The following is a 273,151-nucleotide window of genomic DNA, read 5'->3' as shown; positions in this document are numbered from 1 at the left end:
ACTTTTCCTCATCCTCATCCTCTCACTCTATATGTATTCAGCAGGATTATGGGATGCTAACAGCTCTCTCTTTCTTTCTCCTCTCGTCCCCCCCATATCTTTGTCATAAACAGCCTGAAGTCTGGATCTCCCAAATAGGCGTGTTGGCACGTAATTTGTTCTGACATCATCTGGGATTTGACTGGATGTGTATCCTGTGGGTTATGAGCGAGCTGGCGGTGTGTGTTTTAGTGCCCCCAAATGTGTGATGTCATCCGACAGCACATTAAACCTTTTGCGTCGCCTTGGTTCCTGCAGCCTGTCTAAAGACCAATCCTTTCTGCATGCACACGCACACACGTAATAGAAGTAAAGCTCAATCTTAATGTATTAACAACAATAAAAAGCCAGTTTAGTCAAGCAGCAAGTGGAGACGATACACCTTTACTTCACTACGAATAGGGAAATCATAATCAAGACTGCCCACAGTATTTCATTGACATCTTGTAACTAATTGTTTCTTACTTAGCGCAGCAACAGCTTCACAACTGGATCAATACACTAATCTAGTTAATAATGTCATCTGACTCCATTTATTCTCAACCTGCAGTTTAAATTAAACAGCTTTAAAATGAATTGGTTAATTGGTTTTGACACTGATAATATGATTGCCCATTCATCCTGCAGTACAGACATTCTGTTCATTTTACAGTATTGAGAGATGAGGAGAGAGACAATAACAGAAACAGTATTGTGTTGTCTTTATGTCGGCCACGTGTACACATAAATATTAAAATAGCTACTGCTGTCCTTTATGCACATGGCTGAAAGAAATAGAGCAAAATAAGCATATCTAATGTGCAAAAAGTAAGTAATGTGTAAAGGATGTGAGTAAAAGGAGCACAGATGTTCACACATGGACACACATCGCAGCAGAACAAAGTAGAAAACAGTGTCATGTTTTTGTATATGCACAAACAAGCAGTCAACAACCCAGCCAAGAGGTAAAACAGGATATATGTCACTGGAGGCACATTGTAGAAAGGCTCTAGATTTTTTTTTTATCATAGCACTCTTCATAATCACACTGCTTTCCTGCTGTTGCTACCAGAGGCTTGAAAGACTAATTTGCAGCGTTTCTGCATAGTTAAATTCAAAGTGCTCTAAAAATCACAAAAATATGTTAGTTGTATTGAATAAACCTCTAGTTTAGCACACAGCTATACTTGGGAAAACCTTGCCCCAAGGCATACTAATGGTCATGCAAGATTTTCAACCCACATTTCATAATATGTCATTTTTTACATTTATTTATTTCAAAAAAATTGCAACATAATCATAATAATAATAATACACCACCACTATATTCCCAATGGATATAGTCCATATAAGTTAGTCTTAGAAATTGGAAACAGCTGTCCAAGGATGCAGCACACTGGGCTGTGTGTGCCATGTGTGTGTGTGTGTGTGTGTGTGTGTGTGTGTGTGTGTGTGTGTGTGTGTGCAAGCAGGGCAGTGGGCATCATCTCCAGCTGTCATAGATGTCACAGTTCATTTGTGTGTCTCAAGGGTTTGGACCAAATCCATCACAGAGAGCAAAAAGCCAAATGCCACAAACCATGTCCACAATAATTCTCCCTCTCTCTCTCTCTCTCTCTCTCTCTCTCTCTCTCTCTCTCTCTCTCCTCCTCTCTCTCTCTCCTCTCTTGCACCCATGGCGGGTATCCTGCGGCTCAGTACCAGTGTATAAATGTTCTTATTCAGGTCAGAGAATACTGGAATACTGCATTACCATTACTTATTCGGCCACCCCTCTAATACTAATGCAGGAACTCTGCATTCCAGCAGCAAAACGAAACCTTTCAGTGACCTTATAGTTCAGAAAAGGAACATTTTTCAGTTATATCATTGTTATCGAGGAATTTGTTATACAAAGCAGTAAGATTTTTTTTTTCAAGTGGCATTTTTCACAGCAGGTGACTTATAGTAGTAGCACTGGTGTTAACATTCATGGTGGCTCTGTTACATGAAATGTCCTAGTAAGTGATGACAGTGAGCCACAATACCAGGACCCTGGAACTGAAGGAGCTAAATGTTACTCAACCATTATCAGTTACACATGTGCTTCACCTAGAAAGAGAAAGACAGAGAGACAGAGATGCAATAATAATAACAATAGTAACAACAGCAACATTAATAGTATAAATATATGATAATAATAATGATGATGACGATGACAGGGATGATAACAACCATAATAACAATGACGATAACAATAATATTAGCAGTTGGCATCAAGCAGGACCACAGCAGGCGCAACCACAATCCCTGATAAAGGCACAACCAGGATCCATGGGAAGATGAGAAAGTATTAAAACTGTGGAGAGGGTGTCTGCCTCCCGAACCATAACTGGAAGCCGGTTCCATAGGAGAGGAGCTTGATAGCTGAAGGCTCTGGCTCTATAGAAACCCTGCTTTCTGGGGACGCAGTGTTACCAGTTGGGTAATAGGGTACTATGAGCTCTTTAAGATATGATGGTGCCTGACCATGAAGAGCTTTGTAGGATTTTAAGTTCTATTCTGAATTTTACAGGGAGCCAATACAGGAGAAATATGATCTCTTTTCCTGTCAGTATACACATGCCGCCGCATTCAGGATCAATGGGTGTAAATGGCTCAGTGATGGAGTAAATAGCATGTTTAAGGATGGTGGCGTAGATCAAGAGGGAGAAAGACGTCGTCTCATAATCAGGAGGTTGCTGGATAGCTAGGTACGAGAGCACTGAGTTGTTGAGTACATTGTTCAGTAATTGAGTAAATAACTAGTTGAAGGCTCAGTAATGGAGTAGGTGGCCCAGTAATTGATTGGATGTCAAAGGAAGCAGGTATAGCTCAGGAGATAGTCCTGTTACCTCATGATTGGAGGGTTGCTGGATAAATCCCAGGCTCCCTCAGAAAGCCCAGTAAATGGCTCAGTAATTATAAATGTCAGTATTGTGTTTACAGCTTTTCCACCGCCCCCAAATGGCAGAAAATAATCAGTTAATGCAGGTAAAGCTTCTATGTGCTGTATTATATCATGTTTCAAACTGATCACAGCTCATGTTCGTAGGAAAAGACAATCCTGATTAAAATAGAGTGCTGCAGGGATGACATATTTTTGTATGCCAGCCTGGAAGTTGGCATCGTCTCGTTTCCTCGACAAAAGCCAAATGGATTTTGGATTGTTGCAGAAAATAAGCTCTGTGGTGAACAAAAGTTTATGATACTTATATGTTTTGTTCAGCAAGCTAATTTTCACAAACGAACAACCACTGCTATAAAATGCGACTACTTAGAAGTAAAAAGCCAACGGCTATAAACAAACTACACAATGACTGCGTTACAATTAAGACACGTAAAAGCTTAAAAATTCACGGGTGGGGTATTTACTGACTTATTTTGTTGTAGAACAAAACGTGAACATTTCTTAAGCTTGTATTAGCGACAGACTCAGGCATCAAAAACCCATTCAGGTGTTTTCGAGGTGAGGGAGCCAGAAGTGGTAAAATGCAAATTCATTTCTGGGTTTTGTGAATCATTACTGCAGCATTCTATTGGTGCAGTGAATGTGTTGTGCTATGTGCTAATAGATGAAATGTAACATTCATAAATAAAGTTAAAGCATTCCAAAAGCAGCAGAAACAGTCCAAGTACACACAGTTACAGTAGTAAACCCAACTAATTTCTCCCACTGTTGATAGACAGGTAGATAATAACATAGGATAATAGAAAGATAAACTGAGAGGAAGAGGCAATCAAGACACATTTAGTGCCATACAGCGTGTCCAGCCAAAAATATTCGTCCCATTGCAGTGTGAAGGCAGCACTGGCATTTTACCAGCCCACCTTTCTGCATCCTTCCGATGAATGGATTTTAACCGGCACCTGACAGAACCAGATAAGACAGGATTTGCCACACAAAGCCACTTACTGCAGTCGATAATGACAGGACAGAGAACCAAATGAATGCAGAAAAATAACACCAAAAAGCCAGAGAAGGAGGAGGAGGAGAGGAGGGTGCAAGAGGGAGGAAAAAGGGGAGGAAATATCTCGTCTCTGAAGAAATATTGTCAAAAAGAGAATGATCGCAAGAATGAGACTGGGCTAGATAATACCAGGAGAAGAAAGGAAGGACAAAAGAAATCTGAGAGAAAAGGGAGATGACATTTCCAGCTGCACAGGGAGAAAGAAGGCGAGAGGCGTTTGTTTGCCGCAGAACTAACAGAATGTAACATAAGCTGTGGAAAGAGAAGGAGAGCTAGACTGGCAGAGGCAGGAATAACCAAAGGACAGCTTTTAAGTCTGGTGCTGCAGGAGAGAGAGAGACAACCAAAGTGAGCATGGAGGTTAATCCAGCTAATACTGTGGTTGACTGGGGGGTTCACAGTTGGAAATGGGGCCATGGAGAGCTAAGGAAGTGCTGAGCCTGGTGGTCTGACTGGCTAAGTGACATGGTGGGCCAAAACCATGTGGGTTTCACAGGCTTTCATTTCCAACCACTGGCCAGTCCACTGAGCTATTCCATTACAGACTTAAGCGCTTACTTTTTATTTTTTAGCCACGCTGGCAGTGTGGATCAAGGGATTGACTGACTGAATTTAGTCCAGACTGAAATATCCCAACAACACTGGATGTAATTTGTATTTTGTACATTCAACCAACTGGTCAATTTTTTTTTTTTTTGTTTATGACCAAAACCTGCGAAACAAATTACATTCCTATCAGACTCAGTTGTACTTTGTGTTTATTGCTAATAACAAATGTCAGGCTATGACATGTTAACATGTTAAACTAAGATGGTGAACATGGTATAGACATTATATCAGCATTTTAGCACTGTCATTATCAGCACGTTAGTGTTTAGTTCCAAGAGATACTGTCAAAACTGTGGAGAAGACAGTGGACTTCAAGAGAAGCTCCCACCACCGCCACCACCTCCCCCCACCACCACATTCAACAACAGCACTGCATCTGCTGTGGATGGGTCAACCTGCCTCAGGAGCTGCTGATCCAGTTCTACAGTAATCCAGTCTGTTCTCTGTTCATCCATCACTCTCTGGTTTAGATCGGCCACCAAACAGGACAGGCAAAGACTACAACGGACAGTGAGGACTGCAGAGAAAATCATTGCTGCCAACACAACCTGTTCCAACTCTTCCCCTCTGGTAGGCATTACAGAGCACTGTGCGCCAAAACAACCAGACACAAGAACTGTGTCTTCCCACAGGCCATCACTCTGATGAACAGTTAAATCAGTGTTAATAACCCTCTAACACCACAACATCTACTTACTTACAAATTACACATTATATATTTACAGTTTAAAATACACACAGTGCTTTAACATGAACATACGCCTATTTTTACACCTTCTTGTATGTGCATAATAATAGCTATGTGTCTATTTATATGTATCTTCTTGTTAATTGTTAGTACACAGTCACAGTCCTTGTATGTGTTTACATATTTGACCAGTGATTCTGTTTCTAGTAACCTAGATAAGAGCATCTCTTTATGTACACAAAATACCATACTTTTCTCCTAATTTTAGTAATTTAATGTTACACTTGTACATTTTCTTCATTCTTTCCCGCCTTTTTTTCTTATTAATTGTTTCTGATTTGAATCCTGGTCTTCACTGCTTCTTCAGATCAGTCATAATATATTCTGTTTAGCTCTGCATAAGCAACCTTAATTAGTCAATAAGCTGCTGATCATCAAAAAAAGAACCTCAATAGGTCTGGAATGGTTAAATAAGAATTAATAATACATATTGCAGCATTCAGGTGTGTGTATAGCGGGGAATTATAATCACAGGGGTAACCATGTGACACTGAATATCATCAGGGAAAGGAGACTGTCAATGCATGTGCGCATGGAAAGAAGGACACACACTGGTGCACACTAACACAGGATTTTCACCATATTCACACACATATTCACTCTCTGGTGCTTTAGTCATATAATATGCATTTATTAGCATTTCATTTTCCCTCTTTCACATTGCTCTGCATCCCAAAGACATTGCTCTCTTTCTTTCTTGAGCTCTAATCTTCAATCAATATATTCTCTACCATGCAGGCACACACACAGCCAAGCCAGCCACACACACACACACACACACACACACACACACACACACACACACACACACACACACACACACACACTGATGCGAATATGCAACTCTGCAGGCCTGGCCAGCGACAGCTCCATCAATCTGGTCGGTTCTCTGTCTGCAACCACCTGTCAACACACAGTTGGGAGTGTAACAGGCTGACAAAATAGGTTTAAGCGTGTGTGTATTGGTGCATGGGGGTGTACCTAAATAACCTGCAAATTACACAAAACTTATTTAGTACGTACTGTGTATCAATAAAATAGTTACAGTGCTATTACTGAAACAGGGGGTTGAAACTTTCCATGTTTTGGAAACCCTTTGAAAGAAATTTACACTGCAAAAGTATTTCTCAAATTGCTGATTATGTGTTCTATTTACACAGTACAGTCTTAAACAGAAAACAAAATATATCCATCTCAATGTTAAACCGATGTCAACATGTACATTGTTTTAGTGTTTTTACTCTTTGGGCCTTCACATGGATGGAAGTGCTAACAATTCATAAACACCTGAAACATTAAAAGGAGCTTTATCCAGACACAGTTTTTTCAATAGGCCACAAACCAAAAAGCTTGGAAACAACTGCTTTAATCCTTAACAATGTGTTGTATTTTATAAACCTATCACGTTTTATTTAAAGTCTTCATCTAAAAAGTAACCAGTAACTGTAGCTTTTAAAATACATTTTGTGGATTAAAAAGGACAATATTTCCCTCTGAAACTAGGGAAATAGTCAGTTTTAAGGTCCATTGTATAGTTGCAGAACTCCTGCGCTTCACCCTCCCTTTCCAAGCACAAAGGAGAAATTAAGCTGGCCGCCAAAAATGTGAACGCCCCTTTCTAGAAATGAACAAAATTTGCATATTTATAGATTTGTAATTGTTAATGAGGTAGAAGGAGTAGATATGTAAGGGTTGGAAATTATACTTTTTGCAGAGAAAACCTATCATATCATATTATTCCTCTTGGTAGACTGTTTGTACATGTCTGGATGTCTGGAGGGAATCGTTCAGTTCATCCACCCCCCCAGCTCCTAGTTGCCCCCTAAATGCAACTTTGCTACCCCCCTCATCTCTTGTATGTCTTCTGTCAGTGGTACCCCATATACAGAAAATATTGACACTGTAGGTAATCTAAAGTGTTACCCTACGTATGAATTGCAAAATCATACATGCATTGGTATTTTCATATTTGACCGTGTGTGTTCATCCATTTCTGTGTATATATATTTCATATATATTTATGTATCTATGTGCATATGTGTGAAATGATAGGAATAAAGAAATAGGATAAGCAGCAGAGATAAGCAACAACTTTCTCAAAAAAAAGAAATTGCACACTGCATTCTGGCAATAAAGGCAAAAGCTGAGATATAGGTGTGTCATAAGAACAGAGAGGTAAAGATGAAAATGAAGGGATGACTGAGAATAGGGAGGAAAATGAGGAATGGATTGAGATTGTGGAGATTGTAAAGGATATGAAGGATCTGGCCATGCAGTATTAAAGAGAGTGTGAGTGTAGAGAAGGTAGAAGGCCGAGGAAAGCAGGACAGTAAGTGAGATGAATATAGGACGAATAAAGAGGAAAAAGGAAGAAAGATCAGGTGAAAGATGCAGAGTGAGAAAGAAGACACAGAGAGTTCCACAGACATCATGGTACTATTAGATGGATGTCCTCCATCAATCTGCTCCGTCCACTGCTTCATAAACTCAATTAAACTGCAGGCCTCCTGAGGAAGAATACTCTCTTTCTCTATCTATCTATCTAAATCTCCCTCCCCCTCTAATCTGGCGGGAAATCTACCGGTTTTGTGCCACTAATTCTCCGCTCTTTCCCTCTTCTACAGCACAACCTGGATTGGCAGAGGCAATATAACAAAGGAAATTAAAAAAATAACTGTCAATAGATCTTCCTCTCAACACCTTTTGTTGACCTCATTTATCACGACTTGAAGTACAAATTCAGGTTTTGCAGCACTTATCTCATTTTTAAAAGCATTAATGTCTCAGCTAGCTCTCTGTTGAAAAACAAATGCCATTTAAGGCCAAATTTTACCGTAAATATCAAGGGACTCCTCCGTTTTTATTACCGCAGTGACAGGTGAAATTCCACTTGCTTTCCGCGCCAGAACAACGGGGATATAAAAGAAAGAAAAATAGAGACAAGCACTCCGGACTACTTCATAAAACAACGACAAGCTGCAATCAATACATCTACTTTAAAGGGGAAATGATAGTAGATGGAGAGGTGGGCGGCAGACAGCACATAAAACCTGATTGATAGATAGAGCCAAGACCTACTGCACAAAATTAATTAAATTTAAGGAAATTCATGGTGATTGGACACATCCATAATTACTCTGGCTTGATTGTGTGTGTGTGTGTGTGTGTGTGTGTGTGTGTGTGTGTGTGTGTGTGTGTGTGTGTGTGGCGTGAAAGATCGAGGTCTTATCACAGATATACAGAGTAGGGGAGGGTTGTGTGTGGCTGAAAATTAAATGTAGTGTGTGTTTGTGTGTGCTCTTTTAAATTAACTCTTTGAAGTACCTTACTCTCAGTCAGTAAACCAGTCAGTCATCAGGTAGCAGGCTACTCACTCTGTCTGTGACCCGCCCTGAAATCAGCCACAATTAATCAGCGAGTGTCAGCTGGGAACGTTCCTTCCCATATGTTAACTTTTATTTCTCCATTAAAGCTTTGCTGAGTATGCTCCTGCAGCACCATCTTGCTTCACATGCTTACTGTACTGCTACCTGCTGTTGCCTGCTGTCCAACTTGGAGTTCTGCTTTAGGAAACAATAGCTGTAATTGTTGAGAGAGAGGGAAGGACACACATCATTCAGTTTTCCAGCCTGCTTGGGTATTGGAGTGGCTGACCTCCATGGTACAGTTTGTTGGCTACGCGGTGTGGCTCCAGGTGTAGAAATGTCGGTCTGTTGGTCGGTCCAACAATGCAATTGCTTTGAAATTTTGTACAAACATTCATAGGGCGCAGAGGATGAATCCTAATGACTTTGTAGATTCCATCACTTTTAATCATACCTGCAAAACTAATGACATTCATGCTAAACTTGATGGTGAACATAGTAAACATTATATCTGCATTAGCATTGTCTTTGTGAGAATGTTAGCATTTAGCTCAGAGCATTGGTCTACCTACAGTAAGTAGCCTACAGCTTCCCAGCTGCTGACTAGCAGGCCATTGAGAGTGTATAATTAGTAGACAGAGATTCTGGGTCCGAGAAGTGAAGCCAATGTGAAAGTGTCTTAAACTTGCATTATGTCTAATGGCCAGCAGGGGGCAGCTCAATGGGCTGCAAAACAGTAGTCTGATAGTATTGAGTGTTATGAATAAAAGACCCCGCTACTGTTTACTGTTAGGCTACTGCAGAAACCAGTGAGTGATGTCCTGATAGGTTCACACTTGGTGTAGACTATTTTATCAGTGAAGAGTTGTTTCTGAACTGTAGCTAACTTATTATGACTTTTTATGAATTCTGAAATCAAAATCAAAATCAAAATCAACAGTTGCCTCAAGAAAAAAGAAAATCTTACAATCTCAAAGGCACTAGGGTGAAACTGCATAGATAGTCTTGGCTATCTGAAGTCATGAAGAGAATAAAAAAATAACTACAAATGTTCAAGGTTTTGTGAATGTAATGGCACCACTGCTTGACTGCAGATGCTTCAACGGCCTCACAGGTTATTGTGATTAACGTTCACAAAAACAGAAAACTGGCAATGGAAACAGCTCAAATTGACTCAAATTCAGTTTGATGCTTACATTTAATGACATCTGCTAAAATTACTTAAACCATTCAAAATTATACCATATAAGAGTCAGTGCACACCAAGAATAATATCTAAATTACATACTGTACATACTTTAGTGGACATAGAACTACTTTATGTTTAGTAATCAGCTCCGAGCACATTGAATCCTGGTAAAGCTGCTGTTTATGTTAAACATTACATTTACATTTTAATTTGAGGAAACAAACAATGCTCTCATTTAGGTTTAACCCACTAAAGCTACTAAATACAACATGAATCATCAGTGAGCAATCACTCAGTGATTATGATTGAATCCTGTCACTCTCCATCATTACTCTCTCAGTGTCGCTTCAAAGTAATCTACCTCTGCACCACTACAGTTTCTCACCATTGCTGGAGCTGCAATTTTTCCACTCAATTACCACCATTAATCTGCTTCATCTGAAGCTTTTATGTTCCCTCTCAGTAACTAACCTGTCTCTTACAGCAGTTCAGTCAAGCAGCTCTTTTATAGTAAAGAGGTAACTACTGACAAAACAAATAAATACATGGTATCAAAAACCAAACAGGGTATATACGGAATGATCCAATGTTTTGGGTTGTGTTTCCTACAAGTCAAATCCATAACATGTCAAGTTTAGACCAACATTATTGGAAAAACACTTGAGGGCCTGCACCGCCACAGATGTTGTCTATTACTCTAGTTGATTAGATGTCTTTTCAGGCTGACTGTTGTGTTGAGTTACGACAGAGGTTTGCTAAGGCCACCCAACTCTACACATTTAAGTTGCACTGAAGGTGAAGCTAAATTGCCTTTAGACAAAAAAAATGAGGGAACATTATTTATTTTTCCAGCTGCTGCCTCCTATTACCATACACAATATATTTTTGCCTTCCTTTTTCTTTTCTTTTGCTGTTATGTATTCAACAAATGCATCACCTTCCATATTTGCCTGCACCTGTCCCTGAATTCAGAAAACAGATTGTCGATTGTGTCCTTATTCCATTCATTGCCCCAACCTAATCGCTAAATGTTCATCTGTCACAAAGTGTCTTGATATTGTAATTACATATGAATCATTATGGAGACATAAAACTGCACCAATCAGTATTTGTATATAAACAATGGATGAAATGACTGTGGCATTTAATGTGAAAGTGCATGTGCATTGGTGTCTTTTCCTTTACATAAAAAAACAGATTGGCCATCATTAACATTTAATGCAATCACATCTCCCTTGGTGTCTGCCTTACAGGAAAAGCAAGGTTTCATTTTGTAGACTCACTTTTTAACCTTCAACAATCATATTGGAAGAGACATACTCGAGGGAGGGTAGAGAAACCAATGTGTCCACTAAAGGCAGCATCACAAAAACAGCTTACTTCTCATTGTAGATTTGCCTCTGAATTGGAATAAAGCACCGCAGCACTGTTTTCTTCACTCTCATTTTTTTGTCACCTGGAAGAACGTACAGTCACTTTCACTTTCTGCTTGTTCCACTGAGTTAGCACAAGGCGTGTCAAACATCATTGGGAGAAATGTCAGAAATTGGTAACTTAAATAGAAATACACAGTAGCTTTGGCTGAATAAATAAGTGGGTATAGTCAAAATCAATGCTACAGCAGGAAATAGCACATCTCAAAAACACCATAAAAACAGTTTAACTGAACCTCATGGGGAACTTTTCCTGTTAGATAAGAGAACGTTAGTTAAAAATGTTGATTATTGTAGGCACGCCTGCTCATAATAAACCAACTTCCACAATTCTTCCACACCGTTTTCCATTCAAAGTGGTCTTTTATTTAACAGTACGTCAGATTAGATTTACATTTAGATTTACAAAGCACCATTGTTCTGATTCCCTATGCAGGTCCCACCTTTTAATCAGCCACACTTGGCAATACATCTGGCACCTGTGAGCAGCTGAATTAATTTATTACACTGAGCTTTGCAGTTAGTTGGCCTGCCTCTCCCTCTGTGCCATAATGCACAATTCGATCCCATTCACTTGAGTTTAAATCAATTCAGTCCAACTGTCTTTGTGATTGCTGAATGAGGAACAATAATGCCAAGGCATTCAAGCACATAATCAACATTGTTTTAGAAACTAAATGAATCCCATCGCCTCTCGCAGTGGAGGATTAGAGAATGAAGGTTGTAATCATGCAGAATATACTGACACTTCAGCACTCCAGTGATCAAAACTAGTAAATAACATGGCAACGTTCATTTTAGATGATCATTATCAGTGCTGTTGACTTAAATATGGAGGTTCACAGTAATAAGGAGTGGAGGTAGTATTGCCAAGAAATGTAGCTACTATCTTGTCAGCTGGTAACTCATTAAGTCATCAAAAAAAACTTGAATGCATCAGCATTACTGAAAGCCTTACGACTGCATTTGACTTGTATTATCTGCTATGTTAACCTCATTAACAGTCTCTCTCATTTCATTTCTCTGGGTTTTTCAGTTTATCTGCCATCCTGTCCCTGTCTATCACTGTGTGCCTCAGTCTCCTTGTGTGTGTGGTTGTGTGTGGGTGAGTATCTGTTGTTTTGGGGTCAGGTTGAGAGGATCTGACTGCTGTGTTGGGCTGAGTTTGGCTCCAATTAAAACAACAACACTTGACAGCAGCAGAACACAAAGTCAGATATACTGCAGCTCAGTGCACTGTATACTCCCTGCTATCCAATTCTCTGTTTTTCTTTCCCACCCTCTGTCTCTCTAATATAAGATCAATCTTTCATGATGTAGGTTGGGGGGAAATGCCACTATGCAGCAGCAAAAAGCAAAAGGCCACAACAAAGAAAAAGAAACAAAATCAAGCAAATTAGGGTTTATTTTAAGTGTAAATTTCAACACTGTAAATCTAATAATAATACATTTTATTTACAGTCCACTTTTTATGTTACTCAAAGACACTTTACATACGTTAAACGTTTAATGTGTAATTTCTGTCGCTTAGGTATCTCTTACAAGACAATAAATAAAGACAAAGTTGTTGTCTTCACCACCATTGCCATTATTTCAGTCAGCTTCTCCCAGTTAGGATTTAGGAGGTTTCTACCGGGAGCCGAATTATCTCCTCTTCTCCTTAAGGTCTCCTCGTCTACAAAACAAACGGACCGAGTGATTAAAACCGGTGAAAACACTGAATGAAGCAGTTTCTCAGTTAAAAATCAATGTTTCTCCAAGGTTGTTTCGGCTGACAAACAACATCCTAGAGGGAAGAAGAGCTGAGCTGCTGCTAAGGTTAGCTCACCTTCTGTCCTAATGTGTGATGACTAAAATTATTTATCTGGTTAAAATATATATAGTTAAAAACAACGAAGATGTATAAATACATTATTCAAAGTATATCATAAAAATGTGTCTTAAAACAGCATAAAAAGTCAATTTATGAGACCATTACGCCTACATATGTGCAAAGGATGCCACCATTGACAGGGTTGGTGAGATGCACCATTACCTGAATAAGATTAGAGACTTCTCTGTGTTTGAACATTGTTGAAAACATTTGAGATAATGTGAGAACACAACTCAACAAAATATATTACATGGAACTAGTGTTTATAGACATTTTAATGTGGAAATGTTACACATTACAGCTGAGATAAGTTAAAATGACACAGAAAATGTGCAGAATAATGAAAAACACACCCAAAATCGTGTGGAAAAAATAGCATTCATGCATGCAGACAGATGAAGATAGTATAAAGATTTGAATCTTTGCTATACTGGCTGTGTTTATTTATGTAGTATCATCCCCTCAGGTCTGTCTCTTTGTGTGTTTCTGTTTAATTCTGTTTGTGTCCTCCTCCTCTCATTCTCTTGACCCAGCTCTCTGGTTTGTTTTCTCTGTGTGCCTTCATATCTTTTTCTCACTGTGCTGTCACTTAGTTGCTCAGGGCCTCTTGTTTCAGCTCATCAGTAAAGTCAACTATACAGTGCAGGACTCAGCTCCCTGCAGCGCTCCAGCTCTTTACTCACATCTGAGAAAACATCCAAAGATTCTATGGACCCAGCTGCTAATTTTATCCACCACAACTGCACCACAGTCTGAATGATTTTAAGTACTTTTTCCCCCCATCTTTATCCGTCTTAATTGATTACCATTTTGACAGACCCTTCCGCTGAGCACATCTGAGCAACCACAACTAGGTGCGGCAGGTCTGTCCAGCTTTTGTTAAATGCATGGTTCTGTAATAAGAGCGATACTATAGTGGGTTGTGTCTTTTTTATTTAACCTTTACACAACCAAGGACAAAGGAGCAAAAGTGTGTCTTTATCTGATCTAATGTAAGCTTCATATGTTAGCAGCTTACACAAGTACTAGATATCGTTACTTCCTTTGTCAAGGAGCATTTCATTAGCTACAATTTTGAGGTTACAGCTCACATTGCTTGTCCACTGTGTAGTATTTCCCTAGTGAATGGCAATTGGTCTGTACTTGATTGTAAGGTAACATTAGCAGCTCTGTCTTTCTCTTTATTGGATTTCCAGCAACCCCAGCCATCTTTACCCCAGATAGCATTATGTTTGCCAAACACACTGGTTAGTCCTTACCCTAAAAGCCTTTTGTAACATTAAAAGTGAAATGTACAGGGCCACCCATGGTTTAGCCGTTAAAATGCTAAACACGAACAACTCCAGCTGGAGAGCTTTGTTGAATATCGCTCCCTTGTTTCTCCTTGTAATTTCTCCACTGTCGCTGCCTAATAAAGATATAATATGTCTCCAAATTTTAAAAAATGCTGTTTGAAAACACAAACAATGAAGCATAAGTCTAACCTCTGTCTTGCTTTTCCCAGTATGTAAGCTAAGCAGCCAAACAGGGTTCTGTTAATACAAGAAAAGTGTTGATTCATGTATGTATTGAAGTGCATATTGCAATTCTGGGGAAATCCAATACCATGACAATGACCTTGATATAGTGCGAACAATAACACAGAGAGTAATGTAACCAAAGTTAGCCAGGTTGTGGGTCTGCTAACAAGGGCCAGATGGGTTTCCCAGAGCCAGCACACCGGCTCCAGACAGCAATACAACTCTCCTGCTACTATAGCTGACATCACAACGACAGCCTATCTTGGAAAAATAGAATATAAGTTGAATGTCCCTGGGCAAGAAATTAAACGTTGCCTCACACATAAATCCTGGCTGGAATAGTGTTGTGTGTGTCCTTTAAGATTTCTCTTTTTAAAAACAGTCGTCTGGGAACATTAAAAAGTAATCCAGAGACAGCATTTTAAACTAATTCATAGCTGCAGTTAAAACCTGCCAGTGACATTTAACCCAGCAAAGTTGAAGGCCGCTGAAATTTAAAGCATGCTTTGTTACCTCTGCCACCATTGTCACTGTAAACTAAACATGTGCGTTGCAAGAATGCAATTGGTTGGGTTTAGCAATGTGTCAACTCTCTGACTTGAGAACTGATGTGAAGGCTGCCTAACAACTGTTTTTAGTGTTGCTGTCAGTTTAAAAAAGTGTTTGAAAAAGTTTGGGAGTGTGGAAACATATTTTTCAAGTGAAGAAAAATGTCTCCCACAAGATCAGGCATGCAATTTTTTTTCTCTGTCTGAATGGCTGAGAGATCATCACTCATTCATGATTGCTGAAAGTCTTTTTGAGAATCTTTCAAAAGATATTTTTTGGATAAATGAATGTGGTTTACTGTGGCTGGAGGATTGTGGTTTGCTTGGGAGGAAAATATATTTGGCAACAGTTAAGATTCCTTCTGTAAACTTTTTGCAATTTAATGCTTTTAGAGGGGAAACTGTCCTCAGTTAACATTAAAGGATTTTAGAACTCAAAAGAATGTAGACTATCCAAAGGGGACAGAAAAGTTGTTTAACATTACAACTGTTCACTATTTCCTGTGCATCCTTTTCCTTCTTTTTCTTCTTCTGCTCTTTCCTTCTTTATTTCTTGTCACCTGGGGACTCTCCTTTGTCACATCTGCCAATATATGAATGCATTTAACCTTCTTTAAACCTGTTTTTCCTTAATACACTTCTACTCACTTTCCACTGCTTTGTGGAAATTATCTGTCGGCCATTGTCTCCATGTGTGACAGCTAGTCTTCCTCATAATTTATCCTGTCTCCGTTCTCTCCTCCTGTCTCTTTAAGGTCTCACTCCGGGTTTGGTTCCACAGTCTTTAACCTTTTTCAGCTTGACATCCAGAGTAACTCCCATAATCACTTTTCGAAGGTTGAAAAACACATTGCCGGGGCAGTCAAATACTGCACTTTTGATCTTCACTGCACCTGCTGGAAGTTATCACCATCTCACCTTGACTTCAGGCTGAGCCAGGTTTACAGCAGTTCTTCTTTTTAGTTATCTACCGACCTGGTGAAACCATGTCTGTTGGGATGTTGATGCGTGTCGTGCCCTCGTCTTTCCAGTGGACAGACTCCAAATTGCTTTACTGCCCACCTGCCCATGCAAATCATTACCTTTGGTCCCAACTCAACATGCCTGAATTTGTGTGTGTGTGTGTGTGTGTGTGTGTGTGTGTGTGTGTGTGTGTGTGTGTGTGTGTGTATGTTGTGTGAGAGAGGATGTCTATTCAGTGATAATCCTATAACCGCTGTCTCAGCCAGTCTTGATGCTAGTGTCTTTATCACAATGATACTTTTTCTATATGTGTGTGTGAGTTTATGTTTTACACATTGCAAAATGAGAGCATTTTGACCATTTCTCAGTTTAAACTGAGCCTTTAAAGGGCTGTTTTAAATTACAGGTTCAACATTTTGGGAAATAATGAGTTATTTCAGAAGATACCACTCTCTCTCATTACTATCTGTGCAGTAATTATGAAGCTACATCCAGTAGCCAGTTAAATTAGCTTAGCACAAAGACTGGAAACAGAGGGAAACAGCTAGCTTGGCTCTGTCTATGGTAACAAAGTCTGCCTAACAGCACCTCCAAAGTCTATGAATAACATATTATATCTTGATTGTTTAATGCGTACAAAAATCAAAGTTTAACAGTGTTGAAGTCTTTTTTCTTGGCCAGAAGCAGCAACTCCCTTAGTGAGAGGATTGATATTCTCATCTAACTCTCCGCAAAAGAGAGTTACACATACATCTCTGAGTGTAACTCTCTTTGAGGATAAATACATATTTAGACTGAAGATATTTGGGATAAGAACTTTAGTATTAAAGATAGAAAGAAGTTGGTTAAGGCGAGGTATTTAGAAATGCACCAGTCAAAACATGGTGCCAATACAGATTAAATGACATGTTCAATCCACATTAAATACACTTTCTCTATCGTTGCTGATAGAAAATGATGTGGTTCAACTATTTGTCACATTCAGTCAGTCCTGGCAGGCCGCTGTTTCAGTTTTAGGTGCCACAGCAATCCCTGGCCTCATTACCAATGAGTTCCACGCAGTAATGTATGCAGGTTTGATACTTGGGCAAAAACAGAGCACTGATATCAGATTTTTTGTTCTCAGTATTGGCAAATATCTTGAGTTTAAATATCAGAAACAATATTGAGAGAGAGATAAAGTTGGATCAGTGCATCCCTATAGAGTTTAGTACCCTTTAGTATCTGTGTGAGATACAGCAGGCTGCCAGAAAGCCTTTAGGAAGTCAGGTGATGTAGTATACAGAGCGAAAAAGTTACAAAGCACTACTTTTGTGATTTATGTTTGGGACTATAATGTACTTATTTTCCCCACGAACCCAAACTTAACCAAGTAGTTTTTTTGCCTAAACCTAACCAAACTGTGACTGTGTTTCACATCATTAGCAACATGTTAAAAAGCCATCTGTATAACAAGCTGAGGGGCATGTTAAAGCAGCATTGACCTGTGATGAGAACGTGTTGGACATACCATCACTTCAGTGTCCCCTAGGTCAAACAGAGTCATCAATGAACCTCAAAGAAGCTACGATGCATACCTGCATCAACACAAGAGAGGTTATTATAAGACCTCTGGTTTGTGTCAGATTGGTAAGGAAACACCAAATCCCTTCAGAAATACTTAAGGACATAAAATGTTTGACATAACAAAAGAAGGTGTTTTTGTGTGTGTGGGTTTTTACTAGTATCTGGGAAATCTGGGTTTGATGTGCCCATATGAAACTAGAGGTTTGAATCTGACAAATATTTATTGTTATTGAGGCAGCAGCACAAACTTCTCCTCGAGTTGCCTCTTGCAGAGGAAAGAATAACTATTAATAATGACTCAACAACTGCCAGATATGAAAAGACGGTCAGTGTGAAATGTTTTTATTTGCTGCTTTCCCAGTTTTTCTGTTCATGATGACAAGGACAGTTACTGTAATACATTATGTGGAGCTGAAAAATGACTGTAAAAGAAAGCTGTGAAAGTAAATGGTTTAAATGCTCTCAGTAGAGGTGCTTCCTCTCTCTGATTTTTATGCTGTTTCACTGTGTATTCTGCAACCCATCAGATTCTGTGACCCGAATTAGAGATTGCCACTACAAACATCTTTACAAAGGTCACAAACTGTATTTTGATAGCTGTTCCCAAAATGGGTGAATCAGCAACTTTGCCATAAAACAAACAGACTTTATTCCTTAAAAAGGGGATCTAAAAGGTTGTTTGCTAATGTTTACTCCTGCTGGTGGCTTTCACTTACGAATCTGTTGTAATTAAGGGTAGCAGACTGCTGCTCACTGATTGGGATCATATTTGTAGGCAGTGTTTCCATAGTGGATCCTCTAGGACAAAAGACAATAGAGGCGGCCATTGTCCACAGTCTTTCTATTTTCAGTGACAATTTTTTAATCACTCTGAAGGTTTTCTCTGAGGAGACATTTGTGGGATGCAGAGAATTGCTTTCATGAGGACTGCCAGCTGGCTGAACCTCTCGTCTTTCTCTAAAATGCCCCAGAATTGGTCCACTCTCTCTTGCACTGGTATCTCCTTCCTGTCATAGATCTGGAAGCTGCTTCTCTTAGCCTGTCTGCAGCAAGCCTCAGCTCAGGAAACATCCTCTCTGGCCTTGTCACTATAAGCACATTTTAACAATTTTTAAAATATTACTCTGCAGCTGGAGAGCTGCAGAGTTGAAGGCTATGACATAAATGCATGATAAAATCAGAGGGATGAATCTGCATTTCGACACGCAACTGTATATGTATGACAGTATTCCGTTTTTGTCTCCTAATAAAAAAACATCTCTCAGTGTCACACTTGTCATAGGGGCACAAGCAGTATCATATAAATGAGGGTGACCAAAATACTAGTAACACCTCTACTTATAATGCTGCAATACAACAATACACCCTCCCATTCCAAGCGCGTAGGAGAAACTACGGTCGCAAAAAACACAAAAGGCAACTTCTAGAGCCAGTGTTTGATTTGTCCATTCAGGGCTACTGTAGAAACCCGGCGGTTCAAAACATGGTGGCCACCACAGAATGAGACCTACTCCCTCTGTAAATAAAAATAGCTCATTCTAAGGTGACAAAAACACAGCTTCTTATTTTCAGGTGATTATACACCTGACAGCGTTGCACAGCATTATCTTAATAGCTTTCTCCTCAGTTAAACCTTTTTCCAATGGACTTCGGTCTAACATTACTCTGTGGTCCTTTTAGTGCTCCACATTTTCTTTTAACAGGAGATTATTTCTACCTTCGGGGTGCCTCTGCTCCCAACAAATAAAGAACCTTCACAGCTAACTCTCCAGTGTGCACTTATCTGATGCACTGGAGTGGAGTCACATCTTTTCACTTGATCTAAACTTTGTAGTGACACCCCTAGTTACAGGTTTCATGAACACAAAGAGATTTCTCCACATCAGTCAGCACGTGGTGTGTAAGCTGTACTGAGTCCGCTTCCTAGTACCTTTGTCCAAATTATGGTGTAATAAGGATATACTGTATGAAAATGCTGCTCTTCGCTGTCAAATGCACCCAGTTAGAGAGCAGTATGACTGTATTTCAGGCTTTGGCTTAGTTTCCTTTTCTTGTCTTCAATCAATAGCTTGACATTTAGGATGTAAGCTTATTTGCTTTCTTGCTGAGAGTTAGATGAGAAGATTGACACCGCTGCCATGTCCGTACAGTAAATATGAAGCTACAGGCCAGCAGCTAGTTAACTTAGCCTTGCATTAAGACTGCAAACAGAGGGGGGGGGATTGCTAGCCTGAAGGAATGAATATAAATATTTCAGATCCAAGACAGAGAATTAAAACAGTGGAGGGCCAGATTCAAATACTAGATGCATAAACTAAAGGAGAAAATAGTACATTCAGAGAAAGTTACATTAAACCCTACAACCTACATTTCAATCCTAATCAGATTATTTGAAATAAAGATAAATTCTTAAGAGGTTTTGTATTTTGTGATTTACTTCAGTCTGGGATCCAAGAGTGTCATAGATGGTCAGACCCCAACATTATACAGACGCCTGCTGTGTTGGTGTCTTGTCTCTTAAGCATGACTGTGATAGTTTACAGTGCTTCATTTTAAGAAAACACAGACAAAAAGGTTTCATATTATACCTTCCAAACACACGCAATCGTGTTTGGCTGAAATTCCCACAATAAGAGCTGCATATTAATCTTCTGTGGGATGTGTTCTGAGCTGGTGCCATCAAGTGGAAAATGGGAGTAATGCAAAATCTGAGGAATCTGCTAGTGAGGAATTTAAAGCTTCAAGGCATGTTCTAATTTTAGGAAGGTATATCAAAGTCTGAAACAAAACAGGCTTTACTATGCCAACATGGATGAAATTGTCTCGATCTGACATCGAGGTGTTCCCTTTTAAAATGTGCATACAGTATTTGGTAAGAATGTGGCCCCAAGTGTAGAAAGACATTTCATGAGATCAATATAAAATAGGTAACAACAAGCCAATGTGTCCATTAATAGCCATTCACCCCTCAACTATTAGGTAATTAGTGTTAGCCTCTCTTTCTTCCTGCTCTTTCTCTCTTTCTTAACCTCCTTTTCTTTCACCACTCTCTCTCTCTCTCTGTCTTCCCCCATCTCTACCTTACAGGTCCACAGGCACCAGATAAGGTCCCTGTAGACTCAGACACCACAGCTCTGCGACTACACACTTGTCCTAATGAGGGACAAAATGGGTGTGCAGTCCCGATTCAACTGTACCACTGGCTCTATAGAGGATACGACCTTAGATCGATGTAGTGTGTGTGTGTGTGTGTGTGTGTGTGTGTGTGTGTGTGTGTGGGTGTGTGATAGATAGATAGATAGATAGATAGAAGATAGATAGATAGATAGATACACAAGGCAATTTCCTGTACAGGGACTGCATGGCTTTTGGTGTGTATCTGTGTGTGCATGCATATGTGTGTATCAATGCAGTTTGTGGAGAACTGTAAGGAATTGTTTGACATTTCGAGGAATAACCTTATTCACTTTCCCAGAGTTAGATGAGAAGATCTATACCGCTCTCATGGTTGTCCATTCCATATTAAGTTACCGCCGGCAGCCAGTTAGCTTAACTTATCGTTATATCTTGTTTGTTTAATCTATACAAAAACTGAAGCACAAGAACAACGTGTTGCAATGTTATGAGGGTAATGTACGAGACTATTTCTTGGCCAGGAGAAGTGAATTCCTGAAGTCTTTGCTGTTTTTCTGGCAACCTTGTGGTGTCGATAGTCAGGCATATAAGCACCTGTAACACCACAACGTCATTTTTATTTCTTGGTTTTTGTACAAATTAAACGAGGGCAATATAACATGTTTATTTCAGAGCTAGAATCGCTGGTAGGTGGATTTCATCACCTTTAGACAGAGCCAGACTAGCTGTTTCCAGTCTTTATGCTAAGCTTAATATTGACCTGTCACATGAATAGTATCAATCTTCTCAGCATAAAGGCACTATTCCTTTAACTGATGTTATAATGATTAGTCGAGGTCACAAGTTGAAAATGGTACAGGCGCACAGGCACAGATAAGTTGTTAGCTGCACAAACACACTCACACATGTAGGCAGATACACATGAACTCATCTGCACACACACGTTGTCCAGATGGGACAGCCCAAGGGCGTTCCAGGAAACGGCTGCAAATGGTGACTGATGCAGCAGAAGGTCTCGAGGACAGTTCACATGTCTATATATTTATGCATCTATGTATTTATGCAAGGGCATGGCAGTTATCCTGGCCTTGGCTTGACGTAGACAAGGAGTATACGGCAGCTGTTGACCCATGTGATTCCAAAATGGTGACCTGGCCAGCTGGTTGGACCTGTCCCCAGCTGGTTGCCTGTGGAGGGAGATGACAAGTTGGAGAGGGGAAATAAAGGAAGGAGATAGAGGTGGTCTGAAGGAACAGATCAACATCAGCGGGAACAAAAAAAGCAAAGATGTCACATCCTTGTTATCTTGCTTTCCCCTGCATTTTAGTGTAAAACACTGACAGTGTTCTTAACTGTAAGCCTTAATCTAACACCAGAAAGTAATCTTTTTTCTGCTTAAAATGAAAACAGCACAGAAGCAACTCAGAAATGGATTATCTGACTGTTACTGTGTTTGCATGCATCTGATCATGCGACAAAACAATTAAAACGTGACAGACAGTGACAAAGTGTGGAAACTCTTGTTGTTTATGTGCATTTACTTTTTAAAAAAAAAGTTATCTCAAAGATCTCAATGGTGCTCTTTGTAATAGCTGCAGAGTCTAAGCCCATTACAACAAGAAAGCAAAATGGATGATGGAAAATGATAGAGGTTAAGGAACAAGGTCAAGAGAGGAGGAGGAGGAGGAGGAGGAGGAGGCAAGCAGAGAAATGAGAGGAGGCCTGGAAAGCGGAGGAGGTGCAGCCAAGCAAAAACTCCCAAGGTAATTAAGGATTTTGAAAAAGAACAAATCAGGAAGGAGGGATGAAAAGGAATAAAATAGTGGGGAAACAGGTGAGAATGAAGAGAAAAGAGAGGGCACGCATGTTTGGAGGTGGGAAACTGCAAAAGAGGTAGAGTGAGGAAAAAGATACAAGGAATGAACAACATGACAGATGAGCTGAGGTAGAAGAGGATAAAGATGGAGGGAGATGGATGACGGAGATTTAAAGGGTGCAAAGAAGGATATCCTTTTTTTTTTGTACATGCTAAAAGAGGCTGCTGCGAAAAATTGACAGTTATTCAAACTGACACCTACAGCAGAGATGAAACCATGTCTGAGCAAGCATGACTGGACAAGAATAATCATCACACTTAACTGATGCAGCTTACAACGTTTAGCCAGACTCCTATCAGACCAAAACAACACAAGAAAGTATTTGTGATTGCGAGCAATACATATTTCAACAGATTATTATAGCATCAGCTACGTTTATTCTATTGCCTCGGCCTAGAGTGCACAGAACATCTGGTTCAATAGTGAATATTTTATTCTGGTTTAGCTGCTTAAGATAGTTTAACTAGCTTGTTGCTGGTTCGACTGAGCATCAAAAGAGATTTGAGAATCAAGGCTGTGTCATTTAGGAGCTTTTGCAGTGCATAGTGTTTTTCAAGCATGCAGATTTTTAAATGAGATTAGGGGGATGTCTTCCTGCAAAACACCAGATGCAGGAAACGTGTGACAAATTGTAGATTTTCAGTTTCCCAAAACTAAGAACCTGACACTCTGCTATACTGTGCAGTGCAAACATTAATTATTTCTTGCTCAAAGTGGCAGGCTAACCTTCAAAAATGGTACACGGATCCCTTAATTATGCATATCAGTGCTAAATGAAACATTAAGCCATGGGGATGTAGTTCTCCCGGCAAAACCTTCAGGAGAGCTCACAAAAATGCTGATTTTAAACACTTACCTGTTAAAAGCGTCCCTCTTTTCTCTGTCTCTCACCTTTCTCACACCCACACTCATAGACATCAACACACACGTCACACACATACTTTGAGGACACTGTTATGTAGCATATCGAGAAACACAAACCAGGATCCCTTGATGGAACTGGAGTTGCTGTTTAATCAACTACTGCATGCAATTTCACAATCCATTAAGTTTTTGTGGTAACTCCTGGACCACTGACTCAGTATTTCTTTTATGTCACTGAAGCTGTTTACTATTTTTCTCATTCACTTTATAAGACGACTAAAAATTAATTATTTTTAGCCATAGTGCTTTGACTCTGTGGACATTTACCGAAAGGACAGGCACAACATTTTGTATCCATATTCGTGGTTCCCACTACAATGGCTGGTGATACTCAACAGCCAATCTAGAGCCAGTGTCCCCCTAAACTAAAATGACTCATTCCAATTTAACGACAACACAACCATCTTACTTTCAGATGATTATACACTAGTGAAAACTTACCTATGAATATTATATTCCATTTCTGCTAATATATCCTCCAAAATGTTACACACTGGACCTTTAAAGGAGCTGTATGTAAGAATTGGCCACCTGTCGAATTCATACTCCAAACAATTTGGGGGCAGCATATCAGCAGAAAGTTGGGGTGTCCACGCTTATTGTAAATGAATGCAATTAATGCAACAATTACCTACCTGTATAAGCTATCTAAATAGCATTAACAGCTGTTTACTTACCAGTCTGGAAGCAACGTTGCAAGTCCAGCATTAAAATACATTTACTCATCTATAGCTGTTTCAGGCGGTGGAAAACAACACTTATTATTCATTATTTATTATATAAACTCTTGTTGTGCCTCTATTTCCATCACTTCCTTCTTTGCAGCGGGAAATCATTTTTTTGTCTTCAAGGCAGCATTACTTCTTCCTCCTCTCATGTTGGACTGAGGGCAGACTGGACGCTACATTGACTTGTTACGAGACAGGACGGGCCGGGGCTAGCTGGTTAGCATGCTAACTATCTCTGCAACACAATACATTGACATCTTTGACATAATGTCAAAAATGAAAACTTACTTAATTTTAACTGTTTACTCTATCTGTTCATAATTTTAGTTATTTTGTGAATGTTTTAAACTCAAATTCTTACGGCTCCTTTAACGTTTTATCAGTTCCTCATTTGGTCTAAATTTAATTGTCCAATATTTTTAGTTCATGACAAAATAACTGCAATGCAAACAACATTCATGTCAGCTTCAACTGTCCTTTGTGTTTTGTGCTAATTAGCCTGATAACACGCCAAACTAAGATGTTTAAGATGTTGATGGTGAACATTACCTGCTAAACATCATCTTGGAATTTTAATTTCAAGCATTTTTAACAAATAAGCTCTGATAAAGCAGCTGCTCTCCCTGCCCAGCACCAAACAGCAGACAGCAACTAGCTGGAGCTGGAACATTTTGCAGGTTCAGAGCCATATTTCCCTCGGGAGTTGGTGGCAACCACTGTCAGTGTTGGCAATGGTGGAGTTAAAAGGAGAGTGAATGCTAATGCTAAAGATGATATATGTCAATATTGTGTTTATTATTGTGCCTTGCAAACAAGCACAATACTACTCTTCCCGTGCTTATTATTCTTCCGTACATTTTTCGCGCTTCTTCTCCCGCAGCTTTGTCGCACATACACAAAAAGGTATCAAAACGTGCGGCCGATGAGGACATTAGTGCTATGACTTTCTAAGAATTTCGCCAAACGGTTTGCCGGAAATCGCCAAAAACCGGTCCAAAAATGAATGGGTGTGATGCGAGAACCTCCAACTGAAAAAAACGCCAGAGTGCGGACATCATCGCTAGAGTGTGGGGAGAGAGAAAAATTTGTCAAAAAATAAATTTGAAACTGCTGTCATGGCCACAAATTTCACTCTACCGAAATAATTTATAGATAGAAACGTAGGTAAATTCGTTGGGGTCGCGTGATACTACTGCTGAAGCTGTCAGACAAATAGTTTTGACGGAAACGCACTGATGCCCAGCAACGCCCTCTCACGGCCCCATCTACTCCCATGTTAATTTTAGAGGAGGAATCTGAAAGACGCTCGTTGAACCTCTTCTCTCTCAATCTCCCCAGGTCACATTTTTTAACTTTAGCCACTGAAACTCGGCAGTGCTATAGTCAATAAGATGACGACGCCCACGGTCTTTTCGGTTTTCATTTCGGTCGTTCCTGGCCATGGGTTCGAGGGGATTCATTTTAAATGTTTCTGTCTCTCTGAGGAGTTAGAGACAGAGAGAGAGCGTGCGCAGCTGCTGTGGGCTCCCCTCATTGCCATGACAACCAAAGCCTGCTCACACACACACACACACACACACACACACAGCTAGTTACAGAGGTTGACAAGACTTTAATAAGCTAGCTGGCTAGCTAAAGATAATTAGAAGGTGGCTAACAAGCAAACAATTTAAAGCTGAATGATTTTAATATTAACACAAAATAAGTTCAATACACCTTAAATATTTTACCCTACTATGAGCTGTTCCTTAATTTACATTAGCACTCCTTCAGGAGCATAATACAATTAAACACATTAACCAAAGCTAGCACTTAGCTTGCGATTAGCGCTTAGCTAGCGATTAGCTCATAGCTAGCGATTAGCGGTTAGCTAGCGATTAGCACGTAGCTAAGCGCTACCTATGGTTTATTTGTTTATGTGTGCTAGCTCTAGCTAGCTAGCTAAAGAGAATGACATGATATTAATATGCTAGCGCTAGCTAAGGAGGATGACAGGTTATCAATATGCTATAGGGAGGATTACATGGCATTAATATTCTAGCGCTAGCTGGCTAGCTAAAGATAATTAGAAGGTGGCTAACAAGCAAACAATTTAAAGCTGAATAATTTAATATTAACACAAAATAAGTTCAATACACCTTAAATATTTTACCCTACTATGAGCTGTTCTTTAATTTACATTAGCTCTCCTTCAGGAGAATAATACAATTAAACACATTAACCAAAGCTAGCGGTTAGCTAGCAATTAGCGGTTAGCACTTAGCTAGCGATTAGCGCAGAGCTAGCGATGAGCGGTTAGCTAGAGATTAGCGCACAGCTAGCGATTAGCGGTTAGCACGTAGACATGGTATTAACATATGGGCCAGAGCAAGGCACAATCAAAATTGCTTTAGGAATTTTCTAGTTATTACTATTGTTCCACTGCCCCTAATGTCCAAAACATCAATTACTGCTGGTTTAAGTTACATTGCATCCAATTGCTGAAATAATAAATAAATAAACCTGATTTCTATAGTGCAATATTTATATGTAATATTTAAAAGAACCTCAAACTAAAAAAATTTATATCTGCACATTTTACGTATATTGAGTTTTTTTGTTTTGAATTTGATAATGCATGCCATATATAATGCCATCAGTCTCCTTTATTCATTTTATTTTAGCAGTCAGATTAAATGTAGTTGTCTTTTGAGAAACAAAATACGTAGCTGAACTATAAGGTAATAGGCTTCTAAAATTAAAACTGTATTACATCAGTAGTAACAGTAAAATGAGCTTCGTGCCGGAGCTAAAATGGAGCCTATAGGAGGAAAGCCAAGTCACCCCTATGTGTCATGGACGGATTTGTCACCACAGCAGGGGTTTGGTGTGACTCACTGGGTTTTGTCACAGAGGTACTGCCATGCTAACAACTTTGGCCAGCCTGACAGTACCCTTGTAGTTGTAGAGAAGGTTAACGTTTGTCAAACGTCACATGGACACTCATAATTGTGCCACTAACTGAGCTGATTCAGCTACTCAGCCGCAGGGAGCAAGGACAGGCTAGGTCTGTCTGCATTTATTATCCACTCTCTCTTAGGAGGGGTGCTGATCTAAAGGCCATGGACCAAGTCTGCTTCACATCTGTCAGCACAACAGTTTTGCTGCACAATGAGATATCCTCCATCTGGTAAAGTGCTACCTTTTTTGACATCATGATTGATACCACAGAGTTTAGCTGACAAGATGATTGCACGGTATGTTCGGACGAGAGCTGGTATATTCTTGTGATCAATGTTAAATTACTGAGCAGTGATGATCTGTGCTGCTTTCTATTTGTACACATTAGAAGCCGTTGGTTTTAAAGTCACATTCAGCTCATGGATTTGTTTTTGGTCAATATCAAAACTGAAAGTATTACTTTCCATTTTTTACAGTGGGTTTCCTTTTCTTATTAACCTTTTGCTTTTCCCAGAGAGGACCCAGTTTTGCTGAACATTCACTTCCTTCAAAATACTCACACTCACAGTTGAGGGTTGCTCAGTCAGCACATCAGTCATTTATTGCTGGTTCGTGGTCATAAGGAGAAATTAGTATCTTAAACACCTTGCTCATTAGGGTTTTGATAGCAATTTTGGAATATAGGGATACATATATTCCAAATCTGGCTATACAGACTGAATATCTGGTTAAAAATGTCATGTTTAGTCCTCAGTTCTGAAAATGCACCCGTCTAAACAGGCTCGATCTCTCTCACGAAGCTGCATCTCTAGTTAGAGACGGAGCAACACTGCCTCTTTGTGGCTGCTCAAAGCACTGCAGTAAGCACGCACAGGAGTAATAGAACAGATGAGATGCTCATTTCAAGTTGGCCAGGCACAATATCACCTCTTTGAGATACCTGGGCATTGAAAAAGTTGATATACCACCTAGATGTGGTGATCACAAGAAGAAACTCTTGCAGTGGGAGATTTATTGGCCTTACTCCATCAACACCTGTCTCCTCACAGTTTAAATCAGCCCTTCTTGTAGGCATGTCCTGTTATTATTATCATCCCCTGTCAGGGCATTGCTGCGGGACAAAAATCTCTTACAATATTGTCACAAAACAAAGGTTAGTTCATAGAAAGATGTTGATACTTTCTCTAGCCAGTGCTGTCTCCCTAAGTCACTATCAGTCCTGACCTTTCAGGCCGTTGCAAATGAGCAATCTTGTCAAGTACTCCCATACAGGCCCAGCTCGTTCTTTTCTGCAGCATTCTCACGGGACAAACAGCTTCTCTCAGAGACAACTTAGTTCCTAGTGTTTCTTACTTTATGACCTATACTTTTCTTGCAATGTTAAACTCCAAACAGATCTTCAATTGTCATATACTTCATGATCCTTTCTGTTACATTTATGGTAAGCACTATATAGTTCACTCGAGTGGAGGTTACATTTACAAGATTCGGAATAATCTTAATAGGAAATAAACATGATTATATATACATATCAAACATTATATGAATTAAACATGATACAAATACATACACAATATAAATATTCAAACATGATTATTTGTGTGATATGAATCATTTCCCTCCCATCCCCTAGGATCTATATGAACCTATGGCATGAAATCTATATATATATATATGATATTCCACTTTCACTTTACTATTATATGAACAGTTTCTGATACTTATGAATATTTAACACACTATATCTTTTTTGATGACTCCTAGTATCTCATTAACCTATAGCACCCATCTTACTTAAATGAGTGTTGTGACATTTTGATTGTATCTTTTGTGACCAATCGATTGGAAGTGTTTGCAAGACAATGCTTGTGAATCATATCAACAACATTTTTACCCATATGAATGTGATTATATGATTATGTCATTGGTCATTTTGCTATATGCAGTAAATGTCTCCTTTCCTCCCATTTGGTATTTCTCTGAGGACCACCTGTAGTCGGTTCAAAGCAAATAAGTTTAAAGGAAAATGTGATTCCAGTGTGAGAATACTTTTTGTATTATAACTTTATTGATTTTTCATCCCACTGAGGTTTTGTGGATGTGAACTTAAATTCCATTCCATTCCATTTTTTTACAGTTAAATGGACTGTACTTGTGTAGCGCCTTTCTAGTCTACCGACCACTCAAAAGCGCCGAACACTACATGCCATATACTGTCAATGATCCAAACCCATTCACACAGTGATGGAAAAGGCCATCATAAACAAAAACTAATATCCATTCATTCACATTCATCCACCGACGCACAGTACTGGGAGGAATTTGGGGTTCAGTATCTTGCTCAAGGACACTTCGACATGCAGCAGGATGAGCCAGGGATCGAACCACCAACCTTCTGATTAGTGAAAGATTTGCCGACATTTGCATGATTTTGAAGCGATTGTAGTCCTTAAAATTGAATTCCATAAATGTGTGTATTTGTGCGAATAACATTATTATGTATTTCTATCATATGTACAATCAGTGAAAAACAAAACAATGCAAAAACTTTAAATAGCCAGAAGCTATTTAAAAGGGTCAAAAATCAGACCAGAGATTCTCACCTTTGCAGTCAATGGCTTTATATGTAGGTAGAATTACAAAAAAAACAATTCCACAAACATAAATATGCATAAACATATCTACTATAGTTAGATTACTTAAACAGAAAATAATATAATATCCAGAACTATCTGTTGTAATTTCACATTACAGGTAGCAGCCAGCAACAACATATCAGAGCAACAAAGGGTGACTTGTGCAGTAATACATTTCAGTGGTCTGGTTAGCATGTCAGTTAGTTGGTTAGCAGAAGGCAAAATGACAGAACCCAGATTCACCTGAGCTTTCTAGCCTCTTAAAGGGGAATTAACCTAAGAGTAGCCAAATACAAATATAATACAAATGTCAGGTTAAACTTTTTGAAAAACATCGTTTTTAAATTCTCGCACATCCTATATTTGTGTGCAGGCGCACTAGAGAAATGATTAAGCCTCGAGCGTCGAGTGATGGCGACTGCTTGGAAGGTAAAATATGTGTAAGGTTTATTTATTGCAGGAGAACACAAGGAAAGTTAATGCTGGTTGAATCACTCTTTAAGATTTCTTGTTTTTCTGTGCTTCTTTCATCCATCACTCCGCTCAGGCTTGTGAGGCTCAATATGGTTCATTTGTGTTTAACACGTCTTAATTAGATAACCCCTAAAACATGTCTATGCATTATCTTAAAATTAGACAGCTACGTGTTCTTTCTGATGGCAGAGTGCATTGTGTAATACACTGAGATTGTAGGCTGTGGGTATTACTGGATCCAGATGTTTAATCTGGAATATTTTCAATTGTTTACATTTCCTACAGTTCCCTGCACAGTTTAATGGATGATTATTAGTGAGTTGACTGTTCCTTACTATCTCTAACCCCATTTAATAGATTTCTGGACCTTCATGCAGTAAACTAACTACCAGATTTTTAATGCGGACGGCACAGGAAGTTACCATCTGTGCTATACGATAACCATGCCAACTCCCAACAGTGTGACTGTAGCCAAGCAGAGGGAAATGAAGGCACAGAGGTGTATTGTATATCAACACTCTCTGGTGGCTGTTAAAGGACTCAAGCAGGTTGTTAATAAGTTGACAGTACAGCATATGGTCAACTCTACATTTAAAAAAAAGAAATCTGTGTTTAGAATTACCCACATGGAAACTAAAACATGTCTACTTCAAAAACTGTATAACAAAATGTATCTATGATCAGCATCTCCCTGTGGAGATGGTAACACAGGCCAAGAGGCACAACTTGCGTCATATAACAGGGCTGTGGTGCAGTTCACGTTTATATCAGAGAATAGAATTAATACCAAAAACCCTACATTGTTAGTTATTCTGTTCAAGAATATCATTTTAAAAAGGACCAGAATTGTCTTGGAAATGATTTTACAGAACTTTTGAATTTTGTTTTCTTGCCCTGTATGACATACACTTTTGTAATCAGCTCTACCGTTAACAAATGTCAACAGCCAGGGTTTTACTTTCATGAACATAACAATAGCTAAATTTACAATGAACTAATCCCAGTCCTGCTATAGCGACATATACTAAACAAGTTTCTGATAACCTGCTGTGCGTCATATCACAAAAGATGTGATAAATGGAATGATAATGTAAGGTTTAGTAAGTAGGCGACCACAGAGGAGTTCAACCGAATCAATAAACACTAAACTAGTACAGGCATAAAAGGATTACTGATGGAAAGTTAACTACAAGCCTCCAAATAGCAAAAAAAAAAAAAAAAAAAATTCATAAAAGTGCAAAAATTTAAATATGATTGACATTAAAAGACTCTCCAAGATTCGACCATCTCATTTTCCATCTACCTGCATCCATTGAATTGAATATATTAAACATATCTATGCAAAAGTGTACACTGGATTAAATTCATTGTAGTCAGCAGCAGATGATAATCTCCTACTACTGGTATGTCTGTAATAATGTCAGTGGTAGAAAGAGAACTACATTTCTTATTAAATGACTAAACTGAAGAACTAAAATATTTATTAAATAATCATTGTAGTACCAAAATGGAAAAAAGACTACATGTTCCAACTTAAATAAAAGTAAAGGAGCATTTTGTACCTGAGCACAAAAAGTTAAAGTACTAAATAAGCTGGATGCACTAATGTGCAAGAGGTATTTTAATGTTGTATGTGGTTTAATTACAGCTATCGGATAAATATAGCGGAGTAAAAAGTGCAATATCTCTATGTTATGGAGTAAAAATATAAATTAAGCTAGGCTAAATTAAGTTGCAGTGCCCCAAATTTAAATATATTCTGTTACATTACACTTCTGAAAGTTTAACTAGATTTCTGTCTTACTGTAGGTGTATTTCTAAGAAGGCAACATTCATAAAAGTCAGTCATAAAACTAATATCTGATATCTGGCTTTGCTGGTAAACCCAAAAATTTCATCTGTTTTATATAAGTACTTAATGCTTTATCTGTACATTGAATTAGATGACCCCAAACTAGCTGCGAGTTCCTCCAACCAACTGAACCAACAAGATTTTAAGAGAAAATTATATTTAAGTTATGAATTTTCCGGATTAACTGGTCAGCAATCAGTTATAGCTTACAAAATCCATCCACTTCAGTGCTAGTGTGTAACTTATTTACAGAAAGAAAGAAAGACGATTAGTTTGCGACTTCTCATTCACTGACTACAATGGAAGTGACCTTATGAACACTCTGTGACTCTGCTGCTCTCTCAGGTTAGACGCTTCTTCCCCTGTTGATGACGTTACCTCCTGGAGGAGCGATGTGGATCGAGTCCAGGATGGGCCGCAGTATCTGGCCGAACGGTCTGGAGAAGGAGGGAGGGGATTTGGTTTGATATTTTAATCATCAAACCAATCATAACACAAAGATTGCACATTGTTTCAGGCCTAAACCAAACATTCAAATGTCACAGCATATTAACAGACTGTATCTGATTTTTGTTTTCCAGTGGGGTTAACAGAGTGTTTGTACAAGCAGTCTTTCCACTTAAGATATGTGCTTGAGTTGCTTCTACTGAGTCAGTTCTATAGCTGTTCTTTCCACACCATGCCAAAAGAAAAATCTTAGAAAACCACCACATTTAAAGGTGATATCGACAAACCATACTCCACTCTGTCCACTACTACAATGCACTGATGCATCTATATAGAAATGTCTTCATTGTGCAGCGAACCTTTTAAGATTTGTGCACATATTCTAGCAAATACCATATAAATTATGTGCTTTGTCATTATTACAGCAGCAATTACTGCTGCCTGTTTTCTCTTAAATGCAGCAAAGTCACACTGAATTTGTGGTAGAACTTGTGATGAGTACAAAGAGATCAGTGTGTGCTATAGGACACAGACGTGGTCTTTGAAACAGACTTGACTGAAGTCATAGGCAGCTGACAGACTCAGTTTCACACTCACGTTGAGAGCACTTCAGAGGGAAGGTCGGTGATGTAAGAGGGGATGGACCTGCCCGTCAGGAACTGAGCCACCTCGTTGGTGAAAGTGTTGCAGTTGTGCTCAAACAGACGATACCGGTCACCTCTGAGAGAACAGAAGAGAGTGAGATAACAGCTTTCAGTAACAAGTATATAACCCTAACAATTGGATAGATTACTACTGATTTTAACATGTGTGTCTGCTTTGGGATGTTATATTCAATATATAAACAATGAAGGAAGGAGGAGCGGAGAAGAGATGTATAACATTTACTCAACCTGTATGTACTTTCTCCCAGGGAAGAGAGGTAATCCATAAAGATCTCCTCAGACACTTCAGTCTCTCCCAGCTCTACCACTGTGTCTGGAGGACCCAGCATCGTCCCACCCTGACAGACAAAATGTGCACATTATATGAGGGAGTAATCAAATCACTGATGTTTTATTGCCCCGATTGCTGTCTGTGAAGAGGTGAGAAGGAGTGAGAAGAGTGATGATGAACTGAACTTGATTCTCAAAGGTAGATTTGTATCATTTTTTATTTCAACACACCTGTGATCGTGCATATTTGCCGCACGGCTGGAATGGTATTTGACAGCAGAAACATGTTCAGCTATCTCCAACATCAAACAGCAGGTTTTATCAGTCCCTCGGGATTACAGCAAGGGTGTCTTTCTAGAGCTGCCGCTTTGCACAATCATGTAAAGACATGAATCTCCAAGAGGCTAATTAACCAGATTCAGACTTTTTTCATCATTACCATAAACAGTGACTGTGAAAGGCTGAGGCCGGCAATATTCTCTGTTTTGAGATATACTTTCCAAAACCAATCATTTGCATTTTTCCTACTAACAAGTATTGTCTGTGTAGCCAAAGCCTGATATATCTTATTCCTCTTGGCCGTAGCGCTCCATTAAAACACAACAACGAGCCACATTGTGGCACTGTGTAAAAAGTTCATTCCTTGTGCAGTTTATTTTGAGTCAACCCCACAGACACATGGTCCTGCTGCTATAAATACCCACTGACACACAAAATGTGTATTAATCCATGGCTAGAAAAAAAACACAGTTTACTCTTGTTTGAGTAACATTTGATAAAGACTACCGTGCCCAGCTGGTTAGGAAGTGATTTCGCTATTTTTAAGCTGTTTTAAAATGAAACTACTGGATATATGTGTGACACAGGCAGCAAAGGAAGTCATAAAAGTTGTTTTTGGTCTTTTGATGGGGTCTGTAGACAACAAGAAAAAAAAAAGAGTTATACCAGCCTCATCCTTTAAAAAGTACTCTGGGAAATGCAGAAAATCACAAACTGAAGTTGAGGTAATTTCGGCAGATTTAAAACATCATCACAACATAGCACCTGAGAGGATGTAAGAGCAGGTGGATGACTAATTCTGTGATTTGCTGAGAGGCCTTATAGTAATTAGCACCAACTCAAAGCAATGAACTTAGAAACCTGAGATTATGTTTTACACATTATGACATTTTAATAAGGCTTTTATAAACACAGAAGCCCACATTCATATATAGAGGTTTGGTTTAAGCAATACTGTGCAGAGCTGGGACACATAATCTCAGTCACAGGAATCAAACCAAGACCCGTTTGGGTTTTGGGTCTTTTTTCTCTCTCTGTGTTGTAACTCTTCTTTTTGCGGACATATCCTTCATGAGCCTGTTTGATGAGACAGCTAGGAGTCAGTCGTCTTGTTACAGACTTACCGGTGAACAGCTGGAGATCCCCTCCCCTCCGAAGAAGAACTCATCACCATATGCCACTATAGCCGTGTGCCTGAAAGAAAAACACAAAATTAACACAGGGGTAAATTCAGGTCAGAACAAATCAACATTACCCTGGTTTATTTAAAACTGTCACACAGTCCCTCACAGCCAAATAAGAAGCAACAAACCAGAACCCGATTATTACAGTAATGACAGTTTAATAAATACACTTAAATGGACAAATCCACTGTCCTACAACCCTCACCCAATTATGCTTCACTTTATGAGTTCTTATTTTTTTCTGAAATTATTTGAGGCAAAATTCAAAACAAAACAAATGAACAAACAACAAATAGAGGACAGAATTAGACATACAGCCAGTAGCTATTTTTAGCATTGTTCTGTGTTTTAGAGGGGGTATTTAATGTTATCTGCTCTGGGGCCAGAAATGGGTCACTGTCCTACACCTGCTGGATCCACACCATTATATACACTGTCAATGATCCACATATTACATGAAAAGCAATGTATTCATGACTCAGGATGTGATTTTAAGGTCCCAGAAAAACCAGCTGTCAAAATAGCAAAAAAGAAGATTCATACCATATACCGTCCAGTTGCTTTCCTGTAACAGAAAGGGGGAGAAAGTAGTGAGAGGAAGAAGGTAGCAGAAGATCTTCTGTGCAAGCAGCTCCTTGGAGCTGTAACTTACAAGTGAAGCAGTTTGATGTCAACCCCCAATAACGACCTTTGAACCATTCCTTAGGATGTGGGGACATAAATCAGTCACGCTTTACAGTTTATCAGCAAAATAAATGAATACAAAATAAGTAGGCCATGATGGCTTGATCATAAATCAGTACGGTGGACGGCGGCGACTGCATAAAGCGACTTTACGGTGTAAGCTAGAGAAGGCATCTCCACCCGGTATTTGTTATTATCACTTATTTGTCCCCAAGGCCAGGTTACATCGGATGTCTTCATCTGTACTTACCTAACATGATAGGACTGAGGCTGCGGGCCATCCCTCTCGATAGGTCATAAATATATAGTTGTACATTGTATCGCGTAGGATTCTTTTCCATAATGTAAACCACAAAATAGGCTTTTATTTCTCTGTTGAGTCGCTAAGCTAGGCACATTAATTGGCACAGCTGACTGGGCGGTTCAATGAATGATGTCATCACGTCTAAAAATACGAAAACACTTCCGCTTTCACTGCTTTCAAAATAAAATATTTTTGCCGAAACATGCATATAAAATATTGGAAGCTTTAGTTAGAGATAGCTTTATTTTGAAAAAGAATGTGTATCTTTTCCGGTAATACCCGCTATCTCTAAATGACTTGACACAATTTAATTAAAATAATCGACTGCAGTTTTTTGTTGCAAATGTGCCGCCACGATCAAAGGGAATTTCACGGAGAAATTAAAAACTCAGTGTCCCATCAGATAACACAATCCTGAGACTTTAATCTCCTCAATATTGTGCCCCACACTTCAGTCCAGTAGGAGAAGGTGAAAAAGACGTTTTTGTAGAATAAAAGTCATATTGTACAAACCTGTTACTTTTAAACAGAGATTGTCGGTTCAGTGTTCAGATATTGTGGCATTCATGGATGTGCTGTAATCCCTGATGCCCACTAGAAGGCGCTGACAGATTATTATTTCTCTGGTCCACCTTCCGAAGCAGAAGGTGGCAGTAATGCACCTGGAAACCTGGTTTGCCAGCCGCCATTAAAACCTAAAGAAGAGGAAGAAGAAGACGTCCACCAGGCGCAACCCTCTGCTGCTGAACCAAAATAGACAGTTCAGGGTTGAGCAGCTGACATCAACCAGAAATGGCTGCCACCGGAGTCCTTCCCTTCATAAGGGGGGTAGACCTCAGTGGAAACGACTTTAAAGTAAGGATTCTTAGCAATATTTGTTCATTTTCTATCCACCGCTAAGCGACTAACACGTTTAGCTGGCTAGCTGAAGCTAATCCAAGTTCAGAGACCCAGAGGAACAAACGGCGAGAGGCTGAGCTCGCTAGTTACTAGCTTAGCTTAACGTTTGCGGCGTTGGGCGTTAGCCAGTTGTCAGATGTTGGACTTGGACAAAGTGGCAGTCAGGTCTCGGCCGCAGGCGTCCTGGCTGGCGGTCAACATATTTCCGTGTAGGGCAATAGGATGGTGAAGGGTACTTATTTACTTTGTAAAATGTTTGAATATTCAAGGATAGTTTGGGATTTCGTAGCTCTTGTTTCCAACGTCACGTTAGCTAGTTGATTTAGCTTCACTGTTGGCTAACTGGCTGTCTGGGTCAGAAGCTCAAGCCCTGTTTCAGAACATGTCGGCATTAAGAGCATTTAAATGAGATAATACTACGACCAAAAGCAGCAACTTTAGCTCACTCGTTAACGTTGTAGAGTCTGTTGAATGGCAGCAGCCACCCTGAGTCGTCAAAACGTTACTTTTAGGATTTGACATACTTTGTGAGCTTAGTTTGGGAGGCAGGAAAAGCAGCCCGGCTGGCAGCAGTGACAGCTGGGATAATCTGGCATATATTTGAATGAACTGGATCATTTGTGCACTTATCGCTAGCTGCCATGTGGCCCAGGAAAGTAGAACAAATAAAGTAGCTGGAAATAACTTGTGTGTGTACTCGTCGGTGAATGGCTCATGATTCAAATCTAATTTTAGCCAGCATAGGATGAGATCATTTCCTCTAACCAATTGTGCCCTGGATTTTAACGACCGTATGCAGCACTTTCAGGGACGTTTATTATTCTGACTGTAAAAGATAACATAGATTGAACTTCACAGCTGGCCAGATGTCTGCTGCGTACTTGAGAAGCTGATATGTGACTGACTGATTTGACCTGTCACACCCACCCATAATAACAGTTATGAAGTCCTAACGCATACATTAAGTTTACTGTTCTTATACTAATGTATTCACAAGGTTAAAACGCAGTATTTGATACATTTGGTAATGATGTGGAAATTATGTTTCAGAAAAAAAGGGTCTACAGGTCAGAGAGTCTTTTTACTTTAGTTGCTGGTCTTGTATTAAATGGTTGCTGCCAGATCAAACACTGCTTCTTTGATTTCACTATTTCAGGTTCTAATGATTATGGTAACTAAATGTATGCAAGAAGTCCTTCTCTCTCCTCAACTTCTTTGTCTCCCACCTATCTCATCCATCTCTCTACACAGGGTGGGTACTTCCCAGAGCATGTCAAGTGTATGAGCAGTCTGCGATGGCTGAAACTGAACAGGACAGGACTGTGTTACCTCCCAGAGGAGCTGGCCTCTCTGCAGAAGCTGGTGAGACATTCAGGGCAACTTACTAGTTATTATCTCGTCCTCACGTCTTATTTTTTTACCACTACCACAATGGTAGTGGTGTTCTTGTCTTAGTTGTCAGTAAAAGTGAGAGTAACAGTTGTAGGTTAATATTATTAGTCATAGGTTAGTAATTTCATTATGCTTGTGTCTTTTTATTAATCCAGTTTGGTGTGCCATGTATTACTGCGTTGTTGGTAGCAGTGTTGTCTCTGATGAGTCAAAGCATTTCTTTTTTAAAACTTCATGTGTGGGTAACAGAGGACATCATGTCAGCAGATTGGTGCACTTTACCAATGTAACCTCACCTGATTAAGAACACACACCGTCCTATTTTAATCCTCAATATCTCTGATAGGATTATTTTATCTAAACCTCCAAAGCTGCAATCAGCAGGCCACAGTGAAAAGATGATCTATGCTAACATGCTCGATCTTAACATCTTACCGGGTGTAGGTAAATAAGATTAGTCTGTTATCATGGCTCGGAGTCTCTGTGTCTGGGGTGTGTTTAACTGAAATCTGTTTTGATTTTATCCTGTTTGCAGTTAGATCATTCTATTTAGAGACAACAGGGCATTAGTGCAGGCAGTACATTTCACAGGAGTGACCTATTTATAGGATTTTAGCTGACTGTGTTTTGTTTGTGCAGTGCACTGTGTATCTTTAATCACAGTTTACTGTTTTTTTCTTCTTTTAGGAGCATCTTTCAGTGAGTCACAACAGCCTGACCACCTTACATGGAGAACTGTCCAGCTTACCGAACTTACGGGTAACTGACACCCACACGTGCACAAGAACATGCAGATATCTTTGTAAAGTGTATATATATACTTTAAAGCCATAAGCAACGACAATGCAACATTGTTTGTTATTACTGTTGATTTCAGTCTAATGCTTTGACAAGTTCACATTGTTATGATCTGTTTCTACTTGTACCAATGTGTCGTTCTTATAGTGTCCTGAATGTGTTTTACTATGTGTGCAGGCAGTGGTAGCCAGAGCCAACAACCTGAAAAACTCTGGAGTCCCAGATGACATCTTTCAGCTAGATGACCTCTCTGTGCTGGTAAATAATAATCTTATACAATCTCTTTCTCTCCATATCACACACTTGAAGACTTTTTTTTTTTTAACAGTCTACCCACATTTTTTCCAACAACATGCTTCCTTTCCTTTTTTTTCTGGTCCACTGTTTTAACTTCACACATGTCCCCTTTTCTCTTTTTCAGTTGTTTTTGAAACCATCCCAAAAACAGCCTTGGCTTACAGACAGTATTTACAACAAAGACCGTATCATGATTCTCCCCTTTTTTCCCTTCTTGTCCTTTCAGGACCTGAGCTACAATCAGCTGACAGAGATCCCCAGGGACCTGGAGAACAGCAGGAACATGCTGGTGCTGAATCTGAGCCACAACAGTATCGACTCGATCCCTAACCAGCTGTTCATCAACCTGACAGACCTGCTGTATCTGGACCTGAGCGACAACAAGCTGGACAGCCTGCCACCCCAGATGAGACGCCTAGTTCACCTGCAGACACTCACACTGAACAACAATCCATTGATGCATGCTCAATTGCGGTAAGAAGATATGATTTTTACTTTACCTAAACGCCCAGACATTCCTAGGTCTCATGTAAGTCCTTAAAATAGGTAGGAAAATGTATTTATTTGTTGTAATGCTGCTCTGACTGTTGTTATCTCTGTGTGTCTGAGCAGCCAGCTGCCAGCCATGGTGGCATTACAGACTCTCCACCTGAGGAACACCCAGAGGACCCAGAGCAACATGCCCACCAGCCTGGAGGGACTTACACATTTAGCAGGTAACACACACACACACACCCACACAGACACTCAGAGACCACCTATTCAGGGACCTGACACATTTCTTTCTTACTTTTACCTCTAGGCACTTGGACCTGTGGTACCTTTTTTCATAAATGTGTCACTTTGTCTATTTTTCCTAACTCTCTGTCTGGGGAAACATGCTTTTTACAAACACATTCCCTCCTGTCCCTCCCGTCTCTCCCAGATGTTGACCTGTCATGCAACGACCTGACTCGGGTACCAGAGTGCCTCTATTCACTGGGCAGTTTGAAGAGACTCAACCTAAGCAGTAATCAGATCTCAGAACTGTCCCTCTGCATCGACCAGTGGACTCAGCTGGAGACACTTAACCTGAGCCGCAACCAGCTCACCTCACTGCCTGTGAGAACAACAATAATAATAACATGGTGTTGTTGTGAAAGTTGTGTGGCTGGAGTTGTTGGGCTAATAAGACCAACACGACCTGTATGGCTGAATACAGAGAAATATTATATATATATTTTTAAATGTATTAATCTGATTTAGTTTACTTTCAAATACTTATTTTGATGCATTTCCCTGTGTAATTAAAATAAAATAAACCAACTATAACTAAAATATATAACAAAAACATGTCTAACGTTTAATGTTTGCTTGTGTGTCTCCGTCCAGTCTGCAATCTGTAAGCTGTCCAAACTGAAGAAGCTGTACGTAAACTCTAACAAACTGGACTTTGACGGGGTCCCACCAGGAGTTGGCAAACTGTCCAGCCTCACTGAGTTCATGGCTGCCAACAACAACTTGGAACTTATCCCAGAGGGACTCTGCAGGTAACACACAGGGCGAGGGTGCTGTGATTGATGAGCCACCAGCCTTTAAATGTATTGGCATTTTATCAGCACACACAAATGTGGTTATGTGAATTTGTGGTTTTGTGTTCTTTTCCAGGTGTGGGAAGCTGAAGAAGCTGGTGCTGAATAAAAACCGCCTGGTAACACTGCCTGAGGCCATCCACTTCTTGACTGATTTAGAGGTACAATGCTCACCACACTAGTAACTTTACTGGACAGACAATACTGAACACAAGATGAGTTTGAGATTTTATTACTTACTGTGAAAGTGTTAAAATTAGTATTAAAGTTAGCTGGCTGTAATCTCCCTTGTGATTGGAGAGAAAACATATATTTATTGTAACAGATTCTGTTGTAGTTAAAAGTGTGATTACAAAATGTATTAAATAAGATAACATAAAGAAAAGAAAAAATATTATACAGTACATTTAAAGTTTCTCTACAATAATATACAGGATGCTGTGGTCTGTAACGTCATGTTTGTATCTTGTATCTTGTATGTTTGTATACATATATTCATTAAGTATTACTCCATGTATACAAATTCTTATTGTTTAGGAAAAGATGAACTATTTGATACCCACACAAACCTTTTTCCATTAATATGTCTTTCTGTAGATTCTGGATGTGCGTGAGAACCCTAACCTGGTGATGCCTCCTAAACCAGTCGACAGAGCAGCAGAGTGGTACAACATTGACTTCTCCCTCCAGAACCAGCTCCGGCTGGCCGGGGCCTCACCTGCTACTGTAGCTGCTGCTGGAGGAGGTGTGTGTCACTATTTGTACAGTTTGCACATAAATGTATTGGAATATTCAGTTTTAGTGCCTTTTTGTTATACTGGCAAGTTATTGACCATAATTTTGTAGAGAGGCTTAAATCTGTATCTGTGCGTACGTGTGTCCAGGAGCCAGCCCCCGAGATCCACTGGCGAGAAAGATGAGGCTAAGGAGGAGGAAGGACTGTTCTCAGGACGATCAGGCGAAGCAGGTGCTGAAGGGCATGAGTGACGTCGCGCAGGAGAAGAAGAACTTGGAGGTAAGGAAGAAGATAAGAAAGAAGGGAAGCTAGGCAGGCCACTGAGAAAATGATGTACACAACAGGGTTGATTTGCATTTTATTTACCAAGAATTCTGTTCATTTTGCAGGAGAATGGAGATTTGAAATATGCTGATTTAAAGATCCGGCGCTGGGACAAGAGTCTAGAGAAACCTCAGCTGGACTACTCTGAGTTCTTTATGGAGGACGTGGGGCAGGTAATCTATCTGTGTGGGTGTGAGTGGGTGGTCTCTCCTTTTTCAGTGCCCTTGAACTGCCCACTGAACTTAGGTGCTTTAGTAGACTTAAGTTATAAGTGTAGAATTGAATATATTTTGAAGGTCAACACACATCTCGCATTAGATTTATCTGCTTTGCATTGTGCAGATATCAGTATACAGATCTCTTCTGTTTCTCCTGCCTACAGGTTCCAGGTCTAACAGTGTGGCAGATAGAGAACTTTATTCCTGTCCAAGTGGATGAAACTTTCCATGGCAAATTCTATGAGGCTGACAGCTACATAATTCTCAAGGTAACACTTCAAATCTGCCATCATTTACCCAAGACACATGTCAGTATTCCCCTCATCTTTCTCACGTTCCTGTTTTTCCAATTGCAGACCTTCCTGGACGACAATGGCGCATTGAACTGGGAGATCTTCTACTGGATTGGCCAAGAGGCCACTCTGGACAAGAAGGCTGGCTCTGCCATCCACGCTGTCAACCTCAGAAATTTCCTTGGAGCGGAGTGCAGGACGATACGGGAAGAGATGGGAGATGAGAGCGAGGAGTTCAGTGCCGTACGTACACACTGTACATACAAGCATATACAGACAGACAGACAGTTGTACACACAAATAACTAACGTTCAAGAAACGTCTGATACTTTGCCAATCTAAGCTTAGCATGAAGTAAGTTACTGTGCTTTAAAATGCATATTTAATTGTTGCTTTATACTGTAAATAATCTACAGTACAGTACATGCTGTTGTTATTGACTGTTTTTGTCATGTGTGCAGGTGTTTAACAATGAGATCTCCTACATTGAGGGAGGAACAGCCAGCGGATTCTACACTGTGGAGGACTCTAACTATTCTGTCAGGTAGGCTGGAAGGAGCTGTTTTTCATCATATTTCTTATATTTTTATCTTTTATTGTAATTTATTCAGAGACATGTTTGCAACTTTGTTTTGAAAAGCAGCTCAAAATCAAGGGTCAGAATTTATTTTGTCAGCTTCTTCACAACGTCCTTTGTCTTTTTGTGTGTTTATCAGGTTGTACAGAGTTTACGGCAAGAAAAACATCAGATTGGAGTCTGTACCTGTGAAGGCCTCCTCCCTCGACCCTCGGTAACGCTCACACACCCTGTCTGCCTCATACACCACATGACCCACTTGCATAGTTTCCCACACCCACCAGTAAACTCACTCTTTCCCTTACAGACGCAAGTCTCCTGCTTTCTAATGCTTTCCATTCCTCTTCTCTTTATTTGACACAATCACTGCATTTGCTGTAAACCTGCAGCTGATTTGTTGCTCATTTATTCCTACTGCTATTTGATTCATACACTGTGTCTCATTTAGTGTGAAACTTGGTCCATAACATCCTGTCTTATTCTTTTTGGTAGCTATGTCTTCCTGTTGGACACAGGGCTGGAAATCTTTGTCTGGAGAGGAGCCAACGCTACGCTCAGCGGCACCACAAAGGCCAGGTACACAAATCAAGTGCTAACACAAACATTTCTGCCACCCGGCTGAAAAATCTCAAGTTTGTTCTCATGTTAGGGACACATTAAGAAACAAACTTGATTCCAGCCCATAAATGTAGTGATGCAAAGCTGTGTTCTATGTGCATTCTTTCCCATCTGTCAGGTTGTTTGCTGAAAAGATAAATAAGAATGAACGTAAGAGCAAGGCGGAGATCACAACTCTCATGCAGAACCAGGAGCCTCCGGGTTTCTGGGAGGTACTGGGAGGACAACCAGAGGAGATCAAGAAACACGTACCAGATGACTTCTCTCCTGTCAGACCTAAACTCTACAAGGTAAATCTTTTTAAATAGCCCTCATACATATACTCTCTATAACTGACGTCATCCTGTGAATGTTACTTATTGTGGACTGCAGTGTACATGCACTATTAGGGTCGTGGAGGTGTAACGCAAATTGGTTTGTTGGAGGTGTGTAGGATTTAGTCTCATTTACTTCTGTCAGGATGTAGGATAAGTTTCAGCAAACATGGCGAAAAGTTATTTTTATAGAAGTTATCTACTGCAGCTTTAAAACTGGTCTGACTGTTTCCACCCTGAAAAGTAATTAAGACAGACAGCAGTCTCAAACAGGAAATCACAATTCCCTGATGTTTTCTTTATCATTGTCCTGTAGGTGGGCTTGGGTCTGGGCTACCTGGAGCTGCCACAGATTAACTACAAGCTGTCAGTCGAGCACAAAGATCCCAAGATCAAACTGGACATACTGCCAGAGATGAGACTGGTATGTTTATCTGCTGCATGATCACCAGAACCTACATCCCTCCTTCCTATCTCCCTATCACTGCCCCATCTTAAACTTCACTGCTTTTTTATTTTCTCCATCCTCCTCTCTGTGTCTCCATCCTTCTCCTCAGGTGCAGTCGCTGCTAGACACAAAGGGCGTGTACATCCTGGACTGCTGGTCTGATGTGTTTATCTGGATCGGGAGGAAGTCTCCACGTCTCGTCCGAGCTGCTGCCTTAAAACTGGGTCAGGAGATCTGCTCCATGCTGCACCGGCCCAAACATGCCTGCGTCACCCGCAACCTGGAGGGCACCGAGTGCCAGGTAATTATTTTATACGGCACCGCTTCAAATACTTGTGCTGCAGACTGGAGACGAAGTAAAAATGTTACAATGGCAAGATCCATTGTAAAAAACGGTCCACTTGCTTTACCTGCTTATAGTATAACGTATTCTTCATTTCTCTTTCTCAGATCTTTAAATCCAAGTTTAAGAACTGGGATGATGTGTTGAAGGTAGACTACACCAGAGCAGCTGAGACTGTACAACAGAAGGACAACCTACAGGGCAAGGTCAGTTGTGTGTGTGTGTGTGTGTGTGTGTGTGTGTGTGTGTGTGTGTGTGTGTGTGTGTGTGTGTGTGTGTGTGTGTGTGTGTGTGTGTGTGTGTGTGTGTGTGTGTGTGTGTGTGTGTGTGTGTGTGTGTGTAAAAGAATGTAAATGTTTATACTTTTGATAACAGAGTATGAATGAACTGTGCAGTGGCTTATAAAATAGAGTACAGTTCTCAAGTATCCATGTGTTTGAAGCCTTTGACTTTTTTTTTTTTTTTTTTACACACTGACCCGCTTCAGGCGGTGTTTTTTTTTTTTTTTTCTAAACCAGAGATACGTCAGATATTTGCATGTGTGTGGCCTCCAGCGGCTTGTGTCCGGTTATCACAGTGAGTTTGTGTGTGTTTTCTCTCCCAGGTGAAGAAGGACGCAGAGAAGAAAGACCAGATGAAAGCTGACCTCACAGCTCTCTTCCTTCCCAGGCAGCCAGCCATGCCCCTGACGGAGGTAGGGGCACGCTTATTCTTTTCCTTCATACTCGCTAAAAACAGACAAGACAAAGTTTTTTTTTTTTTATACTTTTAGCATCCTCTTCTTATGTACGTATTTTCTGTCTAGGCTGAACAACTCACGGAGGAGTGGAATGAGGACCTGGACGGTATGGAAGGATTTGTGTTGGAAGGAAAGAAGTTTGCCCGCCTGCCTGAGGAGGAGTTTGGTCACTTCCACACGCAGGACTGCTACGTCTTCCTCTGCAGGTAGGTAGCGTCTATGCCACTTAATAATTTCAAATTAAAAGATTAAAAAGCCTTTTTTTTTTTTATCACAAATTGGAGTTTATGGGACTGTACCTTGGTTCAGTTTTTTTTTTTCATTTATAAAAAAAAAAAAAAGGAAGAAAGAAAAAGAGGAAATTGCATACAAACACAGACGTGGCTCCACAGGCTTGATACTGTTCTGTGGAAGTTAGTCACTTTCTTACTCTAATCTCTCTCTGCTCTCATAGATACTGGGTGCCTGTGGAATACGAAGACGAGGAGAAAGAGAAGAAGGAAGGCGCTGGTGAAGAAGGAGGAAGAGCAGGAAAAGCAGAGGATGAGGAGGACAAACAGCCCGAGGAGGACTTCCAATGTGTAGTGTACTTCTGGCAGGGCAGGCAGGCCTCCAACATGGGTTGGCTCACTTTCACCTTCTCCCTGCAGAAGAAGTTTGAGAGTCTTTTCCCTGGAAAACTAAAGGTATCTGGATCGATCTGAACGCATTCTCTGACACTCTTTCATAAAATGCTTTTTATTCCCGTCATATGTACGTCACAGTATAAGTCTGACCACTTCTGCTTGTGGTTTCCACAGTATTGTGCTGAATTGACCACCATAGCTTCTCTGTTTAGGTGGTGCGTATGACCCAGCAGCAGGAGAACCTCAAGTTCCTGTCCCACTTCAAGAGGAAGTTCATCATCCACAAAGGGAAGAGGAAACAGAAGACTGATGCAGCTCAGCCCTCCCTCTACCACATACGCACCAATGGCAGCGCACTTTGCACCAGGTACACACAGTGCTATTATCACCTATTATTGCACAGCAGCACTGTCACAAGCACTGGTTTCTGTCCTCCAGAGATATTTTCATAGATGAAGTCTTTTAAGCAATTTGTTTCTACATTTCTTCTCTCTCTCAGGACTATCCAGATTGGAACAGATTCTAGCAATCTTAACTCCGAGTTTTGCTTCATCCTCAAGGTTGTGATTTTTTTTTTTTTTTTATCAGACAGTAATAATAATATAACAATAATATGAATGAACTTCCAGCAGAGATTTCTCCCCTGTTTCTCCTTCTACTTTTGTACTATTTAAATAAAGTCCTCTCAGTGGTTTGTGGGTAACGGTGTATGTTCTCTGCAGGTACCATTTGAGAGCACAGACAATCAGGGCATTGTTTACACCTGGGTGGGCAGAGCTGCCGACCCTGATGAAGCCAAACTGGCTGAGGACATTATGAACTGCATGTTCGATGACACATACAGCAAACAGGTAAATGCGTACACGTATATGTGAGCACGTATGTAAGCCTTTAGTAGGAATGTAATATTCCTACATTCATGTATATAAATGCCTTGTCATCCTCATTCTGTGAGGAACTGAGGAAATACTCTCAAGTATATATTCCCCACACACACCACACACACCATCTCTGTCACTCCAGTTCAACTCCTTTCATCGCTGCACATAAACTGAACCGAGAATTATAATGCGGTAGTCTCTTAACCCTTCAGCTGACAAAGCAACCGCTTTCAGCACTTATATGTCAGCTGAAGGTTTCACAGCTTTCATCCCTTCTTAATTACACTTCAGCTGACACTCGTGGCACCATTTATTACACTTTCAATTCCTCTTCTTCAATCTCAAGTGAATCATCAAATCCTTTCAGCACTTTTCACTTCAGCTGACACTTCACACAACTTTACTCAGCACTTACAGTGTTTACATTTAAACTGAAACTTTCCACTGCCACTTGAACTTTTTTAAAAATATTTCCACTATTTTAAATGTTATAACAAACTTTCAGCTGCAAGAAAAAAACAAATTCTTCTGAAAATGTAGACCCTTTAGTCTAAATTTAGTCTTCAGTGAAAGTATTTGCACTGATGAAGGGAGGCAGTAAAGGCTGAAGACAGATACTTGAGCTTCAGTTGTTTTTTAATGTCTGTTAAGTGTATTTTGTCAAAATGATTATTGATGATAAATTGATCATTTGTCTTCTAGGTAATTAATGAGGGGGAGGAGCCTGAGAACTTCTTCTGGGTTGGGATTGGGTCTCAGAAGCAGTACGATGAAGATGCAGATTATATGAAACACGCTCGGCTCTTCAGGTGAGTCAGCTTTATCCGTTTTACATGTAGTTGTTATTCAGTCATTATAGATAAAAGAAGTGTGTGTGTAGTGAGTAACACTATCTGCTTCTTTCTCTTTCCTCTCTCTCCAATCGCTGTCCTTTCCATCCTCAGGTGTTCGAATGAGAAGGGTTATTTCTCTGTGTCAGAGAAGTGCTCGGACTTCTGTCAGGACGACTTGGCTGATGATGACATAATGTTGCTGGACAACGGCAAAGAGGTAGCAACTGATCACGATGACAGATTTGCCTGAATGTCTGCAGTTAGAATTCATCAGTTCATTTATTACTGTGCAATTGTTTTTCATTCTCCTTTTGTGTCTCTGCTGTGTTTTCCCTCAGGTGTACATGTGGGTCGGCACTCAGACCAGCCAGGTGGAGATCAAACTGAGTCTCAAAGCCTGCCAGGTTAGTGACAAAGAGCCATTTGTGTGTGCGTGTGCATTTCCATCAGGTGTTTTTGTGTGTTTGTGGTCAAACATTTTGGTGTTCTATATCCACATTTTATTAATCCCCACTCCAGGTTTACATCCAGCACATGCGCTCTAAGGATGCTGAACAACCCCGGAAGCTGCGACTGGTGCGGAAGGGAAATGAGCCCCACTGCTTCATGCGCTGCTTCCACGCCTGGGGAGCTTTCAAAACTACTCTCGCATAGACGAACACGCACATAAACGCTCACAAATACATCAGATGCATTCGCTGCCATGTAAATTTCTACCAGTAAGATGATGATGATGTCTATGCCTAACCCAGCTTTACCTGAGCTCTCTTCCCCCCCCTTGCTCCATCCTGCTCAGCGCTGCTGTCCAACAGCCTCCTGATCAGCATGTTTCTGTCAGTCAGTCTACAAAAACAGAACAAATCTGGACAGATTTGAGTTTAGCACAACATCCCAATCAGTGAACGCTCTTCTGGTCATGAAGCTGTTGGTTTTTTCCTGTCTATGGGACAAACAGCAAAATATCACTTTTTTTCTACAAGCTTTTTTTAGCAGCCAGTCTGAATACTGTTGTTAAAAGAAAGAAAGAGAATTTTGTTTTGAGATAAAAAGATAATAGGTCTATGGTGTACAGAGGCTTTATAAAAACCCAAAGGGAGGTCAATCCCGTAACATATCTATCTGTTTTACTGCTTTCATGTGGCTTGTGCTGCATGATCAGTAGTTTTCAATGGAGGAAGGTGAAGTGCTCATTACTACAGGAGTCACTCTAACCTGCGGTTAGTGCCATTTTGCGCAGCTCATTTGAAGCAGTTTAAGGCAAATAAAAGTTAGATTTTACAGTTTGTATTTTATTTTATTTTTTTCATCATTGAGGGATTGAGCAGAAAACGGCACTATAATTGTTTTTCTGAGGAATGTTGGTTTATACATATACCTTTCTGTTTGTGCGGATTATACATGGTATGTTTGTGTGTGTGCCCCATACGCCTTCATTGACACGGGGATTGCCCCTTTCCCACAGTCAGTCTGCTCGCTGTTCTCACCTCCTGTAACTTGTCCACCTATCCAAGTGCAAAGCAAAACCTTTTAGTAAGTGATCTGTTTCAATCTACTAAATATGACTTTCGTGTAAAGATGCTTTGGACAGGATTTTGCTTCGCCATATGAAAAGTTCAACAGTTAAATCTATTTGGCCAAAGAAATGTTGAGCGGAGGTCCGGACCAAGTTCGGGACTGTGAGACAGAGACTTGTTTTATGTTTTATGTTTAAGGACAGAGGTTTTAAATGTGCAATCAGTAGAGCCCGGGAGATACTGAAATTAAATAATACTGTAATTCTTCTACGTTACAGAACGCATTCAACTAGTCAAAATGTTTATTTTCTTTCTTTTCTGGAGTAGAGGATACGAAAAGTGGAGTTTCTTTCCAAAATGTAGTGTCATCTTTGAAAAAGTAAATGCATGATGTTTAAAATTCAGTACAGTTTAGTCAGTTTAGACATTTAAAGGTGTTTATTTTCTTTTTCAAATATGTTTCTGTCTTTGGAACAAAACTTTATTTGCAGACTTTAGTGTGAGAGACATATCTTACAATAAATATAGTAACCAAGCTGGTTCCACTGATCTCAGTTTGTTTGTATGGTTAACAGATGAGTTACGATCAGTTAACCAGTTCCTGATCAGTGCCTCCGGGGTCAGCGTTTTACAGAACTGCTGCAGTGCTTCTTGTGATCACGTGACTTGTGTAATATGCAGGCATTGATCCAAGAAAGATATCTATGTATTCTCATATGGCTGCAACTACCATCCAACTATCATTTAGTTTCTTTATACCATATTTTGTGGGGTGAACTGTATGCCTGGTAGTGTGTTTGAGTCCTACACGCATATGTATGTGGGTATATGAATATGTGCACATGCTCCTGATGCCACTGCAGATGCTTTATTTATGTATTTTATATAAAAATAAAATCACACATCACATTTTGTCATCTGGTCTCCTTTTTTTCACTGTTGTATTGTAATGTAAAGACCCTGCACACATATGCAGGTGTTCTGGGTGGAGCTATGCTGGGAATTTGCTGTATGTTTTCCAACAGGAAAAACACAACTGGAGAGTCAGTGAGAGTATGTGCACTCACTGCTGAGGGCGAAGCAGCCAACATGATGAAAAAAACACTTGAGGGCAGCAGGGATTTTGCTGCATCTTAAATGAATTTTTTTAATTTAAAGTCTTAATCGTTTTACAGGTGGATGTTACCATTTCTTGGCTGGGACCAGTAACTTCCGTCTCTGCAGGTTGCCTGGCAACTGTCCCAGCCAGGAAATAGTACAGCACATAAACCCCCAGTGGAACAGCAAAAAATGTTTTTACAATTCAAACTAAACAAAATATAAAATGGTAATTGATGAGCTTTTGAAGTGCTGGTAAGTGGATTTTGTTACTTTCAGAATGAGCCAGTTTCCAGTCTTTATGCTAAGCTAAGCTAACTGGCTGCGGCCTGTAGCTACCATACAGACATGGTGTCCTTTAATTCTACATTTTCAGCAAGGAAATGAGTAAGCATATTTCCAAAGTTGTTTAACCACCACCGATGTTACACATCAGTGTTCACAGATCCTGTGGACTATTTCTAATGCAAAAAAGTTGCATAACAGCTTTGTGGCTCCAGAGGCAGCTGCTTTGATAAACTGCCTTAAGTGATGTCACTTGAGTCAATGTTGGAAATGTTGAAGAAAATAAAAGAAATCTGGAGACAGTTTCTCCAGTTTTGCTACATCAGTTGTGATGCTTTTGTTTTTTACTGTCCATTGTGAGTCTAACAGTGCTATTGGAGTGAAATTCTAAATTAGCGACGTGCTCTCCACTTTACATCCAAAGCACACAGCAGACGAGTAGAGAGTAAATAATTTTATTAACATTCACAATTCTTCATCAGCCAAAATGCTAAATGGCCCGATTAAAATCCTACTCACAAAACTGAATGACAAAGTAGAAACAAATTCATCTTAACTGAGGAATTAAAAAGGTAAATTGTGCCAGCTGTAGCATCAAAGTGTTAATTATTTGTGTGTCAACCAGAGCACCAAAAAGAAGCTAAGACAAAAGTAAAAAAGCATTAACATGACTCCTACCTGTCGAGCTACATTAGTTAATAGTGAGGTCCCTTTTTTACTTTTTATTCTGTTTTTTGTGAGGTGATTGAAAAGCTTGAATACTGAGCGTTTTTTAGGCTACAACCAATTCTAGCTCTAACATTTTATTCTATCATCGGCTTGCTGTTAGAAACCTGTCTTCTGTAAACCTAGGTATAGATACTGTATATATTTTTTGTTTTTACACAGTAAAACTTTTTTTTTTTTTTTTTAAAAAGGGTTAAAAATACTGGTGATCAAACCTCTGCATCTAGCCAATATTACCCAGAATGCACCGATTCACAGACCCCCCCCCCAAAAAAAAGAAAAGACATCTCCTGGGTGCATCATAGTACACAGTACATAACACTTTAGCATTCAGACTGACTTTGCTTCCCTTGCCACACACTTCCCTGAGTCCCGTCAAAAAAAGATTTCTGCATGAGATGATGTAACATCAACAGAGGAGGGAGGAGAAATTCAACTGAAGACGCTTTTCTTTTTGCCGCATCCTTCATCCACTTTTTTCTTTTTTGAGCTACCAAGAACTTTTTATTTTTATCAGTCCCAATTTGACCAAACTAGGGCAGAAAATGAGGATTAAAAACAAATTTTATTCTCAAACACTGCTGACAGATGTTTCACTGACGTCACAGAATATAAGGCTGCTTAAAGAATTCACTGCAGATGTGTCGTACCGGTGTACCTCCGTATTACACTGCCCAGACGTTGCGGCCCACCCTCCCCACGTGACACATGGCCCAGTTTGCACTTTCCTGATAAAAACACAATTAAGAGATAAAGAACGTATTTGTCAAACTCCAACGTCATGCATTTAGCAATAAAGGTAATTCGAAAAGTGTCAAAAATATTATTTCACCTAAATCTTCTCTAGTCCTAAATATACAGAACCACCTTCCCTTCCCTCTTCACCAGCTGGTTCCCTTTGAAATTGGTGTTTATTCTCTCCTCTCACATCCCCTGTTCTACTTTTCATTAAAAATACCTTTACTTTCTCCAAAAGCAGTACATAACATATTTAATAAAGCATCAATCTTTGCAATATAAACCACCTTCATTAACCCCGGCACTCTTTCTTTTCTTCAACACCGAGAGAGTAGACAGAGAGCTTCCTTCCTTCAACCTTGGCGGTGATGTGCTTGTGTGTAGTAACATACTGGCTCTCTGATTTGAAAACAGTTGATTAATGCACCACCTCACACAGGACACTGGGTGAGGCAATTCAACTGCCCTTAATGGCACATAAGAGGGGAAGAATACAAATGCTACAGCTTTCAATACACAAATACTCAAAATACTTCATTTGCTAGTCTTGCTCTCTAAAAACGCTCCCTTTCAGTCTCTGCTGAACATCCTCAGTTCATAAGCGCGGGTCATTCGCAGGGCTGTTGTGGTGTTACGCAGCGTGCAGAACAATCCAACACATCCACTAGTGTGCACGAGGAATCAACAAGGATATTCGGCGACTGCCAATTCCAGTTCCAACTATGGGGGGAGAAAAACCTCAGACCGATCCCAGCACACCACAAAGACCGTGGATAGAAATATAAAAACAGAAACATCACCGGTAAGTCTCCTAGGCAGAATGTAACAGCCCTTTCCTCCAAAAGGCTGAGCCACAGTCACATCCCATGACCGTCAAGTCACCGGGGGAAAGGGCCAAGGAGGAATGATCGCACAGAGAAAGACAAGATGGATGACGGAAATTCCAGTTTTTAGTTCTTGAAATCAGAATAATCAGTTCCAAATCCATCCAGGCACCACGCCATGCAAGGTAGAGGCTGTCTGTGTGCCCATGTGGGAGGCAATGTCATGTTTCCAAAGTGGTTACAGAAGAAGATTTAGTTCTTCCAATGAGGAGGAACCACAACAAGAGTCTTTCATGCTGCTTTCTTTGTCCGTATTAAGGCTTTCCTCCCAGCTGGTGCCAGGCTAACAGGAGAGTGTAGAGTGCTGGCTGGGGGCTCCACAGAAGGCTGATGGGAGATGTTTGTGGTCCAGCACTGAAATCCGGTCCATCCAGAACACTTGAGCCCCTCCCTGTAATACTTCAACAACAATTGGTAGACAGCATGAGCAAAAAAAACACCACTTTCACAACAAGACATACTAGAGTAGTGACCGAGAACAGCTAAATGATGTAATCAGTGACATCATGGCCTCCATCAGACTGATCACTCTGTGGCTTTACACTTTAACACTTCGGCACAATATAACTGACAGCAGGAAGAAAGGTGCAATTCTTTAAACTTCTGACCAAAATGTCATAAACTATGTTTGTTGGTGTTAAAATCTACTGCTGCTCTTGTGTATGTATGTTCATATGAGCAAAAACACTGTAAGTCTGTGACACAGTGCAAAACAACTTCAGTTACATCATTCACTGAGTGAAATGATGATAAAAGTAGATTTAACACATACGTAATTATCATCTACTGGCAAATACTATATCAGGTGTTATTTACTGCAACCATTAGTCAGTTAATCAGTCAACAGAAGATTAATGCAACTGGCATTTTAATAATTAAGTAATTGAGTCATTTATCAAAGAAAATGATAAACATTTCCTGGCTTCAGATTCTTAAATGTGAGGATTTGTTGCTGTTCTACTTTTATATGAAAGTAAACTGCTGTACATTTTGATAAAACAGATTACTTTCGGTTCTAATTAACATATATAACAACATATAAATGACTAAAACTGTATATATCATTACTAAATACAAGGTAATCTTTTATAAATTGAAAGTAAGTGCAGAATGTGTATTAAAAGTGTATTATCTATATTGGTGGCACCACCAGAGGGTAGCAGAGAGTTTAAAACTGAAGGAGGGTCCTGTTGACAAACAGACCATCAGCAAGCATTACCTCCTGATTTATGACTCCTGTGAATGCAGACAGTAATGCAACCGAACGGATGAGTGCACTTAGTGCAGAGTACACAACAACCACAAACTCTTTACTTCATACCGAGAAAAGCTCCCACATTTCACTACATTTAATGATTGATACTTTTTGGTTTTTGTCATTGCACAACCACGTTCCAGCTGTGATCTTCTTGCTTTTGCCAAATCCAGAAGCTCCCCTTCTCTTTTCTCTAATAAATATTTTATTTTAAAAAAGAACACATGGGCACATGAGCTGGTAACCGCTGTATAAAAGCTGTGATCTGTATGGAGCAGTAAAGGTTAAGAGTAGGCCATTATTGGATTGCAAAACTGTCAAGTAGATAATGTCACCTGTTCTAATGCAGGGTTGTAACAACAAAAGAAAGAAAAAGAATAAAATAAGACTTGACTGTGGATAATATAAACAGTACAGTGAATTAAGAGGCTACACAAATTAACCCTGGGCCATCTCCAAGTACAGTATAAAGAAAGTAGAGGAAAAAAAATACCCTGAGCTACAGTATATGACACACTGTGAAGAAGCTTACGTCTGTTCAATTGGCCTCAATGGAAAAGATTGCTGCTCTGCTGGCTTTTCAAAGACAGAGTGGAGGGGAAAGAGAGTGGAGGGCTTGTTACTGGAATGCAGCATTAAGACAGAACAACTCTTTGAAGTTTGCACACTCTGGACGGGCTCCATTAGAAACAGGTGTCTGGGTGTGTGTGTGTGTGTGTGTGTGTGTGTGTGTGGTGTGTGTGTGTGTGTGTGTGTGTGTGTCTATCCATTCTGCAGTGTTGTGTTTAAGCGAGTGTGAGCTCATGCATCTGCTCATACTGGAGTGTTTGTCTGACTTCAGGGAGGAATATGCATTAAAGCGAGTGTAACAAGTATCCCACCTGTGTTTGTGTGTATATTCCTCACCTGTTCAGTTAATGAGGATGCCAGTCGAGCGTCCCTCCTCCTCTTTAATGTTCTTTAGGTTATTCTCTGCCTCGTCGACGGTGCTGCACGGCACATACACAGACCACAAGTTAATTGTGTCTTGAAAGGCTGAGTACATTTTAAACAATGCAAGCTGTGTGTATGTGTGCATAGAAATGTTGATGCCTACGTTAGAAAATCCCTGACATCCTCCACAGTGAGTTCTCCGGTGGAGTCCAGGGTGAGGTCGGCGCAGCTGAGGGGGGAGTCCAGCGGGGTGTCCAGGATTGGAGAGGACAGGGCGCTCGGAGGCTCTTCTGTTTGCCCTGTGGGGGAGAAACCCACAGAGTCAGGGGCTGCAGCATGTTTCTGTGGGGACTAACTGGAGCTGAAAAGCTTTCCAGTAATGTGGGACTGAGTGAATAAAACTTTGACAAGCGGTTTAAAAACACAGCTTCATCACAATTTGGTTAGACAGAGGATTCAATGAAACCATCTGTCATATCTTTGATACCCCGACAATGCAATTGTAATAAAGATGAACAAAAACAGAGACTACAGCAGCATTTGGAAAACAAATGAAGATGGCTAAAATGAGAATCAATGATAATGTTGATTTGTGTTTGCTGTATGTGTACAGTAAATGGGCAACTGTTTGCTAACAATACAGTATATAGAATATAAGCTGATAATATATCAGTATTGTATTTACAGTGTGTTGTGCTGCAACCTAGTGCTCCGATTTAGCACTGCACTCCTATAAACACTGTCACTCATGATGGACAGCTTAAAAAAGGAAGAGAGATATCAACTTTTTTTATTTCATGCATTGTTCTTACTTGTCAGCACCTGCCAATACCAACAACGCAACTGTGCCAACGACTCTTCAGTAGGAGATTCAGCGGCTAACGTAGCCTCAAGCTGCTAGCCTCTAGCAGAGATGAGGAGTGGGCTACAGAGGTCTGGTAAACGTTAATTCTTTGTAACTAGATAAACAAACCCTACTCTGGTCTCCACAACAATCCTCATTTCCTGACAGGGAAGGAGGTGCTGGGCAGGAGAGGCAACTGGGGCATGCTCAATGGTTACCATGGAGACCCGAGGGTAACCCCTGCAAGGAGGCTTGCTCACGGTTTTAAGAGGTTCAGAGAGAGAAGAGAGTGATGAAGAGGGACAATAGACAGGGGGAGAGAAATAACAAGTGAGGGGGAGGAGAGAGAGGGAGCAAAAAGAAAACCTGCGTGTGTGTGTGTGTGTGTGTGTGTGTGTGTGTGTGTGTGTGTGTGTGTGTGTGTGTGTGTGTGTGTGTGTGTGTGTGTGTGTGTGTGTGTGTGTGTGTGTGTGTGTAGACCTACCCTCAGCCTGACCCATCTGGTTCTTGTGGGTTCCGTTGGCCTGCGGCTGTGTTGTCGTGCCATCGCTGAGGAGACAGATGAGCACACACCATTTGGTTTGGCAGTAGATGGAGTAATAATAAAGCAATAACAGTAAAAGTATCATTTCTTTGGTTTCACATGCAGCCGAGTGCTTCGAGCTGGTGGAAACCCAAGAGACAGCATTATGAACAGAAAGTGGTTTGTAGTGGTTTCCAGTGTGGGGTCCAGAGACCACCAAGAGTCCTTAAAAAGCTTATTGTGGTTTCCTGGAAGATGTTGCACATCAATGAGCAGGTATGGCTTCAGGCAAAATGTGATTTTTGCATAAACGTGATGAAATACATTGATTTGTCAGGTATTTCATCTGCTGGATTAACTAACAACAGATTTCTGTCTGACTGTATAATCAGTTTAAGGTCATATTACAATATACTACATTGATATTTCATAATATTACATATATTGAGAAAGAGGATTCTATTTTTTATGTTATGTAAGTCAGTAGTAGTAGGTTTTGTAGGATCAAGTTTTGCCAAACAGGATCTGCTGTGTGTGTGTGTGTTTTTTTTTTTTTTACCTGGCAGGTGTGGGCTCTAGTGGTCGGTCCAGCTGAACAGAGCAGAGCGGTTCAGTGAGGACCTTGGCAGACAGGGAGAACCTCTCGTACTCAGAGGGAGAGATCAGGTAAAACCCTGTGTGGAAAAACAAAAAGACGACAATTAGACAGTTACAGCTTGGAGCTCATTGGGAACAATTTTCTAACGTAAAAAAAAAAAAAAACTGTTTACAGTGAAGTGTGTTGTTTATTATTTCTGGTAGTAGTTTATTTATTTGTGGAAAGACGGGCTAATGGCAGAAGTCTCAGGATCAGATATCTCAGAGCCACGGCTAAAAAGACCTTAACTATCTGCATGACTGGATACCAGTGGGGCAAGTATAAAATATTTTTTGTTTGATCTGCGTTAAATGAGCCTTTAACCTCACCCAGCCCGCCCTGCTCTGCCTTGTTGTGACTTTCAGTGCCTGATTAGGAGTGTTTTCCTCACCCTGTCCGTTCTTGGTAAAGACGCAGGAAGCAATGCCACTGATGTCTTCTTTACGGATGCAGTCGTAGCGCACCTATAGACATAAAACAGGCAAAAATTCCCAATACATCAATCCAATTAAAAAAAATAAAAAACCCACATAATATTATTATTGCCAGTTTAACACACACACACACACACACACACACACACACACACACACACACACACACACACACACACACACACACACACACACACACACACACACACACACACACACACACACACACACACACACACACACACACACACACACACACACACACACACACACACACACACACACACACACTCTTGCTGTCCAAATTAGACTTCCAACACACACACATGAAATCCTACCTGAGGTCGAAGGGCAGGTATGTTAAAGAGGTGCATGTCGCCCAGGTTGGTCAGACAGACCAGTGTGTGTTCGCTGTAGTCTTCCTGAGCTGTGGAGCCAAACACCACAAGGGCCACCTTCCTCACCCGACAGCCTTCGTGCGCCGTCAGCTTGAACTTGGTCTTAGCGCTCACCTTGGGGAGAGAGAACACCTGGACCAGGGGAGAGTGGATTTAAAACGGGAACATCACCAAGTCCTCGACAGTCTCTCGAGCCCTGGCTCAACCTTTTATGGTGACTTTTAAATGATGTGATTCCAAATAAATTGAACAAAGCCTTTACCTTCAGCTGTTCCTCTGAGGCGATGAGGACAGAGTGAGCGTTGGTCATATCCGGCGCGATGGCGAGGTCCTGGGAGGCTTCATACGGGTCAGGTAATGGCTTCCCCCGGCCATCCAACACAGAGATTGACACAACGGGGGCCCTGTGCATCAGCTGGATCTCTTTACCCAACACGGCCTCCACACACACACTGCTCTCGCCTGCTCCGCCGCGCTCGCACACACGCCCCGAGCCCACGCCAGGCACCTCCAGAGCGTAGGCGTACACACTCCCCGAGTTGGTGCCGGCCCATAGCGTGGGGCCGTGATGTGTACCTGAGGGATACAGTAATACAGAACATAGTGTTAGCGTTTGTTTGATGAAAATGCTGAGTTTTGTTCCACATTCATTTCATAATCTCAACAAGTAAGTAAACGCACCATCACGTAGAAAGGTGTCAGCAAAGCAGAGACAGCGGACAACTCCAGACAGCGAGTCGTCTGCTGACCGGGGTTCAATCCTTCGCTGCACCGGAGCCACATCCTCCTGCTCCGCTAGAGCAGCGTTAGCCTCCTGGACCTGCACATAACACAGTCCCAAAATGCACAACTTAATTTGGCGTCGAGGCAAACAGCCACCTGCCTAGAGCCGGGGTCTGTCCGAGGTTTCTGCCTCTTAAAAGGAAGTTTTTCCTCACAGCCGTCGTCAAGTGCTTGCTCATGGTGGGAACTGTTGGGTCTCTGTAAATAACTGTATAAGGAGTATGGTCTAGACCTACTCTATTTGAAAAGCGTCCTGAGATAACTTCTGTTATGAAATGGCGCTATACAAATAAAACTGAATTTAATAGAACTGAATTGAATTCAGTCCATGTGTTCCTTGTGGCCCTCTCTCTAACAAAAAGAGACAGTCCTTTACCTTGCTGGTGGGTGTGGTAATGGTGCGCTTCTTCCCCGACACCCTGCTCTTGCGGATGCGTCTGAAGCTCTGTCGTAAGGACTTTTTCAAGGACTTGACTCTGGAAAGGGGGCCCTCCATTGCCAAGGAGTCATTAGGGTGCAGGGTGCACCTAGTAGAACATAAAGAGCAGTATGGTGATGCTTTTTGAATCGCAATATTGTACATTTGTCAGCTTGCCCTCGCCTGTTTTTTTAACTGGCACTGGCCAAAAGAAATGCAATTAATGTTGTTAGGTTGTATTAACTTCATTCACTGTCATTGACTATTGCCTCATGTGTGTTATTGTACTGAGCTGTGTGTGCACCTAACCTGGCCAGCACTGCATTTCGTCTGTGGTAGTCAAACAGGCCGAATCCATGACTCGTCCCGAAGGAGATCAGGTTCCACTCTGCGTGCAGAGCCACCGCCGTTACAGAGGCCGGGGGCAGGCACTGCACCAGCACTAGCGGCTGAAAGCCTGGGGGGAAGGGGGCGGGTTTAAGACGCGGCTCCAGTCTGTCGTGGCCCTTCCAGGTGAAGCCCTCCCTGTCCTGTAGCAGATCAACCACAGACACGTCCACCAGGTGGTCAGAACGCTCGTCGCTCAAACCCAGAACGATCACCTGGAGAGATGGAGGTAGTGAAGAAACATTGTTTTCTTTATTCCCTAAGTACATGGGGTTTTTTGTACACAACAACATAAGAGACATCAGTTGCAGTTAGTTATTGGGTGGATGGCTGTGTTGTGTATTTTCTGTCATCACAACTGGGAACTGACCATTACAAAAACACACTTGTCTTGTATGACTCAGTTTTTCAAATAATTATCACATAAAAGAGCTCCTTTTCTCTATAAAGTGGAAGACTGAGTGCCCTGGAAATGCCTAACCACAAAATGAAATCTCATAACATCAAATCCCTCCTAATTTTAAATGGGCAGCAGTAAAGGAAGGTGGAGCTAGTTTTACAGCTTGTAAAAAGTATTAATAATAGTTAGTTTATTATCAGTTCTGTCAGAGCTGGACATTTATTTATCTCTGTGGAGTGCTCAAAGACCCCGAATATTCATTTAGCAGGAAGTAGCTATGTGATTTTCTAAATGTGCTGTAGTCCATGAAAAAATTATATTTTATTTAGTATGAATATTCATGATAGTCATCCATATTCATGGTCTCCAAAGGATGGATGTTTTCAGAGGCCCCAACTTTTCCCTCTAGCACCACTATCAGGACAAAACTTCCACTTATAAACAGAAATATCAGAATCTGAAGGCGAGATTGTCATGAAATGCACATGCTCCACTGGGTATGAAAACTTTCAATTTGTACACTTTGAGCTTTCTTTTAGCATCACCCACAGTCAAAATATCATGTTTTGCACACAAGATATCTCTTAATCTAAAGGGCTGAATGCCAGGAAATTTGCTCCCAAAAGTATGAGCCCTGGTAATGTTGACCCTACGATTGTTCTATTGTGTCACATTTTCACATTTTTCTTTCTTTTGGGGCTTTTTCCCTTTTATTGGATAGGGCAGCTGAAGATAGACAGGATGGGATGCAGCAAAGGGCCACAGGTCGGACTCGAACCAGCTCTACCAGGAGAGCTATCAGGGCGCCCCTATTGTCACCACAACTACTGCTAAATTAACAAAACTGTCAGTATGCTGATTTGTACTCGTTTAGTCCAACACTTTCTTTTATTGTGGGGATCATAAGCACTTAAATACAGTTAGTAGGGACTTTAGGTCTTGTTGGAAATAACAAACCTCCACCATCACAGCTGAGCTGCTATGAAGTGTGAGAGTGCTTGTGTGATTGCAGCTGCAACTCTCTGTCTGCCAAGTTAATCAGCCAGCCTCACCTCATCCAGAGAAAATGCAACACGAGGCTATTTAGTTAACATTAGCAAATTAACTGCTGGCAAGCAAATAATACAGTAAATTACACACGTACACAGGCATGCTGCGAATATGATTGGTCTATTATTAGCTGGCAAAGTGTGCATTGTATTAACATGCATTATTTAGGTGTGTGGCTACTGCATGTACGAGATATCTCACCAGCTTAATGTGAAATTTTACAGTACTCATCTCACAAAATTGATTATATAATCACCATAATGTCTCAAATTACATTTTAATTCTATTTAAACATGTGTAATTTATTAAAATGCTTTTAAGCATTTTCAGGTTTTAAATCACATACAACAGTCTTCAGAATAACACTCAATGTATTGTGTCTTCTAGAAATAACCCAAGATAGTGTGTGACAGAGCTCCTTGCATATGTGTGTTACTGTATGCACGTATTTACCTGTCCAGCAGTTCCAGCCACCACCAGCTTGTTGCTGTATTTACACAGACTGATCTTCTGGATGCCCAGCCTCGGGTCATCACTGTACGGGTCAAAACAGCCCACCTACACACAAACACACACACACACACACACACGTAAGCTGATACTGACAGACTAAATGCAAAGACAACACTCTACACAGGTAAGATTTTATTAACATGGGTCCTCATTACTCGTACTTTCTTCTCATGTTTTGTCACATAAATCTAAATCTCTGATCTGAACCGACTAAACTAATTCAGTTCAGGCAGACCCAATGTCAAAATGCCCTCCTGAGGCTCTCCTTCTTCCTCTAACGGCAGCCCCTCTCTTCTTATTCACTACCAAATGCCAGGACAATCCCCCCCCTTTCCCCACTCAGCAAAACATGTGCATTAATCTGTCTCTCACACACAGTAGGAATTCCAATAGAAATCCCTCTCACATGGGAGTTGTGTCTTGGCAAAACAAGGAGTAGGAGAAGTTGGTCACTCTCTCACACACACACACGCACACACGCACAGAAAGAGTGGGCTGATGTGTCTGGTTTTCATTACAGAGAGAGAGAAAAAAAGAAAGGCTCTTCATCCCATATGAGGGCCACATTCCTGAACATGCAGCTCTGTTACCACAGGAGACATGAGGAAAGGTGGGGGGAGTGAATAGGAAGAAAAGAAGAGAGTAAAAGGAGAAAATAGGCTAATTTAGTCTATTTTTCTCCGTTAAATGTATCACTCAAGATTAGCTTCTACTCTCATTTCCATTATTGATCCCAGCTTATCTTGGTCATCCGCCCAAACACTGAAAAACATTTCCAACTGTAGAACCAGCTGATTTAAATATTCATCGAGTGTTTTGCTTCATGACTCATCTCCATTTCCTGTCCTGTCAGATTCCCTCAATGTGAAATTTTGCCTCCCGATGCTGAATCAGTTCATTTAAATGTAATTCTGTGCAGAAAACAGGCCGTTAAAACAGAATCAGACTGCGGTTCCTACAGAGTTGAGTTTTATTAACAGGAACAATGGGGTGGGTCTGTCTGAAAACCAAACACATGAAAACAACAGATGAGAAAATTAGGCCACAGATGTAGTCGTACAGGACTGACTGTGAACACAGATTGTTTTTATTCCCACAGCTTGTGAAATAAGATCCTGTGCCTGATGTCTAGAGGAAAGACTCTTAAGATTACTTCATTTGACCTTTTGTTTCTCCTTAGTTCTCACCTTCCTGAAAGGAGGCCATTCCTCCTCCTGCTGCATGTCGGGGTCGTCGCTAGGGTCCTGGGGATCGTCACTAGGGTCACAGTCAGTGTGGAAGACATTGGCCGTGCTGAGTTTGTACAGCGGAGTAAGAGCAACACCTGATGCATCCCAGAAACGCACAGTGCCGTCTTCATGTCTGTAAACACACAAGATTTTAAGACATAATTCTACAAAGATACAATCATGGTTTAATTAAATGGGCTGTAAAAGCATTGTGCAGGTCTGTGTGTGCACATAGGTTGCCAGTTTGGTGGTTTTGAATTATACTGCATTACACTAGACTGAAAGATGTTTCCAATATACTCTCCAACTAGAAATGTTGTTGAATTAGAATGAACTATCTGACAATTATTATTATTTACATTAATAACAAGACTAAGATCTGTGAGGCTGTACTCGGGCACAGTGGTGCTTTCAGCTAAATGCTAACATCCCAAAATGTGCTAATTATCACTCTAAGCAAAGTACAGCTGAGGATGACAGAAATATAATAGTTTTGCAGGTATTTGGTAAATCAAAGATACATTTTAACTTTATGGCGCTTGAATTCCAGAGCTATTACAATCATCCTCTGGGGAATGTCTGCACCAAAATGTCATGGTAATCCCTCCATTTAGTTTCTTATTGTGCTCTGTGCTAATGCTAGCTCTGCCAAACATCTGTAGTTGGCATTCATAGACTGCCAACTGTCACAGGATTTCCTTTTTGCCATGGCAATGCTGACACATTTTTGGTTTCAGGTTTGAGGACAAGTTGTAAGTAGTTCCAGTTCCTTGCAGGATATCCATGTGGTTCACATCGGAAACAAAAACTCTCCATTCGGCTTTCAGCCGTTTTACTTACTAGAAAGAAACAGACCTGTGCCAGGTTTGTGTCATGAAAGAAAACTGAAAACTGGATGCACCTGCAGTGTGGATGCAGTGTGAATGTTAGTGTGTGTGTGTGTGTGTGTGTGTGTTTTTGTAGGTGCGGATACCCTGTCAACAGCAGCTCCTGCTGTTTGGGTTGAGGTGCCAGGTTCTTCCCTCCACATATCGGCCAACTCTGCAAAAACAGACAAAGATTGGAGAAAAGTTAGAAATCATATTATACTGAAAAGCTGTAAGAGAAACGAATTCCTCTTTCTGTTTTACAATAACCTCATGTACTGGCCCTGACACACAGCTGTGTACACAGAAACACACAAAACTCACAGTGCTTTTTTTTTGTGTCTCTGGTTTGGCTTCGCACAGATAGACAGAGATGATTTACGAGTGTACCAGCTGTGTGTGTGTGTGTGTGTCTGTGTGTGTGTGTGTGTTAGTCTAATCTGCCATTGATCAAACAGCTGATCTGTGTTAAAAAGCCATTGCAAAGCCTACACCTGCTCTTAAAGTTAACACAGTACCAGCGGGCTGTGATGGTCACACTCCCATTGGTTACATCATAGCTGTACTCGCATTCGCAGCATGAGTAATAACATCAAGTTAAGTGCAATATCCTTTGCTTGGATCAATTTGAACACAATGGTTTCACTTTGCTTATTAGCCATTTATGCTGCTCTCCATTCACGACCAGAGGCAGTAGCTGAGTTTTGATATGATACCTAACAGGCATTTGGTAGAAATCCAAATAAAATCCTGTAACTTGAATCTGTGAGGATGCAGGTTTGTATTTACAAAGTATATACACTGCTTAATGTTGATATAGTGTTACATTTGAACAGCGTGGCAATTGGCCATACTCTGTTCTCAGGTTAAGCTGCTTACATGCATCTTGGATTTCCTGTAATTGAATATCCTCGCTGCCATGAATAAACCAATTTACAGAATAATCCTGTCGCTCATAGTGTCCTGTCAGCAGTCCATCAATAACATGGTGTCAAATGTTGCAGAAATCAATTCAAATATATAATACATGGAAAAGAAATAAAGTTCCTGCAACAAATCTTTGCAGTGTTTTGATGATGCCAAGAGAAACAGCCTTTTTTTTTTTTTATTGTGCCAAGAATTTAATTGTGTGCAGATGACAAAGCTGTAGTGTGTGGTTTGAAATTATGGGAGAGCCCTTATGTGTATATTCTTTGTGTTACTATGTTTATTGTTTTGTCATTTAAATAGTTTAATGTATTATCCTTACTACTATTTATGTATTTATTTTTTGTAATGTCTGGAAATTGCTCTGTTTTTGTGTCCGAAAACCCCCCTTGAAAACAAGACATCTCAAGGGATTTATCCTCAAATTAAATTTTAAATTAGAATTAGAAATGGAGAGAAATGTATAAATGACACAGCATGCAAATCAATGCAAATAATCGCAAATTCTTTCCTTTTTCTCCAATATGGGAGTTTAACTAACCTATATCTACAAAATGAGCTTTGTTTTCTGGCCAATGTAGCTGAAAAAAAAAACTAAAGCCACATAATAAGGAATTTCAAGCTGTGCTTTACAGATAGCAGCGTGCTTCTTACCCCGTGCACGTGTTGTCGGCCCTGCTGTGCTCTGCCGGCGTTAACCAGCCTCTCCCAGAGTTTGGGAGGGACGCTGGAGATGTGGAAGGAGCAGGTGATGGCTGAGGAGTGGAGAGGAGCCAGGTAAGGAGTGGGCAGAGTTGGCCACCCCGGGGTCTGGAGGTCGATCACAACCAGCTCCTCTTCCAGTAACACTACCAAGGCTGATGGGTCATCGTACTCTGTGAATGGCAGAGAACAGACAACATTTGGACTATATTACACTTTTCATAACAACATGATAGTAAACATAAAACACAGCTGAAAGGGAAAGTAAATTCTTGAATCAAAGAGGAAGAAAACACAGATCCACAGATACAGATCATTAACATTGGCCTTACCATTCTCTTGCTCTATGCTGTGGACAGTGAAGAAGTCGATGACTCGGGATGTGAAGTCAAGAGTGACGTGGTCTTTGTCTTGTTGGATGGTCAGACAGTGGCGGTCACCGTAGCTGGCTCTGGGCATCCCACCGCTGTATAACAACACTGGGGAACTGAAGTGAGGCACACAGAAAAGTATTGTTGATTTCTATTTCATCTGTCATCTATAAATAATCAGGCATCATTATTTAAAATAAATAAATAAATGAAAATGTTTAGTACTGCCATGAGCTGTAAATGTAAATGAGCTGTTGATTATAAGCCAATTTCTCTCTTCCTTTTTTATCACTTTTTATTCGTATATTGTTTATTGTAAACTGTGGCAAATCTTGAGGTCCCCTTGGGGCAGGAGACAACACCAATAGGAATCAAATGCACACAGAAAAGGGCAAAAAAATGAGTCACACACTCACCCTGTCTGTGTTGTCCTCCACAGGATCTTGTTGATGGCCTTGCAGGGAAATGGACCTGAGAGAGCGGGGTAAGTCAAAAAAGAGAGAAAGTTAAGAACTGAGAGAGAAAAAGTATTTAAAGTTTTAACTGTTCCACAAATATTCTGGATCATCGTCATCGTCACGCTAATTCTGACCATAATAAGGATTCACTATGAGTCACAATATGTCAGCAGTCATGGTTCATTAAGCCATTGTCAGTCACTGGGCGCTGGTCTTTGTGGACAAGACCACCACTTCCACCAGACCCTGGATGACAGTGTGCTTAAACATGTCTCAAACAGACATTAGCTGGGAAGCATAAAAGAGTTGTTTGTGCGTGTGTGTGCGCATGTGTGTGTGTGGGTGTGTCTGTCTGTTATATATGCATTTCTCACCATATGGAATGGTTGACGACACTGGCTGGTGATTGTAGGTGTTGCCGTTAGTAACAGCCCAAACGGAGTAACCTCCATCGTTATGGGAACTGACAAACAAGTTTCCAGAGCGTTCCCATACCAGGCTCTCCAGCTGCTGCAGGGGGTTCACACACACACACACACGCACACACGCACACACGCACGCACGCACACACACACGCACGCACACACACGCACACACACACACACAGATTAACACACCGTAAAACAATTTTTTTTATTGTACCATCATGAAAGATTCAGCATGGAACATAATCAGTAAAAATGTTTGGCCAACGAGCACTAAACTCTGCTCTGTAAACCAGGTACCTGCTTGCCCAGGAAGAGCTGCTCGGCATGACGGGCGCTCAGATCCCATAGAACCACCAGGCCCCGGCTGTAGCCGATCAGAATCTTCCCAGACTGCTGAGGATGTTCCTGAAGAGATTCCACCGGCCCCAAAGATTTCCCACATCTGTAATCATCTGGCAGGCTGGGAAAACAAAACATTACCCATTATCCCACATCTGTGGCTTGTTTGTAACCAGGCATGCTATGAATTACACATCTCTATAGGTCAAAATGAGGTGAAATAAGTGTCTATAAAGGAGTGTGCCATGTTGACGGGGGATAAAATAATGAATACTGAAAGATTAAAGGTGGACCTGTTAGTCAAAGCAACAGTTTGGGCCTGACAACATTTACATCCAATGCCAAAGACCATCTTCACCATGTGAGGACAAAGGTAATAGGTGTAGGGTTGCGAAGGGAAACTTTTGGAAAGTTAAGCTGGGGAATTTTGGAAACATTCCAATTTGGAAACTTTAATGGGAATTAATGGAAATTATGGGAATTACTGGGAAATTATGGGAATTAATGGGAATTTAGGAGAATTAACTGGAAAAGTTGGGTAATTCATACAATATTGAAATGTATTTTCTTTGTTGTTGTTGATGATGATGATTGATGTTGGTCGTTTTAATGTCGATTTCAAATGCTCCTACACACTCGTTTACATAGTCCGGTCACCAATTTATGCATTGCACGGTGTTGCTGTGCGTGCAATACAATATAAAGTTTTGTTTTCGAGCTGGTTTGCTAAATAGGCTAATGTAGCAATAGCAAAACAATAACACTAGCCTGCCACTGCCCCTGGTGGCTCGAGAAAAACGCCACAGCACTTGTTGAAATTGAAATAGGCGAAGATGGCAAAATATTATTGAAACTTAAGACTTGCAATAACGGAATTACTTGAAATGTTAGTGTTTCTGTAGAAAAACATTATTATTTCACATTGAGCTTGTTTAGATGAGCCACAAACAATAACAACACAGCTGCTGCACCGGTGGCGTCCATGTTCTTTCTGACTCGTAATGCCCAAAGACAAATGTAACGCTATACGTGGTACAAGCCAGGGAATTACGTCACGTTCTCGCGGCAGAGCAACTCGGGCGGGGGATTTACGAGACAAATGGATAGCACCATAAGTAGTAGCCGAAACCATTGACCTTTAGCTTAACATGCTGCCTTTGATTTACTTTGGCTATGGTTATACAATACAATTAATCCAAATAGGTTAATAGCAATGGGTTATGTATTAACCCCCCCACCCCCCCACCCATAAAAAGAAAAAACTCCCATATTTTAAAAAATAAATGTTGGCAAGTATATAGTAGCCTATGCTGATTACTGCGTGTGTGCATGTCAATAAGGGAGGAGTTGCATTAAATCAGGTTGTTTTAAGCAAGATTATCCTGCAAGATGTTTCTTTTCAACTACATGTAAGTTCCCTGTTATAGACCAACAGTATTATAACAACCAATATTAAAAATATCCAGTTTATTACCATTAATTCCCGTTTATTCCCATTAATTCCCATATATTCCTGTTAATTCCCATGGAAAGTTTCCAACTTTGAAAATTCTCGGAATTTTGCAACCCTAAATAGGTGGACCTTTAAGCTTGGACAATTTTGTTATGTGTACTGTGTTTGTAATTAGCTATATTTGTGTAAATGATAGAAGGAGAGGAGGATAAATCTGTGCTTTTTGATAATCCAGTTGGTAAGTAGAACATGGAGTATGGACAGCAGAGAGACTCTAAAGCCATCTTGTTCTTCTGCACCAAAAACAACCCAAAGCAAAACTCCAAAAGTGTTAAAAATATATAAAAACATAATCAGCACCAAGCTCAAACCATCTGTATAACTCTAATACCACCACAGGCTGCTCTTCCAACAACAACAACAACAACAACAACAACAACAACAACAACAACAACAACAACAGCAGCAGCAGCAGCAGCAGTGACATTAACATCAAGCTTGAGCTGAGCTGCTGGAGCATGTGAACTAGACATTCCTCTGGGGCAGCAGAGGAATGTAGAGTCGGGACACACCCTCAAGATGTCAGAGGATTCCCTCAGCGAAAAGACAGTGAAAAGAGGGGGAGAAGACAGAAGAAGAAAGGAGAGGAAACAGCAGAGAGAGAGAGAGAGAGAGAGAGAGAGAGAGAGAGAGAGAGAGAGAGAGAGAGAGAGAGAGAGAGAGAGAGAGAGAGAGAGAGAGAGAAAGAAAGAAAGAAAGAAAGAAAGAAAGAAAGAAAGAGAAAATGAAAAGAAACAAACAGAGGGAAGGAGAAGAGGGCAATGCAGCTTTCTGGGCTCTCTGCTGCAGACTAGGCAGCGACAGATCATTGCAAAAAGAGATGGTTAGCCTCTGTGACTGACAAACACACACGCACAGACACACACACCCCCTTCTGACTACTGTGGTAGTGTTCAGTGAGGAAGATCCTCTCCGGAAGCACCGAGGCAGAAACATTCCCGACAAAGCATTCCATTGTCTCCGTCTCTCCGTTCACAAGTATTTTTAGGGAATCCAGCATCCTGCTACAGAGTCCCGGTGATGAGCCTGTGTGTGTGTGTGTGTGTGTGTGTGTGTGTGTGTGTGTGTGTGTGTGTGTGTGTGTGGAGATTCAGCTGAAACACTTCCCCAACCGGAACACTGTGTTTTGGCAATCTGTACAAAGCCTCACTGTCTAAAACCTTCCCTCCTTTGCACACACACGCACGCACACGCACGCACGCACACGCACGCACACACACGCACACACACGCACAAGCCTTATCAGGGCCCTCGTTAGGCCTCAGTTCTGCCCACTTCCCTAAACAAGCCTGGTTAATGAGGGGTTTGGTCAACCAGTCAGACAGTCACACAGAGGAATGAGAAAGAAACACACAGAAGCTCTGCGATACTCTGCCAGTGTATCGACACAGCAATGCAGCGACGAAGGCTGCAGCATGAAAAATAAAGAAAGTACATTCTGTGAAATGTAAAATAACATTACAGAGTTTGTACATATTTGTAGCAGTGTGAGGTAGCAGGATTATTTCCCATTAGGTTTCCTTCTCATGTTAAAATACACAAAACTGCAGTTTGTCCTGAAGGTCTGGTGCCTGTGCTCCACTCACACTGTGTTTTGCTCCAGTTCACTGCACTCTCGTACATGGCTGCACACTACACTGCATGAATGTTGAGGGGCTGGACAAAATAACAGAAACACCACACAACACAATAGCCCTGCAGTGATACAATTACACTTCTTTCACCCGGTGTTGGTATTGGCCTGTTTGTGACCACAGTCCCTCTTTGTTTGGGCAGTTTTCCACTGTTTTGGCATATTATGAATTATGAGCCATTCCCCTTTGCCACATTATGTAAGTTTGCAGTGTTTACAACTGATGCATCAGCAATTCGCACAGCTACTAAATACTTCAGTTCACAATAGCAGCCAACTGACTGAAATCTAGTTGACTACCAAAGAGCTTTTTGAAGGTTTAAAACCCCTGAAAACTTTGTTTCAAACCTAAAGTTTGTCTTTATTACGTTTAATGCTCATGTCTATATAAGTAATAATCAATGTTAATGATTAATTATTATTTATTTAGACAAATCTCAGTTAATCTGCTTCTTCAGGACTGTGTGGGTGTGGACTGATCAGATTTGATTGACAGTGGCCTGGCAACAGAAGCAAGCAGCCTGCAACAATTAAATCAAATGTTGCTAAATCCTGATTGGCACACAGATGTATGTGACATCACCTTTGGTCAACTGAGTCTCCCTTTATTCAAACTAGTGAGAAGAGCACCAATAAAATCACAAATACAGAAATGTATCATGCGTCACTTTAGCAGAAAATGTTGAGTTCATATAGAACTCAAACATTACTTATAGTAAGAAGCTGATTCAGAAAAAGGTTTTCAGGTTTGCTGCTTATTAAGCTCAACTTTAATGATATTGACAGCATACTGTAGGTATTTTATTGTACTGCACTGTTTTTTATCTCATCCTCGCCTCAAAACATCTGATCAAATTCACACACAAGATTTCCTGTACATATCCAATGCAACCATGTCCCAAAACAAATGCCTCTACATCTCAGTTCTGTTCCAATTCTAACACCATTACCTTCCTCTGATTCAGTGCTCCTCATTCAAACCACATCCAGAAACTTATTATTCAGTACAACCTGACAAACTGCAAAGAGAATTTTTTTTTTTCAGTGTTTCTCCAAACAGCGTTCAGCAGATCTGACTGTTCTCATGGTCCCTGAACCACACAACCCTGACCTGCCTGCTGCTGCTAGGGTCAATAGGGATATTTGTTTCTGTGCGTGTGTGTCCGACCTGCTCAGCTGGAGCTGTGAGCTGAGGAAACTGGAGTGTTTAGTGTTTAAAAGAAGACATACTGTGAGAGGGATGGAGAGGAGGGGATGAAGACTGAGTCGAGAAGAGAATTTCAGGCAATAAAAAGGGAGAAACTGCGTAGGATTAACATGGGATGCACTTCACAATGATCAACCCTTACTTGGCTCTATATTCCATTTCATTTTACTTTTTATTCACTGATCTTCATTCACGTGACAGTCTCACCTCTGCGTGACCTGATCCTGGAGCAGCGTCTGGCTGTCCTTCAGTGAGAGGCGAGGCAACTCCAGAAAGTACACGCCCCCTCCTTCTGTTCCAATGCAGAGCAGGTCACATGACCTCAGCAAGAGGAGGACGGTCACCCGAGTGGCACTGAGAAGAAGAGGAGGAGGTAGTGTTAAAATGAGTAGAGTGAAGATTTATTTAAATTAAAAACAAGACGTGACACATTTGCTTCTGGTGACAAATTCAGACATTTTGTCATAATCGCAAGGTTCTCTAATAACCAGCCAGTTTAAGAAAAGAATAATAATAAAAATAATAATAACAATAAAAATTTGGTTGAAAAAAGGAATGATCTAAAGCTGTATGAACAGGCTCTATTGTACCTGCAGCTCTCAATGCCAGGTCTTCCTGGAAGGCTGTAGCTGCCCACTTCCTGTAGACAGATCACGCCCTCTCTCTTAACCCCGCCCACATCTCTAGGGGTCCCGGCCACCAGCTCCCACAGGTGAATCGTGTTGTCATCCAGTAGTGAGAGCAGGCGGCCCTGTTACAGAGCAAAGTAAAAGTCACACATTACTATGGCCACCACTCTCATCTTTTCTCTTCTCGTCACACAGGGGTCTTTGCAGTCAGAAAACAAGCAGCATGGAGCTTACCTGTCCAGGCAGGAAGTGGATTTGTGTGACAGCAGTGGTGTCTTTGTGTAGTCCTGTGAACTCCACACCAGGGGCCCCGTAGCTGCAAGGGTTCCGTCAAGGAAATTCACAACAGAGAAAACTTTTACGCTGTACAGTGGCAAGACTAACGGAGCTATACATTAGCTTAGAGGTCTCCAGAGCCAGCACATGCAGCAAATCCACAACTCAGCTGTGTGCGCTCGCCGTGTGTTTTGGCAATAATTTAATGGATCTAGCCAATTTCAGGCGGGACAAGGACAGTTATCTCAGTAATACAAAGTGTGGGAGTCTTTTTATATGTAGTATAACAGTACATGCAGTGACAAGACTGTGTATATACAGAACCCATTAGAGACACTAATGGGTTGCTTATAACTCTGCAGTATTCGCATAACCGGTTATAATATTCTTCGACTCAGTACATCAGTACTAATAATGTGCTGTGGAATATGACTGTCTCTAATAAGAAACGATATCAAGAAATGTGAATACGAGAAGATGGAGGCATTTATTGCTCATTTCACACAAAATGTAGTGCATTACGCCACCATGAACAATATTTATACATCAATAGTACACACTGTACATGTGTACACCGTGTTTCCCCACCTCCTCTTACTGGATAAAATCCAACAGAGACACATTGTATTACACCACTTCTTCTTGAAATATCATTTTTACTGTCCCTATTCAGTCTACCTCCTTGGAAGCTTTGCACTAACACTGTCAGGATTACCAGTCAGACTGTCATCATGGTTTAAAAATATGCACTGCTTGTATGTTATGACAGTTTGGTCAAGTAAACAGCAGATGTGTCAAAACTTTAACATGAAACAAGAAAATGTCACACACACACACACACACACACACACACACACACACACACACACACACACACACACACACACACACACACACACACACACACACACACACACACACACACACACACACACACACACACACACACACACACACGACTGGGAGGACTATGAACTGTTAAACTGGTAATTCTGAACTGTAAACCAGAAGAAACGCACTAGTTAGGTCTAATAGTAGGGGAGAAATTAGAACACTATAACAAAGCTCACAGCAATTACCAACACCAGATGACGCAGATCCTCCAAACCACCACTCTGTGTGTGTGTGTGTGTGTGTGTGTGTGTGTGTGTGTGTGTGTGTGTGTGTGTGTGTGTGTGTGTGTGTGTGTGTGTGTGTGTAAAATCAACGGCAATCTTCACAGAGTACTCTCTTTGTTAGTCCAGTAAATGAAGCTGAGCTGACAAAATAAAAGCTGCAATCAAGAACTGTGACGCCGTGGACACGACTAGGCTAAATTGGTCTAAACTGCAAATTAGCACACACGCTAGAAGCCAGCTACACACAGACAGACACACACACACACACACACACACACACACACACACACACACACACACACACACTTGTGAGCAATACCGACACACTTAAGTACACTGCTTACATAAGCCTTTAGGAATGTGGATTAAAAATGCAGAAAAATAAGAGGAAATCTGGGGAGTTATCATGTTTGTATTTGACTGTGCAGAAAGCAGATTTTCTATACTCCTACCACCATTGTTTTATATTATTATGAATCCACTTTTTACTGTGAGAAGATAAATATTATAACTCAATACTTTCAATGTCCTCCTCTTTTCATTCCTGTTCATATCTACTCGACTGACGCAGGTCTTTTCTGTCCTGTTCCCTGCAGTCCCAGGAAGAATTGTATACAAATCCACTTATCTTAATTTCTGCTTTCCTCCTTGCTTTCCCTTTATCCGTCCACACTCAATCCTTGTGTGACACTCAAGAAATCAGTGATGTGTGATGCATTCTACACTTTATTTAAAATGTCTTTCCACTACTTTCTAACAGCTTTGTGGTTAGAGGAAAGGTAACTACAATTCCTTTCCCCATCTCTGCCTGAATCCACTTGTTTTCCCCATTGGGGCGTCCAGTAGAGTTTTAATACCAACATTCCTCAGCTGTCTCCTTTCTCTTCTCCTTCAGGTCTTGGTAACCCTTCTTCCTCCAACTCCTGTTCAGAAACGTACCTGCCCTCCTCTTTATTCTCCTAACTTAAATCCCTCTTTCTTGTTCCCCTCCCTTTCCTAATTCCCCGGAGGCCCAGCTGAGAGTTATACTAGCATTCCTTCAGTGTTGTCACTTCCTGTCCCTGGTTTTATTCACTGCAATAACACATGGCTTAGACAGCTGGAGGTGGAGGTGTGAGGGGAACATTCACTCATGTGTCATGAACCACAAGTCCACACAAAGAGAGAGAGAGAGAGAGAGAGAGACCAACACAGTGAGAGACAAATTAAATAAAGCACAATTAATGCACCCTTTAAAAGACCAGTGTGCAGGATTTCGTGGTGTAGTTGCTGATTACAACCACCCTGCCTCACCTTCCCGTTCCAAGTATGTAGAAGAAACTTCGGTGACCATGAGACCCACACAAAATGCAGAAGGCCCTATCGAAAGCCAGTGTTAAGTTTGTCTGTTCTGGGCTACAGTATAAACCTGGCTCCCTCTGTAGATATAATCGGCTCTTTCTAAGGTTATAAAAACACAACAAATCTTATTTTCAGGTGATTTACACTAATGAAAACATACCAATGAATACTATATTCCATTTCTGCCAAAAGATCCTCCTAAATGTTACACAGTGGACCTTTAAAGAAATAGTTCAACATATTAGGAAATACGGTTATTCTTTTGCTTGCAGAGGGTAATATGTTTTAGCTTAGCATAGCATAAAGACTGGAAAAAGGAAAACAGCTATCCTGGTTCCAAAAGGTTTCAAAATCTGCTTAACAGTACCTTTAAAGCTCACCAATTAGCACGTTATGTATCATTGGTTTTTGTATGAATTAAACAAAAGAGTAAAAATGAAAGGTTGCGGCATTACATGGAGTTATATGCTGGACTTTTTCATTGCCAGGCACAGTAACTTCCTGACAGCGTCAACTGGCCTAGAAACAGTCTGGCACTCAACCCCCCATAAGACATAATACGGTTTGCAGTCTTTATGCTAGGCTAAGCTAACAGTCTCCTAGCTGTGGCTTCATATTTAATGGAGAGAAACAAGAGAGGTATTCATCTTCTCATCTAACTCTTCAAGAAAGTGAATAAGCACATTTCCCAAAATGTCTATTGCTTTAATGTTACCAAAGAACGAATGTTAAAGCAAAAATTAAACCGCAACTGCAAAATGTGTCAAACAGCTGTGGAACAAGGAGATTGGGTGCGTAAAGTAAGGTTGGCAAACTGAGGAGAAATAACTCCTTTAGAAACTTCTAAAAAAATCAATATCGCTTATAGGAAACAATTGTACTGTTGGGCTCCAAAGTTAGAAATGAGAAAACTGACATCTGAAATCAGAGTTCCACAGCTGTGTTAAAAACATCAGAGGGACTGAAGACAGATGGACAGCAGTGGTTTGTGTGTGTATCCCAGGTATGCAAAAATGACCACAGCTCATTTATCACAAATCTATACAGCACCTCCCACAAATTTAAGCTGGCTTTGCAAGATAAAACTGCATAGAAAGCTGTCAGCGCATGGATAAAAAAAATAAGACCACTAATGACTATTTAAGACCGTGTCAGAGCCCTGACACTTGGCTGGTCTGTAGCACCTCTGACAGGAACCAGGCCACTAACATCTCCAATTTCAAACTTTGTCATTCCACACAACCCCAAATAAATATGTCCAACAGCTGTAAACCAGGGTAAAGCTTTTAAGAGCCATTAGGAGAGAGGACAAACACAGTGAGTGTGATCAAGACAACTAAAAAAAACAACAAAAAAAACTCAACTGTGGCATGTGATTCACACACATACACGCTTCGTGGTCGTGGTGATGTCAGAGGACAGCTGGTGGAGGGATTCCCGGCAATGATGTCATCGCCTCCTCACTAGGGACAGCTGTAGATGAAGTCCCTCTTGCTGTAACCTCATTATAATTGTGTGTGTATGTCTGTGTGTGTCTTCTCTGAATTAAGCACCTTCCCCCCACATGGGATCTGCTCATTGGTCAATAGTTTTGGGCACACTAGGGAGATAATAAATGTGTCACCCTGCCGCCCACCCTGTGCAACAGTCAGGCTGTGAAACACGGATACATAAACCTCACAGTGTGTATTAACAAGTAAAATTGGCTTGAGTAAACAAACACATGCAGTCACAGTCTTGTAGGTATATTGTAGGCACGTTGTTGCCATATTACCACGTTCGCCATCTTAATGTAGCATGTTAGCATTTGCTATTTAGTGAGTACAAAGTACAACTAAGGCAGAAGGAAATGTTAGCTTTGTAGGTTTGATCATAAAGCAAAATTAAAAAAATAATAATAATAATACTATTTGACAAATTAAAAGTTTGACTGGTGATCCACTGATTTCCCTCCATTGAAGTTATTACAGTTCATCCCGAGGGAGACATGAATGTATGTATTAAATTTTGCCACAATCCATCCAATAGTTGTTGAGACATTTCAGTCTGGATCAAAGTGGTGGACAGGCCGACTGACATCCGCTAGCGTGATGAAAAACTCTTATACCTATTACAGTTCTGATAGACATCAAGGACTGGTGAATCTGCCAATTCCGAACATGCCACATAAAGATATGCCTAAATTTAAGATATGTGGATTAAAAAAAAAAAAAAAATGAAATGAGAGATGAAAGGAACTGCTGCAAATTCTTAGGATGCCCCGCCAGGAACATCAGAGGCAGACACAGACACACACAGACAGACACATACAGACAGACACACACAAGGCTGTAACACCAAAGGATAAAAGTAGTCAGGTCAATACACTGCAAAGAGCTGGAAACACTGACTCCAAGCAGTAATTCAAAGGCCTCCTCAATCCAATTTTCAAATGAAAATTGAAAGCATTAATAAAATGAACCACAGAAACTCATAAAAGCAGTGAGAGAAACTGCAAGGACACATTTACACAAAGTGTATAAATGGTATTATGATAGTATTAAAATAAATGTTCCTGATGTTCCTTAACAAGTTACATAAAAAAGGCTCAGGAAGAAGAACTCAACATGGCAGACTTAAAACTCTGAGCAACCTGTTGAATGACACCCGATGCTGATCAGTGCAAAGAAACCATTCATCACCCTTCATGTTCTGAGTGGATCGTGCAAAGATTTGCTGCATTGCTCACCAGAGAACCCTGAAATGCACACAATGGAGGCCTACAGTAACTCATAATCACTGAATCACTGTGTCTTCCTCACACACACACATACACACACAGTGCAATTGCCTGGTGATGCAGAGAGAGAGCGTTAGCAGGGATAAAGCGATTTCACGGTCTGAATACAGACAAACAGAAGGCATTGTCCTCCAAGCGGAGGCACCGACAACAGCCCGCACACCCTCTAACGCACGCACACACACACAAATGTGACAGAAGATAGGAATGGACAGGAAGGACGGCTCTCTAGACCTGGGGACGCACGTACCAGTTGACCACACACAGAAAGTGGAAAAAGAAAGAAAACCTTACAAGCAAAACTTCAGACAACAAATTGGTTTTTAGTTCTAAACTTCTGAGGCATCATCTGCAAGCATTTTCTCCAACTCCCTTTCTTCCCTACACGTAGTAATACACACACACACACACACACACACACACAATCACAAACTCCTCAGACGTCTGGCAAAAGGCAGTCTACAAGAAGACAAGCCAAACAACTCCACCCACCCACTAGAGAAACAATCCCGTCTCATTTGCATCCTCTCCCTCAGCTAGTACCTCTCCACCTCCCTCACTCCCCTCTCTGTCCCACTCGCTTGGTACACACACTCCCTCTGACCCAGCAGCAATCATCCTTTGAGATATACTTGACTGTCAAATCAGCAACAAAACACTACAAACTAGTACAAAGTTGATAGAACATTCACAGTCCGTAGTGGATGAATATTTTTCCTCTTGCGCCACCATGATGTTCACATTTGGGAATTTAAGTGAAATATCTCTTACTATTGGATGTTCATTTTGGCAATATCATTACATTTTTAAAAAGATACAGCTTGCAAGTACCAAGACAGCACTACCATTACTACTCTTTTCTTCTTTATATTCTGTCACTTTTCACACTCACCCATCCCTACAGGGATTGTTTGTTTTAAAACAAACTTTGATTGGTCTGTGAATGTTTTCTTTTTCCTTCCTCAACTCTGTTCCTCTGAGTGAGACCACACACCCTTTATCGCTACTGACAGGCCCCTCCAACTTGTTGCCGACTGGATGAGCAACGTGTGTGAGTGTGTGAGTGTGTGAGTGTGTCCATTAGTCTGTAATTGTGTACGGGTGTGGGGGCTCAGGAGGACCGGCACGGACCAAAGACAGGCAAAGAGGAGGGTGAGGAGGTTGAGTGAGACAGAGAGAACAGAAGGGGGGGGGTTAAAGGGTCCTGCCATTCTTCAGGAATATCAATGAGTAACAAGTCATAGTCAGTGGACTGAGGGACAAAAACAGACAGAGAGACGATGTTAGAAGACACATGATAAAAAGAAGTGAGAAAAAGACGAGAAGGCTAAAGATAGTGTGCAGTGAGAGGAAAAGGTGCTATATGAGAGAAAGTGAAGACAGAGTAGGCAGTGTGTGGGTGAGAAGAAGGAGGTGATGGGTGGGAGGAATGTTAAAAGGTCAATCAGAGTCGGCATCTTTAACTCAATTTATCGAATACCAACGACAAAAAGGGAACACAACATAACATGTTGTAGTATTTTCTCTAAATTAGTCTCCAACACAAACCACAGTCTGTGCAGCTAACCATGAAAAGAAATTAATCTGACTTGGTACAAATCAAAAGCTGGCAATAAAAAAAAAGGGGCAGGAAAATGTGTAGCTGTGTGACAATGAAAGGAAATTGTGTGGCACAAACCAGCACATGGGGAATTTACTGTTTTCACCACAAACTACGAAGAATTTGTTGACTTTGAGGATGCATAAACAATTCAGGATTCCTTCACATTAAGTTAAAGCAGCTGTCAGGAGTCAGTTTATCAGGACACAATGTGCAGGAGAGAAATGAAAAGATGGATTTTAACATTATGTGACATTGCAAAAACGGATGATTCACTGCGTCGAAAGCGCAGATTTCCCGTATACTAAATCATGCTGCAACCCTGTGACATCAGCAAACAGTGCTGGTCAGCTCCTGCCAAAATATGAAGACATACCAGTAACAACTTAAGAGAATCAGATGAATCAGTGTGGTGTGTGTGTGTGACCAACAGGATGTCAAACAGACAGAGGGAGAGCTAACAACTGAAGCACAAACACACAGATCAAAGCTGTGCTGTGTGTGTGTGTGTGTGTGTGTGTGTGTGTGTGTGTGTGTGTGTGTGTGTGTGTGTGTGTGTGTGTGTGTGTGTGTGTGTGTGTGTGTAAATATTAGCTCGTCCTGCGGTTGTTTGATTGTCGATATTGAAGCTTCACGGCCACAAAGTTTCAGAGTGATTCAGCACGTACTGGATTGTCCAGATAAACTCGCAGCCCACAGTTTCATACTTAGTGTTGGGGTTACTAACAGGTACTGTAATACTGCACACTGTATTTTTTGAGCTTTTTGCCCATAAGTGATGCATTTCTACCAACAAACTCTGGTGTCTGACGTGCTAAGCTGCAGACTTTTAATACCCTCCAGTCTGCAAGCACTTCTCATCCCCGGCAACTGCGCTGGTTGTCTTGGAAACCAATTCAAAAGCTTCCTTTATTAAGACTAGACTCAGCAACAAAGCACTTACTCACCCAATATGCGCACACACGGGGAGAGGGTTAACCCAGGGCAGCCCAACATGCATTCTTCGACAGGAGACAGACTCCCAAAGAATCGGCCCACCACCCCCACACATGATCTCTCTCGACATACACACATACACAAAAAACTCCACACCACATTGTCCCCTTCCCTCTGCTGAGCCCCAGTCTGTGGTCGATTGCAGAAACTCTCAGGGCGTAATATGACTCTGCCTTTATAAACATGCGGAGAGCGAGGGAAGGAGAAAAAGGAAAGAACAAGTGAGAAACTCAAGCAAGAGGCTGAAAGAGAGCACATGTGAACAAGGAGAGGAGGAGAAATTGTGCCAGCACGGAGAACAGAAGTTCAAACAATAAAAGAAAATCAATTTTTTACTCAATCTCTGTAACTGAGTCAACAAACTTTATGTCTGCTCGACCAAACTTTTTCCCTCGGTTTTTTGTCTTTACTCTTGAACTGCTCAGGCGTCAGAATCAAACCACACATTTGGCACTGCAGGTTGGAAGTGTGTGTGTGTGTGTGTGTGTGTGTGTGTGTGTGTGTGTGTGTGTGTGTGTATATGACAGTACTAGCAGGTATGCTGGCAAGCTTGTCCGGGTCAAACCCAAGTCAGTGAGTCTGTGAGATTATCAGGGAATGTGGACACAAAAATGAAGGCTATCGTTCCAACTGAACCTGGTTTACAGAACAAAATTGAGGTAAAGTTTGTTATTGTCTATCGCTCACTGACATTGCAGCTGAAAAGATTAGTCAATAAATCAATTAGTAGATTAACAGAAAATTAATCTGAAAGTATTTTGATTAATCGTTTCAGTCATTTTACAGGAATCTTTCCAGCAAAAATACAAAAATAAAATATGTGGTTCCAGTTCATATGTGAAGATTTTCTGCTTGTTTTATATTATTGCAACCTGAATATGTTTGGATTTTTGACTGTTGGTCAGAGAAGACAAGCAGTTTGAAGATATAACCTTGGGCTCTGAGAAACTGCAATGGGCATTTTTTTAATTCTTGACATTTTATAGATTACCGTAATAATCGATTAAACAAAAAATGTAATGACAGACCAATCAATAATGATAATCAATCATTAGTTGAAAATCAGAGAGCACCCATATACTAAACTGAACAACACAAACCAGATGGAACGTTTGTGTTGTTTTAAAGATGGTTTACGCTCCAATTTTGCTTGCTGTGAAAAACAGCTAAAACATGATCTACTGTAGTTGTGCCTGACCTTGTTGGTCTCTGACCTCCTGAAAAACCAAGCCATGTCGACTCTACTTCCTCAGGTTGCCAGAGTTATGAGAAGTTCAACAAAAAATGATTTTACCTTTCAACTGAATGATTTTCTAGGCCTAAATCGATAAAAATGCTCCAGTACTTTTCAAGGAAATCATTTAATTAAAAGACCCCGGTCTGGAAACCACTTCTAATTCAATGAATGTGTGAAACATAATAATTTTTTTATACTCCTACAAAGCGACTCTTCAGTTAACTTTCCAGATATTCTCTGAGGGTATACATGCTGACTTTCCACAAAATTCCAACAGCAGCTGGGAGCTTGTTAAAAAGCAGGATGATTAGTCTGAGCTTCACAGTATCAGTCATTTTGTTAAAGTACGTATAGCCGTGTAGCAGAGTTATTTTGCCTCCCTCGTCCATCTCCTTTACACTCCCTTGTCTTCACTGCCTCTGTTTATCTCCATCTCTCCCCTCCTCCATTTCTCCCTCCATTCATCTCCCTCTGGGGTGCAAGTGCCTGGCACCACCAGTCTCTCTCTCTCCCTCTCTCCCTGTGTCTCTCCCTCAGAAAGCTGCATCTCAAAGAGTCGATTCTCCAGTCGAATGCATCTGCACACAACCACAGCCAGCCTGCCTTCGATAAATGTGCACACACACGCTGATTAAATAACCATAAACAGTCGCTATGAACCTACGTTCGCATTCAAACGTTGGCATGTTTGTGTTGATAAATCCTGTTACACGCTCTCTGCTGCAGCTCGTGAAACATGCGAGACAAACCCGAAACATGTGAGGCAAACACGCGAAACAAAACACCCTTAATGTACACTTTAAAATATCCAACCTCTTCATTTTCTAAAAGGATGATGGTGCTTGACTGGTAAACAAGACGAAAACAACCTACAACAACGAAGCAGCAGACTGATGTAATCCTGCTATTAACTACAGGACGGCCACAGTAATGACAGAGTTGGCGGGCGTAGAGGGATGAGCGAGATCAATAACATGTCACAGAGTTGTGTCATGTGGCCGCTGCATGAGCCGTCGAGCTGGAATCTTTGACACAACTGACGCTCTAAGCAAAATTATTTTTTTTCCGCAAAGCATCTCACGAGCCAAACCAATACTCCTTTCTAGTACAGCTTTACTCAATGTTCTAGCTTATTCTGTGTTGTTCAAACACACAGTCTTGCACTGCCGCTGGCAAAGGGGTTGGGGGTTAGATTCCCACTGACTGCAGGCTCAAAAATGCATTTATGGTATTCAGGGCCCTCCAAGATTAAAAGCCATCTGCCTAATAGCGTATGTAATGATGTTGTTGATGTTTTGTTTTTCAGTCTTGGTCTCAAGTTTCACAGCTCGGTATCGGTTATGATAATGTTTTACTCAGCAAGTTAATTGCAGTGATCTGGTAGTGGTGACAGCACTACAACAGAGAACAGTAGGGGTCGGATGACGCACGCAGGTGGTTAACAAACCCCCCACTTTGCCCAGATTATCTAGACCACTCGAGCAGAAATTACACTCAAGGTCAGTGCACCTGAAAAGACAATTACATAGAGAAACCGTGTGCTCACTACTTCAGTTAGTACCTTAAGCCAGACTGAAGCAAGTAATCAGCAGTTTTTGTAATAATGTTTATGTTTGCCTTTAATTTGTCTTTGAATTATAAGGTAGAATTGAGGGTTTGGTTGCCACCACTCATGCTGCTTCCTGTACCAGACTCCTGTCTAGAAATGACACCAAATACCAGACATTTAGTTGCTGTGAGAAAAATGTTACTATAACCCAAAAGAATAAAAGCCAAGACTTTGAAAATAAAGCCCAGACTGTAAAAAAAAAAAAAAAAGATGAAACTTTCCTCTAATGTTGTCAATTCAGACAGGAATAACAGACCAGTCTTCTTCAGTTCAGTGGTGCAGATGGTGCAACTTCCCACAGAGACAGACAGTACACACAGCAATGCACTGCTCTGCTCGAGTGATGTTATATAAACAGCTCTGCTGCAGATACATCTGATCAGTATTTCCTCAACATTCGTAAAGCACTGTGAGAAATCACGAGAGCAAAAAACACAAAAGCCCTATGAGGTATAAAGACAATAACTTATAGCTCAATTAGCCTTAAACAGCTTAAAACGTGTATGGATGCTAGTGCTGGGCGGTATGACCAAATATGTGTATCCCAGCATTTTTTAAGATTCTAGCAGCTTCACAGTATTTTACTGTCGTTGTTGTTGCATGACAGAGGCTTTATATAGGTTTATAGTGGGTTATTCTACTGCCAGGAGTCCATACTATATAAAAACATTGTAATGTCATCTTGTATATACTGATAGCTTTTATTTCTATAGGGTTTTCTTGGCCCCACCAATAATAATAAACAATATATGAAGGCATCAAAATGTAAACAATATGCAGGCTGCAAAAATAGTAAAAACAGAACTCAAAAATAAAAAAAGATGTGCCAACAACATTGCTTCCTTTTCCAGAGAAAAGATTTTTGAATAGTTGTACAGACACTATAAGCTGACATATTCAAATAGATAGTTCTCAAATGTTCTATTGCCCAAGAAACAAATGAGTAACAGAACTTGTTTTAGCTACGCAACAGTAAGGCCGCGTATGAAAAGTGTATATCATACGGGTAAAAACGAATCAGTAAGAACCACAAACACACACCCACAGTGAAAAGCGAGAGTGTACACCTGCGCTGAAGAGCTGATGTACAGATAAACAGAGCAGCACTTCAAAGAGGTAAACTGACAAAACCGGAAGAAAAACTGTTTCTGCACTCTACCCGCCGCTGCTCAGAGGTTTTCTTTGACAGTTTGTATCCTTCAAGACATAGTTGGCTTGGTTTTAGGACACAGTCAGCTGTGACTGCTGGAACAAATGACCTTAAAAAAAACATCATCACAATACATTTTTATAATTTGTTTGCTCGGTTACCTGCGTGATCTCAACGACAATAAAAAGGATACACTTTAATAGCTCCTGACTTTGTCCCGATGGCCATAAGTTGCAGCTTGGGGTCAAAGGCCAAAGCACTGGGCTGATGAGGGAACCCATGCTCCACAGTCTGAGAGAAGGGTAGACAGAACGAAGGAGTGGGAAAGACAAACAGACGAGAGATTAACAGACGACACCAGAAAGAAGACAAAGAAAATGCTCAGATGTTGTTGTTTTTTTGACACCTCTTCTGTAAACGCCCTGCTGTTTGTCTGTGAGGGCGTCTGTACAGTCAGTGAGGCGTCTAAAAGGGAGGACTCCCTTAATAAAGTGAGAGGAAAGTTCTTAAAAAGCACTGATGGCAGCAGAATTGCTTTATTAAAACGCTCTGCAGACTTTGTTAAATGGGATTAACATCAATTCACAGCTTTTCCTTCTGCCCGTGTGGGGAGACCAGACAGCTGGAAAAGCATTTAGATCTACAGAGGGGGAAAAAAGAACAGAAACTCTGTAGGTACCTTAGCCCACTTTAAAGAGGCTGAGGGAGTCTTTAAAGTTTTGTGGCCGAACACCCCTGACCGGGCTCTGTGATCTAGAAATTTGGAAATTTGTTATTTAGCTTGGGAGTCAGATATGAGGTAAAACATTAACTCTTTAAAGTACCGGTCTGATCACACACACACATCAAAGTAACACTCCTGCTGAGAGACCACCTCTGTGATAGTTGTGGCAGCTGGTGCCAAACCTTTAAAAAAAAAAAAAAGTGTGTGCGTGTTGTCACAGTGCAACAAACAGTTCATGGACTTTAGACGTGCTTCCCTCACAACCTACACACTCTACTACTGCCAACGGTACTTTGTGGCCACTGACATTATTTATTTATTCGTATGTAGGGCTGCAACAAGAAGTCAAAAAGTCAATGAAAAGAAAATTGATATTTCTAAATATAAAACTATTTTCATAATAAATTACTGACTAATTAGTGACTACTGTCAGTTTGGTCTTTGGGAAATTTACAATTTTTCTTTGACAGTTTATTGACCTGATAATGAAAGTAATCGTAAGCTTCCTGCCTGTGAGTCTGCATCCATTCGGAGCCCATCTTACTGTATTTTGTTGCCACCTACAAACCCCTTCTGCTGCTGCTCCCTCTCATCACTTCTCTCGACAGCATGACATCCTCACAGGAAGCAACTTCTCATTAAGCGAAAAACATAAACATCTAGTCCGCACAATAAAATCATCACAATCTTGGCTTAATCTGGAATCTTTCTGGAACTTCCCACACACATTTCTGTCATTTGCAAATTGCAAAACACAACTGAAAGGAAATGTCTTCCCTTCATGTCAACATGTATATTATAATGAGACTCACAGAACTGGGGTTACTTGAGTAACCTCGAGGCTTTAAATGGACCTCATTGGGACCAATAAACAGGACAAGTATGAAGATAAAAAACCATTAAAGTCTTATCTGTCAGTAGCAGAGTAAACATGCTGGTTTGTGTGTTATTTTATACTCTTCTCCCAGAACAACTTATTCATTAAAGAAATACTAACATTACTAGCTGCAGTGAATAAGATAGTGATGCATCAGTCAAATCCATGTACATATTTACTTTAACACACACACACACACACACACACAATTAGCTAATACATGCGATGTATCCACATTTACACCCCACTATTTCCACTGCATTTCTAAAATAATCTCATTGAGTGCAATTCGTTTTGTCATGTCGTCCAGTGTGTCTTTCAACATCAGAAAGTTTGGACAAACATCCCCGCTCTGCGGGACACTCTGCTCTACTTTTTGAGTGATGATGACACAGCGTGCAGACAGACAGACAGCGGGCCTCACCTAGCCTGAGTTCAAGGCCACAGCAGAGCTCAACCAGTCTATGTAAGCGTACTGTGCAGGTCCAGTTGGCCAAGCCGCAGCTCCAACCAGTTCAGCAACAGCAGCGGTCAAGCTGACAACACGCAGCTCATTGAAAGCTGATCTGCTGAATAGATCTGAGCCCGGTGGGGAAGATAATGTTAACTCGGGCTGCAGGAAGCTGGGGTTGTACAGGATCTGCTTTATATCCATGTGGATGAGGTGCCAGAGTTGAGTAGCATGAAATCTGACACTCATGGTTTCACCCACAGACCCTCCAACACTGAAACAAGAATAAGACACCATAAAAGCAGCAGCAAGAAAGAAAGAAAAATAAATACCTCTGCAGGGTTGTGGTGAAAGGGGGGGGCACAAGAGTTAAAGAGTCACCACACTGACAGCCATCTTGATCAATATCTGAATGAGATATTGGTCACACTACTCACATGAAGCATCAAAGTGCCTGCAACTCAAACTAATCCTGTTAATGTGAAGCCACGGTAATCCCTATCGCTGACATAATCTTGCTGTTGGTGGTTAATTACGGCAATGTTTGGGGTCTGCAAAGGGAGAAGTTTCCCCCCGGTTTCTCGCGGCTTGTTCACTTTGAAAGGCGGGCCTCGTTTGGGGCGAGAGCCAGTTTAACCCCGCCGTGGAAACAACTGAACCCCCGCAAACACAACAACAACAACAACAACAACAACAAAAAGACGTCCGTCCCTCCATCAGCAGCAGATTATCAGCTAATCTCAGTCTCTATCTGGAAACAGAAAGCAGCGACCGAGAGAGGGGCGGTCGGGGACTAACGCTGCACAGTGCTGGACTTAATATCTGGTCCCGTTTTGAGATAGATAGTTTTTGGGGGGAGCAGCATGAGAGGAAGAGGAGGAGGCAACCATCTCTTCCCTACCGTCTCCTCTGTCCCGTTACTTTACCTTGTTGAAGGCGAAAAGCTCCTGTTTTATCTTCTCCCTCTGCGGGTCGGTGCCCTGCCGACGAAACCTAAACTTCATCATCTTGAAGCCGGGCAGGAGGGAGACAGGACCGGCCGGCGGGGGGGGGGGGGTAAATGGGACGGAGAGGAAAACACTTGAGGTAACAACCCGGGGGTTTCTCGGCGGTGCGGCGTAGTCGGACGATGCTAAGCTAGCTAAACCGACTAGCCCATGCAGGCTGAAAGCGGGGCTGCGACGCTGCTGCTGCTGCTGCGGGCTGCGGCTCTCCTCCCTCCTCTCCCTCCTGGCGCTGTTTAGGTCGTGGTGGGTTTGACCACAGCAACCCTCCTCCTCCTCCTCATCATCCTCCTCATCATCATCCTCCTCCTTCTGCTGCTGCTGCTGCTCCCTCTTCCCGGTTCACACGGACCCCGTTGTTGTTAACCAATGAGGGCGAAGAAATCTGCGAGCAATTTACTCGGAAACGCCCACAGAGCTAAAGCGCTCTGGATGGAGGGGGGTGCTCGGTTTGTAGCACGGGACGCACCGGGTGGAAGTTCCACATGCATCCGCTCAATACGAGGCGATAAACGGTGAATCCGGTGGAGGAAATTAAACAAACAGACAGTAGATGGCTAGTGAGAGTTAATAAAGGCAAAGCAAGGGAACTTGTTCACCTTTTATTGAAATATTTGTTAATATTAATAAACTACTTTCTGGTATAATCAAACTGATTCTTAATATTATAAAATTATTATATTTACAACTTATTTTTGCATTAGGGAGAATTCTTACCTTCCATAAATAATTGTATTTATTTGTATTATATATATATTTATAATATTGTATTTTATGAACAACCACTGATGTCGGTCTATCTTAAAACCCCTGCAGAATTCACCCAGTTTATATTTGTTTTAACTATTTATCTATTTTTGTCTTGTATTTTATCTGCTGTAGTTAATTAGTATTTTAATATATTTCATATATTATCTTAAGAATTAAACTTGTTGTGGATGCCCACGTTGTTCATTAAAAAATAACCAATTTCACACACCAGAATCAATTATGCTACAAACTTTAATTTACAACATTATTCACATGCATTAGTTATGTACAACAGCTACATATAAAACATATATACATAGTATAAATAATCATTTTAATTAGTGCAAAGTATTAATTGATGTGGCTGATAACTGATAAAATGTGCTTCCCCAAAATATGTTTCCCCTGTTGTATCTTTCCCTTTATTTCATGACAGGAAAGAAAATAAGAAAATTAATTGAATTGCTGATTTGAATTCTTTGAGGTTCTTGTGGCTGCCTTCTCTTGTTTTCATTTTAAATTGTAATGCAACTTTGTTAAAAAATAAAAACAATCTTATGGGTTCACAAATATTTTAAAGGCTGCTCCTGCATATATAGGCCAAAGCCTAAAGGGAAAAAAGTCTTATGTCAAACCACAAGCATCTGTTAAAGGGAAGATAAGGTTATACTTAAGTTTGTGAGTTATTCTCTTCAGTTTCGCACATTTCAGTTTCTATGTACAAAGCCAACTACAGCAGGGGTTCCTACCCTTGTTCAGTGATAAACCACAATTTTAAATCAAGGCTAATCAAAACAATTCTTCTGAAGTGGGGTTGTTAAAGTAAATGGAAGAGGTCTTATCCATTATAGTCTCAGCCCTAAAAAGCAGCCATGGCAGACACAATAAACAGTTTTGGCTAAAAAAAAAATGAGTTCAGTCTGAAAGGACATTTATCCATATCTGACTCTCAGTTTCTACTCATAGACACATATATGCATTAAACTCAGTGGCATGTGTGCGTGTGTGTGTGTGTGTGTAAGTGTAAGTGTGTGCAAGGAACAGGTCTGTACTGACATAATGGATGCATGTGTCATGATAAGTGAACTATATATGCCTTTCCCTGATTTATGTTCATGGTGTGGAAATAATCCCTGACTATATTTGGGGTTTGGACTGTTGGTTGGACAAAACTAGCCATTTGAACGTGACAACTTTAGCTGTGGGAAATTGTTTTCAATGTCTCTTCTCTGACATTTCATGATTAATAATCAGGAAGATCATTGTTGGTTGCAACCCTAACTGAATACCCCTGGCTTAGCAAACTATGTCATCCACATTACAACCATACATTCCTCGCATTACAGAAACATTACCTTTACATATGAAAATATTGTATTTTTTAAATTAGAGGTAGATACAGTACATTTATGAGGCATAAAGTGTGATTTGTCTGTGCTATAGCAGGGTGATTTCACTTGGAGGCAAAGTGAGTCTCTTTTCTCTGACTGACAACATGTTCTCCATGTGCATGGCAATGACTCGGCACAGCTCCAGGCCCTGGAAAACACACACACACACACACACACACAAACACACACACACACACACACACGGACATACAGGAACAGCATGACATTTAAGGTGAGTAAAATGCACAGTGGAAATTACATACATACATACATATATGTACACATTATCTGTTTCTCTCTCTCTCTCTCTCTCTCTCTCTCTCTCTCTCTCTCTCTCTCTCTCTCTCTCTCTCTCTCACACACACACACACACACACACATACACACACACCTGCTCTAGCTGTAGCTGTGTGATGCGCTGGTTGAGCAGGTCTCCTATCATGATCTCCACATATGGGTAACTGGAGCCTGAAGTTGGTCTCTGGGTGCGAGTTGACTGGACCTCCTTCAGAGGGAAACGCACCATGGCCTCCTAATCATACACAATCACACAAAAATCAATGAATACACACACAAACAGGCATCACAAGAAACATACACTTACAAACACTCTCTTACAGACATATTTACACAGATATCAAAATACACAAAAAATACAAGATTTAATATTGAGGGAAATGTTATATTTATTTAAGTAATAAAATGGAGGCAAACTCTATAACCAGCAGATGGAGCCACATGCTTTGTTCTGAAATAATTAAATTTTTGCATTAGTTAGCTTTTAATGTAAATATATCAAGGCAATGTTTAAAGAGTGCAACTACTGCTTCAAATGCATACTGTTACACACTTTCAGCTGCACAGTGTGCATGTGTGATGTGACATACATGAGTATCTTTGTTAAGAAAGTGCAGTCCATTCAGATTTACAGCCAGGATGCAGGGGGCATGGATGGACGCCGAGCTGCAGCTCTGAATGTAGAAAAAGGAGGAGCCAAACATGGGGAAGGCACTGACCAGACCTGGGCAAAAAACACACGAAGGGTCACTTTTAATAAGCCAGCACACTCATTGTTCTGAGGAAGATGTTTTTTACTGAAATATTTTTACTGAGCAACATTTCAATACTTCTATGGCTTCTATGGAGGCTATTGTTAAAGGTCCAGTGTGTAACATTTAGGAGGATCTATTGTCAGAAACTGATATATAATATAATAATCACCTGAAAATAATAGTCACTATGTTTTGTATCGTTAGAATAAGTTGTTGTTATCTACAGACACCTTGGGTCATCTTCCATGGAGGCCACCATGTTTCTACAGAAGCTCTGAATGAACAAACCAAACACTGGCTCTAGATACGGCTGTTCGCGGCCACCCTTTCTCGCGCTTGGAAAGGGAAGGCCAATCGAGTGCAAATGCACTGATAGATGCCACTAAATCCTACACAGTGGACCTTTAAGTCACTCTCAGAAATACACACACTCATAAAGAGGTGTCTTACCAAGGAACTGTGCGCGGGCCTGGTATGGGTTTAAAGGCTGGACTTGTTGCATGTGTTGAGTTGTCATATTCAGCCACGGCTGTGAACCCTGTTTGCTGTAGAAAGGTGGGGGGACACACTCCTGCACCTCCCGGCTAAAAACACACACAAAGTGTTAGTTAGGGAGCAAGTATTCATGGTACTGTGTCGAACGTCCAGCAAATGGCCTGTTTCATGTGTGTGTATATTTACAGGGTGGGCAGGTAGATGGTGTCCTTGGCACGGTGCTGTAGGGCAGCCAGTCTGGCAATCTGCTGCATATGCTGTTCACTGGGTTTACCCTGAGGAACCACACTCAGCAAGGCCTTCAGGTAGTCTGGCAACACCTTGAGCAGAGACACAGAGTACAGTTTAGTCTGTTTTTATTTTAATTTATGTTTCTGCTCTTTTTGTGACAGAAAATGTTTAAATCTTGACACATCTTCCTTGTCAGACTGTGCTAGTTGCCACCTTGAAGTGAAGTCTGCTGCTGTTACAAAACTAGCAAAGCAACAAATGATATCAGCCATTGGTGGAAGAAGAGATATGTTACCAAAGTAAAAGTAGTATTACAGCAATGTTAAAATACTCCATTACAAGTAAAAGTCCTGCATGAGAAATCCTACTAAATGTACACAAGTATTAGCAGCAAAATGTACTTGAAGTATTAAAGTAAAAGTACTTATTTCTGCTATATTAAATACAGTATGTGCCACTATTCAATTGTTAATATTGATGCATCAATGTGTACTGTAGCGTAGTTACTGTTGTACTTGTATTTAAGTTTTAGTTTTATTTTATTGTATTTTGCAGTACTTGAGTAAATGTACTTTTGACGTCAGCTGACGGTCAAGCAAACCACACAGGAAAAATGCATGTTTCAACAGAGGAAACATTTTCCCTGCAGAAACCCATAAAGTGAAAAGAGACGGACGTGGATCTGGTCTCCCCATGGTTTATGAGTAGAACATATGACTGCAATTCTGCAATAGAGACTATAGACTTAATATCTACTGTATCTTCATGTGACAGTGTGAATCATAAAACCAGTCACACAGGAAGAAGTAGAAACAGGACATCATCCGTCCTTTGGTTCACACAGCAGATCTCTACCTGATTATAGTGCATGGTGACATAGAGTTCGTTGTCAAGTTTGAGCGCCAGACTCCATATGACTCTTCTGAACCACAGACTGTAGTTGGTGTCAACCGGCTCTGCCTCTGTAGCGATGTCCAGTATGTACTCGCGTTTGTTCAGGGGACGCACATTCTGACCTACACAGACACACACTTCAGTTATTATCTGTTTATCTGTAGTGTATTGTTGTATGTCAAGAGGCCTTGCATTGTAATTCTAGTTTCTATAACAAGCTACATCCTTCTAACCTCTGTGGGTGACCAAAAAGACTGCATATTCATCCAAAGCCTCTGCCCTGTGTAGTCCCATCTCATAGCAGAGCTCCTCGATGACATCCAAAGCAACCTGAAATAAAGAAATCCTTATCATGTTGACCCCAAAATGCAGCATCTGTTTTTCGCTATGTCTAAAAGCTACAGTCATTCCCACTCTTGCTACTTCCTGATTGGTCTAATAAAGCTACCCACTAGCACGATGCTTTCCTTTCAGAATTGATACAATCATTTCATTGAATGTGTGTGTGTGTGTGTGTGTGTGTGTGTGTGTGTGTGTGTGTGTGTGCACTCACAGAGCAAGTCTTGATTTTTAAGTGCCTTTCGATCCCACCTGGCAGCAGGAACAGCTGTCTCTTGGAGCTCCGCCCAGCCTGCATACAAACAACCAATCAGAGGGAGACGTCACAGCAGGGGTTGCTGTTACTGAGAGCAGGAAACCAGCTGCCAAACACTTTAATATGACAAATGCCATACGTGGAAAAGTATCAATCCTACTATAGTATTAGTAATCCTAAAATGTAACTCATTCCAAACATTTGTGCTTAATTTATAATGGCTTTATAATAATCTGTAATAAAATTAGCTTTTACACAAACATGTAGTGATACATTTTATTTTTATATAAAATATGCTGATGTATCATTACAATACAATTTAGTGGATATATTGATAACATCATTTTGTATTTTCCTTTACACTGAACAAAGTATTCCATCCTACTGTACAGCAATCATTACATTATTAGTTCCTCAAATCATTTGCCTCGTGGTTTCCTTTTTGGTTTGGTGCACATTTTAACACTTTAAACAGGTTAAGCCAGGTTAAATCAAGCCACATAAGAAGACTGAATGAACAAATAAGTGACTAACCAGCATAGCTTTGAGCTCCATGCTGTTGGGATACTGTATGCGTCCGCCATACTGAAAAGTCCTCCTCAGATTCTGCTCACATGCCTTGGCAATACCTGTCAGTTAAGAGCAGCAGCCCCTCAACACTTAGATCAATGGTACCTAAGAATAGCATCAGGCTGGCAGTGATGGATTAATGAGTGTGAAGTGTTAGTCTGTGGATACCTTGGTACTGCATCCCGGGGGTGGCACAGGCGTCCTGCAGAAACTTCAACAGAAACGGCTTCATAACATCAGAGCAACGATGGAACGCCGTCAGGATGTACAACAGCCTCCATCCTCTCTGACAACTGTCCCTACACACAGATATACACACAAAGCTACGAATTAAAGCCTCTCCATGGCCACACTAGCACTGATTAAGTCCTCAGTCAGCATGTGAACTAAAATGTCTTACGGTTTGGAGCTGGTGTTGGCAGTAACTTGCTTCATCACCTGGCAGTAGGCTTCATCCTTTATCAGACCATGCTCGCTGCTTAACTACATTTATGAGCACATTTGAATAAGGCTTGTAAAAATACACACAAATACAGTTTGTTTCAGGCCTATTGTTATTTTATGTGCTTATAAAATATGTGAAAGTTTGTGTGTGTACCTTCAGTATAGTAGTGACCAGGTCCTGCTCAGTCAGACCTTTCATCGGGAAGTCTCCCATGAACTTCATTATAGCTGGACAGAAACAACCAGTCAACATGGAAAACCATGCAAATAAATGATCTCCTAAAACTGATCTGTAGACGTGTATTTCTTTCTACAAAACTATCAATTTCAAAATAATAACATCTGTGACCACGGACTGCTTCTCTACCTTCCTCTTCTACCTCCTATCTGTATCCATCCCTCCTCTCTCACCTAAGAAGATATCAGCAGCCACTCTGTTCATCCCACTGTCGGAGAAGTCGATCAGAGACTCCTGGATTGGAGACTGGAGAGACAGGAACATTACAAGGAAGAAATATAACACACACAATATTGTTAGAAAACAAAAGACATGACATTTTTTTATCTTGACCCCACTTCTTTTACCTTAGAGAATTTTACCATGTCGACAGGGTCCCTGCCCTCCTTCCCCTTTTTGGCTTTCTGATCACTGTGGGCAAAACACAGCCAGCAGGCATTTGTCTCAAAGTAAATATGAGCTGAGGACATTTTAATACATATTCACATTATTTTGGCAGTATGTTGTGTGTCTGACCTTTTGTTCCTCTGTGCCTCTCTAAAGTACTTCTTGGCAAACTCAGCCATGTGGTACTGGCCGCTGTGCAGAGGCAGATCGTCCAGCTCGACGCTCACACTGTCTCCATACATCTCATTTACTACCTGATACACACACACAGCGGTAAAAAGTTAAGCAGCAGTGCCACTTAAAGGAACACCAAAGATGTAATTATCTACAGAATATTTCCATTTCTGCAAACCAAAATATTCCAGCATATACTGTATAAACAGCAGCTGATGCCATAATATAGGGGTATTGTTCATGCTGAAATCTGAAATGTATGCTTGCTCGGAGCCTGGTGTTTTATTTCCTGATGCACTGTGGAAGCTGAAAATAAGCATCACGTATCTTTTTTGGACAGTAGATTATAAATATTCTGCTGTAACGTGATAAAATAACTTCTGCACCTCTGTGGAGAGGTCAAGCTCATGGGCAGCTATAGCTGAACCCATCGCCACGGCGATAGCAGCAGATGCAGCCACTCGTCCCTGTCTGTCTCGAGGCTCCACGCGCTCAGCAGGGAGAACCAGGAAGTCCGGGGCAGCCACAGGACGGACGTAGTCACTGGGAAACACTCCTGATTTTCCATACACAGCCCCAAACCGCCAGCCTGTATACACACAGCAGAAGATATGTACACTGAGAGGTTCATATGCAACAGAAAAAACACACCAAATGTTACAAACAAACCCAAAACTGTCACATGCAAACACAGAAAAAGTCCAAAGTGATGTCTTCAAATGTTTGTTGTGTCCAACCAGCAGGACAAAATCCAGAATAATGTTTTTGAGTTTTTATTTTTCAGCTTTTAAGACAAAGAACCAAATCTTCTATTCTCCTTAAAAAGGTCAGGGACACAGAAGTTAAGGCTCTACTGAAAAGAACAAACCAAAGGCCACCAGTAAAAACACACACACACAAACACAACAGAACCCACCAAACTCAGGAGTGTCTCTCTTTAGCTCCTCCAGAAGCATGACCTTCTTCCTCACTATGCAGCCATAATGTTTGCCTGAAAACACACACACACAGTGTGACAGACATGGTATAAAGCACAGAGAAGCGGAGACATACTGTACAAGGTTTACAGAGGCAGAAAGTGGGTCTACAAAGATATCACTGTGCAAGCATGAGTTCCTGAGTGTGCGTCTCACCGGCCTCCAGCCCGTCCATGTGTTGCAGTCTGATGATGTCTCCTTTGTGGAAGCTGAGCAGACTCCTGTCCTCAGTAATGTAATTCCTTACCGCCACCACATACTCTGAGTCCTGACAGAGACATGACTTGTTAGACACTGAACATGTTGCAAAATAACCAGTGGTCCAAAGACATATCATCACATTCCTTTCTGTCTGCATGATTCATAGTTTACATTCATGTGTTTGCTGCTGTTACTTTGTGTGAGTAACAGTGTAACGCATTACTGAAATCTGTCTGTAATGCCTCACTGTCCCTAAATTCAGTAACCGCATTACAATAACTAATCATTACTAATCAAACAATTATGTCTTTACTTGCATAAATACATAAATTCTTTAATTATCTGCATAATGAGCAGATAGAAAAAGCAACAATCGCCTGAATGACTTCTTTTTTTTCTTCTTTTGATGAGAAGGATACAGTTTGCTTGAACTCTGATACAGAAGACATTGAATATTTGAAGTCTGGGCAGTCTTACCGACCACTGCTCTAGTGATAAACATGTCAAATAAGCTGGACTAATCTAAAAAAAGTAAATCTGTCTCTTGTGATTGCCCAAATTTCATTAAAACCTTCCACCAAATATTCTGAATTCAACAAGGTTGCCACGGCACACAGCTGTTTAGCTGATGTCAAAGACTGGATCTCACACAGCTTCCTAAATTCAAGTTAAAATCAAGCAGTTGTCCAGTAATACATAATAATAGATCACCCTGTTAATATGTATTACTGGACTACTGTTCAGTCACGCTAATGCTTTTGTTTATATTTCTATCATAGCATCATGTTTAACCCCTTTTGCTTTGTATGCTTTTATTTAGCTGTTTTATCTGCCACATGGATCTCATTATCGCACTTGACTTCCCCTTATACTCTGAGGTTGTAACAAAATGCATGCTTATTATGAAAGTGCTGTATAAATAAAACTATTATAATTATTGGTGTCAAAATATAACCAATGCATGGTGGCAAATAACAAAATTTTGAGTTATTAAGCTTTGTTGTTTGACCAGCAGATGTCTTCTCATATTAACCATGAACACACATCAGACTGGTAACACCAAAAGCCTTGTATGTATTGTCACACAGATGCCCTCTGACCTTCTTAATCTCTGTGAGGAAGTAGTCAATCATGTGTTTGACCTGCGGGGCCTTGGCTGAGAACAGGATCAGTTTCTCGTTGGTCAGGTTGAACTCCAGCATGTTCTTAGACGGAATCGACACAAACAGGATGTCCGAGTAGCTGCAAAGGAAGTGAGATGCAAAAACCAGGATGTCAACATAAAGTAACACATAAAAAGAAAAAGGGGTCTCAGGTCAAATCAATCAGGCACTCTCACTTCATTATCCTTTTCTTGGTGTTTTAAGACTTTAAAGAGAGACAACTATCAATAGCTAATTTCACCAGTTCTATTTTTTCTCCTTTTTAATGGATGTACCAATAAAAATGTATGAAGGCTTAAAAAAGGAGAAATATTGATGACTTATGGCTGACATCACACAAACTATGTCTGAGGCTCACCTGTAAGGCCGCAGGACTCTGAAGTAGTCCGGGGCAGCAGAGCTGCTCCTCACCATCTTCAGGAGCTTGATGCCTTTATGAGACACAGACAGCACCTGCACTCCTGTCCCCACACTGCCCTGGAACACACACACACACACACACACACACACACACACACACACACACACACACACACACACACACACATAAACACATGAAACTGAGCGCAGGCACACGAGTAAGAGCCCATCAAACCAACTGATGGAAGAAGGCTGCTTTAGGTTTATTTTGAACTTCAGTTCAACTCACATATGAGAAAGAGACAAGAACTCACAGACGCTGGGAAGAGGCGGGAGAAGTAAATGTCCCAAGAATCTCTCGCCATGGCGACCACTTTCTTCTTCACGTTCTCATCATGCGTTCCTGAAACCTGGTCCACCTTGTTTTCAGCTGACAACCAAAACAGAGAAGAAGTGATCAGATCCCAATTGCTGAAAATCTTTCACATTCTGTAAACGTAGAATAGTATTCTGTGGTCTATGAGCCATTATACCACAGAGTGAAGTCATTTAGGGATATGTGTTTTTTCATACCAAACAAAGCTTTCATCTTCTGTCTCTCCTCCTGAGTGATGCGGATGCAGGCCTCAGAGAAGGTATCCTGCATAACCTGCAGAACACATGCACCTTCAGAAAAAAGCATTTCACTAAAGCGGAAATCATTTTTCAGATCACCTGCTGATCACTGGTTGATTATGATTTTTTTACTACGTGGTCCTGCGACTTACCAGCACCTGACTGTTGCTGGCAGTGCATGAAGAGTTTTGTTTATGAGTTACATACCTAATATTATATTCAATTTCTTCCAATATATCCTCTTAAATGTAATACACTGGACTTTTTTTACAAAATAAATGAAAAAACAAGAGAATGTAAATAAATAAATGAATAAATCAACCTGTCTGAAGATCAGATCCAGAATCAGTGGATTGTTGAAGGTCTCTCTAGGATAGAACACCTAAAAACAACAAAGATCAACAATGTAAATATTTATTTATTTAAAAAGTATAAAACATGAGGATGTAAAAGTATTGTTATGTTGTAATATATGTGTTTTTCAGTATGTGTTTCAGCAATCTGTTCTACCATTAAATTTTTAAGGGCGATATGGATCATCTTTGTCCATGTGTTTTTGTGCTCATTAAACACACCTCTTTCCTCATGAAGAGTTTCCAGGGGACGTTGGAGTAGGTATAATATTCATCACTGGTCCTGCTGTGGAGTTGAGTCTGAATGATCTCCTCTTCTACTGGCAACTCTCTAACGACTAGAAAAACACACACACACACACACACACACACACACACACACACACACACACACACACACACACACACACACACACACACACAGAGTTAGTTTCCATACACTCTCACATGCAAGTGTGAAATGAGTAAAGAACTTTTTGCTGTTTATTATTAGGATTTATGTCAGATTAGTATGTGAAAAGTTCACCTGGAGGAGGGGCAGGGCTTATGCTGGAGCTGGTTGGCCCTGCAGGGCGAGACTTGATGGTCTTGGAAACCTTAAGTCCTCTCTCTTCTTGATGTTGGGAGGGTTGAGGTTTCTTTACACTCTAAGACATTTAAAAAAACAATTATTTTAGTTTAACCCTTACCATAACCCTTGTATGTTTATGTGTGTGTGTGTGTGTGTGTGTGTGTGTGTGTGTGTGTGTGTGTGTGTGTGTGTGTGGTGCAAGTGCAGAGTTGGGGTACCGGTGGTGGTGGGTTTGCCATCTGATCTTTAAGGATCTCCATAGCTTCATCATGCGGGTCTGGCTTCTTTGCAAACACCTTTCCATCACCTTTCCTGCACACACACACACACACACACACACAGGTTAAGATGCAACTAAGCAGACAGACAAAATACTATCATCAGTTCTTAAGTACTAGGTTAGGAAGTCATGAACGTGTTACTTTTGTGCGGCAGGTCCAGTAGAAGTTGTTGTGCCAGCAGGCTGGTGCTGTTTGATAATGTCTTTGATGTCATGGCTGGGGTCCATACGCTCTGTGTTACTTGCACTGGATCGGACCACGTCCTCAGGAGGGGGTCCACGTGTCGGACCTGGAATGTCATTGTCTGTTAGATCAAGTGCAGATGTTTGACAATTTCATTTAACGGCTGTTGGATTCAATTTCTATTCTTTCTGCACGCCTCATAAAATCACATACCACCCACAAATTAATTCACTCAGTTTAAATAACGTTTCAGAAATTACAAAAAAGTTCAGACATGGGATGTTGTGGATCATGGTTGGCGTCTTAATCTCTAAACCACAGGGGAACCCCTAAAAAGTCATATTTATGGACTTCTTGTACTCCCAATTCCCAATTTCGTGATGCAGTGGGCCTTCCATCCTCAATGTCATAATGCATCAGTATTTTTCTTTCCGGTTTGAGAACTTGAGTAACTTTAATATCCAGGAACCAGCTGGAATAGCATCCTGCAGCTTCACTGTAATCATGGAATTCAAACCACACAACAAATCTGCAGATTTTACCCTGAAAGTGTGAAACATACTCATTTTTCGCTGAACAGCAGCAGGCTTGTACGGCGACTCTTCACTCTCTTTGGTCTGCAGAAAAACAGGGAGTAATACAGCTGAGTTTGTGTTTACTTCAACTATTTCTGATTTGTATACGTGCTGGCAGGTGTATCCATATTCATGTTCATGCAGCCCCAGAGTACAGTGTATGTGTGTGTTTACTCACAGAGCTGGGCGTGTGAGAGTGTTGTGGCAAGGGTGTATGCTGCTGTGAGGGTGGTGACTGGGGGGCGGGGGCAACAGGGGGGAAGGAAGACAACATCTGCTGCTGGATTGCAATGGCCTGCATAGTCATCTGCTGGGCCTGCAACACAAACACACACAGTATATATTACTTTTATTTCTTATATCACCCATTCACATGAGGTGGCCCGCGGCATCTGTAGATAAATACAGCTCATTCTTAGGTAAGAAAAACATAATGATTATGATATTTGGGTTATTATACACTGATGAAAACATGATTATGAAAGTTATATTATCTTTCTGCCAAGAGATCCTCCTAAATGTTACACGCTGGACCTTTAAGCTAACTGGCTGTAGCTTAATTTACCTTATATGAGAGTGTCATCAATCTGCTCATCCAACTCTCAGCATGAGAGCTGAGAGTTGTACTTCCCAAAATGTTGAGCTATTCCTTGAATACTTGACACACTTGAAGTATAAATTACACCAACAGTAATATCAGATTTGTTCAGAAGAAGGATATTTGACAAACCAGAATGATAGCTTGCTGGTTGATGATGGCCTGTTGCTGTTGAGTGAGTACTGCCTGCTCCGATCCTAGAAATAGACATAGACACCATGTAAATCACTGCAAAGGAGCGAGCAGACTCATCCACTTCAAACAAACCACACAGAGGAACTTTGCAACCTCACACCAAACGGCATGATATAAAAAAAAGTTTAAAAACAATTTAATTTGTTGTAACTCCACCAAGCCCACACGCTTCAGGCCAAACATGCGGGACAACCTAATGCACACCCGATTATTATACCTGGCACACCTGCCATCACAGGCAAGCCTGGAACAACAGAAGTGGTAGGGAGTGAGGGAACCCCCGGCAAACCAGGGACACCAGTGACATGGGAAGCTACATTGGCATCAGCTGCGGGGGCCACAGCAGGTGCACGAGTGGGTGACGGAGTGGGTGCCACACGTGTGGCAGGAGCAGTGGTAGAAAAAGTCTGGTGGTAAGGTTGTGGGGGACGGTTGTATTGGTGGTAATGTTGCTGCTGTTGTTGTTGAGGTTGCTGCTGCTGTTGTTGTTGTTGTTGTTGGTGTTGTTCGTGGTGATGGTGGTGGGAGGGGATTGGCATAGCAGGGATGGGTGGCATCATTCCTCCTGCTACTGGAAGCACTGGCACAGCTTGAGAAGCGATAGGCAATGAACAGGGTAAGAGTTAGGAACAGTGCTGCTTCCAGGACTCAGTCTCTGTTAAATGGATGTATTTTCTTCCTGGGCAGGCATGATAGAACAAGCTAATCAGCACTTCACAGTAAGAGTAAAAGAGTTAAAGTGAGTGAAGATGCAGATTGCAGTGTGTAAGAGAAACTACGGTGGCTGCAAAACCAGCACAAAACGCGAAAGGTCCTATCTCGAGTCAGATGGCTTGTCCATTCTGGGCTACTGCAGAAAGATGGCGGTTTAACATGGCCGACTCCATGGAAAAGGACCTGCTCCCTCTGTAGATAAAAACGGCTCATTCTAAGGTAACAAAAACACCCTGATTCTTATTTCCAGGTGATTAGACACTAATGAAAACAGACATATGAATATAATATTCCCGCCATATTTCACCATATTTCTGCCAACAGAGCCTCCAACATGTAACACACTGGAACTTTAAATATCATATTTGAAAGTTTAGATCCAAAACAACATGTTTTACATACGTAGGTGTGCAAAGTGTTGGTAAACTATCCATCAAACTGTATAGAAGATGCAAAGTGGGTAAACGGGGGAAACAGCGAGCTTGGCACAGTCCAGCAGTAACAAAATCTGCCTACCAACACCTCTAAAACTCACTTATTAAGAAACTAAGAGGCAGTTGAATTCCTTCATCCCTTTTTCTTCAATGGGGATAGATGCCTTAGATTAGTAATTAGGAGTTCAACGTACTGTCTGCATACTGTCTGTATGATGGACGAGATAAAACTTAATGGTCAGAAGATTGAAAATATTCACTGCATATTCTCCAAAAAAGAGGGTGAAAGAGGGGAGAAAGCTTGGCTAGTAGAAAAAAAGCTAATACACATTTACAGATGCTTAGAATATTATACATTTGTGAGCGATAGTGAGATGTTAAGTTTACCTACTGTACGACTGTAGAGCACTGACAAAACAGCCGACAGAAAGAATGACAGTAAATGATAATGTGAGTGTGTCTGAAGGAAAGAGATAGTATAAGAATAATATGTGTAGCAAGAGAGAGAAGGAGAGCGACAGGTGCCTATAGAGGGTAAAGGAGTCATGTGTGGTTACAGTGAATGGCTGTCTATGCATTATCTATGAGGTCAGACTGCCCATTGTGGCCTCTAAGCGACAGATTAAGGTTGGTGAACTGTACACCTGAACTTTTACACTTCAGTCCTGTTCAGTGTTGCTGAGACACTTCAGCATTCACCCTTAAACAGAATGGAAATAATAACAATAATACATACAGTATATTACTAATGATCTTTTGTTGTTGATTTTTTCACCTGCCTTTTTGTTTGTAACTGTGTTTAACACCTTCAATATTCTGCATTTTTATTCCTGCATTTGTCTATTTGTCTGTTGGTTGTTTACTTTTGTATTGCTTTTTTTTTTTTTTTTTTTTACCTTTGACCAGATATCAATAGTTACCCAGGAAATTAAGGTTAAAAACAGAGTAACCCAAAACACTTTTTCCAGCATTCAGGGGAAGCTCTAAAGTGCAGAAAGAGGGCAAAACTCTTTACCAACCTGAGACTAATGACGAGGATTTAGAACCAACTTAGAACAAGCTGAATTATTGATGTCAGTGGGGTGATAAAAAGAGTAAGAGAAAGGCTTGAGTGGCAGGACAAAAGAACGGCTAGAAATAATACAAAAATGATCCCAAAAAAATGAAAGACAGAAGAAGAATAAGGAAAGACATAAAACTAAATAAAAAAAATACAAATATAAAGAAAAACTAATGGACAAGTGGCACTAACACTATATATACAGTAACTAACACAAAACACACTCAGTAACTTCAGTGTTTACCTCCGGGATGTATTCCTGGTGGATAAGGCCGGCTGGGGGCCGAATGAATGTCCCCCTCTCCTCCTCCTCCTGTGATGCCTATACCTCCTCCTCCCTTCATCCTCGCTGACAAACTTCCAGTCTTTTCCATGTCCTGGTAGCCAGAGAGAAGCAGGGAACAGAGATTCAGCAGATGGAAAAGGACGACTGTAGATGTTGAGAAAGTGGAGTTTGAGAGACATGAAGAGCAGGGTAAGAAATGTGTGTGTGGAGACGCTGAGGGATCAAGGGAGAGGGAGTGGATTGTATTGGTTGATTCAGACCCTCTGTGAGGGAGTCAGTAGAGCCGCAGGAACTGAATACTCCGCAGGAAGTACCGTAGACCCTGGAGGAGAAGCTCCAGCACAAGTATAAGAATCTAACGAAATGTTCTGCAACATAACGAACCCTATTGCTTCAACACAACAAAACCACATAGATAGGTTCCTGGGAAAATGCTTTACTGCTCAGATTTGTCGTCAGAAAATCCAAATGAAATGTTCTAATTTTACCACCAACACTCTCTTTGACATCCCTAGTTAACACCCTAAACATACCTACACTTTCTTCCTGTTTCCTCCCAAATACGAGGGCTTTTCTTGTTTTCCCAAATACACAAAATGTGACGTTGTTAATGGACAGTAATCCCCACACAGCTGTGCATGCACGCTTCCTGCTGTTATAGTCAAATACGGTAGGTCACACAGTAACCTAATCCCCCCTCCTGTCTGCTCCATTCATACCCAAACAGAAGCAGTGGATCACATGTTCCACCCGTCCATCAACACTCCCTTCCATTCACACTCAGATGGCAGATCAGGTGGAGGGAGCGTGACAAGAACGTTTTATGCATTTCAGCATTAAACTAAGGAGAATTTCTTTAATGTATAAATCTGCCTGTACCTGTAAATATTGCACTCAAGGCATTATTAATTAATTTATTATCTTTAGGAATTGCTTGCTTTGTCTGACCAATGGTCCACAATCCAAAGATCCAATTTACAATATATGATAATACAATACAAAACATCAAATTCTTACATCTGAGAAGCTGGAAACAGTAAATGTTAGGCATTTCTGCACTGTAAAACTTCTCAATTTAGTGATATCAACTGAGCTTTTAAGTTATAAGTTTTATTCATTTAAAGTGAATCAAACTTAAACATTCAAGTTTCCATTTTTAATTTCAGAATTTTAGTCTTCAACTCAAAATGATGAGTTGAATGAAAGTGCTACTGAGATTTGACTATACTAAATAGGATATAGGATAAGATTAGTACGTTTCCAGCATGCAGTGTTTGAGGTTTAAAACTCTGTGTCTTTAACACATGTTAAAGGCTGCTCTGGTTGTTTCTTCTGATAATAATGAAAACTATGAAAACCATTGAAGGTGAGTAAATTCAATCCCTACACCAGCTTGTGATGTCTTACAGTGTATTTGATGATTAAACAAGCTAATTAATTAATCAACTAATCGCTTCAGCATTGATGTGTTTCTAAATCAGAAGGTGTAGATCAGTGTCAGTACTCACAATGCTGCTGTCTGACAGCACAGGGTCAAACAGACTGTCCAGGTAGCGATCCATTCCTCTCTGAGTGTGACCATCACTGAACGCATCCGACTCTACTGGACACAGACAGACAGCCGAGTTACACTTTACCATCCAACCAGAAACCATCACTATCTAACTTATGCTGCCATTGTGCTTATTGGTTTTACCTGGTTACTGCATATTATATTACAATAGATGTGTGTGTGTGTGTGTACCGTGGCTGTAGTAACCGTCAGAGTCAGGCAGACTGTAGGCTGGTCTGCTGCTGCTGTTTAGAGGAAAGGCAGGAGGAAGCTCTTCATCTGAGTCAAAGCCACTGCCAAACAAAGCACTGAGAGAAGAGGAGAGGAAATAAATGAATCTCTTTGGTGTATCTACATTTTATGTATGCATGTGAGTGTTCTGTATACTGACAGGCTGGCATTAGCTCGGACTCGTGCAGGGTCATCAGTGCTGATGATGAAGTAGCTCTTCTGCTTTGGGAATTCATTCGGAAGCTCAAGGTCTGCAATCAGGTCCATCACATAGTCGTGACCCGCTAACTCCACCCACTGGCCGTGCTCCTTCATCAGGACTGAACTCCCCCTCCACCAGTCGGACACTCCCCTACAAGCAAGAACACACACTTTAAATACCTGCCTGTACATTGCACTCAAGGCATTGTGTACTGTGTGGATGTTTTGCTGTAAAATAATATTATAATATTATTAGATATCAGCACCTGTGGCGCAGTATGTCCCCTGCTAAATCCTCTCCACTGGTCCAGGAATGGACCGGACACAGAAACGATCCTCCTACAGGGACAGATGAATGAATAAAGTAAACAAAAACAGTAGGCTATCTTTCCATTGTAGTTTTTAAAATCACACCAATTGTTTAGTGAAAATGAGCAAAACGCAATAAATTGTGCAATTGAAAGACAGAGAGCCCTGTAGTTCACCTGATCCTGACTAGCAATGAATAATCAATGATCAAGGGCTGTAATTGATCCCCCTCAATAAAAGTGATGCCAGCAGTCCCTGCCACACACATATACTTGCTTTGCTTTGAAGCGTGTACTCATTTAAATTTTAGGTGAGAAAGACTGCTTACATTGTGTTTAATAAGCCTTTTGTTTTTCTTTTCTAAATTGAAAATAAACTGTAATGGAGAAAATTAAAAGCAGTACATTTTGTGATTATGTGTATAGTTGCTGCCAATGATTTGTTTCAAGTTTCCTGGCATGATACCCCAGGAAGAGCAAAGGAGCAGACAGTTAACTGCGTAATGTATTATTGAATTAATTAATGCATTCTGGCCTTGCAAGACATTAAGACCTTGCTGTATTCACATCGCTTTTAGCCCATAAAACTACCACTCCTTCATCTGCTGCTGCTTGGCTGGAGTACCTTTCTTGTCAGCGCTTTAGGGAACCAGCCAGTGGATGACTTTTTGCTTTTTCTGTCCCTCTGTCCTTAAATTGATGACCTCACAGGATGGTTGATGCATTGTAAATGAGTGTATTCTGAACTGTCTAGAAGAGTGTAAAGGTATGGTTGTGAAAATGTGCACTTGTCTTTGTAAAATGTTGTATTGTGAACACATCAGCTGCTAGGTGTGGTTACCAATGATGGGTGAGAAGACTCTTTTTTAAAGGTTGGTAATGCATTACGTAACCTGTGTTGTGCCATTACTTCAATAGAAACATATATTAAAAAAGAAAAGGCAAGATGCATCTCACCATCAACGCAGTGCACGTGCAACACCATGTTGGCCTTCTTCCTATTGGCTGTCCATTCCAGCAGCGACAGAGGATAGGTACGCGCTGTCTCGGGGGCGGAGCCTGAGCCTAGCTGCGTCTTCTGATTGGCTTGGATGAGTCTGTGTTGCAGCAATGCTTGGCAACCAGCAGGGCTGTGGTCCGATACAAACCTAGACACGAAAGGTTATACTCATTTTTTTTAAATCAAATTTTAACTTACTAATTATTTCATTACAAATGTAACAGGTGGCAAACATTAGCAAAAGCCTGTCATACATTTTGATCAATTTAATTCATTTCCTTATTTATTTTCCAATCATGGAGGCATATAGTTATAAATTGTTATTTTTAGCGAGCTTCAATCCAATTACATGATTTTTCAGTTTTGTATATGTTTATCTTATTAACATATATTACTACCTAACAGCCATTTGCATGTGGATGTGCACATTTTAATCAATATGATTTCTGTACACATGTGTAATACATTTGGCTCACTTCAGTAGATATTTGTCCATCTTGGGCGACGGAGCGAAGCTGCAGACACACGCCAGCAGCAGCAGCCAGCCTCTCTCTGCATTGTCATAGTTCGCGTTCCTCCACACCTGGTTGACAACCTGAGCCAGGATCTCATCCCGTAACCCTGGAGATAACAGGCCCCTCTGGATGATGTAATTCCCAAACATGTTCTCCTGCGCCCCGTTCAGGTGAGGGTCGCCCATGAATCGTAACACCTGAAAGCAAAATAAAGGCAGAAAAACATTACAATTAACTTACTTATAGCATGTTGTGTACTGTAGAGCATGGCTCTAAAATACTGCTGCTAAAAGCTGTATTTTATTGATTTACAGAATCATTTGACCGTAAACAGCTTAACACTTTTGTAACATTTAAAAGTTGTTTTATAGAACAACAATGACACAGAACTAGGGACTAGATGATAAATCTGGGCAGAATATGAATTCCAGGTCCATAGGAAAGTTGAGTTTTTAGAGAAGTCAGACTACCATGATGAAGAGCTCCAGAGCTTCTCCTTTAAGGTCATCTTCTATACGGGTCAGAGGTGCCTCCAGAGGTGCCATCAACATCCCAAACTTTGGTTCCTGTGGCAACAAAAAAAATGTAAAATTGTTTTAGGAAGCACATCTACACCACGTGTGCATTCAGGGTGCATTAACACAGTGGTGTAGTTCTCCCTGACCCCTTGTTGTTCTGTAAACTGACATTGTCACTCTCTTGGACTTGGCTTCTTGATGTTATAACCTGAGTTTTACAGTCCAGCATTGGATCAGTTTCAGGAATAATAATAATAAAGATTAGCCTTTTCTGATTTACTGTAGTACTGTAGTAAGTGCTGTAATTTTGTGAGTGAGAGGGTCATGTTTCTGTCGGTGTCCTTATTAATCAGTTTCAGTTCGGTGGCATGAAAAAACTAAAATTGCTTCCCTTTATGACTCAGCAGATATGTAAAATTTTTACAGGGCAGTTTTATGAATGCAAATCTGGGCAATAACAACAATTACACTAGTTATACCATATACAGTATGTTTCAAGTTGGTCTGTAGGAGTGAAGCTGATGCAAATCTCACCCTGAAGTAGATCTGTACGTAGCGGTAGAACGGGTAATTGTTGATGTCCAGAGGCAGAGTGAGCTGACCCTCTTCCTGGATATGAGGAGCTTGAAGCAGAGCCAAACAGTCGGAGTGCAACTCCCTCCTGACTAGAACGAGAGAGAGAGAGACCAGCATACATATATTGTAGGACTGTAGGAGCATGGAGTGCTTTAAAGTATGTTTCAACACGAAAACTACCAAAAAACTGGAGTTCATCAACTAGAAATATATGAATGTGTACTGTGCTACATTTGCTACTGCTGAAGCTGACCAGACATGATATGTAGACTTAAAGTGATAAAGTGATTTAAATGATAAAAGTGTGTTGTTTCTTTCCCTTGTGGTATATTACGCAACTGATTCCACTCACGTCCCAATCTGTCAGGACTATTCAAATAATTTCTGGAGCTGATACTGTCGGCGCTGATGAGATGCAAAGGGCTGAATGAAGTGCTCAGCAATCTGGTTCATAAATAATATGTGTGTGAACATTAATGTGGACTTCACAAAAAGGAAGACAGACATTGACAGACCTCCTGCTGTCTGCAGTAAAGCTCCCAGCTCTGCAGGGATCACCAAGTGTGTGACATTCACCACCTCCCTCTTGGTCAGCTCCTGAAAGAGTTATTGTTTTGTTTTTAATTCATCTGAAAAGTGACAATACATTTAGACAGTTTCCCTTGAAAACAGAGTCTAAACTTCCATCATACCATCTCTCTCCTCCTCCTCTCCTCTTCAACTTTCCTGTGGGCTTCAAACTTCATCTGCAAACAGATTGCGGAAATCATACACTGAACATTTTCACTTCTGTTCCATCCAGTATACGCATGGGGGATTTATGTTGTTTATGTATATGTATGAAAGGAGATGTATTGTCCTTTGAAAGTGGACTTCATGTACCTTGATGTATCTCTTGCGGTTGACGTACATGTGGACAAGAGATCGAAACCGAACCAGACTCTCCCTCATTTTCACATAGCGCTTCCTGGAGGGCAGAATGAGAATTGGAGCACCATGGAATTTCACATCATCATTGACACCAAGAAACTAAATTCTTTTTATTTTGGATAATGCCGTTCTCACCTGAAGCAATTTGAAAGTTCATAACCAGTTAAAAACTCCTTATAAGAGGTTTAACTATTTTTCTTACCATTGATTTAAACTATACCATAATGTGCCATTGTTTTAAAATCTCTGTTTCCCATTTTAATGTCTGTGTATTGGGGTCTCCCTTCATTTGTTTTTCACACTACTACAATGGTAAACAATCAAGATAGTAAAAGTCTTACATAAAAGCTTGCCTGTCAACTAAATCAGGCTTCTTACTTGGTGGATGTCCACAAATCTGTTGATAATTGTAAAACTAGCAGTAGCAGAGATGCTGACCTTGTGAGGAAGCCTCTGCACTGTGCCTGCAGCCCGATGATCTTCTTGCGGAAGGCCACGAAGCGTTTCCTGACGAAGAACATGCGGGTGTAACGCTGCAGGGTGAGAGCAGCAAGTTGTCGAGTGCGTTCCCGTTTACACTCCAACAACTGGTAGATGTCCTCCTTCAGAAATAGCTGCCACATGCACACACAGACACGCACACATGTGTATGAGTCATTTGGAAAACAAAAAACAAAATAAAGTTTGGAGGTGTAGCCCAACATAACAACTGTCACTTGACACCACCAAAGCTTGTATGGCTGTTTTTCTGTTAGTTTGTCAAATGAGAGGAGAGCCTCACCTTTGTGACTCCAACATGGTAGGCTCCTGGTCTGAGGGGACACAGTTTACTGAGCATTATCACACAGTTCTCTCCATTGGCCGCTGGAGGCTCTCGTATCCCCACCAGGGACTTATACCTGGGAATGACACACAATCACATGCATGTACACACACACACAAAAGAATGAAGCGGTCTGCTGCAACAGGTGGCGCTCTATCTTTTTAGGTGTTAGCTATCACTTCCCATCCTAACCACCCACCTCCCTACCTATGTGTTCAAGTTTGCATTACATGTAGATGCAGATTGTTGACAAATTAAAGGGAAACCCACAATAAAGTGTTTTAGTAAAGTCTTGGACCCTAATAAGCCTGCTTCAATGTTCTGCGGCAGAGATTCAAAACGTTTCTGAACTCTACTGGGAGGGTGAACATCATTCTTCCAAAAGATATTTAAAAATGTGTTGTTCTGATGGTGGCTACTATTTATCTTAGTTTTGTGTGTTAGAATGCTAATGGGAGGATATAGAAAAGTCATTTTAACTTGTTTGTGCATAAAATGACTAATCCTACATCCCCCTATGTATAAAACCTTCTATTTTTCAAAACTTTTCTGTTTAAAAAAAGTTTTAGAACTAGGTTTAGGAACAAAGACCATTCGTTGAACTCCTCTTATTTCCGCACAAAAAGTATAAAAAAGCATACATTCACTTTTTTTCTTTTCCCTTCTCACTCTCTTGTTGAAATACAGTAGCTACTGGGGCTCTAACCTTTATCAAAGTCTTGACTCCCTCACGGTTCCTCCCCATCTTCCCACCACGAGCCGACAGTCCATCTTCAAACTCCTCCATCCATTCGTCCACAACCCTGATTTCTCCTCTAATCCCTTCATCCTTCGCCCTTCCTCCACCTTATTCCTTCACCCCCTTCGACCCTCAACCCTTATCCATCCCTCATCCTTCATCCCTTGAGCCTCATCACTCCATCCCTTCTACAGGACATTATCTTGGTTCACCTTCATCCATTATATGCAATAACCCATTCTAATTCCATATCCTCATTGTTAGTCAATCTATAGATCATGTCTATTGAGCAGAATGGATGAGACAGTGTTAAATTAAACCTTCATGGTTTCATGACGCAGTGATAGAAGCCACAGAGAAGCACCAAAATGGCTGCCACCATCCAGTGATGTGTTTATGTTACCTGAACAGGAAGATGTAGAATGGCATTCTGACAGGATACCCCTCCCTACGGATCCTAATGGTCTCTAGGATGCCTGAGTGTCTCAGCTGGCTGCTGACCAGCTCGTCCTCAAACACACCTGGTTGCTAAACGTAGATGAACACGTAAGCACATTCAAAAAACAATGACTGTCATTAACTCCAGGGTACAGACTGAACTCATTGTGAAGTGATCAGTGTCATCATTAAATCACAGAATGTTTGAAAATCTACCTTCATATTATTTGGCTTAATACAGCGAACAAAAAAAGGGTTGCACCTGAAATGGAAGATTAAACCATGTGAGCAGTAACATCAGTAACCAACTCATTTTATTTTCCAATGCAAAAAACTTGTCTCTTGGATTGGAAATAACATTCTTGCTTATAATTCATGTGAAATCTGAAAATTGTGCCAGTTTGTGGACATTAATTATTTTCTAAGAGTATATATTTCCAATTCTCTCAGGTTCACCTCTCCATCTTCTCCACTAGCTCTAGCAGGGACTGTTGGAACTTGTTGCTGACAGTGGGAGCTTGGTATTTTCTGGTGACTGTGCTGCTCTTCCTCATGTGACCTCCTCTCTGCTGACCTATGACCTCTGCGTGAACCAGGAAGAGGTTTGAGACCATCTGGACACAAAAATACATTCACAGCATTTATAAGTACATTATTTATGTTCACATGAATTAGAATAAACATGATCATACATGCATACGTTAATGTGAAGATGCTCCTCTCACCTTGTTCTTACTCTGAATGAACAGGTCCAGAACATCCTGACGGACCTGGTCGTAGTTCTTATCGAGAAACTTGTAAACCTGCATCATCGACATCACAAATTATTACAAGATCAGTCCCAAAAACAACGGGATGGATTGTTGACATGAAATTTGGCTCCGACATTCATATCCCCCGCAAGATGAATTGGTGATGCCTTAACTTTTCTTGCTGCGCCATCGTCACATCAAAGTTTTTATTAGACTCTTATTGTCTAAAGAGTCTACAGGAAAAGTCATGGGATCATCAAAGTCATTAAGATTCCATGAATGGAGAATGGCTATACTCACGGTACAGATCAGCTATCAATAACATTATTGATGTCTCTGAATCAGAAACATTCTCTTGCTAACTGACAGGCCAACAGAAGGTTTTGTCACTTGAGATGAGCGAATGAGGCGCTGTGTACCTGGTAGGTGACCCGGCCGGCAAAGTGCTTGATGGTGAACTCTGGGAGGGGCATCTTTGGCTTCAGATACAGCGGATTGTGGCCATGGTGATAGTGACACTTTTGGAGGAAAGTGTGGTCTGTTGCCTGGCAACAAAGCAGAGACATGTACAATAGTTTAATCTGTGGGTAAAACAGATTTGTAAGTGACTTCAGGTTTTCCTTGGGTTTCTCCTGCCCCACCTGTGGGAAACAGCTCTGGTCATCCAGAATCCTGAGTATCCCATGAGGTTTAGCAGCAATGACATCAATGCAGGGCTGGTTGTCACTGAATGGGATGTCCTGCCAGGGGATCTGTTCCCGGGTGTACTCTTCCTGAATGGGGATCACACAAATGCACAAATCCATTGTCTATATACAGATTTAATTAACACAGTGGTTCTTTTATTGGTGTCAAGGACCCCCAAATGGATAAACATTTGATTTTTGACAGTGATTCAATAACTGTCTAGATTTAAGATGGGCAGAAAAACTGCAAAGTAATTGAGCATGAAACATATGCACAGAAATTCATTCTTATTAAATTACTACTACTACTACTTACTTCGCAAACTTCTAGTCAATGAAATAATAGAACCGGAACCATCTCAAGGACCCCAGAGGGTCCCCAGAACTGCTGAATTAACATGTCTTATTATTGTTTCATTATTATTATGCTTTGTGTGTGTGTGTGTGTGTGTGTGTGTGTGTGTGTGTGTGTGTGTGTGTGTGTGTGTGTGTGTGTGCCCGTAGGTGTGACGTCGACTCACCTGTTCCTCTCTGAATACGATCTTGTTGAAGAAGAACTGCAGGTACTCGTTTGCATAATTAATGCAAAGCTGCTCGAAGCTGTTGAAGGCCAGATCCTGTTGTTCCCACACACACACACACACACACACACACACACACACACACACATACAAATACACACAACTGGTTTGTTCTATGTCTCATCTACATGTCTAAAGAGTGATTATTGTGGAGTCTCTGAGCTGTGCAACAGAAGGAAGTGACAGACAGCTGATAAGATGCTCATCCATCCTGTATGGAGGAGTGTAAACAAATAAGAAAATTTGCTTACCTCAAATCCATAAATGTCCAGGATAGAGATGGAGAGGGTGTGTTGGCGGGGGTACACCTGAGCATTGATCCTCTCTGTTAACCAGTGGAAGAGGAGCGAGTACAGGATCTTGGCAACAGCATCTCTGGAGGACAAATATTAGTGTGTGATAGACAGTTAATGAGTGTGGGACAAGAATACTGGATAGAAATAAGGAAGAGAGACAGAGAGGAATTAAAACATGCTCCATCCATAATTCACTATTATCTTTAAGGTGGTGTGAGAAAGAATGAATTAGACGTTATGACATATAGGACGGGTTATTAAGGATCATGTAAGAGCCAACAGACATTAATCTCTGGTTAAATGTACATCCGATTGTCATTGCAGATTAGGGAGCAGTAAAAGTATTTTAATAACAACAGATAGGGCCTTCCCAAATGTATATATAATGTGTACTTACTTGTGATTTAGCATGTCAATTTACAAAAAAATCAGTTACTTGAATATTACTTGAGTATTTCCATTTAATGCAACTTTATACTTCTACTCCACTATATCTCAGAGGCAGATAATGGACTCCATGACATTTGTCCGACAGCTTCAGTTACTAGTTACTTTTCAGATTACCATGGTCCAGTGAAATCTTCAAATTTAGTCATTTAATTTTTTTAATGAAATTATTTTTGTTCTACATTTTCATACTAAATACTAAAACTAAATTACTTCTTCCACTACTTTAAGAAAATATCTTAATGGGAACAAAATGGCTAATTCAGTGACATTTCCCCTTCAGAAAGGTATCACATGCAAAATACCCCTCGAGGAAAAATGATACATCTTCATGCAGTGCATGCTGGGTATGTAGCTTTCTCTCACCTGGCATCAACAGCACTTTCCACAGACAATGGGGTGTAGATCTTGTCCCTCATTGTCTCCTGCAAAGAAGACAGAAGGGTTTATTTCGGCAACACATTTTATGAGAAGTGAAGGGTGAACAATAGACCTTTTTCACAGCAGTCATTTTGACATGAAATAGTAGGGTAAACACAGGTGTTACCAATGATACTAATTAAGGTTCTCCTCCATTCAGGTCAAACAGAGTCAGGATGCTGCTATTGTGCATGTTGGTTCACTAGTTGGTAAAACTATTTATTGTCAAAATGACTGCAAAGAAAAAAGTCTCCTTTAGCATCTTGGTGCCTATTTAATAATCTAAGGCTAATTTAATCTATTTAAATATTAAATAAAGCCCCTTTACACAAAGTCCACCTATATAAATGTTTCATATAAGTGTTTCACTTATGTTGCCAATTAGACTTTTTTGTGTAGACTGAGGTTGATTGACAGCTTCCTCACTGTTAGTATTGCTGTACCTGTTAGGGCGGGACAGTAGGCCTTTTTTACAGCAGACATTCTGACACAAGTTATATGTTAAATACGTTGGTAGGATGAGTGTTTAATGAATTGACCTTTAAAGCTGGACTGGAAGAGCAGGATGACTGTAGGCTTAACTGTGAAATCTACATACTGTGCTCAGGGACTGTATTAAAGTTATTAGGGCGAGAAGGGGTCAAAAAACATGGAGGATTATGTGTTTTATCTTTTTCCTGAAGGAAGGGCAATCTGAAGAACATAAGAGGATCTTTTCATTTATACTTACCCCAGATTAATATTTTACTTCAACTTGTCACCTGAGCCTGGTTCAATCAGTCTCTTGCAGTGGAAATAACTGCTCAGTTCTTGGTCCAAATTTAGTAGTAAGCACCCGAAGTTTTTATGACTTAACAAGTAGTACTAGTTATATTATCTGATACTGTAAATTAAGGGAGAGGGTGTTGCAATACTTCAAGGGGAGGATCTACTGAACTCTTTAACAATGCCGGGGAGGGCCTTGCTTTTTTGAAAATCATTTTCATACAGTCCCTAAAGTGGGAAACATCATACTTCCCCCACACTTTCTCTCTTCTCACCCCATCTGCTTTACGTTTTACTCTTCTCTTACTTCTATCACCACTTTACCTCACTGACATCTTCTTCTTTGCTTCCCTCCTTCATTTCTAATCTGCCACTTGTATTTCTTTCACTCTCGTATTCGTTGACGTGAGTGTCTAGGACGAATGCTTTGAGACTTGAGACCTTCTCTTGCTTAAATGCACTAGATTATCACACGTACACACAAACACACATACACATGCACAGACACACTTCTCAAAGGAAATGCGTGGATACGACCAACTCCTCTCCTGTTATAGAAACATAGAAACCACCTTTGTAATTAGAAATTCAATTATACAAAAGGCTCTTAGTGTAGTGCATGAGAGAGTGTACGTGTGGAGGACATAGGGTGCACCATGATGATATACTTCAAATATATTTCTTGTCAGAAGTATCTCAACACCATCAGGACAACTGGAATCTACTTCTTCTTTTAAACTGGATGTCACTGGTACTGGAATATGAAAGAATGTGGATCGAAAAAAGATTTGCCAAGAGGACAAATCATTTTGCTGGACCTGCTACCCCCCCAACCTGACCCTGGATAAGCGGATGAAGATGATGATGATGACAAATAATTTTGGTGACTGAAAAGGTTTTTTTTTAAATTTCCGTTTCGTTGGCTAATATGATGTAAATGGAGCAACAGGGAAAATACAGTGGCTGGAGAGCTAGAATACTCTTTTTGGTTGAAAACATTGTGAATAGGTTTGTTGAACCTGATCTTCTTTTCTTGTTCTTTTTTCTTCAGATTTTTTTTTTTTTTTTTTTTTGTTGTTTGTGCTTTTATCCACTAATACCAGCAGGGTCAACATGCATCCCATGGAGCTGGTATGGATTCAGTGTCTGTTGGCACAAGGACACGATGACATCTAAAGATCAGGACTTAATGTGTGTGATACAAGCAATACTCTTTTCTTTGGTAAAGTCATTCTTTACTTTACCCTGTTAGCAATACAGCTCTTGGATTCCACCAGCAAAGGAATACAATGCAGTAATTAATTTTCTTCATTCGTCCCCTAAAGATCTAAAAAACAATTTGAGAGTATTCGCCCCAAACGTATATGTGAATTTAAAGGACTTCTGCTCCTGCCTGGTAAGATGCTCAGGAGATTTAACACAAAGACAATGAGAAGCACAGTGATGTGTCCAATAAACTTGAAATTATCAAGCAAATAAAAAGTTTCTGTTTTGGAGAAAGAGAGCAGAACCCTGAACGGAAATGAAAAAGAACATAGCTCAATAGCGAGTGTGTGAATACTGTATGTGTACGGGATGAGTGTCTGGGTGCCAACATGTTTGTTTGTTGTTGTAGAAGCAGTTTTAATTGTTTCATGAAGAGATTTTGTTACCACGTGGAAACTAAATCGGGCTGCTTTACATGAGGTCAGATGTGATTTGAGATTTGTCTTTCCAAACATAATGAATGAATGACTGAATGAAGACACATGGAGGTCAGAGGTTAGAGGTAAGGCACCTGACAGGTAACTAAAATCCAAGATGTAATGTAGAATGAAAGAGGTATCAGTGCTGATGACATTACAGCTAAGGCTTTGAATCAATTTTGAATTTACAAACATTTTCATACATGTTCTTAATAATCAGCTAAATCGGGTGAAAATTGTATTGTAATTGAGAGGCCCTTCTTGAGGATCAGCTAGACTCCATATCTACGTTAAAACTATTCTCAATAAAATATTTTGTGCCTTATTCAAAAGGTGCAATGCACTTAAAATGTATTTGTTTTTCACTGTAGAAAGAAACCTCTGAGCTAACTACAGCATGATGTTTCAATGTATCTTCAAATACATGATATAAATAAAATTATTGAATGCATATGGATTTCATGGGTGAATTGAATAAAATTAAAGAAATGTAATGATACTGAAAGAAAGATTATTGATAAACAGTAAACTACCCTAGATCCCAACATCCCACAAACCTTTGGTGTATAAAGGTAGTCAGCTTGGCTAGAGAAGGTATTATAAAGTCAACCACTGGAAGTCAGGAGTACAAGACAACTGCACAAGTAGATCTTTCTCTGTGTGTGGCATCGACAGGTGTCATTGTTTCTGGGTAAACGACACTGAGCGGCGATACAGTGTCTTTAACGTCAGTACACTGGCATAGTGCCATGTTACTGTACCTACCTGTCAACATTAGGTCAAACTCAACTGTAAATATATTGAGTGTGACTGACAATATAATAATAACCACCCAGACTAATAATGATAACAAGGATTCAAACCTCAAACACGTCTTTCTCCAGCAGTTAATGTTGGAGCATTACTCTTGTGAAATCTAATTAAACAGGGATGCCTCAGTTTGATTCTCACTGTGACTTTAAAGGTGATGGCTTTCTGTAGTCCCTCTGGAGAGATCTGCAGCAGCTCCGCCACCACTCTGATCTCCTGAGCACTCACCACTGACGCCACCTCCTGGCCATCAGCCTGCAATGCAAAAGGGAAAGAGAGAGAAAATACACCTGATGTGCTTATGATCACCATATTCTAATTACATCATAATGCTTTTCTCTGTAATCATTTTTCTGTATTGTCTTGGTTTAGTTAATTTCTTATTTTTAGTTCACTATATTCCTCTCATCTGGTGGTATATGTACAAGTGTATTTGAATTGCCTGAATTGTCGCCAGTTAAGTGATATTAATAACAAAAATAAAAACAAACAAATATCCTTTTGGAAACAATACCTCATATCTCTGAAAGTAGACGTTGCCCAGGTGCAGTATGGAAGAAAGAACTCTAAAGATGACCGACTGGTCTTCAGGGGTGAAGTGAAGGATCTCCATGGCAGCAAGCAGACGCAGGAAGTCCTCTGCATCATTCTTTCCTGTTATCCCACAATCCCCTCCCTGCATGGAGAGAAACGATACTTCCAAGTGATCTGTGTCTCAATTTGACATTCCTGCAAAGTGGTGAAAAACTGATGATTATGCACCACTGTGTCTTTCTACCTGGTTGAGGTAATAGTAGGTCTCAGCCTCTTGTAGATAGAAAGCCTGCTTCTGCTGTGAGGGAAGACCCGCCAGCATCTCGTAGAAGATATGATAGTTCCTCTCATCTTTGGCCTGAAGGGGAAACACAAATTTAAAGCTTTAACATACAGAAAAATATAAGATATAAAGTGTAATCTTGTGTGTGTGCCTGTCTACATGTGTCACCTGGAAGACAATACGAGACTTTTCCAGTAGATACTGAGAGGTTATGGCACCATTGATCACACCACTGGACAGAGAGAAAGAGACAGCAGAGAGCACAGAGCAATCAAGAAAAGAGACAAAAACTATAATAATAACAATAATAATAACAATAATAAGCACTTTTCAAAACACAGTTACATAGTACTTTATGATAAAAATAAACAGAACACAGTTCAGTATAAAAGTGATTGAAGAAGAGATGGAGTGTGATGGGAACAGAGATTGGTAGCTTTTGTGTATTTATTTCATACTCACTCCTCTAGAAAGACCTCTATGTATTTCCCGAAGCGACTGGAATTATCGTTCCGTACAGTTTTGGCATTTCCAAAAGATTCCAGTAGAGGAGCTGCCTCGAGTATCTACCAGGCATTCAAACACACAGTAAATCAACAACCTTTATCAGCTGGGTGACAAATATGCTATCTTCCTATGACAGTAATAGCTGGTCAATAGCATACATGTTCACCGTTTCCGTGTTCACAAGAAAAGATAACATCAACACAACAGAATATTGTCACACACCACAGCAAAACACAGCAACCTGCTATTCTTATGGCCATATGTGTAGATGAGGTGTAAAATGTAAAGCACAAGTCATGCACGGAAACCCACTACCTCAATCTGCACCCAAGAAGAGATGTGGAAAAAAGACGCACAGAGGCATTAGTCATCCTTCAAGACAGGAACATGTGTGTGTGTGTGTGTGTGTGTGTGTGTGTGTGTGTGTGTGTGTGTGTGTGCATGTATCCAAATATGCTGGCATCACTTTGTGCATGTCAGGATGTGTGTGTGTGTGTGTGTGTGTGTGTGTGCACACCTGTTGCGCAAGATTGCATTTGTGATGTATTGCTGCAAGGTAGCGAAGGACTAGTTTGGTGGCCTCTGTTTTCCCAGATCCGCTCTCCCCACTGAAACACAGTAACACACACTCACTGGACAATATGTTTTTTTTTTCTTTTATCTAAACCTTTAGAGGAGATGCCCAACTGGCCATAACAAATTAACCCTAACAAATACAATGTGCTCCAGCATTCATGGTATGTTTGAAACCTTAATTGATAGAATTAAATGTTATGAAATGAGCTATTCTGGCTCACCAGTCACACTGGCTCTGTCAAATACAAAACTACAAAACAGAATGAATAGAAAACTTTTACATGATGGTTGATTATGTCTCAAAGTGGATGTAGAGCCGACAAGCACAAGAAAAAAATCCATTAGCTAAAAGGTCATGTAGTGGAAGATCCAGTTATTTTGTTGGCAAGGCCAAATAGTGAACATTATCCGCACTTTGAGCACCACTAAACCCAGCTTTTATTAATCACTTAGAGCGTCGATTATTTGATCCTTCTCACCTCCCCAGTGGCGTCGCTTGTGGAGTGTTTGACTTAATTGACTAAGTGATGTGAGACCAGGCTAATCTTGCATTAGGCAAAGCCTCGATTCCACTTTTGCGTTAAACCACCTGAAACCATCGCACACACACTGTGCTTCAGCACTGCCAACAGCTTAGCGCTAAATACCACCATTATGTAAGCTTGGCCAAAGGGGGGCAGAAGTGTGTGTGTGTGTGTCTGTGTGCCTGTGTGTTTTTGTATTTAGGGACACCAGCACCTTGACCACATTCCAGCGTAAGGTTTCAAATCAGTGGCTGGTTAGCTAAAAACCGGGCCATTATTGGTCACTGTACACCAGACCTCAGTTACCCCTTAACACGCACTCAGTGACTCACACACAAACACAGCACATGTGCACATGGACACACACACCCCTGAAAGATAATCTGCTCCTGGCCCAGACCTGGCTGGGCTTTCCTTACAGGTGTCTCCTTCCGAATACGGCTAGAGTGTTCCAGGTGTGTGCGAGTGTGTGCATGTGTAGGTGTTTGTGTATTTCCTATGATTGTTTCTGAACCTTTCTAAAAGGACACACCTATGTGCAAATCTGTGGATGTACAGTATATATGTCTATGCTTTTACACCTGAGTTAGATATAAATGAGTTTATGATGTATGTGGGAGAGTATGTGTGTTTGACTGTGGAGATCAGTTTTGACATGGAGCAAGGAACCTGTGACAGTTAGACAGAGCTTGAGAGGAGTGAAGGATGGCTCTGTCTTAAGTTTGCTGGCCAGAAAACCACAGACAGACACTCATGAATTTACAAACACTAATCCAATTGGAGATGGAAACTGACTGTCCAAGAAGCCTCATGGACGCTGTGTACACCATGATTAAACTGCTACAAACCATGGCAGTTTACTATGATGTTTACTAATATATTTACGTAAAAAATATATCTTTGTATCTGTCTAAATCAGGTGTATATATGAAGTTATGAATCGTGAAATAATGAACGTAAGTACTTTGTATAAATCCTATATGGTTGTGAACTCTGACATTGGATTTACAGGTAAACGGAGAGTGGACAGATTTTAGAGTCAGCCTCTTACCTGATTATTATGACCTGGTTGTGTTTGGCATCCATCATTTTTGAATAAGCAGCATTTGCTATGGCAAACAAATGCCTGAAGAAGAAAGAAAAACTGCTATAAGATGTCAAGAGATGAAAGAAGTGAACTCAAACTCTTAGCACCAAAATATTCTTCTTCAGTCATTTTCTATCTTTCTCATCTGCTTTTTTCTAATATTCGTTTCCCTTTCATGCCTTAATTATGTATCTGCATTATTTCTTTCATTCATTTACTTAAAACACATCATGTTCCTTCCTTCATATAAATGCAATCAACCAACAAGAAAACATTCAAGTATGCCTTGTTAATAATAATTAGTTAATTAGTAATAATTTATAATAAAGACGAAACTCAGTTCCACAAATTGATCTATTTGTTTTTTTAAGTATAAGGATTATGGTAATTCTAGCCTCAGTCTGTTTGTTTTCAGTTTACTGTCCCCTTTCAGTGTGACTTACGGAGGGTTCTCTCCCAGAGCACAACCCTTGTACAGCAGCACCATATCCGTCCCATAGATGTTGTACATCTTATAGGGGTTTACAGACACCAGAATACTACCTATGTATGTCTGAAAGAAAACAAGGAATGAAGAGAGAGAGAGAAGAAAAGAAAGAAGAAACACCAGATAAAAACTATAGGTTTTGTAAAGTAAACACACAAACTCAAAATAAACTGATTTTACTTTAAATTTGTAGGTGGTTGTAAGTTGGATGTGTGTGCTGCTCAGATACTTGCATAAATAAGCTCCCGCTCAAATCTTTTCCTCAAGTTCAGAAGAACAGCCCCTTCGTGCATCTCTCTGTACAGAAGCAATTGGATGATGGCATTTAAAGATAACACAGAACTTTTCAAATCACTCCACCATCTAGACCACTTTTGCATGTTTACACTGTTTGGATCCACCATTAGGTATGTCCCACCACTGAAACTATAAATCTTTTAGCTTCAAGAACCCATCTACAAGCTTCTAACCCATGATTTCTTTGAAGCTTCAATTCTATCATGATAGGCATATATGATAAATGGTAAATGGGCTGTATTTCTATAACGCCTGAATAGACATACATTCATACACTGATGGTAGAGGCTGCCATGCAATGTGTCAACTGCTCATCAGACACTAACTAATCCCATTTACACACACTCACACACTGATGGCAGAGCATTGGGAGTAAATTGAGATTCAGTATCTTGTCCAAGGACACTTCAACATGCAGAGAGAGGAGCCGGGGATAGAACTCCAACCCTCTGATTAGTGGATGACCTGCTCTACCTCTAGAGCCTCATACTCAAATAATGATAAACCAAATGGAATACATTTTGAAAGTGATGGAGTGCCTTAAATGTAACTATTTTAAATACACATTTTACTATTTTACTTGTCATTGTAAGTCTCTCTCACAAAACGTTAATGCAGGTTTGTGTGATCTTTAACTTACTCTAGTTGTGTCATATCTTCCACTCCATCTTCCTCTCGTTGCTCCCGGAGAGCCACACTGGATAGGCTTCTGATTGAGTACATCTAAAACATACACATACATAATCAGAAATTATGCTTGTACATAGCCCTGTGCACAATGGGGAAACATGCACACAAATTATTACATAAATACATTTTGCCTTACCTTTGTTCACTGTACCTATACTAATCATATATTCTGCCCTTTCAGAAACCATCAACACATTAATAAGTTACTTGAATAAGCTACCATTCCTCTGATTACCATTCCAGTTTTTCAGATCAGATGCATTTACAACTATAAGATTCTAGAAACATAAAGATTAAAAATAGTATAGTGCCCAACATTAGCTATTGTGCCTACTAGTCAGGTTAGTCATATATTTAAAATGTTTACCTTGTCAAACCATTGCCCTTGTGGTTCCCCCTCCCTGCTGAGATTCCACTCCCCTGGTTCCTGACCCATGTGTCCCTGTCCCATCATGCTGTGGGGGTCCAGCAACTCCCCATCTCTATACATGGACCACTTATTGAGATTCTGCACTGTCCCGTGAGGGAGTAACCTCTCTGCACCCCACACATCCACATCTTGCAGTCTCAAACCTTCAATTCCAGGGCCCTGTGCCCAGTGCTGGTCAGGGCCCGAACCCTGAACCTGGGGTGACACTACAGCATACGAGGGCAGGCGTAAAGAGGCCCCCCGGAGGTGAGGGTTCTGTAGGGCACCAGAAAGGTTAAGTGAACGAGGTTCCGGGGTGCGAGGGGCACCAAGCCGTGTCATGATATTACCATCGGGGAGACGGTACTTTGCCCCACGAAGGTTTGGGTTTTTTGATAGTGCATTAGACAGGTCAAGTGTTTGGGGTGCAGAAGCGGGTTGAGAGTGGGTCATCAGAGTTCCGTCTGGCAAACGATAGGTGGCAGATCGGAGGTTCTGGTTGCGGAGAGCATTGGAAAGGTCAAGGGATCGTGACTCAGAGGTATCAGCAGAACCAGGCTGCCTAAATAGTGATGTGTTTGGGAGTCTGTAGGAGGCACCACGGAGGCTGGTGTTCAGCATTGCACCAGAAAGGTGAGGAGAGGTGGGAGCTTGAGTTTGGTTTTGTGAAAAGAATGATGATCCATCTGGTAGCTGAAACTTTGCCTTACGCAAGTTAGCATTCATCAGGGCACTAGATAGCCCTGGTGATGATACTATACTCTCAGCATTCTGCGTCTCATCTCCCGGACGTGTTAGAATCGAACCATCTGGTAATCGATAAGAAGCCCCACGAACATTGCGATTGAGAAGAGCAGAGGAGAGCATAGAAGAGGAAGGGGGCTCAGGTTCTGGCTCATTTCTTGTAACCAAAGTTCCATCTGGCAGCCTGTATGTGGCTTTACGTACATTGGGGTTCAACAGTGCAGAGGAAAGCATTGATGAGGAAGAGGAAGGTGCAGGTGCAGGCTCTGTCCTAGTTACAAGAGTTCCATCAGGCAAACGATATGTGGCCTGTCGCAAACTTGGATTGAGCAAGGCAGACGACAGCATAGAGGATGAGAGGGGTGATGGATTTGAGGAAGGTTCAGCAGGTTCAGTTCTGGTGACCAATGAGCCATCAGGTAGTCGATATGTGGCCTTACGTAGGCTTGGATTGAGCAAGGCAGAGGACAGCATAGAGGATGAGAGGGGTGATGGATTTGAGGAAGGTTCAGCAGGTTCAGTTCTGGTGACCAATGAACCATCGGGTAGTCGATAGGTAGCCTGACGTAGGCTTGGGTTCTGCAGGGCATTGGAGAGCATAGTGGGTGACAGACTTCCACCAGTTTCACCATCACTAGTAACTGGAGGCCCAACAGGCCCCCGGGACATTGTCAAAGTACCACCTGGGAGCCTTAACATGGACCCCTGGATTTGGGATGTCCGCAGTCCACCAGAAAAAAGTGAGGAGGTCCCTCTGGTTGTCCCTTGTTGAGGTGCAGTGGAAGGAGGGGCAGAAGAGACAGGAGACATGGGGGAGAAGTGTTGCTGAAGGGGTGAAGCAAAGGAAGCATTACGTAGCTGGGAGTTAAGCATAGCAGAAGACAAGTATGGGGAGGAGGCTACAGAAGGGGTTGGAGGGGCTGCTACCTGAGGGGGTGAGAGCACATTTGTATATAGGTTGGCATTGCGTTGTAGAGGAGATGAGTAAGATGCACTGCGCAGGTGGGAGTTCTGCATCAAAGCATTGGATAAACCAAGACTGGCAAATGGGCTCCCCACCTGGCTCACCTGTACATCAGCTAATATCTCCCCTTGCCCACCAGGTATGGGGGAAGGGCTTCTCTGTAAAGGTGTGGTGATACTGGCATTCTGCAGATAAGGGTTCTGGAGCATGCGTCCCTGATGAGGTGATGAGGGTGGAGGTTGAGGGAGATTTTGAGAGTAGACACCATACTGTGTTTGGGGGGAGGATGGTCTCTGTAAAGGAGAAGAGTAAGCAGTGGTGGAAGAGGGAAAAGGAGAGGGAGGAAAGGGAGCACCTAAAACCTGAGGGTTTGGTAACGCATTGGTAAGCATTGGGGATGGGCCTGGATCCATCATTGAGTAGTCATACTGGGTGATATTATGAGATGGTGGGAAAGTACCAGGAGGAAGACTGGGGTGAGGCATTGGAGGTTGAAAAGTTGTTGACCCTAGAATCTGGGGACTCATAGCCCTATGGGGAAAGGGGGATGGTGGGTGAGACATATGGTGCATAGGGGAAGCTGAACGGGAGGGCAGAGGAGATGGACGATGCAGTGGCTGTGGAGATGCAGGTCTACTCTGTAGTCTACGCACTGATGGCTGGGGAGAAAGGGGACCACTCTGTTTCAAAGAAGGCTGTGGAGAGAGAGGTGGCATTGGGGGAGGTGCTCTGAATGACTGCCTAGACTGAAGAGAGGGCTGGTTTCTGGGCATACGGACTAATGGCTGGCCCCTACCTACAGGTCTGTGGAAGCCTCCTTGGCCGGTACCAATTCTCTTTGACTCCCTTAACCCTGTAGGTCTGGATCCTGTCCTGGCTAACATGGGTGTTCCAGTTATGCCCCCTATCTGTCCTGAGGGAGGGGCTGGGCCGCTATGGATAGAAGACCTGAATGGGGCTACATGCTGAGTGACAGGGGGTCCATGTCTACTGCGTCTTTGTAAGTAGGGGTTAGCTGGGGAAGGTTTCACGGCCCCCATGGGCACGTGACTTCGACCTCCAGCACCACCTCTGAGCCTGCGAGTAGAGGATCTAGTGGGGAGTGGGCGACTGCTGATACGTGATGGGGAAGGGGAGGGAGGACGATGGGGGGAAGTGGGGCGGAATGTTTGGGGGGGGGACTGAATTCTCTCAGGTAAAGGGGGACTCCGTCTTTGTGGTGATGGAAGGGGAGGAGAGGGAGAACGCCTCATCTTGGAAGTTTGCTTTCTACCTCTGAACATATTCGGTCTGGTGGATGGCAGAGGCACTGCATCTGGAGGGGGTTGCTGCCTGAAAGATAGTCTTGGGGAAGGTGGTGGGCTTGCTCTCTTCCTCAGTGATCCCCGGGGTGAAGCTAGGGGGCTAGAATATGGGGACTGTGGTCGGACAGTTGATGGAGCCCTGCGCAACCCAATACCCCTCCTTCCTCTTGTCAGGGGTGGCTGAGATCTCACTGACATCCCTCTCCTTTGTGGTGGTAGAGAAGCAGGTGGGCTTGGTGGTCTTCGCCTGTCAAATGTGGAAGTTGGCCTTTGGCCTGTTATTGAGGCCTGGTGAGTTCTCCTATGTAAACGAGGGGAAAGGTACGGGTCCGGCTGGATGCCTGTTTGGAAGTCCATGTGATGTGGTGAGAGGCGGGGTGAAGGAGGTGCCATTGACCTAGCCAATCCCGGTCTCATTGACAACTGTGGGGATGGAAGGGGACTCATTCGCCGCACTGGCCTAGGTGAGGCCATTGGCGAATGCATTGGTGAATGCATCGGTGAATACATCAGCGGAGGCATCAGTGGAGGCATCTGTGGCTGTATTGGTGGGACCATTGGTGACATTTGTCCCATCTGAAACATTTGTGGGTCTTGGGGGAGGGATGGTTGGTACATTTGCGGAGCCATATGAAATGTTTGTGGAGATTGGGACAAGTGACTGGGAGAAACAGAGAAAGGAGGGTGAGTAGGCTGAGGCAAAGAGAAGTGATCCTGTTGAATGATCATTGCTGTTGGTGAGGGCGCTCTTCTAGAAAGAATGGGGGTCTGTTGTTGGTTCATGACAGTAGGGTAATGGGGTTGTGCAGGAAGGTATGTGGGAAGGGGTTGCTCATATTGAATATCTGACATCATTTCCAGATTGTTGAGGGCAAGAGCTGGGGAGGGAGAGGGAAACATTGGGGAGGAGAATTGAGGATGAGGAGGTGGCAGGTTTTCCACCTCTAGTCTGTCTTTTCCAAATAGCCTAACCTGGGGCCTGGGGACCCTGAACTGCTCTGCTGAAAATTGCTCAACAGGAAGGTAAGACAGCTGCTCCTGTCCATATACCTGTCCTGTCTCAGCTGGATCCAGTCCAGCATCCATATAGAAAGGTTGCTGATAGGGGTTATAAATGGCAGCAGGGTCTGTATATCCCAGCATTGGGTCATTATATAAGTCTGAAACAACATCATAACCACCACTCATTATGCCATAAGGTGCTGACATTACATTGTTGTAACCCATATTCTGGTCAAAGTAATCTCCGTACAGCTCAGGGTCATATGGGTCATAAAAACTATGCATGGCATTACCATAGTTATCATAGTAACCATATGGCTCTGGTTCCATTGCATACAGCATTCCATCTTCACCATAGTAATACTCCATCCCTTCATCACCATAGTACTCTTCATACTCATCATCATAATAGCCATATGGGTAACTGTAGTAATCCACGTCATCATCATAGTAAAACTCATCATCATAATAAAAATTGCCCTCATCATCATAATAACCATATTCATCTTCCCACTCATCATCGTCATAGTATTCCATTTCTTCTCCATAAGGGTCATATGGGTCATAGGCCATGGGTTGTCTCGGGTAGCCTCTAGGCCTCAGCCTGTCATGGTAATCTTCCTCATATCCATACTCATCATCATCATACTCATAGGCTTCATTGTAATAATGTGTCTGTCTCCCTCTAGTGTTCCTGTTAGCAAATGACAAATGCTTTCGGTCCCGTCCTCCTGCTCGTGTCCCCAGCCGACCTTGGCCCTTAGCAGTCAGAAACCTCCCTGTCAACCAGTTAGTTGCTGCAGCTATCCTTCCCACCATCCAGCCTTTCTCCTTGAAGCTTGATGCTGTTTTCTTTTTCCCAAACATGCCTTTGAACTTCCCTCCCAGTCCCTTTGCCTCTGTTGCCATTTTCCCTTGGCCCCCTAAACCGGATAGATTTATTGTCTTTTTAGGTGGCGGGGTTTCTTTTGCAGCTTCTTTTTTATTAAACAAGCTGAAGCCAGACAGACCTGGCTTTTTGTCAGCAGAAGGTGATTTACCCCCAAACCCAGAAAATAGCTTGCTGGCGCCTAGAAGTGGTTTACCACCAGCAGAGGGCTTCTTTTTCTTGGAGAGTCGTAGGAAGAGGCGGGAGGTGCTTTTAAGGTTTCTCTTTGGTTTTGCTTTCTGTGGCTGTTGTTTAGAGGGTAAGGAAAAAGGAGAGGACTTTCCTGTGAGGCCAGAAAGGGCTTTGGAGGCTCCTTTGAGTTGAGACAGATCTGCTGTCTTTTGTGCTTTTCCTGCACCCGTGTTTTTCTTCTGCCCCTCTGCAGCAAAGCCCATCATGGCTTTAGAGGCTCCTTTGATGTGGACGTCACTCATCTTTTTCAGGTTTACTGCACCCATCCCTTTTTTCACCTGTTGCTTTCCCTTAGTTCCCTCCTCCTCATCATCATCATCATCAGATGGAGGTGAGCGTTTAGGAGAAGGTTTAAAACCTTTCACAGCCATGGCTTTTGATGCACCTTTCAGAGCTGCCTTCCCTTTCCCTTTGGCCACCTTCTTAGTAACTACCTCTTCCTCGCTCTCATCATCCTCTTGCTCCTCACTCATCACTTCCTCTTCTTCTTCTTCAGACCCCTCCTCTGACTCACTAACAGGTTTCTTTCCTTTTCCCTTCTTCCCATCATCCTTCCCTTTCCCCTTAGCTGGTGGCTCCTCTGCTTTCTTTCCCCCTTTCTTGTCATCTTTCCCTCCCTTTTTGTCATCCTTTCCTCCCTTCTTTGGCTCCTCTGACTTGCCTTTCTTGGCAGCTGATTTTGTGTCACCTTTTTTAGGTGGCATGATGTCTCCTAACTCAAATCATTCTTAACCAGATGAGGAAGAACGAGTTTCCAAAATGTGCTAAAGCAAGACAGTATCAATGTCAATGTTGATATGTACTCTTGGGAAGAAGAGTCCAAGTAGCAACATCCTCTCATTCCCAATTGTTTTCACGTCTTCTCTTCTTTTTCCTCCATCTGATCCGTCCCTGTGACACCCCAGAAACACACAATGTGGCACACTTTGTCCCAAGTCAGTTGTTCTATAATGCACACTGAGACAAACAGAAACCACAGTCCTTCAAAACACGATCTAGTAATGGAGTCGGAATCTCAGCCATCAGTGCTCGCTCGCATTACAGTACGTCTTCAAGCCTCAGCAAATGAGTTGTTGTTTTTTTGTGAGTTAAAAAAGACTGAAATCTGTCTATGTAAAAATAAAAGAAACCATGTTACCGGTTACAGTCTCTCTCAGCTTTACCCACTTGTTGCCTCTGGCAGTCCATTCACCATAGCAAAAATACTTAAATTCCTGGTCTTGTTCCTCTTTATAGGTTTGTAAGTAATTTCCCAGGGTCACACGATGAATAAAAGACCCTGCTATCCCAGTGACAGAGTCTGTGTAGTCCTTTGTGTGTCTCCTATTGTTAGTGCATCCTGTGAGTCCGGCAGTGAATCCTCATCTTGGCCGCCGCACCAACTTTGGCAGGATGTCCCCCCAACAAGGAGAGCCGATGTGAGCGCGTCTGTGTGAGTCTCGGCCTTCAGGGGTGTCCTCCTCTTTGTCTGAGCGTGAGTATGTATGTGTGTTGCATTTGTGGTTGTATCCTCCCACATCCACGTCAGCTTGCCTTTGTGACCTCCTGCAACCTTCTGCATCTCTCTCTAATTACTGTGACTCCATCCCTTCGCTGTTCACCTCAGCATGAGGCCTGGTGATATCGTCAGCGCATGTGTATGCACAGATGAGCATATGTATTGTATGTCTCTGTGTGTATATCCATCATAGTAAATGTATCCCTAGTTATATTCGCAAAGGGCACCTTAATGTACCAGCTATACTGCCTCGGGGTAACTCTATCTGCCAGCTCGCTCCTGTATGAATAATGCAGGCTGGCTGAGCTGTTGCTAAACTGTGTCTGAGAGGCGAAGCTACGCAGAGCCAAAACACACACACACACACACACACACACACACACACACACACACACACACACACACACACACACACACACACACACGCACACAAACACACAAACACACCAGCAATAGCAACATTGACCACAGCTGAGAGGGATGCATGCTAAGATGTCCACACAAATATTCAACTGTGTATACACACACCAACAGTTTATGTGCATGTTTGATGTGGGAGTTTAAATTCAGGACACACTGTCAACTTTACAGTAACTTTTCACTTAAGTGACCACCTAAATCAGAAACCCCTCAAAATTCATATATTGAAGCTTTATTTAGAACTCAGAAAGGAAAGAAAGCACCTATTGTTTCAAGATCTTCTAAATACTTCATAATGGCCATTAGCCATCTTTCTAAATATCATAATTAATAGCTGTCATCATGTCCATTGAAATCAAATTTAAAAAGGATAATCAAGAAAATATAAACCTTTCAATTATTTGTATTTTCATCACTGTAGCTAAATAACACATATATTCATCTCTGCTCTGTCAGTGTAACATAGGCTTATGGGTGTGAGGTGTGATGGCGTTACATAAACGGCTGATGTTAATTCATTGAGGATGGTCTGATGTTAATTCATTGATGACGGGCTGATATTCCAGGAGGTCATCTCAGTGGCAGATATGAATGTTTAATGACTGCCCTGTGTTCTGCCTACGCAGCATGGATAAAACATTCATCTCAAGCTGCTCTAAATATATCACAAAGGGTCAACCCCGCCCCGGCCTGCTCCCCAACCAATATATTATACATATGGGCTAGTGTCAGGGGTTAACAGCCAGACACCATAGAGCAGACAGAGGATAGAGAGCAAAGAGCAAAAGAAAATTATTATTGTAAGATAAACACAAAAATAATTACATAGGCTACATTTATCTGGTAAAAGTAAGGTATTTATTTTAAGTCAGAAAAAGAAAAGAAAGAACTTGATCACTTATGTCAATTACAATTAACAGGTCCACCTCCAAGTTTTTTTTCCGCCAACTGGAGCTGGAAGGACTAATAGTCTTGACCTAAGATACGATCTGAGCAGAAATCTGTATCACATATCCCTCATGGGCAGTGACCATGACAAAACTCTAAACTGCCTGCAGTCTGCACAGCAATAACAACAACAGCAGTTTTGGTATCATCTAACTGCAGAAGGAGATAAGGGGATAAAAAAAAGAGAGTGGGCACCGAGGAAAGTTCAAAAGTTCCTTCCTGCTCATCAGATACACACACAGTGAAGGTTGTTGGTCACCAAACAGGTAGAGAGGCACACAAAGAGATCTATTTGATATGTGTGATATGTATCTGCTGTCTGGCTGATGTGGTCTGTTGACTGAGTGAACTGGTAATGAATAGAGTGCAGATGACAGCGATGGAGGAGGTGGAGAAAGAGGAGAGCGGGCTGGGCAAAGGTAAGGAGGGAAAAGGAGACAGGGGTGCATCAATGAACTGCTGATGAATGAACTTACATATTACATATTATATATTACTATTACATAAAGGGTGAAAAATTGAACAGAAAAAAAGTGGGATTGACAAGGGAGGCGGACAGAAAGAGAGTCACTGGGAGGAACTGATGGGAAAAAGAAAAGCAAAAAGGAAATGACAGTAAAGCGAAAATGAGAGAAAGATGGTTATAGGGAGATGGAGAGAGTACGAGGGATGACAGAGAGAGTGATATAGAGGGATACTGGAGAGTGAGTGAGAGAGCGACAGATGAAGGGAAGAGTCTCTTCATCCACGTGCCAATCACTGACAACACGCTTTCAGCAGACGCACTCAGTGACACAAGACTAATAAAGGAGATCACCTGAGCAGAGCAACGCCAACAGGCTCATTTACTGACTGTGAGCATGCACACACACACACACACACACACACAACACACACACACTCAGGCAGGTCTCATAATGAAGATTTGCATGCGATCCCTGAAGACCTGAAGATCTCTGAATGATCTGGAGAGACTATCTACAGATTGACAGCTACACACACACACACACATACCTATGGAGCCAGAACAGTCTCATAATGGATAAATGCACACAGAAATGAATAAATGCACGAAAAAAGACTCACAAATGTATTTGGGGAGTTGTATATATATATATGACTCGATACACAAATGCATTTTCAATGCACACACAAATATGCTTCAATCACATGTAAAAATAAGATTTGTAAACATATTTGTGCGTACACAAATATTTCTTGTTTTAAATATGTGCAATAAAAATTCACAAATATACAAATCGTCAGGTATTTGCAATTTTCATCATCAAATACATATTTGGAAGTTGTTACATTGATATATGAATTGTCAAACGCGCATTTGTCTCAGTGCTTTTCATTTGTAAACTCTCCTGACGTGACTCCGATCCACAAATGCATTTTTTCTACAAGGGGGTCATCTGCAGCCGCTTCCAGACGCCATGTTTCCTTTTTTCGCTTCTGTCTCCTCTGGCTCATGTGATTGGCTGTAAGGGAGTGAGACATCTGATTGGCTGCAGACGACCCCCTTGTAGAAAAAATGCATTTGTGGATCGGAAAAACAAGAAATATTTGTGTGTTTACAAATCTTATTTTTACATGTGAATTTTTGTTTTACTTATATATGGATTGAAGCATATTTGTGTGTGCATTGAAAATGCATTTGTGTATCGAGTCATATATATATACAACTCCCCAAATACATTTTTGAGTCCTTTTTCGTGCATTTATTCATTTCTGTGTGCATTTATCCATTATGAGACTGTTCTGGCTCCATACACACACACGCACACACACACACACACACACACACACACACACACACACACATTCATTTTGGGGATTGAAAAGTATGCCACATGCACATCTATGTGCTGCAAATGCAGTACGTTCAAATATATGCACTGCACACAATACATATCACACACTGGGGGCTTAATACATATCATGTCATATACTACGCATTCGTTTAACAGTGCACAGTTCAATGACTCTAACAAACAAACACACACTCACACACACACACACACAATAACATCCTGATGATAAAGTGCAAGAAAAAACAGCTTGAGTCAGCTAACCCTGCATAAGAACAGGACTCTACAGCCATGCTAACAGTTCTGTGAAGCTGTACATAGGCACAACACACTCACAGTTACAATGCTAACATGTTGATGTTTGGCAGGTATAATGGTCACCAGCTTAATTTAGCATGTTCGCATCCTAACATTTGCTAATTAGCACTAAGCTTAAAGTACAGCCAATCCATTCAGTATGATGAGATATTTCACAGGAGAAGTAAAAACATTGACCTGCCTGTGGTGCAAGAGGGAAAGTTGGGGGAAACGTGGATATCTGCAAGCTACCAAATTTCAAATGCTGTAAAATACTGGATAATTTGACCTCTTTAGGTCTCAGACAGTTATTAAAGGTTTAGAGGGGAATGTCTCTGTGGTGAAGTCAGACATCTGAAACTTAAGGAACCTCAACTACACACTATTTTTATGTGAGGGGTCACAAGTCAACAAGACAAGAAAAGACCGGTTTAATATTTAATGATGTGTAATCATATGTGTTTTACTGAAAATATTATATATTACCATATAATAATATAGAATTACATGTAGTGGTGTAGAAGTATAAAGAAGCATAACATGGAAATACTCAAGTAAAGTACAAGTACCTCAAAACTGTACTTAAACACAGTACTTGAGTAAATATACTTGTTGCTATTTTCACCATGGCCTAAATCCATGCCGCTAGTGTGGCTAAAACTGTGACTGTAATGATAGTATATAACAACATAGTCAAAGTATCGTGAATAATATATGTAAAAATAAGGAGGAAAATGAAATGACAGAGTTGACGGAGGAAGGGAAAGAGCGTCTTTTCAGACAGAGACAGTGCGACAGGAGGATGAGGAGGCTGGACTCAGGTTTCCTGTAAGCCTTTAAGCCCCATTCAGGTCTTAACCTTCGCTGCCAGATTACTGTGCAACTTGACAATGGAGAGACACCAGCGGCCGGTAACACACTGAAGACCTGCCAGAGAGGATCAAACACCAACACTCAGCTGGATAGACCGCTATTAATAGACCTGGAAATAAGAAGCTCACTTTGACCTTAATGTATTTGTTACATGTGAATTTAAACACGAGTGCTTAGTATCAAACCAACAAATTCAAAAGATACATGGACTAATCCAAAATGAAGGCAAGAAAGCTAATTCAGATCCTTTGATTTCTCGATCAATACAATCACAACCTATTTGTAAAAAGAGGTCAATGCTTTGATTCAGGAATTCCACAGTAACAAGACATATTCATAAAGTGATGTGACAGATTACTAAATACCATTTTTGTGGACGAGTGTTAAGTGTTAAAGGGACACGTCGCTGACTTTACACATGAACTCCACTTTATTCATCATAAGGATTACTGCACAGCCTTCAAGGTTTATAAAAAAATACAGCTGCAGGTCCAGTGTGTAACATTTAGTAGGATCTATTGGCAGAAATTGAATATAATATTCCTAACTATTTTATAATTAGTATATAATCAGCTGAAAACAGTACTAGTTTTTTTTTTTTTTTGTTACACACTGGTCCTTTAAAATGTTTAACAGAAAGCAGGAGGGGGTGATGTCTAAAGAAAGACTCTATATAGAGGAAATGTATCCAGTGTTTCTGGAGCTCATACTAGGGATTAAAAGTCAGGATATTTCAGCTTCATTGTTTCTGACACTAAATCACTGTTAGTTACAAATAATTTGTATCCTCCACATGATTCAGATCAAATGTAATGTGTTTTGCTTTGCCCATGCTACACACTTCCTCCTAGTTTCAGACAATTGGGCCAGTAGTTTTCTACGTAATCCTGCTGACAGATAAACAAACAAACAAACAGCACCAAAAATAACCTCATTGGCGGAAGTGAACATGGCCTGTAATACTTCTTATTACATCCTTCCTTCATCAAAACAACCAATCCTTTATAAGCTTTTAAAGTTCATATGTCACCTAATTCAGTTTTAATGCCAAAACACACCTCCAGGTGTCAGCATGGAACCACCTAACAGACTAACTGCTTACAAGCAAATTCATCAAAAGAAGAATTTAATATTAATGAATATCAACATTTATGGCATAAATTGAAAGAAAATATTATTTACAATGAATTATTTATGCTGTGGTAAATACCAAATACCACCCCCAGTTTCTTCTTAGTTGTATAACACCATTCTAACATCTGACATAAACTAACTCCCAGTTCTACCAGCAGCCCCTCTCACCCCAGAGGTATGTTTTAACCCACCTGAGCTACAACAAGCAGATCTAACAGGAGAAGATGGAGAAAAGCTGCACTGGACCGACCTGCTGACAGTTTCAGTATTAATCAGAACAATTGTAAAAACACAGTATGAACCCCCCATGACAACATGCATTATTATTTCTGTCTGCGTTTGGGTTTGTTGCAGCTTACCTTGTTGGTGTTTTTGAGAGATCGATGTTGAGATGAGCTCTTATGAACCACAGATATCTACCAAAATGTCTGATAAACACTCTCTGTCTGGAGTAAAAGATCTAAGTCACTGACTCCTGCTCCTCATCTGGACCTTGTGCTAATGTTTTATATTCCTCTGCACACGCACACCTTTCCTTCAATGACACAGCCCATCTGGACACACAATGGGCCTTCAATGGTAAACATGCTCTCTGTTGCTTCAGTGATTACCAGTACATCTACAGGTCTACAATATGTACAATGGCGAGAAGACAGAGGGAGTGTCCAGGTATAAGACTACTCTTTACATTAATCACAGAGCGGCGATTAGGTTTCTTAGTAAACACGCTACACCTGTATATGTGTTGTGTGTGTAGTGCTACTTCATCCCCCCTCTGTGTAAGTGCCTACATAAACAATTGTGCTGGTCCATTGTGCGTTAAAGGCAAGATTACACACAGACACACACATTACGCTGTCATCATCCCACACTGGTTTCCCAACGTCAGAGTGATTTGTTATGAAACCCCTTTAATGACAACAGGTTGTGTGAGTGTGTGTGTGAGTGTGTAGTTTTGATAAAGCTCCCCAACACACACACACACACACACACACACACACACACACACACACACACACAGCATGTGGATAAAGTTTTGATTTACAAATGTACATTTTGTTTTGTATGTAAAGTATTTGTATTAATAGAAAAGGATAAGCCAAAATGCTGCTTTGCTACTTGTCCAACAACATCTGATCCATACCATACCATCCCTGTCCCTCTGCACTAATATTTACTGATTTTAGACCATAATTTAGACAATTACAGGTTTCAGTGTGCTGTGAATACTGGGACATAGAGGAATGATGTATTTATGTACGTAAACAGAACCGAAGATATTATCTTAGCTAATCAAGAAAGGTGTAGTTTTTCTCTCTTTAAAGGAGTCTGTATGCTCTTCTCATTGACCTCACAGCTCAGGGAACTCCTTTAATCACTTCACAGAAATCAGATACTGTCTTTAATACACTGCATGTTCACAAAGTACAAAAATAATATGTCATCATTTGTGTGCATTTCAGGCCTGAGCATCCAATGGATATGACTTGTAACAAGCGTCCACTAGGACTCATGGTTTATGTAAAACTCCTAAATGTTTCAATATGGTGCCTACATCTTTGCAGGGGAGTTTCTAATAATGCAACCTGTCTCTTTAAAAGCACAAAATAAAAGCTGTGTGTTGCGTGGGAATCTATGAATGAGTTAGTGTTGGATTAGTGTTTTTCATACAGCCAACGTGCATCAATGGGCTAATTTATCCCCTAGACAAACATCGGTGCACAAGAAGCACAGAAAACTACCATTTGTTGATGGTCTGAAAAGAGATGAGCTTAACATAAAGGCAAACAAAATACACTACAGTCTGTTTGCTTTTACCTTGTGTAAAAGTCTGCTCAAAAACAAGATTATTTATCACTGTTTGCTTGTATAATATAAGCCCCATAAAGGCCTGTGCTGAGTCTTTTGAAATACTGAATACAGTTTGGTGTGCAGAGAAAACCTTTAACCATGAAGCAGTACATTTCCGCTCTTTTAAATAGGCCTGAATAGTCAATGATGTTCTGCACTTACTTAGAGAATCCAGCCCAGCATTGTCTCCACCAATCACTGCTGAAAACCCGCCTCCACACCACGCCAAAATAAAAGCTGAGAAAACATCTTGTTGTACTGTAAATATCATGTCAGTGCTTGTGAAATTGTTCCTTTAGCACACCATCAACGAAGTAGTTGTCCACACTAAGAATTTAGGGCTTATAGTCTGGGCTATATAGTACTTATTATAGTGGGGTTAAAATGGTTGCCCTCATATCAGTTTACCCCTTCACTCATTTTATTACAGTCCACTTTAGCTAAATTAATCTTTAAACATTTCACCCCACAGTGAGTCTATCGTTAGTTGAAGGTAGGTCAGACGTTTCCCTCTGATCTTTATTTTTTCATGATTCAGGCCACAGACTGTGGTAACCTGATTCTCAACTCAGGTAAGCAGCTTCATGTAATGAACAGGCTGAAGCAGAAGAGGGCAGAAGAGACAAACTAATCACATCTTTCAAACGTGGTCATCTTTTTCTATGGTTTGTTTCTTTTGTACTCGATCAAAATAGAAAATGTATTAATATAACACTGTCCTTTTGGCCTCTGGTCAAAATCTGGGTTTAAAAGAGGCTTTTCAGCTCTCCTGAGGATGAAGAGTAATTGCCATTTCTAAACTCCTAAATTACTTATATACAAAAAAAGTGATGCATGATGTGAACTAATTACTATTTAAAAGAGGGTATCCTGCGACCATGTAACTGAAACGACCCCGGTTCAAGTCTGGCCACGGTACTTTGTTGCAAGTCTCCAATCTCTCTCTGGCCTTTTATCACGTCTGTTCTCTTCTGTCCATCTAATAAGGGCAAAACCCCAAAATATATATATCAAGCAAGGCACTGTATGGCTGTGCATTTTCCAGGAGGATTGTAAGCTAATTAGTACAATTTTTACCACAATATTATATCTGACATGTAATTATTGCCGTTCAATCGAGAGGGCAGGAGCTCTTAGGTTTCAGTCAATTAACCATAGTGTGCTGCAGTTAAGAGTCATGGAGGTGTTGGTAGTTCTTAAAGGCATATGACCTCAGTTTGTCATCCACCAAGTCTTAATACAAGTCCATCAAAATTCACAAGATGTTTAGTCAAATAAATAAATTAATCACAGTGTTTTTTTCTGTGCTGCCTTGTATGTCATGAAAATGAACCTATTAGTAGCAGTGACTTTCAACTTGGAATTAAGCTGGTTTTTTTTTACAACATGTAGGCCACATGATGTGACATTTAACATCACTCAATTATTGTTCTAACACTGACAAGAGAGAAGCTCTTATGTTTCAGTACAGTAAGACACCATGCAGTGAAAAAGATTCATAGAAACTCATTAGATTAGAGTCCAAGATGACATCTTCAGATGCTTTCTTTTATCCAACTAACAGTCCAAAACCCCTTATATATTCAGTTTACTATGATATAGAGCAAAGAAAAGTAAGAGGGAAAAGGGGGAACATTTTTACTTGAAAAATTAACTAAACGATTAGTTGATTATGAAAGTAGTTTGTCAATTATTTCGCTGTCAACTTCGGTGTATGGCAAATAAAAAAACATTTTCTTGTGTTGCTGATGGACTACACTTGGTTTGTTTAAAAGGAGCTACGTGGTGAACTACTTTTTACTGAAATCTAAAGTCACTTTCAGAAATCCAGCCTATAGCTTTAAACAACATATTGATGGCACTAAATGAAAAGAAGTCCTATAAAATGACTCTATAAACACCCAGTACTTGCCTATGTGTACCGTACACAAACACACACACACACACACACACACACACACACACACACACACACACACACACACACACACACACAAACTTAGCCATGCCATATGGAGCCAAACAGCATCAAGTGTCATGCCTGCTACACAATACACACCCAGTCGACCGTACCTTTGTTTCGTCTTTTTCTCCACAATGTTATCCCTCCATCATTCTTCTCCTCTTCAGGTTATTCCAAAGCAGAATCTCTCCATCCACGATTCACTCTGGCGAGACATCTTTAAGGCATCTTTAAGGCCAGCAGTGTCAACTCACAGCCCCTCTCTCATTCTCTCTCTCTCGTAAAGCCTCCCACTCAGTCCCCCTCTCCTAGACCAAAGAGATGCTTGTGAATATTTAATGGCGCTATTGTGCTTGTGTGTGTGCGAGTGAATGGGGAGAATTGGCTGGGAGTCCATCATTTCTGGTCAGCTTGCCTTGGAGCGTTGGAGAAGGCGACACAAACAGCTGGACAGCAGGGACAGAGGCAGTGGGGTGGGGTCGGAGGTGACTGACCCTCATGCTCAACTGAGGGATTCCTGTCACAAAAACAACATTGTCTCAGACTGAGTTCAAACAGTTATACAGTTAGACTTATTTATGCTTGGTGTTTGCTGTTATCTACAGTACAAAATTCCTGTTCATGTGGGGCAGTTTTTGCTTGGACATTTGATTTAGCCAACCTGAGTGACCTCATGGGAGATATAGGTTGGAGCTAGCCCATTTAATGCTTTGTAGGTAAACAGTAACATCTTTTTTGTCTATTCTATTTCTTTGTGTAGCTTTTATTGGATAGGACAGCTTAAGACAGATAGGAAAGGCTGCAAGAGAGAGGGGACAACATGCAGCGATGGGCATTGGGTTAGAATCAATCAACTGAGGCCATAAGGCCTTGGTAGATGGGGCGTACTCTCTGGTAACAAATAAAATCTTAAAATCCATTCTAAAACGTACAGCGAGCCAGTGAAGTGAGGCCAGAATGGGGGAATGTGCTCTCACTTAAAATGAGAGGAGGACTTTATAGTTGTCAAGTCAGGTTGAGGTATAACCCTTTCAAAATCAATAAAAAATAAAAAAAGATTGGACCTTAGATAAAATCCTCAGATTGTTAACAGTTGGTGGTTTACTTTCATGATTCAAATGATTCGTGCATTTATACGAATCGCCTACAGTCAGGGAATGACAGTGTTTAGAAGAAATCTCGATCAGATATCAGATATCAGCTCATACATGGAAAAGTCAAGATTTGTCTAAAAAAGTAACCTTTGTGAATAACATACCGTAGCCTAGAGAGCCCCTATAGGTTCTCTCTGGGGCCACCTTCACCTTCTAAGCTGTCTCCCTCAAAGGCTGATCACTTATAGTTAATAGTATCAATAATGCTCTATTTATTAAAACAACTTTTTGGATAAAAGATACCTCATGTCTAAATGAAAAGAGCAAAACCAAAAAGATCTATCTATATATCGAATATATTGTGATTTTGTTTTTGGTTATTTTAAAATAATTAATTGGTTAAAAGTACCCAAACCAAAAATGAGCCAGGAAAATTGGTGCGCTTTCAGTTTTTTCTTTGGTTTTTGGTTTAAAACAGATTTTAGTACCCTGACACCTTTTTGCTCACAAGGATTACTTTTACACATGTTTACCTCATTATCTGGCAGCTTGGCCTTGTTTAATGTGCACAAGCATTCAGTGTACAAGCTTCATGGCTTTGTAGTTTACATCCGACACTTTAACATTACATATGACAGAAAAATAAAATATAATGAAAAGCATAATACTGCTCCCTTTTAAGAACTGCTGTTAATTGTTTGTTAGTTTACCATCAATGTGTGCACCATCTTTGGGATAACTTGCAGTGCTTCCTCCTTTCAGTCCATGGGGAGGAACTACAGAGAGAGATGGAAAAGTAAAAAATCTGGTGTAAAAAAACACAGTATTTTGATATAGTAGATTTTTCACTGTGTGTGAGATACTTAAGTACTTTCTTCCACTTTAATTAATCATTCAACAAACTGCCTCTTACGTCTCTTCTGCTGATATCTAATGTAGCATAAATCTTAGTTAAAGGACAAGTCTGTAGGATTCAGTGGCACCTAGCAGTTAAATAGCAGGTTGCAACTATTTAGATAAAGCTCAGCTTTCCAAGTGCAAAGGAGAAACTACAGCAGCTGTGAAACTACAAAAGGCCCCAAAAGGCCAGTGTTTGTTTTTTTCCATTCTGGCCTACTACATGTTGGATCTTCATGGCGGACCCCGTGGAAGAGGACTTGCTCCCTCTGTAGATAAAAACGGCTCAAACACAATTCTTATTTTCAGATGATTATACATGAATGAAAACACACCTACCAATAGATCCTCCTAAATATTACATACTTCAACTTTAAATTTAGTTAAATATAACATATTTATTTTAACCTCCCTTGGTAACTGATGAAAACTGAAAACAGCAACAATGAGTGTAAAACATCCTGCCATGACTCTGATATGATTCAGATTCTTCTGGAATGAGATACAGTTTAATGAATAATGTTTTATCAATGTATTTTAGCCCAGCTAACTTTAGGTGCTCAATAAACTTTAAAGTTCACTGAACACAACAGTTAAGCCGTAACTGTATTTATTGACATCTACTTTTAGAGCAATTTAGACTTTTTTGGAGGGTACTCTTGAAATGAACAGTGGTGACAGTGTAATGAAAGCAATAACAGCTACAGTATGAGATATGACTGTTTTGTTTTTGTTGTTTATTAATTAAGATATTATCGCTTTAAATAACTTCAGATTACTTTACTATCTCTTTCTTATTATTATTTACTACCTGTTCTTCTGATTGCTCTGATTAGTTGACATTGACAGGTGCTGCTATGTATTACGGTGGTAGTAAATGCAGTAGCACTGACAGTCCATTCTGCATGATGATTCATTTAATGTCTCTTACTTTAAATATATTTAGCAAATAATACTCCAGTGGCTCTTTTGCTTTACTGACCTTTTGTATACACCGTGAATTACACTGAGGTACTTCTACAGAAACAATCACTCATCTGTTAATAACACAAACAGGTGGTTGTTAGTTCAGAGTAGTTGTTAAGAAGAGAGTAGCAAATGTGCTTGTGAAGATCCTTGCTACTGACAGTAAACACTCAAGTTTTGAATTAAATGCCCTCACTTCCGCTGTCGGAACTTAACAGCGTGACACCGAGCGGAAGTAAACAACCCAGTCGCTAGCAGTGTTAGCTGTGTGTCGCTGCTCAATGAGCTGGGAGACTGCATTGTAGCCGCAGTGCAGCTAATGAGCTCATTTGTAATTGAACAACAATGTCTTCAGTCGAGTGTTTGAGAGAGTTTGTCACCGAGCGACTGACTGCTGCTGCTGAAGAGATATTCGGAGTTTTTATAAAAACTATCGTCGAGTACGAAGAAGAGATCAATCGTCAGCGCAGACTGCTGGATGTCTTCTGCAAACCTGAAGTCAAGTTACACAGGATAGGTGTGTACGACTTTATTACATCTATAACGTGAGATAGAGGAGGTTTAGTCACTGTTACTAACTGGCTCGCATGTCTGCATTTTTCCACCATCCCGGTAGTAACGCTGTTATATCTATACGATGATGATGATGATGATGTTGATCGATACGGATTTTTTTTCTTCTTCCAATACGTTAACCGATCGTTAGCTGCTTCTCATGGCCAATATCGATAAGATAACCAATCAGCTCAGATTTTTGTATTGTAAAAATAAGGTAACAACCAGCAGTGTCTACACACCAGAGGGTAAGAGAGGCTTTAGCTGTAGCTACAAGTGAGCAATTGATAATTTAATATTCAATTTAATTGTATTTGTATATTACAAGAGTTATCTCAGATAGAGCAGTCTAGACCGTACTCCATATAAGATTATTTACGGACGCCCAAATGTTTCCACCATGAGAAAGCATTTGGCAATGGCGGAGAGGAAAAACTTCCTTTTATGAAGCAGCAACCTGGAGCAGGGCCCGGCTCTAGGTGGGTGGTCGTCTGCCTCCACCGGTTGGGGTTAGAGAGGGGGAGGGTGAGAGGGGGGGGGGAGAGGGGTGAGTGTGTGGGTGGTACAGGGAGAAGGACAAAGACAGAGACAAACGTGCACAGCAACAACTATACTAGTAGAAATGACTAATAGTGATGATGGAAACCATGACAACGACAACAATAGCCACAATAACGGGGAATTAATGAATAATATTAATATCAGTAAAATCAGGAACGTCTTAAGCCTACTCGTACATGTGGAGAGGGTGTCTGCCTCCTGAACACAAACCACAAGTAGCCCTGCATTCAGAGAACACAGTGTTCTAGTGGGGTAAGAGGGTACTGTGAGCTCTTTAAGACATGGAGGAGTCTGACCATGAAGAGCTTTGTAGGTGAGGAAGAGGATTTCTGTTGTGAATTTTACAGGGAGCCAGTGCAAAGAAGCGAATAAAGGAGAGATATGATCTCTTTTTCTAGTTCCTGTCAGTACTAACGCTGCAGCCTTCTGAATTATTTGTGTCTAAATGGACTTATAGGGGCAACCTGATGATAAGGAGTCATCCAGTTTAGAAGTAACAGATTCATGGATAATAGTTTTTCTGCATCTGTCTGATAGGATGTTACGTAAGTGAAAAAAAGGAGTCCTACAAGTTTGCTTTATGTGGGAGTTGAAGGACATATCCTCTGTTATCCTCTCTCTCTCTCTCTCTCTCTCTCTCTCTCTCTCTCTCTCTCCCCAACTGGTGGAGGCAGACGACCACCCACCTAGAGCGGAGAGGTCTGTCTGAGGTTTCTGCCTCTTAAAAAGCAGTTTTTCCTTGCCGCCGTCGCCAAGTGCTTGCTCGTGGTGGTACTGTTGGGTCTCTGTAAATAATGTTATAAGGAGTTCGGTCTAGAACTGCTCTATTTGAAAAGTGTCCTGAGATAACTTGTGTTATGGCGCTATACAAATAACATTTAATTGAATTGTTATAACCAAATCGGCCATCACTATTATTATGACAACAAAAATATTATATATAGTAATAATATATATATATATTCCTTCTGTTGTCTGTCCCTCCAGAGCTCCCACAGCAACATGTCTTTGTGGAAGAGGCGGTTCCTGCTGACCAGCAGCTCTGTAACCAGGAGAGGAGCACCAGTCCGGACCAAGTGGACCCAGAGCCTCTACAGATTAAAGAGGAAGAGGAGGAACTCTGCACCAGTCAGCATGTAGAGCAGCTTGACCTAAAGCAAGAGACTGATACATTTATGTTTACTTATGAGGAAAGTGACTACAATGAACCAGAACCAAAACATGACCAGCAGCTCCTCTATTACAGCTCTCATGTAGCTGAGAGCCGAGATGAGAAAGGAGGCAATTATGGAGCCTCAGGGTCAGAGCAAAACAGTCAACATGAAGGTCACAGTAGCAATGTTTACAACCTTAACATGTCAGGGATTGGACATAACACTCACACAGCTCAAAATTCTTTCAAATGTGACACTTGTGGAAAAGAGTTTAGGCATAACTCAAAACTGCAGAGACACGCGAGAGTCCACACAGGGGAGAAGCCGTATTCCTGCATAACATGCGGGAAAGATTTCAGATTTAGCAGCGGCTTAAAAGTCCACATGAGAACGCACACAGGAGAGAAACCGTACCTTTGCAATACCTGTGGCAAAAGATTCAGTGACATGCCCGGATTAAAAAAGCATGTTAGAATCCACACAGGAGAGAAGCCGTACCTTTGCAACACCTGCGGGAAAAGGTTCGGTGACATGCCTGCTTTGAAAAAGCACATAAGAATCCACACAGGTGAGAAGCCGTATTCCTGCATAACATGCGGGAAGGATTTCAGATTTAGCAGTGTCTTGAAAGTCCACATGAGAACGCACACAGATGAGAAGCCGTATCTTTGCAAGACCTGCGGGAAAGGATTCGGTGAGCTGGCGGGATTGAAAAGGCATATAAGAATCCACACAGGAGAGAAGCCCTATTCCTGCAAAACATGTGGGAAAGATTTCCGATTTGGCAGTTACTTGACAGTCCACATAAGAAGAGCCCACACTGGCGAGAGGCCGTACCCTTGCAAGATCTGTGGGAAAAGATACTTTGACGCGTCTCATTTGGCAAAACATATAAGAACACACAGCAAAGTAGCTTTGCAGTTGTAAAATATGTGGCACGTGATTCAGTTCTAGTGTTTTGCGGTCAAAACACAGAAAACCTCTTGTAGGTGATTGTACTGTGCAAAACATTTTACTCAAATCACACTTGAAAAAACACCCTAGGATCAATATAAACGGGACGAGGGGGTCTCCTGTAGAGACGTTCCTGAGTGAAATGGAGAGGATTTCAGGGCATAAAAAAAACTGGGAAATTAAAGTCCCCTGAAATAAATCGTCATCCTTTTTTACATATAAAAAAATATTCATTTATTGAAGTCTAGATAGATCGATTCATCGTTCAGTCGATTATTTTGCCTTTTTGGCATCAATCTACCGATGCTGTAGAACAATGTTAGCGTTCTCCTTTGTGAGTTTTTGGGAAGGTGGTGAAAAAATTTAGTTTCCAGCCATCTATCCTGCTGTAAACCTTTGCTTAAATGTCCTCATCTTTTCTAAATATTAACACTTTTCTCACATCCTAACTGAAAGCTAATCTAATCTAAACCCATTACTGACTAGTGTTTTATATATATTTAAAAATATAAATATAAATATGATGTTATAATAATGTAGTTGAATTATGTCATTAGACATACTATAACCCCGTTCTTCTTTAAATATATTCACATTCTGTAATCTATGGCATTAACCAATGTATTTATCTGTTTCATTAATAAAAATTTAATTTTAACAAGTTACTGACTAAGATAACTAGGTTTATTGTGCATGGAATGATACATGACTTTTCTTTGTTTTAATATCAGCATTACATATCGGCCTTCAGTCGCACTGCTCTCTAAATATCAGCGTCGGCCATTGAAAAACCCATATCCGTCGAACACTAAAGTATAATTAGCCATTTATATGTTTATTGCCTCATTTATTTATATCATATTTGTGTATTTCATAGCCATATTTTGCGTTTGTTTGCGTTCAGCTCAAGCTCAACTTGCTGATTTTAAAGGTCCAGTTTGTAACATTTAGGAGGATCTATTGGCAGATATTGAGCATAATATTCATAGGTATGTTTTCATTAGTGTATAATCAGCTGAAAATAAGAATTGTGTTTTACAATGAGCCGTTTTTATCTACGGAGGGAGTGGGTCCTCTTCCATGGAGGCCGCCATATTGAACTGCCATGTTTCTACCGTAGCCAAGAACGGACAAACCAAACACTGGCTTCGTTACCATAGTTTCTCCTACACGCTTGGAAGGCTGAGCTGTATTCAAATGGGGGCAATCTGCAACTTACTCTCAAGATGCCACTGAATCCTACACACTGGTCCTCTAATAGAACAATGGCCAAGTATCAGGGACAAAAAAACTTGTCATTTATCAGAAAAGAAGCCTATTAAGTATGTATGTATTTAAATACATAATACAGACAGAACTGTATAAAAAGTATAAAAACATGAAATAATCTGCTCAAAATGTATCCTAATCACCCATTTTACACAAATCAGTTGTAGTTACTGAGTTCACTGTTCGGGTTCATTGTACAGTTTTAAATATAATATGAAATATCCATAAAATATAGTCACTTCATAGTCAGGGATGGTCAGTTTAATAAATTACAGAAAAGGGTCCTTTAAGGAAAAAGGTTGGGAACCACTGACCTTGTGGCCACCATTTGAACCAACACTTCTTCGTTCTCCGGCAGGATGGGCTGTTGAGTTGGTGGTGTCCGATGGCCTGCCATACTTACAAGATCCAATGCTACCTTTGCAGTTCTGCATACACCCGGTCTGTGCCGGGGTGAGGCAGATGTTCATCCATGTCTTTGATGCAGAAGGTGATGATTGATTAGCGCTTTCAATCCTGATGAGTGCACTGATGTCGCATGCTCAGGCGTCTTTGGCCAGCGTTCATCACTCTGCTTACGAAACAGGGCACCCTGACTCCAATGACTAAGCTCTGCCAGAGCCAGGAGTGGCTTACCTCTGGTTATGTTGTCAGCTGGGTTGTTCTGGGTGTCTACGCACTGCCAAGCCTGACGGTCGGTCAGCTCCTGTATCTCTAAAATGCAACAAAGACCTTAAAGCTGTATGAGTCTGATTGGAGCCACTCCAATGCTGTGGTGCAACCAGATGCCAGTGTTGTCTGCCGGATTGTGAGTGTTGTAAGACTAATGGACTACCACAGTTGGTTGATTACTTGCCCACTGGCTTTGATCGAACCCTCCTTCAGCCAACAGGAACCTTTCGATTCACCAAAAAAAAAACTGGATTCACAAATGCCAGTTTGAAAGTTGTAAATGTTGGGAAGATTGTTTTTTGTGTATTTACAGATCTTTTTATGTATTTGTGGAATGTGGATTACACATGTACACATGAATTGTCAAACTGTTTGTTCACTATGTGTCATTTCTCCAGGCTCAAAACCGCAAAACCATTATTATAGGAAAAAAACAGCATGTACATTCATATAAAGTGTTATAAAAATGTGTAGAATAAATATAAACGATAAATGAATATAGAGCCAACCATGTCTTCTGTGTGTGTACTGGAGGCTGCATCACGATCTGAACTGATTCAGGTGAGAGACCATATACTTGAAAAGCGTGGGAGAGATTTCAGGTCTAGCAGTAACATTAAAAGCCACATGAGAGCTCACACAAGTGAAAAGCTGTATCACTGCAGCACAGAGGTTTCAGGCGCAGTCGGACCCACACAGATGAGAAGCCGTTTACTTGTAAAAGACATGGAAAAGGTTCAGTTCAGTAAAAAGATATAGAACGTCTCAGTTTTGGCGATTGGTCCATTCTTGTATTTATTTATGTTAAAGTATATTTGAGCAACTGCGTTTCTCAGAACAGCCACCATTCTGCATTATGATTCATTTAACATCTCTTACTTTAAATATGTTTTACTAATAATACTATTGTCATGGAAAGTGAATATATATATTCAGCCTCTCTCTATTTACTCATGACATTTGATTAAAAACTGAAAAGAGCAACACTTGTGTAGATGTTAACATTTGAATTTGAATTATTCACCCCATTTTAATCAAGAATATTTATAATATTTATATATTTATAATTAACAGCTGTAGTGACAATAGTTACCTTGCAGGTTAACGTATAAAAAGGTCTAATGAGCCTATAAACTAGGATGTATTATTAAACTATCCAACAAGTTGTAAAATGGGTGAAACTGAGCTCCACCTCAACTAGCTGCTACATAACAGATATTAACACATTATGGCATCCACAGTTCTACAAAATGACTATTTTAACATGTTTTATTTTAGATACATTTTGCTGATACTACTTCTGACATAACATAACATTTTATACCCACCATGAGTTACACTGTGGTCTTTCTACTGAAATAATCTCAATACTTCTTCCACTGCTGCATCGTTGTTTTTTTATGCAGAAACACAAATTTTGAATAAAATACCATCAAGTGAAAGCGGAACAAAAAGTTTGGAGCTTAACATCCAGCAGAAGTAAACAATAAGAATAATATCATTTGGTACTTTTTTTCTTAACTACTACTTTGGACTAACAGTATTTTTTGTTACTTTGCAGATAATGATTTTGCATAAAAACAAAGGAATTGTGGTCGAAGAACAATTTGTCAATATGTCAAGAAAATTAGTAATTAGAGAGAGGTTGAATATCAATTTGAGTAAATGTATGTGCATCCTGTAGTTTTGGTTACAGTAAATGTGTTGTTGTAGAATTCTAAAAAGAGAAAGGCCTCAGGCATATTGGTGTATCGGATGATAGCTGTTTTCAAACAAAGTGTTGACTAACAGATTCCTTATTAATATCTTATTTTCTGGTTTTTGACCACCAACTCTGACAAGACAGAAACGGATTTTAAATCTTCCAATAGTATTATTAGTAAAACATATTTTAAGTAAGAGATGTTAAATTAATCATAATGCAGAATGGTTGCTGCCGGCGCCACATAATTATATATAACTTTCACTATCATATAAATATTTCGATTTATTTCCATCACACTGTATCTAGATCAGTCTTTTGAACTGATTTCACAATAAAACTACCGACAAACCCCACAAGACACTGATTTTTTTGAAAAATGTTTGACCTTTGTCTATCACATCACACCGTTATTAGAACTGTGCATTCACGATTCCCAAGATATAAAAGAGTGATTGTTCTGAAAAATGCTGTGACTCAAATTAAATATACTATATAAAGACACACCCAGAAAGAATGTGAACAACTTTAACTTACCTGAACCTCTTCTGCATGTTTTGCAAGTATACAGCCTCTCATTTATTTGGTGTCTCCCTATTTGGGACTTATACTTTATATATTTGAAATACTTTTTACCTGAATGAGTGTTACAGTGAGTCTTGAACATGGTAGGGTTATATACATTGTTAGTGTGACTACTGCTTTGGTGATATCTCTCCTGGGGTTTTGGCATTTGCCTTTCTAGTTCATACTGAGTCTCTTAGTTAACTGGCATCAACCAGCAACTATTCTGATAGTAATTTTATCTTTTAAGTTGTCATCAGAAATGCCCAAAAATGAGGTCCTTTTATCTGTTTGTCAGACACATAAGTAAGAAGTGAGGTAGTGTATAAAAATAGTTAAAAGAAGACACATTCACATTTAATAGGACTTCTTACATGGTGATGGTAATATAAAACAGTGATGTTAGTTGCTCTGAAATGTAAAATCTGCAGAGATGTGTAGGAGGCTTCCTAAATAACATCTTATCAAATATTACTTTGATTTTAAGTCCTTGTAGAGATGGCTGGATCATACTGAAGTGCCTGTGAATATACTGTTACAATACATTGTGTCAAATGATTAATACCAACTGACTGATGACATTTGAAGCTTTAGAAAGAGCTTCATTCAGTTTTAAATTTTGCAGCTGAACTATAAGATAAGAGGAGATATTACTTGAGAAATGTACAGGAACATTTCCACCTGATCCCAAGAAACAATGTAATACAAGTGAATATTACATCACATTACGACTCATATAAAATGTAAACAACCATAAAGTGAAAACACAGTGACACTGGGTGTGAACTACTCCAATAAGGTACTTTCATCTTTACAGTAACATTTAAATGCAGCACTTAAAGAAAACTCAGAGGTGTTGTAGAGCTTCAGCTGCTGTAAGTCCTACAAACCACCAGAGGTCACTGTGATGCATCCGTCCATCATCAAGTCCATGTTCCAACTTTAAACTACAAGTGATTCTGAGATGCTTCATAAATAGAAAGTCAGCAAAAACAACAACATTACACTATTATTTTATTTTTTACACCACAAGCATTAACATTTTCCTCCATTTGGGAGATCACGACTGCTTCAAAGAAATACTGCAATCACATGAGGGGAAACTTAACGCCAAGATAACGTCAAATAACCTTCTTATAGAAAATATTTTACATTCAATTAAAGCTTTGGCAAAAGTGGATTTCACTCAGTAGGTGAAAACGTCCCTACAGGAGCTTCAGCTCGATGGTTTCTCCTGAGTAAATTGCTCTTTATGTGTTCTTTCAACTATGTGGTTTGAGTTAAAACTTTTCCCACAAGGGCTATTGTAGGCCCTTTTTCACAGCAGCAATTCTGACATGAAACAGTAGGGTAAACACAGGTGTTACTACTACTACTACCTTTCCAGTGAGCCAACATGCACAACAGCTGCACCCTGACTCTGACCCAAATGGAACCTTAATTAGTATAATTAGTAACATCCATGTTTACTTAATCAAACTGGCTGATGTGAAAAAGGTCTACAATTTGGTTCCTCACTTCTGCGTTTTGACCATAAACTGCTAGAACTGAATTGTGTCACTACTTGCCTGTATGTGATCTTATATGATTTGCCGAATGAGAAGTGGTTAAGAATCTTTCCCGCAGGTCTTGCAAAGGTACGGCTTCTCACCAGAGTGTGTCCTCATGTGGACTATCAAGTAGTGATGGGCAAATGAAGCTTTTGTGAAGCACTGAACCACTTGAGCCAATTGTTTCGAAAATGGGTTCATTACTCGAAGTTTCAGTTACAGTGACCTCTCCTGGCAAAGTGCAAGGCTGCAGTCAAATTAGGCAGGCTGGTTGGTGGACAGGAGGCTTTTAATTACATACAGGCATTCATGCGCACACGCACGCACTCTCTCTGTCACACACACACACACACACACACAACACACACCTTAATGAGCAGCGTTGGAAAAACTGTAGAAAACACCTTTTGTTCTGAAGCATCTTTGCTTTGATCACCCTTGGATTTAAAGTATCTTTGCTTTGAAAATTCTTATCTATATTATGTTCTATTTACAAATAAAGATGATGAATGTGTGTATTGTGTTATTGAGGAGAGAATTCTTGGAAATATAGCATAGGTTGGGTGTGCTTGTGTAACTATGGCGGGGGGGATGGGGAACACTCAAGGGTTTTTATTATGGTACATCATTTATTCAAATGTTTTTGGGTTGAGCTGGTTTCTTTTCTTGCTCACAATTTCTTCACATTTGCGGTTATAAAGTGGTTCTATGGAATTGTAGTTCAGGGTTTGAAGCACGTATCGAAGCTTCAGTGTTGCACTGCCATCACTACTATCAAGTCCCCACTTAGTCTGAAAGCTCTCCCACATGTTGTTCAAATAGATGGCTTCCTGCCTGTGTGGATTCTCATGTGCACCAACAATGTACTACTCGGAAATCTTTCCCACACACCCGACATGAATATGGTTTCTCTCCCCGTGTGGATACTGAGGTGAGTTTTAAGTACTGACGACTGACTGAATCTTTTCCCACATGTGTTGGAGACATATGGCTTCTCCCCTGTGTGGATTCTCGAATGAATTTTCACGTCTGGCTTCCAACTGAAGGTTTTCCCACATATTTTGCACAAGTATGGCTTCTCATCTGTGTGGACTGTGGGATTATGCTTTTTTAATCCTTGCATATGAACGAACCTTTTCCTGCAGGTGTTGCAAAGGTACGGTTTCTCTCCTGTGTGCGTTCTCATGTGGACTTTTAAGCCGCTGCTAAATCTGAAATCTTTCCCACATGTTATGCAGGAATACGGCTTCTCCCCTGTGTGGACTCTCGTGTGTCTCTGTAGTCTTGACTTAATCCTAAACTCTTTTCCACAAGTGTCACATTTGAAAGAATTTTGAGCTGTGTGAGTGTTATGTCCAATCCCTGACATGTTAAGGTTGTAAACATTGCTACTGTGACCTTCATGTTGACTGTTTTGCTCTGACCCTGAGGCTCCATAATTGCCTCCTTTCTCATCTCGGCTCTCAGCTACATGAGAGCTGTAATAGAGGAGCTGCTGGTCATGTTTTGGGTAGGTGCAGAGTTCTTCCTCTTCCTCTTTAATCTGTAGAGGCTCTGGGTCCACTTGGTCCGGACTGGTGCTCCTCTCCTGGTTACAGAGCTGCTGGTCAGCAGGAACCGCCTCTTCCACAAAGACATGTTGCTGTGGGAGCTCTGGAGGGACAGACAACAGAAGGAATACTACAGGGATGAAACAGAACTCCTCTATTTCATGTTATAAATGTAATAAAGTCGTACACACCTATCCTGTGTAACTTGACTTCAGGTTTGCAGAAGACATCCAGCAGTCTGCGCTGACAATTGATCTCTTCTTCGTACTCGACGATAGTTTTTATAAAAACTCAGAATATCTCTTCAGCAGCAGCAGTCAGTCGCTCGGTGACAAACTCTCTCAAACACTCAACTGAAGACATTGTTGTTCAATTACAAATGAGCTCATTAGCTGCACTGCGGCTACAATGCAGTCTCCCAGCTCATTCAGCAGCGACATTTTCTGAACTACAGCTGTGAACTAACATCACTCACTCGCAGACAAAAACAAAGATGCAACGGTGGAAAAAGTATTGAGATTATTTCTGTCAGTCTTTTAAATTTAATTTGCACAGATGAGATCATTTTCAAAAATTATCATTTATGACATTTGGCAAATGCTCTTATCCACATGAATCATTATTAGAAGAGCCACCACTATACATATATAGAAGTTTGTGATTGTTGCTCAAATATACTGTAAGGTGTGTAAATACAAATACACACTTATTGCCAAACCTCTTCCAGGTGTTTTGCATGTACACAAATTCTCACAGCATATTTCAGTCATGAACAACACCAGTATGTTATTGTTTAATAATTGAACAAACTCTCCCAAGAATCAAACACAAGCATTTATCGAAGTGAATAAAAATAATGTGAAATTAAAAAAAATTACCCCAGAGACAAAACTGAGACTAGAACTATACAAGACATTCAATTATACAACTATAAACTTTTCTTTACCTGTCAGGATTTCTCATTTCTTTCAGTTCCATCGCTGAATTTATTCAGTTCAGTGGTTTGGATGAGCAACAAGTGGAAACAAATAAATAAATCAGCAGTAAAACTGAAAAAAGGAAGAGCAAAAGGTAAGTTATGATCGGGGGAAAAAACGAAGAATGAATCAAGTGGATTTTCATTGAAAGTGTTTTTCTTTGGGCTCATATTTGCATTTTCACAAGAAGAATAGAGGATTAACACATTTTGAAAGTTGGTTTCAGACAGTGTAACATTAAAACAGCTGAAAATGGAAATACTCCAGTAAAATACATTTGAGTAAATGTACATATAACATATGTTACAATGGATTGAATGTGTAATTGCTCTATGGCCCATTCTTGTTGTCAGTCAGTCCTTTCAGAAGGACAAACTGAAGCCTTATATCGCACTCTGTAAAGCCACTGCACTGCTTTGGAAAAAATTAATTTGACCTCACAGAACATGGGAGTTGCTGGTCTAACACTGCCTCGACCTGCAGCAACTAACCTTAGTTTGTATTTGAACGAATGCAATAACACACCAAAATCACACAACACAAGCTGACCAATCGAGGCACTGATGGACAAACAATTATCGTGTCCCGCAAAGTAAAATTACTGTTTTGTTGTTTGAGTCAGGTGGCTTTAAAGAGAGCATAGATCAATATAAACAATTACATTTCCCGTTGAAAAGGGCTGTCTGGCGGCAAGCTAAAGTGGTGAAAATATTCTAAATATAGCGTATACTTAAAGTAGCATTGATTTTTTTTAATAATACAGAGTTTTTTTTTACACAATTCATTCATAGGACTGTTTATTTTATAATTATTTATGTTATTTTGAACACTGTGGGGCTCCGTAAATCTCAGAAAAACAGAAGCTTCCTGCAAAAGGGATGAAAGAGCTGTTTTCATGTAACTGAATCTAATCCAGGTGAGATGCAGTAAAAACATACCAATAATAGATAAAGACAGAAATAAAACAAACACGTGGCTTCATGTAACATTTTATGGACTTTATTCTTTTTACCTCTATTTTCTCTCTGAATTCCGATCCCCATCTTCTGTAGCTTTATAATCAAAAAGGTAAAATACACCATTTCCTGTCCAAAACCAACTCAAATCTGGCCTGTCTCTAACAAATGTATTTTGTTGAATGTTCATATACAAAATAAGAATGGCAGATATTTTTCATTGCTTTATATCTACTGTACAGTGAATTTCTTTTCATTTTAACTCCTCCAACACAAGCGTGCCTCCTCCTGCTCAGTCTCTCCTCGGTCCAGTCAGGAGTTTTACTTCTTAACGATCTGGATGACGTCCTCGTGCTCCATGATGTGCGTAAGGCCGACCCTCTGAGGGCTGTACTTGGTACTGGTTCCCTGGAGCAAACACAGACGACACAGTTCAGAACTTCGACTTTTGTTTGTGTTTCAAATGTAGTGAACCACTACACAGTGAACTAGGTTTCAGAATAAGATACTGAGCAGCAGTGAAGAGATAGAGGCATCTCCCTGCTTCTCATGTATCATGGCACAGTCAACACAAGTGTAGCTCAAGGGGTGGTTTTAATTTGTACCTTTTCCCCTCACACACCTAAACCATAATTACCAATTACTAATTTATGAGCTGCAGCTGGGTTTACTGTAATTAATAATGTGAGTTTGGACATTTAATGAAGCTGAAGTACAATGACGATGCCATCTGGTCACATTTTTCCAGCTGCGAGTGCATACAGTACATTTCTGTTGCACAATCCATTGTGGGATTAAAGTATCATCACCACACTCAAAAAGCTTGCAATGTTAATATATAGCCTATGCCACCACATAAGTATAACTCATTCGTAACTTTTCTAGAAATTACTACATCCTCAAAGAATGGCTGGAACTACTGTGTAGTATAACTTGTACACCAAAAAAGATATTCACTGGTGAATTCTGGGAATGTGCTAAGTAGCAGAACTTCCAATGTATTAGTCAAGGTTTTATCTTGGAACACCTTTAAAATCGTATCTGATTTGCTCACCACCTACTAACGAGGGACTGGTTTCAGACTCACTACCACAATACCACAAGCGTTTTTATCATTACAGATGCAACCACAGTCAGTCGTAAAAAATACAAGGAACACGTTCCTTCATTCAGCTCAGTCCAACTGCTTTTCGTTACTTTAAGGTCAAATGCAAATCTTTACAGCAAGAATGACCCATGAACCACGGTTAAGTGCTGTGTTTTTTTAAAATGAATGGACAAAAACATACTCAACCTCAAACTTGTGTAAGTTTTGTGTACCATTACACCTCTATTATGAGGTCCACCAATAAAAGGCAAAGCAGGCATAAAAATCTACAGCTGTCTTTGTTTATTCTACTCAGTCAACATGAGAGATTTAGTTCAAACTGTTTTCAATGAGTTACGTTTCTGAGGGTCACTGCCTTTGGAAAGGTTGCATTTACTTACCCAAACCAGGGCATATTTGAACTGGCTGGCTAAGGTTCTGTGGATTCGATGGCACTGTGGGTAGACAACAAAAAGGGCACATAGTCTTATTATTGATCAACAAATGTTGTTGAAGTGTTTGAATTCATGTGTGTTTTACTCACCACGTGTTCTACACTTGCTCCTCTCCTCATAATGATAGCATCATTAAAGTCTGGGCGCTCTAATAGAGAAAGGAGAAATTAATTATTTAGAAGGTGTGCTGCATTCATGTGCATGTGACAGTCATAAGGAGAGCATGAGGGGAAGTTGCGTTTGTACCTCCTCTTTTCTTAGTATAAATGCAAATCAGAGCCAGATATTCCCACAATGTCTCCAGAAGGTATTCCAGGTTCAACTTCATGCCACAACTGAAACATACACGAGGACAGAAAAAGGAGGAAGATGTTGAACTCCCACATTTATGCAGAAAAAGAGTGAGATGACTGTTTCCAACCGAGACTGTCGTTATTATCACACACACACACACACACACACACACACACACACACACACACACACACACACACACAAAAAAACAGATATCTGACCTGATGACAACACTGTTAGGTCTGCGAGCCAGGCGGTCGACCTCTTCGATGGAGATTTGATCCACTTTATTGTACACCTGTAAATAACACAAATAATATAGGAGAGATTTAAAACGAGTGTACAAAAGCTAAAACAGACAAAGCGAGACAGATTTGCCAAAACCTCATAACTCCAAATATTCACAATACATTTCTTTTTCCAAATATATTTTCTTTACTTCACAAATGATGATACTATGGCTTGAAATTTTTCTGAATCTTTGGATTTGGGTTTCCAAACTATTAGTATTTTAGAGGTACGAGGCTTTGACTCAACCCAGATGATAAGCATGAACATACATATAGGCAAGGCATGTAAACTCTGTTCCCAACGATGACATCGATGAACTCGTCCGGTGTGCTGTCCTCCCTGAACAGGACTTCTGCGTTAAAGATTTCTGAGGAGGAGGAGTTAAAGAAATCAACCAAATACTACAGTGACTTCTTAACAAGTCCGTGAAAGAGACAAGAGGACTGAGTCTTCAGGAATATGCTGCCTCTTCTAAAGGATACTGTATTCGTGAAGGATGAGCTGAACTAGCTTCTCTGAGCACTGGGTGAGAGGAACTGTGGAGTTGTAGGAGAGGCCGCCACCTTTCTTGGGCTACAGGGAGAGAGAGAAATCACATATATATATACAAAGTTTAGTGCAACAGTTGGAATATTCATTTCTGGCCTGGTTGTATTTTGAATCATTTTGGGGGTTTTTTTTGTCTTGCTAGCAGAAAGGCCCAGTTGGTCTGTCACACTGCCTGATTTTAGCCCTGATCTTACAGTCACCCAACGTTTTTGGAGATTGCCGAAAAATGCCCACAGATCAGAGGCAAATCGGTGATCGCTCCCATGAGCATGATCGCTATGTGGAAGCAGCGAACCAGTTTGTTACTTTGATAACGGCTGAAAAAAAATCCATCACACACACATATAATGATTGTAAGTTGGTGTGCAATTCGTTGTGTATCTGATCCACCAACAGGCACTTATTTTAGTGGCAATTTTTAATTTCTGAAACGGTCTGCCTTCATTCCTTCGTTATTTACCCAATGAAAGAGTGCAGCTATAACAGAGACTGAGCAAGGTACGGTGACAAAATGTAAAGTTTGTATGGAATACGGTTCATCTTTATGGATTATATTGATAGTAATTTGACAAGACTGTGGGCATATGACAGAAAATCTACCTTGAAATAAATATTTGGTTTCGTCCTGTTGAGTCTGATGCCCACTGACTCCAACTCTTTTTCTAGAAGTTCTCTAGAAACATAAAAAGAAAGAAGTTAAAGGAATGAATTAGTTAATGAAAACACTCACATGCCCCTCGAACCCCCTCTAACAGACTCACTCACTCACTCACACACACACAAACAATGAGTGTCACACACACCTCTGAACCTCTCCTTTGGTGGCATCCAACATCATGATGACAACGTCCGCTGTCCTGGCAACAGCAATGACCTGTCGACCTCTACCCTTACCTATTAAAGGTCAAAGAGTCAGTGTTTATACCATATATACACAAAATAGATATATTACAGATCTCTACTGTCTGTTCACTTCAGGTTTAAGCAAACAAAACATAAAAACATTCAACCTAAGGTTACCTTGGGCAGCACCCTCAATGATTCCTGGCAGATCCAGCAACTGGATGTTGGCCCCTTTGTACTGAAGAGCAACAAATAACAGTGTAAATGGAATATTGCTGCACAGTGTTTAAAGCTGCAAGTGTTCAGATACGCCTTGGTGTAAAATGTGTGTACCTCTATGACCCCAGGTATGCAGGTGAGGGTGGTGAACTCATAGGAAGCAGCTTCACTGGCTGTTGAGGTCATCAAACTGAGGAAGGTGGACTGCAGGACACAGTAGAGGATTCAATTAGACCAGCGGCACGTGGTTAATCATTCAATTCTGTTTCTTTCTGGTGACTTTGTCCATCACGACAAGAAAGCAGGCTCAGTTGTTTGTATGTTAGATACAGTGCTACTTTTCAGATCCAGACCACAAAACACAATCCATGACCCGCCATGTTGACGTACCTTACCCACAGAGGGGAAACCGATAAGAGCAACACGAGCATCTCCTGATTTCATGACATCGAAGCCCTCGCCTTTGGCCCCCGCCGACTTGGAGGGCTCGAGGAGCTGAGCTCTGTATTTGGCTAGCTTGGCCTTGAGCAAGCCCAGATGGTACTCAGTGGCTGGAGGAATGAATGTAAAAAACAAAATGTGTTTCAAAGAAAGTCTTATTCTGTTCTGTTATAATACATGTATATATTATACATGTATATATTATACATATAATAAGTGTATTAAAATGAGTCTGACTCCAAAATTAAGTAGGTGAGATCTGAAGAAAGGCTGCTGTTCACCTGTAACACCAGCACAACAACCACACTGGTATTGACTTTAATTCAATTAAACATATTAGATATTACTTAAAGGAGCATGAGGACTGCTCCTTTCATTGTAGTGGCAACTGTCACCAAGCTTATGGTGTGAATTACAGCGTTAGAAGAATGAGTAACATAACACTGACACACACACACACACACACACAAATACACACACTGACACACACACACACACACACACACACACACACACACACACACACACACTGACACACACACACACACACACACACACACACACACACACACACACACACACACACACAGCTGGCTATAACTTCGTTCATGGTGATGCTAACAGTTAGCATCGCGTCTGTCCCTCTCTTACCTTTGTTTTTCTGTGTCCGAGAGATTTCTCTCTCTATTTCCGCGATTTTGTCCAAGATCCCCATTGTGTCCGCTCAGCAGGGCTCCAGCTACACCGCCGTGGAGAGGAAACACAAACAGAAACGTGTCAGTCCACAGTTGTTAGCTTTGTTAGCCACCCGGCTAAGCAGCTAACCAGTGGGACGTAACAGTTGACAAACCGCGTTAAACACAGCCGGTCAACACATACCGCAAGACGAGTGTGACTGCAACAGTTTCAAACGAGTTAAAATGGTATAAATGTACACTTTGACAGATGTTACACTCAGCGGCATGCACAGCTGACTGACATCACACACCGGAACTCGGTCCGTGCCCGAGAAAGGTCCGGGTGGAACACAAGTGGCTGTAACGCACATTTGGTCCCGTGTGTCTCTCCGCCGCTTACATCAACCGGGAAGTGTGCAGCGTCACCATGACATCGTCCAACCGGTAGAATAAAATATTAAAAAGTGATAATGTGTCCAGTCAGGCGCGGCTGCGTTTCTACAGCCGGGCTTTCCTGACGTGTGTCGATGTTACAGGTCGGTCGGGGTTATTAGATAATAGCGAACATGGCTGCGCCCACAGGACCGAAAGGCACATCTGCCTCCAACCCGACCGGGTTTGAGGGTTTCCCGTTCGCAGTGGCCAGCAGACCACCGGAGGACGGCGCCGGTAAGGAGCAGGAGCAGACCGGGGATGTGAAGAAGAAGCCGTGCAGGGCTTGTACGGACTTTAAAACGTGGATGAAGGTCCAGAAGAAACAGACGACCGCTGCTGTACAGGTGACTCTTATACAGTGGTGAAGTTAAAGCTTGGATACATATTGGTTTATGATCTAATTTACTTCTTTAATTGAGTTTTTGTTCCCTTCTGGAGCTTTATCAGAACGTTTGCTGTCCCATGGTCATCCTGTAATACCAGAGGCCCTTGGGAGACACTGGTGCAGAAAGAAATGTCCCTACATCTGGTCCAAACCCTTTTAATATCATTTATTGTTTATATTAATCTCCAAGGGACAAATACTCTTTTCTGGCTGTGGTGATATGGACACAAGTAGTTCATGTATATCCACAAATCAACATAAATCACTTGAATCACCAGCTGAGTGACTCTACTGTGTGTGGCTCTACGTATGTTTGCATACCCCTGTCTGTATGATTCTGCAGGAGACCCGAGCTGCAGAGTCAGAACCACAACCGGACCCACAGTGTCCATTGGACAGGGAAGAGTTGGGGCGCAGCACGTGGTCCTTCCTGCACACTATGGCAGCATATTACCCCGACCAGCCGTCTTCCACCCAGCAGCGAGAGATGGGGCAGTTCATCAACCTTTTCTCCAAGTTCTTCCCCTGCGATGAGTGTGCAGAAGACCTCAGGGGCAGGTCAGACCACTGTGCTGCTTTAGGTTTAATATGCAGGCTGACAGAGCCGTATCAGGTCTTGTAGCATCTTAACTTGGAGTAGATTTGTCTAGAAGGCTCATGCTGAAAGGATCTGATCAGTGATTATACAGGTTTTACTCCTTTTATCTACAAATCAAGGTGCTGCTGACAGGTTTTTAGGTTGATAAAGATGTATTTTAAGTTGGGTTGTAACAAAGCTGAAAGCCACGGTTCTTTTATCTTGTTGTCTTTGGTTTTAGAACAAAAAAGCAAACAGATCAGGAACTGTCACATTGTCTCATATTAAGAAGAAGAGCAGACAATTTCTAAATGCAACAGTTCTTCTCCACAGATTGAAAACCAATCAGCCAGACACCCGGAGTCGCCATTCTCTTTCTCAGTGGCTCTGTCACATCCATAATGACATCAACATCCGGCTGGGCAAACCCGAGTTCGACTGCTCCCGTGTGGACGAGAGGTGGAGAGATGGATGGAAAGATGGTTCCTGTGACTGAGTAACTTCTCTGTTTCTCAACCAAGACTCACAGTAAAACATGTTCCACTAAACCTCTTGTTCATTCCTGTTATTGAGGAGTTTTAAAAGTTTAGGATACAAATCTTTTATTGAAATTCTTTTACCCAATCTCTTGTGTGAAATACAAAATGGCTTTTTGTGTTTTTTTGGGTCATCGTTTCAGGTGCGACCCTGATTTGTCTGTTTAAAGCAGTACATTTAGCCATTAAAATTATTGTTTCCCGGTCTGTTTATAAGTTGTGTTTTGAAATTGTATCCCCAAAACAGCCAGTACAACACTAGATAATCAAATTCTTAAATGTGTGAATGAATCATATTGACTTAATTAAACAATCCTTCTCGTTATGTCAGCTATAACTTATAAAATACTTTTGAATATGTCAGATAAATATATATATTTTACCTAATGATGATTACAAATTTATTTTTCATTGAAATACTACACATGTGGTATTGTGTGTACGTGTGTGTTGTGGGCTTGGTATGCCTGAAGAGTATGGTAATTTATTGGCATAAATTAGTGCTGAATTTGGTAACTATGTAATTAAATGAGTAGCTGATCATTAAAGTAATTGAATTAAGTAAAAATATACCTGTATTTGTTGATTGCAACTTCTCAAAAGTGATCATTTACTTGTGTTTCTCTGTTTCATGTACATGTTTTGGCTGTTGAGCAGACAAAATAATCAATTTTAAAGACACATTTTGGGACCTGGTAACATACAGCAGCCATCTGTCATTATATATATATATATTTTATAGAATAAACAAGTAATAAATAGGTATTAGATCAGCGGATTAATGGGTAATTGTACCTGGTAGTTTTAGCACCATATGAAGCCTTTTCTCTTCTAGCCAAGGGCATTTGAGGGCCACAACTTTCCATGAGACCTGAGCTGTGTGAGTGTTATTAATAAACTCTCTGATCATGTTATTTAAGGAACCAGTAGAGGACAAACACACACAGTCAAACATGTCTGCTACTCCACTGCTACTATTTGTTGTACTGTTCATGATCCTATAAAGGATTTTTGTATTTGAATCCTCATTTTATGTCTAAATCCACAACCAGTATGTAGTGTGAATTATCTGCATGGATAAGACGTGACTGACCTCTAGTGGTGTGAGCCATGTCTGCATGATACTGTAGCAGCTCCAGTTGGCCATTTTCATAACAAATGAAAAATTGTTTTACAATACCAGGGTTTACTTTATTAGTGAGATATAACCCGCTGAGCAGCAGTTAGTGTCAGATCTGTTTTTCACTGTATTTAATTTATTATATAATAATAAAACATATTTTATTAGTATTGTGAATGTATGCATTGGACAGTCAATTAAAGCTGATCTGAGTTGAGAAAGTTTAGTGTTCACCTAAATGCTCATTGTTGAGGCCACAGTAATTGGTGAATATCCCATGATAAGAGACTTGTGATTATATTGTGTTTTGGTATTTGGCACAGCATCATGAGACTTTTATCCATGCCATATTTAATAACTGTAACTCCAATGTTTGTGACTAATGAATGAGTCACTCTGTATTGTTTGCAGTCTACACACCTCGTGGCCTATATGTGTCCTATATTTAGATATTTAGATAACTTTTACTAAACTTCTGTAATAACTGCAGGATGGTATCTGCCACTGAGGACAATGAGTCCATTTTACATTCCATGATTGAAATCATTTTGTGGATATTTGATAGGCTGACTCCAGAATACCCCAGACTCAATATGTTTAAAGGCCCCACACACAGATGTTTGCATCTATACTGCTGTTTTCACTTCTTTTGATTAGACTCAGATCATGCTTGATTGATTTTTGTCCCACTGTCCTTTTTGCACCTGATTGAACAATTTACACCTTTATTATTATTAATGTCATTATTATTGTTGTTGTTGTTGTTGTTGTTGTTGTTGGGTACTCCATTTCATGTTTTTTGAATTGTCTGATCTTATTTACATCATTGCTGAAATGTTTTAATACTGATTATTTATTTATATTTATACAGCACTTGGTAACTTTGTTTTAAAAAAGTGCTGTAAATAATCATGTTTATTATTATTATTATTATTATTATTATTATTATTATATAACCTGTATAAAACACCTGGGTGGGTGTGCAGGTCTTTTAAAATGAATGGCTATATTTCCTGACTACAGTCCTAATGTATTGCCATAGCCGGATCAACCCACTAAAGGGGCCCTGGGAAAAAATGAGCTTTGGACCCCTATTGATGCTTGGTTTGTGGTAATTTAATTTAACACAATTTTATTTAAATGTATACAAGTCAAGACAGTTTTAGTTAGGCATTTGCCCCAATGGGCTTTAAACATATAGAGCATTGGCTTAAGATGGCATCAGTTGAAGTGATCCACCGTTTTGGTTGCTTGAGAGTCAGGAAATCTTTGCCTCTGCTGCTTTGATTTAGACCTTTCGTTCGTCTGTCCCCAAACTTTATGGAAGTACAGTGTAGTCCTTTAAGGCTCCAACCAATCAATATGAGAAACCAACAACAGCAGCCTTGTTTATTGTGGCACTGGTGAGTTAATGACCTTTATTTCTAACCCCGCATGGTAGGGCCCCTTTCATTCTAAGCTATAATATGTATATCGACACGATCATATTAAATTCTGTCTAAATGGCTCCACTTTCACGGCGCGGGCACGTCGGTCCGTGCACGCTCCCCACTCGCGCGCTATGCCCACGCGCCTCTGGGTGCGCGCAGGACCCGTCCCTACAGCGGAGAGCAGCAGCGCATCCATCCTGCCGTGGAGCCGGGAGCGTGGAGCCGCGAGGAGCGCACAGAGAGAGAGAGAGAGAGAGAGAGAGAGAGAGAGCCACAGAAGATGGACGGAGTGGGATCGTTCGGAGCGGGCCGGGCCGGGACCACTATCGACCCGATTGCCTTCGCCAAACAGCCGCAGACCATCCTCAGAGCGCTGTCCTGGGTGAGAGCGGGGGTTTCTACTGGTAGCCTATTGCTGTTTGCGTGTGGATGTATGTATGTATGTGTATGTGTGTGTGGTGGTGGTGGTGGGGGGGTCCTCTCTGTTGTCGTTGCTGCGCGAGAGCGTGACGTGTTCTCACTGCAAATATAGAGCCCAGAAATCCAGCGATAATTGATCAGCAGGGTGTGTGGATGAGACCACGGGATGAATGCGTGAATCGGAGTGTATTGCTATAGAAATGGACCGTACAGGGTGTAACCAGGGCCTGGTGGTTGTCTGACACCCTGACTATGAAACTGATCTCACTACAGATGTGTTGGGGTTTTTTTTGCTGGGGCAGAAACCCTTCTCAGACATATGCTCATTAAAATAAAAAAAATATTGCTTTATAATTGATTTATAAATACAGCCTAAGCTGTGCAGCAGACCGGACCCGGATTGTGTAAAAAAAAAAAAAAAAAAAAAACGTGAAAGACAGACCCACAACCGATTCCCTCCTCAGCCTCCTCCTTCCTGTTATTCAGGGTAGCTTTTACTGTTTTAATCTCTGAACTGTAACTATTCTCCGTCCATATCGCCAATCCTATTTCCAGCTAATGATTTTGCTGATTTACCCTAAACGGTCGTCGTCCGTCATCCCACCTGCGATTGGTCCGCGATCATCATTACGCACGCAGGGCCACGGAGACGCGTCGTGCCCTGACGTTTGATGTAACGCATCACCTTTAGGTGACACAGAGAAGGTCTTCTTTGACAGTGCAGGGGGCCTTTGAAACCCACCGATGTCCCTCTGTAGTGTCCTAATGGGTTCATGTGTATGTGTGTATTATAACTGCATATACGTTCAAATATGTGTACAAGAGGTTAGACAGGATTTACTATTAAGTCCTCTACATATGTTGTCAGTCTTCTACAAAGGCTTCAGTCCCATCTTAATATTCATCATGCAGCTGCAATCAGCGGTGGAAGTTTTCAGATCCTTTACTTATTAGCAAAACAGAAAGTATATGTACCTTTCATGCATTGCTCCTGTTCCTGAAGTGTTAATATTATTAACAATTATTACATTAATATTGATGCAACAGTGCGTCAGAACCATTTTACTGTTTTAGCTGGTTAAGATGGAACTTTATTTACATTTAGGTTTAGTTTATTCCAGTGGTTCCCAAACTATAAAGCAGAATAAAATGAAAATACTCAAGCAAAGTACAACTATTTTAAAAGTATAAGTAAGTACAGTGTTTGTAAATGTGCTAAAATCCTTTCCAACCACTGGCTACAAAGAGGAGTAGCAGCAAGTACAGCAGAAATCCATTTCAAGTGGAAGCAGAGGTGGCACTTTGTTGCTAAAGCCGCTGCTTTCTCCAACTTTACATAGTGTAAATCCTCCAGCTAAAAGGTTTTATAATTAAGGAACAAGGAAATTAAAGTGCAAAGAGGATAAGTGAGCAGACTATATGACAATGTCAAAATATTTTTAAAATCATGCAAAAGAAATTAGTTTCCATTTGGAGATGCAGTACTCTGATACATATAAGCATCTTTATCATGCTGATTCACTAAAAGCATCTGAGTGTGTATCTGCTCAGATTAAATCCACATGTGATTAGTTTAAAATGTGGACCCGACATTATCCCATTGTGTGTCCCTCCACCATCATATGACCCAAACCCCCAAGTGTGAGTGCATATCTGAGTGTGTCACATGGCCCTATTCTGCCATTGAGTGTTAGTCAGCTGATCAGTGTCAGTGTGAGTCCAGCACAGAGGTAGAAGAAATACAGAGAACTCACTACAGACCAAAAGAATGGGATGAACTAACAAGGGGGGGGAAATAAGTTTTATAGCATGAGCTACATCAGCCTTCAGCACACTTCCTCTTTTGGTGTACACACCGCCTCGGGACTATGTGATTCTTGAAGGGAAGTGAAGCATCCACCTCTTCGGTCAGTCAGAGAGAAAGAGAGGAAATTAGGTTAATGCCTTCGGTCTGAGCACGCTCAAAGAGATGCTCTCGAGTAGCATGGCCACAATCCTGTTTCCAGTAAGCCTGCAACAGTAAGAGACTGAGAGAGATATGTTTATTGTTTAGTGGGTCATTTGTATTCTCACTCTCACACACTTTCTTCCTCTTCTTGCGTCGCCCCTCCACAGATATTTTCCCTGGTGGTCTTCGCCTCCATCGTGAATGAGGGTTACGTTAACTTGGGCAGCGAGCGCCTCCACTGTGTCTTCAACAAGAATGCCGACGCGTGCAACTACGGCGTGTTCGTGGGCCTGGTGGGCCTGCTGGCATGCTCCTTCTTCTTCCTGCTTGACTACAAGTTCTCCTCCATCAGCTCCGTCAAAGACAGGAAGAAGGCTATAATGCTTGAGGTCGGCTTCTCGGGTGAGGAGGCCATCATGTGCAGAATTGGCAGAAATAAAACGTTCCAGTTGTTGACATAATTCTTAGAACTTCCCAAGAGTCAGGAAGTGCCACACACAACATCTTCACTTTGGACATTTCATAGTTAGCCTGTGATTTGATAGGTGTGGATGTTCTTTTTGATCAGGTTGAAAGGCAGGATTCAGAAGTCTGGGTTTCCCCAAAATACCAAAGTAGTAAATGTAGCCCAAGTAGGTCAGCTTCTTTGTTTCAGATGTCTTCTTTCTGGCACCATCAAGAGAAATGAAACCTGTAAAGTTACATAAAAGGTAGTAGAGGAATCAGAGTATTTTTCATCTCTAAAGGGAACAGAGAACTGCGGGTCAGGATTTGAGAATTCAACACCTGCACCTGGTGTTTAATGTGTAAAATGTACTTGGAAATTACCTTTTTTTTGTCTGTTGTAACAAAGTGTTTTTGTTCCACTGGTTTCTGGCAGGTTTCTGGAGCTTTCTGTACTTTGTAAGTTTCTGCTTCCTGGCCAATCAGTGGTCTCGGACCACGTCTGATGATTTGCCACTCAACCAGGGAGCAGATGCAGCCCGGGCTGCAATCGCCTTCTCGTTCTTTTCCATAATCACCTGGGTGAGAACATGCAACTACACAGACACATAAGTACTGAGGCACACATTATACACACACATACAATGCAAAGAAATGCAACCAATATTCATAAAGTAACACAATATTAAGCCTTAGTTTTTACTAATGTTGTATTTTTTACACATTTTTCAACCACATTTGGCGGGTCAACCATAACTTTAAAAATTCTGCTGTTGGTTTAAAACTGCACATGAATAGTAAAGCAATTTAAATATGTCAGTATCTTTATATTGGACCATGATCAGGACACTTTTGACTGAGCAATCTAAGTTTCCAAAGAGAATAGCTAATAACACATCAAACGGAGGCTCTAGATTAGAGGCACCCTGACCAGTTGGGCCCCTGTGCCTGTGCCTGGTGGGCCCCTTTGATAATCCATCCATGACCTAAACTATTGACAGTAATCCGTTTCTGACTTAATCGAAGTTGAGAAACTGGTCATGCATCTGCTGAATCCTGCTTGATAGTTTTATGGCGCACACACGGTATCTACGTGCATTGTTGTCTGAACTCTCTGCTTCAGTCAGGCTCAATGCTCTCGTTATGATTTTTCACAGATTTTTAAAAGGAATAGTTCAGTATTTTAGAAATACACTTATTCGCTTTCTTGACAAAAGTCTATATGAATATAATATAGTCTATATCTGTTAAATATGAATCTGCAGGTGACTGGTTAGCTTAGCATAGCACAGAGACTGGAAAAAGGGAGAAACAGCTGGCTTGGCTCTGTGCTAACGTAACAAAATCTGCATAAAAAAGACTAAAAGTAGACTAGAAATTCTGCACATCTGCTTTATGAGGCAGGTGCGTAGGAGTATTTTGGGTGAAAAAAAAAATTCAACATGCAGAACATTTATAAGCAACTTTACAAAATCTGCCTAGCACCTGTTTCTTGGCTGGGAGTAGTAACTTCCTGGTGCTGGTTGTCGGGCAATTAGTGATGCCAGTAGGCAGATTTTGTTAACTTTGGACAGAACCAGGATTGCTGTGTACCTGTGTGTCCATTCTTTATGATAAGCTAAGCTAAATGGACCTGAAGCCTTATTTTTAAGAGACGGATATGATATGAAAACTGTATCGTAAAGAGAATCCCAAACAAAGGGAAGTGTAATGTTTAGATAATGATGATGGAGCCTCTAAACTAGAGCATATTTGCGGAGTCAAGGCAACTTTATTTCTATAGAGGCAATTTGATAAAACAATCTACCTGCTAATGCTAATATCTGGCTGTGAAAACTGAGCTTTCATGATGTACGCTTACTTTGACTAGAGCACTACCTACTGTTGTTTGTCTAAAATGTTTCCATCTATTGTCCCCCCCCCCCACCCTTCTCCCTGCTGCCCCTGCAGGCTGGTCTAACCGTGCGTGCAGTCCAGAAGTATCTGCTTGGCACAGACATGACTCTGTTCACCACGGAGCACATGGACGGCGGCGCGCCCACCCAGCCGTACCCATCCAATTCCCCTGTAGGCGACACCACGGAGACCACGGAGACCTACCAGAGCCCACCATTCACTGAGAACAACGCAGCACCCACATACCAGGTTCCCATTTACTAGAGAAGATAGACCTGATGGTGGAAAAGGAAGGTCAGGAGAGGGATTAGAGAAAATTGCTTTCTGTGGTGTTACACCTGCAGTTGTTCATGTGTTGATCTGGGCTGAGTTTTCAATCATTGTTAAAAAACAAAATAAAAAAACGGCCTCTCCTTCTTTGTTTCCTCCTCTTGTTCCCTTTCCTTCCTTAACATTCCACTTATCTGCACTTTTCTAGACCTCTATGTTAAACTCAATTTCCTACTAGTGTCCCTGGATCAGAGCAGATGAGAGAGCAAGAAAGCAAGAGGAGGACATGTAGAAGAAGAGGCCGTTTTGCAGTATTCAAACACTTTTTTGAAGAGAAAAAAAAGAGATGAGGGGATCAACAAGTGAGTGACTCCACCACAAAGCAGTATTGGATTACTAAAAATAGTGCAGAAGGCACCTTCATCTTATTCTTTTCATTCATTGAAGTGTCAAAATCCCCTTTCATGCCAAACAGTACGGGGAATGTTTTTTTTAATAGCTACAGTGCGGTCTGGTCCTTCCTTCATCTTTCCCTGCTGCAGTTAAAAGTAATCATGTGTTTTGAATCTGCACGTTTCAAAACTTAGAGATCAACTAAGTGCCATACTGTACTGTGTGTCTCAGACAGTGACTTAATTTAGTAGATTTCTACATGCTGTAAAAAACAACGACGACAATGTTTTGTGACCAAGTGCAATATCACATTCTTATAGGTCTGTAGGTAGGTATATACTGTACTGTAGGTAGGCTAGTTACTGTCAGATTAGACCAATTTTAGGCACTGTCTCAAATTACATACTAGTCTTTGAATTGTACTAACAAATCTCAGGCAAATTTTCAAATTCAAATTGTTGATCTGACTGGTGAAGTTCACAAGATATGGAAGTAACTGTATATCTAATAGGTCCTGAGAGAGCTTCTCATTCACAAAAGCTTGTTGACAATTGAAATAAAATTAGCTTTTATGTCATCTTTTCAAGTATTTACTATATGGTCTTCCTCGATCGTAATGGAATCATAATTTTAACACATTTAACAAAACGGTGTCACAATGCAAAATATTCCTCGAGTACATTAGCTGAATCTGTGTGATGCTCTGCTTCATTCACACACATGGATCATGGTTGATCACCCTTAAGATTCATTAGGGAAACCCTAATCCACAGTGAAACACTTTTCAGTCTGTTCTGTTTCTGTGCCAGGCATGGATGGATTAGTCTACTGAATGGGCCTACCGGGTACAGACCAAAGGCGGCAGGGGGCCACTGAGCCTCCGTTTGAAGTGACTTTAACATTTCATGCTGAAAAAATCAATCAAATGACTACAAAAAGACGCAAAATTACCACAAAGAGGTGCAAAATGATTACAATGAGAAACAAAAACACTGTAAGGAAACACGAAATGACCACAATGGGACGTAAAACAACTACAAAGAGACACAAAGTGACCACAGAGACAGGAAGTACAGCAAAGAGACACAAAACAACTACATAGAGATGAATGGAAAAAAGAGACGCGGTTGTTTGGGGTCATCTTGTGTCTCTTTCAGTCAGGGGGTCTTGCTTCTATCTCAGAGGGAGGGGGGGGCTTTCACATGTCTGTGCCCAGGGGCCCGTTGTCTCATAATCCGTCCATGTTACCAGGGAATGAATGTAGTGTGTTATTTGAGACAGTGTCCTTTGTTGAAAGTTGTGTGTATAAAATGGGGCGACTGGGGAGATTCTGGATAAGTCAGGTCTGTTTATGTTTACGTTTTAGAAGCTGCCAAACTGCCCTGTGTTCTTATTGCTGTCTTCTGATTACCACGTTACTACTATGTTGTTAGTGTCTGTAGGAGTTTATGTAATCACAAAGCATGGGGGGCAACAGATGAGCTTTTATTCAGTGAGCGAGGTCGGTTGTTGGAGGATTCAGTGCTGTCTCAGGCAAAAGACAAATCTGTTTGTGGGATGTTGAGGATTCATTGATCCTGCAATCCAGGACATAGAGGGAGGAGGGGTTGGAATTGTTGCCATGGTAACAGGGACAGTATAGGGTGGGCCACTAAGGGCCCTGATGTAGATAGTCATCATGCCAACCATGTCGGTGTATAGCAGTGTCTGTGTCGTGGTTCACGTACACTCGCCATCTACGAAATCTGTAGTTTTGGTGTGTGTGTGTGTGTGTGTGTGTGTGTGTGTGTGTGTGTGTGTGTGTGTGTGAGTGCGTCCATGTGCTACAAGCATACATGTGTTAGCATGCATGAGAGACGTGTGGGTCTGTTTGTGTTTGTGTGAAAGTGTGTGAATGTGTGTAGTTGACAAGATTTTTGTGGTGCATAAAAGTTATTTTCTTGTTTGTAAAAGTTTCAGTGCAGAGGAGGAAATTATACGTCTGTTACACCACTGAATCATATCCCCCAAAAAATATATATTATCAGCGTCCCTGTCGAGATATTTGATTTACAAAGTATGAAATTAAGAGTTGTTTTTTTTTATGAATAGAGCCAAATATAAAACTTCATGTTAGAGTGATATAATTGACCTGTAGAATGCCTTGCCTGCTAGTCTATCTGATCATGTGTAAGCAGCGCCCTCTGCACATTAGATACGGCCCTGCAGTAACAGGACAACGGGGCTCTCAGAGTTTTAAAAGTACTCATGATAATAATGCATGAAATTGTTGTATAGAACTCATTATATACTGAATACTATGTAATTCTTAAGTTTAATCCAGGACGTTTTGCAAAGTGAGATTAGCCAGTCATCAGTGCAGCTGACAGGATTCCTTCTTGTGTTATTGTAATTCCAATTTATTGTTTATTACCCAAACAATTCTTTGTTTCTTCAGTGCCGTTATCTCAGCCTCATGATCTTGATGGCCACACGTACACAAGTGTGCACATATCTCAGAGCTCCAGGGGTGAAACTGTCCCAGAATGCTGACTGTAACTCACATTGTCTTTACGTTACTTGTACTTTACTTTGTACTTTACTGTAGTAAAGAAATCTTAATGTGACACAAGAACCCAAGGCCTTGAGCTACACTGACATGACAGTGTCAGCTAACAAAGAACAGGCTCTATGTTGAAATTCAGCCAATTTCCATTTGTCTCTGCTCCAGTTCTAGAAAGGATTGAAATCATTTCAAAGTCGTCTTGTAAAACAGAACCAAGACCACTCAGATTTACCTGTAAGCATTGTTTTTTTGTTTTTTTTTATTCCCCAGACTGTCTGTCAGCGAGTGCATAGTTAAGTTTGTATGTTTTAAACTGGGGGATAACAGTAGTATTTCCTTTTAGGATTTTGGTTTCGGGAAAGGATGCAACACTGCTAGGTGCTGGAGTGTTACTGGATGGGGTTTCAGGTCCTCTGGGATATGGTTTGGTACTGTTATGTCTATCTGGTGTACTTAAAATACTATACTTTGTGGTTTTTCATGTTGTAGCCCATTACCTACAAGTTGTATGAACATTACGGCCAAGTATTTCCTGAAGCAATTGATGTTGATTCTTTAAAACAGCCCTTGGTTTTAGTTTATTCTAATGTGATATATCACCTTACAGAGACTTGAGACTTGAAATGTTCTTGTTGACCTAATGCTTATTGTTTGTCTTTAGGGTTTGACTCTCTGACATCTTGGTAATGCAATGATTTTCAGAAGCTGACACTTAGAGCTCAATAAAGTTCTTGTTCAGTGCTCATAAATGCACTCCACGACAGTGAAATCATTTAAGCATGTATTCACATTCACCAATTATCTCTCTATATAGTAGTTTTAATTGTTAGTGGCGGAGTCCGCCATCCATGCATTGAATTTAAGTTTGATTCCATAACTAAATATTAACAATGATCAACTAAAGTCAAAAGAAGGAAATCAATTAGAAATCTGATAAAAATCCACTTTTAAAAATGTCAGTAATAATAACATGTATGAACAAGTATGCTAAAATATGAAAAACTGCCAGTATAGTTCTTTAAATCTTGGGTATTACTGGGCTGCTAGTAACCTGTTAACTGTGGTCAGGTGAGACTGGGGTATTGATGGTGGTATTAGGTACTACTGGGGTACTATTAGGTAGTTTGGGGTACTGTCAGGTCGTATTATTGTTCTCAGTGCTTCGGTCTCTTCTTCAGTCAGTGTGGTAGATAAAAATAATAATAACAAGCATTCTCTATGTTTTGTGCTCTGGCCCATGTACACTACCGTGGTATTGGTTGATTGTAAAATTCAGTATGTTATTGAAGTAAATGGAACCTGTGTGTGATGCTGTCTAGGGTCTGGTTTGTCCTGTACTACTGAAAATAAAAAATAAAAATATTAATAATGATTATTTATTAACTAGAATGCACTCTTTGTTGGTAATACTTTGTTTGACCACTTTTGAAGGAGCCACTGGCATCAAAATCAAAGTTATATGTGATCATGCTGTTGCTTTGTTAGACTGAAATAATAAAAGGTGATGATATGTAGTGACGCTGGTGCCATCAGTTGTGTGGTTTCCGGTATAAAACATTGCATGGATGTTAAAATATCTCTCCCCATAATATTGATAATAAAAGTTTAACCCCCATTGATCAAAAAACAAACCTTTTTTTTTTTGTAGCGTGCTACCCTTTAACATGTTTCTTCTGAGTTGTTTCTTCCTGTTCTGAAGGTGTTTGACCTCTTCAGTGTAAAAACACTGTGTACAGAGATGTGTGTCACTGTCTATTACCTGAATGTCTCTGGACTGCAGTCTGACCGTCACTCCAATAAAAAAGAAAACATGTTTTGGACTGCCTGTTTCTGACCCTGACTTTCATATGTGAAGATATGTATTATTATAAGTGACTATAATCAATATTTTTTTATAATAATGTAACAAAGAGACAAAAGGCTGAGCTAAAAGCAGAATGAATATTGGAATTGCATTTATCAAGTGGCACACGACTCCAAATGAATGGTAAAGTTGCTCTGTAACTGCAAATGAGCAACTTAAAAGGTGATGTGTCAATGTTGTATTCACAGCTTAATTATGCTGCCCTGACATGGCCAAAAAATTTAGTTATTACAGGTTTAATTTACATAAAATGTTCAACAAATAGATTTGATACTTTGTCATTACTGGAAAGTCATAATGCAAGTTATTAGCCAAACCTGACTAAAATATTTCTTCTGGATTAATATTCAATATCTAAGAAATAACAGTACAGTATTGACCAGGAAAACTGATAAATGACAAACTTCAGTAGAATTATTAAAAGAATGCGGAGAAAAAAAAAAAGGAAGCTTTCCACATTTTATGAAAATGTCATAATGGCCTTCTGGGAACCATTACAGTACTTTTCAGGTAAAATAAGACGAGTTTGTTGTTTCCCCAGTATACATTTAGTTAAGCACAACACATACCTGATATACATAACAAGCAGCTGATTATAAAGGTGCATAGTTTGTTGTTTTTAAAAACACCCAACCATCTATAAGGCTGTTCCTCCATTACCCCACACAGACACACAGAAACAGACAGACAGACAGACAGACAGACAGACACACACACAGAGCTCTAACAAAGATACAGAAGCATACAGTGCTGAAAGATAACAGCTTTATTGAAGCCAGACAGAAAAAAAAGAGTAAGCTGCTGTATGACGTATATACAAACTATATACACATCATTCAGACTCTCTCTCGCTCTTACACTCACACACACACACACATACAACGCACACCCAGGTGGGCATCGGTGCAAGCAAAGGGTCCTGAGAGAGAAGATGAACAGATTGTGTACTGGATGTAACCAGCCCCCCCTTACCAACCGAGTTTACATGCGCAGTGTGTCAAAACTATAATTCAAAGGTAGTCGGAATGATAATGTTTGTGTGTGTTGAAGAAATATCCTTAAATGATTCTTAAAAGTAGATATAACTGTGGAGGACACGCTTTCATTCTTTAGTTCCACTTAGTTTCAAACAAATGGCACTGATTAACCAATCCATCAATCACCAAATCAACCAAATGTAATGGTGATTGATGTGAACAGAATAAAAAGAACGAACACATTAAAAAACTTTAACTGACTGAAAGATTTGTTCCAATTCCCAAAGCAACTTACTTCCTGTCACTCACCCTCCTACATGATGTCTCTGACAGACTACAACAATCCATTCACTCAAGCACTTAACAGGCCTTCTCCTTGCATGAAGCAATGAACAATAAAACAGCTACACTGAAATAAATATGGTGCTGAGTAGTTGAACCAAACAGGTTTGCGTTTATTTTGTTATTTAACCAAGCAGCCCCGCTGGGGAATCATACACACTTTATCAACGTTGATGTTAACAAAATACAATTTGTCATCTTCTGTTCGAGTGAAAACACAAAGCAAGGTAAAAAAAATGTAAATCAATACAATTTTTCTATCAGGGAGCAACACATTTAAGCAGAGCCTCAGCTTGTCTCTTCTCTCATTAAATAAATTGACAGTTCTGGTTAGACCAGTGCCAGTGCCAGCTGGAGACGTCCTCGAAGGATGTGAGTGGAAATAAGAGTTGAAATGGGGAAATTGTGTGTAAACTGTGAATCAACATAATTCCCATAGAAAGTAAAAACACCATAAACCATCTCAAATTCCAACTCGTTATAAGATATTAGCCCCAAACTCCACTGGGACGTGGTCACGCAGGAAACGGGCTCCTGTTCTCCACACTGTCTGCTGCAGGGCTTTGACAGGGCTGCAGGGGCAACTGAAGACTGCAGAAAGAAAAAAACGAGGGGCTAGCTGATGATACGGCTAATTGACTGCAAGGAAGGGAATTCCTCACTCTCTCTGATGTGCAGGGTCTTGTGGGAGTTGAAGTCTTTGTGGGCCAGTACCTGTCTGCAAGTGGGGCACACCTGGCAGTCCAGCTCAGCTGCTGCGTTAGCCGCTGTGGTCGGCATCTGCCAGGCGTTCTTCTTGTTCTTGTTTTTCTTTCCTCCACCAGCGCCTGACTGCTTCTCCATGGCCTTGCAGTCGCCGTGGGCAGCCAGGAGCTCCTGTTGCTTGCCGGTGTCCGGCAAGAGCACTAGCAGCTCGTTGAAGATGCGGTTAAAGTCGTCTCCGAGCAGGTCCTTACAGCTGCGGTGGTACTGGGCTGCTGATATTACACCCTGGGAACAAAGAGAGAGGGTCAGAAGATAAACGAGCCATGAACACATAACCCTGTATGTACTATGGGCTTCAGAACTGTACCATTGTATACATCTTACTCTCCACATTTAGTAACTAATGGATAATGGCAAGTTGCTTTTGCTAAAACATATCTATAATTGTTGTTGTTATAATTATCGATGTGCATTAAAAAACAAAAGTACACAATTCCAGATTAAAATTTGTGATTATTGATGGAAAAACAAGACTCTCAGGATGATAGTTTTGATTATTAGGTGGTGCGTACCTGTCTGAACTGTGCAGAGTAGTTTTTAAACTCGTTGAACTTTGACTCATCGTTGTGGAGGTACTTTCTAATGGACTGGATCAGCTCCAGGTTTCTCTGATGGAAGTCGTCTGGGACTAGGTAACCACTGCTTGACACCTTGGGGGGCCTGGGAAATTTAAAGTAAAAAAAAAAAAAAAAAAAAAAAAAAACATGCTTTCACCCACTTTATACCTGGAAACATCAATTAATGTTTGTCAAACAGACAAATCAAGTGTCTCACGGGTTGACTGCGGAAGGAGCAGGCTCCACCACATTGCTGTTGAGGGGTATCCCGGTGAATCCTGGGGGAGGTTTAGTGGCTGAAATTCCCAGGCCGGGTGGAGGTTGGGGCAAAGTGGAGGATGGGGCAGGAGCTGAGGCCTTCATTGGGAAGGAGCTCTTGAAGCCTGAGAAATAAACACAGTGTGAGCTACTACTTCTACTGCAACAGGATGACCCCAACAACACAGGCTAATATATAAAGGCATCGGGTATGATGTGTCAAAGTAAGTTAACTCCAAATTTGGGCAACAGCACAAAACCTTGGACTTAATTGGAGGCAATCAATACAGCTGACAGGAACAGCCAGACAGCTGTAAATTCCAAACACAGACCTCTAAGCCTGAATATTGACAAAATAATAACTTTCAACATTGCCATACAGACAAGAGGTGAAATGAGCCATCAAGACTCCAACTTGCTGTGGAAATTCTTATTGACTTTTTATTTGGAAAGTAGACTGGAACATTTCCAATTCACTTCCAGAAAGTCTGAGTTTTTTTTTTTTTTTGGAGAAGGCACCTATCAGCCATTAAAGCTGATAAAGTCAGCTTCCAAGAACCAGTCAAACTCAGTCAGTCAAGTCATCATAAACTATGCAACATACACCTAATGTTACTCTAAGATCAACAGCACACTAATTAGGAACATCCCTCTGTAACATCTGATCATGGTATACAATAGTAAACTGTAAGGGGTTTAAAGATGATAAATGATATCAAGGAGTGCTATACCTGGTGGTGGGTTCTTGGTCATGAGGGCAGGGAACTCTTCCTCCTTGTCAAGAGGGGGGTCTGTGTGTGGATGAGGGGTTACCGCAGCTGCCTCCTTAATAACCGGTGGCGATTTCTCAGGGTGGCCATTAGCCAATCCACTCGTCGGTGCCCCTGTCACAGTGCTGGAAAGGGGTTTGTTCCAAGTTTTCTCAGGGACGTTCTCCTTCTGTGCTGCCGTTTCCACTGAGACTGTACTTACAGTTTGTGCCATCCCTGACACTGAAGACACAGAAGCCGAGGGAGTGGCTGTGTTCTTCTGCTGTTTTTTCTTCTTGCTGGCTTTCGAGGTAGGTGGATCAGGAATGGGGGTCGTGTTCAGAGGGTTGGAGGTCACAGTAGGGGGTTTGCTGTTGCCTCCTTTAACGGTGAGCAGAGAGGAGATGTCGAACATGGTGGGCACCGAGCGGAACTCCTGCTGCGTCAGTCCTCCGCTGTCATCCTCGGAAGAAGGAGGAGACCGGGTAGTAGGTTTCCCATTATCCCCTACTTTCTTTTTCCTCCGAGAAGACAAAGAGTTTGAGGAGGAGAGGAGCTGAGGGCCAGACGATGTAGATGAGAGTGGAGGGGGAGGTCTGGAGGAAGGAGGGGGCTGAGTGGTGGGTTTAGCTACAGTAGTATGGTTGGACCAGGCGGAGTTTCTACCAGCTGCGGTTTTGAGGGGCCGGATTTTGGACACGAGAGCGGGGAAATCCTCCTCTTGGAAAGAGGAAGTCTTCCTAGGTTGGGCAGAGTAAGCCGGGGTCATTGGGGATGAAACAGCAACAGTTGAGAGGCTGGGGAAGTCGTCTTCCTTCAAAGCCGCATGGGCTGCTGTTACCACCACAGGAGCTGGCTTTACACTGGAGAGACATACAACAACAGAAATTTCACATTTCAGCACACCGGGGTGTATGATGAGGTCTGTAGTGTGTGTGTGTGTGTGTGTGTGTGTGTGTGTGTGTGTGTGTGTGTGTGTGTGTGTGTGTGTGTGTGTGTGTGTGTGGAGAGACAAGTTACATGGGTGGGGCAGCAGTGGCTCCCAAAGCTGGGAAGTCATCTTCTTCTGGATTAGTGCTCTTCATTGTTCTTACTGTGAAAGAAATATAAAAAAATAGTTCTTGCTTCTGCAGTACTTCCATCAGCCCTTACAGCTAAATAACAGCTATCAATGACATTACATACAATAAACGGTCAGTATGTTTTTAACATTTTCACCTGGAGGTTTGCTTGTTTGTTTGACGGGTCCGGTCCTGTGTCTGGGCTCTTCTGGTTCTGTTCTCTCTGTCCTCTCCATCCTCTCCGTCCTCTCCGTCCTCTCCATCCTCTCCATCCTCTCCATCCTCTCCTCTCTGCAGTGTTTGGGAGCGGTCCTCTCCTGCACCGCTCCTCTCTCTTCCTGTCTACGCATTGCCATGGATGCCCTTCTAGCAGCTGCCAGCTCTCTGTCCTCTTCCTCTCTGCGTGGACAAGCACATATTCACATAAACTCAAAAAGCAAGAAAAAAAAAAAAAAAAAAAAAAAACTAAAACACATGACTGAGAACATATTGGAATTTGACTGCAACAGCTCCAACATTTTCTATTGTTTTAACACATCAAAAAGCTCTGGTGAAGCCTTCAGTAACTGCCATGTACTACATATCAGTACAATTGCACAGAAAGGAATGTCTCTTTTATATACACACACACACACACACACACACACACACACACACGGTTGTGGGACAGTCAGTTGTGACAATGCCATGCAGCCATTCATTAAATATTTTCCATATTCACTCCTCAACAATGGCACTGGATGCTTAGCAGTCTAGTTACCAGTCTCATGATTGCAGCCACATCTTTGTCTGTCCTGCAAAGTTTCTGTTAGCTATTGATGTCGCCAAACAAATAAAAAAAGGCATTGCTGATTTAGACTCACCGGGAGTACCGCCAGCTCTTCTGTCCCCCCTGAGGCCTTCCTCCTCTTCCTCCTCGACTGTGACGCATCTCCTCATAGTCCTCACCTGTCACCAGACCTAAGGACACACACACACACACACACACACACACACACACACACACACACACACACACACACACACACACACACACACACACACTTTATTCAGTCACTGCCTTCAAGCTACAGTTGTATCAACAATAATCCTCCAAATATAAAGATGAGGTTGGTCACTCTCTCATAGAACAATGTCACCAACCTTCATTTCTCCTCTGTTGTCTTGGGGCGTAGCTAAACTGCAGGTCGATTTGGCGGTTCTGTCGAGCCTCTGCACGATTCTTGCTGTGCGCTGCAGCCTTGTGGGCCTTGTAGTCGATCTCAGTGCGGAATGCATGGGTGAACTGTTCTGTGGCACAGCGGCCTTCCTCACACAGATAGTGACTCTCCCTGAAGTGCTCGCTCAAGTATGGATAATCGCTGTTGGTAGCAAAAAAAATAAAAATAAAAATAAAAATAAATGAAGCAACTGGTTTTGACCTACTGAGCCACCACACCCCCCTGATTAATGACCATATGTGGTTTGTCTGAGCACGTTTAAAACGGTCATACACACCTGTAGTATTCCTGGGATCCGTCTGCATCACAGAAATGGCAGAAGTAGTGGTCCCTTCGCAAGTGTTTAAGCAGCTCATCATTATCAAGGTAACGGTCATCACAGAACTTGCAGAGCGGGTGTCCTCTGTGGCTGGTATCGTCTGGGTCTCCATGTGCTCGGTGACGTGCCAGTTCCTTACGGTTGTACCACTTGCGCTCGTGGGAGAAGATCTGGTGTGAGTGGTAAAGTTTAAAGGATGAGTCTCTGACAGCACTGTGATCTTGAGCTTCTGTAATGTTTTCTTTGTACACTTTACACCTGGCTTATTTCAGAGCATTGAAGAGTACACATACAATATTCAAGTACTTCAAGATAAAGCTGAAGAAGTAAGCTTTAAATGTTCCAGTAAGTAGTTTCTTCTTTACTTTACCAGCACGGTCAATTCAATTGGAGCAGGGCTAGACCATACTCCTTATAAAATCCTTTTAGCCGTTTACTGGGGCAAATATCTGTCCAAATAAATACATTAGTGCAGATCACACTGCGAAGAGAATCATTAATAGCTGCAAAACAACTGGCGCTTGGAACAATTAGATGGATCAATATTTACGGATAATTCTGAAATGTCAATCTAAAAATAACTTTTTCTTTCCTGGTGCTGTTAACCTGACGCCAAAGATTATACCGTCGTTCATAATCAGCTTGACAATGTCATGGTTTCTCCTTTAACCAGTAATGAGATTAGCAGTGTCTACGCCAATACCAGATCAAGATTGTCAATTCATGCTGTTTTTAATATAACTGAGAAGGGCTTTATTACAAGATCTTGTGTAATAAACTCCATTTCCAGTCTATAATGAAGTTATGTGTTATAGGATAATGCTTTGGTGCCCTCGGGTGGTACAAAAAGTAAACTGCACATTGTGACCACAAATATTTTAATACCACAATGCTTTGTGTTACTATGACACTGACAGGCCTCTGGATCACCTGGTTGGGGATGAGTGTACCTTAAGATGCTTTGTGCAGAGCTTGCAACAGAAGAGCTCGTGCTGCTTCCTCATGTGTTGATCGAGCTCCTCCAACTTGGAGAAAACCTTAGGCTCTGAACAGCGGAGGCACTCTGGCAACAGCAGATGCCTGATAAAAAAAAAGAAAACACTTATTCAATCAGTGTCGAGCAAACACACAATCAGAAACTACAGTCAGGATAAAAACCCAATCACATGAGCTCCTGATAACATACAGAAAATGCCATTTTTTATGGATGTAATTGCTCTGAGTATTCAAACAACAATTATATGAATGATTCAGTTTAGTTGACTAGAAGGTTCAGATAAAGGCTCTCTTTTGTTTAAGCAAATAATCCTACAGGTTATTGTGCAATTTGAGACAAATCCCTGCAGCTTCATCATGCTATATACAGTATTTGCACATAAAACACTTGCAGACTGCACAATTTGGTCTCCAGACATTCACTCTAGTCAGAATAAGAAGTTATAAAAGAAAACACAGTATGGGACGGTGCAATGCTATCACAAGAAGACATACTGGAAGCTTTTCCTAATTTACCATGCTACTTTTAGTCACGCTATTTCTTTGGGTGGTTGCAAAAATCTTTCCACCACGGCTACCACATGAGATGACAAGAGGTCCTTTTTCAACCGTGTGTAGTATTAGCTACTATAAGTATGAGTGCATGTATATATTGCCAGTTAGACATTTACATGGTTGTCACCCAGTTGTGGTCTCTACAGGCTTTGTAGTGGGAGTGCACAATGTTTTCGGGTGTAGATTTAATCCCCAACAACACAAGTTAACTTTGGTTAAGTTTGCCTTTCTGAACTTTCACCATGCACGTATGGCACACATCAAAACTCTATCAGACACATGCTAAGTGTATAAGAGACATTAAAACCAAAAATCTAACCATGTGAACCAGGTTCATCTTAATCCCTTGCCCTGATTATGGCTACTTTTTTGAGGGCCTGGTAGCACAAAATGAACAGACACAGCCAAATGTTATCAGCATTTGACTGGTCTTGACTTGAGTCTCCACTTGCTGTAGTTAAGAGAGTTAAAAACATTAACTGTCTATGGACAACACAAACATTACACAGACTGTAAAATGGAGCAGAACAGTACCTGTACTGGGCATAGATCCTCTCGTCACTGAAATAGATATCATGCTTCTTCTCACAGGGGAACTGCTGATAGGGCAGACAGGAGAAGGCCTCCAGTTTTTTCACGAACACCACCTGAGAACAACATGACAGTCAGAACGGAAAAAGTGTAGCTCATTTCATGCCACCTACACTCAAGTCTGTGGTGCACTGCTGAGGAATTATTTACAAGATTTATAGCCTGAGACAGGTTTTGGTAGAGTTTGGTAAAAGGGAACATTTGTAGGGGCTAATGTTGCTTGTGTATAGTTACCACTGCTCTCACAAAGATCTTATGTAATGTGATGGGTACCCTGTGGAATTATGTGAATGCATATGAAATCCAGGCAGTACAGAATATATATATATATGTGTGTGTGTGTACACACACACACACACACACACACACACAGTAGCAGTTCAACAGCAACGTCAAGCTGTAATAGTAGTTGACAATTAACTTTCCACATTTCACTTTACTTAAGTTGACAGCCTGCGTTTCTGCTGAAATGAGAGCTAGGCCCTGAGTATACCGTCCAGATGAGCTGACAGGCTGGCTGAAGTCCATTTAGCTATCGTTAGCTTTCTAAGAGGAACGAGTGGAAGAGGGGACTGAAACACAGACCCGTCAGTTACCTTTAAAGAAAACAATAACATTTAAATACACCGAGTAATAACAACTATTAAGCTCCCCACCACCGATGAACCGTAAACGTGTTCACGTTGGTTTGTTTGAGAGGTTACAGCTGACATGTTGTGCTGGCTATAATGCATTGACAGTTCATTAAATCACAAGTTAATTGTTAGATTTAATAAATGCCATACGGGCTGGTGGACTAGCATACTGTATTGCTCACTTGCCGAGGCCAAGTTGGTGGCTAACTCTACCTGACATAAGGTTGGGCCAACTAGCTAACCTACATTGATGGACTTGCTAATGTTAGCATGAGCTACCTTAGCTAAGCTAATAAAAGCGAGAAAAAAGTAGTCTGACCAGTTGTTAGACACCGCTGGCTCCTTTACTAGAAATGTTTCTGTTTTCTGGTTACTATGAACGCAGCTAAGATTGTATCACACAAATTCTAAAAAAAAATTCTCCATTAAAACCAACAGAATGATGCGGCCTAGCTAACAACACCAGGCGCCATCCCCGAGCCACAGTAGCGACGGAATGCCCACCTTGTCGAGCTCTTCCCGGCAGACGGCGCAGTACTTCTGGTCGCACAGCACCCTCATTTTGGTGGAGCAGCGGTAACAAACCGGGTGGTCGCATTTTCCTAAGGCGAAGATATCGACTTCTTGGCAGCACAGGACGCAGTGCTTCTCTGTTTCTTTTGTGACTGCTGAATCCATGGTGGTGAAAAGGCACAAATCAACTTTATATATATATAATGTGTTATTAGGGAGAGACACTGCCGCTGAAGTGCTTACGTAATTATGAAAGTCCGAGCTACTGCCGCGTCACGTAACTGTCGTACCACTGATCTGTATAGTATGTGGATGGACAATGCAGCCTCCGGCAAGGAGCTGCTTACGCCCATCACACGTATGTACATTTGCGCAGGCGGTCACGATCGATCCACGTGTATCCCATGGTGTGTGCTGGACACCGGTCCGAGCCTGAGGTCTGCGCTGATAGGAGCTACTGTACTTATTAACATGTGCTGTCTGTCATAAATATATACACTGGTAATTTCTAGATATTTATTATGTGTGTTATATCAGGTTAGAAGAGGAGAACATGTAATGGTAATATATCTATATATTATTCATATTATTTTTTAATTCCTGATGCTTTCTCGGACTTTGAGATGCATGATGGGGAAATTAAGCCTTGGTTTTTTTTGTATTTATGTAACCTTAGATAGCTGGAAAAAAGCTCACAATGGTTTAAAATTACGGATTTTGCTTATAGGTAGTGTAGACCCTTAGAAAAAAGATCTGATCCAACAGTTTCAGACTTCACAGGTCTCCTCTACACTGTAGACGTGTGTTGTTTTACAGCATATTCATTTTTATATGTGTTTTTTAAATTTAATTACATCTTTTGAATTAATGTGAATATTTAATTAAGACATTCAATTTTACTGGAAAAAGAAAGATAGGAGATGATCTGGTGGGGTCCAAAGGGACAAGTGTCCCTGTAAGAACAAATCAAAGTTTTCTTCAGGAACCAAAACAAACCAAGACTTACATATTGTTGTAAATAAAGTTGCTATCATTTTCATTTTAATAAACAGATTTAATCATTTTCTATGTCACATAACAATTCTACACCTTCCCAAGTTCCCATTTTCTTTTTTAAACCCCTCTTAATTGCAATGGGTTGTAGATACCTGTTAGTCTGTATTGACTTGAATATTTGAAATGAAGTGTTGTATAAATGATGGAACTTGGTTTTGGTGGTAAAACCTCTGATTGCACCACATGGTGACACATAGACCACTAATGATTGTGAATAAAATATCTATTTGTTGAATTTAACTCCTGCATTCAAGATTTAGCTTTAGTAACAGTAAACCTGTATTATCAGTAAAATGCAGTGAAGTATTTTTAGTTAAGCTCCTCTTTTACTTTACATTTATACACTGCCACTGGACCATAATGTCAGATAATTGAAGTTTCAACCCAACTCAACTCAGTCTAACTTAAGATAAACCTGATCAAAGTTCATCATCATCCTCAGAGTTCATCATTTATCTTATGTGTGGCCAAGCTGATACAAAACTGTTAAAACAACCACAAATGCCAACATCTTAGGTCAAGCAGACAGGAGAAATGATTTGACACCCTGATGTAAAGATAATTAAAAAATAGAGATTGTTTTTCTAATCAAGCTCAGTCTCTCTCTTGCTCTCCAGACCCTGTTAGGCTGGTGAATGGGAATGTGTTCAGGCAGAGTTGAGGTGAAGTCTAACCAGTCGTGGTCCACAGTATGCAGAGGTGGTCTGTAAAGAGCCCGACTGTGGGGAGGTGGACCGTCCAATTTGGACCAAAGGGTTCCAGTGTGACAGCCATGAGAGCTCAGGCTCAGCTAGAAACCTCCGATTAGGTTTTATTTCTGTTCAAATGCAACTCCAATTACATTCACTTTCAATAACGACTCTCCTGTTTTTGTTCAGAGCTTGATGATGTCGTGAGACCAGTAAATAACTGGGAGTGGACTCAGCAGCTGTGGTGTGTAGACAGCCAGACTGTGCTCTGCTGTTTCAACAGGAAGATAAAAGGTTTCCTCAAACAGGTCTGTACAGTGGATCAGCTTTGACTGTCTTCAGTCTGGATCTGCACTGAGGCAGTGTCTATTTTTAAATCCATATTTCTACAAGCTGGAGATGACCTGCCCAGGTGCCCTTAGCGACATCAGCTCTGACAGAAATAAGAAGTAACATCCATTTTATTATTTCAACAGGAGAAAATCAGCAGTTCATCCTCTAACATCTCTCTGTAGACTTGAATCAAACAGCTACATGTTAAAGTGACTTCAGCAGTTATAGGAGAAGTTTGGGTTTAATGGGAACAACACCTCCTCATGATGTGCGATGACTTTAAATCTGTTCCAGGATTTCCAACCTTTTTTGTCATCATCAAGATTTTTACAGAAGGTCAAAGTCAATGTTATTTTTATAGTATTTGCAGGATAAGGGCACCATTAGTTATATATTTCCAGGAAGTGTAAGTGTCCATCATGGGTGCTGTAAGCGGTGATTAATACAGTCACTTAGTGCTTTATTGTGGTCAAACGTCCGTGGTTATGAGGTGTCTTGCAAGCTAGTGTTTCTTGTAGTGGCTGTTGCTCAGTCCCATGACCTTGAAGGTGAAGCTGGCAATCTTCTCATAGAGAAGGAACATGAGGGCAGCAGTCAGCACCGTCTGCAGCAGCTTGGCCTCCAGGCCTTTAAACAGACCCAACATGCCATACTTCCTACAGAAGGAAACCAGGGTCAAAACATAAGAACTATGTTAAAAATGTGAAAGAGTAAAAGTCGTTAACATTTATTCATGTTTATGGTATATCAACTATTGTCCTCGGGCACACACAAAAGCTGAAAAAAGAGCTGCAAGAGATTTGGTATAGAAATACGAAAATGTTCTTGCACGGTGCCCACTGTTCAGACTACATGGAAATCTGATTTGTCTCTCAAATGAGAATGAGAGAAGTTTGACCGTCCAGTTATTTGCATGTGATCAGGCCATATTTGTGTATTCAGGGATCATCAACTCATCTACAACAGTTTCTGTATGCTCACTTGTGGTGCAGTTTTTCAAAAAAAGACCATAAGAGGAAGTTGTAGACCAGATAATGGAAACGTGTTCTCTAGCTCTTCATAGTAATATAGAGTCATGCTGATAATACATGTTCTAAGTCACGATGTGTCATTTTAAATAATGTAAAGGATTGTGTGAAACCTGATTCAAGAGGCCAAACTGAGACATACCAACTATAAATGGTTGAAAATGAATGGTTTAATTTGTATGTTGTCATCCAGATTGCCTAAACTGATTCTAATCTCGGTACGCCAAGAGCAGTTTGGGCAGCCAGTCTGAACACAGTAACAGTTGGTTTACCACATTTTATAACAAATCCCTTGTAATTCAACTGCTGAAAGAGCTCTGAGTCAAAATTCATCGAGTTATGCGCTATATCTAAAGAAAGGAGGTGAAATGGAGCCATAAATTAGATAAAGTTAAAACTGCAACCTTATTTAAAAACTGTTATACGTAATCTTATATGTAATATGTGTGTGTGTCTGCATGCGTGTACCCACCTGACTCTATTGACCAATAGACACTTGATAGTCCTTAGACTAGTCAGTAGTTTTGACTTGTCTGTTGACTCGTTGAATTGACCAAACTGTAGTGATTAAAAAAACAAACAAAAGTTGTTCTGAAAGCAGAATTTCTATGAGTGATTGTAGCATGTTTTCAATAATTCTGATGGCTTTGGTTTGTATACAAAACTCTTTGAGGAAACTTATAATTACACAGAAGAATTTCAAAGGACCAGTGTGTAGGATTTAGTGGGATCTCGTGGTGTTGTTGCAGTTTACAACCCCTCACCCTCCTGTTCCAAGCGTGTAGAAGAAACTACGGTGGCCGTGAAACTCACAAAAAAAGCAACAGATCCAATCTAGAGCTAGCGTTTGGTTTTTCCTTACTGAGCTAAAAAATGCTCATTCTAAGGTTACAAAAACAATGATTATTAATTTCAGGTGATTATACATGAATTATATTCGGTTTCTACTAATAAATCCTCCTAAATGTTACACCCTGGACCTTTAAGCAAACAACTCTTATTTTACATGCATAAACAAAGACCCACAGGCATAGGCACTCAAAACCTACCCTAAGAATGGACTGTATGGTCTGCAGTGGGTAGGTAACAGTGGTGGCAACAGCTTTGGCAACAGCACCGATGAGGAAGACCTCAACAGATGACAGCTTGGAGGGAAAAAGAAGAAAATGTGTCACATTTTTGTATAATTTCATATTATTAGTGGAACAGTGGCAGCATAAATGTCTTGTTTGAAGGGTATTCAGGGTTCAGGTGTCCACACTAACTGGTTAGGTGAATAGGAAACACTACCATGAGCATCAGATTGTACATACGCATACTACAAAGAGTTTTTCACTGGTTATGAAAAAGTATACTCATCAGTGAGAAGACTGTCTGTTTCTATATAGTTATTCTTAATGCCTGCCACCAGGTCAGAGTCCCTCTGATTCCCCCTTGAAATCAATGAAACACTACCACTTCTGAAAGTTCCTTGTTGGAGGGGCTTTAACTAACACATTTATCCACAATTGCTCAACAAAAATGTCATAATGCACGTGGTGTAAAATTGGGCCAAACTGTCTGCTTCTCTCACCTCTGCTTAAGCCACATGTGAACAGGATTACCAAGTGTCTGCATATCTGGTGTCTGCTCATCCAGATGATGGGATGACCTGAAGTGGCTTCCCTCCATTACTTTTTCATTAGTTAATTCCAAATGCATATGTGTGTTTTTTATTTATTCTATTCCCATAAAGTGGCACCTGTAATATTACTTATTTTTAAGTAGAAATCAATTCACACGTTTTAAAGGATTTCACCATGTGACACAATATTGGGATTTTCAAATTGTCAAACTTCTTATATCCTCTTTCTCCCTGCGTCTGCACTTTCTTACCCAGCATTACTTCCTCTAAAATGTTCATGCCCAGATTGCTCAACACATCTTTCCTTTCCTTTCCTTCATACGTTTGTATTCTCTTAATCTCTCCCTAATCTCTCTCAGTTTTACACTCACCTCCCTGGGAACTCCTCTCCTCAGCTGCCTTTTAAGGCCCTCATAAATCATGAATTGGATGGCGGGGTTCAGCACCAGCAGCAGGGACGGGAAGGTTCCGTTCCACAGTGCTCCCACACCTTCATCGCGGATGATCTGCACAAATGCATCTGCAAAAATAAAACGAACAAAAGACTGAAGAAAAGATGTAGAAAGAGGGGTCATAGAGCATCCAAATATGGCATTAAATGTCACGCACTGACTGTGGAGAATAAATGACAATAATCATGTACCCCGAATGCCAGAGTAGTTGGTTGGACGTATGTCTGCATTGCGAAACTTGGAACCTTGAAGCTTCAGCCGGGTGTTGACGACCCACAAAGGAGTCGTAACCAGTACATTTACAATACCTAGAGACAGGGAGGCAGATTAAACTCAACAACCAAAGAAACATTTTCTTGTCCTGAGTCACCACAACAAGGCTTGTATGAGGTGTGAGGAGTCTTACCTGCAGCAATGCCTATGATTAAGTCAGTGCTGGGTGCTGACTGCTTTCCCTTCAGCCAGCTAGCCTTGAGGCTGTGGAAGCAGTAGAAGTAGACAAAGTTGGAGCAGCACAAGCTGCAGATGACCGGGAACCAACCTCTGTAGGGAGCTAGTCTGCAGCGAGGGGACAGCAAACAGAAGAACACATGTTACAGGCCTTCTGTAGGGGACATAATGGTGCTTGCAATGTATGAATGGCTGTGTGCTACATTGTTTAATAGAGGTCAGAATACCAAAAAAGTACGGGTCTGAAATGTGCCAGAATTGATAAACACTCCACTATGGGATAAATATTAAGAACAGCATTTGTAGTGCTGAAAATGACGATGGGTACACTGTGACAGCAATGAATATGCTGTTTGTGAACAAAGTGTTACACATATAAACTAACAATACTAACACACAGACTCAGGAATTTACTGGCAACCAGATAAATCAACATCTGGTCTAACAACATTTTTCACTCACAGTCCTTCTTCTTTGACAATTTCTGCCAGAATTGCTGGAGTTGATTTGGCCTTCCTATTTTCATCCACTGAACACAAACAAAATGACAACTTGTTTTTAATTTATGAATCACACTGAATGTTAGAACTGTAAATAAGACTGTGTCACTACTGTTTCTTACCTTGAAGCCTCAGTCTGGCAGTATCAAGAGGGAAGAATACTGTCATGGCAGTCACACTTCCCTAAAACAGACAACACACTTTTTATTCCAGATGAAAGAAATCTTACACCAAACTCCATTGACAAATGTAGCAATTTAAAAGGTACATAGGTGTGTACACAGCTATTGCCTAATACAACTCTTGGTCTGTTTAGTGTGTTTTGTGGCGCAGTTTCAATGGTAAACAGCTCATGAGCACTGATTATACCTACTGACATTATGCACTCACTTACAGACATGGATAGTGAAAGTAAGGCACTTACCACTGCTCCGGACACTGCATGAACCAGACTCTCGTACGAGAAAACCACGGAGCTCATTTTGAATTTATGTTGTGCTTCCAACCTTTAGGTCGACTTAAAAATAAGAGTCCAATTTTTTAAACTCCCCCTTCCTCAAACAAAACAGTTACCATACGCTTATTCTGCTGCAGGCTGCTTCTCATACCTCGCTTCCTTCTGGCTGACTTCGGAGCACGGGGGCATTATGGGTAATGTAGTTCTTGTCAGGATACTCCTTGTGGTTAGGGTTAGTATGTATGATGGATAGTGAGTATATATTGGCAGAAATGGAGTATAATATTAAAAGGTACGTTCATTCATTAGTGTATAATCTTATAAAAAACTTACATCTCTCATTTACACACCGTTTGTCACTATAGGCTGGTCACTGTTATTACACAGGTACCTACAACAGCAACTCTATATTCAATCCACACTTCTCTTTCAGCCTTTGTAGAATTGACTTGGTGTGAAACATCAGAAAGGTGTAGTTATAGTCTTGACAGGCTTCTCAAAGATACTTTTATGCAGCTTCAGTGGGCTAAGAAACTTCACCTGTGGAAAAAGGTTGTAACTACACCACCACCAGGTGCAGAAACCTGTGATGCAGGATGAAGTGCATGTGTGCCACTGGAATAATTATGAGCTGTATGATGCAGCCTTATGTTATGTGCAGCAACAGGCAGCAGGAGCTATGCATGAGGCCTCGGAGCTTAACATATTACATTTAGGCAATTGCTCCCCCTGCACTTGTGTCCTTGCATTACATTTTCATTCAATTTGAACACCTAGCAACTAAAATGATAATAATAGCGAATGACGCATGTTATAATTTCATTTGCAATGATAAATTCCTCTACTATCACAGACTCGTCACAGACACAGTATCTTTGCTACGTTCACACTGCAAGCCTTAGTATCATGAAGTCACAGGACCACAAAAATCTGATTCAGGCCACTTTTGCCTGCAGTGTAGACATAGCCTTTGTGTCCCAGGTGCTATTTTTATTGTCCCTGGGAAAACAGGACATCCTTAATTTTGAATGAGAAGAGAGGGCTGAATCCCTGTTCACCCATTTTTTTCATTTTTTTAAATATAAGTACTGAACCAAGATTCATTTGCAGACATTTATTATTACATTGACATAAAAGCTTTTTTATGTTAAACAGTTTGATTCAAAGCTGCAATCAAACATTTAAAAAAAATTATTTAAGGGGATCGAGTCTTCTTTTATAGTGACTGTATGTTAAAATGCAAAGAAACATACAGTGCAGTCGGCTATTTGCTTTTACATGGGATGTTACAAACATGCAGCATGGTTAAGTCATCTGACCATAAGCACAGACTTGTGACAAAAATCAGCAATTAAACAATTGTACACTTTTGAGGGTGGAATGTGTATTAGAAAAATGAATGGCATCCACCCGACCGCTCACTTATCAACATGAACTTGGAGCAAGGCACTTATATCTCACTGTCAAACACTGGTTATACTGGGCAGCTCCCAGTTGTATGAATTACTTAAGACAGCAGCAGCTTACATACAGCTTTTTTTCTAACACGTTAACTGGTTTGTGAGGGAATTAAGGTACTGGTTCACGCCCATGTATGACATTTAAATGCAACGCAGGTGGTCAGTGAGGTGGAGCGTTCATGCTCAACATTGCCTTCAGAAGTAAACAGCTAAAATAAATTAAAATAGATAAGAATAACATCAGTCTCCAGCCCATTCACTCAGCCACTCCTGACACTGCCTCCTCTGCTCCTCACTCTCCTCTTTAGTCCTCTGTTCCTTGCTTCCTTTCTTCCTCTCCTCCTTCTTTCTCGCCCTCTCTCTCTCCTCCTCTTTGAGCTTCCTGTCCTCCTCCACCCTCTGCTTCAGCAGGGCTTCCACAGTGGCCGCCAGTGTCCGTAACGAGCGCTGCGGGAGCCACTTGGGATCGTACGTGGGCAGAAAGGGGTCTCCAGCAGAGACGAGCAGGGGCTGAGGTTCCAGGGGAATGTGGAGGAGGTGGGCATGCAGCATCATGCGGTAGGGGGCATTGTCCGCCCCCAAGCTGTAGGTGAAGTCCCCGACGATGGGGTGGCCTATTGCACTGCAGTGGACCCTCAACTGGTGGGTTCGTCCTGGAGGGAAAAGGAGGCGGTGAGGAGCCGGGGAAAGACAGAGCATTTTCATGAAATACACAAAGTATCTCAAGGTCAAGATAATCCATCTCTACAATCCTTTCTCTGATGTATGTACCTAGTAGTATAGAGAGAAAGATGCTGCATTGGTGTAATTATTTACCAATAATTCACAGAAGTATGCATTGGTGGTCCACCAATCCATGTCATTCAACTTAACTTTGGTTTATTCTGCATTTAATGTATGATGAAGATGTTTTACCTGAGGTAAGATGAACCCAGCAACCATAATCAAATGGCTAGATAAGATTTAGAGAAACTATTACATAGAAATATATTTCAGTGTTTCAGTGGCTAATCATTGGTTTTCATCTCCAAAACTTCCTGACTGTTCTGAAAATGTTAACTTCCTTTACTACTGTCCAGAAAATATTTCTCTCTCAATTAGGCACAAGAATGTCTCTTATATGTCAAGACGCAAATGAGTGTTGTTACCAGTGAGTGGCTGCAGCAGCACCTTTGTGACAGGGTCTCCGTCATACAACCCATACTCCAACACCATCAGCTCAGTCTGACAAGGCTTGGGATTCTCACAACCTGACCAGAGAAAGATGGTGGAAGAAAAATAAATAGTCTATTGTTATCTTTCCATTAGCCTGGTTGAGATGAATGAGTTGACAGGCAGTGTAAATAGATTAATCTAATAATCATGCCAAGCTTTTGCTATTGTATATATATATGCAATTAGTTTCCAACACTATCAACATTTTTAATCTTAAACTAATAAAGTCTAACCTTAAACTAGTGGAGAAACACAATCTCCAGGGTCTCAAGTCAGAATTTAAAATTTAAAATTAAAATTTTACATCATAAAACAGACACACACACTGCTGTACCTTCTGTACCCTCAATACACATCATGTGTGTTTTTCCCTCTGAAGAGTTCTTGCCGATGGAGAAGTCCAAAGTTCGTGTCTCGTCTTCCACAGAGCCACGTAGCTGGGAGCAAAAACATGTTTGAATTCATTTTACGTCCTTGCATATCTCATTAATCACACCACATACAGACGGATACATAGTAATAGCTCTGTCGTGTGCCGTGTGTGTCACAGTCACATACCAGGGCGAGGTAGGCCTTGGTGACGGTGCGGTCTTTGAAGCATCGGTACGCCCAGCCAGCGGCAGCCTTATTGAGGGCCACACAAAGAGCCCCACTTGTGGAGAAATCCAACTGATGACAGAACCTGTTGGTGCGAGGAAAGGATGATGAGGCTATTACTCTTTAGGACTGTGATGTAAGTGAGCTGATAGTAATTCCTGACCTGAATCCATAGTAGGTGCTGGGGTCTGCCAGCTGAGGGAACCGGTGCCGGAGCTGTGCCTGCACGGTGTGTTTCTCGTACCACATCTTGCTGTCAATGCGGATGTCCCAGTGCTTGTCCACCACAATGTAGTCATCGCTCTGGTACAGCACACGCAGGCTCTCCAGGCTGGCGGGCTCTGTGGCCATCGTGTGCAGCGTTTATGTGACGCAACTCATACAGCCCTGCAAAGACACAGTGGTTGTCTTCATACGTCACTGTGTAACTTTCATTATGACTGAATCAGGCAAGTAAAAGTATAAATAACATGATATTAAAAGTATTATCAGCAATATTTACTTGGAGTAAACAAGAGTAAAAATATTTATAATGTCCCTTTTAATACTGTTCTTAATGCTTTACTATTACTGATCCCTAATCTGTAACAATGTGTCATAGTTTATAAACTAATTGTTTGTAAAATATTAATATGCAGGGTAACAAGAGTCAAACTAATCAAGCTGTTAGTGGAGAACAAACTACAATACTGCCCTCTGACATGTGGAATAAAGAAGCATAAAATGGAAACACTCCATTAAAGTGAAAGTACCTACATTTGTACACATGTTGAGAGGAACAGGTAGTAGCCTCGATGTAGTTATCTTGTCTGTATTAAAGAAGTGAGGTTTGCCACACTAGGGTAATTGACACTGCACAAATGCCCTGTAGGGACACCACCCCAGATAATGTTACTTTAATATATAATCAATATAAATAGTCAGGGAGACTTTTTGGTCATGTAGCAGCAAATGATGCACTGGTTAGCATGTTAGCTCCGTTGGTGTGCAGTATGCTAACATGATGAGATAACCAGTTAACTGTCTGTCACAACACTGCGACTGTCTGCTTCACTACCAACAACTAGCCAAGAAAGATGTGTGGGATATTGTTTGGACATACCGAGAGTAAGCGTGGATCTGTGTGGGGGAGAAAGATGTAAACAAATCCACAAGTGCCATAGACAGCGCAGCCGCTCCTTCTTCTTCTTTGTTGGTTATCACCGGTGTAAAAGGTGTACAGCGCCATCTACTGTACTGACCCCTGTAACAGCATGGCTCTGTGTCCTAACCGTTCACAGTATAACTGGGGTCTATTTGTGCTGAGTGAAACGCAGATTTTAAGGTTTTTTTCTTCTTTTACTGTAGAAAATCTTATCTTTAGTATTTCAGCAAACCTCCTCAGCTCTTCTACATGTTTTACATTGCACACTCCTCCGCACATTGCACTGCATCTGTGAAATTTACATCAAACTATTACGTATATTGGACTTCTGATGCACATTACCGTACCATTAACTACCCACCCACTAGGGCTGCACTATATATATATATATATATATATATATATATATATATATATATATAAACATGTTGCAGTTATTTATTACTGACCGATATTGCAATTGTGTTTGATGATTCAGGATTTGTGGAAATTATCATTTTTGCATTACAATTTTAATTTTGATGATTTCAATAATATTTTGATCATTGTGCCACCACTCATTCCCACTTCTACAAGCAAGTTTGCATATTACACTGATATTGCACATATACATTTTCCTTGTTGTTTTCTTTCTCCAGTGTTACTTTTATATACGTTATTTTATTTTATTACCTTTTTTTATGCTATTCTAATTAAAATTATTTGTTTATATATTTTCTGTGGGTGGACCTTGGGCGCTGGAACTGCATTTTATTATGTTATCCTGTTTTGTACAATAAATGACAATAAAGCTATACCTTGAACCCTAAAACCTACTTCCCAGCTCTTGTTTTTTTTTTAAAGAGGGTCCAAGTGAAGCTTTTCTGTCGTCAGTTTGAAAAAATTTGTGTCTACCTGTGACCTCCCCATCCCATGTTCATAAGACAGATGAGTTGTGGGCAGACATGCAGGTTAGGTGAAGAACGTTTTACATTTAGGTATTATTTAGGTATAGTTCCCGTTGTGCTACCTCCCAAAAAATCAGTGAGTCATAAAAAATTTAAAAAAAGAATTATACAAAATCAACCATATTTTTAATTTGCAAAATGAATTGTTTTGAATTGAATTGTCAAGGAGTGGAACAAGGAACAAAGAGATATAAAATGTAAAGGCAAGGTCACAAAGTGCTTTATATGTAATCAGTAAGATCTTATAGTTGATTCTGAATTTTACAAGAAGCCAATGGAGGGATGCGAGGACAGGAGAAATGCAGGACCGACGGCTGGTTCTGGTTAAAAGTCTGGCGGCTGCATTTTGGACTAACTGTTAGCGATTCAAGGGAGCTTGACTAAGGTTTGTGTAGAGGGAGTTACAGTAATCTAGACGAGAGAAAATGAAGGTGTCTCTGGAAGACAGGCATCTGATTTTTGCAATATTTTGTAGCTGAAGAAAACAGGACTGGACAAGTTTTCTAACAAATCTGTAAATGCGAGTGTGTTTACCTCAGCTTGATATCACATTCAATAAAGCAGACAACTGTAATTTCACCCCCTCTCTACTAAAATCAATTTTCTATGGAAAGATTATGGATTATGACAATACTATTGAGTCTGGAATGTAGGAGTCTATCATCTTTACACGGAGGATTATGTATATTGTATTTGTTTCATCTGTTTCTGCTCTGTCTGTCTGTCTGTTTCAGGACACACACATTATTTGTGACGTCCATAAGCCCTCACCTCAACCTCCCCTCGACACTTTTATCTGGCAGGGGTCAGCAGCTCTTATAACACGCTCCCTCCAGTATTGTGAGCATGTGATATGTGAAATAATGAAATACTGTTGTGTTGTTGTTTTCCTGTATTTTTTGGGTATGTTGTGGTGCTCTGCATCTCAGAGCCACACATACCCAGTCCTTATATTGACACTGCAGGCAAGCAGTGCGTTCTTACTGTGTTATTGTTAAAGTCAAGGTGTGTGCATGTGCAGTCTCCAGTTCTACTATTTATGCATCGATTACATGGCCTGAAAACACACAGAAGAATTGTTTTATTTAAAACTGTACTATATTTTATAAGAATGGCATTTCGTGCACTGCAAGGACACCCACTGCCTCTGTATTTTAGTTTGAGTCAACTGATCATTAATAGTTTTTCTCTAATTTAAGTCAACAAAAACTAATTATGGACTCAAAATTGTTTGTAAATATGGTTGTTAATCCCAAACTCTGGCTGCAGCTTTGTAGCCAGTCTCATCTGTCCACCTACTGGAGACCATCTGGTCAAATGCAGTGTAGACAAAACACCTTACACATTTCGGCTGAAGAAACAACTCAACTTTACAGCTACAACCAAATACAAACACAGAGGTAACTTTTATTCTGAAAAAAAAAAAAGGTTCAGAGTTAAGGCATAAATAGAAACTTCTCAAACCACTCCTCAAGCATTATCATCCTCTGTGCCGTGAATCCATATTTTCAGCTTGTTCCAAACACTCATCATTTCTCCACACTAATTCCATCACGCTACCTCCTCAGAGCTCGAAGCCAACAAACTATTAACGAAGTGCTGATTGTTTGGAACATATAGGGAGCTAAAACTCTTTGGATGCAGGCTATTCTAGTAATCCATGAACACAGCCAGGTATGAATGTATTTTCAGCTAAGAAGATCAAGAATCATTATATAATTGGCATTTCATAACCTAATCTGTTTTCTGTGTGTGTGTGTGTGTGTGTGTGTGTGTGTGTGTGTGTGTGTGTGTCTGTCTGTCTGTCTGTCTCTCTCTCTCTGTGTGTGTGTGTGTGTGTGTGTGTGTGTGTGTGTGTGTGTGTGTGTGCATAAATGAGCCAGGTGTTACTACAGAATGGGATTCAAATGTGGTGTTGTGTCTCTATTGTTGGATTACTGTTTATTGTTGCGTAACATTTCAAAGAGAGCTGAATGGCAGATTGGCATGTTTAACTGCGTGCACTATGACAAGAAATCATCCCCCCACACACACATACACAGAAAGAAATGCACGTGGCACTACGCACTTTCAGTGGAAATCACAAATATTCTAGTCAGATGACAAAGGGGAGAGAGGCTTAACTGACAGACGTTAAAGACATTCCTGATGATCCCTTTCAACAACAAGGATCTGTTATTTTTCATTGATCAAAAACGTAATTATTTATTCATTCTTTTGCTCTCTTTACTATAAAATCACCGGAAATACTTCCGAATTTAAGTTTACCTGCTTGTGAAGAGACTAGAGGAGTGTTTCATCTTTTGTTTTAGGCTCTGTGGATGAAAACCCACCTGGATGTTGCATTTCTCTGGATTTACCTGACTGTCCAGGGTGACTTTCTTCATCTTGGATTTTATCCTTTGTGTTCTTTGGATGTTTTGAGTTGAGTTTAATTGCTTGGTGCAGGACTGGAACCAGTCTGATAAATGTGCCTACAATATCAGCTGTGTCTCAGGTCTTTTTCTCCACAGGCGTGAGTATTCAGGCTGTCCGGATAAAGTGTTTTTTTTCCCATTTTGGGAAGATCAAAAACACAAAAGTTGATCTTTGAAAGGTTTAGTTGGGACATCACACTGTGGGCATAAAAAAACTTTTTATTCCTTTGCATGTATTTCTGTATTTTGTTACTTTCTGAGAGTGTTGTGATCCGCCTGTACACCATGCAGAATAAGTCATTTCTGCAGGCTCGCTGCGATGAGCCTATAATGACAACAGACTGGGGCATCCCTCTGCTGCTGGCTCTGCTGCTGCTGGCGCTGCTCTATGCCTTCCTCTACCTGCCGGCTACAGCCCAGAGAGCCCTGCTGGAGCAGGCGCTCAGCAGCAATAACACAACCACTGCAATGACCACACCCGGCCAGGAGGACTGGTTCACAGAGGAATAGGACAGATGGAAACACTGGCAAACAGACAAAGAGCTTTAAACGTGGACAAGCAGACATGTGACAGCAGAGCGTTCACAGACGCTGACCTTGAGGAGATGGTGTGGATTACCCTGCTCTTAAGTCTGTCCTGTAACACAAAGCAGATTGATTGAGTTGTTGTGGAAAAACTGGCTGATTCAGTGGGCACTTTGGATTATCTGCACTCCTAAAACCATACCTATATATGACGGCATTTTACTCTGTATGAGCTACAAGTGACTGAATGGTATCAAAGGACAATCTGTGGTGGATAAAGAAAATCCTGACCAACCTTTCCTATCTTATTTTGACAGGAGAACGTTTTTAACTGCTGTTAATAGAGGGAGAGAGAGTTTAATGATAAACTGGGGCACAAATAAACTCACTAAACTATACACTTATTAGCGAGAGTCAGATGAGAAGATTGACACCACTGTCACGTCTGTACAGTAAATATGAAGCTACAGATAGCAGCCCTATTACCTAGCACTATTTTTTAACAGATTAAACAAACAATATAGAATGTTTCACTAGCTAAGCTAAGCTAATTGACCGGCACATATTAAGAGGTAGGCTACGTACGTTGTATAAATCTTCTCATCCTACTGTCATCAAGAAAAGCAAATAAGTCTATTTCCCCAAATCTTCGAAGTAATGCTTTAAAACTACCAAAATATGGTGTTCATACATATTATTAAACTAGCTCTTTTTGCTCCATTTGCTAATTTCTCTATATAATGTAGAGCATAAAGACTTACTAACTTAACTTGTTGTGTTTTTGTTATGAGCCACAATACTCTCAGTAATCCCAGTAGGCCTATTTCAATATGAGCCAAAAGTTTGAAGTGACACATACTGATCTGCCACAGATCTGGGTAGACCGGGTTAATTGGTATAAATTCCAATGAGAATTTGCTTCTTCTTTTTCATGTATTACGCTGGAGTATGGTAACAGATACTGGTGGATATTTGACATCTGAATCAGTCTCTTTGTATAGAAAACTGAATTGAAACACAGTGAGAATATATATATGTTAATAATAACCTTTACTGTTATTTTAGACTATAGCATAAGGAGTCATTTAACAAGTCATGGAAGCGCCAGCACCAGAGTGTTTCAGACAATGATAAAAGAGTGTTATAGTGTTATTATTTCTGTATTTTAAAGTGGGAGGTGTAGTTTTCTGTATATGCGTTTGCAACAGATTTACAAAAACATTTCGCTGAGGTACATGTGATATGACATGTTGAAATTGTCACCAAGGACATTTCTGTGTGTATTATTTTACTCATTGGCTACTTGTACAGTGTAGTTGAATATAGAGTTATGTTCTGTATTTAAACCAACTGAATAATGTGATATAATAAAACATCATAAAAAGATAATTTCTTCTCTATTTCTTCCAACAGAAAATGCTGTGGCTTTCTTGCCCGGAGTCAGATGCAGAGATTGATGCCACTCTCATATCTATACAGTAAATAACCCTATTAAAGGACCTGCGTGTAGGAAGTTTCAGACTGCAACTAACTGAACACCACTCGTGCCTGTATCTGACGACCTGGGAATGAGAATGGGATGTAAAGTGTGAATTATGGTGGCCACAAAACTTGGAAAAAAATACAAAAGGCCCCATTTTAAGCACAGTTTGGTTTGTCCGTTCTGGGCTACTGTAGAAACATGGCAGTTCAATAGAAGGTGACCCACAGCGTCTGTAGATATAAACGGCTCATTCTAAGGTAACAAAAATGCAACGATTCCTATACTCGGGTGATTATACACTAATGAAAAAATACCTTTGAATATTATATTCAATAGATCCTCCTAAATGTGGACCTTAAAGATACTTCCAGCAACTGGTTAGCTTAGCTTAGCAAAAAAGACTGGAAAGCGGGTAAAACAACTAGCCTGGCTCTGTCCGACAGTCCACCTGCCTGCACGTCTAAAGCTCACTAATTAACATGCTGTAATCAAAGTGAAGTCTCCACTGGTTGCCCTCCATAAGTGCATTACCTTCAGACTGTAGTTAACTGTCTCCTCGCTGTGTAATGACTCGACAAAATGGGTTACATTTTGACTTTATTATGTAATGATTTTACAAACATAAATGTATTTTGTAATAAATTAGCACACATTTTCAGTGGCTATTAGGAAATGTGGGAGCTGCACTTTTCTTTATGAACTGCAATTTTTATTTAATTAGCCGTGTGAAAAGCCCATTGCAGTAGTAAACTCTGCTAGAAATAAAAGTGTGAATTAGTTTTTCCAGGTTTCCAGAATTCCCTGAGTCTGGCTGTATTTCTAAGATGATAAGAAGCTCGTCTTGTCACTGCTTTCATGTGGCTGTTTAGACTAAGATCAACGTCAGTTATAATGCAAAGGGCGGCACCACAGGTCTAATTTAATATTTAAGTTTAATTTAGGTTAATTGTTAAAAATTGTACGGATGAACAAACTGGGTTATATTACGTTTATGTTTTCAAGTTATTACATAATGCAATGTTATTACATAATGTGTTGTTACAACAAGCATATTCCCCAGACTATGTCAAACTGTTGTTCCATGTGCATGCAGGAATATTTCAAAAGAGACATCTTACTGGTTGTTTGAATTGCCTTTATTAAAAGATACAGGATACTAGATTTGACACCAATATTTGAGGATGCAGCACTTGATCGTTACAGGCTGGGGCATTAGACACAGACAAATGTTTCCAGCTATCTGTGCCTTCAAAAATATCCCTGTAAATACTGTATCTGCAGTATATGGCAACCATTGACATCTGGATATTGCGTCAGTATCTTTTTTTTTCAAAATCACATTAAATTTTACAATAAAGTCGTAAAAAAAGGAAGAGAGAATCTTGCTAAACCATGCAACACCCAACAAGCCAACATTTACAGTTAGTCTTAGATCACAATGATTTCAAATGGTATTTCAATGTTCAATATGTTCAGCAACAATGACAATATCATATCCAAAGACTTAACACAGTAATATTTCCTATTTTTTTAAGGAGAATTAATTCATCCTTTAATATACTTCTCAGACAGTACTCCATCTTTCAGCTACCATCTTGAAATGTTTCATTAATGTTCAAAGCAGAATTTTATTCACATCTTGTGTCCTTGATATGGAGGTTTAGAAAGGGCTAATTTTGTTGGTTTTTTCACTGAGCAAATAGTATCAAATCCTTAAGGACATGCATGCATCTCTTTCTACAATATGCACAGTTCAGTTACAGTCTTTGATTGGTCTGCTCTTTAAAAAAGCTCCACAAAGACTGCTTTGAAAGCAAACTGCAATGTTAAAATACACCATGTCTAAATCTTTTCAAACACAATTCAAAGATCTTGTGTCTGTGAGAGGAGGTGATTCATTTTCTCATCCCAGTTTCTTAATGCTTTGAAAAGACAATAGTTGGATGATCAGAGGGTATTTTCTATATATTATTCTATTCTATACATTATTTTACTTCCTGTAGAGTTGATTATGTATACTGTATAAGTTATTTTCTGCATGAGTGTAATTTCAAAGTATTTGTGTTTGATTTGTTAACTGCAATTATAGGGCAAAACCATGAAAACTTATGTCATAATTTGAAGAATTATTAACATCATTGATATGAAAGTCTTCCTTCAAATCCCTTAATCAGATAACAGACCAATCAATCAATCAATACCCTATGCCATGGAATAAAACATACAGTTATATCTCTGACTCCCTAAAACTCTGGAAAAAGATGTAACAGAAAGAGAAGAAAGCATATGTCAATGTATCCAGCGTAACTACAGCTTGAGCCTGTCACACAACGTCTTCTTGTGTATATTTGTTTACAATTTGGCAAATTGGCACTGTTAGAAACATCCCAAATTAGCAATTAGCAGTTCCTGTTTGCAGTTTACCCATGAATGTACAGCCAACTGTCACTGGATTACTTTGATACTGAAGAAACTGTGAAAATGTGATGATCCTCAGCAAGTTAGGAACCTCTTTTTCCCATGATTTCTAAGAGGATTTATGGATGTAATGGATGTTATGCATGAAGATAATTATAGCATCGGAAAGTGTGAGTTGCACTGCATCATGTCCGTCTATATGAATTTTGATGCAAATTGTGCATTCCAGCGGTTTTTAAGTACCTTAATTGCTTCCGTGAGCTTCTCACAAGTGAGGTTTCCATCTAAATGTAGCACAAACTTTAACCAAAATTTTAGAAAATCAGCCAAAGAAAATGCAAATGAATGCACATTTCCTTCCACTATTGTTATGCAATTATTAGGAGTTGGGTAATAGAGATAAACAGCTGGTGGAAATACAGCATGTCTGTTAGTTTCATGTCTTAATTTGAGGAATGTTACAGTCTCCACACAGATCTGATGTTTTTGTCTGTCATTTTTCATCTCTTCAATGGACCTTAAAGTTACATACGTCATGATTCATTCTCTAACTCTGTTCCAATTGCACTTTTTTGCCTCAACGTCAGACTAGTGCAAAACATGTTTTTGATTTGGTTTTTCAAATTTTCAGCATCTCCCCTCAGGTTTTTTATGCACTTAGCACAGGTGTATCAAACCCCACCTACAACCTCTGCTGCAGCTCCTACCGTTGGACCGTGTTGGTGAGAGAGTAAAATCAGCTACATTAACTAACTTCCCTTTGTCTTCAAAACACCAACATGCCCCTCTCCCTTTCATCTCACACTGTATGTTTGTGTCATGTCGCTTCCCTCTGCGCTCCCCCTTTCAACTCTCTTTTAATGGTAAACCTTTTAACAAATGTTCCGACGTGTGAACCCATAATTCTTGCTGAGCATCCAAATGCAATCTGTATTTACATATTTCATCTCTTCTCTTTGGAAAAGTCTGTTTGACAGATATTGGATGTTTGTAATTATGCATTGTATATATTGTATTTCCCTTTGTGCCTCAGACTGACCACTGCTGCTTTATGAAGGCAGGGGCACATAAAAGGATAGGCAAGGAAGGGTGGGAGAAAGGAAACTAAGGGAGAGTCCAAAAAAAACTCATCATGTGGACAACTCTGGATGAATGGGATATGGATGTAGGAGAATCTGGAAAAAGAACATAGATGCAGGGACAGATGGCTGAGAGACGGGGGATTCTCTTCTCTAAAAGTCCCTGTCAGACATGGGTTTCAGGAGACCTGCATTAAACAGACAAGGAAGTAAAGGGTAGAAGAGAAGAATAAGGAGGAAGAGGAGAAGTGGAGCCTCCTGTCTCGGCCACTGCATTGGCTGCTCTCACGGGACGACGAGTAGGAGGGGGAGAGAGGGGAAGGTCAAAGGGGAAGGGAAGAATAAGAGTGAAAGAAGGGAAGAAGAGCATCATCTCTCTCACTCTCTCCCTCTATTAATTCCAGTCCTTCTTGATATCGAGAGCCCACTCCCAGTCCAAGTAGACATTCTTGTCGTCGTCGATGAAGCGGGAACGGATCCCATAGTGGCCACGTGATATCACGCCTTTGGGTGCCTCATCAACCGGGCATATGAACTCATTCTCTTCTGCCTTTGGGCCGTAACTTCCCACCATGCGCGACACCCTGTCCACTGCAGGAAGATACAAAATGGACACAGACAACAGAAGAGCCGGTTTTTATCAGTGTGGTAAAAGTGAGATTTTGGATTTAAAGCTGCACTAGGTAGCGTTTATAAAAATAACTTTTTGTTATAGGTGTTGAAATTTCACACTATATTCTGACAGTAATACATGAGAAAGATAATCTGTGAAAAAATCAGGTCCCTCTGGCTCTTCCCAGTGCTTCTAAAGGAAGTTACAACCATCCACAGCGCCTGAACGAAAACAGCCAATCAGAGCCGAGAAAGAGATAGTTGATAGTCTCATTCCCATTCTTGGCTCTGATTGGTTGTTCAGACGTGGTGGATTATTGTTGAAGAGTCAGTCCTGGATGACTGTAGGTCTGAAAAAAAAAGTATATCGTTGATCAAGATGAATAATACATTAGCTGAGTCAGTATGTATTATTCAGAATAGGGTAGCTTTGGCATATCATTTGCATTTGGTTTGACTATTTGACAGGATGTTACACCACCATTTTTCCTTTTTCTTTGTTCTTCGTTGGTCCAAACACAAGAAGAGATGGAATTATTTCATTTGAAACAATTTCTATGCACATTCATTATCTGCACTTAACATATATTTAATTCTCCTCATAAGCAGCAGAATTTGTTGCTCTAGTTTGGTTTTCTTGTCATTCCATTTAGCTAATTTTTGATTTCATCCTAATACATTTATTGCATTGTTGTTAATGCCACATGGTAATTTCTAATGGAGATATTAAGGGTGCAATGCAAATAAATCACTTTAAAGAAAAAAAACTGATGTGTTTTTGAAGAAGAAACACAATGTGTAACAATTTTTGAACAATGGGGCAGATGGCAGGTAAGTCCACTTATTCCCTCTCTGAGCATGTGATGCTCCTACACCTCGCTGTAAGTAGGAGTTGTTTGATAAATGTGTATTATCTTTCATTCCTCAGTTTAAAGGTTTAGTGTGTGAACAGTATTCATAGGTATGTTTTAATTTATAAACTAATGAAAACATGGATATGAATATTATATTCCATTTCTGACAATACATCATCTTAAATGTTACATACTGGACCTTTAAGTGTAATTCTTAGAGGTTTAATGATGCCCCAGAGTTTATAAGCTAGGTTTATGATGTATACATGTGTATTTTCATACACATAGACTTTCGTTGTACACTCACTTCTATACCAGATAAGTGGCATATTTTGAATTTTAAATGGAAATTGTTTGCATTCATCTTTTCATCCAGTACAATAACTGATGTTCAGCTTTTCTTCTGCAACAGCGGACATGATGGATGCTTAGTTGCATTTATAATTATCTGTATTTAGTCAAACTGCTAGTCATGAATGACACTGATGTGTTTAGTTGCTTCTTGTCACTTTGTACATTTATCATATGGTGGCTGAATTGAACTTACCTGTTATTCCTTTTCTCTGGGTCACCTGATGGTACCTCAAGCCAGCGACAATTTCTCTGTTCACCTGCAGACACACACAGAGTCATCAAATCTTTTCATGGACTTTTCTGTTGATCAAAAACAAATGTGGAGCACCAGGAAGAAACTCAAACAGAAAGAAGGTCAAACAAAACTGTAGTTTTTCTACACATTTTACATTTGAAGGGTTACTCCAACAATTTAGTATTGCACTTGGGGTTTGGGGCCTCATATGAGACAGCTTTTTACAAAGAATGGTTACAAAAGCATATGCATGCATCAAACTTAAAGAAACAGTGGATACTACGCGAGTTATGCAGCTTAACTTATTTTATCTATTCTATTCTTACAAACCCCCATCTTCAGTTTATAAAACAGGCTTTCTACTAAACTTTTTATCTCAAACCCAAACTAACATCATCAGATAGTTTTCTTTAACTTTTTAAGAGAATACATTTTTGATCCGTTTTCACAGGCTGAGTAGTAGTGTAGTAGTGACGAGTAAACTAAACTTAATGAAGAGTGCCCTTTTAACATTTGCATGTGAATACATTTTTTAGTTGCAGGTAACAATCTGTCCGGACCGAAATAGCTTTCTATGGGCTGCGTGTTTTTATTTTTCTGACAATTTCCATGCTTTCAAGAACATGTCAGGCAAAACACACACTAATGTGAGGAATGAGTGTTTGTGTCCTGGGTGAAGCCGCTTTAAAAGATGACAGTGACGCAGTTTGGCCAGCAGGTGTCAGAGCGGAGTCAGTAACTCTGAGCTGTTTGATCATTCTCTGTACATCTCCCTTTCCCATCAGGGCCAAGTCCCTGGAGTACTGCCTCCAGTCTACCCACACACATACACACACATACACACTGACCATGCAGTCTCTCCGTTTCAATAAAAACCTGCGTATTAAATGGGCAACTAGCCCCTACATTTACATTTCTATTTATGCCAAATAAAGTTCTTAGTGTCCATTGTTTCTGTCTTCATTTTTGATCAATTTCTCTTTTTTAATAACATTCATCCAGATCTTAGTGTGCTAGTACAGAAGTAAAACAATCTGAATCACTCTCAGACCATTAGGTTGTTTATTGATCTGGTATTCAGCCAGTTCTTGAGAGTTCTGCAGCAGCCCCACTGAGTTTTAGAGACATGATGAACAAACAGTAAAAACTACTGACAATTCACCTCTAACACCTCCTAAAACAAAACAGCCAGTAGTGAAGCAGCTTGCATTCCTGGCTTGATATTGTTGTTTGTTGGTGCATTCTTATTACTGTGGCTAATGGGACAAATGTAGAGAAATGTAATCATTCTTAATGTTATAATTGTTCCATAAATAATCCCTTTAGCCTCTGGGTGCACTCTTTCTCTCATGGATATCTGTACTGATTTTCGTTTCAAAAATAGTTTTCATACATCCCCAGTTTGTATTTATTTATAGAGGACATGGGGGACATGAGCTTGGGAAATAGCTGCTGTGTGTTTACATTGAGTGGTTTATTTGTAACAGAGCAGGGAAAGAGAGGAGAGAGGATGGATGTGTGAGAAAAAGGGGAGGGTAACAACAAAGATCTGACAGATAGAGCAAGAGACAGACAAAAAAATGTGGAAGAAAAAAAGGTCAACAAACACTGATAGAGAGAGAGAGGCTGGGAAAAGTGGCATTAGTGGGAACAGTTAATGAAAATTAGTAATTGATGTGCGTTTTGGGTTTGAATCACAGTTACTGCTGTTTTCTCCTTTTTTATATCACACCAGAAAATAAGAGTTGTGTTTATAACTGGGAAGGATTTGGGGCTGTTGTCTTTGACAAACTGAGTGTAACTTTCTTAATCAGTTGACAACTTTGTGACCACTTCGGTTCGTCTTTTTGGGACAAAATGAAGCATTAAGAGCAGCAAACAGGAGTAAGGGTGGTACCAACCCTGTCCTCACTATGGTTGTGAAAACAGTGTTGGAATTTTACTCTTATCTACCTCTGATAGAACTAACAAGCGAAGAAGAAGAGTCTACAGCCATGATAGGGTCTTTGTGAGGCTAACCAAACTTTGGTTAAATTAAGATCCATCAAAAACCAAAGTATGGGACAAATTATAATTTTGACCTGATGATGGCGCTAAAGGAAAAGTCTGGGGCTCATCACAGTGATTTCTATTCATCCTGAGGGGAACATGAATGTCTGTATGAAATTTAATGGCAATCCATTCAACATTTGTGACAATATTTCACTAAAATGAACAAATGTGAACCTGATAGTGGCGCGAGAGGAAATTTAAATATCTCTAACAGGATGAGTGAAAACATCCTGAAATAACCAAAGTCTCCAGGGTTCTTCTTCTGGATCACATGTATATGTTTACCAAATTTTATGGAAATCTGTCCAGTAGTTGTTACATTATATGGATGACATTGTCAGTCTGGACTAAAGTGGACCAACAGACATAGAGCCACGTCATTACCATGGCTAAAGACATTTAAAAGCAGTGAATTTCTAATTTATCAGAAATGAGAAACTTACTGATGTTTACTGAAGACAAGTTGCCTCTCCAGCATTAATCCTTACTGGCACTATAAAATTGGACGGCACTGAATAGACTCATTGAATATGATAATGGCCGTGTTTGATATTGTGGTTTGATTGTATAGTACACGGTTGCTTACTCAGCATCGTCTCTCTCTCTCCTTCTCTTTATCACTTACAGTAAATACCTGATCCTCTGTTTGTTCATCCCACCCACATACACAGCAATCAATCCACGTTGTAATGTACAGTAAATCTCTCTGTCCTTAATATACCTCTGGGACTGCATCTGTCCGTCTTACCTTGAAGTTTATCTTTAGTCTGTATGTCACTCCTTCCTTTAGGATAAGGGCATTCTCCTTCAGAGCTTGCAGATCTCCTGCACAAACAACAACAATCAAACATCAGTCATGGTCAGTAGGACACGTATGACATCACCTGCTGCAGTGTCTTAAAATGACTCACTGTTGCTGATTCACACATAAATCCTATCTCATACTGAGAAATGTAGCTCGCAGCAGCAGACATCAGATTTCTTGAAATTGTAAATAAAGCAGAACTGTATTAGAATAATCTTTTGGAGAAATTGTCCATCTTCACCTCCAAAAGTGTTATTGAAAAATGGTCTTTTATCATTTTTAACATGGTAATTTTGTTTACTGAATTTCCAAGTAAATGAATAACAACGAACATGCACAAAAAGTGGATTTTGTCAGCAGCGAGAAATGAAAAAGTTGCATAGTTAATCAAACATATTAACTTAAAATACAGAATACAGCATTAGAGTTGGTCAATCTCGGAAGCTGTAGCTTTAATACAATAGCAGCTGGATGTATGTTGCTTAGTGGTGAACAATATGATAAATGGGGTTTACTACATGATAAAACTATATGATACACACTTAATCCAGGGGATTTGGAGCATTTTCCTCTCATGTATGAATTAAAGTCACACTTAAAGGTGGCTTTCGTAGCCCAGTAAGATAAGATGTTCCTTTATTGATCCCCCGTGGGAGAAATTCAAGTTGACACAGCAGCACAGGGGAAATGTAGTGCAATACTGACGTGTAAAAATACAATAAAGAATAATAAAATACAATATTATAAAGATATAAGATAAGTCTATAATGAAAATATATACACTATATGCAGTACATAGTAAGAAACATGGTGGGCAAAAATATTTATAACTTACTGTACATGTGCACTTATTACAAGTTTGTGCAAAATATGACTCTAACATACAGGTTTTTTTGTGTTACTGGTTCTTTGTACAATTAAACTGTCTTCGTAGTGCTGTGGGGTTGAATGGGTTCATACTGAAGTGGGGGCGAAGCATCCTGGGCCATTGTAAAAAGCACATCACAATCAGAAATGCATCCACTGCCTAATCACTTTAAATCTCAATTTAAACCTGACCATCAGTCCTGAGTGCTTCCTAATGGACAGAGAGAACCAGAGAAAGGAGGAGAGGAGAGGAGATGAAGGAGAGATAGATGTGAATAAAAACAGACAGCAGTGGTGTGTAGAAGAAGACAGATATGCAAAGAAAGGAAGTGACCTACAGATAACACGCACGCAAACAGAGCATACATCGTCCCCTCAGAAGAGAACTGCGTGGGATTAAAGGTTTGATTCCCCCTGGTGTCACTCGCATTAAAAATACATGCACTTGTGACAAATTTAGACACTTTAAGTAAGACAGCATATCTCTCTTGCCGATGGAAAATCCCCCAACTCTGCTGATGTCGACTGACACGTTCTCCCTTTAATTGAGAATCTACATGTCCTCCTGAGGTTTGGGAGCATTTTACCACCACATGAAACACTTCAAACTCCCCCATTAGATAAAATCAGAAATGTACGATATCAAGCTAATAAAGCTGTTCCTCAGTGGCTGACATTTTTTCACTGCTCCATCTCTGTCCCAGTTCATTCAGTCTATCTCCCTCCATGAACTGTGGTATGTAACGCTCCTATCTCCTCCCTCTGATTCATCGCCTCCCTTCTCCTCTTCTTTCTCTCGTCTCAGGAGACGACAAGAGAAGAGATGCTGGCCTCCCCTGGGAGCGTCTGACTAAGAAAATAGGTCAGTGTGGAGAGCTGTCTACCTGTTCTCCTCACACACGTACGCACACACACGCACACTATGTACTCATGCCAGTATGCACACAAGAATGCACACGCGATTAAATGAACAGCTCACACTTAGCCAGAAAAGCTCAAAATATTATGGAATAAATAATTATGAAAATATTATACACCAGTTTCACCTATTTAACAATACACACAAAAGACAAATGTTTGATTTTATTGGTTTTTTTGTCAAATCATTTATTTTCTATTGTTTTGTAGTGGCTGCATCAGGTACCAGTAGACTGACATTTACTGTAAAAACCTGCAACTTCATAACTTAACAAAAGTGCCCCCACAGAGAACACATAGAACAAGATAATAGGAATAACATTTTTGGTTTAGAGTCAGGTTTATTTTATCCAAAAGTATATAATTTAGATATAAGATGAAAATTATACTGTAAGGAAATCTTGTACGTTTTACATGTATCACATATGACAATTATTTACCGGTAGCATACTCTTGAGAATACAATCTTAATTCAAGAATACATGATCAGTTTATAAAATATGATGCATTCTTGTAAATTAAACTACCCAACAGTATATACACAGCAGTTAATAAAAGCTCCACCTCGACTAGTCACAACTTAACAAAACTGTGGGTCTACCATGCTAGCAGCTCTGTGAAGCTGTATTTAGACACAGTGGTGCTTTGAGCTGATTGCTAATATCAGCAACAAGTTCACAATGACACCATTCTCATGTTCAGCAGCAATAAGGTAATTGGAAATGCTGATCTGATGATGGCGCTAAATGAAAAGTCAGAGGGGAACATGAATGTCTCTATAAGATTAATTAGTAGTAATTATCTATTATTATAAAATATATCTTAACTTAACCCCCTGGACCATTCTGCATAAAGAGTACTTTAGCTTTAACTTACATAAATACATCTGAATTTGAATGCAGGATTTTTACTAAATTAAATAAATGTTGCACTTCTTCCACCAGCATTCATAAACGTATACACAGCAGTCAGATGATAAGTCTCATGTCATGTCAACTGGGAGGCTGTTAAGAACCTTCACTGCTGCAGTTTCAGTGGAGTAATTACACTTAAAACCAAAGTGAAATTAGCCAATAAGAATGTTGCATGACAAATGAGCAGTAGGTTTATCGGAGACAACCCTCATTAAGTTCAGATAGAAAGAGATTAGAGATTGGCCTGTAGTCCAGGGAAAGGTTCAGAGGAAATTCAGGCTAGCATCCAGTTCTTTTGAATTCTTTTTAATGTTTTCTATTCACTCTCTGCCCACGTTTGAATAAATAATCTCATTATTATATGAATTTCACAAACACAATCCTTTTAAAGTGGTCACATATTATTACTGCTATCATATCATATGTCCACAGCACACAATAAATGCGAGGTAAAGATCAGCGGCGGACACAGAGAGGCTAGGCTGCCTGCTTGACGTGAGTGTGTGTGACTGAGTAAATGTGTAGCAGCATGCATGCTCAGCAAAACAACCCTGAAGCCTGAGAACATGAAAGTTTAACAAAGCAAGTGTTTACATTTAGGGCACCAGAGCACTGAAAAGTCATAGTCAAGGATATTGCTTGGTGTAGTGCGGCCTGGCAGCAGGCCACACAGTACAGTATGTGACACACCATATATCATAGGCCAAAGTGTTGTGTTAAACCTTATAGCATGGGAATAATAGGCAGCCACTGAGACACAGGATTGAAAAAATAATATATATATATAAGACAGAAATGGTAGTAATACTATTGCAATGAAATGACCTCACATAGAAGCAGCACATGTTTTGCAGTAACATGATATGATCCCTTTAAAATTTTATGTTTAAGGTGAACTTCTAACCAAACTGGGTCACAGTATTGTGCTTACAGTGTATGCTTTTTGCATGGGTGGCCACATTGGGCAATGAATCCCTATCTCTAGCAGCCATATTGCTGTATCTACTGAGACACAGAAACACATTAAAAGCTGTTTTTGTGCTGCTAGCTCAGCCTGGAAAGTATTTTTTATGTTTCAACGCATCAACATTCAGGGCCATTGATCAAAACACAAGTAACAACTGAAATGATAAAAAGAAATTGTAATTTCTTAAGAGCAAGAGTAAAGTTACTGTCTATTGGCACTGCTGATAAAAGGTGGTGATATACTGGATGATATGTGAGGCAGGAATTCGATGATGAATTCAAAAATGGGGTAGGGCAAGTGTCATGTGAGACTGAGGCATGCAAAATGAGACTGGGCAGATGATCAGACAGGTTATAAACAAGCCAACAGTTTGGCCAGATTAACTAGTTTTATTTAATTATAAGAGGTAAAACTTCCTCTTTGACTGCAACACTAGAACAGTAGGTCAGGGTTTAATTAAGGTCAATAATGGGTTTACAACAGACAGTTTGGGTGATTAATTTACAGTGCTCATTTTTTGTTTCAAATAAGTTTTTTGGTTAAACCCAGGGATTTATTTAAAGGGTTATTTATACAAAATTCAGTTGCCACTGAAATAAAAAAAAACTCCCTACAGAGACAGACCTTTTGTTTTAACCTGCCACCGGACTCCATAGACAAAAATAGTAATTTTACCTTACGATTGTAACATTCATTAACTTCAAAGTGGACAGAAACAAAATAAAACTCACCAAAAACATTTTTGTTAGTCTTTACACTGTTCCAACAATTAATAACTCTGGTTTGGTCAAAATAAATCCTTAGTTCACCGACACAGATACGTAAAACAGAGCGTCGCTCTACTCTGCTGCACTAGGAGCAGACCATTCCTGGAAACAAACCACAGACAGGCTGCAATAGCAACACAAGCAAAGAGAGTGTGATGCCTTTAAAGCCTGTTTAATCATTGGATTGCTTGTGTGTCTAAAGCAATGAATATATTTTACAATTAAGAGTTTGGGGTAGATTTTTCCAGTATTACAGTATATAAACAAAATTACACAATCAGTTATAGGAGACCCTGAATGGCTGTTGTACTGTAACCTAATTAAGTAAAAAATAGGTGTAAATGCACATAAAAAAAAAAATATATATATATATATATTATAAATTGTACTGTAGTGGAGCACAAAGCTCCGAGCACCACCTGTCCTGTTGTTGTCTGTGCTGACAGAGACTCTGATGTACTGAGAGACTTCACACCTTCTGAGTGCATGAGGGACCAGTTATGAACTGAGAGGCTGAGGCTAAGACACAAGCGCCCAAACAACCTGGCAGAAGTTAAAGGTCTCTGAAGGGACAACCAGTCAAGCATGCAGTAAGTGTGTCAGAGTGTCTCCTTTCTCTCCTTTCTCACCAGCAATCATCTAGACTACGGTGCAATGTATCTGACCCTGCGTTTTGCCATCCCTCCCTCTCTCTCTCTCTCTCTCTCTCTCTCTCTCTCTCTCTCTCTCTCTCTCTCTCTCTCTCTCTCTCCCCTCTCTAACTAAACACACACACACACACACACACACACACACACACACACACACACACACACACACACACACACACACACACACACACACACACACACACACATGCAGAGTAGTAAATGCTTGTCATCACTTAGAGCACCATGCTGCATTTGTAACAGCCTATAGTGTATAATGAGGTCTCTAATGCATTCAGCCACCGATGGAAAGTCCATTTCACATCCAGCCTGGTGCCGGCTCGGCTATCTGACTGCAACATGATACACCAGCAGGGCCGATTATTACACTGCTGCTTACTCTGTAGATTAATGATTAAAGATGTTTTTCTCTCACACAGCATTCAGCAGTTTCTCCTTTTCTCTTTAGTTGTGTAACTAGAACACACACATCCCTCCAAATTAAACCTAATCTTCATTTGAACAGTGAGAATATATGAGAAAGACTAATGGTTCAGTTTCAGCAATTTAATGGATACAAGATTTTCCCGGTACACTAGATGACCAACCCTGCATATACAGTACTTTAGATCCTGTGAAATCAAGTCTCCGAATGTCAAAGAGCATTTCCTGTATTGGACTGAAAGGCTTTTTGTCTGCCTGTCAGGACAAAGAGCAGGCACTGTTATGTAGGAATTTAAGCACTGCAGAACATCACATGCAGAAATGTAGACACAAATGGTGTGTGGCTACAGGGCTCTCGAAAGCTCATGAATGGGACCCAAACATGACATTTGTTTTGATTAGAAAAACATGTCAGAATTAATGCAAGAGGAAATGGTCTTATATTGTGAATTTGGTACAACAGGCCCCAGATTAACTGTGTTACAGTACTTCTGTAGAATCACCATAAACTTCTGAAGCCATAATTCAATTCGGTTAAATGATTTCTGCCCATTGGTGAAGCCCTTTTGAGAGGAAAACAATCGCGTTAGCCTCTTTAGACCTAAAGATGGCAATGTCAGCGATGCCTCTCTGTGAAAGGGTACTGAAATCTGTACTAAAGTAGAAGTACTGTTTTATTACTGAAATCTTACTACAAGTAAAATTTTAAAAAGTACTTCAGTATTTACTTTAGTAAGTAATTTCAATGGAAATGGGAGATTCAGAAAATATCTACTTTTAACAAAGCAAATTTCTCTGATAAATGATAAAAGGAAGGAATGGATCAAACTAAGGACATTTATTTTCTGAACAAATATTCAGATAAATACTCAAATGTTTTGGAACCTGCATTGATCACATGTAATTAGTATAAATTTCTCCAAATCCACTACAAACAAACAGCAAAGCAAGGCTTCTAATTGGTCTCCATTTGGTTTCTGTTTCTCCAAATCTTCAGTCCCTAAACTTTGCTGTTCTGGTCAGTGTGGTCACCTCTACAAACCTGTGCCTGCTTCAGCGTATTTCTGTTCATGCTTTTCATTGGGCACCAAAAGGAAGTGAGCAGCGCTTCTGCCTCAGGTTTCCTTGGCGTATTGAATACAAAAATGTAGATGAAAGGTTTAGATATAAATTGTAGTCCTTCTCTGATTATATAGTGTAATGCAGACTTAAGTAAGAGTGAAATTACAGCCTTGAAGTACCCCAAAAAAATTACTTAATTACAGTAACCTGAGTAGTTGTAATTCCACCCCTGCTCTTTGTCCACAGAAAGACTAGATTTCATACGCCATTTGTACATTGGCATAGATATGCCTCCTAAAAATAACTTAACTTATAGCAAAATATGTTAGACATGTAGGATAATATCACTCTATGATTATGTTTTTTTGGTTTATCGACATAAGGAAGAAACATTTATATTGAATGTATTTGTGATCTGTTAACTACCAAAGCAAAATGTTCATATTGAATTCATCTGTAAAAAATTTTTGAAAACTATGTTTTCCCCTCCATTTTCACTACAGCATATATGAGTTTTTTGAACATATATGAACTCAAAGCACTTGATTAAGGTTAAGAAACAATCAATGAACCCACTCCAACCTCCTTCCTACATCTTCTCTGTGGTATAAGAATATAACACATCGATAATAATAATAATGTATTTTAAACTACTCCACTAGTTAAGTACTGCACTTCCATAAAGTTGGGCAGCTTGTAGAAGATAGATAAAAAACAGAATGGTCATATTTGACGCAGCAGAGGCCGAGATATCCTGACGTTTAGTCCTTAGTATGAGTCATTTCCCATAATGCAACTGGATAGCGTCTTTCATTAGATCCTGCCTGCCTGGTAAACACCCACATATTCTTAACCCCACACTTGCAATTAGCAATGCAGACTCCTTGTTAAAAAAATGTAATCTCAAGTCTAAGTCGATAATGCCCTAATGACATCACTATGACATCATCAGACTTGACACAGCTCCTCCAGAGCCACAGAAATCAGATTACAACTGTTTTCATAGGCTGATAAGTTCCCCTCCTGAGGAGTAAACTCAACTTTGTGTGTTTAGTACCCCTTTAAACCCGAGATTACTGAATTGATTTTCCATCCGCCATTCTCTTCCTCCATCATTTATGATTGAGGCCAGATCTAAAAGCATTAGGTCTGTCTGGTGTGGAAGAACCATGTGCTCTTCCAATTTCATGCAATTCGGCAGATCTTCCATTACGCACTGAAACATGCACATTAAAGGCTGTCAGATACTTTCTACCTCTCTGTGTTTGAATCAGTGCATACTACAAAGTCACTATCACCTAGCAACCAGGTGACCTTTCCAGTCTGTGATTGTGTCTTTTTTGTGTGTGACTCTATGCGCGTATGTGTAATTGTGTATGTGATAGGCAGGGAAATCCTAAGACTGAGGAGAAATCTGAGCAAACCTGCATGCAGTGAAACGGACAAACAATCACAGCCTGTCAGCCTGCCATGCATGTCAGTGATAGGTGAACCTACACACACACACACACACACACACACACACACACACACACACACACACACAGATTGTTCCTTTCTTCAACTTTGTCCCCTGTAGGGAGTGACATAATCTCTTCATTGTCACATGATTACCAGGCACACACACACACACACGCACACGCACACGCACGCGCACGCACGCACGCACGCACGCACACACACACACACACACACACACACACACACACACACACACACACAACCATATAAACTTAGAGCCACCTCACTCTCCATCCCTGCGTGTCGCTTTCACCTGCACCCAGGGGAAGATGTCAATACTGCCCACTAAGCAAACATTTAGCTGTCTCTCCTCTCTCAAGCATGGACACACCCACTGCAGTCTTTCTGTACATAAAATGCAGCGTGGTGGGGTGAGATGCCTTGCTCCAGGGCATATCAGTGATTTGGGTCACCATATTGGAAGTGAGGGTACAGCAGCACCATACCACACCCAAAACCTGCCAGGGCTTGTGGTGAATGAAAGTAATGCTGGATAGAGAAGAATAAACAGGGAAGTACCTGTCAGGTCCAAGGTTATTGGTCCAGGAGCCTCGTCACAAAGCAGGGTCAGTTTGGTGACTTGGACATTTGGCACAGAGAGGTCTGGAGAGGAAAAGCAGTTCGGTTATTACAGTATTCAATCATTTCTTAATTCTCATTCATTTGTTCATTTCTTTTGAAGGCATAGTTTGAATTCCTTGATTTGCTTTCTTGCAGAGCTAGAGGAGAGGATCGATACCACACTCATGTCTGTTCTTTATGGAGCCAGGAGATGGCTCTAGCTTAGCTTAGACTGGAAGCAGGAGGAAACAGCTAGCCAGGCACATTATTGTTTGTTTCATTCGTACACAAACAGAAACGTAATAATGACAAGTTGTGGCTTTACAGGAGATTACACACAGAAATATTTCTTCATTTCCTGCAAAAGGTTACAACATCGTTAGCGGTTTTAACTATCTTAATTTAGCGTCTTAGCATGCTAACATTTGCTAAACTGATTTTTGGTGCATTTGGTCATAAATTATGGGTTAGGGTTAGGGTATTGGACAAACTCAAATGTGGACCTTATGGTGGCGGTAGAGCAATTGCATCATCCCATGGGGGAAATTAAGTTATACTTATCTACAAGTTGTACTGAGACATTTCACTCAAAACCATAAATGTCAATTGCATGGTGGCACAAAATCAGGGGGTTACCAAAGTCATTATTCATCCTCTGAGAACCTTGAATGTACAAAAAAGTCATAGCGATTCATCTAGTTAGTCAGTCTGGACAACATTAGTGACGGATACAAGGACGTTCCTAGAAGCACGTAGAACAGCAAAAAATGACGTGATGATGACACTAATGCTTGAGTTTCAGCTTGTACGTGTTAAAATATCACAGTCTATAATAGACATTTGATATGTTGACCAAAGTGACTGTGCACAACTAGTATTGTGGGTTCAGCATGGACGGATTAAAAAGATAACTGGCCTCTGTTTGACAATAAATTCCTCTCGTCTCTGCTTTTCCTTTCCCTCATTACAACCCTTCCTGCTGTACTCAACGTTACTAAGATGCAGATGAGGTGGTTTTGACTTACAGCTGTGGGGGAGCTATTCTACTGATATCAGCTGTCATGGCCCGGCTGCTGGATTAGAGATGCTGAGGCAAGCAGGTCTGTTCCTGTGTGTGTGTGTGTGTGTGTGTGTGTGTGTGTGTGTGTGTGTGTGTGTGTGTGTGTGTGTATGTGTTTGATCAGTAGTTGATGACTGCGAGGAACTATGCACCAAGTCGTTATATTGAGCGAATGGTATTATTAAAGCTGCAGTAACACTGGGTAGCAGGGTGAATCACCAGCTCTTATATCACCTCATGTAAACAATAAATACACACACACACACACGTACACACACACACACACACACCTGCAGTAGTTGGTAGCAGCCCCAGCAGGGTCTGCTTGTACTTGACCAGACTCTCGTCGTCTTTGTCCAGTTCCTGAATCTCCTCCAAAGACTTCTGGGCCGGAGGATTGTAGTTTAAGTTTCTCTCATCCTCTTCCTCCTCAATAGGCAGTTCTGTCTTATCAGCCATTAGACCTACCAGGAAGAAAGGAGGGAGAGAGGGATTATTTTTACAATAATTGTTTCACACAATTGAACAGTCAGTTTTTAGTTCAGTTTAGTCGTGTCTGCATTTGTACTATTACCACTGGGACTAGAGGAAGCTGGATGTTTCAGCCATTAGACTTTTAGCTAGTTAACTATTCACCATTTATCCACGGAGGGGCAACGCGCTATTTCCGCCATTTATCCCTTAACTAACTGTTTATCTATTTATTTTAGCTACGATTACTTTCAGTTCCCATAACCATTTATCATCACTCACTTAAAACAAACAGTTTAATCTATTATTTAACTACAAGCTAACTGTTTCAGAGGTTTATAGCATTACTCTTAGCTAATTGTTTCAACGTTTTATATCAATACTTTTAGCATACTGGTTCAATCATTTATTTATTCACTAATACTATTTATTTATGTTAGCTAACAATTATTTTAGCTATCATAACAATTTAGCTTTATTTAACTACTAGCTAATTGTTTCAATAGTTATCTCCTCACTGCATGTTCAAATCCACGGAGATGAGAAGGAAACTGGCTCACTGTTTATCTAGAATTACTTCAGTTATCATTATCAATAATTATACATTACTTTATTTTTTAATGTAAATTCCTCGATTCTCAGTTTTAACTAAGGTAGCAGTCATAACTTAACAAAATGTTGGTGTTTATGCTAATGTTAGCTAAGTTATCTTCAAACTGTGCTTGCTGTCACTACATATATATACACATATATGGTCCATGTAAGTCACCATATCACATACTTCATTAGACTGCATCCAGAAGACGTTGAAACATGTTTTTCACAAGGCTTAATCAATAATATTCTACATAAACATGGAACATGGAAAAAACATGGAAATAGCTAATGTTGTTTCCTTTTCATCTCCGTTGAGAGTTGGACATGTGCTGTGCCAATCGGGCAGCAGCATAGGGTATAGCATTACTTTTAACTAACCATTTCAGTGACAGTAGGGTAAACTCCTGTATAATGCCACACAGTTCAACACACCACAAACTACATTCTCCAAAATAATCATAAAATGTAATCAACGCCTCACTAAAACAGTTTCAAATTGAACATTATAACCTTCATGAAGGATTTATTGCAACATTGCTGTATTGGTTTTAGTTAGGTGTAGCCTACCTAAGAAACTAGAAAATATAATTTCAATTTTTTGCAAATTGTCTGAGCTACTCCATCTATCATACCCCTGGTTTGGAACAACTGAACTACAGTAGTTCACATGTATTACACACAACAGTGAGATAAATATGTGCAGAATGAATGGATGGGTTTGTTGTTGGTTTGTTGGGAGTATAAACTGAGAGGAATCAGTATTCTACTCTAACTGACTAGCCGACTTCTCTCTGACAGTCACCTAAGGACAATAACATTTGCAGCAGCATTCATCTGCAGTAAATATTTCTGTTATATTTCAGTGATTGAAAACTCAACCAGCACAGGTAAGATTGCTTTACTCTCTGGGATCGGATACATATTACTCTATGTGCAGCTACAGCCATCCAGGGTTTGATTTCATCAGGGATTTTGATTCAATATTGAGTAACACAGACATTCGATAATATGTTCTGCAAGCTGAAATTTCATTTCAGCATCTCCACCTCATCCGAACCTCCAGAGAGTGAATACTTGCAGACTGCAATAGTTACAATAACTGAGGATTTGGGCAGACAAAACACAGCAGTTTTAGGTAAACTGGTTGACTTTTTTTAACCAAAAAGTACAACACAACACTTATTTAAGAAGCTGTCCACACTGAAACAGGGCATTTCCATGTGGTATCATCTTTCATCAAGATTTTCAAATCTAATCAAATCTAATCAAAATGCTTTACACACCAGGTAATCCATCAGAGTGGGCATCATGTCAGCTTGTTGCAGTGGTGACTGCATTACAAGCTTAGCATTGGCAATAATGTAACTTTGCCCACATTAAAAGCAGACATGATGTTAACTTGGATACATTTGCTCAATAATGAATTAAGTCATGACGTTTCAAGTCTTTACATTCATGTTTCGTGTATGCCTTTGTGACATTGTGTCTTTGTGAAACTCTGGCTGCAATAAGAAAGCGCTCACGCACAGTCCTTCTTTCATCTGATGACCACCCTGATGAAGTGGAGAGGCCCTGCATGTATGTTCTTCTCTCATCAACTTATAAAGACACACACAGTCAGATCATTTCCTACAATAAAACATTACATGGTTGCCAACATAAATACACAATGCATTCCTCCAGACTCCAATTATCTGGAGAGCAGGGCACGCAGACACAAACTGAGCTGTGGACTATTTACTGTGCTGTAACAGGTTTGTGTAATAGCCTCTGGTTCTGTTTTTACTGTTCGTAATGAGACAGCTCAGTGTACATCAGCTCAGAGCTGTGTGTACAGGTAATTGGATGACACAGAGAGTACACACATACACCCACCCACACACACACACACACACACACACACACACACACTCTCTCTCTTTAGTCAAAAACATACCCACGTTGTTACAGATTCTGTAAACGCTAGTGAAAATCAAATGTGCTAAACGGGGACATAATGACACAATACAAGTGTCAACACAAACACATACACGCACATGTATAGCCGTGCACTGTGTCTCTAGCAGCACCCCACCCAGTCAGGACCAAACCATGGCTGCCTTTGCCGGTCACCATGGCAACTCTTTCAACTCCCCTTGCAGTGACATCACCTTTGCTGTGGACCTGTTTTATATGACTAAATATGCACAGTGGGTTTTATCTTGCAGCAAGAGAGAGATAAGTTTTAATACAACCCTGCATTCTCTCTCTCTCTCTCTCTCTCTCTCTCTCTCTCTCTCTCCTCTCCACACACACACACACACACATACATTTCCATAAATCTATATTTAATGGGACTTCTTGGTAGTTTTTTTAATTGATATTTAGGCAAAATGCATTTCTCCTGTTTTTATGATATAGGTCAAGTTTTCTTTTAAATAAGACTTCTCTAACGTCACAGTGTATGGCAGTGTATGTTAGCATGGAACGCTACAGCTGATGTTTGGCATCTTCAGTATGCAGTCATCACTTAAAAGGTGGTAATTAATGATGTTTTGTTGATTTTGTGTCCTTAATTTATAAGGATTAGGATTATAAGGATTAGGATAAAGCACTGGTTAGTTTCTCCACCTCACACTTTCTTCTTAAGTTTATCTGGCAGCTTAATTACCATTATCCCCACAGAAGTTTATTTCACATTATTCCTGCTGTCTTTGAGAAAGAGACCTTTAAAAAAGTTCTTTAGAATAAATATTCAACGTATTTATCCTCGATTCTGATATTAAACATTCATACATTGTGAAATGCCACAAATTTGCTTCTTAAATCTGCACACTTTATGTATTAAAGACAACAGCTGTTTCAATATCTCAGGTTGTGCTCTTTGTGTTAGATTCAGTTCACTGGAAGGAGCTGAAAACATGAAGCACTAAAAAACCGATACCAGGTGGCTCACTGGAAAAGGTTAATCTTTTCACACTTCCAAACAGTCTCCAAGCAAATTCGCTGATGTAAAAATCGGCTAGTTTGAAATATTAACACAAATGTTTAACTCTGATTTCTCCCTTTCCCCTCTGCACACAAAAACACACCAAGTATATATAGTATGTCAGATATGGAAGCTACATGACTTCATAAATGATTCAGCCAGATGTATTTGCATATCAAACCCTGCCGCCCGTCCCCACATGAGCGAGCGTGTGCACACATGCAGACACGCTGCAGCGTAAACTGTGTTTCTGAGCTGCTATTAAAACCAGCTTCCTCTCTGACATCTGAGAGCTCCTCTTTGATCTCCAGACTGCTGACCTGTCACAGTAGCTGTATCAATTAACATTTATTTGAAAAGGCAGGGTTTGGTCCACAGAGATACAACTGAGTGTTTTAATATGGATTTCTTTTAGTGTTGTAATATGTGATGGGCTAAAGTCTGAAACAATGAATCTGATCTAAAGACTGATTTTTATGCACTTTTTGAAAAATATACAGATACTAATATTAACAACATGCAAATTCAGTCCCCTTATGTGACAACCTGAAATGGTTTCTGTAACATTTTGTGCATGGAGTACCGTATTAAGATGCCATTTAAAATAGTTTTATGAGAGTGGACCAACTTCTTAGAGAGGTTTTTCTAAACACTATTTAGTTTTATGAGTTACAAAAGGGAGAGGGGAAAAAGTTGTTTTATTATTAATTTATTTAAAAAGCAGCAGAATTAAGAATGAACATGCGGGTCTAAAGCCCTCCATATTGTGTGAATCTGGTGTTAGAAATAAGCTAAACTGTTGGACATATGTGTGTGGTCTTCCAACTGTTTCCGCCCCCTCATCTGTGATGTGATATTAACTGGTGGATTTTCTTTGACGCCCGTAAAATCGCCTCATTACCCCAGTAGCGTCTGAAACCATCTTCTGCATCATTAGACACATGCCTGTTGTAAAATATGCGCTACAAGTGTAAATCAGGACTCTGTGTTCTTGCAGAAAAGCTTAAAATTGCGATTGGTGAGGAATTTAATTCATTTGTTTACCTTTTTTTTTACACAAAAGAATAGTGAGAAGGGACGTGTGTTTAAAGAGGCATGCTGGAAAAAAAACCACAGATAAAACTGAGCCAAGACATCAGTAAATGCAAAATGATTTTTCCTCTTGTCCCTGCATATAAAAAACACAGACTTTTACCCACAACCTGTTGTAACCCTGTCGCCACATCAAACACCATTTGCAGAAGACAGAGGATCCACAGCAGTATGTACTACCACAAGACACAGACTTGTTGTTCATCTGTTGATATTTAATGCTAAACCAACACGCTTAGTGAAAATCAACACAGCAATCTGTTTGGCATGGGAGAGGTGGCTTCAGGGGAAGAAGGATTTGAAGAGGACGGCTCACATGAGACCTCAAACACACACTGAACATATTCTTCTGTTAGTTCTTTGTTGACATGAGTTTTTCACATATGGCTGAATCGTATTGCTACAATCTATTGTAACTGGATACAGTGTCACCATGACGTTGGATAATCCACATGCATCACTGGCACTTTGGTAGAAAGTAATGCCAAAAGATGTTGCTGTTTATTAATGATTTATTATTATATTATAAATGTAATCTGTCAGTGCTTTGAACACCACAAAAGAAATTCCATTGACCCCTTTTGTATTGGATAGATGGCAGTAAGCTCAGATATCTGTGCGACCTGTGCAGAGTGAGGGCTCGCTCAGGCTTGATTGTTGACAAAAAAAAACAATTTATCGGCAACTGCTTCAGTTTTGGTGTGTGGCTAGCTTTTTCTTAATCTATGATTCTTTTGCCCTCTCTTGCCAAGAGTTAGATGAGAAGATTGAATATACTCTCATGTCTGTATAAGAAGCTACAGCCAGCAGCCAGTTTAGCACAAAGACTGGAAACGGGCAAACAGATAGCCTGGCTCTGTCCAAAGTGACAAAAGCTCACTAAATTACATGTTACATCTCATTTGTTTAATTTATACAAAAACCGACATGTAAAAATGTCAAATTACCTTTTTTTCAAGGGGGTGTCAGACCATTTCTGAGAGCAGCAACTTCCTGCAACCTCTGCTGGGCATTAGTGCCACAAATTGACAATTTTACACTGTATGGATTAACAGACGAGAACTAACTTGTTGCTGCTAGTCAGATTTTGTAAGCTTTAGACTGAGCCAGGCTAGCTGTTTTACCCCTATTTGTATGTCTTCGTGTTAAGTTAAGCTAACCAGCTGAAGGCTAGCAGGCCAGGTGATTCTCTGCCAAAGAGCGGATAAGCGTATATAAAGTGTAAAGGTTAGGTGGATTGCTTAAGAGTGTGCAGTTCTGGTGTTTATCTGCACAATGGAAGCTCCAAAATGAAAATGGAATAAAGAAAAAACACCCTATTGAAAACACTGTATCATAAATTGGGTATTATCTCTCAAACTGAACAGGAAATGTTTAATTTAATCTGAGGTAATCAAAGTTAACCTGCTCTCCTTTTGACTCAACAGCTTTCCTCTGTTTTAATAATTGCTTCCTGTCTGCCTTCTCTTAGCTTAACCCAGATAACTGTTCACTGTGTCAGGAAAACACTTCTTTACACTGTTGTGTTTGTGAGTGTGTGTGCCCTAAGCGTTCATTTGCTGTTTTTTATAGTCCTTTGAGGCCCGCTGTCACTGCTCTGTTCTTATACTATAACGAGACCTGTGGGACGCTGAAACACACATATACAAAAGGACACACACACATACACACACAGCGAAAGATAAAAAGTAATCTTTCAGGGCTCTGCAAAGCCAATAACAGCTTTTACAATGAAGGAAAAGGCACTACGCGAAGAATGACCAACATAACAGCATTACAGCAGGTCATGTAGCAAGGTTTGCTTCCATCTCTGAGGCTGCTGTCGGTTCCACAACGCCCCCAGAATTGATCTGTCACCTGCAGGATTTTCGTGTAAGGCTATAGACACCCCATCAACACTGGAGACGCTCATAACACTTCATCGTGCTAACCAGCAAATCGTTGGAATCTCATTTCCAATGTTTCCTTGGTGATGAAAGGCTGAGATGACAAACAAATAGATACCAGCTGCTGAGATTCAGCACGCTGAGGACAACTCATGACTGACACTGCAGCTGCTGCAGCGTCCTGAATTACTGAAGCTGTCACTATTAAATATGCTTTGCTTGTAATGTCACGTGTTGTTAGTGATTGGGGTATGATGCAGCTTTTTCACCTAAGATTGAAATATGTGTTTTCTGTTTTAAAAATACATTATCCATATGCTGTCCCAATGTCTTCATTTTTATGCCAAAAACTAAAAAGTAGGTTATTCAGTGCACATCTCCAGGGTAACAGGAACAACATGGATGCATAGCAACCCTTTAATATTTATAACTAAGTAAAACTCAAATCATAGTGAGTTTTACAACACACAGGTTCTTCGTATTGGTGTTGGATAAAATATTTAGACTCGGTCTAGGATACAGCTCTTACTTTTTCATCATATCGTATAAGCCTAAACACACTTAACTGCCTGATATCTGGCATAATAAAGGGCCAGTACTGATACCTCTACAACACAGCCAATACTGATGACATTTGTTTTTATCATAACCATGGACAACAATCCCTTTAAGAGTCATTGTACTATTGTTGTATATTTAATATTTCACTGTTTCAGTTGCCTTGAACAAACACCATTTCCCATAAGCCTTATGCCTTTGAGGGCTGAACATCACATCTTGACAAAAGAGCAGATCCATGGGCGACTCGAGGGGTCACGGTTAGTTCAGACATGTCTGTAAAAACAGCAAGTCAGAGGAGACTGAGCGATGGAGACGTTTATAGACAGCATTACAGCTAAAACGAATGGGAAAATTACTGTAGGACAAAAAAAAGCTACCACAAATACCCATGCTGCTGCGCTTATATATTTTCAGGGGAGCTGTAGTTTCATTGCTAAAATCACAAAGATTTAAATTTCTAACAGCAACTGCTGTAGAGGCAGTCAGTTTGTCTTGTTGAATATGGAAAGTAAACCTCAGGAGCACACTTCATGTGCCCATACAGACCATTGAAATGCCGAATGAGAGATTTTACTGAGCTGTAGAAGCTAGAGGCTCGCCCAGATGTGACGTCATGACTTCAGCTCTCTATAGACACAAAGCAAGATGACTGTACATCATACACACTCACACACACACACTCACACACTCACACAGTATTATATCCTCAGCTGCTCCGTCAGCCTTGTTGAGACAGCAGGTTGTCTAATTGACTGACTTGATTGGTCTCATATGTGTCTGCTCTCCCGTACAACCTCATTTGTCACTACTGGGACAGAAAAAAATGAGGAGGGAAGCAGACACATCTGACATCTGTGCGTGCGTGTGTGTGTGTGTGTGTGTGTGTGTGTGTGTGTGTAGACGTCAGTAGTAGAAGCGAGCAGGTAAAGAAAGAAGGTAAGAGGAAGGTAAAAGAGGCAGGAAGGAAATATCAGTATTCAGCCTCAAAAACACGACAGACTGAGATTAGAGAGGAAAGGAAGGATGGGAAGAAAGTAAAGACAGAGAGAGGATCAGAGGAGAAAAGGAAGAGAGAAAAGGATTTCAATTAGCCTGTTTGAACGCTTGCTGCTTGCTGCCTGCACTGGTGTTTGCTGATTGACAGCTCATGAAGAGCGTTCTGCCACATGCGCCTCACCCACTCACCCACTCTCTCTCTTTCTCTACCACACACACACACACACACACACACACACACACACACACACACACACACACACACACACACACACACACTTTGTAAAACATCCTGAGCTGCTCTGCCTTCTTTCCTGGAAACAGCCTCTGACAGAACATGTCGATCTCACCCGCCAACGTTTCCCCTTTGTTTTATGTTTACCCCCTCCTCGTCTTTTTCCTGGTAGAAAAGAAGAAAAAATAAAAAGAAACCCTCTCCTCCTTTCTCTTCTCGTTCTCATCTTCCACCTACTCCCTTCTAACCATTTCCACTTATCTTTCTCCTCCTCTGCTCATAACTTCACCTCCTCATTGCTCCTCTTCCTTTCCTCTTTACCTCTAAGTTTCTCGCCCTCCTTCCATCCTCGCCTCGTCATTTTGCTCCCTACGCTCTCGCCATTTATCTTCCACTCAGTCACCTCCCACGTTCCTATCAAAATCTCCTCCACCTCCTCTTTTTTCAAAATTCAATCTCAGCCAAGTGTTTTTGACAAGATTCGATGTGTCATACCCACAGAAACCTGTACAGACAGCAAAAATTCTCTGTATACAGTCTGTCCTCACTTGAAGCTGTTTTTTTGTTTTGTTTTCCAACTAAAGAAATTGTGCAAAAACAGCAATGAATTATTCTTTTTGTACTGACATATTAGAGTGATTAGCTATTGAATCATTCAGTGCTTCAAAAGTGTCTCTGATGTTTAGGAAATGAATGAATGATTGAACTTCAGAGAGCTTCTGCTGAATGTAGTAAATCAGTAGCAGAAACCGACTGAAAACTGTGACATGAAGATCTACGCTTGGTGACTCCTCGGATCCTGACTTGGAGCAGAGCAATCAATTCAAATTATTTGAAATTCATAGAGTTAATGGAATGGATTATTCATGGCCGCCTTAGAGCTTAAATCACATTTCACTTCCACTTCCCAGAACTTCACTTGAAGATGATCTCTCGTTTCCTCTCTCGTCAGTGAGTCTGGTTTCTGGTCTCTCTTTTCTCTCTCGCCCTCTGTTTCTGTGTCTCTCTTTTCAAATTACTTGCCTTTTTTCTCTTGATCTCACAAAACACACACTCTCACGCACACACCTGTGTGAGGGGAAACCCCAGGACTGTTCCACCATCTGTAACTGCTCAGCACTACTGCAGTGTGTGTTAACAACACAGAGAGACAAATATACCACTAATCCAAAAGCTAGAATTACTGTTAGAAGTAACAGCAGACAATGGTAACGTCATTTGACTCATGCAAGCGCTTTGTCATCACACACACGCACGCACACACACGCACGCACGCACGCACGCACGCACGCACACACACACACACACACACACACACACACACACACACACACACAACACACACACACACAGCTGCTCCCTCCTCTGCCAACATTTCTCATGGACACACTCCCTTTTCTGTGTGTGTGTATATGTGAGCAGAAACATAATTACAAAAGCCAGCAGCACACACACACACACACACACACACGCATGCACACATGCACACAAACACAAACACACACACAGTGGAGACAGTGTAGGATGTGATCAATAGCTATTGATCTGCCACCTTTGGCTTGTCTTGGCAGCGCTTCATGTTAGACATAAAAATGTCCACACCCGCCAGGATAGAGACATATGGCACACACACACCACACACACACACACACACACACACACACACACACAGATGAACACACACGCCCATGATTTTAATTTAATCTCTATATTATAAATGCTGTAAAACAAACACCATAAAATAAATACACAGTGAAATAACTTGGATCAGTAAAGTTATACTAATTCACTAGAGCGTGTGCACACACACACACACACACACACACACACACACACACACACTTACACACACTCCTCCGTCGCCTCACCTCTGTAGCACATAGTTAGCCACAGCAGCTCCAGCACCTGACCCCCAAACTCACACACGTCCAATCCCAGCATGGTGCCTCTCTGCGGGGGCTGCACTCTGTGCGACGGCTGGCAGAAGAAAAACCACAGAACCCGGGGGAACCTCCACAGGTAGCAACAAAGTAGCAGAGGCAGGGACGGGTTAAAGAGAAGAGCATCAAGCAAAAAAGTACTGGATTGGAAAGATAAGGGGGTCAGACGAGGAATCTCCTCCTCAGAGGAAATGTGAAAAAAAAAACTGTAGTTGGAGGGGTTGAAGGGGAAGAGGAAAAGGGCTCGCGTGAGAGAGACAGAGGCAGAGAGGCAGGGAGGGTATCCTTGGGTGTGGGTGTGGATGTGATGGGGATGTGTGTGAGCAAGAGAGGGAGAGAGAGATAGAGAGAGAGAGGATGGAGGGAGGGAGGGCGAGGGAGGAAGCCGGCTTTCTACACTTCTTCTCCTCCTCTTTTGTAAACTGGAGCAACAAAGGAAGAAATCTAAGGGCAAAAATGCTGTCAGCTGTTTGTTTTTTTTTATTTTTGCATGCAGCACCGAGGATGCTGGGAGCTATCGGTGGCAGGCAGACGCTGGTTTAGCCGGCAGAGCTGTCTGCAGCAGCAGCAGCAGCAGCAGCAGCATGGGTGTGTGTGTGTGTGTGTGTGTGTGTGTGTGTGTGGGTGCGTGCGTGTGTGTGTGTGTGCGTGGTACTCAGACGCTGGCAATCGATTCGCAGACGAGCAGCGAACCCCTCCCCTCCTCCTCCTCCTCCTCCTCATGTCATCAGCCCAGAGACTGCAATGAGCTCATCCTTTACCCCCTCCCTCTTTCTCTCTTTCCCTCCCTCATTCACTCTTCCTCGCCTTCCACGCCTCATTCCTTCTCACGCACCCCCCCCAACTCTTTCATGCTTTTATTTTCCTCTTCATTTTTCATCACTTTTATGAATTCTCGTGTGGTGTCCACTCTCTCCCTCCACCTATTCATCACGCCATCTCTCTCTGTATCTCTATTTATCTTACCCCCCCCTCTTCTTTATCTCCCTCTGTCTGTTAGTGACCACACCCTGTCAGCAGTATGCTTCAATTGTGACTCTGACTCTCTTTTTCTCCATCATCATTTCGTCTTTTTCTCTCCTCAGTTTTTACCTCTCCTCTCCTCTGACATGCCTGGAGCAATGTGAGCGGCTGTAGTACTGTAGAATACAAAAGGGGGTTGCTTCTCCCACTTGATAATCAGACACATTCCCTTTCACACACGTCTGCACACACACACACACACACAACTTCTCTCTTTCTCTGTCTCTTACTCTCTCATACTCCAGCAAACATTAGCATGATGTTATTTTACACATACATTTACATTGTTCTTCCCAAAATGATGTGTACAGTATTCGACTTCAGACGAATTATCAACTGTAAACTGACCCAGATTTGCTTTGTCACATTAGAATTAATGTTTAAACTGAGGAAACTGACTGACAAAATGCAGGATTTTAACGGTGAAATGGGCCGGTTTGATAAATGAGGGATGTCGGCTCGTGTGGTTGGAAAGAAATTAAAATTAGTGAGGGAGGAAGTGAGAGCAAGCAGAGATTAAAAAAAATGTTAAAAACCACTGAGACAAAGGAGCGATAGAGCTGAGGCTGTGTCTTGATCCAAACTCAATTTGGAGATAGTTTCGTCTTTGCTTTCTTGCCAGCAAAGAAGAGTGAGCTCATGTTGGAACAGAGAGAGGATGTTTACAGGTCTGAGCAAGACCAATACATTTGGGTCAATATTGGTCTTTCATTGAATAATAGATATCAGCCGTGGTTCACTGCTGATCATATAAATGTTTTAGATACAGGGTTTTTAGATTACTCGAGAATGACATCAACCTCAACAGCATCAAGTAATTATCATGTAAAATCAGTGACAGCATGTCATTTATTTCATAAAGACCATGAATATTGACTTATAATATATAATATATGCTATTAATTGCACTGCATCCATCAACTTCTTTTCCATTTTTGGACATCTGTGCCGTCCTTAGTGACCCTGGTGGCGTCATGTCAAGCATCTATTGGGTGTATTTTACAAGGGGACATGGAAATAAACAATTTAGAGCATTTAATTTGCACACTTCCGGTATGTGTGCTTGAAAAGCTAACATCCTATTACATTTTGCACAAATTGGGGACAGCAGCTGCCTACAATAATAGCTTATTTTGTCATTTTGAGTTTTTGCTAAAACACTGAACAGCATACATGCAGTTTAGAGTCTGTCTAAAATATAAACCTAAGAATTGACTTCCCAGATACAAACTGAATCTATTTTTAAGCCCAAAGGGTAAACGAGACCTGAACACGAATTTCAGGCCGACCTGACTCACTAGTGTGAAGCACAGCTCGAGGTCAGCACAGACGGTGAGGTCACTGTGATCTCAACCACAAAAGGCTGAAATAAAATCAAGACTAATAGAGATTATTTGAAACATATATCACAGATCATTTTATAAAAACTAGATGCGTGTTTCACAACAGTGAAGTCATTTTGTTCTCTGAGTAAAATCACATAGCACTCAGGTGTTTCTCTCCATACAAAAATCCTCAAACTGGCAAAAATCTTGAGCCTCATTGTACAAATCCATCATTTCCAAATGGTTAACGACAGTTAAAACTGATTTAATACTGTTTGCCCTACCAATAACCCCTGTCAGTGTCAGCAGTGGGTCTTTCTCCTGTCTGTCCTAAAGCAAGCTGTGCTATAAACCCATTATACTCTTATTGCTTTATGGAAATATAAATCAGCAGCAGCAGTGGTCCCCGGTGGAATGAGTGGCATCTATAAAATGTGTGCTTGAACAAGGTAGTCATGGTTGGTGTCATAATGAGTGTCTCGTCATAAGGAGCACCCCGGGGTTCAGCCACGCAGACACACATTTTTAGACTCAAACAGGAAGAACCTGATAAAATGCTCAGCAGGTACCGTATTACCTTCATAACATTAAGCCAGTAGTTCAGCCCTCAAATGAACCAGTCAATCACTCATTTGTTTAGGCAAATATATTATATATTTATGTATATAGCTGGTTATCAGATTGTAACGATGATTACAACATCAGATTATCAGCCATAACACTATGACCACCTGGGCACGCGGTCAGAATGTTCTGCAGCCCCATACCAACAAACTGTGATGCACTATGTTTTCTGACACCTTTCTTTCAGAACCAGCATTAATTGTTTCAGCAGTCTGAGCTACAGTAGCTCGTCTGTTGGATCGGACCACACGGGCCAGCCTTCACTCCCTGTACGTGCATCAATGAGCCTTGAACACCCGTGACCCTGTCTCCGGTTCACCACTTTTAGTTCCTTGGAGCACCTTTTGATAGGTACTGACCACTGCAGACCGGGAGACCCCACAAGTGCTGCAGTTTTGGAGATGCTCTGACCCAGTTGTCTAGCCATCACAGTTTGTCAGAGTCACTCAAATCCTCACACTGCTCATTTTTCCTGCTTCTAACACAACTCTGAGGACAAAATGTTCACTTGCTGCCTGATATATCCCATGCACTGACAGGTGCCATGATAACCAGATAATCAGTGTTATTCACTTCACCTGTCAGGGCTCATAATGTTATGGCTAATCGGTGTATACAGTCCAACATTAAAGCAACTGTTGGACGTTTTGGGAAATATATTTATTCACTGTCTTGCCAAGAGTAGACCACTCTTACGTCTGCACGGTAAATATAAAGCTACAGCTTAGCTTGGTTTATCTTGGAAACATGGGGAAACAGCTAGTCCAGTTCTGTCCGGAGGTAACGAGATCCTCCTACCAGCACTTCTAAACCTCACTAATGATCACATTATATCCTGTTTGTTTCATTTGCACACATTTGGTTTTTCAGTGTTGTGAAGTCTTGACGTCACTGAAGAGCCAGTTGTAAAACCACAACTAGCCGATTTAAAGCTCCTGTTATGTAACCACTGTCCTGAGTACTCTTCACAACATGTGTCTTGGATGGTCCAATCACAAGTGTGCAGCTTTAAGTATGTTGGTTCATACCTGGCATTAGAAAACGTCTTCTCATGCGTGTCTAGCGACCATCTGACTTCCCTGCTCTGTATGCAAAGACCAAATGCGTTGTTGTTTATAACCAGCAGGAGGCAGCAATGCACTTGCCTAGTCTGCTAGAAATTAAGGGAAGAAGAAATTTTTTTCTATTCTTTTGTAGGCTTCTTACTATTTGGCGCAAATGTGTGTATCGTATGCAGGCGGCTCCATTCACAAAAATCCACTTTGCCTGTTGTTTTGGCTTCTTCTTGTTTCTCATTTTAATATGACACGTTTGCGTGCAAATGAGTACATACTGCTCACATAGAGGACGTCAGTTGAGTAGGCAGTCCTTCAGTGTGGCCCAGAAGACCAGACCACCTCTGAATATGTCATTGCTGTGCACCTGTCTGTCTGTCTCTCGCTCTCTCTCTCTCTGCCTCTCTCTCTCTCTCTCTCTCTGTCTCTCTCTCTCTCTCACCCCAACTGGTCGAGACAGACGACCACCCACCTAGAGCCAGAGGATCTGTCCTAGGTTTCTGCCTTTTAACAGGCAGTTTTTCCTTGCCAAGTGCTTGCTCATGGTGGTACTGTTGGGTTCTGTAATTAATGTTTTAAAGAGTTCGGTCTAGACCTGCTCTATTTGAAAAATGTCCTGAGATAACTTCTGTTATGAATTGGCGCTATACAAATAAAATTGAATTGAATTGAATTGAATTGAATTGACACCTGTACTTAGAGCTGACCACTTGTGATCACCCAAGACGCATGTGTTTGCCAGGTGTAAACGGGTCCATTGCTATCTCTGTTGCTGTTTATAAGATCACGGTCAAAAGTTATTTTGTCATCTGGATAAGGTGCACAGGTAGTGCTGACGATCAAGGAAAAACAATTATCATACAGTAACATACCTCAAATTGAATTCACAGACTGATATCACATGGATTTGCAAGTGTAATCTGCATTGATTTGGCAAGTTATTCCATTAAGCTGTGGGTACATGAGCTCTGGTAATTGCTTTCCCCCTCTCTCTCACACACACACAGAGATACAGTAAGCTATACACTTGGGGTGTGTGTATAAGCAGTGTCTAAATGGTTTTCCGACAGCATATTGGGTGGGGAGCATTTATCTCTGCATAGTGTGAAAAGAATAACCCGACTCATTTGGAGCCCATTCAACCGTAGCTGCCTGATTTAGTCAGACTGAGAATGACTGAATAACCCACACGCTAATTCTCTGAGGGAATGAATAATTACTTTATGTAGTAAAGGTAGTCGCTGGGCAACAATGAATGGATAAATAAATACAAAGGTGTTTGTCAAGCAATGATTGAATACCCAAAGAAGGAAACAGAGGTGGAAATCAAGTCTGTCAGAGGATGAAGGAATGAGTAAGAGGCTTTTTTTGTCAGGTGATGAGTGAGTATAATGTGTGAGAGTTTGACTCAATTTATCAAAGGCAGAGGAGGAGCTTCTGGCAATAATGGGACACAAAGCCACAGACTGTACAGTATGTCATGATAATCAATGCACATTCTGTAAATACACTCACAGAAAGTCACAGTCAACAGAAATGTCAGAGGTCGGACCACTTTAGACTCAATATAACAAAATAAAAAAAATACATTTTATTTGAAATACTTGGTACCTTCCCCAAAACCCAGATTAAAAAGTATGTTATTTAAAAAGTGGCCTACCCTCGCTCCATTTTTGGATTAGGCGGGGGCCGCCACAGCCAGACCCACCACACACTGAGCTCTTCAGAAACCCATGGGTGACATCACAGAGACTACATCCATTTTTAATTATACAGTCTTTGGTTTAAACCAATCCGACAGCATTCAGTAAAGTTTCTGGAAAGTACTGTTTCCAGAAATAATTCTGGGTAAAAATTTCAAACGTCTAGTATTTTGGTTTTATGGCCAAATACCTTCAGAACTAATGACATTCCCATCAGCCTCCGCTGTACTTTGTGTTTAGAGTTGATTTTGCTAATATATACATATACTTACTTGTAGCATTAGCACGTTAGCATTGTCACTGTAAGTGTAGGAGCCACGTATTTGATTTGTGTGTGTGTGTATTATTCCTCCGAGCAGCAGGGGCCGGGTTAAAGGCCGAGGATGGCCTCAAGGTAATTCAAAATTCTAGCCAGCGTATCGTAAGTGTTGCGAATTTGGGGAGAGAAGCTAATTGTTTTTAACTGTGCTTGGATAACTTTGTTTTGAAACTTATTGGAAGTCAAGTGGTCAACACTACAGAGGAATAAACAGGTTTGTTGTGAAGTATGGGTAAAGACTGGATATCAGTTATCTGAGTACAATTAGCTAAACAATTAGCCCAATTAGTAGCCAGTAGGATGTTAGTGTGCTGATACATTTAGTTCAAAGCCTTTCGCTTGTTTTCCCATTAGTTGTATTTTGTATCTTCTCGCATGTTGGCGTGAATGCACACACACAGAAGCATACAGTACATTAAACAAGGTCAATGTCAAGATAAAAACAACTGTCTGGATTAATACTGCAATCAACAGTTATTTTCAGTATTGTTTATTGATTATTTGATTTGATTAATGAATGAACCGTTTAGTCTATATAGTTTCAGAAAAATGCTCTTCACAACATCCAAGATGAGGATAAAATGCTTGAATGGTAAAGAAAAAAAAAAGGAAAAAAAACCCAAACATATTCAATTTATAGTAATGTAAATCAGAGAAAAGCAGCCACATTTGAGAACCTGGAAGCAGAAAATGATAGCATTTTTGCTAATTAAGTTAATTTTCTGTCAATGGATTAAACAACTTATTATTTAACATAACAGTATTTTATTTTGATCAAACCCATGCTCATGTAATTCTTTTAAAGTAATTCACTGTTTCCAGAGTAATTTTGCTGGTTAACCAAACTAGTGCTACATAAGCAGCACAAAACAAAATCATATCCTCATTGTTTACACCACAAAATCAATAGTCATGATTCTGAAACCGATCACTGTATCTGCTCTTTGGTTTTATAATTTCTAAATCTATTCATAATTGAAAAGTATTTTACCTTTTCAGATGAGGAACTCTCTACAGAAGTCGGTGCTGGCAGCAGAGATCTCGTCTCGCAGCTTATTTGTCACACTGACAGACGACTTTTTATGAGGGTCGACAGCAGGTCCACCCCTCTCTGGCAGCAGAAAGCAAACCCATCCAGTGTGTCACAGTGGACAGGATTTTTTGTTTGCTCATTTTGCTCTTACTTCTCATTTATAAGCAAAACAAGTCTAAATGTTTACTGGATAAACTAAATATAAGTTCAGGCAATCGGGGAAGTTGAAACTAATATTTAGTCAACCCTCATTCGTATAAATGGTTGCAACAAAGTATTATAAAACACATCTCAGTACAATTAAATTGATTGAATTGAGACTTTTAGTAGGTTTACCTGATGAACTAGCATCCAAATATGTAAGCATACCTACATACACACATGCACACATTATGTTAGCCAGTTAAAATAAAGGTAAACTATTGATTGGTATTTTCTTTTGATTTTTTGTAATAAATTATAAGATTTGTGTCGTCCTTAATGACCCCAGCTGCACTGTGTGAAGCATCTATTGGGTGTCCAGTATGTGTGCTTGAAAACACAACATCCTGTTACATTTTGCACAAACTGGGACATTCCAGTCTATAATAATAGTCTTAGTTTATTTTTTCAGTGAGATAAAAGTTAAAAAAGCAGAGCATAAGCTAGTTTCTAAAGTATAAACCTAAGAATAGTCCGCACAGATACCACCTGAATCTATTTGTGAGCCCAAAGCGTAAGCAAGACTGAATTTCAGGGTCATATAAAACCACTCCAAGCTCAGTCATTATTGTGAAGCACAGCTTAAGGTCAGTAAACATTGGGAGGTTTGTGCCTCCAGGTGTGATGACGAGAGCAGACACAAGCATTGAGACAAGAACAACTACAGCTTTTAGCTGTTCAGCAGTGACCCATGCATACCTGGTTGCAAGTGTTTTTATTCAGTAATGCAGCTGTAACTAAGCAACTCATTGTTAATGCTCTCATCCGAAATATCAAAGTAAGCCACCACAGAGCAGCCTTTCTGAAAGTCAGATTCACCTTCTTCTTTTTCACACTACATGTTTGCTTATTGCAGCGGAGGAAAGGAACGTGCACTGACTGTACACACTAAGAAATCAGGGTACAGGAATAGACCTAAAAGGGTACAGCTCCAACTGTTCCCTAGTGACAATATGAACCTTTATGTCCTGGTACAAAAATATACCCACTGGAAAGGTACACACAGGCTCTTTTGCAGGTACGCCCTGATCACATTCACACTGTTACACATTCAGACCTGAAGCTGCCCAGTACAACCACAGTGGTTGGGGTTGTGGACTTTGCTCAAAGGCAAATTTATTTAAAGAAATAACAATTAGTTGACATCTTTTTACACTTTTCAGTGACTTTTCATTGCATTGTTCTGCTAGAACTGATCTGTCCATAACAAGTGAATGCTGTAACGACCTTTATCAAGTTTTAAACTGTGTAAGCATCAGCAGTGGACTTACCACGGACACATGCCACAGCAGACTGCAGGGGAAAAACGGGTTGCAGTACCTAACTCCGCAGGGGCTCCATAAGGGGCCACGGCTTAAAATAAAGTTAAATAAATACAGAAAAACAAGTCCCCATGGAGGAATGCAAAGAATGAGAAAATAGATAGAGAATAAAACAGTAATAATACTTGAATAAAATAAAATTGTAAGTAATTGCTAGTGGAAGCATTTCACTCTGCTACACTGACAATTAAACTTGATTAAATGAACAAAATCACTCAAATAGATCCATTGTGAACTTGAAACATTAAATGATTCTCAGACCAAGAATTGAATGGAAATTTACGAGTTGCCTTTTCTATTTCAATAAACCCAACTCTCTATTCAAATCACTGATTGGCTGTAACACTTTGTTCTACCTTAACCTCGTTAATTATGTACCCCTTTCTATCAGCCATGAATTTCTACATTTAAAAGGTCACCTTATGGACCCAAATGTACCTTTGGGTACAGAGATGACACCCCTATTTCTCTTTCTGTACTTCAATACAAATTTGAGGTACCTGAGTTTTTAAATTGTCTGCTACTTTATACATCTACTGCATTATATTTCAGGGGGAAATATAGTACATTTTACTCCATTACATTTAATCATTATTTAGTTGCTATAATTTTCAGATTAAGATTATTAAAAGAAAAAAAGTAAGTTCAGTGTGTTATTATAGATCTGACTGCCCAGCAGTATGTAAAGTGGTTCAGTACCTGCTGCTATATCAGAGTAATATAAAACATTAATGCATCACTAATTATTATCAAATAATATAATATTAGTAATGTATATTAAAACAAACCACATAACACAAAACTACGATTTTGTCGTTTGTCCTTTTGTGTTATTTGCACATCATTTGGATGATGTGTTCCCAATCTCTGTATTTCCACTTTTTCCTCCAAAGACTTTGAAGAAAATTGATTAGAAAGTAAATAATCCACCTCATTCATGTTCATGCTAACGCCCGCCATACTACGAACTAGCCTCACTGTACTGTAGCTACTGCGCTGTGATTGGTCGAAGGTCACTGTATTGTAGCTACTGCGCTGTGATTGGCCGATATGAAGGGGCCGTGTCAGGACACCTGTCAATCAAAAGTCAATTGAAGTTTACGCTACTGTGCTTGGGCTGAATAAATTTAGCCCATTCACAGGAAAAAACCCAAGATATATCAAATATCCTTGGTCGCTTTTTGGTGTTGTTGCTGCTCTAGGTTCTACCAAAATTCAAAACAATATTTTCTAAGGTCTTTAATAATAGTTTTTCATCTTTACTGTAAAAGATAGGGGGGGCTTAACACTGTTAGCCCATATATACCAGCCGTCCCTGTACATTACTCTGAAATGGGCCATTCTGAATATCTTTGGTAAATATATCTTGATGCTAATACTTCTGTACATTTACTTCAGTAGTTATTAATGCAGGACTTTTACACTGTGGTATTGCCACTTTCAAGGTATTTCTACCACTTGGTTATTGTTTGTATTTGGTTTTGCAAGGATATATCACATAGGTGTTTCTTTAAACACTGTGACACACGTAAAAATTATGAGGGAGATTATTTTTAAAATGTTTAATTTTATAAAAGCTAGACCCGTTTCACAACAGTGAAGTCATTTTGTTCTCTGTGTAAAATCACATAGCACTGAGGTGTTTCTCTCCATACAAAAATCCTCAAAATGGCAAAAATCTTGAGCCTCATTGTACAAATCCATCATTTCCAAATGGTTAACGACAGTAAAAACTGATTTAATACCGTTTGCCCTACCAATAACCCCTGTCAGTGTCAGCAGTGGGTCTTTCTCCTGTCTGTCCTAAAGCAAGCTGTGCTATAAACCCATTATACTCTTATTGCTTTATGGAAATATAAATCAGCAGCAGCAGTGGTCCCCGGTGGAATGAGTGGCATCTATAAAATGTGTGCTTGAACAAGGTAGTCATGGTTGGTGTCATAATGAGTGTCTCGTCATAAGGAGCACCCCGGGGTTCAGCCACGCAGACGCACATTTTTAGACTCAAACATGAAGAACCTGATAAAATGCTCAGCAGGTGCCGGTTGAGGAGCTGCTGAGGTGAGGTATTACCGTCATAACATGAAGCCAGTAAGTAGTTCAGCCCTCAACTGAACCAGTCCATCACTCATCTGTTTAGGCAAATACAGAGTTAAATATAGGTCAACAGTGCAGAACTTTTACTTGTATTTTTACATTGCATAGATGTCCAGCTGACTACAGACTTTAATCCTGAGGAGGACAACGTGCTGAATCTTTCTTTTCGTGTTAATAATCAAATGAATGATGGCTGAATTCCATTCAGTTTCAGGTCCTGGTATTGTGCATGCTGGCTTATTGTCACACGGTCATGACTTACTGGAACTCATGAATAAAACCATTGTTAATGTTAGTAAAAACCTGTGCTTTTCCTGCTATAAGTCCAAACTATTTCTGTGAAAAAGACATCAACTAAAGTGCACTGGTTGAAAAGAGAGCTGTCCAATGAATTTACTCTGACACAGTGATTGATGAAACTGTAAAAAAAAGTTTAAGGGAAAAATTATACAGGATAACAGGAGTTAAGACAAAATGAAGATAAAAACCATTGAATGATTTAATTTGATTTATCAGAGCCTTCTACATCTTCTGCAGAACTGTGCCTCATACCTGCTTCTCCCCATGGCTTCCTGGGACACTGGTGGAGTCATTTTGCTTTGTAACATACTGTTGGTTCAATAAATGATACCGAACAGTTGTGTTGTGTCCATTACTTAGGCATTTTAACAGTTGCTTTCAAAGCATTCAAAAGGTTATGTTTGTACTGGCAGTTTAAGCCTCGTATATCCACATATTATACATGCAGCAGTGAATAAAGCCCTCAGTATGATATATTCTGTAGTGCATAGTCTCCACAGTGAGATCTTCTTCAATGCCTGTGATGGATCTTCAGACCTGTTAAATATGTAGGAGCTGCTCAAATGGACTGATGTCAAAAGATCTGCTCTCGGTTTTACAATGTTATCCAGATAAGTCAGGCTCTCAAGTGGACAACATAAAGCATTTCAGCCAATACAAATATTGTGACACCTGCAATGGATTCAGTATTAAAGAAGCTTTATGTTTATGTTGCTTATTTGCTTACTGACTAAAACACCATGTTCTCCATCTCCTGTCCTCAGTCTGATCCGGGGGACAAAGGGAGCATTTCTTCTCTGTCTTCTTTGCTGCAGCTCTGCTGCCTGAATCTAATGTACAGTCAGTGACTTAGTTGCATTTAAGTAAAACAAAAACAGACTGCCACTTATAACCAATATTAGCTCAAATCCACCTGTTATATTTAGATATGGAACTGATTTGTGGCAATGAAGTAATTTGGCATGTATGTGTCCAATCAGCAGGTGCTTTTATGTGGCCTTTTCTGACATCTAGTGGAGGCTGAGAGAAGTGATATAAGAGGCGTGTCTGAAATCATATATTGTACCGTTATATTTCCTTATTTCTTTGTTCTAGATTATTTTGAGTTAATCATTGATGTTGATGATTCAGCTTCAGTGGCTTAAAAAAAAAGAGCAGTCGTAACAAAATTCCTCAGGGAATTACAGTATCTATCCCAACCAGGTGTATAAGGTTTACGTGTATGTTCAGTGTGTAATTCATGTTGAAAATGAATTGGTAGATGCAATGAGATGTATTATCAATATAACATAACATACTACATACATGCAACATTTCCCCTCTAAGCTCACTGTGCCTGCTGTCTACTCTACTGAGAAATATCTTCTGATGGTAAATGTGTTTGATCCGGAGACACCGCCCTGTATCTGAAAGGTTGCAGGTTTGATTCTGGTAAAAACAATCCTTAAGGAAGATAAGGTGGTTTAAATGTTTTCTGATTAAACAGACAAACAAATGATATAATAGATAAATTTCAACTTTATTAATTCACAAAAGTCTTACCAGCGGTTATAAAATAGAGCATAGTCTATATTTTAACATCTAGAACTGTAAAACAAAACAATGACAACAAAGGAGACAAAATCAGAGAGTAAAAGCAATGAAGTGCACAAAAAAGAAAAATAACACTGATACTGGAAGAAATGTTAGATTTACAAATTGACAAAAAATAAATCAGAGTGTCTGTGTTTTGTGTGGAATAAGTTGATTGGTTTATACAGAAAATATGTGGTAAACAATGGTTTACATTCATTTAGAGCTTCACGAGGGACACTTCTCAACAAAAAGAGTTTGTTTTTCAGTAGGTCAAAGTTCAAACATTTGGAGGTGTGAAAAAATGATGTCCGTATCAATGAGTATCAATCCAAGTTTCACTGACAGTAGTATAAATATATATATGCTCCGTAACGCTGACAGAAAAAGCGAAGGAAGGATCTGTATCTCCATATAATGACAGATCTCTCTTATTAAAACTGCCTCACGTTGCATCTTGTGGCCAAAATGAGACAAAATTCAAAAATAATCAGGCGCCTATTAAGTCTCCTTTCTTCAAACTGCACTTGTGAAAGTGAATTATAGAATATGTGAAACCCAAACTTTTCCTGACTATACATGAACCCAAACTCTAAACTTAAAACTAAAACAAGCTTCAACAATAAATAACAGCATTCACTCAGTGCAAAACTACACAATAATGAAAAATATTAACGTTTTTAACATTGCCAAAGACCTTAAACTGTCAGTGAAGTTGTTTATAGTACTGACTGTTGAACATGAACACTCAGCTTTTCAAAGTAAACCACTTGAAATGTCTCGCTTCGTTCAACAGCAAGACATAAAAAAATATCTGAATTATTTAAAAATTAAATGAATCAATGTTATGACTGATTAATAATGTATCACTGCATTATCATGACATTACTTCATAAGGAAAGTAACATTTAACAGTTTACATGATGTTGAGGAGGCAGAATAAGACAGAAAACAGACAGATGTGTGGGTGTGTTTGTGAACAAAACTATTTACCGGAGACATAAAACTGATTCTCTCCTGACTTTCCTCTCTCAAGTGACCGTTTTGTTTTATTTTGAAAAGACCCCATCATTCTGACTTTATTCGACCCAATACACCAACAAAGTAAACAAAGTACCAGAGTGTTGATGCCTCACCACAGCAGCCTTCAAACAAACAGTGATAATAACATTGGAAGCCTATGGATGGAAGAATCCTTTCAAAGTAAAATAACAAATGTGTGCTTTAGGGCCAGTTATTTTGTCTTACGATTTTTTACGCCAAAAGCAGTTTGACATTAAAACGCGTCTTTTTGTTAATAACCCTAGCCTGTTGATGGGGTTTCCTTGTGTTGTCATGGTGACCATTTTGGCATCAAAGAATAACTATAGGAGACTTCTTGTTGGCCCTTGATGTGTGTCTTTTAGGCTGCATAGCTGGTAGTCAACAGCTTATGAGGCATCGGGTGGTCACAGTTCATGTGTGTGTCTTGTGTGTGTGTGTGTGTGTGTGTACTATGTGTGAGCCAGCTGAAGCTCCTCCAGTCCGTGTTTGCCCAGGTGATATCTGGCCAAGTCTTTCCTGGTCACCAGTCCAATCACCTGCAGAGCATCACAAACCAAAAAATGTGACGTCAGAACAATCAACGTTGTCATCAATATCATTATCATCATCATCATCATCATGGCATTCAGTATCAAGAACATGATTATTAACCATAACTTTAATCAATGCATAAAGATGCCAAAATACACAGGGACATAAAAAGTAGATAAAGGATTGACACAGAAACACAAACACACACAATTCAATTCAATTCAAAGAGGCTTAATTTGCATCAGAGACATTTCCATTTCAAAAAGGTATATGTATATACAGATTAGTGAAAAAATAACTATATATGAACCCACTTTCCCCTTTTTTAATGAATGTATTTGTGTGTGTGTGTGTGTGCGCGTGTGTGTGTGTGTGTGTGTGTGTGTGTGTGTGTGTGTGTGTGTGTGTGTGTGTATTTGTGTGTGTATTTGTGTGTGTGTCTGGGTCTTAAACTCTTACCCTGTTCTGATCATCCACTACCACCAGGTGTCTGAGTCCCAGCGCTCTGAACAGCTTAAACACACGAGGCAGAGACGTTTCCTGCAGACAAACCGCCTCATTTAACTTCAAATCAAACTACTTTTACACAGAGAGATAAAAACAAAAAAAGAGACAGGAACACAAAGAATGTAATAACCAAACTGGATTTAATGAATCTGACAACAGCAATAGAACGGTCTAAGAAACACTGAACAGTCTCCGCTGCGGAAGTTAAAACTGCACCAAATCTGTACATCAATAGTGCAATATGTATGTGTGTGTGTGTGTGTGTGTGTGTGTGTGTGTGTGTGTGTGTGTGTGTGTTACCTGTGGTACAGTGTAAGGCGTTGGGTTCATGAACTCAGTGAGGTCCATCATACACTCCCTCTCGTCCTGGGAGACGTGGATGCTCTGGATCGGGGGAAAGCGGGGATAGGCGTCCCTGAAGTCCTTCAGCTGGAGCTTCCTTTGGTTCAGCCGGGACCGGGCCAACTCCACAAACACCTGCCGGTGACAAACATTGACAATCCATTTAAGCTCTCACAATAAGGACGTATCTAACAATATTGCAAACATCTGTTTCCTACTGGTTATGTTACCTTGTGCTTGAGAAGAACAATGAGCTGAGAGCGAAGGATGAGGCCACAGAGCTTCGCTGGCTGAATGCGAGAGATGGATAAAATAAGGTGTGATTGATGAAAGAAAAAACTTCTACTCACAAGTCAAATCCCTTTCTGGTACAATACGATCAGGTTTCAGTATTTCACCATCCTTGTTAAAATATTTCTCCCCAAACAACTGCCAATTGTTGGTTAAAAAAAAAAAGAGACCAAAACTGCAAGCTCAATTAAAAAACAGAACCAACGCCACCACCATTTAGTACCTCGTCACTACCAGCAACCTGCACGACAACTGGGAAGCCATTGTGATTGGTAGATGTGTTGCTAAGGACGTCCACGATGGTTCCCACCTTCTCTATCCTGTTCAAACAGGTGACCGGAGAACTCATCACCTCTCTGGATGTAAGTAATGAAAGAATGAGAAAAAGTAGAGAGTGAGAAAGTGCCAGATCTAAAATCTAAAATCAGAGTTCACAAAGATCTTTAGAAGAAGGAATGTAGGTTTCTACATAACACTGAACACACAAAGTAAACACCACACCAAACTCTCTCAGGTCCTTCAATGTTTTGAATATAATTCAACAATCTCTCTCAGCCATCGACAGAAAGGATGTTACCTGGCGGTCAGCCAGTGGGAGGTGGCAGGAGCCTCCCAGTGCAGGAAGGGAACGCTCTGCAGCTTGATGTGGATATCATACAGGCCCTGGAACAGAAAGGGACCGGTTAGAGACACCGTGTCCCAATCACATACAACATGCTAACTGTATACAGTATGCACTTTATACTTATCTCTATAGTACACAAAGAAATAAACATACTTGATTTGTTACTCAAAACCTGTTGAGAATGAATGTGTTAGTATGTATTTGGGACACAACTACATTGTGTTTGTGTCTCTACACTGTCCTCTGCAGTGACTCTGTTGTATTTAATTCTGAGGTGAGGGATACTATAATAAGGATTTATTACATCAGCCAATGAGACACAGAGGGAGATAGGAACACTGTGTATGTCTGTACTTCTTAACTCACCTCTACAAAGTAGTCTCCTACTATCTTGGCAGTCATGAGGACGAGCATGATGGGAAGGCCGTACGTGACATTTCCTGTAGCTTCCACCATGATGACAGTCAAGCTGAGAGTCATCCTCACAATGCCACCTGTAGAGAGCAGTGCAGTATTACTGGTACTATACTTCTATCTTAGTGAGTATTTAACAGAATATGGGTTATGCATGTGTCACTGTGATTGGTCAGAAAAATATGGTCCATTTATAATTTTCCTGTAAAGCACTAAAAACTAAAAAAAAGAAGGAGAGGCTTAACATTACTCACCTAACTGAGCTGCAGCTCCAATCAGGGCATATTTACCAGGGTCAGCCCAGATCTGACAAAACAGCATAACAGCGAAGTCAAACAGTACGTCATAACATCTGGAATATTAATTTAGACGTCTACTCACCAATTCATTACAAAAAATATAGCAGTATCAGTCACTAAAAGGTCAAACCAAATGCAATGTTGGCATCAGGAGTTTACAGAAATGTGGTGTTAAATTTGAGAAACCACACTGGCATGAGACAGAAACTACAAACTATTTTATTCAGGTAATTAAGGCATCCTCAAAAAAATCCAAACTATGACTTTATCATCATCAGTTTAACTGACAGTTGTCTTGTCCTCATCCTACAGAGCGAAGCATAATGCACACACACTAACCGTGGCATTGGAGGTGATGGAGGCCAGCAGTATTCCAAACAGTCTTCCCCAGGCTGCTCCTATTAGCAGAGAGGGGATGAAGACTCCAGCAGACACTGCCAGGCCGTAGGTCCAACACGCCAGGAAGAAGTAGGTCAGAGTGAACAAACCCAGGGTCAAAGGATTGTAGGATCCTTTAAGAAAGAGAGGAATGAGAGGATGAGCACAATAATGTTCCCAGTTTTGTTCATCATGATCCCATTTCCCTTCCGTATACAAAGTAAAGGATGAAAAAAAATGGCTGATGCACATGTTTGTATGTAAGTATTTTAGAAGATTTCCCGTAACAAACAGCTTTACCTGGCTGGTTGTGGAAGAGACTACGAACACTTCTCTCAGGAGTGTTGAAGAAGGCCGTTGCCATGGAGTTATATTCCCCATCTGCACAGAACAACTTGTAAAGAGAAAGAAAATGATAAGAGTGCCACAACAAGAGAACGAAGAGGAGGCACAAAGAGAGCCTTCCTTCCTGTTTTTGTGTCTGTGCTGAAGCTTCTACACGCTATCTGCCAGATGACACACAATTCTAAAACAAAGGGCATTAGCACAGAGAAAAGTCAAAGACGGATCGTCAACCATCTGGTGGTGTGTTGGATCAGTGGTCCGAAGGACATAAAATGTAATGTTTTGTCACATGGCACTCCCATCTGCCCTAATCCATCTAACAGAGCACCCAAAAACTAAGTGAAAACTAGCTAACCAAGATGTAGTAGTTAATATTTAAATCTATCTTGCATGGCCTATGACTATGCTAGCAGCTCTTTAAGGCCGTATTCAGACACAGCTGTGCTTTTTAGCTAACTGCTAACATGCTCACAATGGTGCTGCTAACACGCTGATGTTAAGAATATATACATTTGACCATGTTCACCATCTTACTTTAGCATGTAAGCATGCTAACTTCTGCTTATTATCACTTAACACAAAGGACAGCTGACGCTGATGAGTCATTAATTCAAATTAAAGGTCAAGGAAGGAATCACCAGAGTTATTATTGTTCATCCTGCAGGGAGCATGAATGTGTGTACCAAAAATAAATGGCAATCCATCCAGTAATTGTTGAGATGGGTTAAGGTTAGGTTTAGTCAGTCACAAATGTGAACCTCATGATGGCGCAAAGTCAGGAGGATTCATTCACTGGGGACCATGAATGTCAAATGTGTTCCTTCTGAGATCCTTTGGCAATATTGTTCTCACGACATTAATGCTGGTAAAGAATATTGAACTGAAACTGTGGTATGTGGTAGAAAATAAGAGGTAACAAGATTCACAGTGAAAATGACATATCCTCTTATCTAAATCTGCACTTGTGTTGATCTAATTTGCTAAAGTCATGCACATTAAAACAATGCATGACTGTGCTTGTGACTTCCCCACTTTAAGCTTTTTTACATTTCATCATCTAAACCAAGAGAAGTCGGCAAGAGGTTGTTTTTGACTGTGTTGTGTGTGTACCTGCAGTGGGTACTCCTCATTGTGCTCAGGTCCCAGAGGCTGACAGTCATTAGAGAAGTAGATCATGGTGAATGACACTGTTGCGGTCACTGCAGCCACCAACATGGCTTCCATCACTTGCAAACAAGGGCGATGAACATACCTGTAAAAGACATACACACACACACACACACACACACACACACACACACACACACTGGCTTTAATAAACCAGAAAAAAATGTTTGTGCCCATTTGTCTGCCTCAGTACGGACTTTCCTAAGTGACAAGGAAACTCTGGGTGCAATGAAAACAAAGCTTATCGGCCATTTTTTTTTGCCTTCAGGCAATGCAGCTGTATTTAAATGTCAAGTAGAATCAATTATTGTTATGAAACGTGACAAAAATACAGAATTTATCTTTACACTCACTCACTGAGTATTTTTAGAAGCAGCCCAGACAGGCACTAAATATAACATACTGAGCAAATACTTTTTAATAATTGCCAGATGAGGAGATGAGTGCCATTTTATTTATTGAGACTTATGCAGACCAAAGTTACACAAATACAAAGCAGGAACTGTCATAAATCTGACAGAGTGGCTCATCTAACAAGATAATACACTTAGATAAGTTAGTTCACAGTTCACAGACTTGGTTCTCAGATATTGGCAAATTATGGCAACAGCTACTAAATAAAAGGCATACTAAACACACCATTAAATGTATATACATATATATGAAGCTTTAGTAGTGAAGCTTTTTAGGTGACTTCAGAAAGCCACCATTGTATTTTCATGTCGTACCTAAATACACACAAACACAACAATCATATTCAGATATATTCATAATAATAATAATATTAATATTAACACAGAGCATCTAATGCTGGTAAGATTGCAATTGAGTCCAGACAAGGAAGCAGTAACCACGCTTATCTTCGCAGAAGTCTCCTCCCAGTGTCCTTACCTGTTCTCACTCTATTTTTAAAACACATCAATCATAAGATACTGTCACTCTAAGAAACTGTTTTAAGCGCCAATCTGAAAACCTCCTCATGATGGACTCCACCCTGTCTGACAGGCGACAGCAAAGCCTCCATGCTACCATGTGTTGTTTTTCTTGGCACACTACACATACAAAGCGATTTTTTATGTCACCTGACCCTTTGTTAAAACTTCCTCAAGTTGAAATGTTTTTCTTTTTACTTGAAAGCATTTGATCCCTTCCTTAACATTACCTGATCCTGAAGATGGTCAGCCAGTAGTTGAGAACGTTGAACAGAGCTCCCAGAATTCCGCCTGCACAGGAGAGGGGTGAAAAACAGAAAATAAAAACACACAGGCTATGATGTTTTAAACTTGTCATGTGCACCCAGTGAGGCATTAAACATATTTTCCCGAAACATAAAGTAGTTTGTACCTATAGCTCCCATAGCGATGAACAAGGGAATCTCATAGAGGTTATACGCCACACTCTGAAAAAGGATTACATCATGTCATCTTTTACACTGACTAACAAACAACATAAAGCTGGAAAAATGTATATCTCCTATATATACAAGTTTCTCACATCACTCTCAAAGCGTCCAAAGTTGATAAGACCTGGGCTGGAAAGGTCTCCTGGTTTGTTGTGATAGATACTGAGGAAGAAGTTCAGGGTGAAGGTCGAGATCATAGAGGCAAAGAACTGGAGATAAGAAAGAAAGGAGGATGACGATCAAATTAAGAACAACATTTGCCATCCTCATCCATCTACCTTGACAGCACTACACAATCATTACTAAGGAGTTTACGATGGGGGTGCACAGAGAACAACGTGACTTACTATCCTCCACGTCAGCATCTGGTTCCAGAAAGAAGCTCCCTCCTCTAGAGAGAACAGAACGCCGCCTGTCGCCCAGAGAGACAAAATCAGTCATGAACCACGGCAGCATTGAGATAGTAACTAATCCCTTTGATCCACTTGTGCAATGATGAGCATCCATTCTCTGATGTGAAGAGTTTAAGTCGATAAAAGGTTAGCTGGTATTATCACAAGGCATCCGCCACGCAGTGTGTTGATTGATTAGCGCGCAGTAGGAGCAGAACATTTACTGGGTTCACATACGTTAAACTGCAAACGTTCCTGTCACGTGACGGTAACACATAACATATTGAGACACGGTTTGTGAAGCATTTCCACACTACTGGTGACATGTACAGCTTTTTCCCTGCAGCTTTACCATCACAACAAGCAGCCATCGACAACCTAGTTCTGGTAAGACTGTTTTAATACCGTTTTAAAACTACATAGAATGCAAAGAATGATTTTTTTATTATTATATCACATTTTCAGTACATCATAGCAGTATATAATAAACATTTCTAATGATAAAATTAAGAAATATCAATGCAACCTTGACCCATATGGCATAAAATGAATGGATGATTAATTCATTCAAGTTTTTCCTAAAATCAACACTTGTCAGAGCGACCTAGCTACTGTAGCTAGCAGTATGGACAGTGTTTTTCAGTGACAGTATATTGCTATTCCTATCCCTTGGAGAACAAGCGTCATAGAGGGAATTTCCTTTTGTCTTTAGTTTGGGGCATGCAGTCATATTGTTGGACTCTTGGCTTTATAGCAGCTAAACCGCCCACAGAACTAAGGCAACTTAACAAGAAAGTAAGGTTGCTTTTTACCGACTGGTGCTCCAAAAGCAGCTGAAACTCCGGCAGCAGCTCCAGCAGACACAAAGTCCCGTTTTTCTGTGTCTCTCCGAAAGTATTCAAAGATCTACAAACAAACACATTTATTACTAGTTATAAAATCAGTCTTACTCACAAACGCACTCTAATGTACACACTTTAAAAACATATCTGTGCCCAGCCATGCCTGACCAATGAACAGTAATATCCAATATGTTACTTACTAATGTTAAGTAGCCTGAGAGACACATAGACAGACAGACAGACACTGACCTTAAAGTCTCGCTTTAAAGAGGTGCTCCTGCCCTGGGACACTCCTGCGGCTACAACAGCACCAGAGTGAATCATGGGCCCTTCCTAAAGGAATTGTGGGTAAACAGGAGGACAGGTATGAAAGAGACTTCTTGACAGGACTTATATATACACAGAGTCAGTCTGTACAACCTTAAAGGGAAACTATCATCAATCATCAATATCAATTTGAACCAAATTTCACGTTTACCTTTCCCACAGCAAGACCGCCAACCACGGAGCAGATAACACCGCACACTTTAACCACCAGCGTCTGTGGACGACAAACACACAACATGTTAAGGACACAAAAGTCCTTCCCATTCAATAAAAGTTCAATTACTTCCATTTATGTGTGTGTGTGTGTGTGTGTGTTTTATGCGTGTACCTTGAGTCGCACCACCCTGGGAATCTTGATTCCATTCAGGTAGCATTTTATCTGAGGAATACCACTTCCTGCTGCTATGGGCTGGATGAGACAAAGGAGGAGGAGGTGGGGGGTTAAAGAGGGGCAGGATGGAAGATAGAAAGGAAAGATGGAGCGTAAAATATAGAGAGTACAGTGTGTATGATTACAGGAGCCATATCTGAGGATGTGACGAGAGAATAGTGGTGGCGTTAACACATTCATAATACTATTAGAAACAATCACTTGCCAGTTACCTCATGAAATGGCATTCACGGCTGACTTACTGTAGCAAACTTTGTGGGGAATTAAAATCACGACTGAAGCACTTCTTTCATCAGTGTGGTTGCAGGGGGGAAAGTTAATGTTACTTAAAAAACGTCAGTCCCTGGAGAGCAGCTGATACACTGTGTCTAACCAAAGTGACAGGAATACAGAAGCACGTTCATCTTGACAAATTTTCACTATTACGCACTGCTGGACTCTAACTGGTGCAGTTGTACAATTGCCAAAGTAGTTTTCACTTCCACATGTGAATGGTTTGTAATTCAGATAAGTAACACTTTAATGACATACTTCTTCTAAATCCAGTGTCCCACACTCGAGGAACACACAAAAGAGGAAGACATCGATAACACCGACAGGAAGTTGTGATTTTTTCCTTATCCTCTTACCTCAAAATATGCAACTATGATAGCCCCCACCATGACAAAGGCGGAGTTGAAGACGGCCCAGAGGATGAGAGAGATCGACAGGCCGCCCGCCTCAGTGAACTTCTCTATGTCTGAGAGGGGTCAGAGGTCAAGGAAAGATCTCCAGGTACTTAGAGCACATGGCTGGAATTAGCCACATTACACTGTTTAGCAACTACTTATGATGCTTCAGTAGCTCTTATGAGCAAAAAATTGAAAGACACAACGTGAAGACACTAACGTAATTTACATGATAGATATGACCGAAAGGATGAATAACCATAACACACTCTGAGACATAATAACATAGCTACTCTTTTCTAACAACATATACACTAACACAGCTATTCTTCCAGTCACTGCTCTGTCTCTCTGTGCTGTCGTCTGAGTAGGTGTATCTCGGTGTACAAATCTTCAGGATACTCTGTTTGACCACTTGGTATTTGATCCCAGCCAGTTCCTCCACGACAATGTCTATGAAACAGGCGATGAGGCCGGTTAGAAAGCCAATTAGACCACAGACCACCCAGCGACTGATCTCTAGGCAGCGGAAACCCTAAAAGTCCAAGGTGAGAGAAGGAAGGGAGAGGAGGACAGGAGATACAGGACAAAAGCAGGGAGAGGTGAAACAAACAGAAAAAATACATGATTTTACACACAGTAAAATGTTGAGGCAGTATGACACATATTCAGGTGATTTCCACTTCACTTACCATGTAACTCATCCTCCTTTCCTCCTCCAGAAACAGCTGGTTCTCAATATTATCATAGTCCAGACTCTGCAATAACATAAATAAATACAATAAATCACTAAAATAAAGATAAATGCGATGATGTTTACTTCTATTTTTCAATGCTTCATGATAAACACAGATCCTGAAAATGTAACAAAACCTAACATGTGTGCATATACTTTTTACTAGACCAATGTCAGCAACTTCATAGCAAACCAAAAATATGTTAATACAAAGCTGATTTTATCAATTGCTGCCAATTTCCAGCCTGCTTAAGGAGATTATTGCCCTCTATGTGCACAACATGCTTCATGCACTCAAGTCCATTTTCTAAACCGGTGTTACTGATTCATTTTACTATAATTTCCTCTATTTAGCAATACCAGTCTTTTTTTAAAAAAAAACTCCTACAGGGAGTCACAGAAATATTAACATTTTCTAATTCTTTACACACACTTGCAGTAGGGGGTTTTACTTGTTTAATCAGAATGATCTAAAAATCAGCACTCAGTTACCTCAAATTTAAGCGACAGCAGCTTCTCATTATGAGGAATCTCTTTAGGCCGACCCCTAAGAGAGTCCTGCAGGGGAAAAAACAGAAAAAACAAAAGGTCACCACACCATCACTGACCCACAACCTCTGACCTGTGGAGTCATGTGAGGGACTACACGGAGCTGGGAACTGAGAAATCAAACATTTTGGATGAACAACAGTGAACACAGCAGCGTTTCACAAGCATTTGAAACAACATGAGAAAGCATTTTTTTAATCTAAGTGTGACTTAGATTTTTATCTAACTCAGATACTGGAGCATTAATAAAGAAGATGCAGTGACTGTGAAAAGAAACGCACCAGTGTTTCCTCCAGAACATTTAGCATAAATTAGCCAAAGCTAAGAAAGAGTTTATTCCTGCTGGTGTGTTCTTCCAATGGTAATGCAGACTATTTAGTGTTGAAGGAAAGACTGGTGCAAAAGAGTGCATTCTGACATACATACAAGCCGGCTACAGGCAATTCAAAAGAACTCCATTTCACATTTGCATGCAGTGTTAAGTGTGTCACACCGCTCTGTACAGCCACGCAATCAGCAGCGAATGAAGCAACTATAGCTGACATTCACAGAAACAGACCAAAACACTTTTGTTTTTACAGCAAACAACAATCAAGCAAATCACATGCACGGCATCACATTCCCATCAGCCAGTGAAAAAGGAGCTGAATCTGATGGTTTCTGTCACGGAGGGAAACAGATGTGATGTCTTCAGTCATACAGTCCTGCACAGGGTTTTATTTGTGGAGTTTTAATTGCCTGGTTGAACTTACTGTGACTGTGCAAAGAGCTACACAACAAAACTTGACTCTAGTGTAAGCTAATTCAACCATATTTAAATGTATTTGTCTTCACATTTATAGCAGGATAAGATCTTGCTTAAACGGCCTGTTGCTCTGTGCGTTATTTGATCAATGATGATCAATACGTTTCTGAAAATTCTAAATGCGGTCAGGGTTGTGCACATTATCAAACACATGGTCTGCATCAATTCATCATTCGCAATGCATCACGATGGAAACCGGCAGACAGTTTCCAAACACGTGTCTTTTAAGCAGACCGGATGAGTCAATGGTCGCTGTGCTGATTTGGCCTATCAGCGGGTCATCTCTGTGTCAGATTTCCCATGTTGGGTTTAAGCCGTAATTTAGAAGAGAGCTACTGAGATTTAATTACATACAATGCTGGCTCAAGCCTCAACTTTTATCGCAGGCTGCATCTCACAAATCAGGCCTTAAAGCTCCGTGTGTACACAGACTCAGCCTGAGCATGACTAAATGACATTAAGTCGACTGTTATTTCTCCCTTCATGCTTCAGAATTCCTGCATGTGTCATTTTAAGACATAGCTGATTGCTTCTCATTGATTTGGTTATTTGGTTGTGTATAGGTGGGAATTTGTTATTATAGTGGATGAACTAACAACACTTCAGGAGTCTAAGAGAAATGCCGCTAAGGATTTTGATGGAGTGATGATCAACAGGAGCGACAGACACAGAGAGAAAGAGTGCGGTGACGTTTCGAGCTCAGACATTACCTCATCTGACGTTATCTCCTCCTCCAAATCCACCGTGCTGAGTCTGCCTATCTGAAATATACTGCGTCCTTCAGACAGCTACAGACATCACAGACAGTAACAGAAATATATATATATGTATGGCTAAGTGTAGCAATTTTCAGGCTGATGTTTTAACACCGCATACATGTTGGTATCCAGCTTAGAGTAACAGGGTTCAAGAAACTAACACTGTATAACATAACACTCGTCTAGTAGAGCAAAAATACTGTGTATTTACTGATGTCTGACATGAGGCTGAAGTAAATGTACATGTTTGAAAATTCTTATTCTCTCCTACTGAAGTATGTTAACAGAAGAAGCACAGATAATTTACTTCCATCTTTGGCCCTCAGTAACTAGTTCTTGTGGATGTAACAGGGGAAAAAGGAAGTTGGAGTTTCTGTATTGGCCAGACAGGTGAACTCATTCAGTCTGAAGACAGCAAGTCTAACTTCTTATAAAATGATCAGATTATTTTAAATACTAGTCTGTCCTCTAACATAGTAAAGGCAACCTTGTGCTGAATTATAATAGTATCTACAACAGGCACATATTACCTGTAACCCAATGTAACCTGATTAGAGTATTTGAGAAGTATAACTTGTGAACTGTCACATTGACACATAACTTACAGTATCATCATGCTTTCTACATTCATGAGGTTAATGTCTTCATAATGATGAATGTGTCCTATTAATGTCACCATCAGACTGCCCCTTCCACTTTCTTTTACTGAATCACCCAAGTAACAAGCTATAGCTTTTTTTAAAAGTCTCAGTAATCTGATTATTTATTTATTTATATTACAATCTAATCACGTGCATCATGCAAGTAATATAATTAACACTAATTAAATTACTTTCATGCAGCTACAGTCCGTCCCAAACAAAGCTTGTTGTCGCATCAAATACCCCAAACTGCAAACATAACCACAACACATGAAAACACACCGCATAATGAACGCTGTGCGTACGCGGACGTGCTTTAAACACTCACTTCAAGCCTCCACGACCCATGCAGCACTGAACGTAACCTTACAGTGGTCGATTAAAACATGACACAGCATCTTGCTTTCAGGAGTAACAGCTGTCAGGCTAACTCAGCCAACATGCTAGCCGTACCTGTCTGGAGTGTCGGGGCTGCTCGGAGCCGTTGAGCAGCGGGGTTCCCTCCCCGGTGGCCCCGGACTCGTCGGCTCGGCTGGACCACGACACTTTCTTCGTGATGTTGGCCATGTTGGCCTCCGGTAGCTCGCCGCCCTAATCTGTGGCTTATTTATTTCATTAATTTGCAGTTGTTGCGGGCTAACTACTGTTATTCTTCCTTCCCATGATCATTCCTGTAACTCGTGACGTTTTGTAAGGATCGCGTGCAGGACCAAAAATATCCGTTAGGCGCGTTGGATGCTGGGATTTGTAGTTTTTTAGGGGTGGATACAAAGAAAGTACTGCAATCTTGAATAAAATACTCTAATTTAGGGGGGAAAACGTGCCGTGTTGGAGTATTGTTAGCTAAATGTACTTAATATCAACATTATTCATTATTCAGAAAAAAATAAATCCCTCAGTGTTTCTATCATTGGTGCATTAATGTGTAGCTGTTAAGTGGCATTATTGTACTTCTATAGCTAATTGTAAGTATTTTATAAACTGTTGGTAGTTTTCATTATGTTTTACAAGTTTGTCATGTATTTTGTATGTAAAACTTTAATCTTTAAAGTATTCAAGTAACTAAAATAGCATACAATGTAAATACTCAAGTAAAATACAAACTGTTACTTAAGTTCAGTACTTGATTTACTGTACTTCTGTCCACCACTGGTGTTCACATATAATCTTACCAGCAATGGAATTTATTTGTTGATTGTATATATGGATTTTATAAGTTTATGATAGGTCAATAGTTGTTGCTTACAGTATTTTGACTTGTTATAGTAGGGTAAGCACAGGTTTAACTAATAACACTGATGAGGAATCTGTTCCATCTACTGTAGGTAAGCATCAGCCATTATTAGTTACACCTGTGTTTGACACATTAAAATGTCAGAGAAAAGTGTATTCAGAACAAGTAGATGCTGAACCTTTATGCAACTTTGTTTTACTATTTTCTAAGAAAAAAAACAATACTTGAGACAAACAAGAGACACACACAGAACAAGACACAGGGGGGCTGGGAGTGGGAGGGATTGTTTGATTGGACACATACTGCGTACTGACATACTGCTTGGTATCACATTCATAGAAACAAAACATTTTCAATTCAGCCTGCATCAGGCCCAGTAATGAGCACCTGACGTGGTCCAAAAGATTTTCACCCTGTTTTGAGTGAATATGACAGCAAGAATTACTTAATTTTAAATAAGTAAGTAAAACTTTATTTATATGTCACCTTTTTAACACAAAGGGCTTGAACTTATGCACTTATGAATAATGTGTTTTACTAAATTTATTCATATAAAAATAAGCAAATAAGTTTCAATTGACACTCCAAAAGAAGACCCACATATACAGTATATCTATCTGCAGTCATACAGTGGCTATCAACTGTTGAAAATCATTGACAAAAATAATGTCTCAGTTATCAAGTAGCTGTTTTCTTCCTACAGATCAGAAGGAATGTCTTTTAAAAGTGATCCTCTAGCTAAAGGCTCCCTCATTTAAAAAAAAAACTGAAATAATGGACTATACAGAGGAGTGACAATTACAGAAAAGAAAAAAAAAACATTAAATCCATCATTTGAAGAGTTCCACTCCAAATTAGAAACTTCTACTTCTTACTAATTGGTATTTTAGGAACCTTTGTAATGACTAACAATTGACTGGTCAATCAAACTCAGGTTAGGTTCATTAGTCTGAGAAGTCCCAGTTCTTGTAGCTTACCGACCCTGCTAAAGAATCCCTGAGCGAGACACTGTTGATACTCCTGCACAGTAAATCGTAAAGTGTTATGAGTAAAAAATTATAGTATGCCTGTGGTTTTTTAGGTAGGTTTATATTTTTGTACTTTCCCTGTGATTTTGATCTTTTTTAGTGATGGAATGTAACAAAAGTATATTTGAGGTACTTTACAAGAGTATTTCCATTTTATGCAACTACTTCACTCCACTACATCTCAGAGGCAAATATTTTTCTTTTGGCTCTTCTACATTTGGCTGACAGCTTTAGTTACTTTTCAGATTACACTTTGTCATACCTTTCTTGTGCAGTAAAAACTGCTATCTTTAAGTGCAATAAGAATAATATTGTGTGTGCACATCCAAGGAATATGAAACAATGAAATGTAAAATAAAGTTTTATTAAGAGGCAGACAAGCAAGAGACAATTAACATTCTCTGCAGAAATTATGTTTTGTAATGAAAGTCTTCCTTTGAATCCTCTGTAACTTTTTCACACACAGTGCTCTAAACATTCACATGCCACCTGCTGCACCTCCCCATGCACCTCCTTTATGTCCTCCATGTCAAGCACCACCCCTCTGGGCACGCCTCTTCCTTCTGCCACCCCTTCCACCTCTGAAGGACCCAGCACCCGGTTCCACACCCTGAACCCTGCCACCTGCCCAGCAAAACCCTCTGCAGGGTCAAACCCTCCCCCAACGGTGTCCTGCTCCTGGCCAAGCACCACTGATCCCCCTCCGGGAATCTCCCAGCCCTTCCCAAAGTTGGAGCCTGAGGAGGCGAGGCGCCGGTCGATGTAGTGCCAGAAACGACCCTGGATGGAGGACCAGACGACGCACAGGTGGTGCCAGCGGGCATCCAGCAGCAACGACACAGGGAGACGGCGATAGACAGGATCTCCAATGACAAAGTCAAGGGAGGGGGGAGGAAGAGGGGTTGGAAGATGAGGAAGAAGCAGAGAAGGATCCAGATGAGGCAGAGGAGTTGCATCCATACAGAACTAACTGGTTGTCATTGGCGTCAGTGGCATAAGAGAGCAGTGTGCCGACATGTGAGGCCTCCACAAGGAGCCACAAACACACAGAGAGCTCAGGAAGGTCCGGGAGAGTCGTGGAGAAGGTGACATAGTTCTCCTCTGAGGCCGAGGGGAAGAACAGCATGGAGTCCACATTACAGACTGCAGACAGAGGGAGAGAGAAGATACAGTATGTGCTAACATGTAAAAAAAGAAGAGACATATCTCACCCTTTGTTAAATACAAGAGAAGACACAGGAGAAAGCTTTACCTACAACCAGGCTGTTGTCATGACTTAAAGTTAATAAAATATTAGTCAACATTACATTAAACCAGACTAAACCGTATAAATAATTGGGAATGGTAAATCTAAAAATTGTATTTAATGCAGCAACCCACCAAACCACAGAAACCTGTTGTGGAGGTTCTAACTGTTACTTACTGGTTGCATCCTTTTTGGGAACTGGTCTTACAGGGATCTTTTGCCTCACAGGAAGCTGGAGGAGGTTGTGGATCACTGAAGACTTCACCTTTGTGTCCCTTTCTTCCTCCTCTCCATCCCACCCCCTCTCCCTGGGCTGATAAGATGGAGGCTGAGGGAGAGCATCTGAAGCCTGGGACTGTGGAGCCTCCAGTCTGGTCCTGCTCTGTCTGTCTTTGGTGGGTTCAGGATGGGTTGGAGCCTGAGACGAGGGCTGGAGCCCCGAGGGGCGACTGAGGTTATGTGACTGGGGGTGTCTCTGACGATAAAACTGAGGCTGTGACTGCCGTTGGACCTGGGGCTGGGCATGAAGATAAGGCACAGTCTGCCGTGTATGGAGCTTCTCCTGCTGGATCGGGTAAGGCCTTGTCTGGGTCTGCACCTGGATCTGTGACTGGGGATGGTAAGGGGCATAATCTGTGGACTTGGAGGTAGGATTTGGATACTGGACTATCTGTGGATGATATTCTGGAGGTCTTCTTCTCTGGGCCTTTGAATGTTTAGGCTGATTTGGTGTTGCCTGGTACTGGTGGGGCTGTGGGGGGCTTCTGCTCTGAGCTGTGGATTGTGAATGATTATCAGTCTGGGAATAAGGGATACCCTCTGGTCTGGGTTGGGTTTGTCCATCCAGAATCCTTCCAGGCCTGCCTCCTCTATGTGTGTGACTTCTCCTGCGTGGTTCATAGAATTCCTGGGGTGTGATGTTGGAGCTGAGCGGCTCTCCTGCCCTCCACAACCCTCTGGGTTTCCCTTCTCCATTCCACTGCAGGACCTCCCCAAGCCGGCCCTCGAGCCGGTTCACACGCAGTGCCTGGTTTTTCAGGGATTCCTGCAACCCTTTCAACCCAACAATCAGCTCATCACGCTGGACCTGAAGGGCAGCCAGCCTCTCCTCTTGGCTCTGGAGTTCTAGGGTGAGGTTGGAAAAGTCCTGACCGGGATCAGGCATCTGCTTCTGGGCATGGCGGCGGTTCTCCCTCACAGCCCTCTCCACCAAAGCCAGACGACCCTCCATCCGCTTGCTCTTCTTCTCAAGCTTCCTACTCCACTCTCTGGGATAGTAACAGCATGAGAAAACTATTATTTCATTTATAAAATAAATGCATCATGGTCCATGAACCATCATTTTTATTCATATTTTGTCCAAAACTGTAAAATGTTTTTAAAATATTTTGAACACTGCATTGTCAAAGTCACTAATGTTGGCTTTGATAAATATTTGTAAAACCCAAAGACAGATGTAAAGCACAATTGATCACGAAAAAAAAGCATGTTTCAGCCCAACTGCAATGAAATACGGTTTTAAATGTATGTCAACAGGTAAGATCTTATAGATATTATAGGTTGGATATAAAAATATAGTATACTTGTGTTGCATAAGAAGAAATGTGTCCAGTCAGACAATGATGTCCAAAATATGTCCTGTTAATCATCAATTCCAGCCACCCACTCAAAAATCCTTTTTAAAGTTTGAGTATGACTTTAAATTCTATCCTTTTTTCTATCTTTATGAAGATCTAATTCCTATAATTTTCTGAGCTGGACTACAGTAAATTGCCCTTCCTCCTCTTGTTCAGTCTATTCTCTTTCCATGATGCTTTTACTTGCCAAACACAATCAGCAGGGATTTGTCAAACATATATCAGCCCACACATATATTTACAGTTGACCTTTAGTGTTTGTTCCCAAGCTCTAACCTGAGACCTTCTATTTCTTGAGTTGTGCTCTGCTTGAGGTGCTCAAGGTCCTCTGACATGTGGTGCCAGTGGTCACTCAAGGCCTGAACACGGCTCCCTAGCCCCCCCGAGGAGTTTCTGTTCTGGTTCAGGGCCAACATGTCCAAACGAGCCTGGGTCAGCGCCTGGAACTGCTGGAACTAACAGAAAAGAAATGTCTTTTCACAAGCCTTTCTGCAGCTGTTTGGTGACTGATTTAAAGGTCAAGAACATTCTCAAAGCCTCTAAAAGAAGGAGAAAAAACACATACATAACGTGTCTGTGATGACTTTTCCTCTTGAACAATCACCATTGTTGCAATAGTTTTCCAACCATTTCAGCTACTTGCAGTACTTTTACAAAATGACTCATAACATATCTGCTTTACAAAGGTAGGACAGAAACTGTAAAGTTGAGGAAAAGGGGTTTGAAGCTAAAACTCCTAAACTGTGTAACAGATGTATAAGTTGTAAAACCCTAATTTCATGCCTTTGGGAACCATTCTGCCAAATAGGTGCCTTTTCCATCCCTGAACACTATCTGTATAATACATTATACTATCATGCAAAGTGTCTTGTGCTTTGTTCTAATTGTAATTTGAAGAAAAATGTTAATAAACACTGCTTTCCCGCTGACAAAATTGGATTTCCCCTGGTCTGAGGGCCATGGAAAGTATGACATTCAGCCTTAAGTCCAGTCATGTTACTTAAATAATCTTATGCTATTATGTTTGTCCTTTTAAAAGATAGTTTTGGTAAACCTCCTGAAGGTGCTAAGTATTCTCATTTCAGAGGCTGCAGAGACGGCAGTCACTGCTACTCTGCTAAGGCGAGATAGCTTTATTAATCATATCATCATCATCATAAGCTCAGTTACTAAGATATTGGATGATCAAAGTTGAATTTCAAAGGAAACAAGAGAAGTTGTTAAATCAACTATAGCTATAAGGCTATCTCATCAGCTAGCTTTATATATATACTGTAAGTCATGACCCACCCTACTGATTGGCTAGTACTAGTTGCCTTAATTGGTTAGGTTTAGGCATGAGGCATAAGATTGGTCATGACTTCACCATCCCGAGAAAAACATATCACTAGGCTACATATGCATTCATAGACCTCAAAAGATTTTATCATAATATTTCATAATAATATTTCAGTTTAAGTGAAACCCTAGTCCCATCCTTGGTTTTTAAAATGGAAAATAAACTTCACAGATTTACTAATTTCACAGATTTGCATGTAAATGTGGAATGCACTTCACTTTACACTACTACTACTACTTCTATTATATATGCATATAAACATATATTAAGTCATTGAAGAACATCAAGTAAACCCAGCTGTGGCAAGGAGCCACATTTATTCTGAGGATAGTCACATAACTAGTTATAATAAATCTCATTAAGGTTAAAGCACTAACTGTTTGAAAAAACACAAATATGATAACAACATAACTATCCTGTGAATGTAATAATAGAGTTAGCTTCATGTACACACACACAGAGTCAAACTGACCTGCTCGTTGAGTCGTCGTAGTTTCTGGGACACAGGATCAACTGACAGCCCTTTAACAGGCTGAATTTGCAGCAGAAGCATGTGGACCAGGATCAGTGGCCAGTGGCCGGGCCTGAGGCTGCTCATAGTGCGATGGAGTTGGGATAGATGCAGCCGGGAGCCGGGGTCCCTGTCTGGATGTCTGGAGGTGAAGGAACAAATAGAGGAGAAAAAGACATAGCTGAAAAGGGATGGTCTTGATACACACTGTATACACACAATAACCATGCATGCACACACACAATACACAAAAGCACACCCACAAGCTGGAACACACTTTCCATTTTTCCACAATATCACTGGGGACCTCAGAGGAAATGCAGATGGATTTAACAGGTAGTGTCTCTGCCTCTCTCTCACTCTCCTACAAATGAACACAAGAAAAGAGAAAAACAGCTCAAAACAATCTACCAACGGACATCCAGTGTTTATTAAACTGTAGAATAATGGAAGCAGATTTATAAACGCTGTTTAGGGATATTACAGTGCTGGGAATGATGTTGCTCTGGTCTTTCTCCACTACAGTCCCACATTAAATTCTTTTAACTGGATCTTCCATTGATAAAATTTTCATTCATGACCTTCCTGTCGGACAAATGATTACTGTTCAACCAGCAAAACGAGTAAAGGGGAACTTGTGATAGACATTTGACACATGACACATTATTTAGTAAACCAAAACAGCTGATATAGTTTTCCTGGTTTTAGTGAAAAATACAGTGCATGCTTTTAATTGTACTTGTGTGTATGTGTGGTAATACTGCAGCTGTAAATCCCATGATGTGTGGGCTGGTGGAGAAGCAGCCTGTACTTTCCTCTTCCCCCAACCCAACTGGCAGGGGATCTGGCTCTCTTCTTCTTCTGCTTTCTCTCTGACTGACCCAATCCAGGAATAATGCTGTTTATCCCTCCCTTCCGCTTTCTGCTCATGATCAGGTTGCAACAATGTGGCTTCATTTACACTGGGCTTTAAAAGTTCACCACTGACTGCAAAAATATGACCAATATGTTTTTTACAAGTCAGTGTAGATGCATTTTATTCTGTCAATAGACTATGTCACAGAGTATTCTGTGACAGTTTTCGTTCTACAAATGTATAAGCCTGGGATTCAAATGTCAAAAAGTCTTTAAATTTCATTGTTTTACTTTAAAAAGTTAAAATCATTGCTAAGCCTAGTAAGTGCATCTTATTCAAATCACTCAATAATTCACACGACAAATTGCAGATCAGTTTCAGTTGTGAAAGTCCAGTGTAAACACAGTTTCCAGTTTCACTTTCATTATGACCATTTAACCTGTAACCTCTCTCTCTCGTTTTCAGTCAGTCAGCCTCCAAAACTTAATCACACGTTGTCCATCGGAGGATCAAGTCCATCAGTTGAATGGAGTAGACATGATTTGAGATATGCTTTTTTAGGATTATATTTTTAACCATCTTGCTTTCATTTTTCTTCCTTGTCTGCAAAGAAGGATCGCCTTTGTTGGAAGACTGATTGGAGCTTACTGGAATGAAACTTTTCCTCTTGCAGTGTTTTTCAGAGGGCAGCATTTTTTTTTTTTACTTCAGTAATATTTGATCCCTTCGTGAGGAGAACAAATTTTACAGATCCTGAAACAGATTGAATAAATCAGACACCTTTGATAAAGGAGAGCAGACATGGGTGAAGAGACTCCCCTGCTGAACACAAGACCAACATCACCTGAATCCAAGGTTTGAAACATTTCACTCATTTGAATTGATCTTAAAATCTCATCAGCAGTTTATAGATTTACTATGTGATTTACTATGTGAACAAAACTGTAAATTCTCCATCACTTGTTTAGGGATTACAGTCTATTTATTGTGACTGTTTCAGACTGGTTTGTAGTGTTGATTTTGCTTAGATTAGTCTAGTTAGGTAACAGTTTAACAAAAATTAACAAAAAACATTTTAAAGCCTAAAAAGTTAGCCTCCCAAATTTCAGACTAAATCAGAGCTAAGAGCCATGTTTCCATGGTAACAATTACTGACACTTGTTGGATCACCTACACCAAAAGACAAAAGAAGAAGCTAAACATGGCTCAACATTTTCAGTTTTTTAACAATGTCGTGGTGCAAGTAACCTGTTGTACAAAGTCGACTTGACTGACAACTGAGCAGAAGCATTGAGCCCTGTCACATTATGAAGCCACAGCATGTGAGCTCTGCTACAGGTCTGCACTGCACCGAGACTTTATACAACTGGATGTTTTTTTGTTTTATTTACACTCCTGTAAAATGTCCTGTAACTGTTGAATTTAATGCACAATCATAATTTATGTTGGTGAAACCAGGCACAGAGAGTTCAAGAAGGTGATAGCAGGCAGACTCAAGGAGATTATCAAAGACTGAACGAAGGTGGCTTGTTAACACGGTGCAATCATGATACACATGTAGCACAAAAGCTCAACCCATCTTCTTGAAGTGTGACTCATGCTCATGTGCACACAGCTAAGGACATCCTTCCCCCCTAACTAACCAACAATAACTCCAGTAAATAGGTCCTACAGTCACTATGTGTGTCCATCACACCTTAAAAAGGTAGATGATAAATATTACTACGTCCGTCAGCCAGCCAGGCCTTCAACAATCCTCACCAGTTTGCAAAGAAAGCCCTATAATCATTACAAAACAAAGTAAACAAAACATTAAACTTAGTAACTGTTACTGCATAAAAGCAGGAAGTATTTGTCAGTTTGGTAAGTCTGCATACTAAGTGCTTAAAAACCCCAACTGAGTTTAGAAGTGATGTGCAGACAGTTTAAATGCTGCACTTACAGAAAGCATTGTGCCTGAAACAGAAGCTTCCAGTGAGTAAAACTGAACTAAAGTAACCTGCCTAAAGTCAATTCAAACATATTGCAGCTCTTCCTCTTTTTTTATCCTGGTAAAATATTGGTACCAAGTACTTCCCAGAGATCACCTGTCCTCATGCAGGCAATCCTGTGATAAATTCATCTTGGGATTTTCCGCGAGTTAAGTCGAACCAGAAATAAAAAACAAGCATTACTTTTGTGTACTAGAAGTGTTTATTCTTACTAATCTATTTATTTCTATAATCTATATAATCTATAATTATATTTTGAAGAGAAAGCTGTGACTAGATCCCAAACTTCCCTTTAATCTGAATTCTGTCACTTGAATTGCACCTACATTGGCTCTGAATAATAAATAATTAAAGTATCTATGTAGGGATGCAGTTTATCCTCCGAGTTTTAACTTGTCCACATCCTTCTACTCCAGATCAACAACTCCAAACTGTTCCTGGCCGTCTTCTCGGCCGTCTTGGGGAACTTCAACTTCGGTTACTCCCTGGTCTACTCATCTCCGGTCCTGCCAAAGCTCCAGAGCCCCGATGCCGACCCCCGGCTCAGAATGGACACGGAGCAGGCTGCCTGGTTCGGCTCAATCTACACACTGGGTGCAGCAGCCGGAGGGCTGGGGGCCATGCTGCTCAACGATATGATTGGACGGAAGCTGAGCATCATGACGTCAGCAGTGCCGTCGACTATTGGGTGGGTCCCAGCAACCAACACACAGCCAGCAAACTGTGGAGAACATTAATTCTCTTGTATTTAAGTATTTCTATGTTATGCTGCTTCCACTCCACTACATTTCAGAGGGAAATATGGTATTTTGTACTTCACTATATTTATTGAACAGCTAATGAGTTACTACACCTACACAGGTATGTTTACACTGGCTGATTAGATCTCTAGTCAAGTGGAGGTATTCTGGGAAAGACATGTCATCTAACTCTATGAAGGAATACAAACAGGGTGTTTCGCCCGAACATACCAGAAGGCTGAGGGAGATCAATCAAGTGCAGTACTTTGCAGTCCTGAGAGGAGGTCTAATTAGGCAACATAAGTGAAATCACATTTGTGAATGGACTATTGGAGCCATCACTATAATATTAGGCATTATTGTTGATAAGGGTACTAAATAGTATAATTAGGTAGAATCTGTGACGAGCTACAGCATTACCATCCTGCTTATCTATAGTAACAAATCAATAATATATAAAATACAACAGCCTGACAGCCTCCACTCCGCATGATAAGTTACTTTTAATTACTACACCTACTTTAAATGCAGGACTTTTAATTGTAACAAGAGTATTTTTACACTGTAGCGTTGCTTCTTTTTACTTAAGTGAAGTATCTGAATACTTCTTTAATGACTTTCTTGTAGATAGCTAATAGGAGATGATGCACTAAGCTGTAAGAGACACACCCACCCACTCAGAACAATGCTTCTTATATATAATATATATATATATATATATATATATATATGAAATCAAATCACTTAAAAATTGTCCTCTTCCTACTATTTCCCTGTATATCATGCTTTATAACTGTGTCCATCATGATGTGAGAAAACAGAGAAACAACTGCATACTGCATACACAAATGAAATTGATTTGCAAAAGGAGATTTATTAATGGTACCTTATGGCAAAACTTTAAATACACTGAAATGTGCTTGATTTAAAAATTACCATCTGTATATGTGTCTTAGATACATGCTGATGGGAGGGGCTGTGGATCTGTGGATGCTCCATGTGGGCCGTTTCCTCACAGGCGTTGCTGGAGGGATGACAGCAGCGTCCATTCCTGTAGGTTACCATGGTTACAGAAACTTTTCTTAACCCATTTATGCAAGTTTTCCCCTCTTTTGTCCAACAAAAGCCCCTTGTTCTTTGTGCTAGTAGACAGGAATTTTGCCCTCTCTTTTAAATCAGAGATTTTGATATGACAGTCCTGAAACAAATTATATAAATGGCTATAATGTTAATTTGAATGTTTTCAATTGTATATTACTCTCGTGGGTTGTTATTCCTAAATTCATACTACATCTGTTTGTGTGTCTTTTGTGTGTATATCACAGGTTTACATCTCAGAGATCTCCCATAAAGGAGTGAGAGGGGCTCTGGGCTCCTGCCCTCAGATCACTGCTGTGTTTGGGGCCCTGGCACTCTACGCCCTGGGTAGGAAACATACTGATACTGCTGCATAAATACTAATGTACAATAAGATGTAAACTGCAACTTGACTGGCTGGTGGAGGCATACAACTACAGTGTGGTAATCGTAGTTTATATATTGAAACTACTTATCCAGAGCAGTTAACAATTCCTGAAAATACAGGGAGGTTCAGTATTGCATTTTTCACCAAGCTCCTACTCTTACTATCTATTACTTACAGGTCTGGTCGTACCATGGCGGTGGCTGGCAGTGGCGGGAGAGCTGCCGGCTGTGCTGATGGTTGTGCTGCTGGCGTTCATGCCCTGCTCCCCCAGGAGGCTCATCTCTCTGGGCAGAGAGCAGCAGGCTGAGAAGGCCCTCCGCTGGCTGAGGGGAAAACACTACGACACACAAATCGAGCTCAGTGCCATACAGGTAGCATAGAACATAACAGCTATAATGTGTTTTTAACAACTTAAAGGGCGAAGTTAAGTGGACCACTGGGCTCATCTAAGTTTAAAGGATGAGACAGACGAGGTTTTAAGGTGGTAACATCACACTCACACATTGACTTCAGTGGTAGACATGCTAGAGGCAAAGACCTTTCATTAGAATTTTTTTTAATAAATACAAAGTAGTGCACACCGTTTCTTTATGTGTTTATGTGTGCCTCCCAATACAGCACAGCATCAACACACGGGGTAAAGTCACATGGTCGCAGCTGGCCACACCCCTTTACTACCGTCCAATCATCATCTCAGTGGTGATGCGTTTCCTGCAACAGATGACGGGGATCACGCCCATCCTGGTCTACTTGGAGCCAATCTTTTCCAAAAGCAAAGTTTCCCTGGAGCCCAGGTTGGACATCTAATTGTATTCAACTTTATATATTATTTATATATATATATATATATATATATATATATATATATATATATATATATATACGATTTCTTCTCCTTTTTTGTCCCTTGGTTTGGTTTTTATTTCTTATGTAAAAGTTAGTTTACTAGATAATTAATGATTTATCTACCTACCTCCCCAAGTATCAAGCATTGTGCAAATCACTATTTATTAATTATTATTAATTAATGTTAACTTAACCTTGTTCTGTGTCTGTCAGGTATGATGCTGCCATTGTGGGAGCAGTCCGCCTCTTTTCTGTTGCCATCGCAGCCTTTTTAATGGACAGGGCGGGACGCAAAGCCCTGCTGTACACGTCAAGCATGCTGATGTTCCTGTCCACTCTAACTCTGACCATGATCTACCACACCACAGCTTGCCCTCCAGGCCCTGCCCCGCCTAATCTCACTGTGAGTTTGGACTACAGCTCCCATAGCACCACTGGATACACTGCACCAAGCATCATTCCTCTCATCAGCACCATGGTGTTTATATTTGGTGAGTGTCCAGTAAAGTCCACGATTTACCCAATCAAGGCTCCTAGTGGATTCATTGTAAAGTTGATTGATTCAGGATCCCCTGACTTTAAATGTAGCGCCACCATCAGGTTAAAGTTTTTTGTTTGTCCAATACTTTGGTCTTTGACTACATTCCTGTAGTGTCAGCTGTACTTTTGTGTTTAGTGCTAATCAACAAATGTTAGCGTGCTGATGTTAGCATTCAGCTAAATGCATAGGTCTTGTAAACTCTTGGTTTTTGGTTCATTTCAGTTCACACTGCCCAGGTTCAAGCAAACTACCACTTGTAAAAAAAAAACACGTGCAAAACGTGTGCAGTTAGCTTGTTTGTTGGGATAAGATTTGATAACCTGTCAGGCATGTATTTAATGAAGCATGTGCTGTTTGGTGTTACCTTTTGTCTTGTTCCAACACGTTTAGACCTGTTATGTCCTCAGGTCATTTTGTTGTATTTGAAGCTCTTGAGGCATGAATAACCGTTCTCTATTACACATCAACGTCAATGTCCTCATGCTCATTTAATTGTTTTCAATTTTATTGTCACGCCTTACTTAATTGGGGAAACATTTCAGACATCACTGTGTGGTTATGGTGTTTTTTGGATTCAATGATATTGCTCTCACCTGTCCGATCAGAAGTAGAGGACCTTTTTCTTACAACTTAGATTGAGTCTGATAAACTCCTCTCAACATGGTGTGACCATTCCCTAACAAAGCGCTGCACATGCGTTCTTTGTGCTTTTATTGTATCATAATATCATATGCTTTATTATGAGCGGTTTGCTTTGTCATCACATTGTTGCTTGTCTCCTAGGATACGCCATGGGATGGGGTCCAATCACGTGGTTGCTGATGTCAGAGGTGTTGCCGCTGGTTGCCAGGGGCGTGGCTTCAGGTCTGTGTGTGACTGTCAGCTGGTTGACGGCCTTTATGCTCACGCACGCCTTCACACACCTGGTGGACAGGTACGGCCTGTACGTGCCCTACCTGTGTTTTACGGTGGTGTGTGTGCTCTGTCTGCTGTTTAACGCCGTATGCATCCCCGAGACTCGCGGCCGCTCACTGGAAGAGATTGAGAACTATTTCAGGACGGGACGTACGTTCACCATCAACCGGAGTCCTTCCACTGTACAGTCGAGCTGAAACCTAATGATCCCTTTGATCAAATATTCAGTTGTTCCCATGGTGTACCTCTAAAACAGGGCAACTTTAAAGTGATTTTGAATATCAGAATTAAGGGTCTCATGATAGAGGTTGTATGTTGAACAGAGTGTAAAGCCCTCTGAGAAAAGGACTCAAATATTTACTGAGCACAGATGGACCAATGTAAGTCTAAGACATTAGACATAAAGATGTATATATACATGTTTCTTTTATTTCTTTTGAACTGATGTAACACAATTTGTATTCAGTCTATTGTCAGACTAACCTCCCTGTGCCAGGTGGTTTGTTACACAGAACCATATGGGAATATGTCGCCACAAAAGGGCAAGCACTTTCAAAAAATACTGGGCAGGTTATTGGATGAACCATCTGTCTATCACCGTCTAGTAAGAGCAAACCATATGACGTAGTAGTTATATATAACGAGCCCAACACTGCTCATACTGTATATCACACATCTTAAACATAGTTTGTGTCAGTTTAACTTACTGATGTACACGCAATGTACACACATAGCAACACTGATTAAACTACCGCAGCAGAGATTAAGTGCAACATCGATACCTACCCCCTTTTTCTGGTAAGCTACCATGGAGTTAGCAACAATAATGAACTCCAACATGTCTGAAAGCATTATACACTGTGTACTACAGTATGTGCAACCATGTTCCAAAAGAGGAAGACAGTTTATCATTAAATATTTCACAGAAATGACAGACAGACTGTGGATGTTGCCTGTCTGCTTAGCTGTCGGACACATTGGTTGTGTACAAGCTCAATACAATATTTTTGTCAATGTTGTATTCATACATTTAAGAAACGCCACAGATGTTTCAGGTCGGGTCAGTATTTTGTTATAGCAATAAGTTATGAAGGCTAGGACAGGAAGTGATGTGGTTGGCACACACTGGTGGCTCAGCAGGCTAGGTCACATGCTGTAGTCTCAGTGTCGTAAGTTTGAGTCAGAGTCTGAGTCTGACTCAGAGCCATTAATGTACATCTCAGCCTCCCCATCCTTCCAGTTTCTCCAGTAACAGCATCTTTATGTTGCTAAATCACACCAGTTTACTGCTCTTTGAGTGGACATAGGACTTATGGACACAGGACGTATATAATTGTACACAATTTTACATACATGTGCACAATATACCAGCTATAAGTGGTGAGTATGAGTGTGTTTGCCTAAGAAATGTATAACACGATAGGTGATCCTGGAGGTATGTGCTTGGTTCAATAACAGCTGTTCAAAACCCTTTAGCCAAATGGATCCAATGTTACTTTAGAGTCTGATCTAATCTAATAATGCAGACATAACTATGTCTGTGTATGCAGTCTTGTGCAAATATGCTTGATTGACATGCTTAGTTTTACCAAAGAAGGGATGACACAATGCAAGTTTCGGTGTGTGTGTGTGTGTGTGTGTGTGTGTGTGTGTGTTTGTGTGTGTGTGTGTGTGTGAGACCGCACCTTACCAAAGCAGTGTGTTCGTTGATGACAAGCAAGAGAAAGGCTATGAAAAGGTTTGTAAAACCACTTTGCTCTACATACAGTACATACAATTAAATGTAACCTATGCATTGCAACAAGTGCAGAAAAAAAAACCTTTTCCAGTATCAGTCAAGGGATGTGAGAGTTTATTTCTGAGCTCCCTTTGACGGTGTATTTCTGTCACTGGATCACTGGTCAAACAGACGTGTTGTAGTCACTCCAGCAGCTACAGTGGTGTTAGTCAAAGATAATGTTTCAGGGATGATGATTTTATATATACTGTCAACAGGGATGATACATAAACAGTAAAATAATTGCTCTCTGGTTTGTTCATCTTTACATCTGCCATTTTGTCAGCTCTGTGTCCGAAATATTTACAGCCATCTTTTATCTAACTATCTGTATTTACTCTTTCATTATTGGTTAGTGATTATTGATTTGTAGTTTAGTAGAATTTAGTTTTTCTATGATCAGCTTGCTGCTAATCAAGCTAGCCACTATATTAGCTGTCTGAAGCTAATGTGTTGCTGATAAATTATTAAGTAGCTATATAGCTAACAGCTATCTGTTGAATTACAGTTGGAATACCTGCTGCATATTTTACTCTTTTTATTTTGACTCTTGGGGACTCGTATGTGTACGTTCACTAGATTAGATTGAGAACAATAAAATAAACCATTATGAGACAATTGTTTGACCAAGGGGAAATTAAGATGAAGAAAAAACTTTGTCACTGTTGAACTTCAGATTAAAAAAACAATTGGCTTAATCAACTTGTTAGACAGGACACATTCTTGGAATAATTACTTGCAGCTATATCAAAGTTCAGTCATAAACAGACACACAGTACTGTTAAAAGATACATGTTGCTATGTCAGATATGCATCTCTTAAGGGGATTGTGACATTGTTGTGGCACAAGCCTGTTTGTGAGCATCCCTGTAATGCTGGTACTACATGTGTGACGAGTTGTATATAACAATTTATTCATACATCCAATTTATTTTGAGTTAAACATAATTTCAGCGAATTTCAGTTTGATATTATCACAGTTACTATAGTATCTATTTTTAGAACATGTAATTTCATTTATGGTTGTTGTGAATGTATTTGAAGAATATGCAACGAGTGAGTAATACCAAGAAGAGGAATGCAGATAGGTAATGCAGATCCTTATCTGTGTGGTTTAATGGTTCGTCGATCTGTTGGTAATGCCTCGGGTCTCCAGTGGGGGGATCGCGCTCCTCTTCCTCATTCAATACAGACGAGTGAAGGAAAGAGCTGCGTGTGTGTTTTCCTCATCTTTCTCTCGTTACTATTCCCCTTTTTAAGGGCACAACACGTTTTTGTCAACTAAACAATAATTCATTTTGTACTAGAATTGTTTTGTTAATCACATACATGAGTAAATAAATATGAAATTGCTCTTTTTGGTCATTTATTTCTTTATCTTTAAATAAAAACAAGATTGTGAAGTTCCAGCAACACTAAGAGAACAAGAGTTACTTATTACTAAGTAAGTAAGTTAGTAAGTATTAGTAATATTATCTTTAATGTCTTTAAAATCATCAACTCTTTATCAATGACTTACAATCCTCATCCCAATGATTATATATGTATGTGTATATATTTATATAAATGCTTATCTGAATCACATAAAACATAAAACTCAAAGCAATAATGACTATGCAAAACAGGAGTCACATTTTTTGTCATCCTCCACATCAGTGGGTTAGAAAAAAAACGCAGACAAGCAGGTTAACAGCTGTGTGGCGAGACAGCAGGTAGTTGGAGACACTGATAGATTTTAACTTAATTCACTGAGTATTTATATACGTGGTGAGTCATAGGCTATTTTTATACTTCTGATAATAACCACCTCTTCTCTTTTTCCACCACTTCCTCCTTTCTCATTACCTGCCTGCTGCCTCCAGTGGGAAGATTTTTTTAAGTTGATATGAGTGTGTCTTTGCACATTGATGGTAAATGATGGTTTCTAGTCTTCCGACCACTCAAAGTGCTTTTACACTACATGGCACATTTGCCCTTTCACACACATTCACTCAGTGATCAGTCAAACAGAAACTAACTCATTCACACACCGCAATTCAGGGTTCAGTATCTTGCTCAAGGATACTTTGACATGTGGCACCAGGAGACAGGGATCGAACCAGCAACCTTCCGATTAGGGGATGACCCACTCTGCCTCTGCGCCACATTGATGTGAGAATTGATATACATTTATGGCAGCAACATTGTTAATTCTGCCTTTATGAATTATTTTTAGTAATCATTGGTAGATTTGTTTTTATCAAAGATATCTGTGAGTGCTCCCATATACTTTTATGACTACAAGTGAGTGTTGTTATGTGCAGCATTTAATTCAAATAATCACAATGTTCTCCCTGATTGATGCTAAGGGTCTGTATTTACTAAAAACAAAGTCAGGAAAAAGTCCAACACATCAAAAGAATCATCTCATGTGTTGATATTCTGATAAATTAGCTGACGTGTTTCAGCATTAAGCCTGTATCAGAGCATCTACAAAACCAGTGAACCAGTCCCTTACTAAAAAGCTCATCTTGTGATCAGCAAAAAATAAAATACAATAAAAACACTCATCCTATTTATATATTTTTATTTCTTATTTCTTGACTCTTTTGGGAAATATGAACAAACCCCCTATTTAGTGTTTTCTCTGCCTTTTAAAGGTCCAGTGTGTAACATTTACAAGAATCTATTGGCAGAAATAGAATATAATATTCATAGATAGTTTTTCATTGGTGTCAACCTTAAAATAACAATTGTTGTGTTTTCTTTAGCTTAGAATGAGCCATTTTTTATCTACGGAGGACTGGGTCTGTTTCTACAGTAGCCCAGAACAGACAAACCAAACACTGGCTCTAGATAGGGCCTTTTGCATTTTTTGGGAG

The 273,151-nt window shown here is 40.4% G+C and overlaps 15 protein-coding genes across 20 annotated transcripts; 5 read left to right on the top strand and 10 right to left on the bottom strand.

Annotated features, from left to right (window-relative positions):
* Window positions 1-30,029: 30,029 nt before the first annotated feature.
* On the bottom strand, window positions 30,030-36,358 carry desi1a (desumoylating isopeptidase 1a). Its single transcript, XM_051387147.1, has 6 exons — window positions 36,167-36,358; window positions 35,776-35,797; window positions 35,173-35,242; window positions 33,728-33,837; window positions 33,432-33,554; window positions 30,030-32,824 (listed from the first exon to the last, which is right to left on the bottom strand). Exons 1-6 carry the CDS (start codon window positions 36,255-36,257, stop codon window positions 32,734-32,736), a joined length of 507 nt encoding a protein of 168 aa, XP_051243107.1. The 5' UTR covers window positions 36,258-36,358; the 3' UTR covers window positions 30,030-32,733.
* Window positions 36,359-36,907: 549 nt separating this feature from the next.
* Window positions 36,908-50,551, top strand: flii (FLII actin remodeling protein). The gene is made up of 31 exons (XM_051387118.1): window positions 36,908-37,075; window positions 38,372-38,482; window positions 39,200-39,271; window positions 39,488-39,568; window positions 39,834-40,081; window positions 40,220-40,323; window positions 40,533-40,708; window positions 40,979-41,136; window positions 41,255-41,339; window positions 41,776-41,923; window positions 42,063-42,193; window positions 42,304-42,411; window positions 42,621-42,725; window positions 42,813-42,992; window positions 43,211-43,293; window positions 43,466-43,540; window positions 43,819-43,902; window positions 44,063-44,234; window positions 44,575-44,682; window positions 44,816-45,007; window positions 45,157-45,255; window positions 45,654-45,743; window positions 45,855-45,994; window positions 46,243-46,474; window positions 46,627-46,781; window positions 46,914-46,974; window positions 47,137-47,265; window positions 47,998-48,104; window positions 48,240-48,345; window positions 48,467-48,532; window positions 48,648-50,551. The coding sequence occupies exons 1-31, from the start codon at window positions 37,013-37,015 to the stop codon at window positions 48,780-48,782; spliced, it is 3,804 nt and encodes a 1,267-aa protein (XP_051243078.1). The 5' UTR covers window positions 36,908-37,012; the 3' UTR covers window positions 48,783-50,551.
* A 913-nt stretch (window positions 50,552-51,464) lies between these two features.
* llgl1 (LLGL scribble cell polarity complex component 1) lies at window positions 51,465-87,708 on the bottom strand. 3 transcript variants are annotated; one of them, XM_051387125.1, is made up of 24 exons: window positions 87,335-87,708; window positions 84,550-84,647; window positions 72,485-72,566; window positions 72,212-72,372; window positions 71,829-71,975; window positions 67,227-67,389; window positions 66,876-67,011; window positions 66,460-66,514; window positions 66,005-66,159; window positions 65,625-65,845; window positions 64,151-64,218; window positions 63,136-63,310; window positions 61,889-61,993; window positions 59,908-60,200; window positions 59,557-59,707; window positions 59,079-59,217; window positions 58,660-58,973; window positions 58,338-58,529; window positions 57,957-58,029; window positions 57,488-57,602; window positions 56,890-56,954; window positions 55,725-55,860; window positions 55,535-55,617; window positions 51,465-53,772 (listed from the first exon to the last, which is right to left on the bottom strand). In XM_051387125.1, the coding sequence occupies exons 1-23, from the start codon at window positions 87,413-87,415 to the stop codon at window positions 55,539-55,541; spliced, it is 3,204 nt and encodes a 1,067-aa protein (XP_051243085.1). In that variant the 5' UTR covers window positions 87,416-87,708; the 3' UTR covers window positions 51,465-53,772; window positions 55,535-55,538. The 3 variants fall into 3 exon arrangements, with proteins under 3 accessions (XP_051243085.1, XP_051243084.1, XP_051243083.1); XM_051387124.1 differs by lacking the exon at window positions 87,335-87,708 and adding an exon at window positions 86,382-87,197; XM_051387123.1 differs by lacking the exon at window positions 51,465-53,772 and adding an exon at window positions 53,783-55,204 and having other exon boundaries at window positions 87,335-87,460.
* A 688-nt stretch (window positions 87,709-88,396) lies between these two features.
* Window positions 88,397-129,601, bottom strand: myo15aa (myosin XVAa). The gene is made up of 65 exons (XM_051387109.1): window positions 122,825-129,601; window positions 122,408-122,490; window positions 121,704-121,767; window positions 121,427-121,536; window positions 120,948-121,022; window positions 119,314-119,404; window positions 118,752-118,855; window positions 118,458-118,521; window positions 118,251-118,364; window positions 117,987-118,148; window positions 117,614-117,727; window positions 114,159-114,217; window positions 113,301-113,424; window positions 112,990-113,085; window positions 112,424-112,555; window positions 112,202-112,327; window positions 111,756-111,833; window positions 111,487-111,644; window positions 111,247-111,292; window positions 110,996-111,120; window positions 109,812-109,929; window positions 109,469-109,644; window positions 108,983-109,067; window positions 108,793-108,846; window positions 108,616-108,697; window positions 108,059-108,189; window positions 107,477-107,572; window positions 106,968-107,203; window positions 106,449-106,639; window positions 105,450-105,522; window positions 105,143-105,334; window positions 104,944-105,059; window positions 104,708-104,799; window positions 103,158-103,290; window positions 100,923-101,294; window positions 100,643-100,707; window positions 100,091-100,228; window positions 99,900-99,954; window positions 99,296-99,443; window positions 99,092-99,185; window positions 98,829-98,949; window positions 98,525-98,640; window positions 98,272-98,331; window positions 97,908-97,983; window positions 97,649-97,764; window positions 97,333-97,451; window positions 96,912-97,053; window positions 95,767-95,878; window positions 95,550-95,624; window positions 95,020-95,222; window positions 94,589-94,713; window positions 94,420-94,483; window positions 94,246-94,318; window positions 93,989-94,062; window positions 93,791-93,873; window positions 93,559-93,689; window positions 93,355-93,449; window positions 92,779-92,856; window positions 92,459-92,555; window positions 92,187-92,347; window positions 91,287-91,420; window positions 91,056-91,189; window positions 90,441-90,574; window positions 89,945-90,085; window positions 88,397-89,701 (listed from the first exon to the last, which is right to left on the bottom strand). Exons 1-65 carry the CDS (start codon window positions 128,702-128,704, stop codon window positions 89,600-89,602), a joined length of 13,218 nt encoding a protein of 4,405 aa, XP_051243069.1. The 5' UTR covers window positions 128,705-129,601; the 3' UTR covers window positions 88,397-89,599.
* A 12,395-nt stretch (window positions 129,602-141,996) lies between these two features.
* LOC127355868 (zinc finger protein 501-like) lies at window positions 141,997-147,417 on the top strand. The gene is made up of 2 exons (XM_051387132.1): window positions 141,997-142,272; window positions 143,859-147,417. Exons 1-2 carry the CDS (start codon window positions 142,101-142,103, stop codon window positions 144,950-144,952), a joined length of 1,266 nt encoding a protein of 421 aa, XP_051243092.1. The 5' UTR covers window positions 141,997-142,100; the 3' UTR covers window positions 144,953-147,417.
* A 6,829-nt stretch (window positions 147,418-154,246) lies between these two features.
* Window positions 154,247-159,420, bottom strand: drg2 (developmentally regulated GTP binding protein 2). 2 transcript variants are annotated; one of them, XM_051387133.1, is made up of 14 exons: window positions 159,278-159,420; window positions 159,050-159,137; window positions 158,348-158,508; window positions 158,072-158,161; window positions 157,916-157,976; window positions 157,699-157,789; window positions 157,496-157,568; window positions 156,829-156,919; window positions 156,616-156,713; window positions 156,277-156,353; window positions 156,008-156,096; window positions 155,851-155,909; window positions 155,708-155,761; window positions 154,247-154,627 (listed from the first exon to the last, which is right to left on the bottom strand). In XM_051387133.1, the coding sequence occupies exons 2-14, from the start codon at window positions 159,111-159,113 to the stop codon at window positions 154,541-154,543; spliced, it is 1,095 nt and encodes a 364-aa protein (XP_051243093.1). In that variant the 5' UTR covers window positions 159,114-159,137; window positions 159,278-159,420; the 3' UTR covers window positions 154,247-154,540. The 2 variants fall into 2 exon arrangements, with proteins under 2 accessions (XP_051243093.1, XP_051243094.1); XM_051387134.1 differs by lacking the exon at window positions 159,278-159,420 and having other exon boundaries at window positions 159,050-159,271.
* Window positions 159,420-161,578, top strand: gfer (growth factor, augmenter of liver regeneration (ERV1 homolog, S. cerevisiae)). Its single transcript, XM_051387145.1, has 4 exons — window positions 159,420-159,519; window positions 159,612-159,854; window positions 160,239-160,453; window positions 160,806-161,578. The coding sequence occupies exons 2-4, from the start codon at window positions 159,642-159,644 to the stop codon at window positions 160,966-160,968; spliced, it is 591 nt and encodes a 196-aa protein (XP_051243105.1). The 5' UTR covers window positions 159,420-159,519; window positions 159,612-159,641; the 3' UTR covers window positions 160,969-161,578.
* Window positions 161,579-163,697: 2,119 nt separating this feature from the next.
* Window positions 163,698-173,287, top strand: syngr3a (synaptogyrin 3a). The gene is made up of 4 exons (XM_051387140.1): window positions 163,698-163,940; window positions 166,094-166,328; window positions 166,807-166,952; window positions 168,321-173,287. Exons 1-4 carry the CDS (start codon window positions 163,839-163,841, stop codon window positions 168,528-168,530), a joined length of 693 nt encoding a protein of 230 aa, XP_051243100.1. The 5' UTR covers window positions 163,698-163,838; the 3' UTR covers window positions 168,531-173,287.
* Window positions 173,288-174,089: 802 nt separating this feature from the next.
* On the bottom strand, window positions 174,090-183,156 carry znf598 (zinc finger protein 598). The gene is made up of 12 exons (XM_051387127.1): window positions 182,868-183,156; window positions 181,672-181,784; window positions 180,537-180,666; window positions 179,545-179,756; window positions 179,191-179,408; window positions 178,911-179,007; window positions 178,205-178,446; window positions 178,007-178,079; window positions 176,969-177,849; window positions 176,197-176,362; window positions 175,935-176,082; window positions 174,090-175,647 (listed from the first exon to the last, which is right to left on the bottom strand). Exons 1-12 carry the CDS (start codon window positions 183,039-183,041, stop codon window positions 175,273-175,275), a joined length of 2,829 nt encoding a protein of 942 aa, XP_051243087.1. The 5' UTR covers window positions 183,042-183,156; the 3' UTR covers window positions 174,090-175,272.
* Window positions 183,157-185,064: 1,908 nt separating this feature from the next.
* slc25a17 (solute carrier family 25 member 17) lies at window positions 185,065-189,641 on the bottom strand. The gene is made up of 9 exons (XM_051387137.1): window positions 189,433-189,641; window positions 189,131-189,191; window positions 188,971-189,037; window positions 188,465-188,616; window positions 188,250-188,366; window positions 187,978-188,126; window positions 187,032-187,127; window positions 186,455-186,540; window positions 185,065-185,610 (listed from the first exon to the last, which is right to left on the bottom strand). The coding sequence occupies exons 1-9, from the start codon at window positions 189,487-189,489 to the stop codon at window positions 185,457-185,459; spliced, it is 939 nt and encodes a 312-aa protein (XP_051243097.1). The 5' UTR covers window positions 189,490-189,641; the 3' UTR covers window positions 185,065-185,456.
* Window positions 189,642-190,564: 923 nt separating this feature from the next.
* rpusd1 (RNA pseudouridine synthase domain containing 1) lies at window positions 190,565-193,955 on the bottom strand. Its single transcript, XM_051387138.1, has 6 exons — window positions 193,840-193,955; window positions 192,901-193,124; window positions 192,699-192,822; window positions 192,475-192,577; window positions 192,074-192,175; window positions 190,565-191,578 (listed from the first exon to the last, which is right to left on the bottom strand). The coding sequence occupies exons 2-6, from the start codon at window positions 193,086-193,088 to the stop codon at window positions 191,166-191,168; spliced, it is 930 nt and encodes a 309-aa protein (XP_051243098.1). The 5' UTR covers window positions 193,089-193,124; window positions 193,840-193,955; the 3' UTR covers window positions 190,565-191,165.
* Window positions 193,956-200,371: 6,416 nt separating this feature from the next.
* arhgdig (Rho GDP dissociation inhibitor (GDI) gamma) lies at window positions 200,372-228,759 on the bottom strand. The gene is made up of 6 exons (XM_051387144.1): window positions 228,065-228,759; window positions 217,681-217,854; window positions 216,289-216,372; window positions 207,606-207,682; window positions 204,764-204,827; window positions 200,372-203,341 (listed from the first exon to the last, which is right to left on the bottom strand). The coding sequence occupies exons 1-6, from the start codon at window positions 228,135-228,137 to the stop codon at window positions 203,145-203,147; spliced, it is 669 nt and encodes a 222-aa protein (XP_051243104.1). The 5' UTR covers window positions 228,138-228,759; the 3' UTR covers window positions 200,372-203,144.
* An 11,879-nt stretch (window positions 228,760-240,638) lies between these two features.
* Window positions 240,639-254,860, bottom strand: clcn7 (chloride channel 7). Of its 3 annotated transcripts, none has more exons than XM_051387128.1 (25): window positions 254,618-254,860; window positions 253,476-253,553; window positions 251,904-251,969; window positions 251,368-251,433; window positions 251,078-251,210; window positions 250,637-250,746; window positions 249,945-250,025; window positions 249,768-249,830; window positions 249,539-249,622; window positions 249,260-249,353; window positions 248,403-248,467; window positions 248,148-248,264; window positions 247,998-248,052; window positions 247,816-247,876; window positions 246,597-246,738; window positions 245,442-245,535; window positions 245,103-245,275; window positions 244,719-244,770; window positions 244,417-244,544; window positions 244,003-244,088; window positions 243,649-243,781; window positions 243,365-243,424; window positions 243,093-243,269; window positions 242,745-242,825; window positions 240,639-242,290 (listed from the first exon to the last, which is right to left on the bottom strand). In XM_051387128.1, exons 1-25 carry the CDS (start codon window positions 254,729-254,731, stop codon window positions 242,204-242,206), a joined length of 2,400 nt encoding a protein of 799 aa, XP_051243088.1. In that variant the 5' UTR covers window positions 254,732-254,860; the 3' UTR covers window positions 240,639-242,203. The 3 variants fall into 3 exon arrangements, with proteins under 3 accessions (XP_051243088.1, XP_051243089.1, XP_051243090.1); XM_051387129.1 differs by having other exon boundaries at window positions 253,476-253,526; XM_051387130.1 differs by lacking the exon at window positions 253,476-253,553.
* A 1,911-nt stretch (window positions 254,861-256,771) lies between these two features.
* On the bottom strand, window positions 256,772-261,523 carry LOC127355881 (pentraxin-4). The gene is made up of 6 exons (XM_051387149.1): window positions 261,437-261,523; window positions 261,121-261,301; window positions 259,586-259,764; window positions 257,850-258,940; window positions 257,360-257,569; window positions 256,772-257,310 (listed from the first exon to the last, which is right to left on the bottom strand). The coding sequence occupies exons 2-6, from the start codon at window positions 261,244-261,246 to the stop codon at window positions 256,883-256,885; spliced, it is 2,034 nt and encodes a 677-aa protein (XP_051243109.1). The 5' UTR covers window positions 261,247-261,301; window positions 261,437-261,523; the 3' UTR covers window positions 256,772-256,882.
* Window positions 261,524-262,455: 932 nt separating this feature from the next.
* slc2a6 (solute carrier family 2 member 6) lies at window positions 262,456-271,644 on the top strand. Its single transcript, XM_051387131.1, has 8 exons — window positions 262,456-262,870; window positions 264,423-264,694; window positions 265,703-265,799; window positions 266,072-266,171; window positions 266,389-266,582; window positions 266,830-267,005; window positions 267,271-267,548; window positions 268,382-271,644. Exons 1-8 carry the CDS (start codon window positions 262,817-262,819, stop codon window positions 268,708-268,710), a joined length of 1,500 nt encoding a protein of 499 aa, XP_051243091.1. The 5' UTR covers window positions 262,456-262,816; the 3' UTR covers window positions 268,711-271,644.
* The last annotated feature ends 1,507 nt before the right edge of the window (window positions 271,645-273,151 follow it).

The sequence above is a fragment of the Dicentrarchus labrax genome, unplaced genomic scaffold, assembly GCF_905237075.1.
Source record: "Dicentrarchus labrax unplaced genomic scaffold, dlabrax2021, whole genome shotgun sequence".
NCBI lineage: Eukaryota > Metazoa > Chordata > Actinopteri > Moronidae > Dicentrarchus > Dicentrarchus labrax.
Note: the sequence above shows the minus strand (reverse complement) of the source record. Positions and strands in the feature narration are given on the sequence as shown.

What these genes read in the sequence shown, in the direction of transcription:
- gfer (XM_051387145.1), top strand. Translation starts at nt 159,642, where the DNA reads ATGGCTGCGCCCACAGGACCGAAAGGCACATCTGCCTCCAACCCGACC. An exon ending in AGACGACCGCTGCTGTACAG is followed by an intron (nt 159,855 to 160,238) that starts GTGACTCTTATA and finishes ATGATTCTGCAG; the next exon opens with GAGACCCGAGCTGCAGAGTC. An exon ending in GCAGAAGACCTCAGGGGCAG is followed by an intron (nt 160,454 to 160,805) that starts GTCAGACCACTG and finishes TCTTCTCCACAG; the next exon opens with ATTGAAAACCAATCAGCCAG.
- slc2a6 (XM_051387131.1), top strand. Translation starts at nt 262,817, where the DNA reads ATGGGTGAAGAGACTCCCCTGCTGAACACAAGACCAACATCACCTGAA. An exon ending in TCGAGCTCAGTGCCATACAG is followed by an intron (nt 266,583 to 266,829) that starts GTAGCATAGAAC and finishes CTCCCAATACAG; the next exon opens with CACAGCATCAACACACGGGG. An exon ending in AAAGTTTCCCTGGAGCCCAG is followed by an intron (nt 267,006 to 267,270) that starts GTTGGACATCTA and finishes TGTGTCTGTCAG; the next exon opens with GTATGATGCTGCCATTGTGG.
- slc25a17 (XM_051387137.1), bottom strand. Translation starts at nt 189,489, where the DNA reads ATGAGCTCCGTGGTTTTCTCGTACGAGAGTCTGGTTCATGCAGTGTCC. An exon ending in ATTGTCAAAGAAGAAGGACT is followed by an intron (nt 188,617 to 188,970) that starts GTGAGTGAAAAA and finishes CCCTCGCTGCAG; the next exon opens with ACTAGCTCCCTACAGAGGTT. An exon ending in AATCATAGGCATTGCTGCAG is followed by an intron (nt 188,367 to 188,464) that starts GTAAGACTCCTC and finishes CCCTGTCTCTAG; the next exon opens with GTATTGTAAATGTACTGGTT.
- drg2 (XM_051387133.1), bottom strand. Translation starts at nt 159,113, where the DNA reads ATGGGGATCTTGGACAAAATCGCGGAAATAGAGAGAGAAATCTCTCGG. An exon ending in CATTGAGGGTGCTGCCCAAG is followed by an intron (nt 157,790 to 157,915) that starts GTAACCTTAGGT and finishes GACCTTTAATAG; the next exon opens with GTAAGGGTAGAGGTCGACAG. An exon ending in CCTAACAGTGTTGTCATCAG is followed by an intron (nt 156,097 to 156,276) that starts GTCAGATATCTG and finishes TGTATGTTTCAG; the next exon opens with TTGTGGCATGAAGTTGAACC.
- znf598 (XM_051387127.1), bottom strand. Translation starts at nt 183,041, where the DNA reads ATGGATTCAGCAGTCACAAAAGAAACAGAGAAGCACTGCGTCCTGTGC. An exon ending in TCTGCACAAAGCATCTTAAG is followed by an intron (nt 179,757 to 180,536) that starts GTACACTCATCC and finishes CACTCACACCAG; the next exon opens with ATCTTCTCCCACGAGCGCAA. An exon ending in GGATCCCAGGAATACTACAG is followed by an intron (nt 179,409 to 179,544) that starts GTGTGTATGACC and finishes TGCTACCAACAG; the next exon opens with CGATTATCCATACTTGAGCG.
- LOC127355881 (XM_051387149.1), bottom strand. Translation starts at nt 261,246, where the DNA reads ATGAGCAGCCTCAGGCCCGGCCACTGGCCACTGATCCTGGTCCACATG. An exon ending in TACGACGACTCAACGAGCAG is followed by an intron (nt 259,765 to 261,120) that starts GTCAGTTTGACT and finishes CTTTTCTGTTAG; the next exon opens with TTCCAGCAGTTCCAGGCGCT. An exon ending in TCCCAAAAAGGATGCAACCA is followed by an intron (nt 257,570 to 257,849) that starts GTAAGTAACAGT and finishes CTCTGTCTGCAG; the next exon opens with TCTGTAATGTGGACTCCATG.
- syngr3a (XM_051387140.1), top strand. Translation starts at nt 163,839, where the DNA reads ATGGACGGAGTGGGATCGTTCGGAGCGGGCCGGGCCGGGACCACTATC. An exon ending in GCTTGAGGTCGGCTTCTCGG is followed by an intron (nt 166,329 to 166,806) that starts GTGAGGAGGCCA and finishes GGTTTCTGGCAG; the next exon opens with GTTTCTGGAGCTTTCTGTAC. An exon ending in TCTTTTCCATAATCACCTGG is followed by an intron (nt 166,953 to 168,320) that starts GTGAGAACATGC and finishes CTGCCCCTGCAG; the next exon opens with GCTGGTCTAACCGTGCGTGC.
- clcn7 (XM_051387128.1), bottom strand. Translation starts at nt 254,731, where the DNA reads ATGGCCAACATCACGAAGAAAGTGTCGTGGTCCAGCCGAGCCGACGAG. An exon ending in ATACCAAGTGGTCAAACAGA is followed by an intron (nt 250,747 to 251,077) that starts GTATCCTGAAGA and finishes GACCCCTCTCAG; the next exon opens with ACATAGAGAAGTTCACTGAG. An exon ending in AGGTTGCTGGTAGTGACGAG is followed by an intron (nt 243,425 to 243,648) that starts GTACTAAATGGT and finishes TCTCGCATTCAG; the next exon opens with CCAGCGAAGCTCTGTGGCCT.
- myo15aa (XM_051387109.1), bottom strand. Translation starts at nt 128,704, where the DNA reads ATGCCACCTAAAAAAGGTGACACAAAATCAGCTGCCAAGAAAGGCAAG. An exon ending in ACCAGCAAGCTATCATTCTG is followed by an intron (nt 100,229 to 100,642) that starts GTTTGTCAAATA and finishes TTTGTGTTGCAG; the next exon opens with GCCCAGCAGATGACTATGCA. An exon ending in ACATGGTAAAATTCTCTAAG is followed by an intron (nt 94,319 to 94,419) that starts GTAAAAGAAGTG and finishes CTGTCTCTCCAG; the next exon opens with TCTCCAATCCAGGAGTCTCT.
- arhgdig (XM_051387144.1), bottom strand. Translation starts at nt 228,137, where the DNA reads ATGCTGGGATTGGACGTGTGTGAGTTTGGGGGTCAGGTGCTGGAGCTG. An exon ending in GCTAACTATGTGCTACAGAG is followed by an intron (nt 217,855 to 228,064) that starts GTGAGGCGACGG and finishes TCTTCCTGGTAG; the next exon opens with GTCTAATGGCTGATAAGACA. An exon ending in GCTGCTACCAACTACTGCAG is followed by an intron (nt 216,373 to 217,680) that starts GTGTGTGTGTGT and finishes TTTCCTCTCCAG; the next exon opens with ACCTCTCTGTGCCAAATGTC.
- llgl1 (XM_051387125.1), bottom strand. Translation starts at nt 87,415, where the DNA reads ATGATGAAGTTTAGGTTTCGTCGGCAGGGCACCGACCCGCAGAGGGAG. An exon ending in CGAAATGCAGTGCTGGCCAG is followed by an intron (nt 59,708 to 59,907) that starts GTTAGGTGCACA and finishes ATGTTCTACTAG; the next exon opens with GTGCACCCTGCACCCTAATG. An exon ending in CCAGATGGGTCAGGCTGAGG is followed by an intron (nt 55,861 to 56,889) that starts GTAGGTCTACAC and finishes TCTCCCCCACAG; the next exon opens with GGCAAACAGAAGAGCCTCCG.
- flii (XM_051387118.1), top strand. Translation starts at nt 37,013, where the DNA reads ATGGCTGCCACCGGAGTCCTTCCCTTCATAAGGGGGGTAGACCTCAGT. An exon ending in AGAGCGAGGAGTTCAGTGCC is followed by an intron (nt 42,993 to 43,210) that starts GTACGTACACAC and finishes TCATGTGTGCAG; the next exon opens with GTGTTTAACAATGAGATCTC. An exon ending in CAGCCATGCCCCTGACGGAG is followed by an intron (nt 45,744 to 45,854) that starts GTAGGGGCACGC and finishes TTTTCTGTCTAG; the next exon opens with GCTGAACAACTCACGGAGGA.
- rpusd1 (XM_051387138.1), bottom strand. Translation starts at nt 193,088, where the DNA reads ATGGCCACAGAGCCCGCCAGCCTGGAGAGCCTGCGTGTGCTGTACCAG. An exon ending in AGCACCTACTATGGATTCAG is followed by an intron (nt 192,823 to 192,900) that starts GTCAGGAATTAC and finishes TCGCACCAACAG; the next exon opens with GTTCTGTCATCAGTTGGATT. An exon ending in CCAAGGCCTACCTCGCCCTG is followed by an intron (nt 192,578 to 192,698) that starts GTATGTGACTGT and finishes TTTTGCTCCCAG; the next exon opens with CTACGTGGCTCTGTGGAAGA.
- LOC127355868 (XM_051387132.1), top strand. Translation starts at nt 142,101, where the DNA reads ATGTCTTCAGTCGAGTGTTTGAGAGAGTTTGTCACCGAGCGACTGACT. An exon ending in AGTCAAGTTACACAGGATAG is followed by an intron (nt 142,273 to 143,858) that starts GTGTGTACGACT and finishes CTGTCCCTCCAG; the next exon opens with AGCTCCCACAGCAACATGTC.
- desi1a (XM_051387147.1), bottom strand. Translation starts at nt 36,257, where the DNA reads ATGGAAAAGAATCCTACGCGATACAATGTACAACTATATATTTATGAC. An exon ending in GGATCTCCAGCTGTTCACCG is followed by an intron (nt 33,838 to 35,172) that starts GTAAGTCTGTAA and finishes TTTGTCTGTCAG; the next exon opens with GGTGGGACGATGCTGGGTCC. An exon ending in CTGGGAGAAAGTACATACAG is followed by an intron (nt 33,555 to 33,727) that starts GTTGAGTAAATG and finishes CTGTTCTCTCAG; the next exon opens with AGGTGACCGGTATCGTCTGT.